At 37.9% G+C, this 288358-nt stretch overlaps 3 protein-coding genes and 1 long non-coding RNA gene across 4 annotated transcripts; 2 read left to right on the forward strand and 2 right to left on the reverse strand.

The window, feature by feature from the left end:
• Positions 1–9806: 9806 nt before the first annotated feature.
• On the forward strand, positions 9807–21423 carry SBSPON (somatomedin B and thrombospondin type 1 domain containing). The gene is made up of 5 exons (XM_007424811.3): positions 9807–10559; positions 14267–14455; positions 16721–16811; positions 17879–18058; positions 19790–21423. The coding sequence occupies exons 1-5, from the start codon at positions 10334–10336 to the stop codon at positions 19905–19907; spliced, it is 804 nt and encodes a 267-aa protein (XP_007424873.1). The 5' UTR covers positions 9807–10333; the 3' UTR covers positions 19908–21423.
• Positions 21424–22156: 733 nt separating this feature from the next.
• TERF1 (telomeric repeat binding factor 1) lies at positions 22157–35915 on the reverse strand. The gene is made up of 9 exons (XM_007424810.3): positions 35624–35915; positions 31480–31575; positions 29972–30102; positions 28228–28314; positions 26697–26846; positions 24615–24736; positions 23688–23791; positions 23087–23160; positions 22157–22315 (listed from the first exon to the last, which is right to left on the reverse strand). Exons 1-9 carry the CDS (start codon positions 35856–35858, stop codon positions 22157–22159), a joined length of 1158 nt encoding a protein of 385 aa, XP_007424872.1. The 5' UTR covers positions 35859–35915.
• Positions 35916–49343: 13428 nt separating this feature from the next.
• KCNB2 (potassium voltage-gated channel subfamily B member 2) lies at positions 49344–218283 on the reverse strand. Its single transcript, XM_088149247.1, has 3 exons — positions 217641–218283; positions 204884–205561; positions 49344–54609 (listed from the first exon to the last, which is right to left on the reverse strand). Exons 2-3 carry the CDS (start codon positions 205457–205459, stop codon positions 52462–52464), a joined length of 2724 nt encoding a protein of 907 aa, XP_088005373.1. The 5' UTR covers positions 205460–205561; positions 217641–218283; the 3' UTR covers positions 49344–52461.
• On the forward strand, positions 214980–216954 carry LOC112540262 (uncharacterized). The gene is made up of 3 exons (XR_003084331.2): positions 214980–215155; positions 215934–216110; positions 216255–216954. It is a non-coding gene; the product is annotated as an uncharacterized LOC112540262 (long non-coding RNA).
• Positions 218284–288358: the final 70075 nt, after the last annotated feature.

Below are 288358 nucleotides of genomic sequence, written 5' to 3' on the forward strand. Positions count from 1 at the left end.
TATCTCTATGTTCCTGTTGATGGCTGACTTGTTTGAATACCAAGCTTCCAGGAATTCCCTCGCTGTTTTTGGATTTAGATTGGTCTAAGAAGCTGGCAGTTTCCCAGTTGAAACTATGGTTGGTCTGCCCATGTGCTGTGAGATTAAGGAGTTTTCATCATGTCTTCTGACTGCTAGTTGGTGTTCATGGGTGCGTCTGCTAGTCTTCTGCCTGCCTGTCCTATATAGTGGCTGTTACAATCCTTACGCTGTATGTTGTAGATGACTCCCACATCCTTCTCAACTAAGCTGTCAGGCACTAGCTAGAGTGAGTCGTCTTTGGATCCAGACTTGGTTGGCTTCCGTCCCTCTAACTAGTGCCTGACAAGATAAGAGAAAACCCCCCACTACTTTAACACTAGTTCAATTAAGGGAAACCAGGCTGCCTCAGAACTGGGCAGAGAGACAGATGAAGATAACATCAGGACACAGCAAAAAAAAAAAAAAAAAAAAAAGGTTGCCAGGGCTTGTTTGTGTACAGTTAGATACAAGTGAGAAAAAGCTCTTTGAGGCATTCTCATAAGGCCAAATGTATGGCAGTAAATATATGCAAACACACCTTCATTACACTGATGGCAGCCTTCTCTAATCTGACCCCCCTCAAAATGTATCAGACTGCGACATAATCCCTTGCTGTTAGCCCCACAGACTAGAAATTTGGAAAGCTGCAATTCCATTCTAGTATAGCAGATCAAAGAAAGCTCTTGTAATAACAAACCTCAGTACTCCCAGATCTGGACCTGTAGTATAACACTAAAAGTGGTTCTTCTTCTATATGATCTTGTAAGACATTTGGAATATGCTGTGCTCAAATCACACAGTGCAGGTGTCATGGAAAGCCAAATATCTTTATCGCAAATTAAACCTGCTGCCATTACCTGATTGCCAGCATGCTCCATTCCATTTGATTTAGGTAATTAAAAAGCTTCTCAGGCATATGCATTCTTCCATAACTGGTTTTATTAACCTCATATTGAGATTTTATCAAGTTTATATTGAGAAGCAGGATATAATTATTGCTGCTGTGCATGGCAGTTCTGACTGTGGTTCAGTCAACTGTAACAACGTAGTTGGCACGTATAAACTCACCTAGGAAAACTGGTCTTGGGCGGGAGTTTTGCAGGCAATGTTTTCCCCAGGGCTCACATGAGGATCCCTCCTTTCCTGCTCTTTCAATGTACCACTCTGTACCATGAGGTGAGGGCTTCTCTTCCCTCTTTCCATGCCCTCCAGAAACAGGTGGGGCTGACATTCCAGAAACTGTGTGAGGTTTGATGAAGTTGACAGAATGAAACATCCTGGTTTAATGAAGATGAATTTCAAGATCTGGCTAGCATCAAGGATTCAGCATGAGAGAATACCTCTGGCAGGATTATTTAGAACCTAGGATTGTATTCCAACTCTAGAAATGAGCAGTGACAAATCTATAGTCTACATCTCTACATCTAGAGATGTCGTGAAGCTCTTTCAGCACCAGTGTAAAGTCACGGTTTGTGACATTGGACTGACGTCTGTTAGTAAATTTAAATTTAGTGTGTACTAAGTCATCAGATTTTAGGCCACTGTACAACTTTGCAATGAAGAATGAGGAGGTATCATGTTCTTGTTTGTAGCTTTGTTCAGGAATATTTAATATTTAATTACATTACATTATTCTTTTATTAGTTTTACTTGATAAGCCTTCTGGTGGGTACCAAAAAATGGAATGGCAGGGTTTAAGTTTCTTAAGTAAATACTAATAAAGAAAGGAGTTTCCCTAAATTTGTGTATGCTTTAGAATAATACAGAGTTAACATGCAGCATGTTTACTTAGAAACAAGTCACACTGAATTCAATAGGACTTATTCTCAAGTAAGCAAAGCATAAGCTTGCAAATTCATGAGCTTAGATTCAAGCTATTGGTGCTTAATGAAAAGTGTCCGTATCATTGTTTCACTTAAAAGGCTTTTTAAACTAAACAAAAAGAGTGGAAAAAAAGATAACTACCCACAAACTTGGCACAAATTTCTTTTTCTCTCTATTTTTGGACTCAGTTTTAGAACTTTAAAGATTTCCTTTTAAGGCTGAAAAGGAACATAGTTTCCAATGGTGCAATTGTATAGCTAATGCTACTTTACTGTGCCAACATATATGTGTGTGAGTTTAAACACCCAGTATAAAACTTAAAATGAGAACTATGCTATAAAATCTCACTCATTGTTCCACATATGGTGTGAACAGAGGGAATTAGTTTAGACAATCTGCAGCTAATGTCTGGGAAATGTTACATTTAAAACTATATGTGTTGAAGGTCTTTGAGATTTAAATAAATGTTCATATAAATATTATGAAAACCTCTGCTCCTTTCATGAAGTCTAATGAGATATCGTTTGTTTGTATCCATCTTTCCCAGCAGTGTTTTCTCTCTCTGTATACATATCTGCACACTACCCAAGTATCTGTTTGAGCCAATTTCATATGTCAGGTTGAATGCTGGACCTCAAAACACACTTTTTGACATAATCCTACTCACTGGAGTTTACGTACTGTAACTTTAATGACCTCTTCTATATTTGTTAAGGTTCCAGCTGAGGTTATTGATGTTTTTGAGAACTACACATTAGGTCCAAACTTTCTCCATCATTACATCTGAGAAAACTATAGCTGTGGAATAAGGCTGTCGCATGACTGTTAAAGACACTGGAACCTGTGAGAAAGACCATATTAAGTAGAAGATCACTTGTTTCACATGTAAAAGGTCCCAGATTCAATTCATGACATCTTCACTTACAGAGAACAGATGTGAGTTAAGACCTTTCTCTACCTTGAGAACCACAGTTTGCCCAGTTTGATCAGCTTCTTAGTTTTCCAGTAGAAATTGCCTAGATATATATGTCATAAAGTAGTCTCTTTGGTTTTGTTTCAGTATGTTATTTGAACTCTCCCATTGTGGGTTATACACCACGATTTAGCTTATGGGTGAAACTATACAATTGTAATTTATTAAATAAATGATTAAACAAAAAAAAAATGACTTAATGTAATATGGAAACCCAACCAGACTGTAGTTTGTCATCTGGTAGCTTCCTACATTTCTAAAGTTTCTAGGTCAAATTTATTATTTGTCCTGAGCAGCAAAGCTTATTTATGTTCCCTGCTGTACGTTTACTTTTATATTGCTCCATAGACCAGCTTTTCTCAAACTGAAAGGCCTGTGCTGCATTTCAACTCAGATAATTCTAACATATCTGGAGGATAGCAAGTAGGGGAAAGCTGCTCTAGGTATTGCCTTGACTGTCTTGTCAGAATCTAAATCTGATATTACTGTACTTTATTGCTGTTACTGATTTTGACAAACCCAGAACACTCATATGGATGCTGGCTGGGGAATTCTGAGAGTTGAAGTCCACGTATCTTAAAGTTGCTAAGGTTGAGAAACACTGCCATACAGTATTGTGTTGAAAAGAATAAATGCAGAACAAATCATATATTGAATCAGCAAGTAGTTAAAGGAAGCTCTTCATGAAATTTAGGCATAACATGTAGATCGAAGAGCACACTTGATACTCTTTTTTGGAGATAGTTGATTAATCAGTGAATGCAGGTACAAGGATTATAATACAATTCTGTAGAACATTTTGATTATAAAATGAATTGTGTAGAACAGTAGGCACTATATCCTACTGTTATTTTATATTTCAGTCTATATCACAGTTTAATTTAATTATTTAATTATTTTTTATGAAAGCTTACCATCATGCTCACTGAGAATTTTCGATGATGCGATCTTAATGCATCTGGAGAATGTCAGGTTACAAGGGGCTCCCATTTAAAATAAAATAATCTGGTTTATCTCTTTCTTCTCTGGTATGATACACTTTTCATTGTCCTTCCCTTAATTTGATCAGCTAGTTTGGCCTGATTCTTTTTCTAATTGTGTAACACACTTTAATTAGAGCACCCAATAGCTAGTTGCTAAGTATTACCATGCATATCCTGCATCCTTGTTTTCATTTACATTAAATCTATTCTATATCTTTCATTGATATTGATATTTGTTACAGGTTTTTCCTCTAACAAACTTTGGGACAAATCAAAATTGACTACATTACACATTACCAATTTAGTATCATGCCCCCTTTGTTTTATAATTATGTTGGATTTGTCCATACTTCGAGAAATTAAAACTTGGATTACAAACCCCACAGCAATGGAAAACCACCTTTAAAATTTCCAGCACAGGGAATAAAATGTATCTTGCAGAACCAGAAACAAATGACTGGAGAACAGGAATATTTTATACCAATTTAATTAAATGTTAGAACAATACTTGGGTAATTCCTACCGCCCAGCACAGTAATGCTTTTAATGAACACTGGGCATTGCCAAGATGTCTTTTAGAAATTCAGATAGTTAATTCTCCATGGAGAGATAATCTTTTTAGGCAGTCTCCTTTAAAACATGCTCAATTCCTGGATGATTTCTTTGATACAGGAGTTTCCTTGGCAGCATACAGAAGTGGTTTGCGATTGCCTTCTTTAGGGTGTTTTTCCAACATCCCAGTTGAGTGTACAGCACTGAGATTCCTTGAAGAAATACCATTCCCTGTGCTGGAAATTTTAAATCTTCCTTAGCTTCCAAGATTAGATTAGCCAGTGATCAGCTGAGACATTAGCTGTATGTATGTAAATTCGTGAGCTATTGCAGAGGGTAAGGCAGATGACCTTGATGAAGAGAACCAGAAATTGTAACCTGTGCAAAAAGGGCTGAAACCTTTTTAAAGTTCAGAACAGCAAGGTAACATTTGGAAGTGGCTCAGACACACACCTCCCTTTCACTGAACTATAAGGAGGAGGAGGAGGAGGAGGAACAGCACAATTAGTCTTGCAAGATTCCAGTAGAAGAGAATATGTGTAGCTCAGGGTTGAACTGTCTGTCCATGTAGTAGGTTGAGTGGTCAAGCACTTTTTGATAAAATTGCATGGAAATCCATTTTGTTGGAAGATGTTGTATAGGTGGTCTGTTTCCTTTTTCTGCTGTTGTGGGTTGCTGCAGTACATTTGTGCTGGTTTGAATAATGTTCTTAGACTTAGCAAATTAGAAACCCAAGTCTATCGGAAAACAACCCACACTAATCAAGTACTCCATTACCAAAGTAACAACCCAGCCTCCCACAAGAGGTGGGAGCGTTATTCAAATGAGATACAATTTAGGTGGTAACTTACCTCTTTTCTAATATGGCTCATTTCATTCCCTGTCATGCCATTTCCTCCTTTTGAGACAGTTCATATATTTATTCAACATATTTTCCAGAACTGTTGCCTTGCCTAATCATCTTATTTATAATAGAATCCACAATTTGTGGTATGGAAACCTTTATTTCACCAATTGGATGGAGAGGTCCACCTGTCCTCTTCCCAAAGCAGGAGACTTTGTCAACTCCAACTCACAGAAACAAAAATGGAGGTAGGAGCACCATGGCTTCCAGTTGATGGAACTCAACTCTGCATGCACCAATTTTTAGCATTTCTAAGCCTATTTACTACAGCAAAAAAATATACAGGTATTTAGTAGATGGACCCTGCACTTTAATGTCATTTCCTTGTCTAAAAGATTTATTTTGCACTTTGCTCCAACATGCCCCCTATTGGTTAAGCGGATATTCTCAGAGCTTTTATTACTTCCTCCCACAGTTCAGTCTTCTTTCTGTTCTGACTCTGACCTGCACAGGTCAGGTATTTACCTGATTTCTTCTCTCTCCATAATGAGATGGAGGAGAGGATGCTACAAGCTCTTAGCTGTAAATACTCATACATTGAAATCACTCAGGCTTTCCTAGCATTATGCTATTTCTTAAATAAAGCTTGTCTTTATTTTTCTTTCACACAAGTAACACACTCAAGAATGCTTTCAGATAAAAGTTATATTCCTAACTTTAGAGTTTCTCTCTATGCATTCTTTCTGCTGTGTAAAACTATCTGCTATCCACAAGGGTCTGTTTGGCCCAGAGAAGAGAGAGATTTAAAGAGTAGGAAAAAAGAGAAAGATTCTGTTTTATTCTAGGAACTGCTTGCTAGTCAGATTTATTAGGCAGGATGGCTACTTGTGATTCATCAAAGACAGCTGACTTGATGGAGATGCTGAGCAACAGAAATTGCAGAAGGTGGTGCTTTTGAATGAAGCTGCTGAATACTCTTGGGGCAGCACATGTTGTGGAAGAACAAAGGTCAATAAAAACCATGGAGAAGCAGTTTCACGTGGTGGGGGTGACAGAAGATGATGCACCTGGTACCTCCAGGTCCAATGAGGGGAGTGAAAAATTAGAGAGTGAGGGAGGTGAAGCTGGTGAGGCAGGAAGCAGACATACTCAGGCCCAGCAGACTGTGTAAACACAGAACAGGTGCATTCTAGTCTCAAGGCTGGGGGAAAAATGGCCATTATTCTACTGACTCAAAAAGAATGGAGGAAAAGGCTTAAAATTTGGAGAGATATATTAGGGCTTGATTTCTGTGTTCTACATCGAGGAAATCTTCTACATTATATGACAACTTTTGTCTGCAATAAAACACCTATCCTAGCAGTACTGAGTCCTTGAAGTTTCTGCTGTTACCTAGTTTCTGAATGCAAGGCTAAGTTCGTGGAAGAACAGAGATGTATAGTTGTGCCTGTCTTGAAGCCTCCCTTCATTTCCTGTTACCCAAACACCCTTTCCCCACTTCTGCTTGATGCTTGGTACTCTCAGAAGATCCACCACTCAGCTGCCTTAAAGTCTTTCTCTTAGGCATACTACATCTGGGCTGCAAATATCCAGGTGACCACTAGATGACTTCAGAGAGTTTTCTGTATGGTGTTGTTGCTACCTAGTTGGAGTTTCTGGTATTTATCTGCTGGCATTTACTGGATTTTTGCATCCCAGATATGGAATTCTTATTCTTTCTCCTCTTATTCCTTCATAACCAGTAAGGAGGAAGAGTGTGAATAGTAGAGATTGCCAGGGGAGTGGCTAGGCCTCTGCTTCTAGAGCCTATTATCACTGCTGCTGAAGCAACAGCTGATTCAGGAGTGACAGCAAAAGTGGAGGTAGGAGCAACATTGCCCCCCCCATCACTCATTCCCTCCCAAACTTCTTTTCTACTATGAGCCTATTAGGGCTCCACACGTTGGGTTGCAAAAATCCAGACCTGGCAGTAACAAGGTACAGAATACATTATCTCTGGCCTGCCTTCTAGCACCCGTCTGGTTTTTTTTCTGAACATATATGTTGGCAATGCTCCAAGCAATCAGGCACGTTGCAGGCACTGGGGAAGGAAAGGGTAGCGAGGGGTAACCTTTGCCTACATGCCCTAGATGACTGCCTCCCCTATATTTATACCACTGCCACCAGATACCAAACATGCTCTTTAACAGAATGCTTAATTTCATCTCAATTTTCATCTAAGGACCTCTAAAAGACATTCTGTGGCTACTGAGATTACTAATATTCATTGGGCTGTTTTGGGTCTTCCGCTCCCCAAAAATCTTTCTTTGCCCTAAATTTTTTAATAGTTTGCTTTGCAAGTTAGAAAAAGTTAATTTTTTAAAAGTAATATTATATCCATTTTAGTCCTATTCATTTGTTTCTAACAGACTATTATAGATTAACTGTATTTAAAGCTTTGTTTTTTCTTCTAGGTTATTTTGCATTAAATCACATCTTTCAAAATTTAGTTAAATAGTACCTTAGGCACAATATATGAAAGTAATTAAATTAGGAATATGGTTTTAAAAGTTCTACTATCTCAAACACTGTACTTTGCTAGTCTTTTTACCTGGAAGGCAGGATATTTCATAAGAATTTAATTTTAAAAAGCACAATAAATATGATTATTCTCCAGCTACATATTTAGTCACTTTCTCATTGTGTCACCTTAAAAACTACAATTTGGTAATAACCGATGGCAGTTTCTGGAAGATTTCACTCAGACGCTTCAGAGACTGCATTGTCCCCTGAAGCCTCAGATTATAAATTCTGCTGGAGGAAGAAAACATTGGAGAAAATTGAATCTACAGACTACTTAATACAAATATTTCCTGGGAAATTACTTAGAATGTTACGTTAGTATTTATTTGTCTCTTGCATATGAACACAATACAAGCTGTTACTCCATATATTGTCATTTATTGCTGAAACACAGCTTGCTTGTAAACGTGTGTGTGTGTTCAACACTAGCATAGTATTACTTAAATGCCATTGTAATGTTTAAATTTAAATATTGCTGGCCCAGAATTTTTTTGGCTGACTTTTTTTCCCATTCTCTGCTTCCTACCACCCTGCCAAACTGGGACACCATGACTCCCCAAAATTTAAAGTTACAAGTATATTTGGTGCACCCTAAAGTAGGCTTAACACTATTGAATGATTAGTTGTTCATTGCATTTTTATCTTGCCTTTTCTCTGAGAAGGTTAAGAAAACTTGAAAAAAAACCCTCCCTGAAACCCAATAAAAGTAGAAAAGCCTCAACCTCCTTGGGTCATTAGTTCAGCCACTACAATTCTTATTAGTGTGTTCTTTGGGTCTGGCTATCAAAGGGTTGTTCATCTCTGGCTGTAGAGCAGTGTTTCTCAACCTTAGCAACTTTAAGATAGGTGGACTTCAACTCCTAGAATTCCCCAGCCAGCAACTTAAAGTTGCCAAGGTTGAGAAACACTGCTGTAGGGAGTCAGGGAGATGATCTTGAGGGAAAAAGGAAAGAATTCTTATATAAGCAAAGAGGGCTGAAACATTCCTTAAGTCCTGGGAAACAGGATAGTATTCAGAAGAGACTCAGGCAGGTTCCTCCCTGATTCACTGGGGTATAAGAGGGAGGGGAGGTAAAGTACAATCAGGCTTGCAAGATTCTGCTGCTGTAGCCTATCTCAATGAAGTACAGAACTAATCTTTCTGTGGAGTCAGTTTCCTGATTGCATCTACCTCAGAGAGCTGACAGTGGCATAAACTTTTACGGATAACAATCTGCTCTATCCAACACAAAATACATTTGCTATGTTTCCTTTCACTTTAAGATACCATAATACTTTGTTTTTGTTACAAAAAATCAACATACTACCATCTGGAAATTGCTATCTCAGGGTGTTCAGAATTTCCAACTAAGAAAGAACCATTTACTCTGCCTTGAACTCTTTGGAGAAAACAAAAATGCATCAACATAATGTATGTATTGTAGTAAAGAAAGAAATGATTTATTTTACAAGTTTAGAAAAAAAAACATGACTATGTTACATAAACACATCTGATAAGCCATGGCTTGTTTAATCACAATTTATGGAATTCATAAATGGACAGCAAAAATATATAGAAACTTCAACTCTTTGCTGCCAGGTGATGGACATGTTGATGTTTGCAGCCCTAATCTCACTTGAAACCCATACATTAGTATACAAAACATTCTGATTAGTTTTATACAGCTGCTAAGCCACCTAAAAGTATGCCACACTTTGGCTGAACGAGTGTGAACTCAGCCATTGTAGAAACTGGAACCTGTCTTCCAGTTCCTTAAAAGGTTTTCTTTTTAAGGCTATTTTGCTACTTACTTTCGCAATGCTTGAAACTTCTTTCAAAGTTTACCTGTTGGATTTTTTCAAGCTTACTTTATTTTTTATCTGTTCCCTATCTGCCCACACTGAGGCCTACCTGAGTCTTCACATCGTCCTAGCTGTTGGAAAGTCATTGCGGAGGCAGCCGCAAAGGTGATTGGACTCTGAAAGACAATCACACTCACTTTTCCTTGACAACCTCCTGGCAGCGTTTTTCTGTACGGGCATGATTTACAGGCAGGGCTTCCTTCATCAAAAAGAGCTACCTGACTGCAATTAATCAAGGGCAAATTACGTGCCCTCAGGCAAACGCAGAGCTGAGGCTTAACTCCCGGTTAGGATGAGCGACTCTTTAAGAAAGGTCCGAGGGCGAGGGATTCCGTCCCGGAGAACGAGGTCAGCCGCGGCTGCAGAGAGAGGCGGAGCGACGCTGCCCCTGGCCTTTGGCGCGCTTCTCTGCCAGCCGCGCCCGTTCCCGACCCTGCCCTGAAAGGACGAGCGGCGGCGGCGGCGGCGGCGGCTCAGAGCATCCCTCGCCCTCTCCCGAGGGAGGGAGACAAGCGCGCGGCCGCGCAGAATCCCGACCTCCCAGAAAAGCAGCGGGCAACTTGCACGGACTTCGCGGCCCGAGTTTCTTTTTCGCGCTCAGTTCGCCCAGTAGCGCGGAGAGAACCGAGAGGCCGACGCGAGGGCGCCCCCTCGGTGTTCGCGACTGGCGGACTCTGCCCTCGAGGCGGGGAGATGGGCATCGGAGCTGCCCCGGGCATCCTGGCTCTGGTGACGCTTTCGGCGGTCGGGCGCCTCGCCGGAGCGGGTTGCGCGGAAGAAAGGCGCTGCTGTCCCGGCCGGGATCGGACCTGCGCCACCACCGGCTGGCGCCTTGACAGAACCTACGGGGCCTGCTTCTGCGACGAGGCGTGCGAACAGACCGGCGACTGTTGTTATGACTACGCCCAGGCGTGCCCAGGTAGGCTGGGACCCCGCCCAGGAAGCGCCGACCACCTGAAAGCACCTGCCGCTGAGCGAGGTCCCACGCGATGGTGGTTCGCCTCCAAAGCGTTACTGGCGGTAGTGGGGAGCGGTTTTTCAGCCGCTCTAAAGGAAGAGGAAACTGTGGTTAAGGAACCACTGCCTTTACCCCCAGTACCCCTCTTCGAGGAGAACTAACCTTTGCTTTTTCGATTGGGGTAAATGGTCGTTGGGGTAAATAATAAAGAATGAAACGCATTCTCTTTTAAATTCCAGATGGGTGGCTGCTTCTTGGCAACTTCGGGGTGGGTTTACACAACTTGTGGAATCTTGACAGCACAACTACTCCCTTCACATAACATAATGCCAAGCCGAAGCAAATAAACCATATTATAGCTCATCCGAGGGCTAAATTCACACCACACGCTAAGAGAGTAGCTGAATTCCCCCAACAGGCTGAATCACAAATTACCCAGTCGCCTGTTATCCTGCTCTAGTCTGTCATGGGAACCCAGGGTTTGAGTTTTGCAATGCAAAATTCAGCTTTCACTGCTATTTCCTTCCCCTTGCCATTTTTTCTTGCTCCCAAAAGGAAGAAAAGGTCTGTAAGAACACTTGGTGCAAAACTTAAAACTCCCCACCTTTCCTGGCTTTTCTTTAATATGGAAATCCAAATGAAGGACAAAAATATAAGGAAATGACTCAGGCAAACTTCAGTGAGTATTTATCTGGGGGTCAGGTTTAAGCTTTAAAAATGAAGACAATGGATTCCTTTGCAAGTTGAATTAACCTATTAAAAGTTAATAAGTTATTAAAAAGTGTGTATGAATGCAGCAACCTTTGTTAGATTTGTTATGGGGAGGAGTAACAATACAGGTGGTCTATAAAGTCCTTGTGCAGTTTTGATAATTAACAATGTCACTTCTATGTAAGATATAAACCGTCTGTACATGCAACAGAGAGGGAATTTATTCAAGATTTAAATAAAATGGATTTGGATCCCAGAATAACAAATGTGATCAATGCTATGTCAAACATAATTGCATGTTCGGAGAATTTCAAAATTATGCTATACTTTGTATTCAGAATGATGGTTGATATATTGAAGGTTGACTTTCCTACAAATAAATATGCTACATCTCAAATTCCTTCTCTGTTGCGTTTTACAAATTGTTAATTTCACTTCTGTATAAGATATAAACAATTAAAACTGCACAAGGACTTTATAGACGCCCTATATATTATATGCTAATAATCCAATGAAATAGTTTGTTTTCTTCTTTCGTGTTTTTCTTACTCTCAGTACAACTGCTTGAATTGTAAGGGTGAAAAGTAGGACCCTAATGGGGTTCAGAAGACCCACCTGTCTTTCTACCTCTGGCCCCCTCTGCAGTTCATGATGATGGTCAACCTTACAGTCTTTAAGAGTAATAACAGGGGAGATCCACACACATAGTAAGAGGAACAGCCTTAGCTGTTCCTTTCTATAATTCAGTCATTGATACTGTAGTGAGTGCAAGAAGTTTTGGTTTCTGTGTTTTTAAAAGTACATTTTTTAGGCTACCAGCCAGATCCAGACTATGGAAACCAAAGCCCATGCCCTCCCATTGGAACAGTTTTTTAAAGAGAGGCATAAAGGATGAATCAATTCTTTTTACACAGCTGGGGAACAAGGAACTGGTGTGGGAGGATGCCTTTCAAATGAGAATCCTAGGGGCAATCTTGCAATTCAAAAGGCATCTTGAAGGAACACTTTTTATTTTATACAATATTCCCGAATTATGAGCTCCCCCTTGTACTGTTTGCACAAATCTTTTGGGGCTGTCTACTCTGCCAGCATCTTGGACTGGTGTGCCAGCTTTGTTTGTGCTCTAATTGGTGTGTTGTGAATAGATTATATGGATTAATCCGTGGAGCACAGAGGAAGGATCCTGCTTCAGGGAACAGTGAGATCCGATTGGCAAATGACTTCATGCATGGTCATGAAATCAGTTAGACAGGATGCATTTAATCGGGACTGGATCTTAGCCTGGAGGTAGATAAAAGCAAAGGTGGAATTTGGGGCAATGGATTTCCCTCTTAATGGTACTGTGGGCACATCTGCACAAATTACTGCTTAAAATTGCTTGCACAAGGAGGCTTAGCCCTCCTTTTACCTGTTCTCCTCTCCCCCCCATTGATTTTAGTGCTGTCCCACTATCCACTTCTGAGAATAAACTACGGAGGGGAGTCTGGGGAAGATCATTGGTAACCAACTATCACTGATAGCTCTTTGGTGACTATGGGGATAGGATTGTCCTTTTTTGTTGCAAGAAAAATAAAGTTCCAACTTTAATTTTTGATCCAACATATTTTAGCTGTGCTCAACGTCTATAAATGTCAATAAACAATAACTTGGCTTTATGCCTGTCTTTGCCAAACAATTCCTCAAATTGTTTTCCCTTTCCTCCATGGGCCATTGGCTTAACTGCATGAAAACTGGCTTGCTTTAGCTGTGGCTGGACTTTCAGGAGGCATATCAAGCAGCAGATGAATAAGTTTGTGGCATCAGAATGGAACAATGGGACTTAAGCATGCATATGTTTGGGAAGATAATGGCAAACGGAAAGTATAGGAAAGTAAAAATGGCTTTAGTGGATAGCAAATGCAGGTTTAGGACTCGGGTAGAACTATTTAAATAGATGCATATATTAAGACATGCAAATACATGCAGTTTCAATTAGTCTATAAGGTAATGTTATACACCATGTTTAAACCTGAGTGTCAACTTAGATTTAAAAATAATGTATTTAATCTTGAGCCCTAACCACTTTTAGTAATATCGGAAAGCATTTTCCACTTGAATCCTAATCATGCACCAATCGATATGCATAGGATCTCCTTGCTGGCATCTGCTTCCTTCCAAATTTTCTGTAAATTGCAGAAAATCTGAGAGTCTTTTGTCATGCAGGCTTCTGAGAAGCTTGGAACAACACAAGTAACAAGTGTTAGCCCCACTCTAAATAATCTGATGGCACCTTTATTTGCTTCAAAACAACTTCTTTAGTATAATTTCCTTCATTTTAGTACCATATCACGTAAAAGTGAGACATGGCTATATAAATCAAATAAACAAACATCAAGAAAGGAACCATGATCATTACATGCCAATACAGTATTGTTTGGTGTTGTGGTTCCCAACCTGTGTTTCAGGATCACAGGTGGACTTTGAAGGTACTAAAGATGATCTGAAAAATATATATGTATTGATGTAGGTACCAGTTAACATTTTAGGAGACTGCTTATACATTATGGATGATGGGCTGAAAAAAAAAGTTGTGATTAGTTGTTTGAATATGAAAATGTAAAATCATTTCATGGACAAGAATATTTTGAGTTATGGTTTGAATGTTATTTTTGGAATGAAGGAAGAGGGGGAAAGTTCTCTAAGTATGGGGCCCAGATGGATATGCAAGTGAAAATAAAATACGGTTTGTAAAACAACTTTCATTTACTTCCACAATAGTTTTGAAAATGGCAGACCAGTGTTAACTTCTGCTCTTCTTAATCAGATTTCTTCAGGAAAAAGCAGCCTATGTGACCTACCAAATCAATTGAGTAAGTTTTGTTAAATGTTATAGGGAAAAGATACATCTTTCACAGTGGGCAAATGATTCCCATGAGTTTCATTGTAAAGTGATAGTATTTTTTACAATTCTTTTGTAGCTCTTCCATGTGTTGTTGGGGAATGGAGTCACTGGAGTGGCTGTGCAGAGCAATGTAAACCTACCTTCCGGATGCGTACACGTATCATTCAACAAGAGCCAAAAAATGGGGGGGAGCCTTGTCCTCTGTTGGAAGAAAAAGCTGGTTGCCTGGAATATACAACTCGTGAAGGGCAGGATTGTGGAGATGGTACACATGCCTCCCATTTCTCTCTGTCATACAGTTTGCATCCTTATACATTGAATTTTTTTTTTAATCTCCATTGATTACAACTTGCTGCGGTCAAAATCTAGGAAGAATATGGTACTTTCCAGAATGTAAGACTTTCTTTCTCTGTAAGCCAGTGTAGGCTAGCTGAACCAGGTAGATGGTGTGGAGATTAAATAAGCAATTTACATGCTTGCAATTCATTATGGGTGATTTCTGTCCTTACACTGTCCCTGGGGAAAAAAGGTGCTGATTGTATTTGCAGATATAAAATGCCATATTCCCAGAGATGATGAATGTAAGGCACAATTCTAGAAGCAATCTACAAAAGAGAAGCATATGTCATCCTTCCCATGTTAGGCTTTCAGCAGCTTCACATAGAGAAGCGTGTAACCACATCTTCAAAAGCAACATGGAATACTGTGGAGTAATTGTGTATTGCTGATATGTCACAGACAACAGCTTGTTGAATACTTCCTGGCAGTCACCAGGTGTCACCAATGTCCTGGCAGTCACCAGGTGTCAACACTGACTCAAAGGTACACAAACACACAATCACAGTTAATGGAAAGAAGTGGACAATTGGTTTAGAGGTATGGAACATGTATTCAATCCTAGCTCCCAACTTGCAAATCATGGTTTACTAGGAGGCAGTTTATTCATCAGCATAAAGTGGACAGTCATGAGAGTGGATTGTTCTTGGGGCTGCCATAAACGACCATTTGAGTCATCTGGAGATGGTTGTCATTATGTAGTACAGGTAGTTGTTTAATGACCACAATAGAGGCCAGAAAATTGGTCACTAAGGGGGCAGTGATTAAAGGAGTCACCACATGACCAGACCCAATTTTACAACAGTTATTAAGCAAATCACCATGGTTGTAAAGCAAATCATGTGGTCATTAAGCAAATCCAGCTTCTCCAATGGACTTTTTTTGCCAGAATTCACTTAACAAGCATGTGATTCACTTAGCAACCACTTAATTCACTTAATCACCATTGTAAAAAAGATCACAAATCACAATCACTTGACTGCAGGGGTGGTGGTGGTGTAACAGGTTTGCAATGGTCATAAATGGAAGTATGGCTTGTAAAGCACTTTTTCTGAGGCCACTGTAACTTTGAACCATTGTTAAGTGAACGGTCATTAGGCAAGGACTACCTGTAGTGCCTACATGCTGTGTGACTGTTTGAGGTTATCATTCTGCTGCAGCCATACAGTTCTTTCATACAAATCTTAGTGGAGACAGCCATAATCATTTTTAAATACCCACTTTTTAAACTTGCTGCATTTTTTCCTTTCCTAAAAATTGGGTGATGTCACAAGTCTATTTTCAGATATATATTAAATGTTACACAATAAAAACATGTCACTTTTTAATTGAAGGACTATATGCTAGGACTCTTCAGAAAAAAATATGAAAATATGTAAAGATGGATAAGAATATTACCAAGCAAACAAATCTATAATGTGCTTAACAAATCTTCATTCAGCTAGATGCTTGAGAACCTTTCAATGAAATACAAATATTGGGATATGTTACATTGGTTTGTAACCATTGAGCATTTGTTCATAAGCTTGTAACTAAAAAATATTTTGTATAGTCCTTCTTGACAGCATATCATCTCTAGCTTTGAAGTCAGTTGCAGCAGCCTATATGCAGAAGAGTGTTAATATGTTCATATTCAGCTAGATGCCACCTCTAAAATCTTTGTTCAAGCCACAATACATTTCCACATCCCTATGCTGTGAAGATCAGACTTTGTTAGTGAATACCCAGAATTCTGTTCTTTAAATAAGGCAGGACCTCACACTTGATTATCATCCCATTGATTGAAACACCTGGCTCTAATTTCTCTTTCAAATGAACTGATAATCCTAGAAGTTCACATACTTTTGCCACACACAAATATGTAGCTTTGGATCATTTTCCTCAATGAATAAATGAACAATTATGTTTTTTTATTTATTTGCTTAATCAGGTTCTCTAAACTAGGATTATCTAGTTTTAGGACTTGTATAGAGAACCAATCACATTTTATGACACATTTAGGTCATAATTATGTAGAAATATTGAAAATTCAAAAGTGTTCACAAACTTTTAAATACCACTGTATACCAAAGGATGGAGTAGACAGTTTTAACCTTGTCCAGACTTACTTTACACATCTTTTTTTTACTCCCAGTTAGTTAAATAGCAATGTCAGCTTTATGAAATGTTTTCATAATAATTTTGTTCTTCCTAGTTCCTGCTTTCATAACTACTTCTGAATATAGTAAAGAGAGAAAAAAGACAGCTGTAAACTCAAGGTGGTCTTCAGAAACAGAAGATTCTAGGTAATTAAGGCTAAAATCTTTACCAGCTTCTCTGGGGATAAATTTGCTTGAATTCTGTTGCATTTGTTTCTGAGATGAAATACATATATGCTACCCTGCCAATTAATTACATATGGATAATTTAGATTAGAGGAAGGTAATTTTGTACAACTATCTGTGCTAGAGGGATGAAAATAGTTCTTGTACTAAAAATATAATTCTGAATAGTCTTATGTTTCCATTGCTTTTCTTTTTCACATAGAATTTTCTTTAGTCCCTTTGGTGTTAACTACATTGAATATTTGTTGAAAAATAGGGTATTTTTGTAGCACTGCCTACAACAAAGTGAAATAAAGCAGTATTTTTGCAAAGCATGAGCAATTATATACACATTTTTCTACAAAAAAGCCATTTTAATGTTTATGTAGTTTAAAATAAGGAATGATAGACTTCATATATAGGCTTCAGACACTATATTTTGATATCCTGATTTTTTGAAACCCACATCGGAATTGAAATTCCCAATGCTAGTAACATAGCCCAGTGAGTTTACTACTAATAGAGTCATATTTTAAAGCTGACATGGACTTCCTCCCCATATTTCATGCAGTACAGAGGTGGGCAACCTGTGGCTGTTCAGCTATGTATGGCCTTTATTATTTGCAAGTGTTTTTTGAAATTAGATAATCCCACATCACTAGTAAAGGCAATCTGTAGCTTCCTGGTAGTCTGCTGCTGAGTAGAGAATGGCAATAAAGAAAAAAGATGTATCAGAAAGACCAAAGCAGTGTTAGTAAGAAAATGGATGGCCTCACTGACCACTGGCAGATGTGATTCAACAGACAGAAAGTTGTTCTCCTTGATATAGCAGGATTGTTGTACAGGGAAAGCTTAGTCCTCCCTGCCCCCCAATTTATTTTTTGTAGACAGGCTTTATTACAGTCAGAGTCTGAGCCATAGCTGCTATTACAATTCACTTTTAACTTTCAGACAGCTATTTTGTCTGGCTAAAGACTTAATAGAATATATATGCTATAATTACCTTTCAGATTTATTTTTGCATTAGTAACAAATGCTTCTCCCCAAAGGAGTTACTGTGTGGAATTTAAAACAGAATCACTGTCTCCTTACTGCTCTATGGAAACTCGCCCATATGCTCGATGGATGCAGTATCTTCGAGCAGGCTATACCGTATGTGTAATCTGCCAAGAGCCAGCAATGCACAGAGGTAACTATCGTTGTACTGGAGATGGCACTGACGCTGATAGGTAAGCAACTGAGTTTCTTCTCTGAATCTTTTATTAATAAGCCCTTAGCATACCTATCATATTTGTTTCATTTAGGAATTACTGTACAGCAAAACTCTCAGGCCAACACATGTATTAGATTTGTATTTTTTTTCTTCAAGAACTCAATGTTGTATATATAGCATTATCTTCTCAATGTTTTCCCTGTAATAAGCCTGTGGAGTTCAATGGGTAGAGATAGTAACTTGCTCAAAGACTGCTTTGAATCAATTATGTCTTTGTTTCGATCTCTCAACTAGAATAAGTAGTGAGTAGGTACACTCAGACTTCATGTATTCTATTTCCCCCATTCAGCCAAGATATTGAGGCCAAAATATTTCATTGAGACTATTTGCTTATTGTAAAGGCTTTGATATAATCCTACCCTGTTGTGCATGGAGTTGTACTAGTAAAGTATTCAAGTCCTAACTAGAGTTAAAGCAAGCAATTACAGAGATACAAATGCTCAGATATGGTTTGTGCTAGGTAGCATACTGGGAAGTATATAAGAATCTGGCTTTGTAAAATATACATGTAAGATTTACATTGTAATTTAAAAAACTATAGAAAAGTAATGGCTGTGCTTCTTTCTTCAATAAAAATCAAAGAACAAATTGTATTCCATTAAATTGCAGTTGAAAATGATCTATTCTCCATAACTTAGCTACAGAGAACCTAGACCTTGTAGGTTCCAGTATCCCAGAGCCCTTAATTATTTCCTTGGCCCCTCTGCTTTATCACTTCATCCTACTTTTATTTCCATGACTGCATTAAGACAATTTAGCAGCCATTTTTGATTTACTATAGGGCATCTCAGCTCATACAAGATATATTTTTGGACTGAATTCCAGGTGAGTTGTTTCTGCATCTCCAGTGTTAGAGAACAGTTATGGAGTTCTTCTGAAAATTCAGGAAGTACTCCGGTTCAGTAAATCTATAGTAACTTAAATATACAGGGTAAGATCCAATATATCCATTAGCAGAGTTTTGCTAACATTGGAATGAGGCAAGGAGGCAATGTTTGATTCCTCCTTCCTCCTGCATTTCTTGAAAAGCTGGAGAACTAGAAGACCCTTCAGAGCAGCATGAGAAACATCAATAATTGCCTACTAAAGCTGTGAATGCTTTGAACAAGACTCAACAGATACTTAGGAATATGTGGGAGAATAAATACAGCATCTCTATTTATTTTCATGCTTCTAAGTGGGAGAGGAGAGACATGGCTTCTTTAATGAGTCACATGAAAGACGTCTTAATGAGTTAGTTCGTTAAAGTATCATCTTTTATCATGCTCACATGGACACCTAATTTAAATAGTTGCCAAGATTTGCCCTTGCATTCTGAAGCATCTCTTCAGAACTATTTCAAAGTGATACATAGCTGTACTATCATCCTCTTTCCAATAAAAAGCATCTGCTGGACATGAGAATCTTGAGTGAGAAGGGACCTTTATGTTCAAGAAATGGTGAACATGATTGCATCACATTGTATTCATTACAAGTTTACAACTCAGTCACAGAAAATACAACTTGTTCTTATGTGGATAGTGCAAATTATTGCATAAGCTTCTTGTAATTGCAAGGTGTATTATCTTTGAGAATATTCAAACAGGGAAGACGTTATTTACATCAACCCTCAATATTTAACAGGACGTTAAAATTCCATGAAGTAATATTCATGCCATTAAGACAATATATCTCTCTTCCATTTTAGGAATACAGTTCTCCACTGGCAAGCAGTTGGAAACCCATCCTGCTATGGAACTTGGAAGAAAATTCAGCAAGTGGAAGAATGTTCATGCCCTTCTGTGCATAGTTTTATTTTTACATAGCAGAGTGAATATATACTTTAATATATTTACCTGAAGCATGGAATCTACCCCTGGACTTATGTAAACCTTTTAGGCATTAATTAAACAAATGAGAAATCAATTTTTGACATTATACTCAGTCCTTCTTATGAGTGAATAAAGTTAAATGAGCTATATAAAATTATATTTGTCTTCCCTGAATTCACTACTAATAACTATTGTGAAATGCCATTAAAACAGATAAGTTGTATAACCATATGCATAAATCAATTGTAACAGGGCACTGATTCTTTAAAAAAAAAAAGTGACTGCTTTATTCATAGCTGAAAATGAATAACTGGAGGTTCTTGAGATTAAATCAAAAGTATGGTAAATAACATCACAGTTGCTCTCTCTCTCTTTTTGGTCCCTTCATCAGTTTTTGACTCCTGGTGACTACCTGGACTGGTCCCTGCAGTTTTCTTGGCAAGGTTTTTGTAAGTGGCTTGCCATTGCCTCCTTCCTAGGGCTAAGTGAATGGTCCAAGGTCACCCAACTGGCTTTGTGCCTAAGGCAGGGCTAGAACCCACAATATCCCAGTTTTTAGCCTGATATCTTAACCATTACACCAAACTGGTTCTCTCAGTTCCTTAAAAGGCAAATATAGGACTAAGCTGTTGGAAGCCTGTTTGTTCTACATGAATTTAAAAGATAGGAAGGCTTCTTGCATGGTAGGAAATAAACTACCTCAAAATAGGGGGGAAAAAGTCAGAAGCAGATTGAAGGATATGGTAACTGGTATCCAGAGTTGATACTGAGCAATATCTTCTCATCTAAGACTTAGTCACTGTGATACCTATAGTGAAGGACTGTTATCTGCAGATTCATTAAAAAAATTGAGCTAGAGATATCTACTACTGTTCAGAAAAATAAGCCTTAAAATTTCAGTCTTAGTAAGGATCAATCTGGTACAATCCAGTTATTGGGCATCAGGTTTAATGAATGGCAAAAGACTATGAGGGAAACATCTGAAGGATACCAGATTGCCTGCCCCTTGCTATATGAGAATGAATCCCTTGCATTACTTGCAAGCCTTTAAAATTAGCTTTATTACTGACCAAAGCCTCACATCAGCAGGCAACCAAATCTGTAAAACAAGTTGCCTTCCTGGAATAAGACACTGACACTGAAATAAATTCCTTTGTCTATCAGATTCTTCAAAATACTGCTCCCGCCAAATACTACACAACTCCTAGCAGTTCTTTGGGCAGACTTGAAAAAGGCAGAGCCCCTAATTAAGAACTGAGAAGAAAATTAACCTGATTGATCACATGAACACTATCATATAGCTAACAAATTAAAAATGCAGCACTCTGAATTGATTTAAAAATGAACACATTGGAAGAGTTACCAGACGTGCAATCTCTGCACTTCATTTCAGTGTTGCTCACAAGTTGAACTTAATGGGTTCATATTTGGATAGTGAACTCAAGAAAGCATTGCAGGTGGCTAATTTATCAGTCATTGGGTTATATAAAAAGGATTATTGAAAGGATTGCAGAAATATTCCTATGCCTTATAGCATGATTTCTCTGTTAAAGTATTTCTTGCACTGAACAATTAAATGTTTCTATCCCCTTTCTGTAGAACAGTGTAAGATGTCCTTGGTTAAAACAGGCACAACATGAATCTTAAACTTGTCTGCTTAAGATTTCTCTTCTACTTAATTTTTAACCTTGGAGTATTTGTGTGATTCTGCAGGATATTAGCCTGTAATTCTTACAAGCTCTCCAGAATGAAAAATTAATTAATAATCAATTTGAAGTATTGTCGAAGGCTTTCACGGCCGGCATACGATGGCTGGTGTGGGTCTTCCTGGCCGTGTGGCCGTGTTCTGGAAGTTTTGCTGGAACTGCTCCTGTCTGTGCTCCTGCACTCTGAAGATGCCGGTCACAGGTGCTGGTGAAACGTTAGGAAACAAAACTTCCAGAACACGGCCACACAGCCCAGAAGACCCACACCAGCCAATCAATTTGAAGTTGCTTGTTTTAAGCAACTTTATTCAGATGATAACTAGATAATAGATAATAGATCCTCAACTTCATATCACCTCCAGATTTTCAAGAATAAATTGGACACCAAACACTTTATTTTTTAAGAAGTATAATTGCATAAAATGCTTACTATTGTATTTTATATTACTTTAAGACATCACCTGATAAGACTGTCACATGATGATAATAATATAAAGAAAGAGATAAGTAATAGGCTGAGTATTTGGGAAAAGAAACTTAGGTCAAGCCTGACTTAACTAAAGTTCTCCATCTGTCTTTTAACATAACATTGGTTCTGTTATTGAAGTCATAATTCTGAAGAATTTTAATCCATTTTCCAACTCCAAACTTCTGTACGCCATTTTTCAATTTCTGGTCTTCTTCCCACTTCCATCGCTTTAGAAGATTAAAATAAAATATTGTAATATGTATCTGTTCAAGTGCTTCAATTATTAGCCTAACTAGCAATAGCTGAAACAACATTCTATTTCTATTAATTCTTTCATTCTTGAAAAGGCAAATGAAGTCTATAGCATGTTGCATTTTACAAGAGTTCAGCATTTTAGGAACTATTTTTTCTACTTCCATTGTAAAGAAATGCAAAAGGTTTCTGAAATGCAATTTGTTTTTTCAGATAAGAGAATTACTTTGCACAGTAGTAGTAAGAATTACTTTTGTAAACGTTTAAAAATATATATAACTTCATATTCATAAAATAGTAACTGGTAGGTTATAGCATTACAGGTAGTCCCCAGTTTAAGAGCAAGTTCCGTTCCTTAAGTCAAATTTGTATGTAAGCTGGAACAGTATTATTGTGTAACACTGTATAAGTAATATTGTGTAATTAACTTGAACCATTGTGTATTTAACTTGAATTATATTGTTAGGAAATACTTGTAAGTAAACAAGTAAATAAATATGTAAATATGAACAGTACTGCACTTCTTCCTATAACATTAGGTTTGGCAATTCTGCATAGAGAGCCATGCTGGGATTGGACGTAACAGGGCAATTTTGTCTTGTCTTGTCGGTATCAGTCCATACTTACAGATAGGCAGTCTTCTAGGGCAAGCAGGAAAATATTTTGGAAGAAAGTTGTTTCTTTGGTTAATCCCACCAACGTTATTTTACATTAACACATTATTTTAGAACCTTTCTTGTTTATACCTTTTTCTTATGAGCAGCTGGCAGAAACTCATTATCTTGTAGAGCATTTTCAGTATTTTGCAGATTTTTTTTACCTAGTTTAGGGAAACAAAAACACCTTTTGAACCCTGAAGTACTGTATATTTTTAATGGCTAAATACTAATTAAACTATCCTTAATTAGAAGATTAGCAGCAGGGCTGCAACATATACACCAAAGGAACAACTAAATAAATAAATAATTAATTATAACAAATGGATATTTTTTTTAAGGGGCAAAATGGAAACTCTTTAAGAATGCTCTAAATAAAGATAAGTTTCATATAAAATTTAAGATACAAAGGTGTATGGAGATTGGCCCAAGTCAAGTCTGACCTTAGTCAACATAAATGGAAATACATTGAGCATTTTCTGTATGGCCCAGAGAGTGCACGCCAGGCTACAGAATGATGCTTGTCCACCGTGGTTTACGCTTTGTTTTCCATTAGAGACTTCAGTTTTTACGTGAAATGTGGGACTCTGAAGTATGGATTATTGGGGAAGGGTAACTGATTCCCCCCATGTTTCCAACTGTATGAATTTACCCATCATATTCAGATATACCGAAAACATGCAGTACTTACACTGAAGGGCATTTTGCTTTATATTATTTGGCACCTGGGAAGTCTGCATCAGCACTGGTTTCCAAAATGACTGACCAGGTAAGGAACAGGAATATTTATGTAGTCTATAAGAGAATGAAAGATAGAGATGATAGAGAATACCTATATGGCTGGTGAGATTTTTCTCTACTTGAATTACACCACTCTTCGTTGAATTCCACTGTCAACCTACCGTATTTTTCCGACTATAAGACAATACTTTTTTCTAAAATCCTTATGCTCAAAATTGAAGGGCGTCTTATTCAAGGAAGTCAGCCGAAAGAACCGCGCGGTGGCAAAACTGCCCATACTTTGTCTCTGCGAACGGGCTTCCTCCAATCACAAGCCTCCAACCATGAGTGAAACTGCCCATACCTTGTCTCTGCGAACGGGCTTCCTCCAATCAGGAGCCTTGTGTAACTGATATCAGCTGATGCTGAACAAACCAATTGGAACGCATCCCATTGGAGGTGGAGAGCCCATAAAGATGTCAGAAAAAAAATAAATAAATAAGAGAATGTCTTACTGTGCAAAATTTAAACTGAATGTAATCAGTTTTGCAAAACAGCATGGAAACAGAGCTGCAGAGAGACAGTTTGGACCTCCTCCCACTGAGTGTATCAGGTAAATGTTACCTAATTACTAATTAAAAATGTACTCTGCTTTATCTTTAAAATATTGATTTATTAATTTTGGGTTGGAAAAATGGGGGGTGTCTTGTACATGGGGGCGTCTTATAGTCGGAAAAATACAGTACTTTTCTGACATAATACATTAAAAAACAAATTAGGAAAAAAGCCATTTATTTACCAGAATAATATGTTAAAGATGAATCAGTAAATCAGTGCAAACCCCCAAGATAACTATCCATGTTGTTATAAAACTAGCAAGTTCCAGGACATTTCATACTTTAGCAGGGTCCTTTGTGTGTTTTCCAAATGATTTTCTTTGTTTGTTTCAACTGTACTGTCACATTGCATGTGTACCATTATTTTTCCTGAATTTTTAGTTTCCACCTCTTTTGTAGCTTCCTGTAAAACAGTAACATTTACTTAAGAAATCTTACTTTTCATATCTTTCCCAGTCTTCCTAAAATGCTTTTTTTACCAGATATGTTAGAGAACATTTAAAACATAAGATTAATAAAAATGTAAAGTAAAAACAGCAATATAATACAACAGCTAGAGCCATATAATGCTTCAGTTCAGAAAAGGTGTCCTTACCCAGGGATGCTTTTTTAAAATTTTTATTTAGCTTTTTTATTCTTAAAAAACAATCTTACCAAACATTGAACAGCGATTAAAAGCGGGTTACAAACACAAGTGTGCATAATCATGTTATCATATTTCCAATATATCCAAGTGTATATGTATCATCAATAAAAATAAAACATCACATATCATCTCATTAAACTTCTTAACTTTTTCTATTACTCTTTTTCATATTTACTCTCTAGCCAGGCATAAAAAACCTGCCATATTTTATAGTATTCATTATCTTTCTTATCTCTAATTTCCAGTGTCAACCTATTCATTTCTGCACAATCTTAATATCTTCCTTATTATATCTTCATCATTCGGTATCTTTTCCCTTTTCCAATTCTGTGCAAATACAATTCTAGCTGTAGTCAAAACATGAATAATCAAATATGTATCTTCTTTACTATAATTTTCTGGTATCATTCCTAATAGGAATATCTCTGGCTTCATTTCTATATATTGAAGTGTCATTCTTTCTAACCATTCACGTATTTTCATCCAATATTTTTTAGCTTCTGAGCAAGTCCGCCACATATGATAATAAGATCCTGATTCTTGATGACACTTCCAACATTTAGTAGATTTATTCTTAAACATCTTTGCTAGTCTTGAAGGAGGAAAATGCCATCTATAGAACATTTTATAAAGATTCTCCTTGTATGCTGTTGACATTGTCAGTGTATAGTTTTTCTCCCATAAATTCTCCCATTTTTCCAGATCTATTGAATATCCAAAATTCTTTGCCCATGCAGTCTTAGTTCCTTTAACTTGTTATTCCGCCATCTTAAATGTTAATAAATAATCATATAGTTTTTTAATTATTTTCTCATCTTTCCCTGTCAATATCTCATCCAATTCTGTTAGTTTCCCATAAATTCCATATTGTTTAACATCCTTCTCATATACCCAGGGATGCTTTAATGAATCAGAGACAAGTGTTGTGTTCCTCCTATTGCCTCAACACGCTCTTCTAAATCACATCCAAAGCAAGGCACATCCGTACTATCTGTAGATTCAGTAATCAAGATAAATCAGCCACCACATACTTCAACAGCATGGTATTTATTCAAGTAGCAGGTAGTTAGATTTTCTCATTCCATTTTTTTCTCCTTCCAGAAGTAGTTTCACTACAACCTACTTTAAGGAGGCTGGGACCACTCCTTTATGTAGGGAGGGATTTATAACTTCCTGGGCCTAGCTGAGTACTACTTCTTACTGGATGTGAAGAGCAAGGGGCAAGCAAAAATGGTTGGCTATATTCAGTCAAGCTCCTTGTCCACATCATCAGGCCTTAATAACGGAAACTAATGCAAAGAAACCTGATAGATAAGAACCCGGATGTATCTATTGATTGAACTGCTGGAATTGTAGAGTTGTCATGAATCTGACTGATTCTGCCCTGTGTGCAGAGCCTCTGCAGGCATTTCTAAAATCCAGGCAGTTCGGAGACACAAGTAATCCTTCAAGTAATCCCACCCCAGGTACCGTATTGTTGCCAGGTTAGGCATCTGGTCTTAGAAATATTGCATCCACTATTCTGATGTTATTTTTCTTTTGGTAGTTTGTATTACAGCTTTAACGATTTGATAGTTTCCAGTGCTTTACAATATTTTAATGAGTACAACATTCAGTCACTTATAACATGCAATGTTGTTAATTGAATAATTAACATTCATATAATTGAATGAGTATACACTACTTTTGTTCTGTTTTACTATGGTTTTCAACATACCTTCATTAAAAGATTGTTAGTTTCTTTTTTCAAGAAAATATTGATATAAGATTTGATTCGCTCAGTCAAAAGATTGAAACTGAAATATCGAAGAAATGGATGATATGGATCTTTTTGTTTCGTTACTGCAGATAGCTTCATTCTTAAAGGCTACAGAAAGAAAAATCAAAATATAGTAAATACTACATTTTGTACATGCCGTCCTACCAATGGTATATATTGTACAAGAAGCTGAACATGAGTTTTGCCTCCACAAACCAAAACATAAGAAATTAAATCTATATTATTCTAATATAAGTAATAATATAATACAATTTATGTGATAGGTACTGTGCAAGTTATCTATCTTTCCTAATAGTGTGGAGCTAGACAAATTCACTTTTGATAGATCTGAAGTGTTAATTTGCAGAAGTATTCAGTATTTCCTCATAATTTCCATAAGACTATGCACAGATAATAAAACAACTGTGATAGCTTCTTAAGCTCAGGGTCCTCAATTCTCTTTAGTTAAACTCCCGGGTGACCAAAGCAGTGCATCTCATGCCAAGATGCTCTCCTCTAATCCTCCATCACATTCCTCCATTCCATATTATTCTTTAATAAACACATCTCAGTTAAACATCTCACCATACACACACACACATATATACATACACACTATCATTTGTATTCATTTTTGTTTTTCTTTCTGCCTCTCTAGTTTAATTACTTTCTCCAGCTAGTTTTCCAACCCAGCTATGAATATAAGGTTTTCACTTTCCAAGAGCTTGTATCAGTGAAGGAATCTCAGTCACAGTAAACTCTTCAACATAGAAAAATATAATGGGGTGAAAAAACTGATGCCAATGCCACCTGCATGAATTTTTCCTCTTTGATAGACTTGGATGTGATTTAGATGGCAGTAAAATAATGTTTGGAATTATTCCAGAGAGATTCAATAGGCAAGGAGCCATGGAACGGGATCAGAAGTCTTAATTCAGTAGGGCGCTACTTCTGAAAAATTCCTGGAGGCTTTTATTGTCTCTTTTAGCATTAATACGATAGCAGATAACTTTATTTTTGGCCAAGGTCACATTTTTGGCTTCTCATAGTTTTGAATTCAAAAGGTTGCCTGGTGGTACTGTCACCAGAGTCAGTAAAGCCAACACTTTAGCTTTTTTGCTATAAGGCATTTGGAGAAGTTCACTGAAAATAGCTGTGTTGAATCTCCCAGAAATGAAATGCACCTATTTTACTGTCCAAAATGTAAAAGACAGAGAGAAAATAATACAGAATCAAAATACTTTAATCACTGGATTTCAGCAATGCATCCTGAAGGTCACAAAAGCAGGTTGGGGGCACAGGTTGCTCACCCATACTTTAATGCCTTCATAGATTGTAAATTAATAATATTAGCAGAGAATAAATCCTGAAAGTTATTTTACCACCTTAGTAAATCTACATATTGATCATTTAAGGAAATTTCATGCATTTTTATTTCAGACGGCTTCAGAACAAGTTGTCTAATTTAATTAGATACTGAACATACTACCTCATTGGAGAAAGATTCTGGAAAAAGTCTTTCTATCACTTCTTCAGCCTCTTGAAAATAGCCTTTTTCCATATATATAGCTACAGCCTATAAAGAAACAACTTTAAGTAATGATTTCCATTCTTTATAACAAATCTGGGAAAAAGATAACTTAATGCAATTTAATGTTACAATCAACTCTGTTTTTCCCTCTAACAACTTATCTTGGTGTATGGTGCCAAAGAGCATTACTCTGTCCTTCCCTTCAACACACAATGTGTGTAAACATCCATCACCCAAATAAATGTTTCATTAATTCTATTAACTTGTACAGGGAAAGGAAAAATCCTCCTCTACTGCTGCTATCAAGAACTCTTATAGCAGGGATCATTTGTGGGAGACAGCTTCATCCTCTATCCCCCTGACTTTCAGTGTGGATACAGGATGTTTCTGCATGTAAGTGAATCAAGAATATTGGCAATGGATGGAAAGAATGTGCATGTTTGGCCTATGGAATGAGACAGGGGATGACAGCTGCTGCTCCTGCATGTCCAGCTGCTTTGCTGTGATAACTGGAACTGATCCTGGGAGTATCTTATTCAACACCTTCATTTCCTATATCTCCTTTATGCTATTCCCTCTCATGCTTTTTTGCCCATCCAATATGGCTAATCTAAGTACGGGTAGTCCCCAGTTTAAGAATGAGCTCCATTCCCAAGGTCTGTCCTTAAGTCAAATTTGTATGTAAACCGGAAAAGTATTGTATAATACTGTATAAGTAGTATTGTGTAATGAACTCGAACCATTGTATATTTATCTCAAATCATTGTGTACTTAACTCAAAGTTTGCTACAGTAGGCTCTGTTCTTAACTATGCGTTGTCTGTAACCCAGGCGTTCTTAACCCGAGGACTACCTGTACACAATTCTGCTCTTCTTTTTCATAACTGCCTAGAGTTTGTATTGTAACCTTTTCATTCATTTATACTGCCAAAGGCTGTACAGGTAGTCCTCAACTTACGAACACAATTGGGACTGGAACTTCTGTCGCTAAGCAAAGTAGTTTTCAAGTGAGTTGTGCCCAATTTTACAACCTTTTATGTCATGGTTATTAAGCAAACCACTGTGGTTGCTCAACAAATCACACGGTTAAGTGAATCCAGCTTCCCCCATTGACTTTGCTTGTCAGAAGCCCCCTGGGAAGGTCGCAAATGATGATCACATGACCCTGGGATGCTGGTTGCCAAGTCCCTGAATTTTGATCACATGACTGTGAGGACCAGCTGTAAGTCATTTTTTTAAGGGCTGTCATAACTATGAATGGTCATTAAACAAATGGCCATAAGTCAAGAACTACCTGTAAATGGTCACAAGATTTCATGCTGCCACCAATTAATTGGAAACTCACATAAATGTTTAAATACATTGTAGATGCATGCAGGGCATGGACTGGAAAAGGAGATTACATTTCTAAGTGAATTTTAAAGGTGCAGTGAATGGATTTGATGGAAGCAAATAATTACATTTCTTATTTTGTGAATGGTGCAGTTCCCATGGAAGTTACTGTGGGGATACCCTACACACAGTGATCATTTTGTAGTGATTTCTGACACAGAAAAAAGCCTCAGAATATTAAACATTGTCTGCCCTATCCCAATTTATGGCATGAAAGTCTTGATTTGACATATGAGAATCCGTAAACAAATGTCTAGATTTTCTTGCATGGCACACTGAATCAAAATGGATATACTGATCTATAAATATACCTGAATCTGAATTAAATGCTTGATATCTTCATGTAACTTATCTTGTTTGCTTTGTGTGTTTAGGAATGAAATCCAAACAGACAGAGCATTTTCCAGTGGTGAAAGTCTTTGGTCACCTCCAAAATGAGAATCTTAAGAGGAAATCAATTGAGAAGTAAAAACATCAGCATAATATTTTAAAGACCAAAATATAAACATCCATACCCAAAAAAGTATCAGTCATTATACTGGAAGTCAATTTCTTCTTTGGTGCTGTCTGCACTGATTGATTTTTGGTTCACAGAAGAAAGTTTGTCAAATAGAGGTCCATCAGGTGGTTAGAAAGATGTTTGAACAGTCTTAGGCATTTCTGGTTCAAAAGGTCATCCTTAGGTCCTTTTTAATATCATGTTATATAGGGCCTGGTCAGAGTCAAACACCAAGCCAAATTGTGGGTATAATTTAGGGAGGGAGCAAATCAGATAACAGAGGATAAAAACCCTTTAAAATTTATTTTGCTACTCATTATTAATGATATTTGAAAAGCCAAATAAATAGTGTCCCCAGCTCAGGATCATAGTAACTAAATAGAATATATGCCTACACCTGATTAAAGACAACATGAATTTATATTAAATACATTATTTTACAATATAACATCAGCTCTACAACTAACTGCCTCTCTATTTCTATTATTTTCCTTTGAACTAGAAATTCAAGAGGAACCATAGCAGTAATCTATCCAAGCAATCATAATAAAATAATTTCTCCTAATTTTCACTGAAAATGGAGGTTCATGGCAACAGCAAGCACTGTATCAAAATCATATCATATTGTGCTCACAGACTGTTATTCCTTAAGACACAGAGAACCATCATATACAGTCAAGCACATCAAGAACTAATGCTTAATCTCTAACCAAGTAGCCTAACTTCTTCATCCTTTGCCTCTATGATATGTTCCATTCTGACATCAAATGCACTCTGCTCAGACTAGGACTATGTGTGCCCAGTATTTGTGAAGTTAATATAATATTACTGGTTTTATAGGAGCTTGGCAAGATTTCCTCATTATTAGCCTATCAAAGTTAAGGCCAACTTGTTTACAAATAGTAAAATATGTTGCTGACCTGAAGCTGCCACTAGTGCAGAGCCAGACCATTTATCATGGGCTGCCATTGCTGAACATAAGAACACAATGCCTTATTTCAGAAAAGATGTGGTTTGTTGCTACCAACTTACAAAATATTTTGGTTCTCTTTTGGTTTTATTAAAAGTGGTTATTTCTAATACATTTAAATAGTCTTACATTTGACAGCTGAAGATAAGTGACAAATACAAATGTGCGGGCTGTATGTATATATATATTTGCAAAAGTTAATTGATTTCTTTGGTTAAAAGAAAATATTTTTTCTATAAATAAGTGTTGCATAAATATCATTATTATTAGTCTGCCATCATCTTAGTAGGAATTCTCTCTCTCCCTCAATGCCTATCAGTACCAAAGCCAAAATGTTAAGAGTATTTTACCAAGTGTTTTTCCTTCTGCAATATGTGTCAACAGCTGACAGAGGCACACTGTTTCCATTTGATGAGTTTCTATTCTGTGCAACCCTTTAATAATAGCTGAAAAAAGAAAGCAAATATAATCAGTTATGTTTTTGTTGCTACAGTGCCACTATGTGGTTATCAGTAAACTTGTCTATAACCCTAAATATAATAGAACTTATTCCCATATAATTGTATTTAGGACTGGAACATTTCAGAGCAATTTATACTTAGTGGCTTATACTAGTGCACTTTTAGTAAACATGAATGTGACTTGTAAAGCTACCACATAAAATCACCATGTATTTCTTGTCAAAGAATAATATATTTTGTAATTATTCTAGACTATAGAGGGAGACAGAGTTCAAGATATTTTCAGTCTCAGTTCCTACTAGCTGAATAGCAGTTCTACAAATACTCCATCTTCCTGTCCAAATGTGACAGGTTGAAATAGTTATTTTACTGTCTTAGACACTGCTGTTTTGTGCTATAAATCACTAATGAACATTGATGAACAGGCAAAATAGAACTTTTCAAATATTTTGTCATTCTGTAATGCTCTGTAACAAACATCTCAAAAATTAGAAATATTCAGCAGAAATTACTAAAACTGAAAGGAAAAAAATGGATTTCCCCATTGTAACTGTAGGGAAAGCTGGAACATTTAAAGTACAACTATGAGGACTGGAGCAAGTGAACATTAAGCACCTTGTGAAAACAACAGAAATGTCTTAATAAAATTGTAGTCTTTATAGTATTATTTTAAAGATTTGGGGGGGAGGGGTAGGAAATGATGAAAGCAGAATGCAGCTATCGGACAAAAAAAGCATCAAGAAAAAGACTTTAATCTAACCTAATCCTTTCCTAGTCCCCCTGTTAAATCAGTATAGAATGAAACATTATAATAGAGTGACTTTAAGATCCCAGCCAAGCATATTAACCTTTATTTACTATTGACCTAAGCTATATTGAAAACCTTCAATAGGGTTACTATTTCTGGGTTGCAAACATCTGGCTGAACTCTGGATAGCAGCAAAGAGATATGGAAAAATTGAAGTGTTTGTTGCCAGCTAGTGGTGTTTTGCAGTCCAAATATGGTAACCCTACCCTTGGGACAGTTGCTATTTATTTGATAACCTTCCATGCTGCTGCAGGGATAAAAAGTTATAACCTCAAGTATGCTACCATGATCCCTGAGAAAGAAAGAGTTTTTTGGGGGGTGGAGGAAGGAACCAGAGATCATTATTAGTTGTATAAAGCTAAAACTCATCAAGGCAATGAACATGGTTCTGAACACACCCCCACACCCCCCCCCCCAGATTTATAAAGCAGGTTAGTAGAGCTATTCACTTTATTTGGTATTTGAGAGCATTATTCCTCTTGTTTAATTATTTAACCTATTTCTCACCTTCAGAAAGTCAGTGCAATGTACACATCACTCCCTCCTCTTATTTTTCCCACAACAACCTCCTGTGAGGTAGGCTGAGCTGAGGGAGAGTGACCCAAAGTCACCCAGTGAGTGAACAAAGCTGAGGGTGTACCAGAAGTTAGGTCTCCCTGGCATCAGTCCAATACCTACTTGGCTACATTTATTTCTGTCAGCCCTTTGAGGTAGCCTAGACAAGAATCACCAAAACCATGAGCACTAACATTACCTTTATTGTAAGGTTACAGTAACAGAAACTTGCAAGTCTGAAAGCCCATCTCCCCCCCCCCCCCTCCCTTGCCTTTACTTTCCAGGGATCTAGGAAGGGTCCCTTCTGAGACGCTTTCCACAACCCCATTCCTTCTGTGGGCTGAGATGTTTCTTATCTGACCATTGCCCTGGCCCCAGCTCTTCCATCTCCTGTCTCCCAAGGATATTCCCACAGAACATTACAGTTTCACTGCTTTAATAGTTAAGATGAAGGATGAAGCCAACTGAGCACAGGTACGAGCCTTTATTAGAACCTTGTGGCGGTAAGAGCGTCTTGTGTTATGTTCACAGATGGCTGGCCAGTGGCCCTGTTTTGGGTAAGGGGGTCTGGTGAACCCTTGCAAAGTCACTGCGAGCACTGTTCTAGGCATCTGTTGGATAAAGTTACTTGACCTCAGAGCTGGACTCTGGCTGGGCAGATCCAGTGAAAGTGACTGAGTCCTGTCCTAGCTTGGTTATCTGGAAGAGTTCAAGCTGGTCAATCCTGAGAAAGTGGACAGGGTCCTTACTGCTGTGAGCTCTGCCATCTGTAGTCTGACCCAATGCCTCTACTGGCTGGTTAAGGCCTCCTAGGAGGTGGCATATGGTTGGGTCCAAGTGCTGGTAAATGCCTCCTTGTGGGAGGGGGTGGTTCTCCCCCTCTTTAAGAAGCCATCCTTGGACCCTATGGTTTTGGATAACTTCTGTCCAGTCTCCAACCTTCCCTTTTTAGGGGAGATTGTTGAGAAGCTGGGGAGTTCCCAGCTATAGAGGGCCTTGGATGAAGCAGATTATCTGGACCTTTTTAGTCAGGATTCAGACCGGGCTATAGAACCAAGACAGCATCGGTCACACTTGTGGATGACCTTTGGAGGGATGGGGATGGTGTGTCCATCCTGGCCCTTCTAGATCTCTCAGCAGCGTTTGATATCATCAACCATGGTATCTTGCTGAACTAGCTCCGGGGACTGAGAGGCACTGTTTTGGAGCAGTTCTCCTCCTTTCTCCATGGCCAGTACCAGTCAGTGCTGGGGGGGGAAGAGAGGTTCAGCCCTGGACCCCTATTATGTGGGGTACCTCAGGGCTCAAGTCTCTCTCCCCCCTCCTACTTAACATCTATATGAAGCCACTGGGAGAGGTCATCCGCCAGCATGGACTTCGGTATCATCTGTATGCTGATGATACCCAATTATACATCTTTATCCCATGCCAGGCAAGTGATGCTGTTCAGGTGCTGACTTACTGCCTAGAGGCTGTAAGGGCCTGGATGGGGAGAAACCGGCTGCAACTCAACCCTAGCAAGACTGAGTGGTTGTGGGTTTTGGCTCCCCAGAGTCAGGAAAGTTGACATCTCTGACTCTGGATGGGGTAAACTCCCCCGTACAGATCTGGTGAGCAATTTGAGGGCCCTCTCGGACTCATGGCTCCAGCTGGAACAGCAGGTGGCAGCCATGGTCAAGGGGGGGGCATTGCACAAATCTGTCTTGTGCACCAATTGCGCCCATTCCTAGACTGGGAGGCCTTGCTCACAGTCACTCCTGCCTTAGTCACCTCCCATTTGGACTACTACAATGCACTGTACATGGGGCTGCCCTTGAAGACCATCCGGAAGCTGCAACTGGTCGAGAATGCAGCGGCATGCAGAGTTTTGGGTGTCCTGCGGTTCACCAAGTAACACCACTACTGTGTGAGCTGCATTGGCCTCCAGTTGCTTTCCGGGTGCAACTCAAGGTGCTGGTTATCACCTTTAAAGCCCTATATGGCACAAGGCCAGATTACTTGTGACACCACCTCTCCCTGAGAGTATCTGCCCATCCTACTAGGTTAGGTAGTGTGGGTGCTCTCCAGGTCCCCTCCCTTAAATGTTGCCATCTGATGGGACCTCGGAGGCGTGCCTTCTCGGTGGCTGCTCCAGTCCTTCAGAACAGCCTCTCACCAGAAATGAGAGGGACCCCTGCCCTTTTAGCCTTCTGGAGGGTTGTGAAGACCTGGTTCTTCTCCCAAGTACTGGGCTAGGCTGTTGGGTTGAACTATTTGATATGATGCCTGGGGGGAAGGATTTATGCATTGCTGTGAGCTGCCTAGAGTCATTGTATGAGACAGGTGGCCATATAAGTCCTGTAAAGAAACAAACACACTTTCCCTGATTAACGGTCCTTTTAAAAGGCACCATATATATAACCAGATAAAGTAAATAAGTGTAAAAGGCATCACTATGGTAGAAAAGAAATGCAGCTGCCGAACTGGCTGCCACAACCACTGTCACAGCTGCAGAGAAAGCCCAAGGAGGAAGGAAACAGAGAAGCCTCCACAGAGTTTGCTGCAGCCATTTGTTTGAAGGCCTTTCACGCCTCGTCGTGTGTTTGGGGCACCAGCCAGCAAAGCGGGTTACCAGGGGCCACAACTCCCTCCTCCCACATCCCGCCAAACTTCGCGAGAGCAACCAGTTACTCAGGGCCAGGTCTCTGCTCCTTTCGAAGTCGATCCGGTTGCCTTCACAAAAATGGCGACACAGGCAGCGGCAGGCGAAGTCTAGCATCCATCCAGCGGCCACCGACTCTACCTCAGCGCACAGGACCGAAGAACTACGCTTCGTCGTGCCACGTTCTACAAAAGTCTCCTTCACCGTCGCCTGCGGCAAGGAACAAACACGGCTCAAGGCCGGTAAACCACCTTCCTGGTCCATTTTCAAATCTCGCACCCTCTCCAAGCTCCGCCCACCTACGTCAACGGCCTGCACGAGACGGCTTCACTTCTGGCCCCGCCCATTCTCCGAGCGACTGGTCGAAAGGGTCGGCTTCTTCCTTGTCACGTGGGCTGTTCGCCCTTTTGGCTCCGTGGCGACAGAGAAGTGCGGAGCGTCTTTTGCCGTTCCCGCTCGCAGATTCAATTGCGAGGCGAGCGGAAGCTGCAAGGAGCGAATGAGCAGCTCAGGCTTAAATCTGTCCCTCCTTTCCCGCATTAGAAATTCGTAATTTATTTATCTAGGTCGCCGCGCAGACACACATCTGTCTGGTCGCAGAGTGAAAGACGAAAGTTACACCGGCGTTTTTCTAACTTGGCAACTTTAAGATGGGTGGACATCAATTCCCAGAATTCCCCAGCCAGACATTCTGGGAGTTGAAGTCCATCCATCTTAAAGTTGCCAAGTTTGAAAAACACTGGTTCACGCTGTACGTGCGTGCTCTCTTCGTTTCTGAAAACGGTTTAGCTCCGCTTCCAAGATAGACTGATCAAGAATAACTTTCCTTTCTACTCCAGGGGGCACAGACCATGATCCCCACACGCACGTTTCTAACCGCCACCCTGGGAAGAAAGTTGGAAGGCTTGACCGAAGGGACGGACTTAACGTCACGACATGAACGATAATCCTGGCCATTTTCTGGAAACTCAACTCCTCAGTTTAGCGTCCTGGGCGGACTCAGCCTGCTAGTAGAAGGCTTAACGCGTCACGCGAACTAGTACGCGGGGTTTAGTAAACCATGCTGCAATGAACGGAGGGGGCTCTGCGAGTGCAAACGGGAAGGCGTTCATTCCGAATGAGCACGTCGATCTGCTCCGGAAAGAGCAGCAATTCAAATATTCCTCGCGGTGTTAGTGGACGCGTTAATAATGCAGGAAGAGACGCGGGCGCGCGAGGAGCGTAATCGCTCTTCCTAATGACACGGCAGCCTTTTAGGGACGGGTTTTTCTTGCTTTTCCGCCGGCGGGCTGGAGAGGGGAGGGGGGGGGGTCTCACATTTCGCTTTCCTTTTTTGGAGGGGATTGCCCAAGGAAGTTACGGCAGAGCAAATCAGCGGGCGGAGGAGCGTTTTGGAAGGGCTGATCCCGGGCGAGGCTGAGCAAAGGCCACCCGAAGGCGCCGTAATTCGCGGAAAATGTGGGCGCGCGCGGAGATTTCGGGAGCGTGTTGCGCGGCCCTCTTCGGCCCCCTCACTGGACTGGAGGCCCTGTCAGCGGCGCTGAGCGTGCAACAGCTCTAAGAGCTGTAAATGATTATCAAGTGCAAGGGATAAACGGACTGTCAGTGTACGGATCCGGTGGCAATTCCACTATGTCCAATGACTGTCATTCTAGTAAGCGTTGTAGTTTTAATACATGGTATAGTTTGTTTTTTAATTTGAATTGTTAAGCAAGATTGCCCCTTGCTAAAAAAAGCAGTCAAGATTAGCAACCTCCTTTCGGTTGTCTCCAGATTGTTCAGCATTATGCAGGTTAATATCTGATGATGATTACTGTTTGAACAATAGCACCCTTTATTTGAAGAGAAGTTTTAATAGCCTGAAAATATACTCTCTCAGGGTTCATTACAAAGTGATCCTTTAGGAATCCTAGAATTTAATAAAATCTTTCCTTCCTATCAGCTGAAGGCTTCCCAAGGCTATAACTCTCTGCTCTAGGACTTCGGATTTTTTCTTTTCTTATTATTGGAAAGAACCCCATTCTCTATGATTTCACTATAAGGAAGCTTTCATAGTATTTTCAAGAAATGAAAATGGGCGAGGACATCAATTCTCTAACTGCCTGGCTGCTTGCCTGCCTGCTTGCCTGCCTGCATTCCTTTTTCTGGCAATCACTCCTCTATTCATAATGTTGCAAATACTGTAAGCTGAGTAAATGAAATCCCTTCAGTGTAAGAAGAGAAAATTAGGAAAAGAGTGGTTTAAATAGTTAAATTACATAACAACCCAACCCACCTCACAGGGTTGTTGTGGGGAAAATAGGAGGCAGGAGTAGTAGGTATGTTTGCTGCTTTGAGTTATACAGGTAGTCCTCACTGACGGTAATTGGGACCGGGAACTCTTGCTAAGCGATGAGGTTGTAAGGCACAATGTCACATGACTGCACCAACTTACGACAGCAGTTCTGGCAGTCTCAGTTGCTGTCATTAGATGAATCCTGCATGGTCACATCGTCTCATGTTCATGTCATCACCATTTGCAACCTCCTGCTGGCTTCCCCATTGACTTTGCTTGTTGTGAGCTGGTAATGAAGGTCACAAATGGTGATCACGTGACTGTGCCACACTGACATCTTAATTGCAAGCTGGTTGCCAAGCGCCTGAATCATGATCATGTGACTGTGGGGGCGCCGTGATGGCTGCAACTATGAGTACCTATTGTAAATCCCCCTCGTTTGGTGCTGTTGTAACTTTGAACAGTCCCTGAACAAGTGGACGTTAAGCAAGGACTACCTGTATATAAAAAAGGCAGGATAAAAATATTTTATTTTTGTAAAAATGTTCAACATCTTAATTTTGCAATACTTAAAAAAGCATGCGTTTTAGGAAATCTACCCATTCCTCAAGTAAAATAAAATAAAAACATGAAAATCATGAAAACATTGTCTGTCATTTGCCAATTGTTGTGAGCCTCCCACTGTTTCTTCCTTGTTGTCTCTCATACAAATTAGATCAGCTTTATAATCTGCCACCTTTTATACTTCAGTTAGTATTTGCTTTTCAATATGAGCCATTTCCTTGCCACCAAGATCTTGCAGTTGGTATATATTTCATACAGAGTTTTTTTCTCTATCTACTAATGCTAATAAAATGCTTGGGTCCATTGTGCCTGAAGCAGCATATAAGCCCGAGAAACAAACAGCCTGCCATGGGACTGAAAATCACAGCATGCTTGGTTTTTGTTGTAAAGAGTGATTACTGAGCATTCCTGCTGGACAGACAAAGCAATAAATCCTGAGAACATATAAAGAAGTTTCCTTGGTAAGACCCAGATGAACAGAACAATCCTGTACATTACTCAGAAGAAACCCCAGTTGATAAGGCTCTGTCTCATGGAGAAGAAGAGTGTTGGGCATTTATTTATTTAATAGATGTATATGGCTGCCCATGTCATATGCATGACTGGGTGGCTAACAGTTAAAAACAGAATAAAAACATAGTAAAAACAACCAAAATTAAAAACAACGGAAATAACATAAAATAACAGCACCTGAGAACACTCATGTAACATAACTATGACCAAGAATAAGGATAAGACATTATACATGAAAGCTAACTTGGCTGATCAATTGAAGAGGAAAGAGGAAAGCCTTTTGGCAGCTGAACAGTTCAGCAAATCCTGTTAAAATATTATCATGGTGTCAAAAGAGGAAATAATAGGACAAGGATATTGCATACTAGAAAAATTTATTACTTTGTAAATATAAGTACAAGCATAAATAAAATTTAGCACCAAAGTGTATAGTTTAGCATAATTTCAAGTTCCACCTTGATGTTAACGTTATTCAATGTATTTGTTTTCACTCCACATGTTCTCCTGTAAAAATCCAATTGTAGCAGTACCCAAGTGATTCATTGGAAGTATAAAAATGATACAAATAAATGAGTATAGGTAGAACACATAAAAACACCAAAAAACACAAACTTTCATTGTTGAATTATAGTTAATTGAATGTTATATATTGGTTGAAATGGCCTGGTTAAAATTTCAGCTTTTTTTTAATAGACAAAATTCAGTTAAAGGCTATAGAGTAAAAGTATCGGATGAGTGTGCTTGATTGTGATTTGAGGGCCTATAAGGGTAGCTGTGGGGAGGAAACAGCTCCAAGTAGCACACAAGGTCCTTCACTCCAAAGTGAAGGATAACATTTGCACTCCATGCTTAGGTGCACATGAATCATGCCCGGAGCAGCCGTTCTGCTGAAGCTCTTGTCACAAGGGGAACCTGTATCTCTTTTCTTGCTTTGTGGGTTGTTGAAGCTGCCTCCAACTTCAGATCAAAGCATTTTTTCATTCCGTTTAGCTCCTTGCTGCAGAGAGAGAAAACTACCTTCCCTGGATATTTTACATTTTCTAACGCCCCCTTCCTCAGCTGCCATCAACTTTTGGTGAGCCAAGTAAAATGAAATTAGATGAAGTAGGGACAGTACATGGGGCAGGTGGAGGGAATCAAATTATAAAAAAGAAATGGATGGGTTTTATCAAAATGGTTCTTAATGTGGACACTGACATGTGCCACAAGATGTCCAAAAATTATTTCCCATGATCCAAGGGTATGAGAAAGAACATATATTAAACTCTATAAGAATGCCAGGCATATATTTTGACCACCCATGTGGCTAACCAGAAAAACCTCAGGTAATAGGGAAATGGTTGTATTAGTTTTTGAACAAGCCAGAATATTAATTTTATGTATTTTGTGGCAGATTTTTTTTTAAAAAAGCAAATAAGTTTTCTACAACTCAACATGGTGCCTGTGTTATGGTACACTGATGTTGCATGTGACCTATCTGACATTATGCCTTTCACATGGGTTAAGAGTATGACTCCGCAAATTCCGAGTTAGCATTTATAGAAATGCGGTCTTTAAAATAAAAAGCAGTCAACAAGATACACTTTCATTTTAGGGAATAACATTGGGATTAAAGAAAGATACAATTAGTGGCAGATTTTTGAAATTAGTAACTACAGCTCTTGCCTGGGAGAAATTTAGTAGATGTCTGCACTGACCTAACATAAATGTGGCTCAGAAAGTGGTTGTGATGCTTAAGGAATAGATTTTCTTACTCAATCTGGTGCTTGAATCTGCCTTAGAATGAGAAAAACATGAAGAGTGTAACTTTGAAAAAAAAAACAAACAGAATGGGATTTGCATCTATTTTGCAAGATCAAGCTACTCAATTTCACTGAAAATCAGATTTGTTGGGGGAGAAATATATCTTTAACTTCTCTGCTTTGGGCTGCAATACCAAATTTTAGACAGAAGTGCAGAGGGATTGTTGTACAAGAGCAAATGATTCAACAGCTTCCTAACATTGTGAGCCTAAGAACTTGTGAAACATAAATACTGTGTGTCCAGATATTATCTCTGGCTAACCCAGAGGAGATGGAGAAATAAATGGAGAAGTTGGGCAGCCAGAAAGCATCTTATTGTAGTCTTACTATCCAGACTACAGATGAGAGGGGTTATATTCAGAACAGCAGGAGGTGATGTAATGCTACAATTAGCTGATCTTTTATAGCCAGAGAACATCATGGCCTTAATGCCAGGTTACAAATGAGTGGGATTGCATCTTGAGCAGCAACAGTGGCAGCCACAGGAAGAATAGTGGCTGTGTGAGTTGGATCTTTATATGATATATCATGGAATATATTGGGGAAAGGGTGGGAGGGAGAGAAAATGTTGCTTTGCTGCAGATGACTTCAAGGTAACTGGAGTGTATTGTGTGCCCAGGAGAGATGATGCTTAGGTGAAATACATAATCAAACAAATATAAAATGCCCATAGAGATTTCTGCTGTGATACAAGAGGCCAAACTCAATACTGAATGGGGTGAATCTAACCAGGGGAGATTCAGGAGGACACACTGTCTAACAAAACCAATATATACAATAACCAATAAAATATCAAACAATAACATAATATTGTTAGTCTTTAATGGAGGAAGACTCAAGCAAAATTTTAAAAAAATTATATGGAGGAGCAATCAGTTCAACTATTAAGAATCACTTGATACAACAAGGCAAAACAGCTAGCGGTTAGCCACAGACAGGAAAAACAGAGGCATATAAGCAAATTGTAATAAAAGGCATCCCATCCCATCCCTGTGACCCAAGGATCAGGTTGACTTCCTTGTCTGGTCACTAGAGCCACTCTGAACTGAATGGACATTGCCAGTCACTGAAATCTAATACTGTCTGTTGTTCCCTGATCATCAGTTGCCCAAGGAATTCCCCAGTGCAGCCCTAGCATGTCAGCAGTCTAGAAATCCAAACAGGACCAGAGCTTTGTGGAGGTTTAGCTCTGACCTGAGGCCAGTGAGGCTGGTTTTGCTTTGTTCCAGGGCCCTGAAATTCTGTCCAAAGTGCTTCCCTTATGTGGGAATCGGGGTACTCTGAATCTGACGTATACCTTCTAAATTCAATCCATGAATATCCACTTGACTCCTTCAAATTGTTTTCTCCCTTCTAAACTCAGAAGAATTTGTCACATTAACATATAAGGATGATTGGTGAATTCAGGCTGGGTTATTTCTGATATGAATTGATATAAATGGCAGCCCCTGTGGAAAAGTAAATATTGGGGACACAATTAGTTTTTGGATTTTGGATTTCTTTGGGGTTTGATTTCAGATCAATTTATAAAAATGTGAAGCAGAGTGCACTGTCTGAAATGAAATAACTGGAAATATTTATCTTAAGGAAAATATGTTAAATGGTGTATTTAAATTCACTTTTTCTTGCCAATATTTATTTTTTATACAGAGAGGACTAAGTGAATGTTTGTGTGAACATATGCAAACGTGAAACAGATCTGAAAAGGATAGAATACCAATCCTAGGTAGAACTACCAGTAATCCCTATTTATACATTATTTCTGGACTGTCCAGTGTTTTGGAGTATAGACAGGGCTGAAATATGATTCCTAAGAACATTTAGCATTGCATTGCTCCAAAACTGTCTTTTTAATCCCATCTAATATTCAGTACTATGATGAGATTAATGACATTAGTTCTACAATAAATCTCATGGAATACATTCTGAATTCAAAATCATGTTTTAAAATTAATTTGTATAGTTCATATGCTTTATTTCTTGAAAATCAGAGGGAGTGAGGTCGCTAAACTATTTCTTTCAGTCATTTAACTGTAAAACCACCTCCCTCAAGTCTCCTCTCATCTTCCTGGATTTTTTCCTACCTGGGCTGAACTCCTTACATTTTTTCTGGAGAGGATCCTGATCATATATGCAATTCTCTTTAGCAGTTAGATAAATCCCATTAAAAAAAAACAAAAAACAAATATTTAAGATAAAGCATAACAAATATAAATCCACAAAGGACGCTTACCCAGTCCCATTCATTGCTTAGAATGTTCAAAATGCAGAGAGGTAGAGGGTGAAACTAGGAATACTTCATTCCCTCCCCCCCTTTTTTTTTTACAGCTAAGAAAGCCAGGCTTCAAGCACTTGTAGAAACTGGCAACTAATTTTGGAGATCCTGAGACAGATCAACATGTTAATCAAGATTCAGAGAATCTCACAGCCCTTAAGGCAACAGGGAATGCATGATCCAGCAGAGTCCAACCAAGTCTATTTATTTTAATAGAATACATGAGCTTCACCATCTTTATCAGTCAGCCTGTATTGTGTTCTGTGTACTTCTGCCATTGGATAATAAACTAAAAGTAGACTATAGAAATTCATATTCTCCAGATGAATTGGACTACAATTACCATTGTTCCTAGCCTGAATAGCCTGAATTAATTAATTAGTTAATTATTTTACTCAACTATACATCTGGAGAGTACATATTGGTGCAGGCTGTTGTATTTAAGAGAAACGTTCTGTTTGTTAGTGCAATTCCAAAATACTTTCTTCCAGATTTCATTTCATTAGGAATTATGAGTGGCTAATGGCAGTGGAATACCTTTGCTGGCTGGTGTGCATTCCTTTTAAAACCCTGAATTTACTTCAGAAGGACTCATAAACATCATATACCAGAGCTGGTGATCATGCAGGTATCAAGATATTGAACTCTACCTTCCCTTGGCTGTAGCCAGCAGGCCAATGGTGACAGCTGATAGAGATGTTGTCCACCACTATCTGTTAGCCACATTTTGCTCAGCCCCACTGTACTGAGTGGCCTCCTGGGGAGAACCCACAGCCCTGCAACAATCCACTGGGCAATGTTGCACCACCAAAAGTAGCAGAAATAATGAACTGGGTTAAATGGGAAAATGGTTTTGAGGCATATTTCAGTGCGTCATCCTGACTGCCTAAGTTTGGATCTGATCAGTTGCTACTAGCTGTGGGGGTCATTTAATTAAATTAATTAGCAGCTTCCTGACTCTCCAAAAAAAAGAAAAAAAAAACTAGACAGGTACCCACGAAATTAATTTATGGCATTCACAGCAACAAAATGGGATAGCTGCACTCTAAGATGAGTTTAAAAGTAAAGACTCTCTTGAGCTCGACTTCAGTGCTGCTTTCTGGAGAGGCACACGCAGCTGGTTTGCCATTGCCTTCCTAAGGGATGTTTGTTAGACTTCCCAATCAAGCCTGGAGCCTTGGGATTTCCTCACCCAAGTACTAATCAAGTCCAACTCTGCTTGGCTGTTTTCGAGATAATCCAAAATTAGTTAGGTGCTGGCACATGAGCCGGTGAGGACTTTAAGAGATGAAATATAATTATGGATAATGTTTTTCTCAAGAAATATTGATCACACTGAGGCTATGCGCTTGAATCATGTTGTCACCAGTGTATTGCGCTCATCAATCTGCATCCAAGCCCCAAATCTGAGGTTTTCATTGACAGCTTGATAAGTAGAAAAAACTTAAATCTCCTTAGTCTTCCCAGATATACTACCCTGTCCCTAAGGCTATATTATAAAAAAGCTACAGTACTGTAAGGGTAAAATAATTATGCGTTTGTAAGTAATTCCTCTGTATTGAACACAATGAGACTCATGTGTCTTTGTTGTACCTAGATAACAATAATCTTGCCATAGAGAGATGCACAAGTTCCAATGATACTGAGGAAGCCCTAAGACAATCTTTTGGGATCTACTGGGGAGCCCTGCTCATTGAGGAAATGGCTGCCATGGGGAACATAGCCAGTTACAAAACATGAATTTATCAGCTGGTAATCTTATAGCCTCCCCCACCCACCCCGCCCCAAAGTTTTATTCTAATGCTGCTTATTTTTGTTATTTTTGCAAGCAACTGGGCACACTTACAAACAAACATTGGGCTATGGCCAGCTATCACCTTTTACAACATGGCTTTCCAAGAATGCTCATGGAACTAATTTGGGGCCTAGAGGCATTCTTGGAAATCAAGATGCTGGAGAATAGTCAGACTGTTTTAAAGTCAGGTGGGGAGCTTGGTGAGAGTTGTCCATAGGTATGTGGGGTGCCACACTAGGTACCTGAGACTTCAGTCCTAAGGTAGAAGCGTGATTCATGACAATCAGTCCAAAACAAAGCACCATTTCTGAGGATGATGGCCTGGCAGGCTTTCTTCACAGCTAACTTCATGAGGTAGAACCAGCAATATTTTGCAATCCTGCTGTTGCTGGTTTAGGGCTAGCACATGTAAAAAATGTAAGATCGCATTATTCAAAGAGAAAGGCTATCCTAAAATGGAATGGTGAAGAACTATAGAAGAAGGCTGCTCGTATAAGCATTGTTTGACATCATTAGGCCTAGCCCCCTGCCTCTGGGCTTGGTTCCAGAAAAATCTCAAGGCAACTGCTGCCAAACATGTTCAGCCTGGAAAGTAACTACTGAAGGAAAGAACAAGTGATGCAAATGGCGGGTCCCTTCTGTTTCTCAGCTTTCTGGATATTTCTTTCTACAGTTTTTCCCACCCCTGGAAATGAAACTAAAGGTCGCTATGGATTACGACTTTGATATGTATGCAATGTCGAAGGCAAAGGGGCTTCATGCAGAGAACTGAAATGAGACACAGATGACTCATTTACACATTTATTTACTGTTCTGCTTACTCTGGCAGACGGAAATGGAGAACAATGCCATTTATTTTACAGACATTTGACAAAAAATAAACAAGTATCTTGATGCTGAACGATTGTACAATACAGCCATAACATGCATATTTTTATGCTGATTTGTGCAGAAATATTTACTTGATCAGCAAATGTGAAAGAAAGAAAGAAAGAAAGAAAGAAAGAGAGAGAGAGAGAGAGAGAAAGAAAGGAAGGAAGGAAGGAAGGAAGGAAGGAAGGAAGGAAGGAAGGAAGGAAGGAAGGAAGGAAGGAAGGGAGGGAGGGAGGAAGGGAGGAAGGAAGGGGAAGGGGAAGGGGAAGGGGAAGGGGAAGGAAAAGGAAAAGGAAAAGGAAAAGGAAAAGGAAAAGGAAAAGGTCCAAATTCCAAAACATCACGTTTCCTTTTCATGATGTTAAAATGCAGCTGAGATGGAAACATTGATACAAACACATTGATAATGAATACTATTATATGTGAAATCTATTAATGGTTTAAGACAGAAAAGGGCAAGGGGTTAAGCTGGTAATCCTATTGAGAAAAAAATGGTGAAACTAAGACATTTCTAGTAAATAATGCAAGCAAGTACTCTTGCAAAATGTCCTATATGAATATTATTTTCAGCCCAGCATCCATCCTTAAAAGATGAATAATATACTCAACAAAACTAGCAAAATTTTCTATTTTATATGGGGCATTCTGTAAAGGCAGTAGAATGACATTTGACAAGACGTGTATGTCTGTATCTTCCACTGACAATACATTTCTCAGATTTTATAAAAAGTGAGGATAACTTGTTAGTTTAGCAGTTCACAATGAAATGGTGCCATTCCTTGCAACTGAATAGTAAAGACATATTGTGGCAATGAAGTTGTCATCATCATCATCATCATCATCACCACCACCACCACCACCACCACTACCATCATCACCAAAAAATACTGTTGTGCTTTTTTCCCCTTCCAGCATTTGTAGCATTCAGAAGAAAACAATGTAAAAATCAGTTAAACTGAATTCCTATTACTTGTAGATAAGAAACATATACCAGTGATAACATACAACTTATAAACATGAGACAGTATATCGTTATTTAGTATTTATGTACAGTTATCTCAATGCAACAAGTTCAGTGCTGAGCAATGTTCTTTGCAGGAAACTGATCCCTAAGTATTTTAATGTCATCTGCACAACCATCATGTCCGTGGCTAAGCTTTGCATAATTTGCTGATAATATAAAGAGGTATAAGTTTCAATCTCTGTCCTACATCCAGGGACTTGGGATGCAATTTTTCTGTGCTCTGGGCCAGGCAGATGGAAAAACCACTGTAAGTTTTTTTCCCCATAGGTGTGAGCAAAAGACATTTTCCATCACATAGGTTATGCAGGTGTGGTAGTTTTTCACCTAGATGTAGCAGACCCTTCCTAAAAAATCAGTCCTGAGGACAAGAGCAGTGGTTTTGAGCAGCATTTATCTCCAGGAGCACATTTGTGTGGAAGAATGACCTTCTCCTCTACCCTATGTGCAAGACAAACTGTTAAATCCAACTCAAGGGATTTCCTTTTGTGCGGATGCAGAATAAAGTGAGTTATAAAGGAGACCAGGTGGGGGAGGAACCGGATAATTTCCGTATTTTCTACTGTGCAATAAACAATAAATAAGCTGGGGAACCCGAACCATCCAGATGTTGCTATACTGCCACTCTCAACAACCCAAGCCAACGTGGCCTGGTGAGAGATGCTGGGGATGGTCGTCAGCACCATCTGAAGGGCCACTGGTTTCTATCCTGCTCTAGCACAGCTCCCCTTTCTTGTACTGAGACAGGAGCTAGACTGAGAGTTTGAGAACTCTGTCAATACAATATGGGAATGTGAAGAGTGGGAAATTGCTTTTACCTTTTTTATAGCAGAAGGGAAATGTCTAAGACCAGATTGCAAACATTTTTATTATAGATAATTTGTATGTCTCCCTTCCCTGAAAATTTGCTATGAAGTGGACTTATATCTAGCTATTCACATTTTAAACATAATAAACATGATACTTTTGTTTATTCTTGATTTTGCCCATTGATTTCAGCTGAACCTGGCTAGAAGAATGTAACCTGAGTGGCCAAGCATAAACCACTGTAATTAATTGATTTTTTAAAAGGGTGGTTTCAATTATAACTGATAGGTAAGAGGATTGGAATGAAAAGTTTTAATATTGCTCTTTGCTATAATAATTAACAAGCAAATATATAAACATTTGTTTTTAAACATGTCACACATACTCACAAGAATTCTGATTTTCTTCCTCCTTTTTTCCATACTGAGTTTGGTTCAGCAATTTCCTCAAGATGTTTAGTGCAACCAAATATTTTACAGAATTATAGCATAATTTAAAAAGCAGGGCATCCATCTATCATAGCCGGTGGTCACAGGCGGTCCCCAGTTTAAGAACAAATTCCATTCCCAAGGTCTGTCCTTAAGTCAAATTTGCATGATTGCCAGAACAGGTTGGGTTGTTGTATATTATTGTATAATACTGTATAAGTAGTATTGTGTAATTAACTCAAACCATTGTGTATTTAACTTGAATTTTGTTACAACAGGCTCTGTTCTTAACTATGATTCATCCTTAAATCAGGTCCTTAAACTGGGGACTACCTGTACTACAATCACTCTCTATAATAAATGTTCTATACTTAAAAGTAAATAAAACATTCCATTCTTTTTTTTAAGCTTAATTTGGCTTGTTTTTGAAATAATAATGAAAAATGAACCTTGGTGAATTAAGACCAGTTGATACTCATGTGATTGATTACGTGACATCAAGTTGTTGTTGACTCTTAATGATCAGATTTTCTCCATACACATGTACAAATGTATCAAAAGTTTTTTATATGAATATGTTGAGAGTTTTCTACTTTAGATGACAGGGAATTAAAAATAATGCTAAATGTTAGTGTTTGCTTAGAAAGAGGCAGGATGAAGTAGTGACTAGAGTGCTAGAGTGGGACAAGAACTGTGGAGGTTCAGATTCAAGTCCATCCACATGATTCCAGCCACTGAGTGACTTTGGGCTAATCATTAATGTATTTCATAAAATAAAACAGAATGTATGTCAGCAATCTATATTTTCATAGTGATTTACATGCCATTCTGTACTGTACTGTCAGTCCAGATGACATTTCTATGCTGGGGTGGGGAACCTGAACAACTTCCAGCAACTGTAGCTATATGGCCAAAGATGAGATGCTGAGAATTTAAATTCAGCAGACACGAAAATCACAGATCCTATATTCCTGCCTTAGAAGAGCATACTGATTTAATAAGGTGCTAGTTCTAACACTTGCTTTAGAATAAGAGCACATGGCATTCAGTAGCAGTATCTCTACAGAATGAAGCATCTTTTATTTTACTGCTATCATAAGAGCAATTCATACATCTTGAAATTTCTTCCTAGACTGATGATCAGCTGTCAGTGGCAGCAGTTGAATTCCTTTGCAAACATATATGAAATAGGATTTTAAAAAGTATTTAAAAACTATAATTTCAGTAGCAAAGGGCTTTGAGACTATAATTTAGCAAACCTGGTATGGGAATTTCAATGCATCTAAAGCAGTGTTTCTCAACCTTGGGCGCTTGAAGATGGATGGACTTCAACTCCCAGAATTTCCCAGCCAGCCAGCCAACTCCCACTCTCAATTCTGGGAGTTGAAGTCCACCCATCTTCAAGCGCCCAAGGTTCAGAAACACTGATCTAAAGCAACAGACCAATTTCTTTTTCTCCTCTATAAGATAACATCTTAAAATGTCTGTGTCATGTGATATACCATCAGGACTATAAAGTTAGAAAGATTTTCATTATTTAATCTGAGAAGAGCAAATTTTCACTTTAGGATTTTAGATCTATAACTCAGAAGTTATGGTAGTCACCAAGAGTTTTCTTTGGGTAGAGATTATGAGTGAAATCATGACTTCATTGAAATCACTGAGCAAACTGCTGTTTTCAACCTAAGGCTAACATTTCATTTAGCTTTTGACTGTTACACAGCTGTCTGAATAAAGGCAGAAAATATATGCATGATGTAAATAAACAAACAAACTGAAATAACAAAGCAACATCTGTAAAAAACTATTAGCTAGCATTTAATCTCCATTAATGGAAATATCTACCCATGAAAGAAGACAAACAAATAAAGGAGCTTCAAGGAACAGAATATAAGTAATTGAACCAGATCACGTGGATTGCCATGCAATTAAGTCAAATCTTATGCAGAAATAGAATTACCTGGATTGTCATGAAGAACTAATAAATACTTTGAGACTTAATGACCAGACATTGGCTTTTTTAGAAATGACATTTAGCCCCAGTATTTAAATTAATCAGATATGGATCTGAAGACACATAATTTAATAGAAAAAGCAAAAGGAATTTAAACAACACATTTTTTAAACAGATACTCTCCTGTTCTTAATATTTGGTCCAAAGTGAAATACAAGTTTGCAATTTTTTAGGTGGTACTGTATTTAGGAGAAGTAAAATTCATGAGCTATACAGTAAGACTAGTTCTCCACTGAAAGCTGTTTTGGTGCAAATAACAAAATAAAAATGTTTTTAAAAAGCTTATGGGAATTTTTGAACTCTGTTTAGCTATATAAAAAGAATGGGCAATAGATGCTTTTCCTTAGTGCTTGGCTCACTTTAAAAAACATTCTTTTAACTGGAAAAAATGTACATGAAAATCTGGCACCCTGCAAAGCCGTGCATGGACATTCAGCATCATCCTTCTAAAAAAATAAATACATAAATAAATAAATAAATAAATAAGGCTTTGGACTAGGCATTCTTAGAAAACAATGGTGGAGGGCTGCAGTCCTATGTTTTGTTTGAAAATGTGTAATTTGACCAGGGGAAAATTGATAAAGCTAAACTAATTCTAAAGAGAATTCTACTGAGCCACAGAAGGCATCTCATCATTTGCATCATGTGTTTATTATATTATTTGTTAGATTTATATCCTTTTTTTTTTTCCTCCAAGAGTTACACGGAGTTCTGTCTTTACTCCATCCCACAGCAGTAACACTATTGGGCTGTAGGTTGGGCTGGGAGACAAAATGACCCAAGTGAACTTCCCTAGCTGAGGGTTGACTTGAACCTGGTTCCCCCCAATCTCCTGTATTCCACTACCTTAATTCCCTACAAGTTCCTCAAATTCCAAATGTGCTCCCTGGCCTGAGAGAATGAGTGTAACTGAGAAATATGTTAAATTGGTTAAAAAAAAAAAGGAACACAGTTAAAATGCTGTTTAAATCTACTACTGCATTTTGTGATTCTAAAATAGCTGATGTATTAAATACTTTATTTAAATTAGCAGAATTATCATGGGAATCTGGCAAAAAAAAAAAAAAAAGGTTGACTAAAGTGCTTGTAATAGAAAAGATACCATGAAGATGAAGAATGGAGTTTCAAAATGTTCCATTTTCTGGATGTTAATTGCTATAATTACATTGAGATGGCAATAATTATGAGTGAACCCCTCTGCATTCAGTGTTCCTTGTGCAAAGTTGAGGCATTCAGACATTTTGCTGAATAAGCACAATTACAGGGTTTACATATTTTTAAGCCATATGCCACTGTTTACAAACCACCGTGGCCAGATTCACATCCTACTCTAAGCTAAACACAACCAATCCACGCTACAGCTTTGCACAGTATGTGAACCTTGACAATCTCCTCTGGGAGATACATTTTTAAACTTTGCATATGGTGGCAATTCTTTTGGTCGATTCACGGAATGATATTGGTACAGCATTCTGAAATTAAACAGTAACTAAATTGGGGTGAAAAATGATGTGTAAATGACACATTACTGTTAAAGAAAATAGCAGAAGTCTAAAAATAGTAAGATTTTAACAATAGTGCATACAGTAATCACAACTGTAATATAAAATTGTTAAACTCTTAGGATAAAATAATCAGCTTCATGTCATTTGGCACATTTATTACCATAAAAATAATTTTATTTCAGAACATAATGGTCTCTTATTTGCTTTGAATTTGGCAGGTCTAACAAAAGTTCAATTCCTGGTCATTAAATCTTGCCCAGTCTTAAGAGAATTTTTTTCAAGAAGCTGCAAGTGCATCCATGACATCTATGCAAATAAAAATAATTAAAGCTATGGTTCACTTCACAAAGAAATGAGAAAACACTGCAATTTTCTTAAAGAAACAGCTTAGATTTGATGGGCATGTAAAGAGAAAGCAAGATAGGTAAGATGCTCTAAGAATAAGCTGCAATTTTGCAACATAAGTCTATACAAATCCTCCAGGCAGTGGACTTGAAGGAAGTTATCTGTGTCCCAAGAAACCTGTTTTCCACAAATCCTTGATAACTGGAGATGTCCCAGCAAACCCAAATTATTTACAAAAGTATGCATTTTGCAGACTCAAAGCACCTTATTTCACACTATTATTAACATATGAATCAACATTTCATCCTTTCATGTGCAAATTCTGAAATTGAAAAGGAAAAATAAAAGTTAATTAAAATCCATTATCTACAATTATAAATGAAAGTATTAACAGTGTTAAGCATTGCAGAAGATCATCTCTGAAAAGAGCATTTTATTTTACTCAGTTCTTGCTGCATTCCTGATTTATCTTTCGTTAGGAAAAAAAGTTTTTTTGCTTTTAAATTAAAATGTACTTAAACTAAGCAACTCTTCATGCCATGCAAAAATAATATTTTATTTACTTTTGAGGCTTCCCTTTTTTAATTCATAGGCATTGCTAATTCCAGTTTTAAGAAATGAGTTTTTGTCATTATTGCTCTCCTAACTAGTCACATGCTGGTTTCCCTGGTGGGACAGTAACCAGGATCACTAGGATTTGTATGGATTTCTGGGGAAAACAAATGGTTTTCCATTTTTTGACCTTCTTGAATATTGTCCCCTGTTATTTCCCCTGCAACACGATAAATGTCTTGAGTGCAGTTATGACCCAAACTTTTGGGTGAAGAAGAGCTGACTTCAGACTCTTCTGTTAAATAGTTCCCATCCTTAAGTTTATCCCCAAAGCAGTTTGCCTTGACGTCCAACTGCCTGTTGTGCCTCATGCCAGGGATTTCCAAGAAGTCATCTTCTTCACCAGTATCTATTTCAGTGAAACTTCTCTCTTTTGAAGGGAAAGAAAAAAGTTTCTGTTTGGGAAACAGAGGGCATGATTGCTTAGAAGCTACAGAAGCATCTGCACCCAGCAGGGGTCTTTCCCCCTGTGGCGAATTCTCTTCTAAGAGGATAGTGCTGATATGCTGAGGGGTGGATTGTAGGAAGTCTCCTGTTGCCAACACTGGCAACGGCCTTGTAGTGCTTGGTGGGGTTTGTGGAGCACCACCTCTGTTTTCCTTAAAATTAACCTTAAGGGACCTTGATTTTAAAGGGTTGCTTCCTTTGAGAGAACTTTTGGGACTCTCCATGGCATTGTCAAAATGAAAGTGACCATGAAGGAAAGGATGAGAACAGGTGTTCTCAGAGCTCATCACTGTATTGACATAGGAGTAATCAAAGCTGGTATCTCTGGGGGGAAACATTTTATCTTTCATGAGTGGTAAAAGCTGGGAATCCTTTCCTGTTTGGTCTTCTAAATGGGCAGACTCAGTGGAAAATCTTGGTTGCAAGTGACAACTGGAATATGGAGGAAGAGGTGACCGTTCTGTCTCTGTGAAATCAGTTGCACAGCTGGTAAAGCTGTCAATGCTAGAAGTGCTTCTCATGTCAGGGATGACTTCTTTGGGCCCTGTCACAGATGCATCTCCTTGTCCAGTAACTTCTTCCATTTCTATCTCCTCCTCATAGAGGGGAGGTTTCACTGAAGGGCCTTGGTAAGTGGAATTCAGATTAGGCTGAGACTGAGTTTTAGTAATTTCATTATATAATATTTCAAGTTTCTGAGCACTCAAGTGTTGAGGGCTGGAGGTTGCTGCTGCATTGTTTAGCTGTTCCTGGGAGTCTTGCTGGCTCACTTCCTGGTATTTGTTCTCCAAGGATTTATTAGAACTTGTGTCAGACATTGTCCTTCTGGCCCATTTCCAACGGCTTGGCGATAAGTGATTGTCATCGGGAGTTTCCTTTGAACTGGCTGCTTCCTCAGTTTTACCGTTATCAACAGCTACGTCAATCAGTTCCATACTGCGAGCAAAGGCATCTTTTAAATTCATCGAGACAATGCTTCCATTTCTTTTTGCTCGTTCAAGCGCCTCCCTTCTTTTAATGGCTTTCTCCTGCCGCTTTTGCTCCTTATAAAACTCTGAGAAATTGTTTACTATGATGGGAATGGGCAGGGCTATCACCAGCACTCCAGCAATGCAACACAAACCACCAACTATTTTACCTAGTAAAGTTTTAGGATAAATGTCACCATAACCTACTGTGGTCATAGTGATTGTAGCCCACCAAAATGATGCAGGAATACTTGTAAACTTTGTAGCATCTTCATCTTTTTCAGCAAAAAATACTAGACTGGAAAATATCATAATTCCCATTGCTAAAAACAGTATCAATAAACCCAATTCATTATAACTCCTTCGCAAGGTAAATCCTAAAGATTGAAGTCCAGTTGAATGTCTAGCAAGTTTAAGGATCCGCAGTATCCTCATGATACGGAATATCTGAACTACACGGCGGACATTTTGAAACTGCAGCACACTTTTGTTGGACTCTGTGAGAAAAATGGTGACATAATAGGGCAAAATGGCTAGCAAATCAATCACATTTAATGGACCTTTGAAGAACTTCCACTTGTTTGGAGATGACAGGAAACGCAAAAGGTACTCCATAGTGAACCATGCTATACACACAGCTTCAACATGTGCTAGCTGAGGGTTGTCATTTAGCTGTCCAAATTCATCAATTACTTGAAGCTCGGGTAGAGTGTTGAGTGATAAAGCAATGGTGGATAGTACAATGAACAATATGGATACAATGGCCAAAATCTGTTAAGAAAGAAAGATAAATAAGAAAACTGTGGTTAACAAATCACGAAAAATACTTACAGTTCAACCAAAGAAACAGTACACCAACAGAATTGCAGGCCATTGTTCTTGACTCACTGCAATTAGATAAGCTCCTCTATAGCCAGAACCCCTAACTAATTCTTATGAAGTGCTAGTCCACAATACTACATATGCTGAAAACATAAATTATATGGTAATGCTATCCTAAATAATTCCAAAAGTCTATATATTTGGGAATAAGATCCATTATTACAACTCAAATTATTTCAAAAGCTTAATTAGATTATTTAGTTCAGCCTTTCTTAATCAGGTGCTTTCCAGATATGGTACATTAGACCATAACTCCCATAATTCGTAGCCAGATAAGGTATTTTTTCCTGTTGTTATCCTCAAATGAGTGCCTGTAAATATGTTTGATGTAACAAAGAAAGCAAAGGGAATTAGTTTCTGTTAAACACATACTTGATGCATCTTTAATTACAAACATACTAGCTAAAATTTCACCTTTCAATGTCAGAAGCAAGTAGAGTCAATTCTGGGGAAGCCTGGAAGCTTGTTTTGTTTGCCCTGGCTACATTGGCCAGAAGTGGAAGGATAAGATGTCAAAAGGGCATCATGTTAAGAAAGGCTGGTTAAGATCCACTCTGAATTCTGGATCATTTTAATACAGTCTCAGGTAAATACATTAATTATTTAAATAAAAATTTGTCACAAAAACAAAGCTAATTATTATTTTAGTGTCAGGCTGCTTTTTAAGGGATTTCTGTCTAAATATGATAGGCTGCATTCATATTTAATTTTTTTCAAGTTAATGTGGGTAGTAATGACAGCTCTGGAAGACACCAAGTTCGGTATTAATGCTGAAAAGAAAAACACGCTGATATTTGATTGAGCTGTCCACAGTTGTGGTGCTGAATGTTCCCTGTGGACTCAATGGTGGTACTTAGTGGTTCTTAAAGTCTTGTAATTTACATGACTTTATATGATTTTATGAAGATATACATTTTTAATAAATTCATTAAAAACAAGATCAGCAAACTTGTTTAAATAAGAAAATAAGATTTATGAATGAGTTGTCTCCAGGCAAAATAAGAAAAGAGGCTCAGATAAAGGCAATATAGATTGCAACATTACATGTTACTTACATAACATAAAAATGGAATAATAACAGGTTTGGGGGGGTTGCATTTTTTCCACTTTTTACCTTAATTTCTGATAAAATTGTGTTAAATGAGACTATTATATATTTATTTAAGTTGGGTTTATCCCATCCACATTACTATTATTGTATCCTCCAAAGAGCTGTCACTCTCTCTCAGCCCAGTCAAGGGGAGGGTATACTGTAAGCTTCTTTGATCCCCTCTACAAAATATGGAATATACTTCTAATCAATGAATGTATAAATAAATAAATCTTATAGAACCTTGTAAAATAGATAAAACACCAGATAAAAGCTTCAAGGTCACCTAACCTTCAACATAGTTTAGTAAGTACTGAAGGTTTCTCAGATCTGAGAAGACATTGGGAATTAATAGAATTAAATAGATACATACATACATACATACATACGCACGCACACACACACACACACACACACACACAGAGGAATGACTTTAAGGGAACTTAGGGACAGTTATTCTGAATAACCTATTGAGTATGGTGCAAAGTAGCCATACTCTGTACTGTAAGTACTGTATGATTAAACCTTTGCATCAACATATTAAAAAAAAAAAAGTTAAAAAATTAAAAACCTATCCACGTTCTACAGGTAGTCCCCGGTTTAAGAACACCTAGTTTAAGGATGACTGATAGTTAAGAATGGAGCCTATTGTAGCAAAATTTGAGTTAAATACACAATGGTTCGAGTTCATTGCACAATACTTATACAGTATTATACAATAATGCTGTTCCGGCTTACATACAAATTCGACTTAAGGACAGACCTTGGGAATGGAACTTGTTCTTAAACTGGGGATTACCTGTACTCATTAAATTACACTGGATTTCAAGTATTATTAATCGGGCTTTACCTTTACCACTGGAATCAGAGAGTTTGTATGCTTATACTTTTACATTACTCTTACAGTGTAGTTTAAGGCATTGTAAACCACGTTTCTTTCTTTTTTAATCTCCAACTATTGTTAGTCTTGACAAAAGCACAATAGTATAACATGCACACAAAAGTGGAACTTCTCCCATAACAATATCTATCATTATCTGTCAGCAGATTTTCTTGTTCAGCTATGTGTTGAATGTATGATGGCTTTAAAACTATCATTATTTTTCAGATTCACCCTTCGCTGATTCCTTGGTTGCCTGGCAATACCAAGGCTGATTTCAAAGCTTCATTCCACCTTAAAAGGCTTCAGTCCTGTGCACACATACAGAAGAATGAGATCTACCGAACACAGTATGATTCTTTTCAGAGATAGGACTCAATAGACCTACTATATATATATTTGGGCCTGTTTATCTGCAGTGGCAAACATTTACAAAACCATGAATAATTACTAATCATTTTTAAAACCATTGGTTATAAGCCATGGAAAAGATGCTCTACGACAGTTTTCGGAAAAACCTTGTTGCATTAATGTAGCTCTTGTAGAATGTACCATACGGTTTAAGTGTGGGATAATAAAAAAATGCTCCATTGAATGAAAATGTGATTACTCAATCACATATAGAAAACCAATATGTTAGAACTAATATTGCCATTTTCATGTTATTCCTTTTGAAAACAATGGGATCTTCTTCCAGTATTATTTGTTACCATACAAAAATGAGCTCACACAAAAGTTCTTGGTAGAATTCTCATGAATTACTTTCATGGAAGTTTCCCCATTTTAGCCAGAAGATGTCTCTACTATACCATCCTGATATTCATACTATACCATGAGACCAACTGCCCCTTGGTAAAACTGTAATTCCAATAATGCATCTCTTTCTCTCTCTCTCTCCCTCCAGGAAAAACATTTTTCCTTAAAAAAAAAACAACCACTAGCATGTTCTTCTGGATCACAAGTTTCCTAACTGCTACCATATGAAAAGTGAGCACTGTCACTTTACTGCCAATGTCCTTGGAAATTCTGTAGAGGTACATGCCAATGATAAATTGTTTTAGTGCCCCCCCCTTCTTTTAGCACCAGCCTTTCTATCAGTACCTAAATCCTCATCTCTGCTCAGAGGATTCTTTGTTGGTTTCTGTTTGTGCCAGAGTTCCCACATCTCTAATAATTTCAGAATGCCCTCTTTAAGAAACATCTCTGTCTCCTAATCTCCTGTAAACCTAAATGTTCCATGAGTACACAGGAAAATATAATGTGCATAATGCACACTACAATCGCATGTTTGAAAATATATGTTTCAGCCAGAGGTTAAAGGACCAAGTTGCTGCCTTTGAGTTTGCAGAAGATACTGCTTTGGGTGGGTGGGGGCAGTATATCTGAAATGGTTCTAAAATCTCCATGATATGTACTACATTTCCCCAACCTAGTTTCCCCCAGGTATCTTAGGACTGCAGCTCTCAAAATTATTTGCTAGCATAAATAAGGCATGCTTTGTGCCCATGGAATAGTGGTTGATTGTTGGAAGGAGGAAAAGCAGAGTGCAAAGCATGATGAATTGAATATTATCTAATAGGGCATTGCTGGCTTGAAAGTGCACTAGGATACAGATAGTACAATATTTCTTTGTGGGTCTCATTTGTTTATTCCTAAATAGTCTAAAATCCCCTAAATAATTTTCTATATTCATTGACTCCCTTCCAGTACAGTCAGAACATGTCACCTTCTTCTTGTGTCTTTTTTCTCTTTCTCCCTTTCACTTCTGTTCACTTATTCTAATATCCATTCATCTCTACTATTTTGAAAAAAAAAAAACAAGCTTCAAGACTGCTGGGGGAAGCATGGCAAACTGAAGACATCTCTGCGAAAGTGGAGCCAACAACCACAGCAAAGAATGAAGAACCAGTGAGTAGACCGGCTCTTCAGAACCTCTCCAGATAAGGTGAGAATGAAAGATTGCTCACATGTGCTCCAGACAGCTGCTCCTTGCAAGAAGACTGCAGGACAGTGGTCTTCTGAGGATTTGAGCACCGGAAAACAAAGGGATTAACCACCTTGCTCACAACCACGGTGGAGCCTTTTAAAGGACACTAAGTTTGCAAGCCTTACTTTCTAATCGCTTTCAGAAATGGCCTTTTAACCATCTTCAAACTATTAGAGACCTTCAGAATGACAAGTTTGAAAATTCTGGATGAGTTTAGCTTCAACTCTGAACAAAATAAAAATTAATTAACAAACTTAAGAACTTAAATAATTTGAAATAAACAGCAAAAAGCTAAATAAGATTTTGATCTAAGAAAGATACAAATGGATTAAATTTGGAATGTTAACTTTTACTATAAGATTTTGGAATTAACTATAAAATAAACAGCTTCTTGTGGGAACTACTGTAGAATTATTTTGGCTATCTTGGCTCATAACAAAGGTAACCAAATTTAGAAACTGGACACTACAGGGGACTAAAGAATCTAAGTAGAAGGAAAAAAAATACAAGCCTCTTTTTAGTGTCGGCTGGTACTGGGATTTGCAAAATGACACAAAACGACATACCACTAGAAATATTAAAGGAGATCTTTGAAGAATTGAGGCAGGAATTAGTAGCCATAATATCAACAGTGTCAGTAATGATGTATGATTCTATGGATAGATTATGTCCAAAAGATGTCAATGAAGGAATGACAGATGTGGAGCAAATTTTGTCTGACAAGACAGTGAAAGTGCCGAAAGTAGAACTACAAATGAGAGGCCAAGAGAATGACTTGGAAAAGGGTGCTTTATTGCATATACAAAAGAATTCAGCTGAAGTTATAAAAATTAAAGGGGAAATAAAAATGACAAACCAAGAGAACAACCTGGAAAATGTTGTCTTACTGGATCACTAAAAGAGGCTTGTTAAACCCTTGAAGAAGTTTGTGCAATGGGATACGGTGATGGAATGTATCTACGAAGAGGAAGGTAATGTGAGAGATCAAGGCTATCAGGAAGGAGGGGATGCATTCCAGGAAAGGAAAGGAAACAAAAGACAACACAGTCTGCAAGGGGAGGGTGGGAAGTGAAAGAGGTTCAGGATAGCTACTCCCTAGAATCTCCCAGGGTATATCCACTTGTTTAAGGAGTACAGATTTAGTATGGCAAGATTCTATCTATAAGGTGTGAGCAAATAAAGGAACTTTATTCAACTGGACTGTTTCATTGTTGTTCTTGGGCTGGGCCTGACATAAAGAAGAATTGAAGAGAAATAAAATCCTACGACAATATTTGAATGAACTAAAGATTAAGACTGTTAGAGGTAAAAGGAAGGAATATAAAGTTGGTTTATTTGATCAGGGTTAAAATAAGACATTTATTTGCAAAATTCTGGCAACCCTTTATGGACTTTTTGCTGACACCAGGATTGAAAAGTTGATGTTTAATGGGTTTGCCTATAAATAAGGGATGGAATATGGGATGAAGAGATATCTGTTTGTAACTTTAGAGAGGGTGAAGAGTTACTAATTTTTCTATACTTGTTGTAATGAAGGTTGGAAATCACTTCTTTATATATTTCTTTTCTATTTCTTCTTTTTCTTTTACATTTTTAATTCTTTCTTATTATTCTTTTTTCTTTAGTTTAGTTTGTATTAGTTTTTACTATTGTAATCAAAATCCTTAATAAAAAAAAGTTATATACTAAGAAAGGAAAAGAAAAAAAGAAGCTTCAGCACCTTGTATTTCTATTCCCTATCCTGACTGGTGAGTCATTCCCAGTCCATTCCGATTTCTAATCTATTTTTCTTTCCATCACAACTGCCAACTATAAGCCTCAAGATAGATAGATAGATAGATAGATAGATAGATAGATAGATAGATAGATAGATAGATCCCTCCCTCCCTCCATCTCTACTTTCTAATGGCCTGGGAGCCAGGACAGGAGGCTGACATCTCTGCACTGTTATTATAACAGGCTCTCTGCATCTGACTTTGGTTCTTCTATCTTCATAACCATAAAATATGATAATGAACTGTGGCTGCAGTCACTAAAGACTCACCCTCCTTTTGTGTCTGTTGAGTTTTCTTTACGTTTTTCTATTTCTTATTATTACGGGCCCAGAAACTCCCCCTTTAGACTAAACTGATTACGCACTAGCCAAGTGGCAGATACTGCAGGATGCTCAGCGGAGTCCAAGCTAGTCCGGTGTATTCTTCCTGTCTTCTTTGAGTATCAGTACTCAGGGCTACCACATCCCTGAGTAAGGTTGCATTCCCTTGCTTGTCTGTATTAGCAGGGAAGTAACCTGCAATGGGGCTGAAATGACACTTTATGCTGATAGAGCCCTTAATGGTAGACCCAGGTTTAAATATCCCAATAGAAGAGAGATAGGGTGGTAAATCTCCCAATTCACAAATTTTACCAACTTGCCAAGTTTGAAAAACACTGGTTTAAAGAAATGGGGTGGTCTGAGAAATCAGTGGAATTTCTTATATTACAGCTAGGGCTACAAAAAACTGAGCTCAATGAGGTTTACATCATTACAATTATACTTTACAACTGCAATATATTCAGCCGAACAGTACAATCTTATTTATATCTGAACAGAATTTAAGCCGCAGTGACTTCAATGGAATTTACTCACAGATAAGTCAATGCAGAAAAGCAAAATGATTTCAAAGAGAAATCTTTTACTACATTGTCTTTTACAGTTCAATAAGCTTTTAATTAAAAACATGCAGCCTTGAACTGTGAAAATAAATTCATCACATAAAACAATCAATAGACATGTCAATGAAATAAAAATGCTTAATAAAAATTCCATGGTAGGGCAAAGCCTACAGACTTGAAGAACTGAATTAAAATAAAGCTGGTCTCTAAGCCTTCTTTCTTTCTGGGGTAGATGTTATGAAGCATCAAGCGAGACAACACCATCTTCATTTCACCCCAATGTCCCCGAGTTCTACTTTGCTTCAGCCCAGAAGTGTTATTAGGGAAACTTGATAAGGGGTGAATTAGCTGTTGATAATTGGTTTGCAACATATCCATCCCACCACTGCAAGAAAGAAAAAAAGTCCTGCGCACCACTACTTGAGAACAAAAAGTCTGCCAGAGGCTGGAGAATGGTACAAGGTAAGGGTTCTTTCAAACCAACAGCTGAATCACTCCCTACACTTTGTTTTGAGGCAGCTACTCTGCTGAGTATGACTTTATTTTTTAGGTCAGTATCTATTGACTAACGATAATGTTTCTTATTCATTCAAGTAAGCTCCCTGAAATGTCTTGGGTTTCATTTTTGATACCAGTAGCTCTGCCTACTACTTTATATGGAATACCCCTGGGGGGCGGTAAGCAATTTATCACAAAATTTAACAGAACATTTCTGAAGAATTGTGACAAGATTATATACAAGCTGGACAAGAAAGCTTCCCAAAGCATGCTTTATTATTGATCTGTCATTCTGAAGCTTAATAATTAAAGGATGAATGAGAGTTTATGAAACCAAACTTGATCTCAAATAGAAATGATGTTAAATATACAGAACTTAGAATTTCCTTCTTCCTTTTGAAAATGGCTAATTAGACATGAAATGAGTAAGAAAAGGCTGATCTTTAAAGGGGTTAAATGAACATGAGGAGGTCTGCTGAATTGGTCTAAGATGTCTATCTAGTTTACCTTCCTCAGGGCTACCAGATCCAAGCTGCAAAAATCTGGATGGTCACTAAATGACAGCAGAAAGGGTCTTAGGGAAGAGATGGGGCTGCTGCTAGTGTACCTCCCTCCCTGCTGCATAGCTGCTTCCCTATTCAAGCTGCTTGATGCCGTGCTGAACTGGCAGTGGACTTCCCCAGACTTGGGTTTGGCAAGGCTTCAACTTGCCTTCCCTGGGCTCAGAGTCAGAGTCAACCTGGAAGTTCATGGCCACCATGGGAAACATGGCCTTAACCAATGGTCCAACTTACAGTGTGTGTGTGTGTGTGAGAGAGAGAGAGAGAGACAGACAGACAGACTGACTAGATCTGGACAGTAGTGATATGATCTGGAGATGGAGGATGTTGTTACCAGTCCCTTGTCATAGGCAGATTACTATTTGGTAGACTTGGAGTTTTCAGTGCCCCCCCCCGCCCCCCTGCACTGCAGGGAAGAAGAACCTATTTCATTTATCCATTCCAGGTGCCTGACAGGGTACCAGAGGGGACTTGGGGTAGACCTGAAACTCTGTAGCAAAGTTTTGACTTGACTGAGGCCTTGGAATGATGGCAGCCTTGGATTGATTGCCCCTGTGTGGGCTTTCTGTGCACATGGATCCCACAGAACCTCTTGGTTCACAAAGGAACTCTGAGAGATGAAACAGCACAAGGGATGCCTAGAGCATTACCAGAGGAAGACAAAGAGTGAATCTGACAATGCACAGGTTAAAAACCTTTACTAGGAATTATTTTGTGGTGGTAAGAGCAGCGAAACATGCTTACTTCTCTGTTCTTATCACATTTGCAAACAGCCAGCTGGCAATACTATTTTGGGTGACTAGGACCCTCCTGGGCACAGAAGGGCCAAGGGAACTTCTGCAAGGTCACTTGAGAACTATAGATATCTGTATCGGATAAAATAATTCAGATTTGCTTGGAGTTGAATTCTGGCTATGCAGGTCCTATGGAATTGACTGAAGCAAAGTCTTGCTTGATTATCTGGGGAGAGTTTGAGGCTGTTAGACCTGAGCAACTGGACAGGGTTTTTGGGGCTTTGGGTTCTGACATCTGTCTTTTAGTTCCATGACCCTCCTGGCTGGTTAAAGCTTTCTGGGAGATGACATGTGCTTGGATCCAACTGGTGATGAATGCTTCTGTACTGCAAGACAGTTTTGTGAAGAGCCTCTGTTATTTTAAATTATTTGTTGCCTTATGGCTTTTATACTGTATTATTTTATGCATGAGTTTTGTTAGCTGCTTAGAGTTATTAGGTTAAGATGGGTGGCTATATACATTCTTTAAATAAACTAATAATAAGGTTTGTTTTTTTTAAACCCTCTAACTCTCTACTACCATCTAGTGGATGTCCAGATTGTTCAACCTGGTTTTGGTAGCCCTAAATTCCCTGTTTTCTAGAGTAACCAACCAGATGCGTTTAGGAGAACTAAAGAGTACAAAGCAACAACCTTTCTGCAATGTTATTATTTAAATAAATATTGCATTAAAAAAACCTGGTATTCTTTTATTCCAAAATCCATACAAAGCCCCACTATCTTTCTACAAAGCTGATATTTGTTATTTAAATTGTTGCTTGTATTGGTTTTCCCTACCCATTTTTACTGATTCTATTTATGTTACTGTCTTTCTTGTAGACAGCTTTTTGACAGGTATGAAAAACAACTGCAAGTATATAAATAAATACTGAAAAGGGATCAACATTATCTCCATCTAAATAATGTTAGAACACACATACCCCATCTAGACAGAATCTATTAATTTCAGAGCCCTTATTGTATGCTCAGGGATGTCTCTTCATGAAGCAGGAGAGTTGAAAAAGCGGGCTTCTGATGGTGCATAGAAAGCACAAGAGAATCATTTCTTCATGCTGCTTTTTTTGTTTGATTCTTCAACTGTTTCTTCAACCTGCTTTTCTTCCATTTCATTCATTTTTCAAACATGGATCAGTATACCAAAATTTATTATGATTTACTTTTCACTCACATGTCATTTATATATTCTGGAACTTGATACATTTTTCCAATTATATGCTTATATGACTGTGCTTAAAAATGGTATGTCATGCCTCCCTCCCTTGCTCCTGCTTACTCTCACTCTTTCACACACACACATCCCAGGAAGGCAGTAAAACCATACCTTCACCAAAAATCTGCTGTGATACAATAAAAATTCATTTCCCTAAGCAGACTACAGAGAAACTGGAATGAGCTATCTTGTGCAAATACAGAGCAACACCAGCATAAATCACACTTTGAATAATTAGATGGGCTGAGTAGGTACAATTCAGACAATGTGTATATATTGCTATGCAACTGAGATAATGGCTAATATTGCAACAAGACTTCTCTCTCACTCTTTATCTTCTCCCGTTTTATTGCATTATGCCACTGCATTTATTTTACTTCAGGTCCGTGTGGGTTCTGCATACTCTACAGTATATTGCATTTCCTAGTAGAATGCAAATCTTGACTGCTCATAGAAATTGGAATTGTCACAGTCCTAGCACTGCAGCCATGCAGAGGTACCACAGCTTGTGCAGTTTCCTTGCCTAGAAAGCCACTCTCAAGCACAACCCCTTCCCTATTTCTAGTACCCTAACCTCAAAGCAGCAGGCAAGTACATTTGTCCAAAGGGTTAGTTAATGTAAGAGCTGACAGTGGATGCAGCTGGAGATGCAAGGAAAGCTGATGGCTTTGCACTAAAGTAGGCAATGAGAGAAACAGAGAACTGTGAAATCCCCCAACACATTCTGCACTCCCCAGTTCCCAGACTTCACAGTTATGAATGACAATATGGGAATACCAGCTATATTGATTATCTCATAATCAAAGGATAAAGATTGATATATAAACTGACATAGTTTATTTTGTTGTTGTTCAACCCAAAATATGGCACTTTTTTTTTCCATTGGACATCATCTGTGCAACTGAACATACACAGTCTTGGCCAAGAAGTATTAAGAAGTACAGTATTACCTAAAGCTGGCTAAAAAGAAATCCCTTCCTAAGTTATAACTCATTCATGAAGACATGCCTCAACTACAACAAAAACAGGGCAGGAAAAGCAAAGTATGATGCCTACATCAGTGTGGTCTGAACCAAACTGAACTAAAACTCTGAACTTGGGTTGGCTGTTCCAAATAGCTACTCTATGGTAAACATTGTAGGTAATAAATCTGTTCATAATTATTCAGTTTCAACTAGTTCAACTAGTTAAGCTTGTAGAAACTGAATTTGGGGCATCCGTATGGTCCTATAAAAGCTAAGCAACCGAGCTGTCTGGTTGGATCAGTTGTTTGTGAACATCAATACAATTCTATTTAAATCTATGTAGTTAGGTGCGAAGCTGGGAAACAGCCTCAAAAATTTGTGTGTGTATAAAAACAGTCAAGATGGTTTCAACACGCATAAGATTGGCAACAGCCACCATGATTTTTTGACCTTCCCCAATGACATCCTTGGTTGAATTAATGAACCTATCATATTATAACAAATCTTTATGCTTTAAACTGGAAAACTACAATAGTTCAAGCCAAAAAATAAAATATCTATCTGTCTTAATATGCGGTGTAAAAAAAAAACTGCCAGGAACAACAATATTCCAGGGGATTACATTTATGAAAACAAAGTCAGATTTGGAAAAGATGAATCCCCCTTTGCTTATACCATCCTTAGCACTGTCTCCCACTGACAGTCCTATAAAAGCTAAGCAACCGAGCTGTCTGGTTGGATCAGTTGTTTGTGAACATCAATACAACTCTATTTAAATCTATGTAGTTAGGTGCGAAGCTGGGAAACAGCCTCAAAAATAGAATTTGATTTCCTTGCACTGCACAGATTTCAACAACAAAGAACTCTGTGAGGAAAATGAAACAGAATATAAAGCAGTCCTTTAACACAAGAGCTGAATGCAAAGGCAGGGACGAGACCTTTTTTAAAAAATGGATCTCTGATAAACTATGGAAAAGTATATTGGGAGCCAAGCAGTGGGTGGAACTAAGTCCAATGGTCCCCTTTTCTCTCTTCTTTCACTTGCTTATCTCTCTCTGTGCCACCCATTTTCTCTGTTTTTCTACTATCCCATTTTCTTTTTTCTCCTCCTGCCAGTGCAGCTGTTATTGCTACAACATAATCTGCACTCCCGCATTATTTCCTCAGTGCTAAAGCAGAACAGCTTTCAAAATACCCTGTTCCCCCTATCTGTGTCACCCCCGCTTCAACTGAACTGGCTGCCTTCTGAAAACCCAGATAAGGCCAATCCATTCTTACAAAGCAGCTGCTGTATTTGACTAGGTAGCCCTTCTCCATCCAAACAAATATGGGATTTGAAGCCCTGCTCTGAATGGAACTACGCTTTTAATCTCTTTGCTCCCTTTGGAGTCCCCTTAAGAGCTCTACGTGTCCTCTCAAAAGCCTTAGTGGAATTGACTGAAGAAGCAAAGCAACTAAACGGGCCAATGCTAGAGGATAATTGAAATTTAATTACATGCTGCACATCACTCATGTGCTACGTTTCATAAAAGACCTAAAGTATCTTATTAATTGTGGTAGACCTGTGAACTATGCAACCTATGAGAAGGCCAGAAAGGTTTCTAAACTGGCATGTAACATACAGCTATGTACCACAGTCCAGTTGTATGAGGATTGGCCCGCACTGCTCCATTCTTGACTTTTCTAAATAGTATACATTAACCTGATAATTCTGGGGCATTGGGACTGGTGTGCCCTAAGAGGAGAGATACTTGTGTTGGCATTTTTGGTGGTATTGTTTTGTTTTTTAGGATTCTGATGGTTTATGTGTGGCAAAGAAAATATTTCACTACCATGCAATGTTACCATAAATGAGATCTTAGATTTTATTGATACATTTTCTAGCTCTTTAATAGAAAGCTTCATTTGAAACCATTCAGTTTGCTTTGCCTTTTCCACAACATGCTTTTGATCAATCTTTTCTTTGTGACCTGTCACTTATACGGCATAGAAGTATGAACATTTGCTATACTTAGTCTTACTGGATATTAGTGTTGGGAGAGACAGCGCTGAGAACATTAATACATTGACAGAAGGGGTTTTTATAACTGAGAAGGTTGAGGTAGAATCAGAATCTGGGCAGTCTTCATTTCTTCCTCCTGCCCCCCACCACACTTTCCCCCTTTTAGCTTGTATGGCCATTCAATTTGCATGCAACTTTGGGCAGCTAACAACCAGTTAAAACAACCAAAAAAACACCAGAGTAGGAACTAAATACCTGAGGCATATCTTTATGAATAAGCCACTTAAAAATGGGCTTCTTAATACTCTGGCCCAATGCTTGAGGGAAGAACTAGGCCTTCAGCACCTTACAAAAGGATGGCAGGATCAGGCTGTCTTGACCTCAGGAGCCATGCTGTTCTACAGCATAAGCACAGCGACAGAGGAGCCATACTTCTTATACGTCTTGAATCATGTGACCTTCTTTAATAGAAGGGACCTGGAGCATGCCCACCCTATTGGATGGAGTGGAAATAAATAATTGGAGACAAAGTCTTTGTCATTAATAAATAAACCAGCCCTGTGCTGTGAACAACCCAGCATTTTGAATTGCACCCAGAAGCCTACTGGGAGCTGGTAGTGGTGTTACATGGATATATTGAGGTGCACTCATAACAAACCACACTGTTGCATTCTGGACCAACTGTAGCTTCTGATTGTTCTTTAAGGGCAGACTCATGTAAAGTGCATTGCAGTAATCCAAATGAGAGGTAATCAAGCCATGAATGACCATGAGCTGAGGACTCTCAATCCTAGCGCTTCTCCCCTTCCTCGCCTTTACTTTCCAGAGAACTAGGGAGGGTCCCTTCTGAGACACTTCCCATGTCCCCATTCCTCCTGTGAACTGAGATATCTCTTGTCTGACTGTTGCCTATGCTGCACTCCTGCTCCTGTCTCCCAAGGTTATTCTTACAGATCATTACAGGAAGCCGCTACACAGCATGGGGTCTGGTACAGTAGCAGCAATCCCATTCTAACCCCTAGATTCCAGCTTTCACAAACAAGGGCCCAGCTTTCACAATCCAGTTATCTGTGGGCCAGCTTTTCTGAAAGCCATAAGTGTCTCCTGGATGACAATAGCTACTTCACTGATCTTGCCCTGGGATTGCAGCTGATGCCATGTTCAAATCACAGGTGGCATATTTTCAAGAGGGACCCCCCCTCCTCTCCACCCATCCATGTCTTGGTAATACATACCAGGTCAGCCCTCTCACCCATAACTAAGTGCTGGATGAGGGGGATCTTATTACAGGCCAACCTGGCATTCAATAGCTGCAGCTAAAACAAGGACCACTCAGGTTTTGATGACCAATTCTGGGGCCAGAAGGGGAGGGAACATGCAATTGGTATAAGATTCTGAGACCACCTCCACAAGAGTGGCCTGCCCCGTCTCTTGATAAATATATCTGTGTCTGTCACCATCATGATGTTATAGTCAGCTTCTTTCGCCTCAGCTGACCAACTTCCCCAACCCAACCCATCCCATCCCATCCTCCCTCTAGGTCTGGGAGCTTCATCCAACACCAATTAGCTAACCAGACATCTAGTTAATCTGGATTTTTAGGTTGCTGCTGCCCAAGCACTAAGCTGTCCTCATTTTTAGTCAGCCAGCTGCCCCATCACCACACATATTACACAGGTATCACACTACACCTCTGGTTCCACAGCTACTTTCACCAGGGCAACCAGAAGGATAAAACATCAATCACTCTAGCCCTAAGACGGGGGCAATCTAAGGCTGCTGCTGCCCAGAGAGAGAGCAGACACCTCCACCTTAGTCATCACCAGTCCCCTAGAACCATCTACCAGGATCTACTCAACCAGCAGTCTGCAAGTCCTTTCCCTTCTAAATCTAAATTTTTCAGATGCTGTAGATTGAAAGATAGCTGTTGTGCAGGGCTCTGCAACAGCTGCAGAACTCAGGCTGGCTGGCTCTCTAGCATAACTGCCAGTCCTCTTCTGCTGCTACTCGCTGCCAGCTCCTGATACCCAAGCACTCAGGAGCACCAAGACCAGGAAGTGGGGAAACCTCCTCCCCTCGGACCTTTTAGCCTCTTCAAAAGGCCCTGATTATTTGCCTTTTGCAGTTTTCAAAACAACGTACAAAGTGGGAAGGCTCGAACAGCCAACCTGTTCTATGCATCCATTAGAGACTTGGTTTCTTCCCAATATTCCAGAAATAAATGCAATTCTAGGTGCTATCAGTGAACATTTTTTGGAAATAAGTACTTGGCAGTTTTGAAAAAGAAGCCTCTGGTATATCATTTTAGCTACAATTACTACATTTTATATTACAAAGTTAATCAGAAAATAAAAGAGAAAACACCAAAGCTCAACCTGACTGCCTGGGACAGTGCCTGAGTTTCAGCTTCTAATGTTCTCTGCAATTAAGCCACACAGCTAAATAAGAATAGAGGAGAATTTTGCTGATTTCTTTTTGCAACAAAGTTATATTAAATCGTTGGTTCCCAGATGAATGTATTAACCAGGATGCGTTATGTGCACTTCACAGAAATACAGGATGAACTTCTTCAAGTGCATACAAAATATGTATTTTTCTTAAAAAAGGGAAATCACATAAAAAGCATTCTATAAAGGAAAACCGCTTGCAAGAAAACATCTGTTCATTAAAATCAGGACTAGGGTGTCTGAGCTGCAAAAATCCAAATATTCACACAATGGCAGCAGAGATACAGAAAAACAACAAATCCCAAATACATGATTAGTTGTGGTGATCATTTTATTGATCACATCAAGGAAAGATACCCTTCCAGATTCATAGATCACATTTAAGATACAATGTGGTTTATCTGATTTTAGATTGGTATATTATGTGAATCAAGACGCTGTGGTTTGTAAGCTATGCTATATGTCAACCCATCCCATTGTGGCTGATTCAGCAAGCAATGTTTAAGTAACCATCCCTGAGTGTGTTCAGGAAGATGTTGAAGATGGAGCTGTTCCAGACAGTGTTTTAACCTGTATGGAGCCATATTTTGTTTATCTTTGGGGTAAGCTAGTTTTAGCTGTGTTTATTTTTTTTTAATCTCATGCCATTAATTTCTATTTATTATTTTTCTGCACATTGCATAACACTGTTTACCCTGAAAGGGAATAGCACAAATGCATGGAAATAGTTAGATTTGCTTACAAACATAGACATCTGATGGTGCCATGATGGTGTCATGTTGCCATTGCAGAAATAACACAAAGTATGTAATTTGTGACATTTGCACAAAGACATCTTAGTGCAGAAGACATCACTCATTCCTCTTTCCCTCTTCCCCCATGGATGCCCATTCTACCAACAACCACTTAACTCTAGTAGACTCATCTCTTATCTACTCAAGAAACTCTCTTATAAGATCAAATAAAATCACCAGCTGTGTGATTTCCCAGCAAAGTCCTTAGGTATTCCACACAGAGCAATCCCTATGAAAAAGAATAAATGGACAGTTTTCAGAATAGAAAGGGCAATATTCTGAAACCTGTGGGAAAACACACCAGTACCTCCTAGCATTCTTATTCCTGAGCTTAAAGTGGGCATTCAGGAAAAAGGAGTGAAATCTATCAATAGCTTCAATGTATCTGTTAGCCTATGTTTTTTGCATTTCATATCCTTCTGGCTTCACTACTTTTTTTTTCTACACCCATGTATAGAGTAGCGATCCTTCTGCTACAGTATCCAAATCAATTTCTTCTACATATATTTTGTTTGTCTAGATATCAGGACGTGACAACATACTGTGAAAAACTTTACCTTCATCCCATTCCCTTATATACTGTATTCATGCTTAATGCTCTACAACTGTTTATTCTTTTTCATTTCTGGGCACTTATTCACTTCTTCTGAAGCAGGACCCTTTTTAGAACTGGTAAAAGTTCTCATTTGAAAGCTTTAAACTTGAAATTGGGGCATGTACAAACAGACAGAACAATTGAGAAAAACAGATTCCTTTCTTTGTCATTTTTAGTTTTCCTGCCAGCTTCATCTCAGTGGCAAAGAGAACATATTGGCCGATGGCAATTGCTTTTACTTAGAATCAATCTAGGAGCAAACACAGTGTAATGATGTTTTAGAATTCCCTGGACGCTTCTGTGAGGAAAATGTTCTGCTATTTCCTCCTAGAAATGCTATATCATCATGGAATAGTATTCCCATGTGGAGTTTGGGAAACAGACAGAAAGATGGCTGCAAATGTCTGGTGACTAGGAAGAGGTCTCCTTGTGCATTGCCCCCATTTTGTTCACATTTCAGTTTCCCCAAAATATAGGGCTATCACATGTGGGCTGCTAACCCTAGATGGCAGCAAAGGGTTGAGTTTTCTGCATCTCTTTGCTGCCCTCTAGTGGTCATCTGGAGTTTTGCAGTCCCAAGGTATCAAAAATATCATCAAAACCCTAAGCTGTCCTCCTGAATTTCACTTCCTGTGCATGAGATAGCAAAAGGGCTTTAATACAGCTCAGCCTGAAGCCCAACTCAACTATTTTTGTGCTTAGAATATCAGCTGACTTCATGCCTTTCCTTCTTCATGAGTTGGTGTAGACTCAGTATAATTGTTCCCTAAAATATCAGGACAAGACATGAAAATCTCAAATAGCAAGTTAAGCGCTTGCTCCAGAAGCAGCATCTTGTCTGATGAACTTGCTATATTGCAGTTGACAGAGCACATTCTGTTACGACTTCAAACATATTGAGAGCCTCTGCCTTGAGCCATAAAATTTGTGCACTATAAAGTACAAGTGACAAATGTTTGAGAAAGCATCTATGCTGAATGCTGAAACAGACTTGCTCAAAGAGCCGCCTTACAACATTGCTTCCAAACCTTTATAGTAGATATGAAGCACAGATATTATAAGGGCTGTACATATTTCAGAAATTATTTGAATGGACTTCTAAATTGGCTTTCATAGTAATGGTCCTTTTTATTCCAGCAGCAGCAGCAAATGGTTCTTTAGGTGCCAGTGAGATCAAAGTGGGTTCTTACCAAGTGGGCTTTATTGTTGATTTGCACAAGGGGATCACAGGATGGTCCTCTCTTTGGGAAGATGAATTGGAAATATTACCTCAATGATAAGTCAAGGAAAGTCACATTGTAAGAAGGTTCAACTTGAATTTTTTTACATTCTTTTTTTTAAATCACATTCTCCTCCTAATGAGATAGTCCAGAGGTCAACTGAGTTTCAGCATTTGTTGAGTACTCCAATCTATTTAATATGAGATGGGTGGAAAAATGTTCTAATCTGTGATTAAGAGTTGAGTTGACTAATGACAGCTTTCAGATCTAATTTGCATACCCAAAATGCTGTAACTCTGATGAACAGTAATGACTATCTCTTATGAACATGAACATTTCATTTATTTTAAATAGCCAGACAATTTGGCCAATCATGAATTTAGGTGAATAAACACTCTAGTCCAAACACTACACAATGACAAGAAATTACATGAACACTGACAGTGCCATCGTAAATATGTTTTCTCTGAACTAAGCCTCATTGAGTTCAGTGGGACTTATGTGACTCCAGCAGTCTTCTTCATCTTGGCACCTTTTTTCTGTGTTGAACTGCAATATACTTAGCCGTGCTGACTGGAAAGTTTGGGGATATTACTCCAATGCATCTGGAAGGCATTAAATGGGAAAAGTTGAATTGAAGAATATAAGCCATGTTTATAGATTAATGATTTGTTATTTAGTAAACTGAATTGTTCATAGTGTTGTTGTTTTTCTGCTTCAATTATTGTAATATGAGCATGTGAATAATAATTTTAAAAATCTGTCTCTTTGGTACATCTTTTGCTCTACCACACCTCACTTTTGATATAAACAGTTAAGATGAAACATTTAATGAGCAACTGAGTCATCTGAGGACAGGAATCTTTATAAAACACTGGCTGCTCAGAAAGGTACAGTGCTAAAAATGATACAGGAGAAATGTCATTTAACCCAAAATCATAATCTGCAATTCTTATCTTAATAAAGCATAGTCCCCAAACTATTATTTCCATTAAATTGCCTATGTCATATAGGAAGCCTAACAGTATTTACTGTACATGTTTAACATTTGTGAAAATGAAAATGTGTGTCCAAACTATCCCTGGCTTTAACTGTTGAAAAGCTCAGAATTTATTTACATAGATACCACCAGTAAATTCTGAGGTCTATAATCAGATACATGCCATTTGTTAAATGATAATTTAATAAAGATGTAAAACTGACACTTTTCTAAATGTACCTGGGAACATCAGATGGCTTGTCAACCAGCCTGAAGAAAGAATAAAGTGTAAGAGTGAATGTACATCCTTGCTATATATAGAAATCCTATTACAATTACCCTTAACTGTCCTTTGCTCTCCTATAGAACACTTTTTTCCCAGTGGTGTCCTCTGCTCTTTCCCTATATCAGTAAATACAGTAACATGCAAAACTGTCTATCAAAACAGAGAGGACAAATATTTTCCATATTACTCCAAACTTTGAGCTGATTTTATGTGATGTCAGAATAAGTACTGATTATCAGTACTTATCTGTACCAGCCACATTTTATCCCTTTAATGGTATCTATCTGACAGATATTATATGAAGGTATGCTCAGAAGTATATACATTCCTCTGTATGTGTATATAAAGGGAAAAAAGAAAGAAAAACACTCTTCTCCTGCACAATCTTTTTCTTCCTTTTTGCATTTCCCCATACACCTACATTTATTTACCTAATGTAATTTTTACAACCCATAATCAATGGTTTATTAGCTTCCTAAATGATTTTTTTTCTCCCTCCTCTTCTTCCAATATTTATATAGGACAGCGAATAGTACCAATAGTCTCTAGATATTTCACAAAATATAAAATATTATATTTAAAAGCAACTAACTGCAGCATAACACATTTAGTGGTCAGTAGAGAATATAAATCTAATTATTCAGTACCTGGAAAAAACAACTAATACACTAATGGCAATAAATTGCTTTGTTTAGAACTGTAGTATAAACAGTTATCTGAGGACACAGATAACTGAAAACAAGGGATTCTCTTCTAAGTAGCCTGTAAATCCTTTAAGTCATCCAATGGTTGAATATATCCATAACCATATGCTTCTACATACATACATTTATAACACCCAGATAAGGGCAGAATCAAGGAGCACTGTACAGATTTATTCTTCTGGGGTTAACAACTCAGTACTTTATTATTTATTTATTATCGATATTTCTGTATTCTCACAGAATACAGGTAGCAGCACCTGCTGAGTCTTGTCTCAACTGGAAAACTAAGCAATTCTGAAGCAAGTTAATACATAAATTAGAAATCACCAGAGGATATTAGGGTTGTAGTCTATATTGGGAAGTTGAAAAAAAAATCCCAAAAGAAGACAATGGAAATCACTTCCATAATGTTGCCAAGATCACCCCAGGGATATGTCTAAATGGTCAGAGCTCAACCATTTGAGGTTACATTCTCACAATGGTCAGTCTGGTAAAAATCATTTTCTTCTCCCAGCCAGCTCACAACAGTGTTGATGATTTAAGATTTGAGAATTTACTACAACTTTTCTCTCTAGACAGATTGGACTATAAAACCTGTAGGCCCCAGCTGCTGAAACAATAGCCCTTCTGGCTCGGGGTATTGATAAGGCACAGAACTGTGGAAAGTGAATTTATTGCAATAAAAGGTGCAGTAAATTATAGAAAAATTACCCTTCCCTATGAATATCCAAATGCAGATTTTCAATATGCCACAAAAGAAAGCCAATTTGGTACATTGGTTAAGATGCTGGACTGGAAGACTACCCCCCCCAAGTGAATTTGAGCCAATCAATCTCTCTCAGCCCAACCCACCTCACAGGGGGTTGTTGTGGGGAAAATAGGGAGAGGGAGCATTATGTACACTGCCTTGAGCTGTACAAAATAAAGATGGGATAAAAATCTAATAAGTTAAGTAAGTAAGCTTCTGAATCCTGGCCTAAAATCCAATTAATGTGTATCTTTGTGGACCTTTGCAGTTATGATACAGAACCTTTGCAATTATGATATTATAAAGGATAATAAAAATGTTTATAATGTTTAGGTTACTCTTTCAGGAAAAATAATGACAATAACCAACTGTTCTACAATTGAACTTTTCAAAAGCTGTTTAACAAGTTGGACTTTAAAATTATATCGAATTCCAACACTTTAACAACAAAATTACTAAGATTGCTAAATGACAATAAAGAATCTATATACTACTAAAACTCTCACGTCTGTAACCTTCCACTGGGCAAAACTGTGTGTCATAGGGCCAATTTTTGAATCAAGGTACCTCAAATGGGCTAACTTCCAGAATGCATCCAAATTCCAGGACCCGTTACTCCTGTGGGATTGAAATTTGGGAAATTTGTGGCTACTCCAGCACTGCACTGCAACACTCAGCCCAGGTCACGTGATCGTCATGGGTATATTCCCAACCTCTTTCCTGCTTCCCTGTGTCCCCTGCGCCCAATTGGCTGGTGGTAAGGTCTGACGGGCAAGCATCGATTGGCTGCTTTTGAAATGAGGCAGAAATCTGAAATCTTTTAACAGCAGCTGGCAGTGAGGGAAGGTGAGGGAGCAACTTGGATGCCTGCTGGCAAGGTAGGGATGGCTGGGGGTGCCAGTAGATGATGGGTGAGCCCTGTTCCTCCCTTGAGGGGGCCCTTGAGGATGCAGTTTTCCTCACAGTCCACAGCTCCCTTTGTTCCACCTCCCCCCAGCCAAGTGGCAGGCAGTTTTGCTGGTCAGCTGAGGAGGAGGAGGAGGAGGCAGCTTCACCAGGACTCTTTTGAGGGTCGTGAGAAGAGGGAAAATGGTGCAAGCCTATATTATGTGGAAAGGAAGGAGGGAGGGAGGGAGGGAGGGAAGGGAAGGGAAGGGGAGGGAGGAAGAAAAGAAGGGAGGGAGGGAGGAAGGAAGGAAAAGGAAGGGAGGGAGGGAGGGAGGGAGGGAGGGAGGGAGATTTCTGCCAGCTTCCCACTAGCAAAGTCAATGGGGAAGCTGGCAGCAAGTCACAATCACTCCCGCTCCCACTGCTTTTTTGCCCTTGGTCATTCTGTTTCTCTGTTTAGGTAAGGAAATGTCTCTGAAATGATGACCCAAGGGGTCATGGGTTATCTAGTATAAAATTATGAAAGAGGATTTCTTAGGCCCCCCATCTACAAACTTCCAGAGTTCTAAAATAGTTACACACAGGTGTGAATTTGTATAATATATATAAGTTTTCATAGTCTGATAAAAAAAATCAGATGTTAAAAATATTACAGTTCATTGGGTATCAAATTATATTAGTGATGACAAATGTGACAATCCAAAGGCATCAATGTAATTCCAACAGTTTGTATTAATCTGTATAATGGTGGTAGTATAGTCATCATGTGCTTCTAGAAAGAGGTATAGTACTGTCAGTACAACAGAATTTGGGCTGAAATTTGTTCTAAAAAAGTACAAATGAACAAGACCAAAGAAAATACATTATTCCTTTATTAATGACAGGTATTTACAATATACTTCCAGTAATGCTGGAAAAACTGTAGTGCTTTTTAATGTTGCTTGGGGATATCCTTGCAGGCTCATTTTTTTAAAGTTTAACCTATATTCCCATCTTTTTATTTTTATATGTTTTTGTCCACAATAACATCCCAATTCATGCAGATTTACTTAAAAATATTATCTCACTGAACATGTAATTTACAAGGATTTCTGGTAAAACACAAACTGATTTTGTTTGGGAATGCAAGGTGCCCAATAAAAATAATTGAACTTTGCTTGTAATATGTGTTTATTAATTGGAGAAATCACACATGTGTTACAACAGCTTTCCTATGTAGGTGTAGAACTTTTATAAACAAAACCAATCTCTTGCATGAAATATATAAGCCCAATCCCAGGGTCCAGGCACATTTATTTTTTACTCAGCCCTCCTAAAGTTAATTACTGTAGGAAGAGGTCTTCATTTTCTGAATCCCTAACTAAAATATCTGAACAGTTAGTGGGTCAAAGTCCTTTTCAGGGAGATACATTTTTCGTAAACAATATTTAAAGGTTTTAAAATCAATACTTCTTTTTGTGAAGCTAAATACACTTTCACTCACACATTCGGCTTTAATAAGACCAATCATTCAAACTCATTACATTTTTTGGTAATTATTTTATAAAATTTATAAAAATGGCTTTCCCTTTTTGATTAGCTGTGGCAATTTGCTTCTAGTTAAAAAGCTTACAAAGAAAGCATCATTCAAGTAAGCTACCAAAACATTTTAATTTCAAGAAAGTTGAGGATGTGTTGCAGTAAATGGAAGCCAACTTTGCCTCAGTCTTTCTGTATTGATTACTACTAACTTACTGTAATAAGAAAATACAGAATTCTGTTCCACAGTATTTGAGAAGTAGTAAGTTTTTGTAGTTCTAGCCATCTCACTCTTCTACAGTCTTGGACTAGTATTATGATATATTTTATGAACCTGAATTACTATGCATATAACCAGTTTATTAGAAAAGTAAAATTCCATTGACTTTAAATATGTTTATATCAAACTATTCTGGTTTGTAGATCACATACTTTTAATATCTGCTGTGTGGAAACCTTGAATTTAATACTTTATTTATCACATTGCATTCTTGCATTGTTGCCTAAGTTTTTGTGAGATTAAGAAACATTACCATCTCCCCCTACAAACTGCTGTGACATATTTGCAAGGCATTTTGAAAATGCACTCGCCTGTCTGTACGCTGATCTATGTACCCTAGTAGATAGAAATTCAAATGGGATATCCAATATATCATCTGGTCCACTTGGTGAGATCAGTTTCAGCTTTTGAGACTTGAAGATGTCAACAGGATTCTTAAGGTGGTGCATTTCACTGCAGATCTTGACTCCTGCATTTCTAGCTGATTCAGTCTAGTTAAATGGGACAGACTGGTTAGATTCAATATATGAAAAATGCACCTCTAAGGGAGAACAAATGCCAGATTTTTAAAGGAGAGAGTACTTTTTTATTAAGAAGGCCAAGTAGAGTTTGAGATTCCTAACAACTACTGGTCAATTGTTACAAGATTGGTGGTCATGGAGCTTTATTCAAAGAAGCTGATCTTTTGTATATGTTTCAGTTCAGGTTCAGGGCTAGTTGGGGGACTGAGATAGACTTGATCATCTTTATACGGAAGAAAAACAAGGAATGTATTATCATTGAATTTCCAGTGGTGTTTGATATTACTGATTACTTTTCAAAGCACATTTTTGAGAAGGTAATGCTTTATCAGGGAGTCAGGCAAAATACTTCTTTTAAAACAATGTGATCTATTGACTAGATTATGTTCCTGTCACAATTTATGCTACTAAAACTGCCATCCTCAAACTAATGTTCTCTGTTATACTGGGATGATGACTTCCAGAATTTCCAGCCAGTATGGCCAATGCCATGGTAGCTCTAAATGTTGGGCAGCCACCAGGATAGGAAACACTGAACTATAGCTTAAGGTTGCTATAATGATCAAAATATAAATGCCGCATGAGAAAAGTGTATCTAGAGATTAGGTATAATTTAGATATTACTGCATGTTATCCTTATAACAGCAGCTTTGACTAATGGTTAAGGCATGCATGAGGCATGATGTCTAGTCTTGCCTTAGGCATAGAAGCCAATTGGATGACCTTGGGGCAATGACCTTCCTCTGCTTTAGGAAAAAGGCAATGGCATACCACTTCTGAAAATATTGCCAAGAAAACACTGTCCATGCAGTCACAGGAGTAAAGACTTCCTCAAAGGCAATAAATAAATAAATAAATAAATAATCTTATTATTACTATTGTAATTGCCTTATCTGGGAGTAAACATCGCCAAATGCAATAAGGTTTCTCAACTGTGTATTAAGATTGTGTTTTGATTGTAAACAATCCTATATATACTTGAGTTGGCCTAGATTTAATTAGACTTCAAGTAAATCCATTGAATCAATGAAAATTAAGTTAATTAACTTATATTGATTTAAGAAAGTCTGCTCTAAGTAACTATGTTCATTCTAAGCCAGAAGCAAATCTATTGTTTTTATGCATGTACATAATTGACACTTTAATTGATTAATTATAAAATCAATTAATTGATTAAAATATTCATAAGAATGAATATGGGAAAAAAGAAACTTTTTTATAACCAGAATGTTATTTTTAATAATCCTGTATAAGGAATACAGGACCTGGGTCTGCTTTTCCTTTAAATCCCCATGAAACCATTTTTCATATCAGAAGGAACCACCAGCCACTCTCAAAAGAACTGAGAATCCGTAAAAATACAAGGCTCTGTGTCTCAAAGGAATTTATGAATATGTGACTAATTGGTGACTCTAGCACTAAATATTTAAATTATAACCACCAGCTTAAAGAAAATGTTTTATAGTAACTAACAGAGAGTTTGTAGTGATATAATTTAAGTACTTAATAATAGGAAAAAATGAAATAACTAATCTAAAGTCTTCACACAAAATAAGGGGAACATGAAAATGAAGGCAGACTTAAGTTTTAAATTATAAAATAGAGAAGAAGTAACAGTTTTATGTCCAGAGTAAAAAGCTAAAAAAAGACCCAATAGATTTCTGTAAATATTTGTTTATGGGCTCTTTCCGTCAAAATAAAACGAATGAAGAATCTGAAACAAAGGATCACAGGGAAGATGGATATATAATTCTGGCAGTGGAAAACAATATATAATAATGAAGCTAGCAGGAAATATGGAAGAGATGGGAAAGTCAGAACTGCTCTACTGTTTTACATTGAAAGGCTTCTCATAATTCTGAATTTGGGGACTAGGGAAATATAGCATGAACAGAGTTGTGTTGAGTGGACAGTCCTACTGGACTTACTTTAAATTTAAAAGATAGATACTTTGCTTAGTAGTTTTTTTCCCTTGACAGAGACAAAAATATTTTTCTTTTCAAGTCCTGTATAAATTCTGGGATAAACTCTCTTAATGTTTGATCCTGGGGCACATGGAAATTCCAACATGGAACAAAGAATGGATCTATCATTAATGTTACTGATATACAATAGACTGAACCCTATTAGTAGATGTCTGAATGATATGCAAGATTTTGATCAGGAGTTTTGATTTCTAATACTTCAACTGAAACAAGTAAGCAGCATCACTGCTGGTCTTCTGCAAATTATGTAGCCTTAGTATTCTGTTCTGTTAAATGCAAATACAAATTGATGGTGTTTATCCAGATGTTGTTCAGTTGCATATTAGATATGCACGAACTCAGATGTAGATGTGTAGTTGTGCATAAATGCTGTATCAGTTCATGGAGTGCAATTGACTCTACTTCTTGAGCCATATTCTCAATCAAGTTCAGGGGAGGGGTAGAACCATAACATTTTATTGAAACAAGATAAAAACTGATCAACCTTAAGTTTAACTTCCATTGATATAGAAAATAGAACACTTGAGTAGATCAGTTCCTTGGAACCTCTCTGGATAAGAAAAGGACAGCTGCTCCTTGCGAAGAGATTGCAGGACAGTGGTTTTCCACAGGTTTGAGCACCGAGAGACAACAGAATTAGCCATCTTGCTTGCAACCTTGGTAGAGATTTTTAAAGGACACTAAATTTGCAAACCTCACTTTCTAATCCCTTTCAGAAATTGCTCATTAACTACTTCTAAGCTATTGCAGACCTTCAGAATGACAAGTTTGAAAATGCTGGGTGAGTTTGTCTTCAGTCCTGAATGAAAGAAAATTTTAATCATAAACTTTAAAGAATCTGAAATAAACAACAAAAAGCTAAATAAGATGTTGATCTTAGAAAGTTATAAATGAACTAAGTTTCCAGATAAAATTGGAATATTGAAATTTTTACAATAAGATCTTGGAATTAATTATAAAGAACAAACAGCTTCTCATGGGAAAGAGATCCTGTTTTGGTTTTTACAGGACAAAACAAAGATAAGCAATTCCATAATTTCAAAAACTGGACACTACAGGGGACTAAAGATTTTAGGTAGAGGAAAGATATACAAGCCCTATAAAATGATGGAAAACATTATAACAATAAAAATACTGAAGGAGACTTTTGAAGAATGGAATCAGAAAATAGTAGCCACAATATCAACAATGTCAGTAATGAAGTTTGCTTCTATGGATAGACTATGCCCAAAAGATATTATTGAAGAAAAGACAGATGTAGAACACATTTTATCTGACAAGATAGAGATGGTATCGAAAGTGGATTTATAACTGACAGGCCAAGAGAAAGAAAAGGATTTTCCACTGGATCTACAAAAGAAACTGGATGAAGTTTTAAAATTTAAAAGGGAAATATAAATGACAAACCAAGAGAGTGACCTGGATAATTTTTTCCTATTGGATTTACAAAAAAGGCTTATTAAAGCCTTGAAGAACTCTGGGCAATGAGACAAAGAAGAAGAGAAGAGAAATCAAATTCTACAACAATATTTGAATGAACTAAAGATTAAGAAGTAAAACGAAGGAATACAAAGTTGATTTATTTGATCAAGATTAAAACAAGAGATGTTATTAGTTCTGGCAACCCTTTATGAACTTTCTGCTGACACCAGGACTGAAAAGATGATGTTTTATGGATTTATTTATGGATACGTAAGTGATGGGATATGGGATAAATAGATAAATGTCTGTAACCTTAGAGGGGGAGAAGAGTCACTAAATTTGTTTATAACTGTTGTGATGAAGGTTGGAAGTCATTACTTTATACGTTTCTTTTCTCTTTATTACATTCTTACTTTTTCTTTTCTCTTTCTTCTTTTTCCATGCAATTTTTACTCCTTTCTATTCTGTTTTCTTTCTTTAAGTTTAGTTTGTATTAGATTTTACTACTGTAATCAAAATTCTTAATAGAATCTCTCTCTCTCTCTCTCTCTCTCTCTCTCCCCTCTCTCACCCCTATGGGTGGTATGTGTATGGGTCCTCTACCAGAGGCCTGGGAGTTTGAGGGTTCCGTGCAGTATCTTAGCTGTTCCTAGCACTGCACTCTTCTGGACAGAGATTTCTGATGTTGTTCCTGAGTTCTGTTGGAGCCACTCTCCCAGCTTAGGAATCACAGCCCCGAGTGCTCCTACCACTACTGGGACCACTTTGGTCTTCACTTTCCACATCTTCTCTAGTTCTTCAGGTCCTGATATTTCTCCAGTTTCTCATACTCCTCCTTCTTGATGTTGCTGTCACTTGGCACTGCTACATCTATCACCACTGCTGTCTTCTGGTCTTTGTCTACTACCACAATGTCTGGTTGATTGGCCAGTACCTGCTTGTCCATCTGGATCTATTTCACAATGGTACATCCAATGCAGGGTCTTGTCTTGCCATGGCACTTCCTCTGCTTGAACTTCCACCCATGTCTGCTGCTGCCTCAGGCATTCTCTTAGTAGCCCATGATGTACTCCTGGATGCTCTGGGTTTTATCCAGGACAGTGGCTTTGACACTCATCAGAACCTGCCCACCCTCTTTCAGCTGGTGTAAGTCTCTGGGTGTTGGACTAGGGGTGGAAACCTCTGGACATTGTGAGGAGCTTCTGGGTCTTCACATCGGCAGCCTCCATGTCCTGCTTTGGCCAGTTCACTATACCAGAAGGATATCTGATGACTGGCAGGGCATATATGTTGATGGCGTGGAACTTGTTCTTCCCACTGAGCTGGCTCTTCAGGGCCTATCTTATTCTTTGGTGGTACTTGGATGTTGCTGTCTTCCTTGCCTCCTCATCATGGTTCCCATGTGACATGGGATACCAAGGTACTTGTAGCTGGTCTGTATGTCTGCTGTGTGGCCTGCTGGTAGTTCTACTCCATCAATCTTAAGTAGCTTCCCTCTCTTTACTACCATCTGGCCACACTTCTCCAGTATGAATGACATCCCAATGTCCTCACTGTAGATCCACATCAGGTGGATCAGTGAGTCAATGTCTCATTCACTCTTAGCATACAGCTTGATGTCATCCCTGTAGAGGAGGTGGCTGATGGTAGTTCCACTCTTGACCTTGTATCATATCCAGTCCTTGTGATTATCTGGCTGAGGGGGTTCAAGCCTATGTAGAACAGCAGTGGAGACAGTGCACCACCTTGGTATATGCCACACTTGATGACCACTTGTGCGAGCTGTGTTGAGTTGACTTCCAGTGTTGTCTTCCACAGTCTCACTGAGTTCTTGGGGATGATCCTTAGTGTCCTGTTGACTTTGTATAGTGCCAGGCATTTACAGATCCATCTGTATGGCATTGAGTCATGGGCTTTCCTGTAGTTAGTCCAGACTGTGCTCAGATTGGTCTGTCTAGACCTTGAGTCTTGTGCGACTGCTCTATCTATGAGCCACTGGTGTTTTAAGCCTCTGGTGTTGTTCCCACTACCCTTCTGAGCTGTGCTCATGTACTGGCCCATATGGTACTGTAGCTTGGCAACTATGATGCCTGATACAACATTCCATGTTCTGGGGAGGCAGGTTATTGGCTGGTAGTTGGATGGTGCTGTTTCCTTGTGGGGTTTTTTCATGATCAGCACTGTCCTTCCTTGTGTTAGCCAGTCTGGGTGGGAGCCTGCTGCTATCAGCTGGTTCATCTGTGCTGCTAGGTGTTCATGCACTGCTGTTAGTTTCTTTAGCCAGTAGGTGTGGATCATGTCTGGACCAGGGGCTGTCCAGCTCTTCATGTTCTTGACCTGTTGTTGGATGTCTGGTACTGTGATGGTGCCTGGTTCCTGTTCTGGGAGATTGCTGTGGTCTGCTCTCAGGTCCTGCAGCTACTTTGCACTGGTGTTATGTGTCTTCTCTTTCTCCCATATGTTCTTCCAGTACCGTTCAGTTTCTGCTGTTGGTGGCTCTGCTGTCGTTGCACTGCAGTTGGGAGTACACCTTGGATGGTTCTTTGGAGAACAGAGCATTTATCTTCTTGGCTTCTGCTTCTCTAGTGTATCTCCTTAGTCTGGCAGCCAGTGCTGTGAACCTTTGTTTAGCAATCTCTAGGGCTTGGAGTCAGGCCCTTGTATTTTTTTCAGTAGCCGAGTCTTACCCTTAATTTTCACACCCTTCTGTAGTTCCACCAGCTGATTAACTTCTCTCTGAGTTGCCTTGATCTTAGCTTCCAACCTCATTTTCCAGGGGGGGTATGTACTGCTGTTCTTCTTGATCGTGTAAGCCAAGCACCTCCAGGATTACAGCAGCTATAGCAGATACCAGCTGATTGGTTTGAGTTATGGTGGTAGTAGGGATTGTTGTGAGGGTCTTGGTTATCTGGTCTGAGAGTTGACTGTAGCTAGTTTATCCATGATCTTATGCCTTCCAGTTGTTCTTCCAGTTCTTCCAGAGTCTGGGATGTAATGTGTAGTTGGTCTATCTCAAACTGTGAGAGCAGCTTCCTCTTCACTATGTTGAAGTGTTGGGTAACTAGTTGTTTCTCAGTTATTGTTGATGTAGGTCTTCTGTCCATCCACTGTTTCCTCATACGTTTCATTTATCCCCTCTCATTAGGTCTACTGTTGTAGTAGGATTCCATCAATTCCAGGTTCTCTTGTCTTGTCCATGTATGGTTTGTTCCAGTAGCCCACTTATTGTCAGATTGTCCTGGTTCCCCAACATCTGGTGTGGACCTTGTTAAACCAGGTGACGTCCAAGCCAGCATGACTCTCTTAGTTCATGTCACTCTCATATTTGAGGTAGGCAGGTCAAGCGTTAGGGGGTCTTTGCCCAAGGACCCCTACTGGTAAGGTAGGTACCAGCTGGGATTTGAACCCCAGTCTCCTGCATCAAAGGCGGCATTCTAACCACTACACTATCCAGCCGCCATATATATAAATATATATACATACATATATATATATACATATACATATATATAAATATAAATATAGTAGATAGAATCTTGGGCTTCATGTAACTGTCAGCTCTTCAGTATAGACCAGATCAGGAAACAGACTCCATTGGAAGAAGTGCACTATACTTTATTGAAATACGCTATAATTGCAGAACCTTGCAAGCTGATGACGCTTTACGTCTCCTCTCTCTTATATCCCAGTGAATCAGGGAAGAGCCTATCTGAGTCTTTTCTAAATACTATCTTGTTTCCTAGGAGTTAAGGAATGTTTCAGCCCTCTTTGCTTATATAATGGTTCTTGCCTATTTCTCTCAAGGTCATCTCCCTGACTCTCTAGAGTATCACTGGGCCTATCACCATCTTTCAGTCTAATTTTTGTATAGATTTAGATGAGGATAAATAGGAAGAAAAGTGCAAATACAGTTCTTTCACATGGCATAAAAGAAAGCTGGAATGCAAATTTGATTAGACAGTTTAACTATGGCTACCAGATCTGGGCTGCAAAGTTCTGGACCACCATCAGATGGCAGCAAAGAATGAGAGCTTTTTGTACCTCTGTGCTTCCATCTTGTGATCATTCAAATGTCTGCAGCTGAGGTCTGGTGCCCCAGATTAATATTAAATGGATATGTGGTTCTAAAATGGAAAAGCAGGGGAGGAATATTAGCCCATCAAGGTATGCAGAAGTTATCTTAAACAGATTTGACAAAATGGCAGATCAAACAATCTTCTATTTGCTTACTAAATATTTATACTGGTGTATCTACCTACAGTGTTGGCCTAAAACTTCATGGTATTGCTAAAGCAATAATGAATTCACATATTAAGATGCAGTAAGTGTTGTGGAGCAGCCACAAACCTATCACACATGTTAAATCATTATAATAAAGTTCATAAGTTACTTTAAAGAGCAGGTGTCAAAGGTTCTTTTTCACGATTAATGCTGAACAAACTAATTCTAAGAAAGGAAGCTGCAAACATATTATTTTGACTTTTTCAATACTGCAATATCACTTGATCAAAATAAGTGATTCATTCTGAACTCAAAATTATGTTTTGTCACTAGTTATTTGAAGAGATTTATCCTAGCTTGACACCAGATCTACTCCTTATTCTTCAATTTCCAGTGTAATAAATCTCTCAGTTCCTTTTAGAAAACAGATAATTAGAAAGGGCAGACAGATGGAAGTCAACGTGCTGTTTTGTAATATGTCCAGCATTACTTAAATTAGATAAATACTGGGCCTTCAATCTTTCCTTTGTCTCATGAAATTCAATGAAATTAGGTGATGCACACAAATCAAGTTCTAATACTAAAAAAGCAGCATTCAGGACAACACACACTGCTGAGACATGTGAAAGATGAATGAATCACTGTAAGCTTGCAAAGATGACCTTTGATCTGCTTCTTAGTGACTAAAGTGATTACTGAAATCCCACTGAGAAATTTCAGTAACAGTGTAACACTTGGGAGTAGGCAGTGTGTAACATCTTTAAGGATGTGTCTATGCTCATGAGACTGATATAGTGTATGATACGGGTTTTTTTTAAAAAAACATATTTCACAAAATGTATTGCCCATTGTTAAGACTGAATTCCATAAATTCAAAATCAGGAATTAATATAATTGAATTATTAACATTTCTGAAGCTGCATGAATAGGTAAGGGAGGGAAGACCAGGGAGAACATCACCCTAAATTTTCCCTACCCCCTCTAAATTTGGTCTCCAAAGATCACACAAGCTTCCCACTATTTATTTGGGTGTTCTTTTCAACTTTTAAGGAGCATTTGTTGTAATATATGAGTTTGACCTAAATCAAGACCCTAAAAAAGTAAGGAGTGTATACTCCAGGCCTAAAGGATCAAGGAGGCATAATATAGGGTTTGGTCACATGGTACCCCTGTATGTCCTGGCATCCCAAAACTGCTTCCACAGCCCCTAAAATCTTGTAAGCTGTTAGCATTCTCATTTAACATCTTTGTGGGACTTCAATGAAACTCAGGAGATAAGGCAATTTTGTGATATTTCAGATAATTTTGCAGAAGAGATTCCTAGCCAAAATGTCATGATAAGATTGCTAATTTCTGGCATAATATCTTAGCAGTCTATAGTCAGCTATCTCTTAAAGCAAAATGAGATACTTCAAGAAGAGATGGATATGAATGAAACTCTAATATGTCTCCTTAAAGTTCAATCCCTATACTGTATCTATTTATTTGGAAATAAGTATACAATAAGTAAATATCAGGATTCTGAGGGTGAAGTAGTGGATATGTTGCTGGACAATACAAGCTCTGCTACACTGAACTGGACCCATGTCCAACTTGGTTCCTTCAAAAGCTTGTGGAATGGGATTGGCTTAATCAGGGATGTTAGCTATACTTCACTTGAAAAATATATTACTTTGTCAGGTCCTGGAGAAGCCCTCCACAGATATGGCCATGTTGGACAATTATCAATCAATCTCCAACTTTCCATTTGTAGGAAAGATTGTGGAGTGACTGGTGGGATTACATAGTGATTACATTACCTTCATCCTTTTCAGTTTGGGTTCAGACCTGGGCATGAGGCAAAAACCACAATGGTTGTGCTGATGCCTAACCTCTGTCAACTCCTGGATGGTGGAGTGCACCTCTCATGTTCCTTTTGAGTCTTTCAATGGCATTTGAAACCACTGATCATGGTGTTCTTCTGGGCCACTTTCAAGGTTTGGGAATTGGAAACACTGGGTTATGATAATTCTGTTGAATTTTGTGCTATATTACCCTAGTTCCCAAATTCAAACTCATCAGAAATCTTCCCAGGTGGATGCTGTGGCTAGGGGAGCCTTTCATCAGCTTTGGATGATGCACCAGTTGCACCCTTCCTGGGAAAAGAAACCCTGACAACAATAACTTATGCCCTTGTTACTCTTATATAGTTTACTATAATGTGCTCTACATGAGTCTGCCTTTGAAGATGACTTGCAAGCTGTAATTGGTACAAAATGCAGGAGCCTCCTTGTTGGCACTCGTATCTATCACTCATACATAACACAGGCATTGCAAGCTCTTATAGTTCAGCGACTCTCTTCCAAATATTATCTGTCTGTTGTGGACTTAAAATATATTTTGCCTCTTGTCACCTTGACAGCAGAGCTGACCTAACTCCGTCAAGGTCATCATCCTTACTCTCTACAGTTACTAATAGGCTTCTAGGTGCAATTCAAAGTATTGATTTTGACTTATAAAGCCCTAATTAACTGGACACCTGGATATTTGCAGGACTGTCTGCAAGACTCTGCTTCTAATTGAACCTACCCATCCAGTATGCATGTCCTGAATAGGAATGCTGAGGGTATCTTCCCTGTGGGAGATTTGGAGAAGAATGAGAAATAATTGCTTTTCAGTTATGGCATCAACCCTGTGGAACAGTTTCCTTGGAGATTTGGATGGTGTCCTCTCTCCTGACTTTAATGGCTGTTTAAAGTGAGCTCTTAAGAAGGATCCTTGGGGATTAATATTATTGTCATTTGAGACATCCAATAATTATTATACTTTTTGTAATAATTGTAATGATTTAATAATGTATGAATTATGTATTGCTGTTATATAATTGTTCTTGTTTTTTTTCCATTACTCAGAATACGATTTACTCTAAGTAGGTGCAAATTAAAGAGTCAAGCACTGGCTAATAGCCATCTCCTCTCCCTCTTCCTTTCAAACACAAAATTGTGAATTCTGCTCATATGGTAGGTCTGTGAGGAAGAGTCATGTGGATTTTGCTTTGCAGATGCTACATTGCTGACAGTCATCCTATGTTGTGAGGAGATTCAATTGAATAAACCACCTACATACCTCCAAGCAGACCTCTCTGCTGAATGAAAGAACATCTTTGACACTGAAGGCAGAAAAGACAGTGTTGTGTTCCTATTGCCCTACTCCACATTTAGCCCTCATGCAAGAAGAATGAATATCTACATAAGTGTTCTGGCTCAAGTTTCTGCCTTTCAGCAACTCATTAAAATCTTCTCCCTATTGCACTAATTTCTATTGCTGACATGGAAAAGGAAACAAATTGTAGTTCCAACATCAGCAAATGCCCTATTAGGAAAATGCCAGAGCCTATTCTGTTAGTGATATATGTAGGGGGTCCACTCTTGTTTGAGTCCCACAGTCATTGGGCTCTGCCCTTGTTTGTAGGGCTTGTCCCAGAAGCTTTGCAGACATGTGACTAGGGATTGTCCTTGAACTCCCTCCCTCCTGGCCCATTTAGCACTAATCATTTTTATACTCCTAAAATGAAAAGTGCATAGCATGTCCACCATATTGTGGTGGTAGTGATGGGGTTGTTCTTAGAAGGGGTGAGCAAAGAGTATTGAGAGTGTAAGCCAAGAGTATATAATCTCAGCAGGGTCACTCAGGGCATGAAGATCATACCAGATGTGCAGCTAAAGCAAGCAGCACCTATACTAGGCAGCAGTGATACAGGAAGATGTTGGAGATGCATGATCACTTTAGTGACAATGGCAAAGGTATCAATTCATACTGCACAGGAGAAGGCAGTGGTAAACCACTCCTGTATTTAACCAAGAAAGCCACACAGATAGACAATATAAAGTGACTGATGATATAGTGTTGGATGGCATTCAACATGTTACTCAGAAAAAGTTAATTTTTTTTAGCAATACCAATGGTGTTTATGACACAACTAGATTAAAGCCTTCTAGAGTCTAGTTGTTGACATTTTCATTCAGAAAAAGAAAATCTGAAGCTGCAGACACAGAATAATAGTGGAAACATGCAACATAAGAAGCATTATTTTATGTATTTATTTAAAATATTTGTATAGCCCCCCATCCTAAACCAAACTCTGGGTGGCTTACAATCAAGAATAAAACCACATATAGACAATAAAAGCCAAAAAAATAAATAAATAAAACCAATAACCAAAAAACAGAAAAACCTGGCACCAGAGTCACACTCCCTGATGCAACCCACACATTCTCTCCCACCCTAACCTCACCCTTGCCCAATGCTTGGGGGAAGAGCCAGATCTGAAGTGCTCTCCTGAAGGTTAAAAGGGTGGGGGGCCTGTTAGATCTTGGGGGAGGGTGTTCTGTTGGGGAGGGGCTGCAACAGAAAAGGCATGCTTCCAAGGACCCGCAAGATAGCAATGTTTAAGGGAAGGGACCTGGAGCATGCCCACTCTATCTGCTCTGGTGGAATGGACAGATAGTCTCAGGGAGAGGTGGTCCTGCAGATAACCTGGTGTCTATCTTGACATCACTAGATGGAGTGCATACAGAAATCAAATTGATATATTATTGGTATAAAGAGGTGGAAGAGCTCAGTTATAACAGCAGATGTGGCCAGGATGCAACAGAAGAAGAATCAGTAAATGACTTCCGCCAGATTCTAAAAAGTGTTTTGGTAGAACTTGGTATATTTCCTCTTATATCTCACTAAGGAGAAATAACATAGGTTTACTGTACTTTTTTTTTTTAAGTGAAAGCTTGTTCTTTCATTTAAAATTAGGCTGCTTTTCACCAGCAGCTGAAGACAGCAGGCAGGTTTAGGGCAGTTTCCCTTCTGGTCAGAATTTGTCACTTTCTAAAAAAAAGTGGCTTGATGTTGCAGCAAGTTTTTACTTTTTTGGATGTAGTAGGTTAATCACAGTGCAGGTATTCTTTTCTACTTGATATTACAAATATTTTACAACCCAATATTGTCTCACTTTAGATGAGAATTATTTTGAAATTATGGTTGTTATTGTCCATCAGATCAGTCCTGACTTTAGGTTATTATGAGGACAAGTCCCTAAAGTTTTTTTTTTGACAGACTTAACCATAGTTTCAACTGGGAAACTGTCAGCATCTTAGACCAAGCTAAATCCAAAAATGCGAGGGAATTCTTGGAAGCTTGGTATTCAGACAAGGCAGCCATCAACAGGCACATAGAGATAAACAACATCTACACACTATTCAAAAGAGACAATAAAGGAAAACAAAAGACCAGAACATCTCCTCACCAGCAATCATCACCCAGATAAGCAGAGATTAACACCAAGATTATCACCAGACATACAACCAAGCAGTAAACAATACTCTAATCAAGGAACTACCGGTGGTGGTGGTGGGGGAAATAAAACAAAACAAAACCCCCACCCCCACCAACACTGGCAGGGCATACCACAGTACATAAACAGAGAGCAAACCCCATTCCATTCTAGCACTGAAGAAGATGTTACCTAGCCAGGTAACGAAACGTTTGCAAGAAAACAACCAAGCTCAGAGAACCCCAAGGACTCCATAGTTCAACCCTGAGCTACACATATTCACTTCTATTGGTACAACATTTTCAAAAGTGGTTTTGTCAGTGCCATCTTCCTAGGGCTAAGAGAGAGAATGACCAAATCACCCAGCTGGCTTTCTTGCCTAAGGCAGAACTAGCACTCATGGTCTCCCAGCTTCTAATCCAGTGCCTTTAACCACTACATCAAACTGGCTCTCATCTTGAAATAATACACATGCACACAATAAATAAACCCAAGCTGCCTAATGTATATGCATTATTCATTCTTCCACCAGGGTATTTGGGAAACAAGACCTTGTACTGAACTGTGTTTTCATAAGCCTTAGCACTGTATTTAGCTTGTATAAATTAGGCAACACAATATTTTGCTTTTGCTCAGTGTGGTCTGAAGCCTTTCATGCATACCTCATTTATCTGTTCAGACAGGCCATGACCTCATTTTCTCTTTCATTCAAGCTCCAAGTATTAAAAAGCAATCTGAGCAATAAATGCTGTTTACTACAAGACACACCACTGGTTGATAAATGGCAGCATTGTAAAGAAAGGCTTGATGAGAGGCTATGACCAAAATGTTTCCAGGAATCCCCTTTCAGATACAACTTTCAGAATTCCCAGGTAGAATAGCTTTTGGCTATGCTGGCTGGGAGGTTTGGAAATCATAGTCGTAATACATTTGGAGGGATCAAACTGAAGATATCTATTCAAGGCCAATTTCCCATTCTGCTCTCTCATTTTCAGGAACATATATACATTTCCCACTTGGTACTCTCCAAATATTTCACTTCAACTCCCACTGTTCTCAACGTGCATGGCCACAACTGTCTAAGAAGAACAGAGTTGACATCCTTCCCCAGCACCAGCTTTGGGAATGAACACTTTGAAGAACAATGGATACCATGAGTGATTTTGAAACCTCTGATCTAATTCTTATCTAAATGCTCTAATATACATACAATAACAACCCTGAAAAAGCGTTTCATATTACGTCAGTGCTCTTTGCAGATGAGCACACTGGAACCATTTCAAGCTTGAGAAAAGTTAATAAATCCAGTGGATTTCTTGGTCTTTAATCAGCTTAAGGACTGAATTCTAGTCTATAAGCCACATTTATAACAGCTAGTTGTATTACAGAACATCTTAACTTCAACCAAGAATACGTTGAAGACTATAGAAGACTGTGAAGAATGTATCCTAAACTTCTATCTCAGGTTTATGCAATATAGAAATAGAAGTACCTTCATAGGCTATGAACAAAAATAATCTCCAACTCATCTCATTGTAAGTCTGTTTATGTATACTAAACAGAATTCGGATTGGAAAAAAAAATTTTTTTCACTCTATTAAATAGATTTTTCTTGGATTTTCTTTCCTCCTTTCTAGCAGACAAATTATTTGCACTGCAAAGCTCACATGCTATTCATGCTTAAGCTCATTCTACTTATATCCAAAGTGAATATTTTTTAGTGTCTTCTATGGAACCACCCCTTCTATATTGGAGATAGCCATCTGAATGAGATTTAACTGTGACTCGTCCTTTATCCTGGGAACATCTGGCCATTTGGGCTATAACAGATTTATCCAGTGTTTTCCAATTGCCCATTTTAAATAGCTTAAAAACACATTTAAATAATACAACATATTTAATTGCATACTGTTTTCTGTTTCTTCCTTAAAAAAAAAGAAAAAAGAACACCAGCATTCATTCCCTCCCCACCTCTACTACTATTAGTATGACATTAACAGACCATCTTGTAGACTATTCTAAGTAAGCCCTAAGGTTTGACAATTATCAGCTTTGGGCATTGTATCTCCCCTCTCTTCCTTCCCAAAGTTGTCACATCTTATCTAGCTTATATGATTGAATGAGACATATTATGTCCACTCTTACTGCATTCCAGAAATGTAATTTGCAACACTGCAGAAGTAATGGAAAAGGCAAGTCAAAGGAAACATTAGCTGTATAAATTTCTGTAATAATATTAAAAGTTATTATTGCATGGAAAATATGTTTTACAGAGGGTTATAAATATATAATTAGCCTAATTATCAAGGCATTTATTAACATGGCTACCCATTAAAAAGAACAGGGCATTCTGTCCTACTCAATGCAAAATCCATCTAATTTATCACGCAAGCGTGAAATTCAACAGTGAATATCAATTTCTAACTAGCATTTAGATAATATGACAAATTCTAGATAATGCTGTTCACTCACATTACAGTGGCAGAACTGTTACAAATATTGTATTCAAAAACACTCTAAATTATACAGTAAACCACAGAAATAACAAGTCCTCAAATTACATCCTAATTTTTTTTTTTTTTAAACCAGCCAAGCAATCTGAAATAAAAGGGATGAAAGATAGAAGTCTGACTGAATGGAACTGTTTTTCCCTCCAGAAAAATCTATTTCAATTGGAGAAAACTGTATTAACATGAACCTTTCCATCATAATTTCATTTGAGCTATTATTTCACTAGTGTCCTAACATTAGGATGGAAGACAGGTGCAAATCAATCAGAGGTAGACATTTTATTTTAAAATGCCTCTTCCTTCCCTCCCTCCCTCCCCTTTACTGCTCTGGATCTACACCTGTACATCAAATTGTACTGAAGGTTAAATTAAATATCCTCAGACGGTTTAGTAATCAAGGATATGAGCAGGGACTCCCTAGTATAAACTCCCTCCTGCCTTTCCTAAAGCAAATTACTCTTTCTCATCTCACTTTTAGTCTCTGTAATATGGATAGGAAATATTTTATCTACCTTCTAGTATTACTATAAGGTTTATATATCTAGAATGTTTGAAATCTTTCAGAAAGGCTTTATTTATACACTGATTTTTACCAGTTCTTTATAAAGCCTGGCATTGGATTAGGAATAGCAGTTCAATACACTGAATGTGTCCCTTGCTATGCATTAAATATATTAAGATGAGATTGCAATCTTATGTATGGCTACTCAGAAAAAAGCCCAGTGGAATTCAGTGAGCATATTCCCAAGTAAGCATTGAACTTTCAGTTTAATAGCCTGTTTTTGCAAAAAGCAAGTGCAAAAGATTCAGTTCTTAATACCAATTATGTCATTACAGCTTTTTTGCTTGTACAGTCATAGATCCACTACAGTGTGCTGTTCAAAGGAAGTGAAGTGTAGAAAGGCTCAAACTTTCCACTGTTTCCTTTTGTGAGAAGTTGTAGTCCTGCCTGGAACATAGGAACTTGGAAGATCTATGTCAACATGCATGTGACAGGTTAAAAGAAAGAACTGGAATAATATTCCTCCAAACTTCAAATTATTCAAAGCAATGTAAAAAAACCCTCAAAAGCTGTTTTTTTCACAATTCGTCTATCTATATAAATAACCTATGATAGCACTTCCCAAGAGAAAAGTGGAAAAAATACATTCTTGTAAATAGAATTGAGATTATTGTTGGCTTCCCATTCTTTCAGTATCCATTAGCTCCTCCAAGAATCTGCTTTTAGATGCTTTCTTACAAAAATAATTGTTGGAATGCTTTTTTAACTCTCTCTCTGTAAATCTCTTAAAATCTTGGCAACAATCATAAAGCAAAATTAGAGACAGCTATAAAAAAAACACCTTAGAACAATAAACTGATCAAAGACGTGATGTGAATAACCAAGATTGTATTTGAATTTATCCTATTTTCACATAGAAGAGTGATGAGAGATCAAATAACAACTGTTGAGAAAAAATATATATAGTAAGTGGCCATGGTTACTTTGAACAATGTTGGTAAGCGGCAATGGTTAGATTCACACAACATACTCAGCCATCAGTTATGGTTTACTAACCACAATTGGTTGGATTCTCAAATAATGTTAAGGCAAAGCAAACAAATACATGATGACTTACTGCAGCATGTAAATCCAACTAACATGTTGGGTAAAGAAAGTGGGAATTCAAGTTGACATACCCTGACATTGTCTACTAGTTCAGACTCATCCAGAAGTATTCCTTTTAACATTTAAGATTGTTAAGAATCAGAAACCAGAGCAACAATCATAACATTGTTATCCTTGTGTCAAGCAAGATTTTCCCAAGGATTCTTTTTACTGAATTGCAGCAGCGGGATCGCTTTCACTTTAAAATCCAATTTCTCTCCCAGGATGCTAAGGCAGGAATTTTTCCAGTCCTTTATTTGTGGCCTCTGGGTGAACTGGTGAAGAGGCTGTTCTCTTAACTCAGTGCTTCTCAAAACTTGGCAACTTTGAGATGTGTGGACTTCAACTCCCATGCTGGCTGGGGACTTCTGGGAGTTGAAGTCCACACATTTTAAAGTTGCCAAGTTTAACTGTCTTGTTAACTGATAACTGAGGAATGAGCAGGTGGTTATTTATTATTTGTTTGTTTGATTTCTATGGCCACCCATCTCAAACACCAAATACAAACACAATACAAAGAATAAATATATATAGCAGCTGAGAAAGTCATAACCATTGATATTAATATAACCAGGAAATGGGGACCTTGACACATTCAGGATCCCAGGCCTGGGTGTACAATCTGGGCACACAACAAAAGATCTTTGAGGCCTTAGGCAAGGCCAACAGGGTCAGGGCCATCCTAATCTCTGGAGGGAGAATATCCCAGAGGCAGAGCTACAGCAGAGAAGGCATGCCTCCTAGTCCCCGCCAGCCAACTTTCCTTGGCTGATGGGACCTGGAGCATGCCCATCCCACCAGACTGATGGGTAGAAACAACTGGGAGAAGACAGTCCCTCAGGTAACCCAGTCCCAAGCCATGAAGGGCTTTAAAGGTGACAAACCAGCATCTTGAATTGCACCTGGAAACACACTGGCAACCAATGCAGCTCCTGAAGCAGTGGTGTTATATGTGTCGAATATCTGATACCATTTACTAGCCATGCAGTTGCATTCTGCGCCAGCTGAAGCTTCTAAATGCTCTTCAAGGGCAGCCCCATGTAGAGTGTGTTGCAGTAATCCAGACAGGATTATGAGTGTTATGAGTGACTGAGCAGAGCCTCCCTGTCCAGGTGTGGATGCAACTGGTGCACAACCTGAAGGTGCACAAAGGCCTTCCTAACCATGGCTGCCACTTGCTCTTCCAGCAGCAGCTGTGAGTCCAAGAAGACCCCCAGACTGTGCACTGGGTCTGTCTGGGGCAGTGCCACTCCATCCAAGACCAAAGGTGGAAAAGGCTTGACACTGGAAGGTACCCAAAGCCACTCCATCTTGCTTGGGTTGAGCTGAAGCCCATTGCGCCTCATCCAGGCCCCTATAGCCTCCAGGCACTGGGACAGAACATCCACGGCATCACTCAGATGGCCTGGGAGGGAGATATAAAGCTGGGTATCATCAGCATACTGATGATACCTCACCTCAAACCATTGGATCACCTCACCCAGCAACTTCATGTAGATGTTAAACAAGAGGGGAGAGAGGACCGAACCCTGCGGCATCCCACAGAGTAGGGGCTGCAGGCTGGACCTCTCCAACCCATCAACACCAAATGAAACTGACCCCAGAGGAAGGAGGATAACCCACACAATACAGTGCCGCCCACCCCCAACTCCCGAAGCCAGTCCAGAAGGATATCATGATTGATGGTATTGAAAGCCACTGAGAGGTCAAGAAGAGCAAGGATGGATGCACTACCCCCATCCCGCTCCCACTAGAAGTCATCCAAGAGTGCGACCAATGTCATCTTAGTCCTGTAATCTGGCCTGAATCCTGACTGAAAGGGGTCCAGACAATCTGCTTCATCCAGGGTCCTTTGAAGCTGCTGTGTGACCACTTTCTCTACAACCTTCACTAAAAAGGGAAGGTTGGAGACTGGACAAAAACTGTTCAGACTAGTTGGGTCGCGCGATGGTTCCTTGAGGAAAGGGTGCCCCACTGTCTCCTTAAGAGCCAGCAAGACCACCCCCTCCTGCAAGGAAGAATTAACCACCACCCAGACCCAATCAGATGTCCTCTCTCGGGCAGCCCTGACCAGCCAGGAGGGACATGGAGCTAACGCAGAAGTGGCCACACCAACAGCTACAAGAGCCCTCTCCATTTCCTCAGTATCAATGGGATCAAACTCCTCCCAGATAACCATGCAAGACTCAACCCCTATAACCTCCACTGGTTTTGTCCTTAGGCTGGAGTCCAGTGCAGAGTGATTCCGAGCGACTTTATCCACTAGATGCGCATCATATTCCTCACAGTGACCCTGTAGATGAATACCAGTATTATTCCCTCCAAGGAGGGACCAGATCACCCAAAACAGGGCTGGGCAGCTATCTGTGGACGCAATAAGGGCTTATGTTTCACAGCCCTTAGCACCACAAAGTAGGCTCTACTAGCTTGTGTTCAATTGTCTTTGCTCCTTGTTATTCACCAGCGGTGCTCTAGGTGTCTCTTCACCCTCATCTCCCTCAAGTTGTCCATAAACCAGAGAGTTCCAAGTTCCATGGGCACAGAGAGACCACTCAGGGATAATCCGGTCCAAAGCCGCAGCCGCTCTCCCATTCCAAGCAGCCACCAAGGCTTCAGCCAGATCATGTTAGTATGCAAATCTTAGGCTCTGAACATGCCATCACAGCCTGTTAGCCATAAAGACATGTTTACAAGGAAGCAGAATTAAAAGGCCAAGTCCCAGATGTGGCAGAGCTGGTAATCTACATCAGAAGAAGCATAAGCGGAATTGTTAAGTTACAAAGTAGAATGGTGGAGTAATGGACTCTATTTTTCTACCATAAAAACATTATTAAGGGAGTACTTTGATCCAAAAATATGATTTTTCATGAAATCCAGAGAAAATTTAGATTCACTTCAGAAAGAATAGATGAGTTGGGGACAGTAGAATTTTGAAACTCTTCCTTGCACCTTTTTTTAAAAACACAAAACAGCACGGACAAACTGTGAATCCAGGGACAGAAAAACTGCTTAAGTCTTTCCCTTTGATTGTTTTCAGCAAATGCTGTTCCTGCATTTGCTGTTCCTGCAAAATTTATCCTGCATTTATTTTACCATTCTTGCTCAGTTTAAGCTATTTTGACATTCCTTCTAAAACTAATCATTGAGTAAGTATGGTAGTTTGGAGCTGATTTTCCTCCTCAGTATGGTTGTCTCTTAATGTAAAATTTGGCTTCTACTGTTTTTAACCCTTGCAAGCCACCCAAAATGATTGGGGTGGCCTTAGAAATCTAATAAATAATTAAGTAAGTCTCACAAATGGAGTAGAATGTTCTTATATTTATTTAGTTACAGTGTGGGCAAAATGTACAATACATGTGGAAGTTCCTTTCTTTTATTAAATTATCATTCCAGGAGCATTCAGTCTCCCTGGCTTCCTCATTTCAATTAAATCCCAAGGGAAGACATCATGATGCTGTATCTTCAACTGGGCTTTTTTAGATCAGGAAGTACAGACAACAAGGGAGGTAACAGTGAAATATGTAACAAAATAATTTCTACACCATCTTCATAACTTGAAAATGCAACACAAAAATCAGAAGCCCTCTGAAGTAGTAGAAATGCAGAAGCTCTTTTTTTCAAGAGGAAAAAAAAAACTTTTGGAAGACAGAGTTGGGCACAGTATTTCATTTTAGCTCAAAACTGTCTTCCCCATCTGCTTTTTCATCCTCAAATATTTTATTTATAAATGATTCATATCTCCCACATGAAATCAGGCACCAGAACACCTTTTGGTAAATATAACAGAAACAACAAAGATCAAAATGTAATCCTAGATTTCTGTATCTTTTCTACTGGGAACAAAAACCCACACTGCTAAGGGCAATTGGTTTATTTGGATTGGACATAAGAAGAAGTCACTGTTCATTTAAAATAGAAGAGGAGGAAATGGGATGGGGTGCTCCCCATCTCCATATATGCTGAACTTCAACATCTATAATTTCCAATATAGTCAACTATGAGACATGGAGGCCAATCTATTTGAAGGAGACCTTGATTTAGTGTTACATCCAAACACATCCTGTGTAACTTGCAGCTTTGAATTTTAGACCACATTTTTCATTCTTTGACTTCTCTGTGAATAGAAGAGATTCTATATGGTGCCTTTGATAACCCTTGAAGTGTGGCTCAATTCCCAAAATATAAGTATAGCTTTACTGCTGATCTCATTTTTCTACTGAAGGAAATTTGCTAGGTAGTCATCAGAAAGGACCAGGGAGAAAACTGGTTAAAATAAAAACAGGCTAATGCCAAATGAGGGAATAAAAAGGCTTCACAAACTCTTCTGTCAAAAATGATCAGTCTCTTAGAAAATGAAAGGACAGTTGGTTTCCTTGGTGACTATTCCAACATAAATTCTTTCATAAAACAGCTGTCTGTGTTATTACTGGTGATGTTGGACTTCTCAATGTCTGCCTTTGCTTAGAAACAAATGTGAAAATTAATACATTATTCCTAAAGAGATAAAATGTGTCTCAAGAAGTTCTGATGCTCAAATCAAAAGATTTATTGTAGAGTTGCTCTTTTTAGTTCTGTAGAAACGTTTTTGTTAAGGTTGTGGAATCATACTGACATGGGGTAGAACTATATTGATTGCAAACACATATGCTTCACCATATTTATCAGATCACAAAGTGGTATCTGTCTCATTGCAAAGGGAGAAAAGATAAAGAACAGAGATTTGTGATATACTCAAGCAGAGAATAAACGTTCAACACAGCGAATGAACGGTGTAAGTTTGGATGAAATGCCAGAAATCTGTTAACAGAAAAATAAACTCATTTGCTTTGTCTTGAAAGCAAATGAAGCATGTTGAATGTCATGCATCATCTCTGTGCGCAATGAATATTTACATAAATTGTTTATAATCACTATTTTTGTTTCACACAACAACATTCTTAATTAAAAGGGAAGCATATGTATAGATAAGAAAGCTATGCTAACTTGGTTGTTTACTTTCATATTGCACAGTCATTGCAAATTTATTAGAACAAATAAAATTCATTCGAACATTTTTAAATTCTTTTTCATACTAACGTGTCAACACAGTGTATTTCACTGAGGACTACAAAGGTTCTCCATATTTATCCCTCATTCCATTTCAGTGCTTTTCTTTAAGAATTATTTTCTCTGGCAGTATGAGCCACTTTTTAATAATTAGAGTAACTATTTAATGAAACCTCAGAATTTATATATGTACTGTTCAGATACATTTCCATGACATCAGAAAGGAATTATGCCATGGCAACATGCAGAATAAAATAGCCTCTTAATACAAAAATGAATTTGGCATATACAATAATTGTTGTAAAGATACATTTAATGTTGAATACCTTCATGATGGTCTCATATTTTGATTGGTTCTCTCAGCTGCTGAGTTCGGAGAGTGGTTCTCCCATTTGCCATTCAATAAAACATGTTAATAGGATGTTAAGACTGAGGCTACCAGATCTTGGCTGCAAAAATCTGGATAACCACTAGAGTTAGAAAACTCTGCTTTATAGTGGTTTTCCAGGTGCAGCCCAGATTTCATGGTTCTGCATGAACAATAATTCAACAGGAGGCACAATCTAGAACATATTGAATGAAAAAGACACATTTAGTCAGGACAGGACAGAGACCAAAAAGAAAACAGGATTTTAAGAAGCAATTTGGAGGAGAAAGGAAAACTTAAAGGGGGATGAAGTGGCAACTTTAGAGTTGAAAAACCAGAGGCAATCTGGGTACAGAGAGTAACGGGTTGTATTACATGTCTAATGAAAAGACTAAGGATAAGGGGGAAAATGTAGACTTGGGTGAAGGTACAGGGTCACATGAGCAAAGCAGATTAAAAAGAAGAGTAGTAAAATAAATCTGAATTTCTCTCTTTCTCTCTCTTCCTCCTTCCAAATGAACTATCTTAAACAAACAAATAAAGATACACAAATACAGAGATGACCACTCCTGAGACTGGACATTTTGCCCTGCAAATTGGTGCAAAAAAGTGAAATAAGGGAAAACTGAAGAAATATTTGCTTGTGCAATATTCTCTTTTTGTATCCTCTACATATTCTCAGATGTGGGAAAGGATGCAGGAGTAGATGCAAGCTTGATGGATCTCCTGGAAACTCCCCTTGGCTGTATATTTTATCAGCTCTATCACTGAGTGATCATAAAAGCTCCCCATGTCTGGGTCTTCCTCTCTCTGCTTTCGTTTTCATTGCATCTACCCCAGACATGGCTGATAAAAAAGGAACTGTAGCAAAGCTGATTGATGTATATGTCAGTCATTTTCAAGGAACAGGAGCCAGATCACTAAAACTGCTTGATCTTGTTTTTTTCTCTTCAAACATTAATAGTACTGATGAATCCTTCATGAATGTACAATTAAAAGTTGCCAAGTCTTTAGTCATAAAGTAATATGAAAGTATATATAGAAAAAAAGGGAAGGGGGGGAAGGAAAATGCTATACTACCCAGAGAAGAAAAACAGCACTCTCTATCAAGCTGTAACAGATGTTTTTCTTAGCATATTGTCTTATTTGACAAACAACACTAGTGGAAACAGTGAACATTAATTTTCAAATAACTGCATAATTTGAGCGTGTCATAAAAAGGGAAGTTGCTGCAAGCTACTTGAAGGAGTGACTTTGAAAGCATCTGGTCTTCCTAATCCACCAACACAGACACATACTGACAAGGTAAGAGTCACTAGAGGAGACCCTGATATTTGGAAAAATCAAAGGCAACTAAAAAAGAGGCTGGCAGAAAACAGGGAGGTTAGACATTATCATTGATGGTACAAGCATGAGCTTGTAGGAACTCAAAGAAGCAGCTGCTGACAGGTCAAAGGCTGAATGAACCCAAGGGACCTGATCCATCAAGTTGCCAGCCTCAGGAGTTGGCAGACAATCAAATGAGACTAATCAACAGGAGTAGGTGAGGTTGGAGTCAGGTGATGAGGGGTCTTATCCTGGCAAAATGCCCAGCCCCAAGATGTGGCAGCTACTGCTTGGGGATCTGAGAAGAGGATCTGCTTGTCTCATTGAGAAGGAAATATGGCAACACCTTTAATAAAGACACACCTAAAGCTGCCCTTAGTGAAGAACAGCTGCCAGTGACTGCCCCTCTGTTAGAAACAACTCCCCAACCCTGGACCTGCCTTCCTGTGTCCTTGCTTCCTGCTGTGCTCCTTGATTCTTGGATTGGTTGAATAACCTTTCTGGCATTAACTTCTGGACAATTGTGGAACTTTGCCCCATTTCTCTGAACCTGCACTAGATTGTCTTCTACAGGTTCACTCTGTGCCACCCATGCTACATCTGGCTATCTTTCCCATGGCTTGCCTGCCTTTGCAACTATCTGAAGTACTACTCATCAGTAAACTGACTTGTAACTAGCTCTGGTGTGCTTGCTCAGCCTGAAACAAGACATTAACTTCTGATTACAAATACACAGGAAGGAAGGACCTATGTGGAATGCTGATATGAAGCACTGTTGAAAAGAATACCTGTTAGGGCAGGGACTGCATACCTGGTTTTTTTTTAAAAAGCCTGCAGTCTTGCAAGCTTGCCAACTTTCATAAGATTGTATTAATCTTTCCTTGAAACTTCCTGTAGAAATGTTTGTGTGAAATATTTCATAAACTGTCAACCTTTCCAAGTAAATTCTTACAGTATTTTGGCATTTTTGCATTAGATCACAAGAGACTGCATGAAAGAATATTCAAATTTTGCAAGATTTGGCAGTTGTGCAGGACTTTATTTCTTGTGTCTATTTTAAACACATTTAAAAATTGCAATTTAATTTGAGGGCCTGCAGACACCAAATGGGGCTATTGCCAACACCCTGGCTGTCATGTGATTAACTACGGCTGTGCAATGCCCCAGTTTTAATTCCAATTACAGTATAGTGATTTGGAATTCACAGTGCAAAAGTGGCACCTGTCTGCAACTTCTAAAAGCAACTGCATCTTTTCTTGGAACATTTGGCAGCCCTAGGTACACCAAAGTATCTTTTATTAATGTTTGCTCTAGGGTTATTGCTTTAAGCTGCACAAGAGTGGCAGATGGCATGAAGTGTGTGACAATAAAAAAGAGTCATTAAAAACTCAACGGTCTTATACATCCAGTCCATCAAGGGTGAACCAATTACTGCTACATTATTACATGTGTATAACGTGATTATATTACATGAAAGCATGAAAGTGCACCATTTTTCCAACACTTTTGCTTCTTTATTGGAAAACACTGTCATGTATATTTTTGGAAGCGCTTATTTTTAATAATTTGTGCCACTTTCCCTTTGAAAGGGGCTTTATGGCTTGCCTTTCACACACTTCACAGAATTCATATATGCAAAATCACAGTATTTTCTGCAGAGTGGTTGACACAAAGTGCTACATCTTTGTCCTGTTATGAAGAACAAGAATAAAAAAGGGCAAAGTTTGGATTGTATTGATAAAAATACAGTTCCCTTTTTTTACAATAGAATTTAATTAACACTGATTAAACAAGCAATCTTGAAAGGTGAGAAAGTGTAAGCACATATCCCTATTACTGTAAGGGTGAAAACTCTATGTGCAGTGCACACATATGCATATATTACCATAAGTTATAATCAAATGCTATAAATGTTCAATCTGAGCTTTTATTTTGCTTTATCCAAATATTATAAGGTAAAATGGTGAATACAATTGCTATCAGAGCCTATTTTTAAACATACTTTGTTTGCATTGTTTTGGATAATGAACTTAGCCAGAGATGAATGTTCTTGTACTGGAGTCACATCTGTTTAATAAGAAGCATTTCACCACATCCTGTATGCAAACGATGGTTGTCAAATTAGTGCTTTCAGTAGTTTGTTCAGTTGTGTGCCCACTTGCTTGTTGTTGTTGTTATTATTATGGAGAAAATCTCTAATGACTGGAATAAATGAAATGAATAAGGCTTTGTTTTTTATCGTATTAAACATAAGAAAAATGGAACCACTAAATTTATAACACTGCATCATCTTTACAAAGGATTTTGTGTTTAGCTCCACAGAATTTGTCTTTGAGTCTTCATAACATTTTTAAAAATGTGTATTATTCAGAAGAGAAAAAGATTGTGGAGCCCCTATATCTATGTTGACTTCTCTACAGTAGAGAAGAAATGTCAGGAAGCTGGTTGCTAGATCCTCATTATTGCCCAAAGAACACTTGTGTTTTAGTTTTGTCTTGGGCTGAAGATAGCTAGAATATCAGGCATCTACTAATGACTAGCCTCCCTACTCTTCCATACTTGGTGGTATCTTGGATTGAACATAGGTGGTCATTGAGAGTCTGGAATCCTGTTTAGCAACCTTGTATGGCCTTCCTAATTTATGCCCTGCATTAGGGATGGCCTTAACCTTTGACAAGTGACAAAGGTGGTTCAGACAACAAGGAATTGAAGATGTTAGAAGAGAGCAGAGTGGTATCCAACCAATAAGATGGGCTCCATAAGCAGAAGTAGAGAGGATACTCTACTTAAAGTTGAAAAAGAAAAAAAAATGTGCCAGTCTGGTCAGTTCTGTGCATGAAAAGGGAGGTAATGACAACGTGTCCTTTGCCTCAGGCAACAAAACATCTTGGCTCATAGCTGAGTCATAGTAGATTGCTAGGTGAAAATATGAAGTAAATATAAAAACTCATGAGCATTTGGCACAACCTTGGAACACTCAGAAATATCATCAGTCTGCCCGTATTATTAGGAAATGGTAAGTGATAGCTAAAGAATAAATCAAATATTTATAAACTGGTGCTAAATGAAGATGAAATATACCCATATTCCCTAATTTTTCATGTTGTACTAATGGAAGCCAAAGAAATTTGAACAGACATGTTGGTTCCTTTTAGGCCAAGACAGTGATACACAGCATTGCTATTAAAATGGGAATGTGAAATGACGTAATTTTGATGTGAATCAAGATGCAATATTTGCCCTTCTGTTTACCAGTATTAATCAACCTCTGTCCAGTAGTTTTGCTTATTTATAGACCATTTGTACAATTCAGTTAATCAAATATCATTTGCCAAGACCAACTCTGACACTGAGGAAGCAAAGTCACTGCCATGACTTTAACTTTTGTTGTCCAATGTGTCAAACTCTTAAGAAGCAAATCCTTGCTTTATATTCTGAAAGGAGATAGTTTTCCCCTTTAAGATACCTTTTAAAATAAATTTTCTTCATTTTGATCTTTGTGTGATTTTTAAATACAGAGTACAATTTTCACTTCTGCATTTCTTGTGCCTTATTTATATCCCAATGCCTATTTGTATAATATTTGTTAATTTCTTTTAATACTGACACATCAGGTAAAGCACTTAATTTACCTACTCAGCCTGAAACTGCAGAATGGAAAGAATGTCTATGGATGTGGCTCAGTCGGGTAGCAACAGTCGCTTTGGGCTACAAAATGCTAAAAATAGCTTGCTCTTTGCAGCAACTCAGGTATGAAAAAGCCAGACCATTCATAATAACTGCAATTAAAAACACCTAATGGGATGGAAATTCTCCTTCCTTTGCATTGCCAACTTCATTTTAAATGACAAAGACTCCACAGTCATTTTTAAACACACACAACAGACAGCATTTCTTTAGAGATGTTTGGACCCACACCATATGAATGACTAAAAATAGACAATCAGTTAATCAGAACTAAACAGTGTTGTAATTTAAGTGTATATTTCAGCCAATGTAGACTCAGAATAAGCAGTTTTCAAAGCAATGCTTTGCAACCAGGATTGACTGACCTTCATCAAATCATAGGCCCACTTTTTTGTACAGTTCTTATGTAGCTCTTTGCTTCAGAGTACCTAGATCAGCTTTCCCCAGTCTAATGCCCTTTTAATGTGTTGGACTTCTGGGAACTGAAGTAAATGGAAGATACCAGATTAGGGATGCCTGATTTAAATTATAATATAACTATTGGAGAGATTAGGAAGGGGTAAAAATTTGGTGGCAAAGAACACAAAGGTTAAGTTCTTTACATCTCTGTTTAAAAGGATCTCAGAGCATTTTGCTACTCTAAACCCATTAGAATCCAAGCCATCCAATGAATCACAACAGTGGCAGAGTCAATGCAGATCAAAAAGTGTTCATTTCTTTATTTGGATAATCATAACTTCCTTTCATGAAAAAAGGGAATATAGCAAAAAGTAATCTTATAAACCCAAAATGCAATAAAAAGAGTAAAGTACAGTTGAAAATAGCATTAAGGGACCATTAAAACCAATGCTTGTATGTAACCACAATAATCAACCTGAATTACTCAAATAAACAAAAGAACAGAAGGTTTGCCCAGGTAAAGAGAAAGTTATTCAGAAGATAGCTCTAGTCACATCACAAGTAGAATGTTCCATAACGCAGTATAAGTTAAACTCCTGAAAGATGCAGGAATGGCTCCCAATTTGGATAACTTTAAAAGTGAATTTGACAAATTCATGAATTATTAGTAAGTACTCGTCGTTACTTATTATCAGAGGCAGTTTGTCTCTAAATACCAGTTACTGAAGAACATTAGAAGGGTACTATTGCAGTTATGTCCTGTTTCTCATAGGCTACTGTAAGAACAGAATGCTGGATTAGATAGACTTTTGATCTGATCCAGTATGAATCTTTGTATGTTCTTAAGCTGTTGAGATACACAGCCAATCAGAATGACAAATACTATAGATGCGCTGAAGGTCTGACTCAGTATATGCTTCATAGAGCATGTGACCTTCAAAGATCAGAAAAAGCGATTTGTTCTACAATTCAGTTAGATTACTAGCAAATTATTTTCACCATTATCAGATACATTGTCCCCAAAATTTTGCATATAAATTATCTATGAATTTCTGAGAAAGAGATAAGACTAATTGGGTTAAACCGCATCATGATTAGATACAGCTCTGATATGAATCTAAACTCTCAGTAAAGGCTGGAAAAAAAAGAACATTATGCTACTCTTGGACACAGGCAGTACAGACACTAGATATTTACAACATTCAAATAATCACAGTATATATGGCTCTCCACATAGATAATGAAAGAAACCATTTATCTGAAAGAATGCCTCATATGAATACAGCAAAATTATAATTTTTCTATAATTGATGCATTAAAAGGGTCAATATACAAAGAACGGTCATTAGTACATTCATCAGAATACCATTTTTAGTTTATTTGTTCATTGTTTCTGTTGACTTCATCATTAAATATAATATACTCAGGAACGGTGCAAAATACTCCAGCAAGTGAATTACTCACTGAAAGCCCCATAAAATAGTACTAGAATGTAAGAGTAAATTATCAGATACAGGAATATATTAGAATCAGAGCCCATAGGCATAGCCAATTCTTATCATTTTCTAAGCGCTAAGTATAATCCCTAAAAACAATATTTCCCCCATCTTAATCTAACATGACAAATATCAGCCAGGATGTGCTCACAGGTGAGAAGATAACCAGATTAGATGAGCCAACAGCAGTGACAGAGAGACTAGACTCTGATATGAAGTGATACCTGTTTCTCCTCCATTCATATATTTTTTAAAAAAATAGCCATGCTTTTTTATCCCATTTGTGATATTTGTGAACTTTAGTAAGTTATATAAACAAATAGTAAGGAATATAAACAAATCAGCTGTCCATAACCATTAGAATGAACTCTGCTCAGCATGGAAATGTTGGAACTGCCTTCCATGTACAAGACAAGGTATCTATTCCCACCCCTCAGAAAAGAGGTAGCACCTAATTCACACCCCCTCCCCAAGAGTTAAACCCACATGAATTTAGACTCATATTTTTCACAGCTAAGCGCTAATGCCTCCTCCACAGAAGAATGAATTGGGTCTATTTTTCTTCTTCTCACATTACTTTCTTTTAAAAAAAACCCTCTCCAGATTGTTTATGAAGGTTTGAATATTTTGGTAAGTTCTTATTTTAAAAAACCCAATAAAATTAGACTGTATGCTCATACACTGTGCTGAGCCTGAACTGGACAAGCCAAGAACTCCTAGAAGCTCTAGCTCCTGAATCAGAATCCTTAGAAGGAGCTGCTGCTAAGGAACAAAGTGGTATAATTTACTTTTAAAAGCCAAATAGCCTAAATCCATCCAAGAAATCATTCCAACCTATCAACCCACCAAGATGGCATTCCCATACTAATTATCCCACCTGCTCCCTAAGCTTTCCCAGTTCTCTTTGGCTCTCCTAGTGCTGAAACAATATGCGTTCGTAATCCCAGGTGACATACTTCAGGGTGTCCACTTGGCTCCCTCATCCCTCCAGTTACTTGCCAAGGTAAGATTTTTTTTAATCCCAGAAGTCAGGGTAAAAAATACGCTAAAGGATATATACTCTTTAAAGAAACCATCATAATGAAAACTAACCAGACTCTGGTAAAAGAAAAAGTCCTCATAATTTTAATTCCATATTATGATATCATAAAGAAAGGAACCAAAAATCTATAGTCTAGATTTACCATCACTGGTTATCCCTCTCATCATTCTATAAGAGAAAAACATAATTTTCCTCTTATAGAAGCAATAGTATTGCTCAGAATATTTTTTATAACCTTATTCGTTTGAAAACAGCAAATATTCTAGCCTTATTTGTCTGTTTTTATGCCTTACAACAGCTGAGAGGGAACAGCAGGATATTTCGCAGTAGCTGCACCCTCACAATCATATTCCCATTACTCATTCTTACTGTCTTCCATCTGTATAGAAAAATCTTGTGTTTCACACCTTCAGTGTCCAACATATGGCTGAAGGGAAAGCCAATATGCAAACAGGGGAAGCCAAAGGAAGCAGCCCTGTTCTTCTCATAATGCTCTTGCGATGGGTGAAGAGGAAGGAATAAGCAGAATATTGCTAACATTTTACCCATACGCTGTACTTTCTTTGAAAGAACCCACATGGATGCCAGGCTCTGATGCTGACAATTCTGATGCTCTGCTGAAGACAGTAAAAAAGAAAAAAAAGGCCTGAGGGCTCTGTAGAAAAAGCCCTCACCCCGTACACCTTTCTATATTTATTATTTATCTCTGCTTATCTTGTCTTATATTGTCTCTGAGCCAGGCAAGGGTAAGGTGTCAGAATAACAGAAAAAGTATTATGGAATAATACAAGTACATATTTATGGATAGCAGTGCATGAATTTTGAAATAAGACTTGCTTGGTTTTATTTTTTCATGGAAGTTGACCCGTGATGGGAATAGATACATGCACATCTTGCTTCTAGAATAATGTGCATTCAAGCAATACTATTGCCTCAAATCTCACTATGTCCACTGCTGCATTAAATACTGTTGTGTAAGATAACACTGTAGTTTTGTGATAACTGAGTATATCTGGCTATTGAATGTTTGAAATACATATTGCATTATTTGCTGCTGCGTAATACCTTTATTACAATAATCAAAACAGCATACAAGCTTTAGAATTCTCCAGAAGCTTTTCCATCAGGCAGGGAAAAGCAGAAGAGAAGCAAGGAAGTCCAAATACTAAATCAGATGCTACAGCAATGAGACCTGCTGCCTAGACTCAAGATGGTGCTTGTAGATGGAAGGCATTTGCTAATAATAAGCAGCATCAGGTTTCACCTACTATTCAGGAACAAACAAAATGGTGGGACCCATGAGCTCCAAGAACATGCAGGTAGATTTAAGACCATTCGTTCAGCAACTGTTCGAAGTTACAACAGTGCTGAATGGATTAATGACCCATGCCCGAAGTTATGGCTGTTGCAGTGCCCCTGTGGTCACATGATCAAAATTTGGGTGCTTGGCAGTCCCACACTTACAACCCCAAGGGCACTTCAACTACCCCACCTGCCTATCTCCCCCCCATCTCTGCCCTTTTGGCCCCCTGCTGCCCTGCACTCCGCCACCCCAGCTGATCTTTGCCAACTTCTTGCTTCCGCCGCTGATGAGGCCTGCCTGGCCTGGCTGCTGGGCCCCACAAAAGTAGCCCCAGAGCCATGGCGTGCCAAGAAACCCCTTTATAAAAAGCTCCTGGACTTCTGGGGCTGCTTGCTGCGCTGCAAGACAGGGTGCAGGGCGGCAAAAAGGGCAGAGATGGGGGTGATAGGTGGGGGAGAATTGGAGGCAGTCTTACTAAGGCTTAGGGCTGGGAGGAACCAAGCCTGAAATGGCTTGGATTGGGGTGGGTACTCACTTAATGACCTGTGATTTTCAGTTAACAACGACAATGGAGACTGCAGGGATTGCGGTTGCCAAGCGATGTGGTCACGTGACATCTCACTTTATGACCACATCACTTAGTGACAGAAATTCTGGTCCCAATTGTGGTCATAAGTCAAGGTCCCCAATTGGTTTTACATGACTAGCAAAGTCCACAAGCTGACAACAATGTTTTTATTAGCGTACTTTGTAATGTGTAATGAAATTCTTCTATGTCAGTTATTAATTCAGTCCTACAATTAATATTTTCAGTTTACAGTTGAATCAGAGAGATAAAGTACTTAGCTATATCCATCAGTTCATGGGTGAGCTGAATTTTGAACTTAAGCTTCCTCAGTTTATATCCATATGCTTTCTCTGGGCAGTGAAAATGTGCTTTGCTTATACTAACCAAGAGGTTCTGTGTAAACTGTTCAATTGTTGCAGTATTCAGAAAAGTAAAATAATGGATTTAAGTGGACATTCTCTAGTTATTGCAGTGGGAGTATTTTTTTTTCTTTTTTTGCCTACTGAAATATGTTCTTCATCTGCTCTTTCACCGGGCTCTGTAAGACTGGAAGAGAATCAGAATTATTAGACATAGTGCTCTTACATTTAGTGGCAAGAGTAGCTAAGTGATCTAAGCAAGGGGACAAACTGTGCAATCATATCCTCAAAATGTTCTTAAATCTGTGTTAACGAACACTGATATTTGCTATGACATCAAAAGCACTCAAACATTTCCAAACGTTTTGCTCTTTGATTGTGTTGGGCAAATGTCTTCAAAGTTAACTGAGTAGTGGATCAGACAGGCTTTCTTCAAGTGTGTTTGTCAGAATTTAAAATTAGAGAAGTGTTATTTTTTTCAAAACTAAGTTTCTACACATGCAGGGATGGCCTGCCTGCTTGCCTTCTTCCCTCCCTCCCTCCCTTTCTCCAACAGGGAATTTTCCACGCAAAGTAGCAGCAGAATGGATGAAAAGGTCTACAGTTTCTTCAGGCATAGCATACTTATCCTACCATTTGAGGACAGCTCTTATGACTTTCACAGGCTGCTCTATAAAGCTGTGAGATTTCCAAATGTAATCTCAAGGGGAAGAACTAATATATATGAGTCACCTTTCTATTACAAAACAGCAACAACAGCAACCATGAAGAACCATTGTTTCTCCAGATGGTGAACTATGCTTTCCAGCATTCTTTACTGTTATGCTGCTGATGCTGCCGGGAAGTGTAACCCCATAAACTGAGCTATGTAACTGTGGAAGCTCCACATAGATTCAGCACAGAATCTCTGAATGAACTCAAAAACCCAGCCTAGGCACCTTCCTGATGCATGGACTTCAGAATTCTGGGAGTTTAACTCCACATATCTGGAGGGCATTCAAGTTAAAGAAGACTATTAAAAATCTGTGACTAGCCTGGCACCTTCCTTTATAGACTTCCAGAAGCTGGTGAAAACCATTTTGTTTGAGTGGATATTTGGTATTTAAAAGGATGATTGATTCATTTCTGGTTTTTATTTTGTCTTATCCTGTTGTTTCCATATTTTTATATTTTATGTAAACTGTCAGGAGTCATGACTGAGCTAGGCACTTCATAATGGGTACTTCATTAAATAAATGAAAGAAATAAATATAAAGAAATCTTTATATTCTAGTTTGCAAAGAGAGTGATGGGGAAATGGTATAATTTATGATGTACATTTTTAGCAAACAGTTACATTTAAAAATACTGCCATGTGAACCAATCTAAATATTAGCAGTCTTAAATAGCAGAAGTCATTTAAAATAATCATTACAAGTATTACAAAGAATCAATATTTCAGCACTGCATACTAATGTCCCATTGATTTAAGAAAACATCCAAAGTATCTTGGACTCACTGTTCTCCCAGTCAAGTTTCAAGCGTTGTATAAAGCTGGTCAAGAGTTCCTTTTTAAATTAATGAATAAGCTCAATTGTAAGTACATGCCTCTAAATGAGTGCAGACATGCCAGTTTTCTACTGCAATCTGTTCTTTGTTTATATTATACAGTAATAATGAATATTGCATTGCGGATTTCCCCACTAAATAGTGGAATACCATTTGCATATAAAGATGTGTCATCTTGTCCTCTCTGTTGATTTAAGAGCAACATACTCTTTGTTAAACTCTGACTGATAAGCACAGGTGTTGTGTGTCTGTTGGCCAGGGACTATCTACAACTGGCAAGGAAGCAGCAAAACTCAGCAAAGGTCTAGCAGTTTTATTTTCTGGCAGAAGCCTGAACTAGAGATGATCTGAGAGATCCGTGATATTATCTTCTGATGTTTTCTTTATGGGGGGAGCTGTGGAATTGCACTGAATTGAGGGAGTTAACCCTTTTATCCCTTCAGTACTATTTCCCCAATATAAATTGTCCCCTCGCCATTACTTATGGAAATGAAAAAAGACATGAATCCTTTTCCTCACAGTATTGCTCAGATTAGTATCTCCAACATACTTTTATCTACCAAAGATGACCCAAACTCAGTTGCTGTACATCAGCTCTTAAGCTCATTCTAAAAAAAAGTTACACATAAATACATACATACATATGTGTGTGCATGTGTATCCTGTCTTTCATTCAATAGCTAGGTAATATAAGAAACAAGGCAGTGATGACAAAAGCAATACATTCTTTCCAACAAATTCAAGAAAGGGAATAAAGATGCAGAAGATTACAGCGTGAGCTCCAGTGTTTGCTCTTCCCTAAAAGTGATCATTTGTCCTCCTACTGTATTATTCCTACAGCCTATTAGATATCATTGCAAACCTAAGACAATATATGCAGCCCCAAATGTAATTGTGTCATTAAGACTACTGTATTTCTATGTAATTATTGCTTCCTAACACTGTACAGGTTTATAAATCACCAGTTACGATATGACCAAATGCTGTGGGCTGTGCTGTGGACAGAGCAAGTGAGATCCCTGTTTCTGACACCAGCTAAAAACTGATGTCCTTGGGGCATGTTGGATGCAGTAATAGCCAGTTGGATGCTGCTGTTAGGCTAAGGCTTGTCTTTACTCTAAACAGAAGAGCTTCTGGGATGAGACAAAAGCAAGATTGAGCAACAAACTGCCATTTTTGTTTCTAGCGTGTTTGCGTTCATACAAATAAAATAAATTTAAACCTGTTCTGATGCGTCTGGTCATGTGGTTATGGTTGGATGTTGTTTGAGAAATAAAACAGTTCTGTTCAAGCATCCATATAAAGGGTCACCAAATATAGGGAAATTTATTTCCTCACAACAAAGCAGGCTAATCCAATGCTTGGAATTTCTATAAAAATTATTCTAAATGGGATCAAGGAATCATATCCCTTTCCTTCCCTTTCTGGTAAAACTGTTTCTTGATCTAAAAAAATAAGCCAGAAACAAAATTTATAAGAAATAATTTAGTATTCTTTTCAAGTCACATTCCTAGCAAGAGCATAAAATGATATTAGGGAATATATTGTCTTAATCCTTCCCTGAAGTTTCCCTCTTTCTTAAATTGATTGCAAAAGCCTGGGTAATAGGGTGGTTTAAAAAAAAAAAATCATATATACTGGTTACTTTCAACATCCAGCTATTTTAAACAGATCTCACCGTGGCTGTGTTTACTGAGCTACCATTTCAAATTTGTTATAAGAAGAATAAATTTATAGCAGAGTTGCTTTGGGATCCATTGTAGATTAAATTATATAAAAAAGAGAAAGTTCAGGGAGAGAGGAAAGAGAAGGAAGGGAAGCCTATTTTAAAAGTTTCCTGAAAATACTCTTCTGTCTAATCCTAGTTCTATGTGAAATAAGCCTCAGTGAATGGAATTCAATGAGTTTGTAGCTAAGGAGGCAAACTGTAGGCCTCTCTGACCACAGTTTCTGAAAATGAACAGCATGGTTTCCTCCTCAAGTCAGTCACAATCCTGCCTATTTGAATCATCATCATCCTCTTTCAAAAAGAAAAGAGGAAAAAGTTTCATGAAACCCTAGCCATCAAAAGGATACTCACTTGTGCTTCTTTATGTGCAGAACTTTTTACACAATTATTAAATTGTATTATTTTTGTTTGGTGAAAACAACAACAATAACATCAACAATAATAATCTGTGACAAGACCTTTAACACCATCAAACAACAACATCTGCCTATTCCAGGTCCTTGGGAAGGACTCTAGGTGAATAAAAATGCCAAATCCAGTCTAAACATCTGGCTGACTGTGCGACCAACCATAATCCCACAACTCTTAAAACTCTTGCCTTGATAGATTTGAAACCTTGGTGATGATTCCTTTCATATCTCTTCTAGATTCGCATCTGCACTTGCCAAGAAAACATTAATCATGAATACATCAAATATATAATACTGAATGGTTTATACAATACTGTATTCCTCTTTATGTCCTTTAGGCGTTTTTAAAAGATGGCATATCCTTCACAAACACTGTAAAGATCTAGACCTATGCTAATAAGATTAGGTGTGATTCTGGGCTCTTGCATAAGGTACTTGGGATCATGGCCTGGTGTAGTCTCACCCATTAATCTTTGGCTTGTGCAGCCATCTATAGCATTTTGCTTCCCTGTCTTCAGCGTTTACATAAACAACAACTTGCTGCACCAGTTTCCCAGAAGTCCTGAACCAACACTGTGAATATGAATAGAGATATAACTGCATTGCACACACTTCCAGGGCTCAAATTATATTTCCTGATTGAAAGGCAAGCAGCATGCAGAATGTCTTAAAACTCCCCTGCAACCCTGTATGCAGTGCTGTCAAACTCACTGTATTCTGCATATAGGATAGAAATCTAAGTATGCTTTCATATTCAGATAATAGATTCACAGAATGTACTGGTTGAAAATGACCTTGAAGGTCTTTTAGTCCAAACCTTAGTCCAGTGTAGAAATCCATTATTACAGGTGCTGTTGATTCATCTCCAGCAAAGTAGTGAACTCTCTACTTCACAAGGCAGTTTGTTCCACTATTAATAATTCTTAACATCCAAAAACGTTTCCTATTGTCCAGTCAAAATCTACTTCCTTGTAATCTAAACATATTTTTATTCCAGTCTTCTGGAATAACTCTGAACAACTGTGCCTCATTTTTTAGATGACAGCCTTTTAGATGCTTGAAGGCAGCTATCATCTCTCCCTGCAATCATCTCTTCTTTGGCCTAACTATACCCAACTTCCCCAACCGTGCCAAACCCTCTAGGCCCATTATCATTTTGATTGTTCTCCTCTGGACACTTTCCAACTGGGCAATTCCTTCTTGAAATGTGGTGCCCAGAACAGTTTGCAATATTTGAGGTGAGGCTGGAGCAATGCAAAATAGAATCTTGTCTTGATCTTGACATTATTCTGCTACCTAGGATTCCATTGGCTTTTTTTTCTTGCAGATGTGTTGTACTTCTGATTAGTTTACAAATACCCAGATCTTTCTCACACATGAGTATTTGTGGATGGATAGGTGGGGTTTGACAAAATGTGCATTGTGGTGTTATGACAAAAGCTCCACCCCTTTTGTACATGCATCATGATGTCACACCCAAGTACATAAGGAGCAGAGTTTTCATCTGGATGTCACAATACATGTTTTATCATTTGACAAAATCTTAGCTTGCGATAGACACTCATATTTTTACGTTCTTCTGCCCAGCATGGTTCTCCCCTTTCAACACTCATGCCTTTCTTTTTTTTTTTCTTACCCCAAGTTGGACTTTGCATTTGTTCCTGTTGAAATTAATCTTACTGGTTTCTACTTACTGTTCCAACTTGTCCAGATCCTCTTGAATAAACATATTTTCTAATGTATCATCACAAGACTTAGAATAGAACCCTGAGGAATGCCATTTGACATTTCCTTCTAGTTTGATGTGGAGTCATTAACACACACTCATTGGATACATGTCAGACTTTATCCAACAGACAGGATGGTAACAATTACGAAAGCTCAGAAGAATCCAAGATCTCTTGGGAAGTAATTTTTTTATTGAAGAAAAGTTAGAAAACCATAATCAAAGAATTCTTGGGGCTTGCTATGTTTTCAAAGCAAACCCTATTTATAGAAACAATATTCAACTTCCTCTGTACCTCTTTCTTGTTCCCAACCTATGTTACCTCTTTGTGCTGAGGGGCCATTTTAATCTGTTATTTCTTTTCTAAATGCTGACAAATAGAAAGTGGCTCCAAGATGACATGTGCAAATTCCTTCAAACCTCTTGGATATTTTGGATACTGAATGTCATTCAGTATTACCAACTGCTCCTCAACTATCTGTTTACTTTACCTGGGTTGCCATTCCCTCCTCTATCAATTGTTCTTAGATTTATTTGAACATGGTTCCTTTTGGGAGAAAAGTAGGAGCTGAAGAGCTCTACCCTTTTCCCATCACTTGTTACTATCCCACAATTTTCTCCTAGTAGCAGGCCCATTCTTACTACTGACATAGCTTTAAAAATGCAGATATTGGCTTGTACATTCAGTGATTACACCTGTCTTCCATTTCCTGTATATGCCCCTTTTAATTATTAGCTCATGTAGAAATTCCCAGTGGATCAACAGTTTCCTAGGTTGTCCAATAGGCTTCCCCTCTCCCCAAATTGGAATGGTAAGTGGATTATACTTCTGGTATCTTGTTTTTAAGATGTTCCAAACCTTCTTATCAACCTTCCTTTGATCTGATAATTTCTTTCCATGGGGCCTCAATTTGCCTAAAATAATAACTTTCAGCCTAAAATTTAAAATCTGTCATTTTGGAACACTGTTCATATGGCGTAGAAAGCAGTATTATCATCATCATTTAAAAAAGCAAAATACAGTGCATGTGTCCTTGGTGAAAATGCAACTGTACATATCACACTTGCAAAAGGATCCATATTCAACCCCTAGTTTTCTTTAATTAACAGTTATAGGAAGCAAATTAGAAAAGCTCATTATTTTAGAACAAGACAGAACTTCTGCTAATAGCAGACTAGAAATAACTGCACCACTGATGTGAGATAGTAAACTGTTACAGGCATGATTGGTTATTCTATGCTTTACTGAAGAAACCCAACCCACAAACCCATACACGTGGTTTACATACCACAATAGTTGGGCTCTTGTAGCAAGCTAAGACAAAACCAAATAACCACATTATGATTAATTCAATGTATGAATCCAATTTCAGTGTGAAGCAGCTTTTTTTCTTCCTGATCAGTTGCAAATCATTTTCATTTCTGAACAAATCACATTGTCTCATCCGCCAAACTTTTTGTATAATACAGATAGTCCTCACCTAGCAACCACAATTGGGATCAGCAACTCGGTCACTAAGTGAAAAATCACGTGACCGCAATGGGCTTATGACTTCACTTCCTCTTCAGTCATTAAGTGAATCACCAGAGTTTCAGAGCAAAACTTCACGTGACCACAACTTACGATTTCACTTCCGCATTTTCTATTACCTCTGCTGTTGCAAGCCAGTTGCAAAGCACACAGATGGTGATCATGTGACTGTGGGATGCTGCGATGGTCATAAATGCACGCTGGTTGTGAAGCACCTGAATGGCAATCATGTGACTGCACGAAGCTGCAATGGTCGTAAATGCAAGGATTAGTCACAAAGCTATTTTTTTTGCACTGTTGTAACTTTGAATGGTCACTAAACAAGGCAGTCAGTAAGTGAGGACTACCTGTATTTCCATAGATCACAAGTGAAAACAATCCTTGTTATCTCCCTTGCTATCATGATCCAGAAACATTCTCATTTATTCCATGTGTAAGAAGCCATTATCTTCTCTATCAAATATTCCAGTTTGCCTTATTATGTCTGATTCTAGAGCAGAAGTCATATATTTCAGCAATTAATACTAGAAGATGGTTGTGGATGTGTGTGGATCTTGGCACCAAGAGCTTAAACTCTGAAGCTGGATCAAAAGACTCTTAGTAGAGTTGAGTTGGCTCTCCTAGGCACACCTAATTCCAGTTGAAACACTGCCATCTCTACAGAAGCACAGTCAAATTCTAGTTGTGATTATTTCAGAAATGTTTACTAATCTAGAATACACCAAAACATTAAAAAATAACAGTAACAATATCATAAACCTCCCCTTCCTTATGTTTTATACTCCTCTTTTATAAAGCCATGATTTGCACTTGAAAGTGGGCTATTCTTCCTAAACCACATATGAAACTTTTGAGGCAATAGATGTGAAATGGAGGAATGACCAGTATATTGAATATATACAAGTACCATATCAGTGCAATAAGTGAAAAAAATGGACTATAAGTTTCCCATCCCTAAGAAACTGAGATTTATTTTATTCTTTTGAAAAGTAGGTCTTCTTTCTGCTCAGGGCAAACTTGCAACAGGCAGAGACTTGCTAATAATGTGAGAAGTGGAGGAGAGGAAGCAGGCTTCTTTGGTTTGTTTCACACAGACACACACATATATGTGCCTACTGAGACAGAGTAGCAAACTTGGTAACACTTAATACCCTACTAGTGTGGATTGTGAGCAGCTTTGAGCATAATTTGGAAAAAAACATACAAAAAGATAAGATTTGGAAACAATTTTGTTAAACATGGATGTTTGCTAGAGATTCCTGTTCAAGCTCTGGAAGAGCTGTATCAGGAGTGAACGAACCATTTACCACTAGTGCAGCCCAGAGAAGACAACCCAAGAGGTATTCCTGACACTTATTTTTAATTCCATGCACTCAAAGATTTACGGCAAAAATTGGTGGCTTGCAGGCAAAAGGATGGTTCAGCAAAGAGGCAGGAAGGCAGTTCAGAAAGGGAGCAAGCAGGGGAGCAAATATATGAGTGGGGTAGTCATCACTGAAACAACAAATGATTTAGACTGGGGAGCCAGGCCAGAGTTGGCCATTCTCTTGACTTTTCATGCCAGCTTCTGGCCATTTGCAAAGGATTCTTGCAGTAGAGCCAGGATCAGGCTAATAGCCATCTTTTGCCAGCAATCAGGGAGTATAATGCATGGAGCTTGTGGTCTTCTTTTTCAGCTCAGACTGGATCTTGATTCTTCCAGACACAGTTCATTTGCAGTTTCATCATCCCTGATCATTTGCCATACTGATTAGGGCTGACATAAATTGGAACAATTAATTATGTCTATCCTGGAGACAAGGTACCTGAAAGGACTCACTATCTATGCTGGGAAGGGAATCCACTATTCCTGCTACCATGCTCTATGCATTCCTTCCTGTACTTTTTTTCCTCCTCAGTAGCACCAACCCTCTCATGTATCCTCCAAACAACTTGTAGGCATCACTTTCTAGGGGTCCTAAAAAGGAAACCCATTAGATCTCAAATCTCAGATCTCCAAAAGCCTTACGTGGGTGGCCCCCAGAGAGTTTCTAACATTGTTAGTGAATATAGTACCAGAAGGGAAAAATTGTAACATTCATCACTGGAGAATAATCCTATTGGCTATATTTAATGTTATTAAAATGTAAATTAGGTGAAATAAAACTTAATTTTTGCCATATATTTTGGACTTTGGCCTCCCGCATGCTTCCTTGACCCAGAAGAAGTTGCACGTTACTACACAGGAATCCAGAGAAGGCTATCACTTCCAGTTAACTACAGGTAGCAGTTTGGTGAGGAAAGAAGAGAGATTATATGAACAAAGTGTTTTCTAGCTAGAGTTACCTGGGAACCTATATGGAATGGTGGGGAGGTACTACCTCAATTGCTCTTTGGCAGTCTTTTACAAGCAAGGTTGCAAAGTGTATTTGCCTCTTCTAAGCTCTGCTGGTGAATTTGCAAATGTTACCAAAGCACTGTAAGGCCACAATTCTTCACTTCTCAGCTCAGCTGAGACATAGCTGATCCTTCTTGTCCCCACCCGTCCTTCTGCTTCTGGAAATGAAAACTTGCTATCATGCTGGGAAGGGAATAGGCAGCCAAACAACAGCAGTGGTGGAATGAATTAAAACTAATGATAATTGGAACTGTTCCAACGCCTTAATGAAAACTGGAATAAAGCGGGAGGGCTATGCATTATAATTATGTAGATGTGACCAGTAATACCACCAGGTAGCAGACTAGGATGGTTGGAAAATGTGCTCAGGCCCCATATCCTGTCCTCCCAATCAATTGTCCTGAGTAGCAGTTTCACTGAACCTATGGCAGAGAGTCCTGTCATCAGCCAACATCCCTTGCTATATCTGTGTGTGTATCAGTACATGGAGGTCTTCAGAATGATACATTGTAAGGTCATTGTAACAGTTGCCTGCATAGGCATCCATTGTGTATAGGTCACAGTAACTCATTCTGAGGACCCAGTTTATCCTTCAGGAGCATCCCTCCTGTAGGTACCGTATTTTTCCGACTATAAGACGATACTTTTTTCTAAAATCCTTACCCTAAAAACTGAAGGGCGTCTTATTCAAGGAAGTCAGCTGAGAATCGCGCGGTTCCAAACTGCCCATACTTTGTTTCTGCAGAGAGGCTTCCTCCGATTGCTAGCCTCCAATCACGAGTGATAGCTTGTCTCTCAAACAGACTTCCTCCAATCACGAGCCTGATGTAACTGACGTCAGCTGATGCTGAACAAACCAATTAGAGGAAGGCTGTTTGCAGAGACAAGCTATCTGCAGTTTCACTCGTGCTTGAATGTAATCAGTTAAGCAAAAGAGCCTGGAAATAGAGCTGCAGAGAGACGGTTTGGACCTCCTCCCACCGAGTGTATCAGGTCAATGTTAACTAATTACTAAACAAAAATGTGTTCTGCACTATCTTTAAAATATTGATTTTTTAATTTTGGGCTGGAAAAGTGGGGGTCGTCTTGTACATGGGGGCGTCTTATTGTCGGAAAAATACGGTATATCAGCCAGGAAAGTTAAGATGCACTGCACTATCAAAGCTCTGCTCCTATAAAAGATTATAGAGCTATGCAAAGACTTTCCTGGGCCACTTATTCCAAAAGCCAGTGCAATTCCTGAGAAAACCTTGCTCTAATGCCCTGAAAAGAAGGGGTCTCAAAATGTACTCCTTTAGAAGAACAGGGCCCAGGCTTAAATATATTTTGGATTTTGGTGCCATCAAACTCAGCCAACATGATCAATCACTAATCCAAAAAACACCTGGAAAGTACCTTATTGCCTACTCCTATTTCAGGAATTTGAAAACAGTAACTAGGGGCTGTATATATGACAAAAACTATATGCATTTTCTCATTTTCTAAGGTAGTACTCAAAGCAGCTCAGAACATTAAGAGAATAAAATAATACCCAATAATTAAACAATTAAAATGGTTGAAAACTCAGAAACACCATGGCAGATAATTAAACCACCACAGTCAACTTGAGATGTTATGCCTGGCTAACCAAAACTGCCATTCAACAACTGCGCTGAATTCTCAGACTGATGCAGAAATGGGTTAAGACTTAGGAAATAAGAATCTGAGCAAAAGCAAAATTAAAAGATTCATTCATTCCTACCTTGTGCCCAAGTCATTAAATGCAGATACCAACTAACAACACATGCTGATGTTCAAGAATAAATATAGCAGGCCTCCTGGGGTCCTCTTTAACCAAAAATAGCTTCATTTTAAAAATTATCTTCAAAGGAAAACATCCCACTGAGAGCAAAGAGCAATAATTCAAAGGAGGAATTACTGAACCATGGAAGAGATTGATACTGTCCAAGTCCAAATCACAGCTGCTCTACCATCTGAAGATGATAAAATGTGGACCTTGCTTTTGCTACCATCTGGGAATCAAACAAGCTAGGTCTCAGGGACTACACCCAGGGTGCAAACTCAATTGTTTAAAATCTAGAAAAAAACTTTAGAATTACAGCCTCCTTTCCATCAGCCACCAACAATTCTGTCATGTCTCATTTCAGTCTGATAGTCAGCCCAAAGCTAAAGAACTTGGTATTATATACAAACTGGAAACAAAGATAGGAATAGAACTGGATTGACTGCTCAACTATGGATTGTCATCACCAGGGACAATATACTTTTTTTTTTTTTAAATGTACACCCAGTCATTTCTCCTACAATATAGCACAATTCCTCCTATGATTCCTTCTGAATTTTGTCAGATAAGTAGAAGCACTTCACTTACATCAGAATCTCTACCCTCAACCCTCCAGGAAATTCTGCAACAATTGGGGCTGATGACACTACCCTGAAAGTCGAAAATGCAAAGGATCTGCAAGCCCTAATAGTAAAAGTCAAAGAGCACAGTGAAAAAATGAGACTAAAATTAAATATGAAGAAGACCAAACTAATGACAACAGTTAGAACAACCAGTCTTAAAATGGACAATGACGATACAGAAGTGGTGAACAGCTTCTGCCTTTTAGGATCAACCATCAACAGTAAAGGAACAAACTGTCAAGAAATACACCATAGACTAGCACTCAGTACAGCAGCCATGAAAAGTTATTCAAATGCCATGATGTGTCTGTACCTACAAAGATCAGAATCGTGAAAACCACCCTGTGACACTCTATGGAAGCAAAAGCAGGATAGGAAGAATATTGATGCTTTTGAACTTTGGCGTTGGAGAAAACTCCTGAGTATACTGTGGACAGCCAAGAAAACAAACTATCTAACATATCACCCCAGAATTCTCACTCAAGGCACAAATGACCAGACTCAAATTACCCTACTTCAGTCACATTATGCAAAGACCCAGTTATCTGGAAAAGGCTCTAATGCTGGGAAAGGTGGAAGGAAAGAGAAGAGGACGACTAGCAGCAAGGTGGATGATCTCAGTTATAATGGTGATGAGTGCACCATTGGGAGACTTGAAAGAACAGGTTAGGGATAGGGATAGATCATCATGGAGAAAATCTATCTATGTGGTCACTAGGAGTTGAAAATGACTTGATGGCACATAATCAATCAATCAATCAATCAATTTGGGATTCTAAATTTGTCTGTTTAATATGTTACATAGAGATGATTGCTATTTGTTGTTAGCTACTGGGAGACCTTGGACATTACAATGGTATACAAATGTAAATAAAGAAATAAATATTTGAGGTTTCTGGTTTTACATGAGGCCTGAAAACCACAAGGTTCTCAAATATGCTGTATGTTATTTTACAACATTTCAAAAGGTGACCACAGACTTTTATCCCACATTCAATTTTTTGTTAAAAGTGAACCATGTTACTAAAGCTATATAACATTTAGTAGATTCTGCAGTTATGCATAAACTATAAATCCCAGAATTATGGAATCACAGAGTTGGTAGGGGACATTTAGATCATTTAATCCAACCTCCCCACCCCCATTCAATACTAGAATCCAAATTAACTCATCCATGACAGATGGCTGTCTGGCTTCTACTTGAACACATCCAAAGAAAGAAAGGTGGGGGGGGGGCAGAGGGAAACTCTGGCAGGCTTTCCAGACACTGTTATTATACTTTCAACAATAAAGTACATTGCTGTAGTACCTGTTGCTGCCACTGACTTGCTCGAACCAGCTTGGCATCTGGCTCCCATCCTGATTTTGGCTGATTACAGCTTGCTTCAGACAATAAGTCCAGCTCAGCCCGTTACAGAGAATACTGCTTTTCGTGTTCCAGACCCTGGATTATCTGTTCATGCTTCACATCTCTTGCCTTCAGGAGAACTCTTCAGAAGAACTCAGCATACAAACGTACACACCACACTCCCCTATCCTTCAATTTCTGGGCTGGCAGCTTGGCACACAAGGGGACATATCCAGTTTTATATCTTCATTGCTGTGTGTTTTGCTACCTTCTATAGTTCCCCAGGGATGGACCTTGAATATTCTTGCCTTTTCTTTGTTATTTGTGACCCGCTTGTTATCTTCACCGAGCGTGTGGCTTTAGTCCCCCTTCGCTATTCTTTCATGCCAGTTTGAAAGATCTGCAATTTGCTTTTGGCAAACAACATTTCCATATTCTCCTTCATTAAAGGAGACCAGCAGTAGTACTGCTTTTTAGTTCTTATTCATTTATTTTAAACCAGTTTTTAATGATCAGAACAGTGTGGTTACAATATACCCAACTGACCGATAATAGAGGCTTCTGCTTGGGTCAACTGAGTGGGCTTGGCCTGGCCTCAATGCTGTGTCAACCTGGAGCATCTTGAATCCAAAAGGTGATTACTGCTTCGAGGCAAAACAACATGCCTCCATGAGGTGAAGCATTTCCATACCCACAACAATTTTAATAACCAACATATTTCACTCAAATGATACTACAAAGTAAGTATAAGCCAGAAAGAAACATGAAAGATGATCTGCAGGGTTGCTAGACAAGCCCAGTTTCAAAATGTACATTTTTCCACATACCCCTGCCACCAGCTTACAGGGGTAAGCTGTCTTGAACTGCTCACAAGCTGCTGTTTTATACTGTAGACATGAGTCATAGGGTGTGTGTGTCCGTGTGTGTGACGGAAACATTCCAAAATAAAAGGTTGCCAAAGTGTAAGACTTTATTTTAACAAATAGCAATTGATCAGGATAAAATATGGTTTTCTTAAAATTGGTTTAATAGAGCAAAAATACTAAATTGTTTGTGGACATTAAGGGCTGAAATAAAAAAATAAAGCAAAAGCTTTGAACTTTCTGGATTCCAATACAGAATTCATATATTTCTTCTAATTAATACAATTAGAAACATATGAACCAGACTTATCACTGCAAATGGGAAGAACAGTATAGTAAACTTCAACAATCAAAAGTACTTTCATATAGTAAGCATAATGTGAACATTTTTAATATTTTTATTAAAGTTTATATATATAAAAACTAATACCTACAAAACCTACAAACAAAAAAAGAAAGAGAAAAGAGAAAGAAAGAAAGAAACGTAAAAGATGACTTCCCCCTCCCTCCAAACAAGTATATGTATTAACAGTACCTTAACACCTTCTCTATTATTACTAAAAAAAAAAAAAAACCTCTTTATCCCTTTTCTCATCCCTAAACAATAATCGAATTATAAAAAAATATTCAACAATCAATCTAATCAGCAAAAGGATTAACAGTGCCAGTAATAATAAACTATATATTTTAAGCTTAAACAAATAGGTCAATTTTGCATTTTAGCTTCTAAGTTTTTTCTTAGAAGTGAAACCTAAAAGATCTCTCCCTTTAAGCTTTAAAGATCTTCCCTTTAAACAAAAGATCAATAATAATCACAAATGTGTTTTAAACTAAACCAAATAATCACTTTTACAGGTATAAATCATCATCTTACAGTCTGGTCAGAAAAAGAAAATTCAATATTAACAATTCAAGATCAAAACATGGACAATTTAACCTTAATCTGATAAATTCACTTTGAATTTCTTTCTCTTCTTTTTGAAAAGCCCAGTCTTCAGTCTCTTCTCCAAATAAAACCCCAGATAACAATCTCTTATCATTCTCTTCCTATCTATTTTCAGAAAAAGTTTCAGAGATTTGGTATTTCCCTTCTTTATGTCCAAAATAGGATAATTCTCAAAGTCACTCTTCCAGTCCATTACAGCTTCTTTCTCCATAACATTCTCATAATCAAGCAACTTTGAGTCCATCTTCAGATCCACAGCATCTTTTTCTATATCTTCCATGTCTTTCTTATAATCTGGCATTTCTTTAAAGTCCATTTTAGAATCCTTGTTTAAGTCATCCTCCACTGTTATTGTGCCAAGTAAAATCTTTTCTTCTATGACCTCTGTGAGCCCCAATTTTACAAACAATTCCTGGACACACTGCTTCCAAACAGCTAAAAATTCTTCTTTAGAAGAAAGATACTCCTCCATTATATTAAAAGAGATACATTGTTAGTTTCCGTTCCTTCAGACCTTGAAGGCTCTGTCTTATCTTATGTTTATTTCAGAAGCCAAACTTTCCCACGGCACATTTTCTTGCAATTAAATCCAAATTCACTTACTGTATTTTCTTAAACTTTTAAAACAATCCTTAAAAAGGCTGTTTCAAATCCATCTAGCCTCTTAATTCTCCCCAATCAACATTCTTAATTCCCTTTCACTGTTTCCAAATGTTAAAATATTTTTTTGATCTTTAAACTTACTTTGGCTTCTTTCTCCCAGGATAGTAGGAAATTCTCCCAGTGTACAGCAACTTGTCTTTCAGGAGGTTTTTAATTGTCAAATAAATCATAAATAGGCAGTTTACAATTTTAGTTAAAAGAGGAAGCAAATCTAGTGTCCGTTTGAAGGATCCACACCACGGCTTGGGCTTGATGTTTCCCTCGACTCTCAGAGCACTCCACCCGCTAGAGATTGCTAAACTGCAGTCTCTTCACAGGGAATCTCTGTAAGGAGTACCTGTGGGTGATCCTGGCAATCTCTTTTATCTAGAGATGATTCCGAAGAGCTGGACTGAGGCCAACTCCTCTAATTGCTGTGGGCGTCAGCTCCACAAAGAGCGGAGCCGTGTTCAATCGGCCATTTCTTCCCCGGAAGTGAGCATAATGTGAACATTGACTTTCATTTGTAATATTACCAGATGATGATAAATCATTTTCACATAGTATACTCAAGCTGGCAATTGTAATTCACGTAACCGAAGATCAAAATGTCAAAAAATCCTGAAATTGCAAGCATGACTGATCAGCTTCAATGCATAGTAATCTGCAGGAGATTTTGAATTTTCCAAAACAGGGGGTACTTCTCAGACATTAATATATGTGAGGTTGTAGCTCAGTGGTAGAACATATGTTTTGCATGTAGAAAACATTAGGCTGATCCCTGGAATCTAGAAGTAGGATTTAAAAAAACTCATACTGGAAGCCCTGAAAAGCTGATGTTGGCAGTTGTAGCACCAAGCTGTAGCGACTGATATTCCTCAAATAGCTTCCTGTATTCTCAAACACAATGGTAAAAAGTTGCAACACTGAATATGTTGATCAATGGAAAAAGAATCCAACATTCAGAGACAGGCAATACTTTTATTTTGACCTACCAAACTGATATTCAAAAAGTGTACATATTTGTGAACTTTTTGTTAATCTAGGGAGTCAAAGCAAAGGGGAAGGGAGGTGGTGGAAAAATGTGGTTCTTAAAGCCATGCCAGTACCAGGTTACATTGATAACTAAGGGGAACCTTAACACAGAAAAACAGAAACTTAATGGTTTACAGTAAGGTCTTTCTTCAAACTTACAAAAAAATAAGCAAGCGAAAATAGTGGTTCCTCCACATCTGAGAACAAAAGGGCCATTAGCACACCCAATGTACTTCTAGGATTCTGGCCTGGTACAGATCAGAAACAGAGAAACAACACAGATATTGTATGAGAAAAGCCAGAAAGTTAATTTGGTTGCTTTACTACATAAAGAGTCAATTAGGCTAAATTGTGTACTATTTCCTAACAGTTAGATATATTAGAATAGTCAAAGTACATGGTCTTCAGGATATGGGAAATTCTTTTCTTCTGTAGACAGATTCTACCCCAGGCAGCTAAATGCAAAATTTTCCAAGGCACAGAAAAAAAATGTACTTGTTGATTTATCAGAAAATATACAACATCACTGCTAGGTGATTCCTAAAAATGTATTACCCCACTGTATATTTTAGATTAAAAAGGAATTTTGCCAAAGGAAAGAAGCATTTAAGAAGCAGGGTGTCACTAAAGCAACTCATCTGTTAAAAGCTTGATTTTATATCTCAGTATTTCAAGCAACTGGCACTTTAAGAATTAGGGCTACATCTTATATGCACTGTAAGAGAAGGAAGCCCTATTAAATACAACGGGACTTACTTCTGAGTAAACATGCATAGCATTGCTTAACAGAGCTCATGCTGAATAGGGAATAGGATGTAATGTATATTGGGATGAATCTGAACAAAACTGTCCTCCATTCTTCCCAGAATGCTTTCTTGCTATTAGAAGAAAAAAAAATTAAAATGTTCATCATTTTTAGGTCTTACAAATAATTTAAGATGCTTATACTAGGAGTAAAATGATAGAAAATGTCAGATAACAAATTACTGAAGAAGGATGTGGTATTTATGGAGCCTTCCCCAATCTGGTATATTCAGGTATGTTGGCTTCAACGTCCATAATTTCCTACGCAAATTACAAAATGCAGACAATATACCACTATGAAGTTACTTATGGATATACAGCAAGTTGCTTTTGTAATACTTATCTTTTGCTGGAGCAAACTTCCCCAACCTGGTACTCCAAATGTGTTGGGTTCTAGTTCCCAGAATTCCCAGCCAGCCTTTGGCCACACTGATGTCCAATATCTGGAAGATACCAGGTTGGTAGTAGGTTTACCTATATGCCAAGAAATCCATGTTATTCGAGTCTACGTTTTCAGATGAATGAAAAAGGAATGGAAATCTTTAACCTTCAGGTATTTACAGTGTAATCATCTATTGATCTAACTCATAAGTTAGCCTGGCTGACTTCAGGAGACTTATTTTCAGAAGAAAGAGAACAGAATTGCAAATTAGCCAATGTGACAAAACCTGTTCCATTCAATCTACAACAAAATCCATCCTATAACTATGAAACATGCAGTTTTTAAAGAGATAGGTAAAGGTAAATTGACACTAATTCAAGATATATATTTTGAGACCAAATTATTAGATATCAAAATGTGAACTAAGGCTTCCTGCAAAAGAAACTCTGGCCTTGTTTACAGATAATAACATAAAGTGAAAAACATTTAGGCACCTTCTGAGAAGTAATATAACTTTAAATTACTCAGGATTGAGTGTATTGTGTGGAACAGGCAATTCAGAAATCTCTTGTGTAACAGATATCAGACATCTCTTTTTCTCTGAATCTTCCTGCCTCCTTTTACAGCTTAACTGTCTCTCAGAATTGCTGCTTTTCTACAAGATAAAAAGCAATATTCAAGGATGCTTTAAATGCAAAAACCTCACCTTCTCCCCCTATAGGTAAAATAGAAGTTAAAGTTCATTCTAGCTTAAATCCTTTAAAGCTGGGACCAACAGACCCCCCTCCTGTTTGCTACCATAAACTTTCATTTTCTTGTCAACCATTGCCTTGAGACTTTCAATAGATTACTTTCATATTTCAGGATCTATTCATAGGGGCCTTTATCAATTACAAACATAACAAAATGAAAGATAAGAGCTGTAAATACACATACAACACACCCATACATTCACCCACAACTGTACTGTCAGATAGTTGGGCACAATCATACACCTTCCTTACTCTGGCACCGAGATGGCCTGCTTACCATTTCTTGAGTATGTGTCCTCACAACGGAGCCTCCATCTCAGGGCCAGACAGCCTCCGGAGCAGGCTGGAGCAAGATCAATAGTGCTTTCTATTGGAAAATGGAAAAAGCCCTTCTCTGTGAACACAGAGTTAGACCACTTCAAGACCCTTCCCTCTCATCTGACTCCAGGGCTCTGTACTTTGGTTGCCAGAAAGAGCAGAGCTGTGCCCAGCAGCCTTTTTTTTTTTTTTTAAGGTAGAGAGAATATCAACCTAATGGAAGAGGCAATTGCTATAAACTTGGAACATTTAAAAGCCAAAATCTTTCATTTTTTTAAAGCCCACTGATAACTGATGTACGATTTTAATGGGTTGGAAAAATCTACAGCACAGTTGCAGAAAGGCTGCTTGGAGAAAACTAAACTGGTGATTTGCCCTTTACTGTTCTACTCCAGAAATACGAAAGATTATTCTGAATTATCTCTTTCTGTTTAAGAGGACAGCCAAAGACAGCTACGAAAAGGTGTCAGACTGAATGATTGAAATGCTCTTTAAATGGTTTTACTTGTCAGCTGCGGTTCATAAACTGAATGTCAAGATGACATTTGCCATTTGTAATTCTTCAAATGAGAAGAATGCTCTCTACTAAGAAGCAGGGATACTTTGCTTAACCTTTGGGTTGGCATCCTGGTTTTAATGGGTAGATATATTATTATTTTTTTCCCAACAGGTTAAATGGGAATTTTAAAAAAAATATTATTTCAAGAAGTGAGGCAGAATTAGAATTCAAAGCAATACACAGCAATTAGAACTGGGCAGAGAAATTTGGTGGATGGGTACTCTGAATTTCTCCAGGGAGAGAAAAAAATTTCTAGCAATTGTCAATCTTGAAATGGAAAGGCCCTTAAAACATGGTTCTGCCAATTGGCTTGGGGATCCCATGATACAGTAGAGCCTGCTAGACAGCTATATGATTGTTCATTTTTTAAAAATAATAATCTTATTAAAGTTTACAAATGCAAAGATTAAAAAAACTAATACAAACTAAGAAGAATATAAGGAAGTAAAAAATAAAAAATGCAGAGAAAAAAAGAAAAAAGGAAAAAAAAGAAAAAAAGATATATAAAGAAATGACTCCCTTCTCCCTCCAGACGAGTATAAATAACTTCAGTAACTTAACACCTTCTCTAATGTTCCAATTTAAAAAAAAAACTTCCCATATCTCATCTCTTACAAAAAACAAAGTATAAAAACTCATCATTCAGTCCTAATCAGCAGAAGTCCATTAAGAACTACCAGAAATAATAACATATATTTTAACCTTAATGAAATACATCCATTTTATATTCCAATTTATCACTTTCCCTAAAAAATAAAGCAAAATAAATCTCTCCCCATATCTTATCTGTTATCTATAAACAAACCTTTAAAGCCTCGTCAGTCAGTCCTGGTCAAAAAAAATTCCATTAAGAGCTACCAGAAACCACAACATATACTGTATATTTTAACCCTGATTGAATAAATCCACTTTATATTCCTTCCATTTAAATCCTTCAAACAAAGTTCCACAAGTTGATTTCTTATCATTTTCTCTGTCTCCTCTGAGAAACTCCTTCACTAGTTTAACATGTCTCTTTTGTAAATCCAAGTTAAGAAAGTTATCCAAGTCACTCTTCTGATTTATTATTTGTATGTCCCCTTTAATTATTGAGATATTAGCCAGTTTCATTTGTAAATCCAATGTGGCATCTTTTTCCATATCACTTTTAGAGTGTGGTATTTTTAAATCCATTTTCAGATCCATATTCAGATCAGTCTCCATTTTGTCCAGTAAAATCTGTTCCTCTTCTGTAGCCTCTGTTAAACCCATTTTTATAGTGGCAGACAAGCTCAATTTCTGGGTACATTGTTCCCCAAATCTCCAATTTCTTCCATAGTCAAATAATATTGCTCCATTGTATTAATGAGTCTCTTCTCCTTTAATTGTAATTTTTAGTTCTCTCTGGTTCCTTTTAGTCAACCTTCAAAGTCCCCTCTTATCATTTGTTTATCTTTCAATCAACAAAACTTTCCCATGGGAGGATTTCTTCCAGCTAATTTCAAAATCTTCATATATTATTTATATAAAATTTTAAACAACCCACAGGAAATATTCTTTCAAGTCCACCTGGCCCCTTAACTTTCCAAAATCAATGTTTTAGTCCACCTTTTGCTGTTTTTCAAAAATTAATTTTTTTTCTTTTTAATCCTTAAACTTACATGAAACTTCTTTCCTCAAGCATAGAAGGAAACTCTCCAGGGGTAATGAAACTTGCCCTTCTGAAGGTTCTTAACATCCAAACAGTCAATAACAAGCAATTTCCTAAGGTGATTAAGAGAGGAAGCAGGTGAACTCACTGTCCGTTTGAAGGAACCGAACCACAGCTTAGGCAAGATAATTTCTCCCCAGCTCCCAGAGCTCTAAAACCCACCAGAGACTGCTATTTTACAACCTCTTTGCAGGAAGCCTCTGTATGGAGTGAACTTGTGGATGATCCTAGTCCTCTCCTTGATCTGGAGAGGAGTTCCAGGAGCCGATCCATTTATTTGCTCTTCTTTCCACCGCGGCTGTCGGCTCCACTCTCCATGGAGCTGTCTTCAATCTGCCGTTGCTTCCCTGGAAGTCGCTCTATGATCGTTAATTGAGTGCATTTTCTTGTATGCTTTCCCACTATTTTGTTTTTTATTTTGTTTTTATCTTTTTAATTTAAATTGGTTGTTTTTAATGGTTTTTATGTATCGGACTGTTTTAGTATGTATGCTGCCCAGAGTTACTACGTGAGATACAAATGCGGCTACACAAATGTGACAGATAGACAGACAGACAGACAGACAGACAGACAGACAGGGATGTACTATATTTAAGGCAAGAAAAATATGCAAAACTGAGGGAAATGTACATTGACAAATTCAACCATCCTTTCATAACACATAGAACGAATATAGTTTCCATAGCTATAAATAATCACAGATTCCTACAGCTGATAGGGGCTGTTTAGGCCATGAAGTCCAACCCTCTCCCTTCTCTTGAATACATCCACCCACCCCAGCCTTGCTCTCTGCCTTTGACAGACATTTTATATTGGGTTGCCTCTGTCATGAAAGGTTTTACTTTTGTTATTTTTTTTTAAAGAACTGATTCAGTAGTAGAATTAGGAAATGCTGGCCATTTCCATTTTCTTTTCCTTTTATTGGGTGAAACTGACAAAGAGTTCTGTCAAGCCTTGTCTTCTAGCCCAATTGACAGGAAGGACTGGGTTTTTTTCCTCACTCGTCTTCAAAAGAGACACCCACAGAACAGAAAGCATTTGGCACTTGTTTTCCTGGCATGGATGGGAGGAGAAAAACAAAGACACCTACCGAAGATTCACTGCCATTTGAACATTGTCATTGCTAACTGAGTTTATCAACACCTAATTAACATCAGCCTCTTGCAAGTATCATATAGGAAGTTTGTTTTTTAGCATATTTTAATTAATTAATATTTATCTATGTTCATTACTGTTTATTCTGTTTTTACTGTAACTGCCCAGAGTCACCTTGCAGTGAGATGGACAGTGACAAATTTGAAATATAAATAAAAAATAAAAATAAATAAAACAGAACCCTTGTCATCACTGTGAAGAAGGGGAGGAAGGGACTGTTTTAAATTTTACTTTTGTCATCTGCAAAATTGATAAGTATTCCTCCACTTCACCATCAAAATCATTAATGAAAATATTGAAGAGCAGAGGACCTAGAATTGATCCTTATGGCAGCCTACCCAATACCTCTCTCCAATTTGATTGGGAAAACATGTTTTCAGATGACATTGGGGTCAGATATATATCCACTCAATTATTGTGGCATCCAGCCTACACTTCATTAACTTGCTAATCAGCATGCCCTGGGGTACTCTGCCAAATGATTTGCTGAAATCAATCTATAAGAAAGATACCTACTCAAAAAAGAGGTAACATTAGCAAGATTTACTTTTTGAAAAATCCATTCTAAATTCTGCAAGTTATTGTATTATTTCAAGGTGCTTACAGATCAATCTCTTTATGATTTGCTCTAGATCTTCTCAGATACTGAAGATAGCAGGACTCTTCTGTAGCTTGCTGGACCTTCCATTTTGAAGACAGGGACAACATTTGCTCATTTCGCACTTTACCAGTCCTCCAGTTCTTTCTAGGATGCAATTAATCTAGTCCTGGGGATATAAACCGACTCAAAGTAAAGAGAGAATCCTTGACAATGTTTCTATTAGCCTCATGCTTCAGTTATGCCCCTTCATCCCGCTCTTCGCAATTTCCTGGTGGAACACATACATTTTTGTTGGAGAAAACTAAACCAAATAGGAATTGAGTAGCTCTGTCTTTTCTTTGTTAGATTTTTTACCTTTTTGCCTACTTCACTGAGCAGCTGGCATACTAATTATTTTATTTTCGTTTTGTTTTGAATATATATGAAGCTCTTATTCTTAGCATCCTTTACTAACCTTCATCCATACTGATCTTTTGTCTTCCTGACATTAGTTCTACAATTCCAGGTTTTCTGTATGATTCCTTTGTGACCTGGCCCTCTTTCCATTTCAGATCTGCATTAAACATTTTATGTAGCCACACATATCTTGAGCTTCATTTTCTAAAGGAGAAAATGATCAGCAAGACAGGTCAGGAATTTTCTGGAAGGACCATGTTTAGTCGAATTTGTCTCCCAACAGAGTTTGGGATAATCAATTTTTCCCATTGCTGTGTCTTCTTTAATCTTTTTGTGGAATATATCATCTATATTTTAAACCCTAACAAGAGTATTGCTTTTATCTATTCCTTCAACTTAACATGTAGCTTGACTCTTGCTAATTATTTTTGCTGATGCATGTTTAATTTTGCTTATGTTCTATTTTAGGTACAAATTAGTTATTTTTCACCTTTAAATTGTAATGATTTAGGGATGATGCATAATTAATCCTATATTCAAAACTGCACACAAGTGAAGTGTAAAGTATCATGGAACAGTTTCTACCTTCAGCTTTGATGATTTAGCTGTTAACCAAATCAGATATAAAACACATGAAGATAAAAACAAAATGGTTAACTATTAGGTTTTCTAACAGCCTTTAACAGTTTTATATTCAATCTATTACCTGTCTGGGGTCATTAGAAAATTAGTAGTACAAAACTTCTTGGCATCTTGAAATTCTCAACCAACAAATACAAAGACCCTGGGCAGCCCCTCCTCATCCATCTTGGCAAGATTAGATACATTAATAATGTCACTTGGTGTAAAGTACTTTCCTATATTCTTATATAATGTCATTTGCTTTGTTTTGAGGACAAGTGCAGCTGTGATTTCAACCTTTCTGGATCTTTTTTCTCTGGCAAATGAAATCATGATATAGACTGGGACTTGTATTATTTTTTCCTGTCTTTCCCAACTCATTAGTCCTCATCTGGAAAGACTATGCATTTGGAGAAATAGGTGCTGTTAACATTGTAAAGTAATCTTACGTCCTGGGGATTCTGAAGCAATCCTTAATATAAAAATTAAGGATTTTATAAGAATGACACAATGTTTTCCTATAAATTATATTTCTAGGCTAGAGATATATTGGCAGAATTAAGCACTTCAACACGGGCATTGGAAATTCCTGAAAGAAAAATATAACATTTTTTTTTCCCTTTCAGCTGGTAAATTCCAAAGTTCTCACTAAAAATAGAACTTTGGTTTGCCTTTCTATTTATATCCATGTTCATTTTCACTCACTTCCAGGAACTCTATTGTCTATTTTATTCTCTGCTGTCATTTATGTGTGTGATATATAATACAGTGCTTGTTGTGAGGATTAAAAGATTTGTTTTATTTGGAAAATTCTTCAGCCCCCTGTATTGCAGCTAAGGTAATTCTGCAGAACCTGAGGGTATTTTCCTGGATGTGATATCAGTAGAAATTACTTTCTGAATCGCAACAGGTAAATCTATAAATTTCACTTAGGCTCAGTTTCCCATTTTGTCATCTAGTAGTCCACTTTGTCCTCATTTGGGAGAATTCAAGAAAAATATATGGTAATCTGTATGGATCTTTGTGCATACTTCTCCTAATGCTGTATTTTTATAGCATGCACTTTTTTGCAAATTTTGTTAATTTTCCCATTAACTCAATGCATTTTTGTGAATGGTGTTTCTTAATACATATGTTTTTGTGCAAATTCCTTTAATGGACACATTATGTGCACTTTTGAATGCTGTGACTCACATCACAATACTTTAAAAAGTGAGGATTTGGATGTACAATCCCATTCCAGGCTAGCATACATTCAGGATTTGGAAACTGAATAAATTCATGTTAGAATTTGCACAAAATTTTGCACAAATCCTTCACCATCGCCATTCCTGAGTAAACAACATCAGTAAAATGGAATTATGCACCGATTAAATTATAACACCTGTTGAAGATTACCAACCTAATTAAAAAAGCTTATTTGCTGGCTAATGGAAACAAATAAGATTGACAAAGGGTAGTGACTGATAAACTGTAACCATTTCACTTGGCAAAAGTTTTAGATCTTGAATGTCAACTTTATTATTTTCCTTACCTGAAAACGTTAGCAATCAACACATCATCTCATTTTTATAAGCATAGATTCATCTACATTCCAAGCATTTTACTGAACTATGACAGAGCCACATGAGGAAAGCTGGAAATATTTTATCAGAATTTAAGGTTATGAGCATGAGAACTAAATTGTTTAATCAGATCAAGTCTACCGCCAAACAGAGTGTGAAGATGATAAGCTTTTCCCATAAGCTTAGTACCAAAGACTTGGTACTAAGAGAAATACCACCTCACAGCTATGGGCTTCATTTAGGTATTATGGCTAATAGCTGCTGTTAAAACCTCAGTAATTTTCACCTGGACAGATCTGAGATTGACTTTTTAAGACTGAGATAGAGGCAACTGAAAGTATTCCTTTTGCCTTTGCAGATTCTACAGCCAGAACCACTAACTTACACACACATTTGTGCAGACTTGATATTATTTAGGGAAGACTGGAGCTATAGAAAGAAAGGCAGAAGGGATATGCGGATCCTGGAAGGAAGTGGTATATAATGCAAGTACTGTATAGGGTACATATGACTACCATATACAGAACTGTTCTAGTCTAATGCCTATAACCCCCAGCCAGCATAGCTAATGGTCAGAAACTATAGAAATTGGAAAGTGTTGAAAAATAGATATTGAGAAGCCACAGCTTCTCAAAGTCTGATTAAAAATTCTGAGGAATAAACTCACATCCAACATAAGCTAATCCATATGATCTAAGCATCACTCACATTTTTCCAAATTGTCTCCATGGCCATGAGACATAGAAACTTAATTCAGAAAGGTTGGAAAAGAAAAGAAAAATCCCTGATATTTTAGATGATTTGAATTTCAATAAAGTGACCAGATTCCATAGCTATTAGTCAGCCTTCATTCGATGCATAATAGCATGGCACTACATAAAATATAAGTAGCAAAAAGAGGGGTAATAATTTGGAACAATTTCACAGTGAGCATTTAAAATAGTGTCCTATGTGAGTGACTGATCATCTGTATTGGAAAGGAATTAACATTATATCAGCCCACCCCACTTGGTCCGGAAGAACTGGCATGTTGCAGACCCCACCAGTCAACATATTTCGACTGGCAGGATCTAGGAAGAGGGCCTTTTCTGCTGTGGCCCCTGCTCTGTGGAACAACCTGCCACCCGAGGTGCGCTGTGCCCCACTCTCACGGCCTTCAGGAAGAACGTGAAATGTTGGCTATGTCAGATGGCCTGGGGGCTGGATGGGGGCTCGCACCAGTGGAAGTGGCTTGTGGGGTAATTGATTTTACCCCCCCATCACCTTGAATGTTTTTAGTTGTTGTTTTTTTTAATGTATAGGGTTTGTTTTATATAGCCTGACTTTTAATTAATTAATGTGGCTATTTATTTTTTAACTGTTGGTGGGTTTTACTTTAATTGTGAGCTGCCCAGAGTCACCCGCTGGGGGAGATGGGCAGCCCAGAAATGAAATGAAATGAAATGAAATGAAATGAAATGAATGAATGAATGAATGAATGAATGAATGAATGAATAAATAAATAAATAAATAAATAAAAAAAACAAGTTCACTAATGTTCATGTATTAAAGGAACTGTAGCAGTGATTTAAAACCTTTACAAAAATTAAATCTAGAACTACCTGAATAGGAAATATTTTTGTATACAATATGTAATTAAACTTTGGAATTTGCTATCACAAGATGTGGTGCTTGGCTGGCTTCAAAAAAGGGTTGGAGCAATTCATGGAAACCATAGGGATCAATGGCTATTACCCCGACTGCCTCTGAGGGCCACCTGCTGGGAGACTAGGGGGGTTCCTTGTGCAGTTGGATGGCCACTATGAGAATAGGCCGCTGGACTAGATGGGCCAGGGGTCTGACCCAGCAGGAGGGCACTGCTTATGTTCTTATATTCTGAATGGCTTTTCTTGTGGGATGGAAGATTTTGTGAAAATAAAGTTAGAGTTACAGAAAATAAAAGTGTGGGTGGAATATCTAAATAATCTGATAATGTCCCCCTATGCAATTATGAAAAAAAATGCAAAATTATTTTTTAAAATATCATCTGACCTATGGAAAGAGACATGAGAAATGAAAAGGACAGAGTCAGTATCAAAAATTGTGAATTCTGTTGTCGATATCCTTTTTTCTCATCCCCAGGAGTATCAGGAGAAAACTGTAATGTTTCTAGCAGGGTTAGGATATCGGGGAGTTGAACAAGTCCTAAATTGTGTCATTACTTCAAGAGCTCACAGAGGAAGTAATCAGAATCTCGACCATTTTGAAAAAATGTTTAGTTCAAAATATTCCACATCAATAGAAGCAAAAGCAAAGCAAAAGAACCCTGTAGATCATTATATGGAGTGTTGATCAGAATAAAAGTAATGTAGCCAAGCAAGATGATATGGTTTTCTCTTCAATCTATAGCAGCTTTTCTCTACTTGAGAAACTCTTGAAATAATTCTCAGGTCTCTAAAAACAGCACGCCCCCCCCAAGAAACCTTTGCAATACAATTCACTTCTAACCTACACAATCTACATTTAACAACAGCAAATTGGTAGGCCAGCAATTGCAGCACTTAAACATTCTCACCATCGCAAGTGCTAGCATTGTGTGGCATGTGAAGTTCAAAAAAGGTGTTTATTTTTCTCAGTCATGATTTCTTGTGGAACCCCAGTTGAGAAAGGCTTATCTAGAGATTGTCTGGTGTTTTAGCACCTGGTGTCTTAACAATTTTTGCTAAGATATTTTAAGAAGACTGTAGTCTTTCATTTAAAACACAAAAACAAAAAAACTATGTTTACAGTCAGAGATCAAATAATTTTTTTGATTCAAATGAATAATGTCACAGTTACCACTGGTTTCCAGACAATAGGTTCTGTGCTCTTTTGTGTGATCCCTCAGCACAGAGCATCCATGTTTGTGTGTAGAAACGACAAAAGCAATGTTGTGCCATCTCAACACAAGCTCCATAGTGCCATTCCTTTTCTACTAGGTTGTGATATCCCATGCACATATGAAAGGAATGGAGCTTATAGTGCTATGGGGCAATGCTGCTTTAGTCATTTTGTGAAAGATTTATGATGATATATTTAATTTTAATAGACTTCCTCCTTCATTCTAAGGTTTATATTACAGTAATATTAAAGCAGAGAAAGATTCTACCAGATGTGCAAAACCTAGACCAACATTGCTGTTTAATGTTGATGCTAAGATATGAACAGTGACACTAGCTTGGAGATCACATAATGTAATACCTTCTATAATTTGTCTATCTCAATCTGGAGTAATAAAAAATAGACAGTCATCTACAATGTTCATTTGATAATCGTTTTTATTGGCCATAATGGCAGATAAAGTAGACTTGGCCATCTTCATTTTGTTAGAGGCGGAAAAGGCCTTTGATATAGTTCAGACAACTGTTTGAAGTGTGTTTTAAGAAGACAAAGTTTTCCACCAAGTTTTGTACATTGGATTACAATTTGGTATCTTTAGTCTTTTGTTAGAATGATTACAGAGATTTGTTTTGCATGTATTGAGCTACATTGTGACATCTGTCTCCCTTAATTTGTAAAGGAAGTCTCTTGTCTCCTTTAATTTCTATTTTAATCCTGAACCTTTAGTTCTTTTTCAAATAATCTCAAGATATTACAGAAGTTATAGCAGTAGATACTGAATACAAACTCTTTCTATACGCTGATGATATTTTGGCTATTTTGGATAATTATTTAGTACCTTTACCAGCTTATCAAAGCTGTGCAACAATATTGGGAGAATATCCACCATTAAGATGAATATATTGCCTAGGATATTATATTTATTCCAGACAATTCCTATTCGGCTAGGGAAAGAGTTCTTTGATGACTTAAATAAAATTGTATTGAAATACATTTGGCAGGGTAAAAAAGCAAGAATAAAGCTTAAATTACTACAAGACACAAGAGTAAGAGGTGGGTTTGCCTTGCCTAACTGGGAATTATATTACCAGGCGACAAATTTGATGTCGGTAAAGGATTGGATAACTTTAAGAAATAATAGATTATTGACGTTAGAGGGACATGACTTGTTGTTGGGCTGGCATGCTTTCCTATGGTATAAGGGAACGAAAACACAGGGGTATTTTAGAAGGCATTATATTCGAGAGGCATTGTTTTTAAACTGGGAGAAGACAAGAAGACAATATTATTTAAAAGTTCCACGATGGATATCCACTATTGAAGCCTTCTCTTATCCAATAACATATAAAAAGGAACAAACAGTTAGATATACTGAGATATTGAATGAAAAGGGTGAACTTAAAACTATGCAAGCATTGGAAGAACAAGGTATAAAAATGAATTGGTTTTCATATTTGCAAATACAATCTAGATTTGATAAAGATTTTAAAGCAGAAGGTATTTATGATAAGCTGACTGTTCTAGATAAATTTTGATGGGTACTGATGAAAAGGTGATTAAAAAACTTTATGGACATTTACTAGAATTTAAAATGGAGGAAGAACAGGTCAAAGAAACAATGATTGCATGGGGGAAAATTTTTGGATATGGAATTGATTTAGAGAAGTGGCAAAAACTATGGTCTCAAAACTATAAAATGACAATGTCAACTGCATATAAAGAAAACTTGTATAAGATGTTTCACAGGTGGCATTTACCCCAGCGAGAATCGCGAGAATGTGTAAGAACAAGTCCGATAAATGTTGGAAGTGTCATCAGATACCCGGCTCATATTACCATATGTGGTGGACATGTTCAGAAGCCAAAAGATATTGGATTAAAATCCACACATGGTTGGAAAAAATGACAAAACAACACATAGACTTTAAACCAGAGACATTTTTACTGGGAATTATACTGGAAACATACAGTAAAGAATTGAAATATCTGATTGTAAATGTTTTGACAGCGGCTAGAATTGTATTTGCTAAGAATTGGAAGAATGAAAAAGTACCTATGCAGGAGGAAGTTATTAAGAAAATTATGGAATGTGCTGAGATGAGTAAATTGACATTTGAAATTAGAGAGCAAGAAGACAAACAATTTTATATGATATGGGATTTGTTTTATCAATGGTTGGACGAAAAGATACAGTAATGTAATAGATTAGGAAATTATATAATAGAAATTCGATAAACTGATATAAATTAATATATATATATATATATATATATATATATATATATATATACAGTATATAATCAATGGACAAAAATGATACAAATCTTATAATGAAAGCTGGTGTTATAGACAGACTAGTCACAAATGATTAATAATTGATAACTGATAAATATATAAATATACGTTGGATAGATAACATGAGAATCTATATAAATGGTGAGTGAAGACTATGGAAGGATGGCACAAATGATTGGTAACTGGCTGACACACGGTTTAAGATGGAAGATGGTTTTTATGTTTATGTTCTTGTTTGTTTATGTGTTTGTGTTTGCTGTAAAAATAAAAAACTTTAAAAAAAGCTGTGCAACAATATGGTTTATATTATTAAGAACTGAAGTTTTATGTATCTAGCTCTCTTTGTGACACAAGTCAAATTATTATCAAAAATTAATAATCTAAACCTCAAAGGCAAATAAACTGTCTATACTTGCAGCTGAAGCTAATTCAAATTTTGGTACATATTCAAGAATGTAGTTGAGTATAGTACAATAAGAAGGTCCAGTTCATTTGACTATACAGAACTAAACAAAAAGTGCAAGAATACAGAAAAAAATATGACTCTAAAGAGCATCATTTTATGTATGAGAGTTTCTGCTTCCAGAATGGATTTTATTCCTAAATTCTGTGATGTTCTTTCTCTACTTACTATATACCTAGAACATAGTATGGTATTCTTAGTTGCGCCTGAGAAAAAAATTAAATCTTACATTGTTTCAATAAGTGCCCACCATTGTTTATAGCCCAGCTAAGATACAATTCCATTTACCCTTTTGTCATCAGATGAGATCTTTCCCCACTATCCAATTCATTGACTTTTAGTCAATTAGAGGTAAGTTGTTTATTGAATTGTTAAATATGGGGCCCAGTAGTCATTCTGAAGAATTTGCTAGGATTCATAAATTACACTTGTATTCTCATATATTTGTAATAATATATAAAACAAATATTTATTAACTGAAATGTAATTAACAATATGAATATATACCTTTTCTTGTGAAATAATGAGAGATACGGTATAGTTTTGTTAGTAGCTTACCTTTTTAGTGTGTTTTTAGTTTCTCTTAAGGAAGAATATGCCCAATATCTGTGTAACAAATGCAAAATGCTGTAACTGGTATGCTTATTTCTTGTACTGTCTTTTATAGCTGTTCTGGTCTTGTGCTTTCTTTGAATTGTTGCCTTACAGTCCAACCTTATATGAATGTTACCTTTAAAACAAGTATCTATTAAGTTCAACAGAAGTTACTCAAGTAATAGTTTCCAAAATTGTAGTTGTAGTGTGCAGAATGACTTATTTACCATATCATACCATACTGCCCAGAGTCGCTTTGTGTGAGATGGATGTCTATACAAATGTGACATATTAAATACATACATAGATACATACATGAAATATCTCACTAATCCTCACATTGGCCCAGAGAAGTAACCTGTTACAGACAAGGTTTTTACTATGCATGCATTCTACCTCACTGAAATAATATTTCTATGGATGAGTCCATGTGTTCTTGTTTTCCATTTAATTTTCTAAGGTTGACCCATTGCTTCTTTCATCATTCATCTTTTTTTTGGTTTGTTTGTTTCCATAAAAGCATCCACTAAGAAGGAAAAGAACAAATAACTCCAGGATATTCTTGGCCTGACAACCCAAGGGTTCATTTGTCTGGAAGCATCTTATTATGTTATTTTACATTTAAATGTAAATAGTTACTTTCATAGTGCTGAGATTTGCATCTCAGCAATATTTTCACTAGGCATGTTGGTACTCAAGGAGAGCTAAGCAAAAAGACATTTAAATATTTGTTTGGGAGGAGGGGAAGGGAGTACTGGTTGCAGAAAGAAATATCTTCTTCAATAATAAGATATTAGTGAAGAATAATAAGTCTTAGCCTGAAGCTGTAACAGTATATTTCCTACTCCATATCAACTGGGTGTAGCAAGCAGGTTTTATTTCTGCTTTACCTGGAGGAAGATGAGCAAGACTGAGCAAGAAAAAAAGGAGCAGGTAAGTCTCCATGTGCAATTGGCCTTTTTGACACTATTGTCTAGTAACAATCCTGTGCCCCCTTTTATATGTCACCTTGGTACTTGGGGAGCATTTCAAAAATGACCTTTCTTCAGCATGAAAAAGTCCACCCACGCAATCCACCACCCACCCTTTTTCTTAATCATCTTTCTTATTTATGGAAACATAAGAAAAACAGTTCATATTAGCAGAGGAGTAATTGCCTTGAGGGTTAAATACTGAGAACTCTTGGCTATAAGAGATAAGAAGCCAAGATATTTGGTGTCTTGAAATCCTGTCAATCCCAAAATGTTCTAGAGCAGAAAAGAGTTGTTTGAAATTGTAGATCAATCCTCAGACTGCCTACCTAGGGCTTTCCTCAAACCAACTCAACATAGTATTCCAGCCTAAATTATGTTATAAAAACAAAAATAGAATGAGATTGGGTAGGAATGTGCATCCGTACTTGACCCTTGAATGCCATGCTGTGCTTTTAATTAAATTTAATATAGTTGATAGGATTACTCTCTGGTCATGTATTTAATGACCTCCTCCTACTGTCACATTAAAAAATTACAGTCTGAAAACAACTTGGAGAGGTCAGTCAAGGCAGCCCCCAAGGCTTTTTTGGGGGGCTGGAGCTCATGGAGTTTTCAGTCCGGCTTTTAGATACAGCAGTATTTCTTTTACTGCAGTATGTTTCTTAGTTAAAAATGCAATCATTGGTCTTTAGCAATCTTCTACGTAAGCAGAATAAGCTTATCGTTTGGGAAAATTAAACTGATTTGCTTCACTTTGACATTTTGATGATCCAGAATGACAAATCACAGGAGATTAGTGCAATAAAACCAATGGCAAGAGAAAGCAGCGCTTTTCCAGAAAATTTATATCACAACACAAGGGGAATCAAAATGAAAAAGATAGGCTGAGCAGTCTCTTTATTTTTATGTTAGGAAAAAAAAAGTCATTTAATTCTTCTCTTCTGTTATTCTCAATCTTCTTTTGTTCTATTTTGATAGTTTTATTCTTATTAATAACAATTCCATTCTAATGGATTTTAGTGCTATAAAATATATTTCTTTGTATTTTTAGTAACAAAACTATATGCCACAAAAGGCTTTCCCCCAAATTTATATTTAGACATGTCCTTGGAGTGGAAATGAGCCAAATTAAGAGGAAAAAAGTACACTTCAGATACCAGGTGTCACACAGTATGGAATCTGAAATCTGGTTTCTTGATAAAATTGTGCGAGAGTGGGAAACTATCTACTCTTAGTAGCCAACCCCAAGCTGGTGCTCTCCAGAGATACTGAGGCCAAGATCCCTGGAATTCCCAGCTTCCATGGACAACCACAGTGTGGGCTAGGAGTTGTGGGATAACAACAGTACAGGCTAGAAGTAGTCCTGTTAGAGACTTCTTTGATTAGACAAAGGACAATATCTACTGTACATTTATTGGTGACTGGAAACCCCTCAAGGACTTTTTGTGTAAAAATAAAAAAAAAAATGAACTTCTGATTTATGATTTTGATGATTAGACAGGATAGATTATAGAAAGAAGAGAGTCATGATGTAACTTTAGAGGGAGAGGTTAAAATATAATTGTACCTATAACTGCTGTGAAGAACATCAGAAGCCATTTCTTTGTATTTTTATATCTTTCTTTATATCTTTTTCCCTTTTTTACTTTCTTCTACTTTTTTCTTATTGCACTTTTAGCTTTTTCTGTTATTTCTCTACTTTTCCTTTTTTCTGTTCTATTTTAGTTTGTATTTTTTTGTTTTTGTTAAAACTTTTAATGAAATTATATATAAAAAAAGAGAAGTAGTCCCATTAGGGAGCAACAAATTGAGGAAAAGTGTAATATTGTATTTCAGTTAATGAAATCAGTGTCTATAGGGGCTGTAGAATCATAATTCTATTAAGTTTTTAAAGAGCTTGATATATTGTCTGTTGTGTTTGCCATACAGACAGAAGATATCCTGGCTTACAGTTAGGAGAGTATAAAATGGAACGTCTAAATTTCAAATCTCTGACATTATACATCAACATCACTGGATACTGAGTTTAACTAGGTTCTACTTATTCAGGGCGGATGACTACTTACTAGTGTGTTTTTTCAAAAAAAACCTCTTGCTTAACCTAAATAAGAATGAATTTTGATGGCCAATGCAGAAGTGAACAATCTTACCAAACACTGCATATAATGCAGTGCACACAATTTGGTTCATGGAAATAAATAGTTTCCCATGTATGAATGTCTCTGGAATAAAGAGAGTGTAAAATATTGACCAGAAAGAAGATACAAAGTTCAATTATGGAAATCCTACCACTACAAAACTTTGCAAAAACTACACACAGTATTTTTAAAAAAACTTTTTTGTATTTGAGGAACATCCCCCATTGTGTCCACATACTGAGTGGGCAGATTGTTATTTCCTAACCTTCCCACCCACCCCAATAACACAGAAGGATGATTAAATTACTTCTAATGTGGCAGGATGCTGTCCATTAAATATAGGAATAGATTTTAAAACACAAGAAAAGTTTAGAAAACATTTGCTTCCTTAACAAATCTCCTTTCTGACCATACAATTTAATTCAGGTCTCAAAAATGTGATGACCAACAGATACACAATTTTTATTTAATGTTTGGTTGTCTAAACAGAGGATCCATGCAGAAGGGCCATACAACTCAAAATGAGCCAAATTACTTTTGCTTGACTCTGTATTTTCCTACTAAACCTAAAAAGTGATTATTCTTTAGTTATAGGTAGGGTTATCTCCCCTGTATCCTTTTTCTAGATTCTATTATATCTCCCAGGATTTTGATGAATCACAGATCATCACTGGCAGAAGACATGGCACTCCCCGAAGATGTTTTCCCCAATTCATCTTGCTCCACAACGCCTTAAAGATTACACAAAACTTTGCTAGATAGGGTATGAGGTCACTTGAATATGAAGTTCTGGCAGCCTCCGTAAGGCTTTAGATGACTTCAGTCCCTGGCTAAAACATCTTTCTATTGCTTAGTCACTAGAAGCTGCTGGACTATGCCACTGACATAGCTTGAATGATAATTTACCTTGCTATGACGTACCTGATTTGTCCTACCTTGACTTTACCTGACTCACTTGATTGATCATGACTTACTATATTGTGTCTTGAGTGACCCACACTGCCTTCTTGCAATCTGATTCAACCTGAATTTGATTAAACCAGACTTACTTTGACATGAATTTACTTGATTTGCCCTTCCTCTTTCTTACAAGTCTCATGCCCCAGTGCCTATCCATAGATAACTGATATACCAAGCAATTACATGGATATTTGAAAGTCATTTGTAGTTATCTATAGTTTTATACTAAATATTTTAGAGATATTCTAGTTTCTCACAGGACTAAATTCTTCTCTGCTACATTCTACTTGCTTCTTCTAAACAAAACAAATTGCCAGAATTGGAAAATGTTGATCTGGTGAATGGTCTTCTGGAATTCTAAGATAAAATTTGCAAAATTTGTAAAATTTAATCAGCCAATGATTAAAAATATCTGGAACAAGCCAGCATCAAGACATACAAAACACATTCATCCATTCATTCAGTATCAAGAAAAACAAAACGTGTCTTTGGACTGCATTACTATAATTACAAGCATCTTGGAGCACTGACCAAACAATAGGCTTTGATTTCATTTCACTATTTTAAAAATGTTAACTTCAATCACAACCGTATACAGAATTTAAATAGGACAATTCCTGCTGCATGTATTTCAGCATAAAGAAAACATTGTACCTATGCTACACTGAAGAACGTTTCACATTAAGAACATAAAACCCTTTGCCTGTGGAAAAACATACAACATAACAAAAGAGGGCAATGGACTGGATATCAAACAACATAGCTGCATGTGGTTTCTATTAATTTCAGTAGCACTTAGGTCAGGGATGGCTAACTTTTCATACTGATTTCAGTTGGATTTAGTATAAGTAGCTTAGTCTAGATGCAGCCTAATGTAAAAAAGTGAAAATATGAACATTCTGTAGCTCAGTCCACACACACAGTTATGTTTCAGTCAAGTGCTTATATTTGCGGAAAACAAAAAAATGCTTAAGTATTACTTACAGAGAAACAAACATTTCTTATGGAGAAACAAACATTTAACTTTCTAGTCAAGTCTAATTACTATCTTGAGGCCACGGTAAAGATCAACAACTAATTTGGAAAGGAACAAGCTGGAAATTATCTTTACTGTGTTACTAACAGGAAAGACAGAAGACATTCTTAAAGCATTGCTAATATAGGACATCAGAATCAGTTACATAAAGATCTGAAGGCAAAATATATATAGCACAGTTTATAGGATTCATCACTATGAAGTCCAAATAGTTTTTGTAATGTATGACACTGAAAAATTTTAAAGGCTAACTTTTTTTCTACTAGCACAACCTTCTCCAATGTGGTATCTACCAGATTAACATATCTATAGATCCCAGATTTTCCAACCAACCTTTGGCAAGTCTGGTTAGGATTCCAGGAGCTGTGATCTAACATAACTAGGAAGTGCCCCATTGAGGAAGGCTGAGCTAAGAGTATATATGTGCATTATGTGATCAATCTATATAAAGTTATGATTACATCCTGTGAAAACCATTGGAACTAACATCCATGACGTTGCTTTTGCCATGACTAGTATGAATAAGGGCTTATAATTATGTTACATCTTCACTTCAACTGATGTGGAGATAAAATTAGCTGATTAGGGTCATGGAGTTCTGTTTGTAAAGTTTAAATGTCACCAAAGTTTAAAGATGATAGTTATTCACTTAAAGTACAAGAGTTATTGAGTTGAATTTGGCATGCTGAATTTGCAACACATGAAAACTCACAAGAACTCTGAGTAGCATGGCTTATTTCTCCATTTATGATTGTCATTAGTGAACTAAACAAAAATATCAATTTTCTTGGGATACCTCCTGTTTCTGTGACCAAGTCTTAAAACAGGTAAATGAAGCAACTGCTGCTACCTGTCATGCAAGTACCTCACCACTGCTGTGCAAATTCAAGAGTTTCCAAAGGTCATTCTTGTGATGTGTTGAATCCTTGCCAAAAATGACAAGAGGGATGTCACTACACAGACACTGCCAGGATGCAGCAGTGGGAGGCAGTTGTCTTATCACTCATCTCTGACAGTCTGAGTAAGAGATCCACTGTTGCTGAAGTCCTTTGGTGACCTGCCTGCTATTCCTGTGTCTAAGTCATCTAGGAAGCAGCCCCAACATGTGACCCTTTTGATAATACAGGCAGACTCATTGTACAAGGGAGAGAGTGACTTCCTTCATTATCTGCTTTTAAAAATACTGCCCACTACTACTCTGACTTTGTATTTTGGTACTTAATTGTACATCACAAAGACTGAAATTAGACATCATGCAACATGACCTATCCTTGATCCTTATAAAAAGATGGTGGAGAAATTCTGTTTGGACTGATAGGAGAGAGAAGTGGAACCTTTTTCCTACCTTCCCTTTGATCCCAAGAGCTCTTCTTAAAGCCTTTCTTCCTTAGGAAGGAGGAAATTAATTCAACTATTTGAAGGGGAGAGAAGGAAATCTGGAAATGCAAACCAGACTAGAATTCAATTCTCCATTCCTTTCCCCACCCTGTTCTCTAGAATGGATTTCAAATTTTTAGCAGCCCAATCTCCACTTTGGAGTTGATACAGTTCTGGCAGCTGTGTCTATCCCTGGTTCCCCCCGCCCCCCCCAAACACATAATCTAGGTCCAGGCCCCACAGCCTTGAGGGTTCTTTCTTTTTTCAAGCAGAGACCCCACCTGACCTCTTCCCCAGTCCCTATGGTTTTATTAATTGCTGCTGTAGGTTGGTTCTTTCCCAGCTGCTATTTTTGTTATAATTTTGTCATACTGTTTTTATTCTGTTTTTTAGTATTATTAGCCAGCCAGAGTCACGTATTTGAGATGGGTGGCCATATAAATTTAATAAACAAATATAAAAAATTGAGAAGGCAGTTTTACTTTGCAGCACACTGAACTAAGGGAAGACAGTGCTGGTGCCTGATAATGTAGACAGAAGAAAAAGAATAAGGGGAGAAAGAGAGAGAAAACTGGGGAGAGCACACTTGGGGCAGAGGAAGAAACTAGAGAGCAAAGGACAGCTGGTTCAGAGCTTCTTGATATTAACCAGTAATCAGAACCAATGCCATCCTCACTTGGATAACATACTTGTGGATAGGAATGAATGAATTGCTTGCTAGCTCCATGACAGATTCACTTGTTCATTCAAGCTATAAACAGAGTTTCTCTATATGTGTTTTATTTTTATATACTGTACATACATACATACATACATACATATAAATCTTATCTGTACTCCAGGTACAGAATGAAACAGATCACATATATGGACTCTTTGCATGATATAAGCACTGTCCTGACTCCTGTACACAATTTATCGGGGTGAGGACATGACCAATAGGCCAAATACTTATCTCTCCACCTTCTTTAATGGGATGTGAGAACAACCTTGAGAGAGAGGAGGAAGAGCCGCACTCTAGACAACGGTCTGATAAACAAAATCTGAGTCCAAAGCAGGAATGTGAGAGTCCAAAGGAGAAAGTGTCTCAAAAGGGACCCTCCCTAGTTCTCTGGGATGCAAAGGCAGGGGGAAGTGCCTTCAGACTTGCAAGATTCTGTTACTGTAACCTTACAATAAAGTATTAGTATTCTTGGTTTTGCTTTCCTTGACTGGACTTGAAGGGCTGACACCATCATACCTATACGTTTTTGACTGGATTCACAGAACACGCTGAATCCTACACAATTTGAGTCACACAACAAGCAATTGCCAAACAAACACACCGTGTTACAGCCAAAATCCTTAGACATGGTTTAGTAACCAAAACATGCTAAACCAGAAATTACCTATGCCCATTTTAGCCTAGACTAGTGCACTGTGGCTATTCAGTGAGAAGGAAGAACTAGGGAATGAGGATAATTCTATTATTTTAGAATAAGCAGCTACTAGATTGCTTTTCGTATCCCAACCATGTTATTAGTGTTTTTCATTAAAAAAAAAATAGTTACACAAGTATTAGTTGCAAGAAGAGGGTCTGCTCTGAGTCACAGAATTTCATTCTCTGTTGTACTCAATGGAAACAGCATTTCTGGTAGCAAAACTGACCTCTTGGTTCAAGATTTCATAAAAATCCACAGTCCAGTACAAGCTTTCTTTGTGACAGTTTCTGTATTTGAACAAATGCCTTACAACATGCTACAGAGCTCAGATGCTACACTTATGATCCTACAACCTGGATAATTTCATCAGTCTTTTTTACTGAAGTAGTCCACTCCTTCGATGTAATTAGCCATAATTAAATATACTACATGTTAATGAATAGCCCCTTGATGAAGATTTTTGCACATCAATGTCACTCCAAATATTTCTTTGGAGTAAACAAAACATGTTGCTTTATGGATGGTCTCTTGTTTTTCTAGAGCTTTCTCTAGAATGGCTTTTGATACATATATTTGATACATTTATTTTGCAAATTGAAGAACAACAATTTATAAGAGGAAAAGTAAGGAGGATCTTAATTAACACCCATGTCTTCTAAATTTAGCCAGATCATGCATCTTTTGCAAACCACAGTAGCTAACACAGTAGATAACAGGCTGTCATAAAAGATATATGTGGAACTTGTGCAATTCAAGGCCTGCTAACTAACAAGCAAGAAAGTTTTAACATCATGTTAAGTTTAATGGGTAGATTCCTTAAAGTAGTGGCACTTTTTCAGGCACAGAAGGTAGCTAAAGAAACATGGGCTAATTTAACCCAAAGCACTTCCTCCAGGTAATTTTAAAGCATTCAAACCCTATAAACACACATGGGCATGGTGAACAAAACAGATTCTACTTTCCAAATAGTGAAGCAGGAGCTTTTATCGTCTGGTACAAACACATTTATTGCAAAGAAAATTATACTGGTTTCCATAATGCCTACAATAATGCTAGCATATTTAAGATTCCAAATTTCATTAAAATGCTAATTTAAGAGTCTATTTTATTTAAAAAAGGTGAACTCTCTGATTGCTTTTTTTTTTTTTTTTAATGCTGATGCAGGACACATAATAAGCAACCTCCTTGACCTGACCTGTTGAAGCAAATTTTCTCCAATTCATACTGGTCACCTTTGTAGAATTCTCACGTTGTCATGCAATCAACGACAATTCTCATAATGTCATGCAGCATATTTGAGTTACAAATATGCTGCAAGATTATTTCTCTTACATGGCAGTATAAGGCCATGGGTCTAAATGCTAATGAGCTGCAGTTTTCTTCTTATTCTAGCTCCAGCAGTGGAAATATGTGTGCAGATTAATACATTATCTCAAATAAAGATAATCCACATAACAAAACAAATTTCAACTATGTATTTTACTTGCAATCATCCTCTAGGCAACAATCTAATTTTTTTCCCCAGTAAATTAAAATACAGATATAATCTCCACTTTGAATTGAATTGGGGCTGATTCACAAAGCTGAACTCCTGTGACTACTCCTATCTGTTGTTTGTGGCTGGATATGCTACGGCCCTGCAGTGTTCCTCAACCTTAGCAACTTCAAGAGGTGTGGACCTCAACTCCCAGAATTCCCAGCATGCTAGCTGGGGAATTCTGGGAGTTGAAGTCCACACCTCTTAAAGTTGCCAAGGTTGAGAAACACTGTCCTAAAATGACTACAAGAACTTTCTGAATGTCTCAGCTTAACTACAGACACTAATTGCGGCTCCAGGACAAGAGACCCCAAACTGTATTCAGAATGGTTCAGGAAGTCTTTCTGCAGATAAATTATGCTCAGTTGCTTAGTTAGTGCTGCTTAGAAGTAAGCAATATCAGATGGGACACATTGGCTAAACAGAGTGGGGAGGTGGGAGCAGAATCCTTCCGCACAAAACAATTCGGGAATTTGTTTAAAATCTTGGCTTCTGCAAGGGCTAGAGGCTTAGTCTTTTTATCTGAAAACCGCAGTTGGCTAAAGGGCTCTTTTAGGTGGGTATATACCCCCATCCACATATACTATAACTTATAAATCTATAACACTGTGGGACAGCACATGTATCACGAAGAGAACATCAAGTAATTTATCTGACTAATGGGCCCTTCACACTGGATGCCTCCAGTACATTTCCAGACACTTCATTCTATTTTCCATCAACAAATATTCTGTTCCCACCCTGCAAAAAAATTAGCCAGCGCTCCATGCCTATACTTATGTTTTACCAGATCGTTATTTTTTCTTCTGTTAAGTTTCTCCTTCTCCCTTAATTTTGTTTTTCTTCTTTGAGATTTCCTGAAGTCTTCTGATAATATCCTTTACTGGATGCTCTTGCTTTGGCTATATAAGGATCTGCATTCGGGGAGTGAGTTTGATATTAGTTTTTATTATTATCTCATAGCCTAATTTGGATGCTGATAACCAATAAAATTGTGCTTATTTGTATTCAAACATATGATTCCATTTCTGTCAGAGGAGCCTCAGCAAACTTTCAGATGCATGAGATACAAACTTTTGTGATTGTTCACTAATAAATGTTTTTATTTTTAAAGAGTATTTTTGTCCTTTTGATTAGCAGCACTACGAACACTACTAGTTCAAGCAGCCTTCCATTTGCTTGGTAAATTTGCTTTCCAACCTCTATATCACTTTTAATTTGTTTAACACCAATCCTACTGAGCAGCTGCTGCAAGAAAAATGTACTTCCATCAAGCCCAAAATGCATCTAATACATCAGGAACAATTTTCCAACCAAGAGCATGGAAAATTAATTAGGCATGCAATTTCAGCTAACAATCTGTTAAATTATTTGCATCTCTGATTTCCAGCTTGGCAAAATGAGGAAGAATTATAGACCAGTGAATAATTATTTTGGCATTTATTAAAAATGTTAATAAAGATATTTTCTTTAGTTTGCATTCATGTTGACATACAATGATACATCCACTATTCTTCCACTGCACTGTATTATTAACTAGCATCTATTTTATTGAGTGCACTTTCGATCCATCAAAATGAACTTATGCAAGGTGCTGCAGGAAAGTTAGATGTGGATATAATTCAGTGAACGACAGCAGCTGGACTCCAAGGCTGTTGCTATTGTTTTCCTTTAAGAATAGGTTTAAGAGACCTTAATCCAGTGGCACCGAGAATCATTACAGCTGGAGACCCCTCCTGCTGCAGTGGATGACCAGGATGTCTAAGTATCTCTTGGAACACATTTGGTCCACAGAGGAGATGCCTGACGACTTCCATGATACCCTCATTGTGGCTCTCTGTAAAACTAAGGGAAGCAAATCAGATTGCAGAAACTACAGAGGTACCTCACTACTGTCCATCACAGACAAGATCTTTGCCCACATTCTCCTGAACAGACTTGTCACTGTCTTAGAAAGGAACCTCCCAGAGGTGCAGTGTGGCTTTTGGCCAGAATGGGGTATAGCAGATATGGTATTTGCCATGAGGCAAGTCCAGGAGAAGTGCACTGAGCAGAACAAGCCTCTTTATTCTGTCTTCATTGACCTGATAAAGGCATTTGACACTGTAAACAGGGAGGCTCTCTGGATCATCCTGAGATGTTATGGATGAAATTCGTGAAGTTTTTAGACAATAACTACGCTCCGAAGCCCTATACTATTTCCAATAGGTTTTATGGAGAGGAATTGGTTACTATAATATGACCCCCCCTCAGCACATGGTGGTTTCAATTTCATCACTCTAAAACTTAATCATGGTCAAAGAAGAGTAAGACTGATTCTAGTTTACTCCTTTATTCTGCAATCTATCCCATTCAAAGAACTGTGCAGAGGCAGGGAGAATGGCATCTTCTATTCCTAACTTTTCTACATGTTCCCTTGGTTCAACTTTTTTTATAATCACAAGAAACAGATTAAAGAGATTAAAGAGGGAAAGATGGTTCAGTTGCACAAAATTCCTATTCATAAAATACAGCACTGGCATTGCTTATATTTAGTGTTAATTATTGGTCAAACCAGTTTTCTTTACAGTATTGGAGTAGAACTTCCTAGATATCTTCTAACAAGTAAGGACAGCAATATTTATTTATTAGAATATTCATATACTGATTTACAGCAAATACAAAATACTTCAGTATTTTGCATAGTAAACTAGAAAGCATACAGTATGTTATTAATAAAGGTATATATGTTGATTTTGCTGCTAGGTGCTAGTTTCAAAAGATATTAGCTGCTTTATCCTAAGCCACATCATTTTTGCATCTGGTCTAGCAATTGGTAGCTGTTCTCCAGCATGAGAAACAGAGCCCTTTTTCTATCTCATCACTTGCTATCTGACCATTATAAGCAGAAAAGCCAGATAGGGATTCTCAGAGTTCTCCCATTCTAAGTCAGCACGTTTTTGCTTAATGATATGCTCACCTCGAAGTGTAGTCTAAGAGGATCTTTTCAGTTTCATTTAAATAATTAAAGTATTAGAGTTCCATATATAAACATTTGTGTACATGTCCATAGTATACTTGCTAGTATCATGTTCTGAGACTTTATGCTATCAAGCAGGCTACAGATATTTCAATAAAATACATCAACTTCTTTTCCTCTCAATTTATCTGCCAAATGCTTATGGGGAAGGGGAAATATAACCTAGACTCTGCATTAATTACCAAATAATTGGTTCACCAATATTCATTGGTGAATATTGTCTGATGTATCAGGAGAGTAAATACACAATGGAGATGAAAGCAATAGCCATTTCCTTATGGTGGAATCAAAACTAAAGGATTATGTTTGATTACATGATTAAGTGATACTAGCTCAACATATCTTCCTGCCTTCCCTACTACATAATGGAAACTGTGCTCAAAATAGGCTGCTAATTTCTGTACAGATTAAAGGGTAACCAAGCTACTTTACTTGCTGATAATTTATCTAATACCTCTTAGCATGTGGGTGCATTCATTATAATGACTCTTACCAAGAGAAATCAGATTTATTCCTGAAAAGTAGAAATAAAACAGAAAGTAGCATATTTTAAGGGAATTAGACTATAAAGGATCATCAACAAAAATAACAGACTAAATTATTTTACTATCTAGCTGCACTGCCAGCAAAATTGCATCCTTTTGGACCCTAAATTTTAGTGTGTTTTTACATAAAACCATTTTTTTTTTTTGCTTTTGCAATGCCTGTAATACCAAAATGAGTTCTGTTCCCCATATGAAACATATTCAAAATAGTTTCAGTGAAGAAAGAGGTTTCCTATTACATTCAGATTTTCCTTGAGATCCATGTTTTCTGAAAAAGCCATGAAAGTGAACATACAACATGAAAATATCCTTGGTGGATTATGGAATGGCACCAATAGAAAATGGAATTTTTAAGAAAGCTCTCTTCATCATCAATACAACAATATTTTCATTTTTTTTAGTGAAATAACAATTAAAATAATATCAGAATCATTGCAGAATCACAGAATGATTTACGAAGGTAAAACAATACAAAACCATAACAAAACTGCATAAAAATAAAACTAATACTAAAAACTCTGCATACAGAATTTACAGCAGAGCACTTCATCGAACTGATAAAAAAATAATGTTAAATAACTGAATGGGATATACCTTGCAGGTCCTGTACACAGCACAGCTATCTCTCCAGAATAAATTGCAAGTATCTCTCTAGAATCTGACTTTTGTAGAATTTGCCTCTCACATTATACACTTCAAGAAAAAAACAACTAGGAGGAAGGTGCTTGTGTGTTTGGAGTGGCAGAGTACACGGTTCACTCTCTCTTCCTTTTCTTCCATCCTCTGCATGAAATGACTACCTTATACCATTTGTAACAATTGCATCTAGTGAGAGCTTTGGAAAGTTCTAGATTCTACTTTATTTATAACATGACATTCTTGGTAAAAAGTTGTCAAGTTCTTGGCAGTTGTCTTAACTAAAAGTAATTCTTCTCAGCATAATTCTCAAAATCTTCTTTAACAAGATTTACTGAAATCAAGAGCTTGCCAGAATTTCAGTGAAATTCCAAACTACTTTCCATTTTGAACTAAGATATTCCTCAGTACATTAGGGGAAAGGCTTATCAGTTTCTTTTTAACTTTTTTTTTTTTTTTGGTGAATCAGTGAGAAAGCAACTCTTTTCACAAATAATGGAGAAGGTGGCAAGTGGCTGTTTACAAAACCATATCCTGAATACTTAGCCTGTAAACTGATTACGTTACACTGGGTATACTACAAAATACTATGATATGATGGGGGTTGGCAACACACAACTATGATGCCTACAGTCAGCATTACATAGCATCTGCAGACCTTTGAAATCTCACAAGCTCATCAAATATGGCAAGATATTTGTATTCTTGTGTGAGATCTTAGGAGATTTCAGGTGGAAATGCATGGAATCAGAAAAGTTGGATGTAATGTGTTTGAATTTTTTTTAAAATTCAGTCATTAAACTTTATACACTCTTAAAACATTATTTTTCATAAAAAATAAATAAAAGCTAAAAAAGTTTGACTGCTTTAATGAATACAGAGAGATGCTGTGCACACATGTATCTGACACCTGAAGCACTTCTGAATTGTTGAAGTATTCACGACTCTAACATTTACCAATATTGCAAAATCAGAACCCATGTCAAATGAACTACATGCCAATTTTATTAATAGGCATATGGATGTTGTTTAACAACTAAAGGCAAATCTTTAGAGGATACCTAGTTAACCTCCAGATTATCACCTGTATAAAATGGAAAATGTGACTCCCTCTCTTTTTTATTTCCAGTCGGATCTGGGAAGTAATTAATTAAAGTTCATGGAAAATGAATCACAGCAGGTGAAATCTTCACTCTAGAACTAAAAGTGTAACATTAAATTATTTCCTTTTAAAGAAAATACCAGGGCAGGCCTGCTACTCTCAGGTAGTGGTTTTCTTGGATTCTGTTTGCAAATATTAGGCCACAAAAATACAACATTCTTATTGTTATTGGACGGACTCCTTGAGCTAAATAAAGACCAATTATTTCAGACCAGTACTGAAGACAAATAGCCGCCATCTTCATGCCCATCATCTTCTAATGTAAGCTGTATATTTTCCAGCAAGCACTTCGTTTTTTCAAACCGATTATTTTCCCTTTGTCCCTATACTGCTGATTGGTTAGGGTTGTGACGACAACTTATTATTGAAGAGGAGCAAACCAAAGAAAGTCAGTGTGGTGTGGGTTAGCCCAGTATGGTTTAGGGCAGCACAAAACAATTTGGAGGGGTGCTTCAACACACACACCACATCCTCCTGAAGGCTCAATGCAGGCATCCTAAAAGACTCCTGAGATCACCTCAGTGTGTGCACACATGTATGGATGATGTTTCCATCTGGACTGCCACTTCACAAAGCCCTCCTTCAACTAGCTTTGCACAGCCCTAATAATGATTAGAGTGTTTTAACATTTATTAAAGATGTTTTTATTATTATTACTAAAACAAAATCAAATAGGAAATTGGCATGCTGCAAAAGAAAGCACTAGCCTCAAGAACCATTTGTATTTATAATGATGGCATGCAGTGTCTCGGTGGTTTGTTTGGAAGGGTGCCTGCGTGCGTAGAAAAAAAGGATAGTGATAAGCTATAGAGGAAAGGGGTTAAGGAAACTAAGAAGCAGCCTGGTCAAATTACTCTGTGATAAATGTAGCCCCTTGATGAACAGGCAAACTCCCCCATGCCAGTGCATCTTTGATTTCATCTCAAATTTCAAATTACTCACTGAAGGAAAAAAAAAAAAGTAAAAGGCTTTCCTTTATTTAATACAAACCTTACCTGATAGATGCCTCCCACCCCATTCTGCATGAAAATATCCAATGAAGTTGGATCTATATGCCTTTACTGGACTTACAGTCTAATTTTATATATATCTGCTTTATTACATAGTGTCAAAAGCTGCCTTCCAGGTTCCTGAACATTTACTTCCACTCAAGATAAACTTCTGTTTTATGACCTCATCCTCAGATTGCTTGAGTATTTCTTTAGAAATTCCTTGGATGGCATTTTCACAAGCTTACCATATTTTTCTGAGGTTGTGAAGGCTTGAGGAACACCTCTGTCACTCTCCTGTGCTTCTGACTGTCCATGATTCCTGATCTGAAAACCTCAGTGGGAGGTGTTCCTGTCCTAGCTTCATTAATGGCAGTACTTATCTTATTTATGAATGTTATAAAGCCATCAGGCTTATCTCAAAGCCATAAATTCAGACCAAGTTTCACAAAGGTAAGGAGATTCACAATGGCAAGAAGAGAGGAGCTTTTTCTATCCATACAAAGTATTGAAAAAAATGGCAAAATAAATTTTCAGCACAGTACTCTTCCAGACAGATATCACCTGGTATTCCCAATCAAAAGGCATTCAAATTGTGTATCTATTCTATCTTTTATTCTTTAATAGGTTTGAATGGGTAGGTGGGTGAATGAAATAAAGTGAAGAAACTTGGGGAAACACCTTCGTCTCAAACTCAGATGAACTTCAGTGAGTGAGACAGAGGAGTTGGACTGTACTATTCTTATCTAGAAATTCTCTGACACTAAGGGAATCTATTATACAACACAGTCCCAAATTTATTCAGTTAGGTATCATCAATGTCTATGGGATCCTCCTCAAGGCTATGCTAAAGTACAGTCCTCCAGTCCTTGAATCAGCAAAACAGAGCAGCATAACCTAACAACTGGTGGTCCCTCTCTTGCTATAGTAGCAGTCAGGGAGATTGCTGGAGAGATTACTCTACAGCAGTGTTTCTCAACCTTGGCAACTTTAAGATGCGTGGACTTCAACTCCCAGAATTCCCCAGCCAACATGCTGGCTAGGGAATTCTGGGAGTTGAAGTCCACACATCTTCAAGCTCATTCATATATGCACTCTTTGGCCATTTAAGAACTAAGTAAAGGCAAAAACATTTACCCTCGAGGAAATACTCTTTTCTGCCCAGCACTGAGTTGTACAGTACATCTCTGAAGAACATTTTCAATTATTCAGACACTGGATGTACAGGATGATATTTGCTCATCATACTTTCTAAAATAAAAGTATGTTTGAATGTGACATTCTTTTTATCAACCAGAGGTATGGACCTCTTTCAGAACAGCATCAATTATTTTGAAATAGTGTTGTGTTTTTGCCTCTGCCGTGGAAAAAATGTAAACAGCAGCAATTCATCCACTTCTAAGTGGAAAACAGCAGGGCCTTTGTTTCTGATGAGAATGCTTTATCTTCTTTTTAAAATACAGTAAGTGCTTTTAAGTGACCTTCCTCTAAAGTGTTCCTGTTATCTGGCCTAGCCCCAAAGTTCTGGCTGTTCACCCAGCCTTTATAGACCTGGCAGATTCTACAGCATTTCTGTGCTTTAAAGCATGATATTTACTACGGCGCATTGTGAAAGCCAGTCCACCTGCTGATGTAAAAGTTCTCACAGGAAGCAATCTTATGAATTATTTGTAACAAACAGAGTTGTCAACCCATTGAAACTGCACAGTCTGTGTCTGCAAATGAATACAGAGATAAAGGTCATAAGATATGCACTCTGATTCTCATGCCACTCTTTATTTTATTTTTAATTACTGATACCTTCTTAGCTTCAGCTTGAGAATCGTCACATTCATCTTTATAATTTGGAACTGACCCAGCTACCTATTATAATTTGACATCGGATTTTAATTTGACTTCATAATGTTCCATTATTTAAAAAAAGCAGGGGGAGGGTAGGCTGAAAATTCCAGTTCAGGACAGGCAGAATCCAGAATGAAGGCTAAAAGAAATTAGTAGTTCAACTTCTGGGTGGGGTTGATTGAACTAAGGTCTGTAAAGGGAATTTCTAAGTCAAAAAATGTTAAAGGGGAGAATTAAGAACATCAGTTTTTCTGGAGGATTGGAGTTACAATTATTATAAAAATGCTATAAATAGATAAACTGTATACCAGCTGTAAAAAAAGACTGGAAAAGAATATGCTAGAGTGGTTAAATAGCATGTTTATTTTTTTAAAAAAACACAAATGCAATGAAGTTTATTTAAAAGGTGGTTATCTTGCTTACATTATCAGAAGAAATCCAAAAAGTCAAGTCAAGAAGAAACATCCATTTGAATAAAAACATACAAGCAGTATTTATTTAACTATGTCAGAAGTGGGTAAAAAGAGAACAAAATACTGCTGGTATTATTACTACTCCTGATAATTTCAAACTCTAACCCATACAATAAAATATTTTAAAATCTGTTTAAATCATAATAAAGTAGCTCAAACTGAAAAGGTGTACCCAAAGAGAAATAACTTAATTCCTTTCTTAAAATAAGAAAAAGTAGGTGCTATTAAACAAAATTCTTCAGAGAGTACATTCCTTAGCTTAGAAATATTAAGAGAAGAACCTTTTCATAACAAAGGTGAAAAAATAAATATGGAAGAAACAGAGAAGTTGCAAAGTTCAATGGTGGAAACCCAATGCCAGATTACTGGCATTGGGTTTCCACCATTGAAAATCATAGAATCATATGATTAGAAGGGCCCTTGGACAGGAATTTGTTCCACTTAAATGTCTGTCCAACCTTTGCTTGAAAAATGAAGGACTGATGCTCAGATTTAAAACTTTGTTTTGAAACACAAAACATCTGAGGAGTTAGTTAAGCTGTCAGTATGCTGGGTCTGCACAAATGTGAAATGGTATACATTTATATGCCATTTCTTGCAGACATTGGTCAGCTTACAGAAAAGTATAAGAAATTGCATATAACATTAGTTGTAACATATATTCTTGGGAAGATATTTCAGAAAATTATTCCATAGAAAGCAGGTCCTTTCTTTAAAAATCTTTCAAAAGATGAATGGCTTTTGGAAAAGGATCTTTTATTTTATTGTTATTTTTTAGAATGATATTAGATTTTATAATTAGCATTATCAGAAGTCACCCTCAGTGCTACGTACACTTTTAGAAAGGAAGATGTAATAATAATAATTTAATAAGTTTACATGCCACCCAACTCCCAGCAACCCTGGATGGTTTACAATTGTTAAAAAACGTTAAGAACAAAAAACAATGCAAAAAAACCAAAAAACAGCACAACACAACAATGGCAAATAAACAAACCCAGAGGGGAACAAAAAAGAAGAAAGAGACATCAGACAGCCTTGCCAAAGGCTTAGGTGAAGAGCCAGGTCTTTAGGGCTCTTCAAAATACCAGTAGGGTAGGAGCCATTCAAATTTTGGGGGAACCTTATTCCAGAGGGCAGAAAACACTACAGAGAAAGAGCATTTCCAGGGTCAAGACAGATGGCACTGTTTAATCAGTAGAACCCGGAGTGCACCAACCTTGCTAGATGGAACCAGCTGAGCAGATACTATGGGAGACAGGCTGTCCCTCAAGTAACCAGGCCCTATGCCATGTAATCAATTGCTTAAAGCTCAACAATCTATATTTACTGCAAGCAACTAAATCCAAATGACACAGATTATACGAGTCATATTTTAGGACTTCAGAAAAGCTGACAAAATAGGTAACTGACAGCTCCCAAATAAACACCAAGCACTCACCCATACAGTAGGTGATTTGGGGCTAACTGGTATAAGTGAAAGCATTTTTGCTTTTTCAAACAAGTATATGAATTGGAAGCAGGAAAGGCTGAGGCTCTATCAATGAGAGAGCTCTTTCTTTCTATGGCTGATTATGCTGTGAAAAAAATCAACATGAGACTGTAGTCCTATCATGCCTGAAAGATTTCTTGCTTTGTCTCTCTCCCCAGACAGAAAGAGAACTCTGGCTTCAAAAGAGAAGAGAGAACAAGCTGCAGGAAGAAATTTCTTGCCTCTCCCAACCCACACAGCTTTGACCCTGGAAAGATGCAAAAGAGGAGATGCCAAAGAGGTGAGTAGAAGAGAACAAGGGCTCCATATGGGTGTCAAAAAATCAAGATGGCAGCCATAAGCATACAATCAAAGCCCAGCCCTTTAATACTTGAACTGACAAAATAAAAGTCCAGGGGAGGGGCAAAAGTAGAAAAAACGTTCCTCCACCACTGCTTCTATTCTGCTGGAAGGAATCTAACAAGGTTAACATGTGGTGAGCTTCTGACATTGAAATAACAGATTGGCTCGCTCTACCCATGTAGGAAGTTGGTAAAGAAAAGAAAAACTACATGAAATAATGGGTCAGAAATATAGTGGTCTATATAATTCCATAATGCAGTCACATTTGGAATACAATGTACTGGTATGATCATAAAAAGGATTTCATAATCTTAAAAATGTACAGAGAAGGTTGTTCAAGTGGTAGCTACTTTTCTGGAACAGTTGCACCTCAGCATCTTCTCTGAAATATCCAACTGCTAATCCTTGTAAATATGTTGGAATTACATGGAGGAAAGGCCTGCTATCTCCACACTCTTCTTTTTCTGGGATTCTAAGAGGTCTCTCTCTTTCTCTGAGGGGAAAAGATGCTTGACTGGATAGATGTTGGCTTAATCCAGCAGCACTGCTCTTAACATTCCATTAAGTTACAAATAAAATGAATCTATCAATATCACTGCAATAAGGAAGGAGGCATTAAGGCAGTGTTGTCCAAACTTGGCCACTTTAAGATGAGTGGACTTCAACTCCCAGAATTCCCCAGCCAGCATGGCTGGCTGGGGTATTCTGGGAGTTGAAGTCCACTCATCTTAAAGTGGCCAAGTTTGGACAACACTGCATTAAGGTTAACCTACCAAAAACCCTTAACTTGTTCAATTTGTTCTTTTTTAGTCACTGCAGCTATCAATAAACCTACGAACTCCTGATCTTCAGTTGCATACCACAAATCATTGCCTTTCCTTAAGAAAATGTGCACAATTTCAGGTAGCAATAGTTATTATTTATTTATTTAGTCACATTCAACCATAGTCATGAATGAGTTTTCCATAAAAGCAGTTTTTGGGAAAATGGGCCTGAACCTACTGCTATTCTATCATTAGATAATTATAAGATACCCACTTTTTTTTCAATGAATTATTGCTGATGCCAAAAGTATATATTTATTATATATCATGTTTCAGATTTGGAATGGAACATTTTCCTTATAAAGGCCTTTACAGCCCTGGCACATGCAAGCCCCTCCTATTTATTCCTTACGATATCTAAGACACTGTTCTCCAAGGTGATGTCTTCTAAATGTCTTGGATTACATTCCCATATTTCTCATTCAATATGCAGAGGGCTCCAGGTTAGAAATGAGATTCTAAGATGTAATGACAAAAATTCTAATCATAATGTATCTGGGGCAATAAAGACTCCAGGAAAGCAACTGAGAGTGATTCCAGTATTAACTTACCCCAAAACAGATTTATTCAGATTTGGATAAGATAATGAATGGCTATATTGGAGAGAACCTTTACTTTAGAAACTGGATTGTTAAGATCACTTCCAGCAACAATATTCTTTATAGTAGTCCTATAATGTTAATACTGTACAAGGACATCAAGCAGAGAGTGGGGGTGGGATTACTGTATTTTTGCAGTAATCTCCATGGAAACCAAGGCAAGAAAATGTACTATATCAGGTGATCAATACTTACATTGGTAAACTGATATTTGACCTCTCATTCTTTAGGGATAGTATGTGAGAAACACAAAATTTTTACTCGGATTTGATAAGAGACCTACAGCCAGGGCTAGCCCTATAGATAGGTAGAGAGATGCAGCATTTAACTTGGTTATCATCACTGATGTGGAAGTGATTATACCTATTCTTTTCTATAGAACATGGCTCTACTGACCTCAATGTGACTTACTTCTGAGTAGATGAAGAGCTTGCACTGACAATAGCATTCTCTTATCTAATTGTTTATATTATTTAGCAGACACAGGCATACACTAATACCTAGAAACATGTTATTTCTCTTGCCAGAAATAAGGCAATGGAGGTTGAGGAATATAAACCAACTATTATTAACATATGTTAACATAGGCTTTTCTATTTGTAAGGAATCAAGATTTGAAGGGTCAACCGCAGGACTGAAAGCTAACACATGCTATGAGCAGATGTTCTGTTAAGTGCTTCATTCCCTTTGAATAAAACTGTAGATCAAAGGATGGCAGAGGTGGGGGGTGGGCTTAGACTTGAGTAGATTAAAAATATAGCAAGGGAAAAAAAGCCTTGGGTTTGCTAATTCCATTATCTATCACATCTTTCCATCTGTGCAGAAATGTGTGGGTGTTAGAAAAAAAAAGGAAGAGAGCTTGGGTGTTAAGAGATTCAAAGACAACTTGATTTGAATGCCTCTAAGCTAGCCCAGAGAGCCAGTTTGGTGAAGTGGTTAAGGCATCAGGCTAGAAACTGGGAGACTGTGAGTTCTAGTCCCACTTTAGGTACAAAGCCAGCTGGGTGGCCTTAGACCAGTCACTTTCTCTCAGTCTTACAAAGGAGGCAAGGGCAACCACTTCTGAAAAATCTTGCTAAGAAAACTGCAGGGACTTGTCCAGGCAGTCTCCGAGAATCAGACACTATTGAACGGATAGGGAGAAAAAAAAGCTAGCATAAAGGAAGTGACTTGGCTATGCAGGCACAAGGTACCTGTAGGTAAGTATCTACTACTGAAATGTAATATTAATAGCACACCAACTCTCAGTAAGTTTAATACGTTAGGAAATTATTATAGCACTGCAGCCTAAAAACTTTGCAATGATGACAATGTAAAAATATAATTAATCCATAAAATACAAATGTGCATGCAACACACACATACACACACACATAATCATCTTATGCCACTGCGCAATCTGTTTATCCTTGGCTTAGCATGCAATGTGAATAAAGTCACTGTGGTTTGTAAATCATGGTTTACCATATGGATGTAACAAGTATTCACTTATGCAAACCATGGATTAGCATAATGTAGACCCAAATATTTAATGCTAAAAACTCCAAGATTCACTGAATAATACATAGATGCAAGATGGCTGTGCTTTGCTCCAATGAGATGTTTTGGAGGAATTATTTTTCTCACAAGGTGAAGATACAATGCAATTCTCCATGTTGAGGTTCTTCACATAGCCTCAAAGACCTTACCTGGCAGGTCCAGTAGTTAGAAGATGCTACCAACAGTTGTTTGGAAAAAGCCCCTGCCTTCTGCATGGGGGCAGCACTGGCTCAGAAATCTCTTCCAGCTATTAGATCTGCTGGATGAGGATCTCAAAGTACTATGAAGTGAGCAACCCCATCTTCACCCTTAGAAATAAGGATGGGGTATATTTCTTCACAAAGCAGGAATAAACATAGTTCTGGACTTAAACGGAGTCCAACACCAAATAAAGCTAAAGGGTAGCAATGCCATTACCAGAGTTTGCATCTCTTATCAGTTTGGAATTTTTAGCTTTGCAAAATATGTTCATTAATTCTATTTTGGACATTTTCCTCAGTACAAATGACAAAACGGATCACAAAGTACATCTTAGGTTATAATAAGAAATGATTCATTCATACCTTACTAATGTCTTTTTCACTAACAGGTTTGTAAAAAATCCATAAGTAAAATTTTTGCATTGGTAAAGCATCCAATATTCATGTTTGAGCTAAATGATTACAACTTCATTTTTAGTTCTAGCTGAGCCATGCTTATACAGCGTTAAGTATATTCAGAACTCAGAGCAGCTGACCTCACAACAAATTCTTTATTTTGAACAGAAAGTCAATATACAAATAAAAGAAAAAAATAATCTGTGGGTTGGATTAGACTGCAAAGGACTTCTTAGTCTCAAGATATTGTAATCATAATTATTAAATGCACATTATGCTGAAATTACGGATCACAGAGCAGATTTCTGGAGATCCTATTCATCTTTCTTTACCAGGTCTGCAGATAAAAAGATACATAGGTTAGTACTGAATATCAGCTAAAAGATAGCAAATCATTGCTTGTAATGAGGTTTCTGACAATCACAGTTGGAATCAAGCTTCACAAGTACCACTTATTGTGATTCCAACCTGCAACATGTATCACAGCTTGCTAGATCAACAGGGTTACATCCAGAAGGCTTTGAGCTGCAACAGGATCTAATCTGCTGATATTCTCTGGTCACCAGCCATGTTACACAACGTTCTAGCTAAAATACCCCCCCTCCCCTTCATTAAGCATTCTTCCATATTTGCCTGGAAAAGATCGCACAAATGATTTTCACTCCTTCCACTGTAAGGACACGCTCTGAAATAGCTGTTAAGCTCCATTTCTGATGATTACCCTTAAAGCTATGCACAGGACTACAACTGCAGATGCTCCAAAGTAACTAAGAAAGATAGTAGTCTGGAAGGGTAGCAGAATTCACCTTCTACCCTCTCAATGCCCCTGGAACTTTGAGTAGACAGAAGGTTTGTAGAGTACAAGGCACAGTCAGGTAGCCAGTGCTGCTGTCTTGCAGCTCTTGGATTGGAAAGAGGCAGATGCTGTCTCTCAGAAAAAATCAAGGGTTCGTCTTTTCTCATGGCACAAAGAACTGATTTAGCTGAAATAGACTAACATGACTTTCCCTCTGGAAACTGTTTCTAGGGGCAAGTACTACTCCTTGTGTTTAGAAACCGCAAAATCGACAGGAATTCACAGATATATTTTTTCATCTCCTTGCCCAAAAGAGTTAAACATTGATTTTTTCTTGTTAATTGCTAAAGCAAAGATTTTCTGTCTATACAAAGGTGATGGTTCTAAAAGTAGTTTTCTGTGGAGAAAGAGACATAGTTCGGCAGGAGTGTAGGAACTGCTGACATACTTTTCTGCCCTACTTGACAATAAAAGGTTGAATTATGGTGTTTTTTAAAACCTTAAATGATTTGGGCCCAGGATACTAGAGGGATTTCCTCTGCCCTCCCACACCAAACAGCCCACTTCCTATCCATCAAAGATGAGGGCTTATTGATTGATTGATTTGGCTAATATATGGCTCCATTGCAAAAGACTTTGAGTGGCTTACAAATACTGTAACAACACGAACACTTTTAAATATAATGCAACAATACTGTACAACAAACAAAGGCCTGACTTGTCACCATTTGAGGGAGCAGAATCTTCAAATATCCCCAAATGCCTTTCTGAAGACCCATGCCTCATTGTCATCCTGAGGGTGGCATTTTGGGCCAGATGAACCTTATATGTAGGCCTGTGCAGAACACTCTGCAATGATCCAACCTCAGTACAACTACCGTTTGTGCCTCTGTAGCTAGGACTCAGTTTTTCTGTAATGGGTGCCTCTACCACACCAGCCTAAAATGGGTAAAGATAGTTCTGGCTACAATTGCCCCAAGCTACTGTTTTTGCAAACCCTGAACAATCTTATTCAAAAAAATAGATTTAATTCCAGTTCCAGAATTTCCCTCTAAATTACCTCCCCAGACTGATATTTAACCTGCATAACAGCCTTCTTTTCACTTTCAGAGTCAATAGACAATATAACATTGTACCAAATAATTCCTAAGTATAAATTTAGATCTCTAAAATATCAATATATGAAGCTCTAGAATTTGTTCCACTGCAGATATTATGGCTCAAAGGATTTCCAGATATTGTTTTTGCTGACTATCACAATGTCTGACAGTTTGAATAATAGTCTAGCATACTGTAAAAGTATTTTGGATATTTAACAGTCACAGTTATAGTTCAGTTTTAGAAGTTGTGAAATTTGACAACATGACAAATATTTTTAGGAACTTTAGATATCACAGTTGGTTAATGCAACTATGATAGTTACACTTTCACGGTTTTTAACCTGCTTTGTTCTCAGCTGCAGCAGTTAGGCAGTAACTAAAAGCAAAATTGAGTATCTTAATGCCAAAAATGGTGATTAAAAATTAAAAAAAAGACAAAAGAAAAAGGGAGAGGGAGAGATATAGTTTTGGTAGTATGGACATATAGAGATATCTGGGTGTACATAAGAAAGAGCATTAGTGGTTTTGAGTTTAATGGTTGCAATCAACATTTTAACAAAGTCTTTTGTGTATGGCAAAGTCATTTTTTGTCATGCAAATTATTCTAACTATTACAAAATGTGCTCTGGAAAGATTATGAGTGCCTTTTAGAACTATACTAATGCTGGCTGAATGGCTTTGCTGTTCCTAGCTTCGAAACCAATTCAGCAAAAAAAAAAAAAAAAAAACCCTATGCAGAAATTCTCCTAAATTCTGAGTTAACATTTATTTGGGTTCAGGTCACAAAAGACAAGCAATTGTAACAGGGAAGATGTATTCCAGAGATAAGCCAACTTAGAAAAGAATCTATATAATATAGTAGGGTCAACAATGACAGCTTGAACTGCACTATTTGCCAATTCACTGTCAAGAACAATGATCCACAGAAGGGAAAAATGATTTCTCATTTACATGGAGTTATCAAGATCTTATTACAACTATAAATACTGAACTGTAAATAACACTGTTTTCAACAATATAATTAGATCAGTGATGAGAAAGAGTTGGTCACAGTTTATCATACCTTTTTGGCTTCATTGGTCCTAGCAATATATCACATAGGATTATTGATATAAAACTATCACTGCCAAATAGAGTAGAAGAAGAAAATGAAAAAAAAGAGTTACAATCTTTTGTAACTATACAGTTACCCCCCCCCCCCAAAAAAACCCACCTTATAATCAACAGTTGGAAATATGCTATGGGAGACGATGAAGGATTTATTAACAAGGGTAATAAAGCACAGTCATAATTTTGGTTGAGAGTAGGGCCCAACCAAGGGGGTAAGCTGAAGACTGCCTGGAAGAAATGAGTTGAAAGGGTTGTAAAGAAAGAAAATACAGATAGTCTCACGCAGATGCTGTAATGCTCCAGGAGAGAAACTAAAGAATAAAGTCTAAGAATAAAAAGGGTAAATAATCTAAAATGTAGGACCTTCCTGGTTTGGCTGCAGAGGGTAGCATTAGACAAGGAAAAGTTATGAGCAGAGATAACCTGAAGGGTGTATTTGAAAGAACGGACATCAGATTATTTATGCTGGAGGTGTAAGAAATTTGAGGGCTTACTGACCCATATGTCATGTGATCATTTAGTATCTTTTTGGGATAGTGTATTAATGTATTTTAATAGATTTATGGGAAAAACTTTAAATGTTAGAGATGGTAATGTAATGTTGAATTATATACCAAACCTTTGAAACTTGACTGTTTATCAGGAACTGTGGTTGTGTCAAGCATAAGGGATGGCAAAAAGATTAAGAAATTGGAAAAATGATATTATTCCAGATGTCAAAGAATGGTTGTTGGTAATGTGTGATCTATCTGTTTTGGAAAAGGCAATATTTTCAACTAATCAAAGGATGTAGCAATATGTGTTACTATGGCAGAGATTCTGTGATATCTTACAATAATACCTTGTATTGTTCATATTATAGTAGTGAATTCATTGGTAAACCAGTGACTGTTGATAAATATAAAATATAACATAATTTTTTATTTTCCTTCTCAGTTTGTATATTTAGATTGTACCTTTAAAAAAAATTTATGATTAAAGATTGTTTTGTTACAAAAAATAAAGATCTAATTTAAAGAGAATGAGCAGGGGTACACTGAGATATAAGGTCAACATATATGTAAACGCTTTCCTTCTATATATAATTTTGAGATGTTTCTGATATGACAAGCAGAACAAAAATAGATTAAATACATACTTATGCATTTTGCAAAGAAAATATACATCAAATGTCTGAATACAAATATTGAAACAAACATTACCTGCACATTAGTCCTAACCTATATCACAATGGAAAGGGAAAAAATATAGCTTTTAAGTATTTTTTAAAATACCACCTTAAAAGATGTCTTAAATACCTTCTAATTTTTCTTAAAGACTGAAAGACTTTGTGTGTTTTGTATCCCCCACCATCTAAGACTAAACTATAAACACATTTACCTGTTAGAAACTTCAAATGAAAGCAGAGGGAACTGTCTGTACAGTTCAGTACAGACAAAGCTTTCTAAGAAAAAAATGTAAGATGCCAATGGAACAGTCCTGCTATGTTTTCCCCAACATGTCAGTTTTATTTCTTTGCCTTCCCAGCAACATGCTACTTTTCCCAATGCTAATATTTGCAGTGCTTACTGACTCAATTTTGGAAGTTGTGACATGGCATTTTATTTTGCCTTTTTGCTGTTGTTTATATGGGTAGACACCCAAAGGTCTACATAAAAGCAAAAAAGGAGTGCTGAACCAAGACACTGTGGAAACCATAACGTTATAATGTTTTTCAAGGAAGGCAGTACTTTGCTTCAATGCCACTCCCAGCTCACAGCTGAGAATCCTTGCTGTCATGTTCAGAACACTGACGTATCTCGTAATCTTCATTATGACATGGGACTTAAACAGATTACAGCATTTCTAAATAGGTGAGGAGACAGGGAAAAAGCGCTGTCAAATCAGCTAAGACAGCTGGGTTTCTCTGATTAAGCTAGGCTGTGAGTCTGAAAATCTCACTCACAGAAATCAGCCAAATTCGTTTGAGTTTGCTAGCAACGGAGAACTTTTATTAGGGCTGTGCAAATCCTTTGAATGAATTCATTCAGAGCATGGGTGGACATATAAAGCATCACTTTTTCAAATAATTAGTGCCCACATCTTTTCCCACGCTTGCATAGCAGCTTCAGTAACTGGTTAAAAAAAGAGATGGTAACTTCAACTTTTTAAAAAAGTGGTTCTTATCTATAGACAATGTATTCTGGAACACAAATCTGGGTAAAAAGTTCTGCAACACAAGCAAAATCAAAAATAATATCATTAAAATAATTTGTAAGAAATGTTTTTCATTATTAGGGTGTAACCTTCAAGTAATCTTAAGATATATGCCCTTAAACATCTGACTGAAATATGAACTCTAGTTCTGATTTCAACTGGCAGTACCCTGAAAAACTGCAGCTCTTTCAACACCTAAGGATTTGAACGGCATTTAGTCACGCTGCCTTGCTCATGCAAACAAACACAGATGCCATGATTGTTACATTTTGCTTACTTGAATCACAGAATAAAGGGAACCATTCTCAAACACAGCTTCTGGAACCAACTTGGAGAAAGATCGGAGATAACAGTATTTAATTATAACATTAATACTTAACAAAATCTAGTTCTTGCATTATTTCCAGTCCTGGCATCATACCATAGCCTAACTTTATTCCCCCTTTTTTCCCTTCACTAAATAAGAATGAACAGGTAAAACCAGGCTCTAAAAGAGACACTTCTCAATTCAATGCTGTCTATTTAAAAATATGTGGCGCTAAATTCAATAATCTGTACTTCCAAGTAAGTACAGAATAGAGGTCTGCCTTGAGAAATAGCAGACTCTTCTTCACTGAAAGTAATTAAGCAGAGGCTACTGTAGCTCAATTCTGCACAGGGGTACTTTATGCTGGCTGGGGGATTCTGGGAGTTGAAGTCCACACATCTTAGAGTTGTCAAGTTTGAAAAAAACTGATCTAGATAACTGTTACAATCTCCTCCAACCCAGTCACCTAAATAGAGTGAATAATAATAATAATGATATTTATTATGCACCTACATTTGAGTTCTGCACAAAAGAAGTAAAAAGGGATAGCAAACCAGCAGCCCCAATTTGGGCCCCTCTAAATATATTGGGACTGCAATTTCCAAAATCCTTAACAAGACCGGCTAGGAATTTGGAAAGCTGGTGGACACCAGGCTGGAGAGAGGTGCTTTACATTCACAATTAGGAGCCTTGTTAACACCTTTTCCGACTAACAAATGTCATGCTTTTGTGAGGCACATGTTCTTGTGAGTAGGAGTAAACTTCATCAGATGCAGAGTGGCTAGACTGTGTGTGTAGAATTTAAATTGGGATGAAGCACCAATGTTTTGCTACCTCACACTAACACTGCTCTCTTCCCACAGTGTCTAGACTCACAATGTAGCATTACTTCACTGATGCTCTTAAACTTCTTGTGAATGAAATTATGTCCTGCGTGCACATACAAAGAAAGCTTGGGTAGTTTTCCAACAGCTGCATATTTACTGTGAATAAAGTACTGCAGATTTTTAACCATTCCTATTGCCTGAGGCTGTGATCCTCAGCATACTTTCCTGAAGGGTGCTTATATTTTAATAAATACGCATGAAATAAGGCTTATTCAGAGGAGCCAAAGAAATGCTTGTGTTCTGCCAGATCAGAACAGCAGAGCCAGTCTGTGCTGTCAGCTTCTCTGTCATGGTCTTTTCAGTTACAAACCTAATCTCATAGTGGATTTAAGTCTCTCCAAACACTGTAGAAGCTTTGTTTCTTTGCCAGTATATCCGGCCTCCAGCTTCATGACCTCAGGTCACTTACTTCTTCAAGGCAAATCACTTGATGTCTTGAGGACACCAGTAATTCCACACAGATTTTAACATTCATTATATTGACTTTCTACACCCATCAATGCAGATTACAGCAACATACAGTGTTCATATCTTTCAGTCCTCTGCACAGCTTCAGTCAACAAAGAAAATAATCTTATTGACCGAATATTCACTTTTTCCTATCACTGCCATATTTTCATTTCCCTCCAAAAGTATGTTTAGATATATATTTTAAGCAAAGGAAAATAATGTCCCTTTGCAGGGTGTGTGTGTGTCTGTTCAGGTCTTAAATAAAAAATTAACTTTCACGGCCAGTGTTGTAGAGTATCCACTTTGATGAAAAACTGTGAGTGATTGGATAACGAAAATTATACTTGGAGTAACTGTGGCTCATATTGTAATAAATGTCATTTTAGAGTTCTATGGGTTATTGATTAGACACAGGATTTTTTGACAATGCATGTTGCAGAGGTAAATTCAAATTAGTACTTAAAATGGAGATGGGGGAAAGGACACTGGTATTTTTGGATTAAATTGGGATCATTATGTATCCCTCTTACAAAACACATAATTTCAGAACCTGTCAATATATGGATATGATTCTTTCAGAAAGTTTAATCAATACACTGAGATTTTTTTTACAGTGCACAGCTCTAGTCCAATGTACAATTTCAGTATAAAATGTTTTGACTATTAGTAACACAATCCAGTTCTCAGAGTTTAACTACTGTGCCATAGAGAAATAGTCCATCCATGGAAAAGAAATGCTGCAGCCAATATATAGAAAAAATATGTTCTATGTGCTTCTTTATACACCACTTGCTGCCATGGGTATCCAACAATGTTTGCCTGAGATGTACATATCCTGTTGCTTCGTTTGCTCCTGGGAGAAAGCCAATATACTGCATTTTCTGCAGAAGAATTTACTGCTGCTTGACTAAAATTAGATAATCTACATTTACACTTAGAGTTTATGTCATTATCCAAGGAATGGTGTAGGAGTATAAACCCATAATCTCTGCAGACAAGGAACTGATGAGGGCTGCACTGAATAAATGCAACAGCTGCATAAATTCTGTTCCCAGTGCTGATCTTATCTTTGTGATGAACTTAACACACACACACATGCACGTATGGATCTCCCAAGCAAAAGGAGAGAAAAGAGAGGAGAAAAAATCCTAGCAATCAAGCACACCCTATGTATACTGAATATGTAATTACTCTGACAGATAGTTAACTATTCAACAGTCGAGGGTTTTTATAGACAGTAGTAATCTCAATCCATCAGGAACACAATGTTACTGAATCCCCACAGAGGATAAATAGAAAGTAGTTTTCCTAAAAGAATACTAATCATATGCTTGTATACTACCTGTTCACTGGAGAAATGCACTCCACAGAAAAGTTTAGAATAATAATTTTTTAAAGTGTGCATGTGGAGAAAGATATGTGAACAAGTAGATTAACATGAGCAAAAATAACCTTGCTAGTACCAAGTACTGTATTTCTTATTTTAAAATGAACACAAGAATTAATGTGCTACAATGGGGTGGTGCAAGTCAGCCACCCCGGTAACCTTCAGAATGGTACAGGCTGCAATTCCCAGAATTCCCAGCCAACATGTTCAATTCCCAATCCTGAAAGGTGAACTTGTAATACTAGATTGGAGAAAGCCAATGTCAGCATTTAACCTCTGAATGCCTTCGATTTTTATTACCCTTTGATAAATAATATCCTAGTTGAATTATTATATAAGCGTATTTCACAGACCACTTCAAATTAAAACACTGATGGAAGAAACTAGCAAGTGTGGACAGCAATATATGTTGCATTTTTCACAGGAAAACACATTGCAATTTGAATGCTGGGCAAATGCCATTACATCACATACTAGTTGCGAAGAGGCCTGAACCCCCTGCCATAGCTAGCACCTTCATATGGATTGATTGCCTGGAAGTTCCTACAAATGGTATTCACCTGAACACTTAATTGCACCAAAGCAAAATTCCCTGTACTTGGTCTACAATGCTTACTGGTGAAGAGCTGATGAAGCATTTCCCTGACTTGATTTTGCAGATAGTCAGATGCTTAATAGATACCAAAATATTGCTATCTGTAATGACATTTAATGCATTTTCTTAAAATGAGCTTTGCAGTGTTGACAGACGTTTAGCTGGATTTTTTTTCCCTCCAAAGCTAGATTGCTGGCAGCCTGTAGAATCTATTAGTGATGAACTCTCTATTTTGACTCTAAACTGACAAGAAGCAGACTAAACTCATAACCACCACTGAAGACATAGTCACATTGCAGCCACTGTGACATTTTGAAGAACTTCCTTGTGTCTTCACAGCAGATCCACCTATGGAAAAGCACTTTTGCTTTTCCTGTCCTGTAATATACTTTAGATGAGTCTAATCAAAAGAGAAACACATGTCTTTTATGTTTTTCCTGTCTTGCTTTGTTTCCTAACACAGTCCTTCCTCTTGAAAGATATACTGTGACACTGGCAACTGAATGCCACATTATACACAAAGAAAAATGACAATAAGGGAGCTACAGATGCCTCATTTGAGGAAATATTCAATGTTCAGTATCCTTTTCAGCTGTCCTTGCAGGAGCCCTTTTGATGCCAATATTGGGGAGTATGTCCAGAAGTTGCCAGGCAACAATAAAATGCATGCTCTGGTCCCCTGCCAAAACAGTTGGCTGGGATGAAAATGAAATGCTTGGGGAATAAAACAGGGACAGCCAAAGCAACAGCACTCAGGGAGTGCTACAATCCAGCACCTGGGCCTCATAATATCCCCTTGGCACAAAGGATAAATTGGCATCTCTTTCTGCCACATTGCCTGTGATTAGATTCTGATTATAACCACTGCTGTACTGGCCTTGATTTAGTAATTTGCAATTTTTTATTATTGCACTGGTTTTATCGTTTAGAACTGTAATTACTAGATTTTGTCCTTCTGGCAAGGAAACAAGAGATATAACAGCTTAAATAAAGTATGTAAGTAACAGAAATAATGATACTGTTTGATCACCTGATGTACTCGTTCAGAGCAGAACAAAACAAACACGGAATCTGGCAAATAAAGACAGCTGCTGTTCATGCAGCAGCAAAAAAGATGAACTGTGTAACAGGAATCTCTTGTCTAAATCTCACCTGGCCTCAGAACTCATCAGCAATCCTTATGCAAATCAGTATTCCCCCAGCCTCAGAATATCCGTCGGCTATACATCTGCGTGTGTGCGGGGGTGTTTCTGTGTCTGCGTGTGAGAGAGAGAGACTGCTGAGCTACCGAGGAATGACTGGAGCCTCTATAAAGTGCCCATTAAAGACTAGAAGATATATGGAAGCATTGGGAGAGTTAAGCCCCCCCCAACAAGCCAAGACAGTTTATGCCAGGGTTCCTCAACCTCAGCAACTTTAAGATGAGTGGACGTCAACTCCCAGAATGCTGGCTGGGGAATTCTGGGAGTTGAAGTCCACCCATCTTAAAGTTGCTGAGGTTGAGGAACCCTGGTCTACACTTAGCAGCCACTGAATGCCTGAATGAAGGTTCTATAATGAGCGGTTCTTCTCACTCTGCCAGTCATTAGGAACCAAGAGCCTATAGTATGGGAACTTTACTACAAGAAAGATCTAAAACATAAAGAAGGTGTGGGTGGGGTGACCCTTTCCAATATAATTGATGAGATTTGAGATTTCCTATCCATCTCCAGCAAAGGAGGAAAGGTTGATGGCACTAAAGCTTGCATACAGTATCTTCCTTCTTCCAAGGCAGAGAAAAGCATTTTTTCTGCCACAGTTTTTAATTATTTTTTCCCAGCAGTCAAGAATCACAGGGGATGATATGGATGTAATAACATCTCCAGATCAGGTAGGGCTAGATCTTCATTTGAGGTTGTGCATATATGTGTTTTCCAAAACTAAACTAGAACAAAACTTTTGCTTCACCTGTCCTTTCAGCTCCAGAGTGTCAGGTCCTATCAAACAAACAAATGCTACTTCTATAGCTTTACAAGTTCCTCCTCATTAGCCCAGGCCAAATGAGCAGGAGTGAATTGAAGAAATGGAATTTTGGATTTGTCCCATTTCTTCTCCTTTTATGTGGAATGGTGTGAGGGATGTTTGTTGCAGCAGGACCTGAAGAAGCTCAGAGTGAGCAGCGATACTTATTCTTTATGACAGCATTTCAAGTTGGCAGAAGTGAAGAGTGACAGGGCCTGGGGAGTGAAAATAGCAGCAGTGTGGATACACCGTAGGTTTCATTTAACCTTAGAAAAAGATACCTTCTGCTTCTTTCTCTAGGATGCCAAAGGGAGAAAGAGTTTACCTTCATGAAATTTGCTTTAGGATGTAATCAGTAGGAATCTATGATTTCAAAAAGACCAAAACAGCTGTAAACTCATCCCACTCCAAAGAAAACTAGATGATTTATTCCCAGTATCATACTTTTTCAGCCTGAGTGACCTCCAGGTATATGGACTTCAATTCCCAAAATTCTCAGTGAAATAATCATGCTCTCTGGGAAATTTTGGGGATTGAAATCCACAAATATGAAAGATGATTAGGTGGTTGCGCCACATATTTATGAAAGTTACTCTTTAGCAAACGGAGATAAATTACTTCCTATCTTATTTACAAATTGATCCTAACATTTTCTTGCAGATGTAAGCACACAGTCTGTCACTAGCATGGGGAGTGACCAACTAAATTTCTAAGGAATTCTTTAGAATCTGTTGGTTGGGTGGTAGAGTCTGTATTATAAAGAATAAATACACTGTGTGCTATTCTCTATTATGTAAATCAAGATTATGTAATTATGTAGAGAATGAAAGCAGCTAATTATTGTTAACTCCAATATTTAGGCACAGAAAATACTATTTTCTCCAGTCAACTATGCCATTTCAAAGTATAGCAGCAGAAATGCAGAAATCCTCACATTTCTCTGTACTAATCACGTTATTGTTGATGCTTTTACTACTGTTGCTTTTAAAATACATTACAATTATCTCTACATCTGTGCACCACATGTTGATTTCACTGAGAGACAAAAGCTTGACAGCAAGAAAAGCCAAATAACAAATTTAATGTTAAAAAAAATCAAACTTGGCTTTAATGTAAATTCCTACATAATACTGAAGGAGAGTCTTGCCAGTATGATTAAGGAAACCCATTATTATAGCTTGGATGACATTTTACATATAATGTAACAAGTTTGGGGCTAAACCTTTCACTTCCATTCCCAGCTTCTACAGGAGAAAACACAGTTAGTTTAATCCTTATACAATTTTTTTTTCTGCAAACAAGATGAAATATAAGCATCTGCATAGGACAGTTAAACTTCAATCCAAGATGCTAAGCCTATGTTAATTTTTCTTCTGTCCTTATGAACAGAAGGGTTGGTAATGCTTGAAACAGATATGGACAATCTACACAGAATAAACCCAAGTGACGATTTCCTCCAACAGAGGAAGAAATTATCAGTTTAGTTGGGAAGAGACAAGAACCAAATGCAACTTCTACATTGGTCTAAGAAAACGTTTGCCTTTCTATGTGTGCCAGGCTACAACTGTGATCACCCACAGTCTGTAAAGCACCCTGGCTGGTGGTGATGGTAATCATACTTAACATGTCTAAGAAAGATATGAAAATGTGAAGAATAGAACATTCTTAGACATAAGTGTTATATGTGGCTGCACTGGAAGTTCTACTCTCTTTTATCCAACATCGGTCACTTTTATTCTAAGATTAAGATAGGGGTTGTAATAAAATGGTGGTGGCTACGAAATGAAAAAGAGAGAAAAGAAATCAAAACTAAGCTTCTCATGACTTTTAAAACTCTTTCCTATTACATACAAATGTATATAACCTTTCTGGAAATCATAAATTGGACATGATGCAGATGAAAAATCTGGTGACTGAATCATGAGAAATAAGAAGTACCTTGAAATCTCTAATAAACAACTTGTCATAAATATGGTAATAATTCTGAAAAGTAACAAAGATCTTCTGGAAGAAATGACTTGCCTACAAGATCTTTGTTGCAGAAATATTTTACATTTCTAAACATTCCTCACACTATGGAACAAAAAGTATAACAACTTCTATAGAAAACAATTATGAGATTTTTTTTATCACTGCAACCAGAATATATGCTTGAAATTGAAGCTGATCATCATGTATATTTCCATTTCCATTCAGCTGAAAACCTAGTCCCACTGTTATTAGATTCCTAAGATCTACATTATGGACCAAATTCTTCATTCCTCACAGCTAGTGAAAACCCTAAAATGGAAAACAAAAAAGATAATTATTTCACCAGTTCTTTCTCCAGTTTGTAAGCAGAAGCTATTCAGTAAAATTGATGTGGTAATAACACAAAAAGAATTCAAAACTCTTTTTTTTTCTTTTTCCAGCAATGTTTTGCTTTATGAAAAAACTGAAAAAAATGTGATCCAGATGTTGCTGAGAAGTGTAACTCTGTCACAGGATTATTTGAATTAAAGGAATAGCAGTCATTTTAATATTCTATTAATTTTAGAGGAGGATAAGCAAGATTCACAGCAAGATTCAGAGCAAGCAAGATCCTTCACTATGATTTAGATTTTTGGTGTTTTTAGGGGCTCTTTTTTAGTTTTTGCTTTGCATTTCTTTATTTGGCTTTTTTTACTTTCTTTCTCTACCTCTCTCTCTCTTTTTGTGTTGAGCATTTATGCAAGATGACCTTCACCAGAATTATACAAAGCTTTTACGAATGCTAAACAGGAACTTAATTTTCTTTATGCACATGAAAAGAAAATATTCACTGAATATTTAGAATATTCACTGAATAATATAAATTAAATATAGCGGAAGTAAGCTAAATTACTAACCTCTCAGCTGAAATAGCTACAACAATGTAATGTATATCTTCAATTAAGGAAGCCCAGTGTAAAATATGCTATGGTTGTGACTAAAAAAAAATCAACTTTTGAAAAAAAAGAATATTACTGATTGTGTAATAGTGAGTCAAATGTAACTGAGGAAAAAATCAATCAATTTATATATAGTAAAAAAAAAAAAAACCAGCTCTTCCTAGGACTACACATAATCAATCTGCTTACCTCTACAAGAAATTACAAATACCATTACATCTATGAAAATAAGAAAACTTCCTGGTTTGGATGGTTAACTCGCTGTCATAGGATACATATTGAGTTTCTTGGCCCAATATTATTGGACATCTATAATGATGCCTTCTTAAAGTTTTTCCAGCCCATGTCATATAAATAAGGGTCACTTTATCATTTTATACTACCAACTTAGTACTACCACTACCCCAACTTAGTCGGGTTAACTTTTAAACATTTTCTGAGGTATCCAATAAATGTGACTGCTTTTGTTGTTGAATTAGTCTCATCTTCTTAAAATCATAAGAAGCATACTTAATATTCTTCGAGACCCTTAGACACTGATTTGTTAATATGGGATATCTGAACTCTTTATTCTGGAGCTCTTGCAAATAACTAATATCTACCTTAAAAATACTTTTTAATCATTTATTAAGAACATTTATAGACTTTGAATCATCCAAAGCACATTCCTATGCTGAAAATAATTTTGGAGTTTTAGATACTACTAATATAGCTGGACCAAACTGTGAGATCAAGAGATGTTTTTACTGAATATTGCCACGAGAGCCTGCACAGTTAGCAAGATTTTTACCCATGTTTAAAATCAAACTTTTCATTTTTCCTTTGCCCTTAATATAGTCAAAATATTTTTTAAAAAAGTAGTGGTGGAAGAGATATAAAGGTGAAAGAGAAGATATGTACAAACATTAAAGAGGTCACAGTAGAAATGTTGTAAGATAATGGAGTAGCAGACACAGACCACACCTTGCACTTGATAAACTTGGTAAATTATGACACACTAAAATTTGGTGGCTGGATTCCTTCTAAACTTGTAACCTGCAAAATGCGGGGTGCATATCTTCCTTAGAAATCATTCTCCCCATCACAAATGATCACATGAAATACTGTACTATTCATCAGTTGTTCCATTACACCCGTAAAGAGCCATAACCAGAAAACAAACACTGTCTGTAATCCAGGATTGTAAATCAAAGGTAGCTCCAGCTTTCCAGAATTAAACAGTGATCTTTTTTTGTTGTTGCCCAGGCTTGATAAATCCATATCCTTTATATACTCCAAGTCTTGGTACATAATTCAACAGTTCATTCATATCTTTAAACTTTAACTGGGCTATATGTCCACTCTCTCCTGGCTGAAGTGTAATGATATTCTATTACTATTATTGCCTTTGAATCAGTCTTGACTCTGGTGCCTGCTTGGACTAGCTGCTGGAGTTTTCTTGGCCACATTTTTGGAAATGGTTTGTCACTGCCTCCTTCCTAGGGCTGAGAGAGAGTGACTGGCCCAAAGTCACCCAGCTGGTTTCATGCTTAAGGAGGGACTAAAATTCATGATCTCTCAGTTTCCAGCCTGATGTCTTAAGGTGGCTGTCAGTGGTATTCTGTTACCTATCCTTAAAGTGGGTATGACAAGTTTAAGAATTTTGACCATCCATTACCAAAATAACTGGGTAGTACAAGAACAACAATAAAAGCAAGGTAACTGGGTAGTGTAGGAAGACAAATGAAATCACCTCACTTTTCAGCAACACAAGCAAATGTTTTCTATTCTTCACTCAACACAAGAGTTAGCAAAGAAATACTGCAATGTAATGTCATTCGTTATGTGATCCCTAACTGACTAGCTCATGCAAGAATTAGAAAAAGTACAGAGGGGAAAGACATTACTGTAAACAACAATGAAAAATGACATATTAATATTCAGAGACACAATTTTAAAGGTTCCAAAATGCAAACATTTGTTTTGTTTAAACATTTGTTTAGTTTGAAACTTATTATTTTCAAACTATTACATTTCTATTTGCAGTATTTCCACAAATTTTGATTCTTTCACATAGCAGTATTGAAAAACTGTTGATGTATCATATTCCCTTTGGTTTTTAATAATTCTATATAATTGTTAATCTTTATTCAGTCATATTTCTTATGACAAGGGAGAGGAAATAAAGGATTATTCCCCTTCAAATGAATTTATGTTTCTGTCTAACCCCAATAAAGTGGCAACTGTCCAACCATTTCATCATATAATAAAGAAATCTTGAGTATTTTTTGTAAGTATATTCTGCAACTTATAAAATTACCATTCCTATTCTGTTTGTAGTATCTGTCACAATTCAAACTGAATACCTGTTTCAATTATTTATTCAAATATATAGGAGTACAGCATGTTTTAATTTATTACATCCATTCTATTCTGACAAATCAATAGACTCCAGATAACTTACAACAGTGCAAAATCAAGCAACAATAAAAATGAAGGATTAGAAACTAAATTAAAATTATAACAACAATGCCCTTCATTAAAATAAGTAAAAGTAGAAGAAAGCCAGCAGAAACATTGAACTCCGAAAGGAGCATGAAATCATATGCCCTTTCTTGCTTCCTAAATGTTAGTTAGCAAGGGGGCCATCTAAACCTCAAGGGACAAGCCATTCCAACAGACCAGGGTAGCTATAAAGAAGGCCTTCTTCCTTGCTCCCATCTTTCTAAGTTTCAGAGGGACAGCTCTGAGGAGCATTCCTTCCTGACTGGATTGCAGATTCTACTTGGAGCAAAGGGAGGAAATACTCAACATTTGATGTTTTTTCAATTTGCCTTGAAAAAAAGAAAACATTTCATTACTTTAAAACAGTCCAGTATGCCTCTTTCCCTTGAATCAGCAGAAACAAAGGCCTAGAGCAATGATTCTCAACCTTGGCAACTTTAAGATATGTGGACTTCAACTCCCAGAATTCTGGGAGTTGAAGTCCACATATCTTAAAGTTGCTAAGGTTGAGAAACACTGGCCTAGAAGATTAAAAAGAGTCCATCTATACACTACTGTTGGCATAATAAAACAAGAATACTACATGGGGTCAGCCTTCAGCTGTCAGAAAATAAAACACAGAGTTTGGAGCAGCAGTGTTCCAGCCTTTGTCCAGGTAAAGTTGAGTTACACTGATCCTGTAAGATATTGAAGACTTCTGGACATACCTCATGAGTGCCTCCTTCCAACTCCACTCTTCCTAATTAGATTCAGCTCCTTGTTGTCCAGATCAGTTGCATCCACTTCATTATGGTGAATGGTAAAAAGCAGGAAAGCCCATAACATGCAGTCAAGATATCTAGGCATTTAATAAGTCTCTTACTGAATTAAACATTTTTACTCATCAATATCTTCCTGTAGAGAAATTTGTGAACTGTCCAATTAATGTAGAAGTGTGTGTGTATTTGTACATGTTGCTTATTTGTAGTATCATGAGACAAGTGACATTTTCAGGTGATTTAATGGAGAAAGTTCAGAGTATTGTCTTAAAAGCATTATCTAAATGAGGAGAGTACATAGATTGTGCAATAAATTGTTTGTTGTCACCCAGCCAGTGCTCCAGCACTGGAAATCCATCCAGGAAAGGTAGCTGTGATAAAACACTGAAGTGAAGAACAGATTTGCTGATAGGATAAATGTATCCATGCTTTCAGATTTATTTATTGCAATGCTTATAATGGAGACTGGGTTTCAGGTTATGTTTAACAGTGCTTGAAATGGGTACAATTAAGACAGAAAGTAAAGTGCAACTCTCAAGATATTAATATATGAAAAGGGTATATATGAGTAAGGTTTCACTTTTTCCACAATGGAAAAATATATTTGCAAAAGCAATCTTATATGACTAGGAAGAAAACCGAATAGCATAAAAGGAGATTTCCTCTCTGGATTTATACATTTTCTTGCTAGTTTTACCATATGTTTTACTTCTGTTCACTGGTGTGAACCCTGAAAGGAGATGAAGCAGAAACAGGAGGGAGAACTGAGATCAGGGTATCAGGGTGAAGATGCCCACATCACTTACACACAAATGTACGCATGCACACACACACACACATAAAAATGAACACATAAAGTAATGCTGTGATATTTTTTTTCTGGTCTCTTTTCACCATCATACTCACTTTAAAGGAAAATAATTGCCTGAATTTAAAACAGAAGTAAATCTTATTTAAATCCTCACTAGTGGTGTATGGATATCTTGAATTTATTTCTAAGGCACCAGACTGTCCTGTCTTTCAATGCACAGTTTTCCAGGGCTCTGCTGTCTCTTTGGTTTTCCATGTTTCAATTACACCCACAGAGAAGAGAGCCTTTAAAACATTTCACCAGCTTCTGGACAGGTTATGTTGACTTTCAAAGTTCCACACAACTTTGACCAGGCTGTTTGCAAGACTGCATTCTTCCTTACAGACCTGCTTAAAAGCCTAAAGACATAACAGAGAAATCCTTTTTATCCACTGCCACCCCCAACACATACATACACCCACACAGGCTACTGGAGATGCATTTGATGGGAAACACAACCTTTATGGATGACTAACACACTTTAGGCTAGATTCTTCTGCTTTCCTTCTGGGGGCAGGCAAGAGCTTACTCTTCAGATAAGCTTTTGACAGTTAAGCTGGTGTTAATGTTTTAACTTTAATGCATAGAAACTAGTGGGATAGCATACTACGTGCAGTTCTGGTTGCCATGTTGAAAAAGAATATAACAAAGCTATGGAAAAAAGTGCAGAAGAAATCAATCAAAATGGTCAGAGAGTTCAAATATTTTCATTAAGCACAAAGGCTGTCATATTTGGGACTCTTTTAAGTTGACAAAAAGGAAATGGAGTGGGGACATGACTGAGGTATATGAAATAAGGCATGGCATGTAAAAAGCACTTCTACACACAGGAGATCACTAACCTGTGGAATTCATTACCATAAGATGTGGTGGCAGGTCTATCAAGACTATTAATCTTGGAACTTAATGCTACCTCTGATTTGGGAGTAGCCAAATACCAGTTGCAAAGAACAACTAAAGGAGAGGAACACATTTCCATTTTCTGCTTGTGAATACCCAGAGACTGTTGGTTGGCCACTGTGGAAAACAAAATGCTGAAACAAGATATGCCTTGGCTTGTTCCAGGAGGGCTATTCCTATTCTTTAGCTATGTAGCTAAACAAATGCATTGATAATAATAGTTGACAATGATCACAAAATAGTAAATAATAAAGGTCAGGTTTGTAGAGAGCCAGTTTTGCATAGTGGGTAAGGTGCTGGCCTAGAAGCCAGGAGACTGTGAGTTCTAGGCCTCCCTTGGACATGAAAGCCAGCTGGGTGACTTTGGGCCAGTCAATCTCTCTCAGCCCAATCCACCTCACAGGGTTGTTGTTGTGAGCAAAAATAGGAGGCAGGAGAATTAGGTATGTTCGCCACCTTGAGTTATATATAAAAAAGATGGGAATCATCATTATCATCATCATCCTTGGGAAGGACTTGATAGGTGGATAAAATGCCAAATCCTTTCTAAACATCTGGCTGACTGTGTGACCAACCATAATAACAACAACAACAACGACTCTCTGCAGGCAAATAAATTTTATCAATCATCCATAGAAATGTATAGGAGATGTACATGTCTATGTATGTATAAGAAATGTACATGTTTATGGAACTGATTAGACTGAAGGTGAACAAAAATTGGTTAAGACTCATGGTGGGATGTAGGGTGGTAAGTTACCCTCTCCCGTTTAACTTCCTACGTGAAGTTACGCCTTCCATGTGTTCATTAACCATCAGCAGACAAGACCTGAATACTGCTATTCTTTCTGAATATTAAAGAATACTTTACAGTTTTAAAATGCTTCTAGCACATTGAATATACAGGCTACAGGGATTTGTAGAGGCTGCTCAAAAAGAACTCAGAGACTGAAAGACATGTTCAGTTGAAAAGAGCAGCAGATCTAAAGAAAATCTCATTAAAACAAAATTCTCGTCCAGCTGTGCACGTTAGATCTTTACTACCTGCTATATTTTTGTAGCTGTTTTTGTTTTTTTGTTTTTCTTTCAAAACATCTAATCCTTTTAGTGGGTGACTACCTACCTACCCATGCACCAAATGAATATGAACTAAGCAAATAATTATAAGTCTTTCAACTGGCTTCATGGGGGAACATTGTATTATGGGGGGGGGGGGGAGAAACACTGAAAAATGATGTGTTCAATTATTTCCAACAAAAAAGAATCTCCAAAGTTATGACAACTCCATTAGGTTTGAAACAATCAAAATGTGTTTTGTGTAGGTCCCCTTTTAACTTTATGTACAGTACTCAAATGTAAGTGCATCGTGGCCCAATGTTGATTGGGAGTACAAGATGTCTAATCCTCTTCCAGCCCTTTTGTTTACAAAATTCACACACCCCAAGAGGCAGTTTCTTTTCAGTCCATTGATATATGGAGTTTTTGTACCTTATGACCAAACAAAAAGATAGGATCTGTTTTTTCAATTTTAGGATATCTTTTGAACTAAGTACTTGGGGAAAGGGAAAGCTATTAATTTTCTCTGTTGGTAGCAGTTACCCTAACATAAATTAAAAAACGAAGTGGATCTGAATTATATAAATTTTACATATTGTATTGTTTAGATATAAACATTTCCTTGATTTCAGGACTAATGCCAAACATACATGTTAATCTATTGTCGAAGGCTTTCACGGCCGGCATACGATGGCTGGTGTGGGTCTTCCGGGCTGTGTGGCCGTGTTCTGGAAGTTTTGTTTCCTAACGTTTCGCCAGCACCTGTGACCGGCATCTTCAGAGTGCAGGAGCACAGACAGGAGCAGTGAGAGAACTGCTCCTGTCTGTGCTCCTGCACTCTGAAGATGCCGGTCACAGGTGCTGGCGAAACGTTAGGAAACAAAACTTCAAGACCACGGCCACACAGCCCGGAAGACCCACACCAGCCATACATGTTAATCCTTTCCACTAAAATCAGAGGTTTTTAGATGTACAGTATGTAGCTTTGGCTGAAACATACTAACGTTTTACAAACTTATCTGTATAAAACACTGAGCACAATCCAAGTGTTCTTCTTCTCGTTGATGGCACTGAAACTATTGGGATAAATGGACAATAATAAAATAAGACTTTAGGTATTTAAATGAAGACTAACTAAGCTTTTTTTTTAGAGAATAGGAAAATTAGTGGGAAGTTTTTTTTCCTAAGGAGAAACACTCAAAAAATATTGTGGTGGTACAAACTCAGGGATACCTGATGCTTAGTTTCTGCTTTATACAGCTGTAAAATGATGAGAAAAAGTGAGAACTATTGGTACTTTAAATCAGGGTTCCTCAGCCTTGGTCACTTGAAGATGGGTGGACTTCAACTCCCAGAATTCCCCAGCCAGCATGCTGGCTAGGGAATTCTGAGAGTTGAAGTCCACCCATCTTCAAGTGGTCAAGGTTGAGGAACAGCGTTTTAAATAACCCTTTTCTTTAAGTGTCACGATCCTAGCAATTCTGAACTTCCAGCATTGATTAGGAGAACAAAGAAAGAAGGAACAAGCAAAAAAAGTGTTAAAAAAGGGAGATTACCTTAGGAATCTTGGCTAAAAGATTTAATGCCAACATACACATATCTCACAGGAAGACTGTTCTCATTCACAAGTGGAATTTGGATGGGAAATTTCTCACCAGTATTTTAAAGGTGTGATTATGGTGTCAGCAACCACTGGATGCAAATTAAAACACTGGCATATGAGGCACTTATTGTCTTAACAGGCCCTAGCCAGCTGCCACTTTTTTACTTTGTTTTTTATTTTGTTATGTTGCTTGTACCCAAATCTTTTTGCAAGTGAGCATGATTTAGTAGAAGACAATCGTGATTGTATTTTAAGAGCTCTCATCTGAGTCATTTGTGGCAGATTAAAACAAGCTTTTCTGTTTCCCTCAAAAGCACCAGCTGCATTTATAGCATAGCTAATGCCAATATACATTTAGACTTCAAGGAGAATCATTTCATGAGAACATGTTTAACTGTGTCTAATGCATTACATCAGATAGTCAAACAACTTGCAGGATTAGGGGAAAATATTGTGGGAATAAAGCATCGTGGTTTTTATTTGTGCCAGGTTTTTGAAATGCACCTTTGATTAGGTAATATTCACCTGACCATGTTACATCAGGAAATATAACAATGTGTAGTCCTAAATGTTTTGGGTACCTACAATTACAAGAATCTGAATGTTGGGTGTTTTTAGTTTTGTTACTATGCTGTAATGAAATCAAGCTTGTCCACTTACAGAAAGGATAGGCATCCTGAGGCTGAAGGGACCTACACTTCCCCAACCCCTCATTTTATAGCATGGAAACACGTCCTACAGTTCCAATAGAAGAGAATAGCACTGATGACGTTACCTAGTCAGGTAACGAAATGTCTGCAAGCAAACAACCAACCTCAGAGAGCACCAAGGAGAGCACCACACTTCCTACAGTGATTGTTAAAAATGACTAACACAGTATCCCTTAATTTTTAAGCAGGAGACTCATGAAAACTGAAGTGCAATCCGAAGTGATAAGTGTTACAGCTTTTTTTAAAAAAAGAAACAAAACAAAACCCCTACCCCCCTGCCAAAATATTCAGAGCAAATAAAATCTGGGCCCTGCCCACATGTGTAATGTAGCCCCACTTGTTTTATGTTATCCCCTCATAAGCTACAGCTTGCTGCAAACTAGACAATTTATAGTAATGTCCCAGTGATTTCATAATTTTGTCTTTCTTCTGTCGGCATTCTGAATCTATAGAGAAGGATCCTTTCAAAGATGAAAACATACAAATAAGAACAGAAAATATTATATAGAGTCATTGGAGTTCGGCAGCCAATAAATACAGACAGACAGACAGACAGAAAGAGGGAGGGAGGGAAAGTCTGTCTGTCTGTCTGCCTGTGGGATCTAGATGAGCTCAATCATTGTGATAAAGACCTTAATTGTACGACAAGTATTGCTGAGAGATTTAGTTCAATATTTCAGAGGTGTAAGGGCTCTGGATACATACTTGGAGCTCTTTGGCTTAAGAAATGGATGTGTGTGAAAGCCTACAGGATTCTGAATGGAATGCATTGAAATTCAATTCTGGAATAACCCTGGCTCAGAGATCGGAAGCGTATGATAATGCAGGCATACATGTAATAATGTATTGCAACCGAAGAAACAATGGGAAACATAACATATGGCTCTCCTCTCAACAACTAAGTCAAGGAACTTTGTTGGTTTGACATTTTGTTTCCCCAATTCCTTGTGAGAGAAACAAGCTGCTGTCCATATTCTCAAAACAATAACCATACTGACAAGGAAAGAAGTACCTGATTAGTAGACTTGTGTTTGCACGATTTGCCCAGTCAGGGTTTCCTCCAGCATAACCTTGAACATTTAAAGATGTTCAAGGTAATGATGTTGTATGAAGTAGGGAGTATTTACAGCACAAAACAACTATGCAAATCAACATGATCATCAGACACTGGTCACAAAGGCCTGAACCATTATAACTACCTTATGAAATAAAGTATTTTTCTCTCAAAGATAGAAACACTAGCTTTTCCAAATACCTCAGCTAGTTGCTGAAATAATGACATGCTATGGAAGAAGAAAAAGTTATTGTAGAATTTCTCCAGTAAAAAACAACCAAGATTTCATGATAACAGAGCATAACCAAGATTCATAATTTAAAAGTATATAACTACTTTTGTTGATTTGGGTTAATGATTACAATCCTCCTCTCAATAAAACAACTGTGACATAGAGAACAATATTGCCAGACAGCAGAGTTCTCAAACACTTGAGAGTCAACCAACATCCTTGTCTCATGCTGTTCCCATCATTGCCAGGATAACTTACTACAATCACCTACTAACAAGCTCAGTAGGATATTTATTACAGAAAGTATGGTTAGGATGTGTTGAAAAACAGTGTGGTATAAATTAAATAGGTACTCATATTTCTTAAATCTTGCTGTTATGTTCTTCTGAAGGGAAAGATTTTGGGACCCTAGTCCCTTTACTTTTGGAGAATTGGCAGAAGGCAGATTTATTTATTCAAACAAATATTTAAATCCAGTCTAAAATTTCCTAACTCTGAAGCTGATTGCTTTTGAATTTTAGCCAGACTATGTATATTAATGTTTTATCAATGCTAATAGAGAATTCAGAAGAAGAATGTGTCTATTGCAAATGAGTTTTCTGGCAAATACAGACTTCATATTCAGATTACAAACAGACTGGAACCACACAAAGTTTCTTGTAAAAAATTGATCATATTTCCTCTTATGCTTCAGTACAAGAGTAGATTTGGTTTCTGTTCCTGGCTTTTTTCTGTAAGCAAGCAAGACTGGAAACGGGCAGCAACTAGAAAATCTAAATTCCTAGCCTCTTGATCAATTACAGCAATCCATCTTGCTTACTAACCAGTCAAACATTGATATTGTAATTGGACAAGCTTTAAAAATCATAAACCTTGAGAAAGCTAGTGGGAAAATTCAAAACAAATGGAAGCATTCAGAAGTATTACATAGGAAACTGAAAAAAGGAGACTTGTACAATGGTGGCATGTTTCATAAAATTTAAATGTGTCAATTAGAAATGTTTCACTAATTAAAAATAAAAATATATATTTAAGATGGCTGTATAATGAACATACCCTAACAATTTCAAATAACTTATTTTTGCAGTTATGTTTCCTTTATAAGTCATACAATATCAGACTATTCATAACTAACAAAAAACTTGAATCATTCAGCTTTTAAAGCAAGGCATATTAGATATATTTGTTTCTTAATTATTCCAAAAAGTTCCAACATAGTTCATACAGCTTTTGTTTTTTTTTCTTTTTTAAATCCAGCAATATTGCCAAATTTAGGGATGATCAAGAAGACATGTATGCATTTAATTTGGAATAGCTTTGGGAAGGAATATCTTACAATAATTTTTTAAAAACTTTTAGAGCTTGCATTTTTTTTAAAAAAAGAAGGAAATGAGAGATGCGAAATGTCAGTTTCCTTCCTTGTTTAAAACTTTACACAATCAGTCCCTAAACTTTGCTTTTTAAAATTCATTAATTAAAGAAGCTAATCAGAAATCCTCTGGGAACAATGTGAGGGGGGAACCACTAAGAATATCACAAATCCAAGTTAAGTTCTTTCTTTCTTTGTGTACCATTATTTATATTCTGCCTAGCCAAGCAACTCTAGGCAGCTTAGGTTGTGCAAAACTGAGCATAAGGGAGCCATTTCGAGGTCCTAAATCAGTCTCTCCCCCATAGCATCCTCTTCCAGCTAGACCATGTAGGTGAATAGACTCTACTCTCAGCACAATATTTGTCACACTAACCTTTTAAAGACATTCTTATTCCTTGGCTTCAGAATATGTGACAGACCTGACTCCTCCATGAAAAAAGTACTTTTAAGAAAGATAAATCTGGATTATGCTTTCAGCAGAGGTTACATCTTTACTGAAATTGGGGATCAATGGAGTACAGAATCATCATCTACCCACAAGTCCCCAAAGAACTGGAAGTGATTAAATGTTCCTTTTTCCTGTTTAGGAACTGTGAAAAATATGATAGCAGGAAAAGAGGTAAATTAATTATGAACAATCATTATCTACTCTAACCCCATCAAAGAGTAAACCACCAGTAAATTACTGAGTAGTTCTCATCCTGAAACCTGGGATTGGATTTTTGCTTCCATCCTCTACAAGTGATTCGTTTCAAAACAAACAAATCATGGATTTTAGTCATCTGTTTATTTTTGCCTTCTAAAATGTCTAAGTAAAAGGTCCTCAGAACTGCTCTTCTGCAAGCATGTATGTCCACAATATTTGATACTGTGCATTTTTATATAGTTAAAAAGGGTAACACTTTCTTCTTGGCCACTTCACAAAAGGAAAACCAAATGCTAGTGTGCTATACTTGCAGAAGCATGCAAAACCACTATTGATGTGATCTTTGTGCTAGGGTACTTTTCAAATCTCCTCCTCTTGAATACACAAAAGCCTAAATGCCTAGAGCTGTTTCCCTTTAGATTTTTTTCAGTACATAATGCAGTATATAAAGCAGAGGAAATTGTAGCAGGCATAGGAGAGCTGGAGACTATATAGCAAAAGGAAACCCCTATTATTGTACTTTCCCAATATAGTCAAGTCATCAAGTTCTTTGTGGTAAGTTGTGTATATTATTTGCATTTCAATAGAAAGCACACTCTCTCCTCTAATCCATTCTTTTCTTCTATAATCACCAAGTACCTCTGAATAAGAAAGTATTACTATGCAAATTAGTGCATTCAGACAGATTGGCACAGGGATTCCAAGGAAGTATTTTATACAGTATAGGAACACTGATTTTTCTGTTGAACAGCACAATCCTGTCACTGAAGGCCCTCCAAGATCTCATGGATACCAACATTTACACTAAAGGGGTCGGTCGATCTATCTAGCTACCTAGCTATCAATCAGGATTCTGGATGTTTTTGTAATACCTACCTATTCTAGAAACAAAAGTATGGATCTGAATAATTGACATTTCAAAAGCGTGTATTCAGTTTTCAGTGGAATTTCCCCAACCTGTATTTTGCCCTTTAGTTTGATTTAATTCTGAAAATTTCCGTGCCTGCTCACTTTATGAATGCAGAACCATTTTCCAAAACAAAAACAAGAAGCAAACAAGCAGCAAATACAACTTGATGGGTGATGTAATTCTGAAAGGGGATTCTTTTTAAAAAATGTTACTGGCCTCAGTGTTTTTACAATTAAATACTGTTCTGAAACCATCTTCGTAACTTTCTTAGCCCTACAGTCAATGTACACAACTGGAAGGATACTTTCTCAGATCTGGAGATAGGGAGGAGAAGTTCATGAATTTCTTATGGACAGCAGAATTTGCTATAGTCAGAAACAGTAACACATTCAAAAGGCATTTCCATATCACTTTTTTTTGCATCAATATATTATCAGGATTGACACATCCTGTATCTTGTTCTTCCCCAATTTTTAGTTTTTGCGTTCCATACTTTTTAATGTTATAGATTTTTTTTCTTAACTTTCTGATAGCAGATATGTTATCTTATTCTATTTCCTTAGTATAACATATAGCTAACTTCTTAACTCTTATTAATATTATTTATTTAAAATTATAGTGTTTACAAGCTTGAGATTTAGCAGTAATTCTATATTGATGTGCTTTATATTAGTACTTCCTAATTCTGTATTTGTTGTTCATCTTCCAGGTACTGGCCAGTCTCAAGTTATAGCTGTAAATCTCATGACTAATTTTGTTGTTCTCGTGCTTTCTAATGTTTGTCAAAGAACAAAATAAATTATTAACTGGTTAAACATAATGGAACATTACCAGCAAGTACTTGAACCTAGGGCTAAGCCCTTTATATGCATCAGCCTTCAAGCAATGCCTTCCAGAAATACTGTACTTCAGCTCTCACAGTCCCTCAGTTTCCATGGCAAGAACCTAAATATCCCGAGTCTAGGAGCTCTTCTTTGTCTATGGAAATGACTTCGCCAAAGAGACATTGCTGCATGGCTAAGATAACAGTTTGTCAGCCCAGGGTTATTCCAATATATTTAACAGAACACAAATGATTGTTCAACTGATTTCTGTTAACTCTCTTAGGTCATATATACAGATATAAATGGGAAGATGGAAATGAAAACACAAAAACTGAAACCAGGAAAATAATCTAGCCAATACTTGATGATTTAAAGAATTATTTTTATGCTGCACAGCCTTTGGTAAGACTAAGAGTAGCACTGGAAGGGCGGATTTGTCTAAGGCATCAACAATTAAAATAAACCATCAAAAGATTAGATGAGTCCGTGTATTTAAAGTATGTCTTTCTGGTTCCGATATAGTGGAATAAGCACTTTCCAAATAGGAAAGAGTTCAACTTTCCTAAATTGAACATATTGGAGAGTATCACACAGGAAAGGATGAGTTGGGGCTAATCTAATTCAGAAATCATTTGCAGATTACTATCTTTTCATTTTAACACTAAGCCATCATATTACATTAATTTTCTTCAGTAGAAGTTACATACCACTAAAGCTGATTGATCAGCAAACCTAATGATGAGGTTATAATACTCCGGAACAAAGCTATGAAGAAAAACATGGACCAGGTTTTTCTGTAATAGAACAAGCTGAAATCCAAAACCATTCCCAGGAAGAAAGGGAGACTAGAGGGAACAGGAACAAATATACCTTTTAAAATACAAATGTAAACATTTAAAAATTTTCATACATTTTGAATAATTTTTCAGATCTTGATTTCCACGTATGTTAGACCATGGAAAATTCTGGCTTGCATAGTTTTACATCAGTCAAAGATAAATTAAAATGAGCGAAGCAATGCAAAGAATGCCAGCTCTTTTCCAAAAGTGCATCCTAGATTTGACTGCTGACATCCGGAACTGTATTATTGTTACTTGGCTGTCCTTGGGATAAATCTAGCATGTCCTACCCCCTGCTATTTTAAGCACTACCCCCTGCTATTTTAAGCACTATCAAACCTTTGTGGTTGCGTCAATTGGCACTCAATGTAAGCTAAGTGAAATCTGAAATCTGGGGGACACAATCGCTTCTGGAAGTAGGGAAGATATTTGCTGTTGTCAGGCTATTACAATAGTTGGTTTTTACCACCCAGGAAAGAACATCACATTCAGATGATCTACCCTAGTTTTGTGCAAGTGAAGCCATAGGACAGATGAATTCCTTCCTTCCTTCCTTCCTTCCTTCCTTCCTTCCTTCCTTCCTTCCTTCCTTCCTTCCTTCCTTCCTTCCTTCCTTCCTTCCTTTTCTCTCTCTCTCTCTCTCCTCCCCCCCTTCCTCCCTCCCTCCCTCCCTCCCATTTCTAACCCACCTTTCAAACAGGACCTCAAGGAGGCACTACTCTTATCTTCTCCACAACAAACACCTGTGAGGTAGGTTTGGCTGAGAGAGAATGACTGGCCCAAAGCCACCCAGTGAGCTTCTTGGGGGAGGGTACACTTGTGTAGTGAAGTGCTATTTTTGACAGTTGCTATTGAGTAAATATAAATTTTCTGTTGGAATCAAGACAGCCGGAAAGGGAATTCCAACGAATACTGAAACTCAGATCAACCATACATTCACAATATATCAAGTTATTGAAAATAATGTCTCAAATCTGTGTTCTATCATATAAGAGCTTTCTTGAACTTGGCACCCTCTGGACCAGTGTTTCTCAACCTCAGCAACTTTAAGATGGGCGGACTTCAACTCCCAGAATTCCCCAGCCAGCATGCTGGCTAGGGAATTCTGGGAGTTGAAGTCCGCCCATCTTAAAGTTGTCGAGGTTGAGAAACACTGCTCTAGATGCATATGGTTACAAAATCTATCATACTCTGCTTAGCGTTACCATTTTATGGCAAATAAAATTGACCAGCTTTTAGTAAACAGGTAGAAAATAGCAACATGTTTTCTATGACTTATGTGATTCTAGATCTTAAGCAGATCAACCTTATGTGTTAGGATTTGGTTCCCCATTGTTTGCTGTTTAGAAACACAAACTTAAATAGCAAATACCAGACCAAAGGTGGGGCTTCATCATTTTGTCTTCTGGTCTTTGAATGCGACATTTACCTCTAGAAATGAGTAGTCATGTCATAAATGTAAGCACTTATTTAGAGATGCAGGCTTCTTTGGAGCCAGTAAGCACTCCAACTGGGAAAAGAAGATATTATTCTGTCCTATATCCACATGACAATTTTAAGGGGTGATAGTGATGAAAATAAAATACATAAAGGTGGAGGCTGTGGTCAGGAGGGCCTGTACAATTACATCTTATGGGCCAACTGCAGCCTTGGATCAAGAGGCTTTACTCTGTCATTTATACCCTTGTCATTTTACAGCCGGATTACTGCAAGGGGCTCTGCATGGGATTGCCCTTGAAAACCATCAGGAAGCTTCAGCTGATGCAACATACAGTGGCCTGGGTATTTATAGGCGCGCTGAGGTTTGCCATGTAATGTCACTGCTATGGGAGCTACACCAGCTGACTGTTAGTTTCCAGGTACATTACAAGGTGCTGGTTGTCACCGTCAAAACATCACACCACTTAAGGTCTGAATATCTCCATATTCACCCTGTCTTAGTAAAATCTGCCTGTCCAATAAGATCTGGGAGAGAGGACCCCATAAATGAGGGAATGCCATCTTCAGGGGCCCTATAGCTTTTCAGCAAAGGGTTCCCTCCTTTGGAACAACCTACTCTCTACAGTAGATGTCCAGGTCATTGTCTCTATGCTACATTTTCAGAGAGTTGTAAAAACATTTTCAGAAAGGCATTTGAGTATAAGTAAAATCATGCTATCACCAAATGATGGCACATTGAACTGATTGTTTATAATTGCATTACTAAATTTTTATTCCTAATTTTCTTATATCAATAGCGTAAGTTGCTAAGAGCAGCACACAAGTCATAGGAATAAACAAGCAAACAAACAAACAAATTAAGGTACATTCTATGCTGCCTATTTTACACTTGGAGATATCAGTTCCCACACTGAAGAAACTAATCAGACCACTGTTGTAAGTTACATTTTTTCCCACAGGGATTTATCCAAACTTACCATTCTATATTTTGAAAGGCACACTTAAAAACAACTGTGTATGCCATCTAAGTGAACAGTTATTTCCTATTATAATCAGGCAAAATTGATGTATGTAGAATATTAAATCCTACAGGGAATATAATTTATTCACTAATTGAGCAATTTATGTTTGGAGGCATATATTTGGCTTTATCAGCTCAATGGATACAGGTAATTACAGCATTACTCCTGTATGGCTTCAATTCTACCCCTGTATGACTTCCTTTCAATCCAGCTGAGTTTGTGAGAAAGATGCTCTGTTTAAGAACTGGAACAGACCTTTCTGATAAGACATTCTTTTTTTCCCACAACTGTGCAATTCTGATGTAGTCAGACTTTAATACACCATAGCAGTGAGGCTTGCAGAGCTGTAAGGTTTGTACCTCGTGTCAAAATATTCCTGTGGAATAGGAGGTAGCTCTCACAAATGCCATGCATTTGCTGGGGTAAACAGCATGCGCGTGCAAACTTCTCCAACCATGCTGTCTTTGGGGATTTGTCTGCCTAAGTGTGTTATTACATCATGCAGATAAGCCAGAGATCACCATGCAAAAGGCAGCACCCAGGAACCTCTTGTGGATTTGCTATGTTCCTAGGAAGTTCCTAGAACATTACTTCTAAAAACCCTATTAATTGCATTGCAATCTTACCTCACTGTTCCAAAGAAAGAAAAGCTAACTACTTAAAATAATGTGTAAGACAACAACATCATTCTGTGACAGGCAGCATCAAATATGCTTGTCTACTTAAATGACACATGCCAACTCAAAGATCCATTTATAAAATGCCAAGCTACTTGACAAATCTTAGATTTAGAATCATTAGCAGCAAAAATATTAGTTACAAAAAGTAATGAACACAGTTTAGAATGTTTTGCTATGGACCTACTAGATCTCTCAGTTTTCAGTGAGGAACTTTTGCTACCGTTTAGTTCATGATATAAAACAAATGTCCTGGAGTTGGGGTTGGGAGATCTAGGTAATCAAATTTACCACATAATTTAAAATGGAAGTCATGATCCAAAGCTCAGTCAAGTGTGAGTATGGAAGAACAAGTTATGTTGCACTGTTCTACTGAAGGCATTATTTCTGTGTTGCTTTAGTCATAAAATAATGCAAAACCAATGGAACCCTATTCATAGCTTATGACAGAAAACACCCCTTTCCTCTGGCAGCGTTCATGAACGGCGTAATCATTGCTTTGGCTGTTGGAAGTCACAGACAGATTGTCTTTTATGGCTCAGTGTCCCAGGTGTTACAGTAACTGAGTTTATAAGGAACTGTCTACAATTAAGGCTACTTTTAGTAAGTATTATGTCTCCCTCCACCCCAAAATATTCAGCAATACAGTACTGTTACCGTATTATAGGAACCAATAATCCCAGCTATGACTCAAAAAGAACCCTTATACATAATTCACCAAGGCATTAAAATGTTGCTAGGGTAAGATAGCTCAGATACTGGGTTTATTTTTTCATAGTTGTGCCAGCTAAAAATAATGCTGAATCATTAGTTACACAATACCTTGCTTAGAAACCACAGACAGTAAATAATATTTTAATATTTGACTTACTAGACCATAGGTACAAGCTTTTAAAAGAAAATCAATTATCAATTGACAGTCTATTGCATTTCTTAATATACAATCTGTGGACCTCACACAAAACTTGTGTGTATTTTCCAATATTAAAGAATACTTTTATTATTGCACTTTAATTATTAAGAATAAATTAATAATTGATTGAGGGAAACTGCTAAGAGATGCTTCTATAGAATGTAAGATGGATATGAATTTGATTGTGGGGACATTCAATAAGTAGAATACCACAGTATACATATAGGGATATAAGGAATGCAGTTGGCAAAGCATGAACCAGTGGTTCCAAGACTAGAGGCTAGAGATGGATCAGTTGCTTTTCAAGGCCATCAAGAGTACATCTGTCGATTTAGAAAGGCAAGAGGAAAAAGGCAGAAGTTAAAACTCTGGGAACAGACCTATACAAGAAGTTTGATTTTTGTGTACTTGCAGTGGACAAATCCTCTGTGTGTATATGGCTTCATTTGCAGTAAAGGAGCTAATTGAGCTGAATCAAGTCTGAGGGCATTCTGCCAGGTAAGCTAATCCTGACCAGGTTAAATGTCTGGAGACTTGAAATTTACAGCTGAACCTAATATGAAGCCTGATAGACCATGAGTTTGTGAATGTCTTTACTAGGACTCCAGTGAAGGTGTTTATTCTCAAGAAAAAACCCAAAAGAAATGATTTCCCCAGGACACATCTTCCATCTTCTCCATTCTGAAATCTATTTTTCCTGTTCTCTGTTCTCCCAATAATAAGCTTTCCTTATTTACAAATCTCGTTCTTTCTGCATGTAAGCAATTGGGAGGGAAATACTAATATGCATGCACAAACACAAAAGAAAATGTTCAGTATACAGTATATCTAAGTCTCTGATTACTACCAGGCAGTTCTACTATTCAATTCCAAATACATCATCCTTCAGTTCCTGTTCTGAGATCTGTCTTAGCATGGATCACCTGGATACCTGACAAATCTATTAGCAAGGCTTTGCTTGATCTTGGATTATGCTAGAATTTATATTTAGAAGTCATAATAAAGGAGAAAGTTCGTCTGAGAGTGCCTACTTTATTCATCCCCTATTGAAAAAACAACAACAAACCTCTACCAGATAATGTAAGAAGTAAGAGCGCATGCTCTCATTAGCGATCAACTTGCTTCAACACAAGTGATTTTTTGAGGGGTGGGGGATAGCCACAAAATTTTTGTACAATGCCAAAAGAACCACTTTTCATATGTATCTTCTTTATGAAATAATAAGCAAGTTGGGAGGAAAGAAAGACTATAACATTGTTAATAGCGCTCCATTTGCTTTATTATCAGGCTAGCTTTATTGCCAGCAGGCTTTCAAATAAAACCTTGTAGTTGTTTGTCTCACTTGGTTTGTCATAGGAACATTGACCTAATTAAGCTCATCACCCAGGTACAAAACAATGGCTATTCTCTAAAATATCCCAATCTACTTACAGAATTTAAAGTTTGTAGCAGTTACCAATTGAGAAAACTGAAATAAACTGAATCGCTGGTACCTTTGTGTCCTGTGGCTGTGCTTTCTAGCACTAAAATAATATAGTTTCAGTTGCATAAATAGAGAGACAGACCCTCATCCAGCATTTGGGCAGCAGGTTAGATATGACAGTCAACCATTTGCTAATCTGATATTATCTGCATAGAAGCTAACTGGATAGTTTACAGAAGACAATCTTTATGGTCTTTATCTTTCCCACATGATCAGTCTGGCCCATCTTCTACTTGTGGGTGCGTGCAACAGCATAAAGAAATCTAAACATGAAATAGTTTGTACTCAGATATAGTGGACATCAGTTCTCACATTCATGGCAGCACTTTTTCTCCAGTTCCCTTGATTATGTGGATCACCACTTCAGCCAAGTCAATTTACAGTTTGATAATATATAGACACAAAGCTTCACTGAAATAAATAAAAAGGTGCACCTACTAGGGAAACAAGAGATCCCTGATTTTAGAAATATTTTAATTAAGGATAAGATGAGCTTATATAGTTGCTAAATGTAAATTAATCTGAATTAAATATTTTAAATCCAGTATAAGTTTAATGGCAGCTAATCAGTTATGATGCTTTTCTTATGGGGTACACTGCAGGCCAGTAAGTGGAGATTTATAAAATAAATGTTCCAAATGAAAAAGAGAAATATTGAAGTAATACTTGCAATCCTTTAAAGGAACTTTAAAGAAGCAATCTAGAGACTATGTTCAGAGAACAGCTAATACCTTCTTATTCATCAGTGAAACAAGGAAAAGACAATTTCATCTTAACTGAAATTGAAGCATAATCTGGGTGCAACATGGATTTCAAAGTTAAAAATAATTTTTGTCAATAAAAAAAAATCCAGAAATATGCTGTAATACAGTATGTGTATCATGTTATATACAGTGAAATCTCATTTTCATATATTCATTGGGAGCAGAGTGTGCCCATTATTGAGGAAAGTCTGTTAAACTGGAGAGTAGGGCATCCCATTTACAAATGATAGAAAACGATACAAATGACAATTTGCTTCATTTGAGAAATGGCATTATGCAAATGACATAAATCACAGTGGACATTTGAGTTTGTGAGGTTACAGTACATGTGAAGTTTGTTGTATTAAGGTCTGATAAAATGAGGTTTCCCTGTATTGTTTCAGGACCATTTGATCATCTGGGAATGGGGAAGTTGTGGCCTTCCAGATGCCACGGATCTCCTAGCAGCAGATGGCCAATGGTGAGACATGCTGGGAATTATCATCTAGCATCAGGTTCCCTTGTTCTTTTTGATTGATGGATTGATTATATGCCATCAAGTCTCTAGTATACATCAATTTCCTGTAGCAGTTCATTGGATATCGTATCAGGACGCCAATGCCAACACTAAAAGCTTAAACCTCAGCATTAGATTCCATCATGCTGGAAGCAAACTCAATTTTATAAGGTCAGTTACAAGTGGACAGGCTTTGCACCATTTTCTGTCTCCACCTATAGCTTTTTAGCCCATGTGAGCTACAACTGAGAACCAGTTTGGTGTAATGGTTAAGGTACTGGATTAGAAATCAGGAGACCATAGTTCTGGTCCTGCCTTAGGTATGAAAACTGGTTGGGTGATTTTGGGAGCCCACCTCCCTCACAGGGTTGCTATTGTGGGGAAAATAGGAAGTGGGAGCAGTATGAACACCGCCTTGAGTTGTACAAAATAAAGGCAGGATATAAATCTAATAAAAGAAAAATACTAAGGCAGTATTATAATCTGGAATATTTTATCACTCTTCCCAAACATATGATCACAATTCAACAGATAGAGTGCAAATTATTGCTTGGAATACCACAGCTGATGTTCATCCTCAGAATCAGAATTATAATAATTACTGCTGAATATATGCTCTGTGCTTCAGAAGAACTACATGAATGACACTATAGCACTTTGAAAGGGAGGAAGTTTCTGAACAATCTCTGAATATTTCGTTCATGCTCCCCAACACAAGAGGGGGGCATAGGTTGGAAAATTATTTGTTTAGAGAGGCCTATACTAACAAAGTTTATTTTATATTTTAGAAACAGAAAGCTAGGATGGTTGCTGTGATTGTAAAATTTAAAATCAGAAACTACCAGTTCTCTGTCTTTTTATTTGCTAAATGTGGGCGCATATTAGAACAATGGAAGCACAGTTTTAGAATAATAAATCATTAATCACAGTTTTAGAATAATAAATCAATAATAAATCACTTCCCTGCATACTCTGAACTGCAGATGAGTGTATCCATGCCAGATCTTAAAAAGTGCACTGTGTTTTTCACTTTAGCTACAGACTGGCTAATAGGCATTAAGGATTCTGATGCTTTATAATTGTATCTATTAGTCAGCATCTTGCTATTTCTTTCAAACCATTTGTCCAAACGGATACAGATTTAAATTGGTACATCGATCATTCCTTCTACATAGGAAACCCTGGAAATGACACTTCTCTGGAGAAGCAGTATTCCCCTCAACAGCTTGTTTGTAGCATCTTTCCAAGGATTTTTTTTCAAAGGAAGCCAAAACTGATAAAACTGACCCAAGCTTGAGATGTAGTTATACAATACTCCCTAAATTACAAACCCAAATTATCCTTTGTCGTTGCATTTTCCAAAGCTAGATTAAGAACAGTAGTATTAGGTAATGTAAAAATCACATCATTACATTTCTCAGACAAGGCTGATTTCATTCAAAGGCCCTCCTCTCCTTATACAATAAAAAGCAGACCAGCTGAACTCTGAAAACGTGACATCAGTGGCTTTTGCATCACTGAGCTATCCATGTTGCAGACAGCGTTTTGATATTGCCTTGCTCTGTAGAGATTTGATGCATCAGGTCAATGACATGGCCCATCTCCCTCAGACTAGTCTCTGGGATCTTAAGTGCAGAGCTAGTTAATAAACTGTAGGAGGGATTCTGGTTAAGCAGAAGCAGCACGTCCAGTTCTGTTTGAACAGTCAGAAGTCGGCACAATCATATACAACAAAGATAAAGCTGACACCTGTTGCTTTCAGATAATAAACTGCTAATCTGATGCACGGAATTACTGTAGCAGAAAGGCAAGTAACTCAGCTTCAGCATCACAGGCAGAAGTGGCTTACCTTTGTGGTGCTAAAAGTTACCCCCCCCCATACACATGTAAGCTTCATTCACTGCCAAACCTGAGATTCCCCCCCCCCCCCATACACACATGAACTACTTAAAGTGCCCTTGTAAGAAAAGATTCACAGCATGCTTCATTGACTCTAAGTGGCAAGAGGAGGAAGAATCAGTCAGGAACCTGTGGCCCTGTCTCTGTGTGTGTGTGCGTGCATATGCCTTCAAGTCAGTTTTTGACTCCTGGTGACTGCCTGGACAAGTCCCTGCAGTGTTCTGAAGTGGTTTGCCTCTGCCTCCTTCCTAGGGCTGAGAAAGAGTGACTCGCTCAAGGTCACCCAGGTGGCTTCATGCCTAAGGCAGGACTAGAACTCCCAGTCTCCTGGTTTCTAGCCTGATGCCTTAACCATTACACCAAACTGGCTCTTTAGGTTTAGCTTTAGCTCCTTCAGGCTTATAGTAACCGCCTACATGCTTGTCAGAGCCCTCAAATCACCAGGGAAGACTTTGGAGTGGCTCTTACAAAAATCTTCCTTGGAAATTAAGCCAGTATAACTTAAATGCGTGTGTGGAGGGGTGGGGTACAACACAATTAAAGGACAGAGAGAAACCTGCTGTCCAGAGAGTTGACTGCTGTAGATTGGTTCCTGTTATTTGTTAAGTAGCCAAAGAAGAAGTCTCCGCATTTTCCTCATGATACAACCGGTGGCTTGATCCTATATTTGTAAAGAAACAGAGCACAACATTTTGTTGCACTGCACACAACATAAAATGTCCAAATGTCCCTCTGTTATAAAAAGATTTCAACACTATTCATTTTCACACCAAACAACAACGATATATTTATGTCTTTCCCAAAGACTACATAGATGCAAAGGGTCTACTAGCTTGCCAGTTTGGGAACAGATTCTTTAACATCAGCCTAAGCATGTGGTAGAGAAAGATGTAAAAAAATATACAGAAGGCATATTTACTTTTAAAATGGTGTCTTGGGCTCAACAGCCTACGATCACCAATTCTACCTCTATGGGGTTCAATCAAAGGAAATACAAACCAAAGTCACAAAGATGTAACAAACACAACCAGTGTACTATGAACAACTGATCTAAGTGGGGAGGTGTTTTTTATCAATAAGACACAATGAGGTATAATGACACGCATATATAGACTTAAATAATACTGGTTGCATTTGAGCTAACAATAATCCAGAATGCTGAAAAAGTGGCTCATCATTGAGAACACACTTGTGCAAAAGGTCCATCAGCCCCTGGTTAACTCTTCTCACTCATGGGAAGAATAAAATTAAGCAGGAACTAATGAGAAACTAAAAGCTTCTTTTGATATTCCAAACTGGAATACTGATTGTCCTTTCCCAAGTAAACCAGACTCTGTACTGGAATGGTAAAATGATTTCCAGTTCCTGGTTCACTAGGAAAGTGAGTCTCCAGGACTGAGATTTTGATTCAATAAGAAGCTATTGCTTCCATTTCCATTTCTGGTGAGTTTTACTGTTCTTGCAAATAAGGGCAATTTGACATCCTTTATGAATGTTGCTCATTAACAATAAGACGGGATGCTTAGCAATTCTGGATTATCATTGCAGTATGCTGTCATTCAATAGTTAGCTTGTACAATGATTCATGAAAGCCAAACACTAATCAAATTACCTTGAAAGTTTTGTTGAGTTCAAAAGGAAGTACTCCTTAGTAAATATGAATTTTAAAAAGTAATACTAAACAAATGTGTGACTTACAAATACAATAACAATCAAGATCCCTTTGGTCTCATGAACATTCTGACTTATTCCTTATTACCTTGCTGATCATAATTGCTCCTACTATACTGAAGGAAACACCCCTGACATTCTATATTGAGTCATATATACCATGGAAAAGAATATGTAAAGTGGCAAACCTCAGAAACCTGATTGCCAGCACAAAGATTCCCCACATAATGTCTCAAAATAAAATATATCCTTCCCCCACCCTAAATTAACAAACACCTCTTCCAGGCGATATAACAATATTCTCTGTAATCCTTATTATAACATATTTAATGAATCATACAGATGCACTGAGACTGATATAAATATGTAATATAAACACATTCTAAAGGATCTGATCCTACCTTTGCAGCCACTGATGAATTGGGTTTTTCCAACAAGTCCCAGAGTTTTTTCCTTTTCTCTGGGCAACAAGCATTATCAAACTCTTCACCTTCTCTTTCTCTCATTGTCTCTGCCTCTCTCCTTAATTCTTCATTCATTTGCTCTTTCTTCTGGTGATATCTTGCCTGGCAACAGGACTCTAAATAGATTTCATCAATCCCCCAATAATCTAGTTCTTGGCCAAAAGAAAGGGCACACATTTCCTCCATCATGTGTAGCTTTCCTGTCCTGTAGAAATTCAGGATAGAGGTGAAAGCACCTGGGTGTCTATCAAAGAAATATTCATTCTCATTAAGATTATAGTCATCACATACTTCTAGTAAAGATTCATTAGTATTGCAGTCTCTGAGCTTCCCTAAGCGTGTCCGTGGAAGTCTATCTAAAGTCCTCCATAGAACTTCATGATTGAGTCCACCTACATTGATTTTCACTCGCCTAGAACATGATTTGCTTCTGATTATGTCCACTGGTTCTGGTGGAAGAGACTGTGTAGACCTTGATGACTTTTTGTTTATTCCTGGAGCCTTTTCGGCCATCCTGATAAGGAAGTAGCAGCAAAGCCAGAGTCCTTTAGAGAATTAAAGTTGACTGAGATGGTAAGTTAGGTCCTTGTTAGATAAGTTCTTCCACTTCTGAAGCTGAAAAGGGGAAAAGTCACATTTTACCATATGTAAAGCAAAATAGCAACTCTCAATGCTATAATAAATAGACAAAGTTTTAACCAGGAGCATTCACTTCTGATAATACTCTTACAGGATCATGTAACATTATTGTTAATGTTGGCTACATGTATTTTTTAAGGGAAAGGGAAAGCAACTTCTGCAATGCTGAAAAATAATGTGCAAACCAGTTCCTCAAAACAATGGAATGGTATTATCGGAGAATGGTTAGGTAGAAATGCAAGCATACTGCATATTTAGCAGCAATTTGCTGAAGGAGCTTTAGGAGAAAAATATCATTTGTTCATCTATATTAAATACAAATGTCCCTAGTTAAACAAGCCCTTACTGCTTGTCTCTGTCCCTAGGCCCTGGGTTAGAGTGGGTGATGGACCCTAGTGTAAAGTTCTGGTCTGGATGTGTGATGATGATTTTTTTCCCAGACTTTCTTTTTTGACGGCATAGTCTATCTTTCTACTGTGTTTTTATTCTTGTATTTTGTAAGTTGCCCAGAGTTGTAACAGATTGGGGCAGGCTATGAACCTCCTAAACAAACAAAGAAAGAAACCAACAACAATATTTTATTTACCATATTTTTTTTTCATAGTATAAGAAATCATTTCCATTCCTCTAAGAATTAGCAAGGATTGCCCTCCATCAATCAATGATGATACAAAGAAATTGCTTTAATCACATTTATATTTATTTTCAGACAAAAAGATTATTCATTCAATGTGAATGGACAGATGGAGAAATAAAAAGGTATTATAAAACTCAATTACATTATTGCTATGAACACTGACATGCAAATATCATTAGCTGTTTCATTATATATATTATATATTAATTTACATCATTGCAAAAACTTAGTTTTGTTGTAAAAAGAAAGGTCCATCCTGCCTTCCTGCCTGCCTTCCGTGAAACGCCTTCCTGATTTTTTTAACAAAGAGGAAGAAAAAAATTGTTCAAAACATCTAAATATACAAAGAACTTAATTCTCTGCATTGATCTTCACTTGACATCTTGTGAAAATAAATGTTGTATCAACTCAATAGTGTTCTTGGCTTTATTCTTCTTTTCCTTTGAAGGAGCTGTCCTTTCCCTGAAGGTGTGAATGTTATAGGATATATATCATAGAACCTGGTGTTTTCCAAATGTCTTCTACTATAGTTTACATTACTGGAAGTAGCATGGGTGACAGGAGCTCTACAAAATGTATCTGAGGAACACCAGTTTGCAAAAGGCTGCCATAGACAAGCTAGTCAACCTAAATATGTCCAGAAACGATGCTCCAAACCTGGAGATAATTTCTGAAGGGAGAGAACTGATTGTATAAAAGATTTGGGAAATGTTTACTGTTTTATGTTACAGAAGTGAAACTACTACTCTATGTTGCTTTGTTAATCTTTCAGATTTTTTTCCTCATTTGCAGTTCCTTTTCTACCCCAAAACACTATTAGAATATGATTACATCAAGAAACAGTAAACTTCCAAAGGAGATTTGGAGCCAAAGGGAGGTATACAGTAAATTTATATGCTGTTATTTCACCAAAAGCTTATTGTTTTTAACTCTTTAAAATGTTACTTTAAAGGAAATAAGCATTGATTTGGGATACTGTGATCCAATATTGGCACTGCTCTTGTGTGTTCCCATGATGCCCCCGGCTTCCAGCACTCTTCTCACGCTAAGACGATTAATTTCAGAAGTTCATTGGTTAGCTGATGCTACAGAAAAAAAGCCACACTGAATATAGTTTTGCTGTTGCCTCTGTAGCTCAGAGCAACTGGTTCCCCATTCGTGGGAAATCTTGACTTGTCTTGCATCCCAGCTCCTGGGATTTTTCCTTCCCTCCTAAACCAGAAGTCCCATGGGGTCTTGCCATCAATTCCCAACACTCTAAGGCAGTGTTTCTCAACCTCCACAACTTTAAGATGTGCAGACTTCCACTCCCAGAATTCTCCAGATTTCAATTCTGCAGTATTTTTTCATTCTTATGGTAAAGGCTCCTATGGCATCTTTATATTTTTAGTTTATTTGATGTACTGTAATCTAGTTTAAGACACAGTTGTAACAATGAGTCATGCTTTGCAAAGCAGTAGAATGATCTTTTGTTGCTTAGCTAACTGGCTGCCTGTCGTGGGTCATCATTAATACTTGTCCCTTCATCTAACAAGTGAGATCACCTCTCCACCACCACCACAATGCATTATACAAGTGTTTCTCAATCACAGCAACTTTAAGATGTATGGACTTTAATTCTGGGAGTTGAAGTTTACACAAAATTGCTGAGGTTGCGAAACACTGCGTTACAGTATACTATACTCTCACCATATGAAACTTACTTCTTTCTCACCTGTCCTAAAATATGAGTGATCAGAGATCTCCATGCTTTGAAATATTATTAAGGGCCTGCCATTTTAATTTCTATTATAATTGTTATGTATATAACAGGTATCTATATATAGAGATATAAACACACATACATACATACATATATACATACATATATACATATATATATATATACACACACGCGCGCACACACACGTAAAGTTTTTCAGATTTACTTAATCATGACTATTCCTTGCCCACTGATTTTTCCTCAAAGTTTCTGGGTGAGAAAAAAACAACTTTGTCTGGTACTCCGACTTGGCATACCTTAGCAGGATACAATGGAAAACAAGGGAATGTCACAAACTGGCCCTTTGGGATTGCTTCCTTTTGAGCAGCAATTGCACAGCTTTTGTCAAAATCTAGAATACAGCATAAATATATATAAAAGGCTATTCTATCTTTAGAATCCAATTTTTATGCATTAGATTACAGTAAGACATCACTGATCTCATCAGATATAGCCCGACATAACTGAATTTTGACTGGTGACAAATTACAACCACTCCTACATTTTCTGTGGCTACCACAGCTGCTGCTCTTATTATTATAGAACAATGTTTCTCATCTTCAGGAACTTTAAGATGTGTGGACTTCAACTCCCAGAATTCCCCAGCCAGTATGCTAGCTGAGGAATTCTAGGTGTTGAAGTCCACACATCTTAAAGTTCACAAGGTTAAGAAACACTGCTATAGAATCATAGTCCTTTTATACTAAAGCTGCACAAATGTATAGAGAAATATATTGGTGTATTGGTACAATATAAATCAGGTAACATAGAATAAATAGATTTCTGGTACTATGAATAATGCACATCATTGTTACACTATTACTTGTTTATTTATATACATTGTTAGCTCGCTTTATTTTAGCAAAAGAAAGCAAAGCAACTAACATAAGTGAAAGACACAAAACTTTTTTAAAGAAAACTCTAGCCCTCTATAATTTGAAATGCAGCAATTATGGAAACAGAATGAGAAATTCCTCTACAATCAATGGGAGTCCATTTTATTGGGTGGCTGGAACCTCTGTGCTAAAGTAGGCATAACAGAGTTGATCCTGTTTTGACTCAGAAGTAAAGACCAAAAATATCAAAACAATGACCATAAAAAACAAGAACAAAGCTACTGCAGCAACAGTGACTGACATGATATCAGTGTTTCTAGGTACGCCATCATTACCCGCTATCACTGTCTCGCATTAGCCGTGCAGAGAAGAAACCAAACAACACAGTGGTAGGCCAAATGATGAGCCAAGCCAGTATATCCCTCTATACACCATTAAGCAGACAGAAAGCAATCTCTCTATAGTCATGAACCTCAAGGATCCCAACAGACAGGAAAAATATCAACGCAATTGTCAAACACATCTCCTGCCATCATTACGAGGCCCAGCTACGAACTGTGCAGAGGCTCCATTCAATAATTTCCCCTTCAAGAATTACAACTACTGTACACGCATGCTCCCTCCATCCACACCTTGTCCCTGACTTGATTTGCTCTCTCTCTTTCTCCAATTTCCATGCAACCCTAACTTAACTGGAAACTCCTAGCCAAGATTCAGATCCCCATCCCTGGTAGAAATCAGTTTATGATTTCTATGCCAGTGGTGTTACATATTGCTATTCTTCCATGACACTCCAAAACTGACTGCCCGAGGCAGCTTCCTCTCTGTGCTTAGGCAATTTGTGTAGTTCACAGTTTGAGATGGAAAACATTTAGATGTCACACTTTGAGTCATGGTCTCCTTTTCACTGACTTACCTTGGCAGTGTCCTCTTGCAGCCTTAGGTGCAGCCGTAACACTGGAATTCCTGTTGGCTGAACCCTGAAGGTTGTTGTTCCAGTTCTGAGAAGGCAAGCATGTGTTAGAGGCCTTTGAATTGCCTGGAAGGTTTGGCTGCTCACTGTTTCTGCACCCACTGGCAGGTGTTAAAGATCTCAGAGGAATGCTTAATATTTGAGGGCAAGGAAGAATAAATGAAATTTCCAGTGGATCAAGCAGGAAATTCACTGGGTGATCTCTCGATCTCTCTCTCTCCTGGATCTCAGAATACAGGAGTCAGAAGAAGATTAGTCTAGCCTCGCAGACCTCTCCAGTTTAAACTCCAGTAACTCCAGGCAGAGTTAGAAAATCCCTATCTGCTTTCTAACTGTGCCAGTTGGTGTCAAAAATACTGGGTTACATGCCTCGGGTGTAGAAACTTCCTATCCTGCTAAGCTACAGGTCCCTTCTCCTGTCTAATTTGTCTATCTTGCAATATTTATATCTAATCAGTTTCTACCCAAGTTTTATGTTCCCCCCATTAAAAAAAAAAAAAAAAACCCTCTTCCCAGAGCAGTTTACAAAATGTATAACAAGGAGATTTTTTTTAAAAAAAAAGAAGCATCAGTTAAAGCACACATTTATTTATTTATTTATCATATTTATATGGCCACCCATCTCATGAAACGTGACTCTAGGCAGTGTACGTGAATAGCACATAAATAAAATGCTGAGCATTAAGGGCAGATATGATGAAATCATACACACTATTTTAGGAACTGAATTTTCCAGCAATGTGACACCACCACTGAGGAGGTCCCATCTTGGATCCTTGACAATTTGAATGGCATGAATGAAAGGCTAAAGAGCAAGCCACCAGTCATTCTCACTAACTTTGTTTGGTAAAAAACAACAACGGAAGGATCAATGAAGAGAACTGGGGATCAGAATCTTGTACTCAAGTTTTTTGTCTCCATCTAGACTTCACAAAGCTTCCACATCAGTTTTCTTCCTGAAAAGCTGACTTTGACATTTTCATTTTCTATGTTCACAGATAATTATTTTTCTGTTTTTCTAATGTTAATGAGTACTCAAGGTTACATTGTGCCTTGGAATTAAGATCACCACATACTGGCTCTTATTCTGAATAAATGTACCTAAGACTGGGCTGCCAATCTTTCACTGAAGTCTTAAATCCACAAGATTATAGCCTGATTCTGTGCCTACTAATGTATAATTTTGTTTTCCCCTGCACAATAATCATAGGATGAATACTACCATTTATGCATTTCTCATATTTTTAAAAAAATATGATTAAATTTATTTAGCTGTAATACAAAATAGTCTTAATAAAGGTTCTATAAGGATCTAAGCCAGACTTCTCTGACTTGCCATCTAAAAGGACTGGCTTTTGACTCCCATAATCCCAAGCATTTTGGATTACTGAATAAAAATACCATCCAACTGGTTGACTCCGCCAATATGAAGCAGAACATTTTCTTCAACCTGTGTGCCCATATATTTATTAACAAGTTTATTAAACTTATACTCTTGGCTATTGAAATGTCTTGGCAATTTATAGCAAAACCACAGGTCCTAAAATCCCAGACTTAAACCACATATATTAAAATCAAAATTAAAAGAAACAAATATTAAAATAAATTTATCATATTCAAAACATATGCTTTTAGGGCCTTTTGATAAGCCGGTGTCAGCCTTGCAAGGTAGTCCAGACAAGAAGCACGCCCATAAGTACTTGCTCTACTTTATTGGAGTAAACAGAATCTTGGAAGTCTGAAAGTACATTTCTCCCCATTGCCTTTACAGCCCAAGAAACTAGGGAGGGTCCCTTCTGAGATATTTGCCACATCCAGATTCCTTCTATTGTTGGCCACAATAGTGGTGATATCCCCAGAGACACTGCCAATAAAACTCTGGGCATGAGAAAGGTATGTTAACTGATTTATTTGGTACGAAACAAAGCGGGGTCCCTCTCCCAAGAGAAGGAACCCCCATTCGTGCGTGTAAAACTTTTTATACCCGTGACAGCCTGCCACCTATTAGTTACCTCCTTGCACAAACGTTCTGAAGCTTTACTTATATAAGCATTGACTTCCTTCTGACCAAATAAGGTCTTTCCACTCCCTAAGATGTGGAATTATGTAACTGGTGGCATTGTTTTTAATATGCTAATGGGCTCTTTGGTGACCTCTGTTCAAGGATGTCTCCTGCTCTCCTCACTGGTCTAATCCCATTCCAGACAGCCTTTTCTACACTGCTGGCAGGTACAGTACTCACTTCCTGGGTCACCGCCCTCACTATGGGCTAAGCTGTGGCTCGGCTGTGGTTCTTCCTCCTGTCTCCCAAGGTCATCCCCACATACCATTACAGCTGGCAAACAGGCCAGTTTAGCATAGTCCAGAGAATGGAAGAGGCTGTAGAAAAGGCACACACCTGAACTGGAATAAAATAAGCCTGTGACAACTGCTGTGTTTACAGTCTTACCAGAAATGGGTTTATTACTAAGGAAATGACTGAGCTTCTTATGGATCACTGCTTCTACATTGATTAAGTCTCATAAAAAGCATTCACCAAAAAAAGCAGCTTAGCATGAATGGAGTCTCAAGTTAGGCTGCTCCTTCACAGTTGGAAGATGGTAAACTCTGAAGGATCTTTCATGGCTTGCAACTACCCAGTTACCATGAGGCCTGCATATGTGGGTGGCCCTCCATTGCTACGATCACTTAAAACAATCTCTCAACTTTACTAACAGGAAAAGAAAAAGTAGACTTAGTCAAAGGGTAACCATTTAAAGTCCATTTCCTCTTAAACATGAAGTATGATTAAGACCCATAAGCTTAAAGTATTCATGTATGCATCTACAATTATTATGTGGTAAAACAAAAAAAAAATTATACCAATTGCAGTTTTTCAAAAAAAATCAGTAAAAATATTATTGTACATTGTTGTTTAAATACTGCATTTTCCCAAACAGATGTTAAAATGGAAATTCAACCAATCTGTTGTGGAGAATCTGCAATAAAATATTGCTGGCTGGGGAATTCTGGGAACTGAAGTCCACACATCTTAAAGTTGTCAAGGTTGAGAAACCCTGTTCTAGCCAGTCAGCCATGACTATTTCCAGGATCCTGTATTATGTTTTCCCACACACATTTTTCATCTCTCCTAAACATCAATGAGCATGGTATGACATGAGCTGTTTTTGTTCTCTATCTTCCTCTCATCCTTTTTTCCTAAAGTATATAGTATATGTATTAAGGCTACATGATGCTCTACATGGCAGCCATGTGATCCTGGGAAACAATAAAGCTGCTTTAAAGAGTTGCAGACAGGTGTTATGTGTGCATTTTTTTCACACTCCAAAACACATAATTTTTCCAGTTATTTCCAAGGTACTTCATAGCCCTAATGCTGTATATATGTCTTTACCCAACTGTGTTCCTCTCTCTTGAATATGAGCCTTGCCTTTTTGGCTATCTAAAGAACCATACTGAAACAATAGGTTTGCTAATAGCGTATACTGTAATTCAAATATATGCAGTCACAGAAGCTTTTAAAATGTACTACAGAGATTATAGAATGCAAAAATAAAAGTTATAGATGGCTGCTGATCAGTCCAGATTTTTTATCTATACATCTATTCATACAGATTAACAGTATTCAATATAAGAGATATGGATTGTTATTGAGCTTATATTCTGCCCTTCTAAACAACAATTTAGTAGAATGGACTACAAGTAGGAAGGACTACTGCAACACATATTACATGAGGTTACCTTTGGACAGCATCTGGAAGCTACAGCTGGAGCAGAATGCAGTCGCACAGTTATATGCGCATGTTACATTTCTGCTCCTCAAGTTGCACCAGTATGCGGAAGGTTTAATTCAAGGTGCTTGTAATGACCCATAAAGCCCTTCATTGCATGGGGCTGTGTTATTTGAAGGACCACCTCCCCCCCCCATGATTATGTCTCTCCATCCCATCAGGTCTGTCAAAAGAGGCATGCTCCAGGACCCATCTGTAAGGGAATGTCATCTGGTGGGGCCCAGGAAGAGTCTTTTCTGCTGTGGTATCCGCCCTTTGGAACATCATCCCTCCAGAGATTAGACTGGCCTCTACCCTACTGGCTTTTTACAAGGCAATAGTTATGTTAATTGTTGGTGGTCGTTTTTGTACCCTGGCTGCTGATTGTGATTTTATGATTTTTACAGGATATATATACATATACATTTTTTTTTCACGTAGCTCTGTTAGCCACCCAGAGTCATGAATGTGAGCCATATAACTAGAATTAATAAATAAATAAATATTTTGAAAAAGTACAATGTATACTTTTTTAAATCATGTTTAAAACAAAACTACAATAGTTGCTTATTTATTTAAACCTTTATACCCACCCAAACTTTTCGATCGGGGAAGCACAACTTCTTCCAGACTGAGGACAGGACTTGGCTTTTGAGTGATGTGCCCCTCTCCAAAAATTAGTGGGTTGGGCTATAGGGAAACCTATCTTGAACTCCTTTTAGTTACTTAAAATATAGTTAGTATGATTATTCCCCCGTCATCTATTCAATATTTCCCCCCTTTTGTCACATTAAATATTACAGCTTATTAACAGGTTTTGAAGGCTTTGGGTAGCTGCTGAAAAAGTTTGGGGGGGGTTCTATGCAACCCTCAGACCTTAGACTGATTCTGTGCTCTACAACTTTCTGGGGAGCTACAATACAATAGCATAAAACTAAATTAGAGGGAAAAGGTAGAAAAACATGCAGTAAGAAGTAGGCAGATGCAGCAGCTAAAATGAGACAACAAATAAATTTTGCACTCCCAGTGAAGCAAATGCCTTCCTAAATAGTCTGCCATATTTCAGGTGCAGCCACTAAAACAGTGTTTCTCAACCTTGACAACTTTAAGATGTGTGGACTTCAACTCCCAGAGTTGGCTGAGGAATTCTGGGAATTGAAGTCCACACATCTTAAAGTTGTCAAGGTTGAGGAGCACTCCACTAAAAAGCCCCATTGGCCAGGACTTCACAACGGTGTTCTGTTAAAAGTTTCTCTATCAAATCTTAGGATGCAGGCAGGCAAGTATGGAGAAAGGCAATTCTTCAAAGATATTCTGGACTTAAGCTCTTAAGGACTTTAAAGACAATCATTAACGTGTTGAACTGGAAACAAACTGATAACTAGAACAGCCCTTGAGTGACAAGTGAAGTATGAGTCTGCATGCAAGCCATATTGGTAGTAAAACTCCAGAGGGAATATTGTTTTTCCCTGCAATACCACAACAAGCAAACTAATATACTTTTCATAATTATGTCATCTGATGCAACAACTTTTAACAGCACTGAATCTTCTTTCTTCCATAAGGCCAAATCAGATTGTACAACAAGAGAGGTAAGTCTATTGACAGATTGCTGCTACGTTTCCAAGCACTGTACTGTAGCTAGAGGCATTGTATGAATTCAACTGCATTTCTTTTGTTAAATTTTCAGCAACATTTATATTTTGCTTTCTGAAGTGGTTATTATCAAATCTGTAATCATCAAAGCCAAGATCTGAAGGATTCAATTCAGGTCTTCTGAACTAATTTTCCAAATCAAAGCATTAAATATATGGAAGGAAGATTCAGACCTTAAAAACAGAACACCTTAACTTTAAAAGGGTCTTATATAGTGGGAATATTTATATAGAGATGTTTCTATGCATATTAAAAAAAAGAGGCAGCAAGAGAATATAACTGTCATGTATACATATATTATTGTAAGTGTTAAGGTATTACAATATTAGACTCTTTGTTTGTTTCCTCTCTGTATCTGGTGTAATGTATAGTATAGATACATAAGCCCAGAGATACATAAGGAGATAATCTTTTCTCGAGTAGTCTTCAGTAATATCAAAAGGTCTTCAGTTTTTCAGAAAATATAATCTTTGTTCTATATTTTGAACAGTGAACTGTACAGTCTTCTCTAAAATGTTATAATAACATAAATGTAAAGCAGAATTCCAAAGTGTTCCTAGCTAAAAAAAGTTTGTGAAACATTCTTCCCTCAGAAATGAATGCATGCTAACCATACATTTTATGTGCTGAAAATCAAGGAACAAAGCAAACAACATGAACTATAAGCACTCCAGTGAAGATTTTTTACATCTATTTTTTCCTCCACATTTTTAGATGCTGAGCTGCAAGATGCCAATCAAGCTTATAAAAACAGCGGTAATAGAAATAAGCATCATGAATGTTCCATCAAACCAAAATATTCAAACGAAAGTAGAAACACTTGGAGCATCATTCCTTTCCTGATGCAAATGACAAGATGTTTTGACAATTATCAGAAAAAGCCAAGTACAGGTGGGTAAACACTTATTATAACAATGATAATTGAATAGGGAAAGACTGGTGCATTGAAAACATTTAATAAAGTAGCTGAAAATACAGGGTGGAGTTTTAAAGATAAATTGGATGTGTTTGATTAAAAAATGTGTTTGGTTTTAGGCGGTACCTCACTGTTCCAATCAAAATCTTCACCAGGTTCTTCAGAAAAGCTTTTCACCACACCCACTTTATGACCATTACTCAACCCATGATCATCACAGGCACACTAACCTGGGATTGTGTTTTGAGGAAAAGCTTAGGGCAGATCTTCTTCCTTTTCTTGCATGAACCTCAGTTCAGAGTTCTGAGAGCCAGCCAAACTCTTTCGGTCTTAGAAGCCAAGGTCTCTCAAGCCTCTAGCTGGTCTCTCTCTTCAGAAGCCTGCCCACTTTGCTGCTCTTCTTCTCCTATTAAACTGGCCCTGGCAGCTTTTCGGCATTACTGTACAGGGAAGGATTATTGACTGAAGTCTGTTTCTCTTAGAGGTAGGAGCTTGATAGCTGTTTATTTGCAAAGTGACAGTACTGCCTCTTGACAATGTTAATGCTGCCTTCAGAGGCAAGGCAGCGAGCAGGAATTTCTATTCTTTCTTTCTTTATTTGTATGGATATAAGCAGCTGGACTCTGGGGGGGCAAGTTAAAATGTCAAAGGAACTGTAAAATACACTTTATTTTTGTATTAATGCTTATGTAACTGAACTTGAAATAAATCCAAGAATACTATAAAGATGGTCAACATGTATGTAAGTAGTATACATGGTTTTATTGGTCCTCAAGTTTGTTTTAGGTAAAAAGATGCTCAACTGCATAAATACTGAAAGGAGTGTGTTGCACATCACTCAAATAAAAGTACACCGCTCAGTAACACAGCTTGCACATATATCTAACACTCATATGGGCATTTTACAACTTGCAAATTATTCCCCTTTAACATACCTTGGTTTAAGAAGGGGGGAGATTTTTTTCTCCCTTATTCCTGCTCTTTGGAACATCGGCGACTCAAATGAAATCCACAGGATGAAGAAAAGGCAGGTATTTTAATGACCATCTCAGTGGCCACGAGGGCTTATATTCCCCATTTTTGACAGCTCGGGAAGCATGTCCTCCTCACTATGCATGTCGCCGTTTGTTAGGGGTCCACGTTACACGGGAAATCACCCCAATCCGACCACGGATTCAGGGAGGCATGGGGTGTCTGTAAAACCAGCTCTCGGGGCATAGAAACTGACTCCCTCTCCGCCTTTCAAAAAAAAAAAGCAAAACAAAACACTTTTCTGGGCATTCCTTAAACAAGAAAGAGGGGGAGGGGAGGAAAAGAGCCCCCCCTCACGCCCCCCTGCTTCTAAATCATACCTGAAGGCATCTCCCTGCACTTAGCTGCTACTTGGAGCCATATGTCAACTATCTGCGGGGTAGGAAGAAGCAGGGATGATTCATGAATCGCCTTCTTTCCTTCCAGACTCCGACGAAAGGCAGAAATCCCCTGCTCCCCCCGCTCGCGCTTACCTTACTCGGCGAAACCACGTTCAGCATAACACACCGGCGGGGGAAGCACAAAGGCGCCCGAAATTCCCCCGCCGCCTCCCCGCAGGTCGCGGCTGCTCTCAGATTCCCTTTGCAAAGGATCTGTTGACAATCCGCCGAGGTGAAGGCGGGCGAGGTTTGTTTTGGTTGTGTGAGTGCTTGCGTGTGTGTGTGTGTGTGTGTGTGTGTCTTTCGCCCCTCTCGCCTTTTCTCCCTCGCGGGTGACGTCCCTCCCGCCTTGCTTGGATCCCGGCTCCCGAATTACCGTCAGCTACGGGATGGAGGAGGACGGCGACGGGGAGGGGGAGAGGGAGAGGGAGAGGAAGGCACCGCTGACGGGCTGCGGGCAGTCGCCGTTTGCAAAACGGGAGGCGAGGGACCGCTCCAGCAGCCCCACCGTCGTCTCCCTTTGTTTGCAGTGGGATTTGGGTGCTGCTGCTGGTGGTGGCGACTGCCTGAGAGCGTGTATCTGCGCGTTCGGGTGTGCATCAGCAAGTGGATGCGCCGTGTAAACCGAGCAAGCAGCCGTTCCTACCCAGCGCGGGAAGGGAGACACACGCACACGCGCAATATTTGCCCACAGGGCCGCCTCACTTCTTCCCCGCAGGAGCGCGCGCTGCTCTTCTCCGGGGTGCAAAGGCCAAGAGTCCGACATACATTAGAGCCACTTAGACGCGGTCTTCCTGGACTTTGACCAACAAAGGGTTCATAGTTTTCTCTCCGTATAACTGGCTCAGGTTGAGCTGTGTGGTCTTTGCACTAGGCAGCCACTCAACTGCCAAGTTCTTAACGCCAGCTAACCCTGAGATGTGTGAAGTACTAATTAGGGGGGGGGGGGAGTGCTTTGGGGCATGTGTAGCCTGCCTTTCTCTCACCATTCAGTGATCAACAGGCCTCCTTGCTTCCGCCCAGCAGCGGCTGGCTTTGTTTCTGCTTTCGGTTGTGGCTGCTGTGTTTACGTTTGCTGTGCAGCACAGTTTATATTGTCAGTATTTCTCTCCACATAGCTGCCAGAAATGTTTCGTATTCCTTGATTTTTGCTATGTGTGAAAACTTAAATAAACAAACAAACTGCTTTTTTTTTTTAAAAAAAAGCATAGAATTATCAGTTGACAACTACAATTAGAGCAATCCTATCACCACCAGTAGCTTTGACTACCTGATTTTTATTGCCAAGGGGATGTCAAAGAATGAGAGTGATTTTTAAATACATGCAGAGTTGTTTTCACTATCATTAAATTGTCCTAGCAGTCCTGATCTGAGATTTCAAATAGATTATATTCAATTAATTGCGAAGTCTCCATTAAAACTCACCTGGAACCCAGGTTTTTTTTCCAGCTCAACCAGGGGCTGGAAACTTTTTGATAGCCTGGGACCAGAACTTAATATTTAGGGGAAATAATGCTGCCAAGTGGACATTACTGTACCTTTAACATACATGGTTGGGGTTGTGATGTTTAAATTCTTGCTGGGAAGGGAGTTTTTTGGGGGGGGTCCTTCACTTTTTTAAATTATGGAAGAGTTATTTTAGGGTTTATATTTCAATGTTCAGGTATTTCCTCTTCAAACTGGTAGGAATCACTGCCATCAATTTTCAGAAATGATGGAGAGAAATAATAGCTCCTGGCCTACTAAAAATGCTGTTGGGGGTTCTACTCACTCTTCCTTTTGTTTTTTTTTTATGTCTTCAAGACTGTGTTGACTCCTGGTGACTGCCAGGATTAGGCCCTGCAGTTTTCTTGGCAAGATTTTCAGAAGTAGTTTGCCGTCGCCTCCTCCCTAGGGCTGAGAAAGAGTGACTGGCCCAAGATCACCCAGCTGGCTTTGTGCCTAAGGTGGGACTAGAACTCATGGTCTCCCAGTTTCTAGCCTGGTGCCTTAACCACTAGACCAAACTGGCTCTTTTGGTTTAGCTTTAGCTCCTTTAGGCTCATAGTAAGAGCTCTGCCAAAAAGCTAATTGGGTGAAAAAACTCTATTTTATCCTGCGGGTTGGTATGGGCAAGCATGCTCAATCCATCACTTACAACTTGATCTAATTGTACCATTTTAGGCATAAGTCCAAATTGATTTTCCTATGGCTTCTTTCTTAATAAGGTGTTAATCGTGCTGTGTTTGCAGAATAATTCACTAGACATGCTGGATATATTCCACACATACTGTATATGTGATATATAAAGACATTTATTTTCATGACTATGGAAATGCTATTTTTAACCAGGAAGCACATCTCCATCCAAAACTCCTTTGAAATGATTGGCCTATCTCTTCCCTACTCACTAGGGGTTAGAGCAACTGCAAAACTCTTAGTTGTGTTCAGCTTCAACTTTATTCCCTTTCCTATTTAATCAGTCTTTGATGTAGCAGTACTACATATAGTAGTACTGTAGCCTTATATGGCATGGGGCCTAGTTATTTGAGGAACTGTTTGTCTTCTATGGTTTCTACCCATCCCAGATCTGAAAGAGTTGCCTCACTCCTGGTCCCATCGATCAAGCCATCTAGCAGGATTCAGGAGGTGGGTCATATCTGTGAGAAGGCAGGGAGAAGTGAGGGCCTCAAACGAACCATGTTTGCTAGGGGAGAGCGCTGTGCACCATGGGGCAGCCTTGGGGGGACGGCAGGAGGGAGGATGGGCAGAAGGCACACTCGCACCAGAGTGGAGAGGGACGGCAGGAGGGAGGAAAGACTGCAGGCAAGAGGCACGATCGCACCAGAGTGAAGAGAAACGGCAGGGGGCGGCTGTCGGGTCAAGTGGGGATTGGAATGTGTATTGCGCTGATTGGATTCGGAAAGTGGAATGTCTGCGGTTTTGCGGTTAATTAGCGGCGCTCCGGGGCAGTAAAAAAGGTGAGATTGTGAGCCAAGCCCTCGCAGGAGGGGGAGGACAGATAGGGGGTATAAAAACCTGTCAGACCTTGCTTCGGGGTTCCTCCATTGCTGCGGGAGGGACCCACCTTTGCAAACGTGCCCAATAAAAACTTCTGTCTACTGGACAACCGAACCCGTGTCTGTCGTTTTCTGACAAAATTGGCGAGCCAGCCAGGAGTCCTCGACGTGGACCGGACTGTGGGGAACCGGTGAGTAATCGGCCGTAACACCCCGTTGAGGTGTCTCCCGTTTTCCCCGGAGTCGGGTCCAGGACGGGACTCCAATCGCCAGTCAGACAGAAGTAAAGAGGAAGTCGGCCGACGAGGAGACCTCCGGGACGTCTGGTGAGTACAGCCTACCCATAATCTCGGGGAGATTAGCGTGGTTACGAGGCGTTGGACGCCGCAAGGGGACAGAAGAGTCCGGGACCTTCTGTAAGGTGGGAAACGTAGTCAGGAAGGATGGGTAAGGCGCAGAGTAAGAGTGTAAGGCCAGGGGCCAATGGGAAAAACGCAGTAGGGGAATCCCCACGGATTCTCCATTAGGACAATTGTTGCAACAGTGGGAGACACCCTGGTTGTGTCCATTCACCAGGGGTCTGGAAAAACCGACCATGATAACTTTGTGCACTAAAGAATGGCCAAAATATCCACTAGTGGACCCCGAATTCCCCTACCATTGGGATACTCTTGGAATCCCCAGTAATTACTGGGTGACCCAACTAAAAAACTACATTGTGGAGCATAAAATGTTAACACAGGAACCCTATGTGGAAGTCTGGTTCCATGTTCATTGGGAGGGGCCTCGACCCAAGTTAGCCAAAATTTTTGTCCAAAAAGAACAGGAGGATGAGGAGGACCTCTGGCTGACTAGACCTCAATGGGGGCCGCTACCTCCTCCTCCTCCTCCTCTTCCTATCGCTCCCCCTCCGGCGCCCCCACCCTATCCCGGGCAGCGGAAAGAGCTGGACCAGCTGAACCAAGACATTCAGAACGTGCCCTTTATTCTAAGGTTGGCCAGTGCCTTCCCCGTCCGGGAAGTCCCGAACGGAACGAACGCACAGGGGGTGGCCGTCACCAGTTACGTAACGGTTCCCATCAAACCCAGTGAGTTGAGGGAATTAAAAAGGACCCTCCCTCGTATGCAAGAGAATGCCCATACCGCCGCCGAACAATTGGAACTTTTTCTCGGCCCGGTGGAATACTCCTGGGGGAACTGAATTACATTTTAGCCCACCTCTATACGCCAGAAGAGAGGGGCCAGATTCGGCGAGCTGCGCTCAGGGCTTGGGAGCGAAGGAATGCAAATGTCCCAAATGCCCCGGCCGCAGATACTAAATTCCCTCTGGCAGACCCAAATTGGGATCCCAATAATGCTGAACATCGGGAGAACATGAGAGGAGTTTCCCCCTGTACGACTAGGGGGGTCATGGTTCCCCAACTGGGACCCACGGGGAACCCTTGGTAAACATCACGGTGGGTCCCACCGGCGAGGAACGGCAGTTCCTCGTGGACACCAGAGCCTCTCGAACATCCCAGGGATTGCGAAATCCCGGGGCGCATCGGTATCGGTGATGGGGGTGGGAGGCTCTCTGGTCAAGGCAGACGTACTGGAGGAAGTGAGACTGGAGTGGAATGGGAAGGAGGTAACTGCAGATGTGTTACTGATCCCACAGGCGAGAGTGAACTTGCTGGGAAGGGATCTAATGGGTAGTCTAGGAGTGGAGTTGTGGAATGTGGAACAGGCAGAAAGGATGTGTTTGTTGCGGGAGGCGGACGTGGAGGTTGTGAACCCTGAGGTATGGGCAGGAGAAGGGGGGGCGGGTCGGTTTCGCATAGCCCCAATTAGCATCCCCTTGAAACCAGGGGTGACGGGTTTGCGGCAAGCCCAATACCCGCTGTCCCGGGATGGGAGGCGCGGGCTGAAGCAACAACTGAGATGGACGGTGCTGCCCCAGAGGTACACCGAGAGCCCCCTCTTGTTTGGACAGGCATTGGAAGAGAAACTCCAGGGGTTCCGGGCCCCTGGGGGTTCTCGGGTGCTGCAGTATGTGGATGATTTGTTGGTGTCTGGAGAGAAGGAAGTAAAGGTGAGAGAAGACTCAGTGGCTTTATTGAACTGGTTGGCTGAGGAAGGATTGAAGGTGTCAAAAGGGAAGGTCCAATTTGTGGAAAGGGAGGTCAAGTATTTAGGACATGTACTCCGGAAGGGCGAGAAGTTGATTGATCCTTCTCGGATACAGGGGATAATGCAGTTGAAGCCCCCTCATACTAAAACAGAGGTGCGGCGGTTTCTGGGTCTAGTAGGATATTGCAGGCTATGGATAGATGAGTACATGAGCAAGGCTCAGTTTCTGTATGAGAAGTTGAAAGGATCATCTGACAGGGTAGAATGGACAGACAGGGACACAGAGAAGTGGGGGGAATTACGAAGGAGCCTGGTGACGGCCCCGGCTCTGGCTCTACTGAACTTGGCCCCCCCTTTCACCTATACGTTACAGCCCATGGGGGAACTGCCATTGGAGTGCTGACTCAGAGACGGGCTGGGAAATATCAACCAGTGGCCTTCCTGAGCAAAGCCCTAGAACCAGTGGTGAGGGGATGGCCGACTTGTGTGCAGGCAGTGGCTGCCGCTGCTGTGCTAGTGACAGAAGGGAAAAAACTCACTTTTGGGAGCCCCGTGATTGTCCATTCACCCCATCAGATCTTAAGTGTGCTTAGTCAGCAGGCGGCTGCTTGGATGACAGAAGGAAGGATGTTGAAATATGAGACAGTTCTCCGGATAAGTCCTGATGTGGTGGTAGGAACAGACAGGAATTTGAACCCAGCGGAGTTTCTTGCGGGGGAGTGGAAAGAATGGGAGCCGGCAGAGCACGAGTGCTCCACCCTGTTGCAGCTGCAAACAAAGACCCGGGAGGACCTGCAGGAGGTCCCGCTGGAGGAGGGTGAGGTCTGGTTTGTGAATGGGTCTAGCCGAGTAGAGCAGGGACAAAGGAAGTCAGGATATGCGATAGTGACGGCGGAGGGAGAGACAATAGAGAAGGGGGCACTACCAGGGGATTGGTCGGCTCAGCTGTGTGAAGTGCACGCTTTGAAACGGGCACTAGAGTTGGGAAAGGGAGTGTCCCTCACCATCTACACAGACTCGCGATATGCCTGGGGAGTAGTGCACATTTTCGGGAAAATTTGGCTGGAACGGGGTTTACTCACAGCTGCTGGAAAGGGAAGGTTGCAGGGAGGAAGCAGGTCATTGGGTTACAATTGAGGGGACCCCAGTAGTGAGCCGTGCTGACATGAGGGGGATGGTGGAGAAACTGCACGAAGGGTCTCACGGGGGTGCAGGCTTTGGTAGACACTGTAAAGCTGTGGGAAGGGCCAACGGGGTGTTGAAGCAACATCTCACCAAACTGGGATTGGAAACAGGGCTACCTTGGACAAAGACACTTCCGGTTGCCCTGCTTCGAATGCGGACAGCCCCTCGCAAGGATGTGGGGGTCTCCCCATTCAAGCTGATGATGGGAAGACCTTTCCTGGCTCCAATGGGAGAGCCTATCCCCGAGCTAAAGGATGCCTTCCTGAGAAAGTATCTCTTGGTACTGTCACAATCTCTCTTGTCTCTAAGAAAACAGGGACTCCTCGCTCAACGGCCCCCTTGCTGAAAGACCAACACCCCCACAAGCCAGAGGATTGGGTCCTGATAAAGACGTGGAAGGATGAGAAGCTGAAATCATCTTGGGAGGGACCATACCAAGTTCTCCTGACAACTGAATCAGCGGTTCGGACCTGACAGGGGGTTGGACCCACTACCATCGGGTTAAGCAAGCTCCCGACCCCCGACCATGGACTGCCCAACCGGGAGACAGACTCAAAGTAAAACTTAAAAGGAACTGAACTAAGGCAGGGGAGGAGATGACCAACATAAAGGCGTAGAATTGGCACAGACAGCTTTGATCACTGGGGATGATCCCCGTGGGAGGGGGGGGATGTTCTATCATTTTGGGTCTTCTCCCATACCAAGACCCTGGACTAATCAAAGGCAAATGGCTCTAAATCTCTTGGGGATAACCAATGCAACTCAATGTGTATATTTCAACAATACCCAGAACCGTACCCCCCCATTGCCCTCAAAAGGTCCTGCTTTCACTTGTGGAGGGGTCTATAATATCCCTTACGCCTCAACCCCTCTATACCTACCTAAAGGTTTCTTTTTGTTATGTGGACATGAAGCTTACACCTATGTTCCAGCCTATAGTTCAGGGGGCCCTTGTGCCATAGGGCGCCTGACCTCTCTATATGCCCTGCCTCCAATACAAGCGCACCCATCAAAAGAAATAAGAAAAAGGGAGCTGCCATCTGATTGTGAGAGTGATGTGACACTCTTGTCCGAAACAGAAGCCATGGCTCTGGCCCTCTCCTTAGTAGGGGTTCCTGCACTAAGCGGAAAAACTTACCTGGACCTAAGGAAGGTGGCCTGCCTCCTGGCTAAAAGTGTCAACCTTACATCCTCTCTCATTGCAGCCCTCACTGAAGAAGTCACTGAGATCAGGAGGGTGGTCATTCAAAATCGGATAGCTATAGACTATCTCCTATTAAGGGCAGGACAAGGCTGTGAATCTTTTCAAGGTCTTTGTTGCTTTAACCTAACCAACAATGAGAATTATATTGAAGCAAAACTAGCCAAGTTGAAGACCTTAGCCTCTCGCATATCCGAGGATCCAGAGGGATGGAATTGGTCGTGGCTCACTAGTTGGTTACCTAACTTTGCTTGGTTAAAACAACTTTCTGTACTATTGGCTTCATTGCCTTACTGGTCCTAGTATGTTGCTTAATGCAATGCCTCCCTGCTTGTGGGAATTACCTGTCCCAGTGTGTGAAGCCCCGGGTCCGGGACGAGGGAGCAATCCTGTTAGCCAGGTTTGAGGCCCAACAGAGGCGTGAAAAGAAAAAGGGGGGATTGTGAGAAGGCAGGGAGAAGTGAGGGCCTCAAACGAACCATGTTTGCTAGGGGAGAGCGCTGTGCACCATGGGGCAGCCTTGGGGGGACGGCAGGAGGGAGGATGGGCAGAAGGCACACTCGCACCAGAGTGGAGAGGGACGGCAGGAGGGAGGAAAGACTGCAGGCAAGAGGCACGATCGCACCAGAGTGAAGAGAAACGGCAGGGGGCGGCTGTCGGGTCAAGTGGGGATTGGAATGTGTATTGCGCTGATTGGATTCGGAAAGTGGAATGTCTGCGGTTTTGCGGTTAATTAGCGGCGCTCCGGGGCAGTAAAAAAGGTGAGATTGTGAGCCAAGCCCTCGCAGGAGGGGGAGGACAGATAGGGGGTATAAAAACCTGTCAGACCTTGCTTCGGGGTTCCTCCATTGCTGCGGGAGGGACCCACCTTTGCAAACGTGCCCAATAAAAACTTCTGTCTACTGGACAACCGAACCCGTGTCTGTCGTTTTCTGACATATCTATCACCTGCCTTCTAGAACAGCATCCCCCCAGAGCATGACCCCCCCACCTTACCAGCTTTTAAAAGAGTATTAAAAACATGGCTCTTCCCCCAGACCATGTGTTAGGGAGATGTGGGGGGTGCTTTGTCTGGTTTTATATCTGCGGGTAGGGAAGAGAGCTGATTGTTCCATCCAGATGATGGCCTTTTTCTCTGACTTCATTGTTTGGATATGTTATTGAATTTCTAGGCCACCCAGAGTCATTGGGGTTGGGAGCCCTAGAAATTCAATCAATCAATCAAGTATATTTACTCTCTTATTTTCATTAAGCCATTTTTCTTCACTAGTTCCTTTAAAAATGAGTTTTAAAATTGTCATTTCTGGCTATTATGATCTTGTTTTATGATCCTTCATCTTTTTCAATTTTGAATTATTGAATGAATCTTCTGTGACTTCCATCTTCATCTGTACCATTAAGATTCTACAGGAGTTAAATGTCTTATTCCATTAAAACTTTTGCCTTTCATAGCTGATTTCTCTCCCCACCTTCCCCACTGAGTGAATAAATATGAAACATATGAAAAAAACAAAGCCATTTGATTCAGGCAGAATGGAATAGAGCAGAGTAGAGGTAGATAAGATGTGGATTTCCAAAGGTTGATGAGTTTTCCTAGGAATCATCGCCACTGGTAAGGGATGCTGAAAGTTGTAAATCAACAATGTCTGGAAGGATTTAAGGAGTGGCAGCAACACTAATACAGGATAACAGAAAGAGACAACTCTCTTTGAACTATATATCCTACCTGGTGCCTTTTCAGAATGAAGGAGGCTTAAAATATGAGATGATTATGTCTTCATCCCTGGGAGACAGTGAGTATCCTACTAGTGCCATGTAGCCTGTAGAAAGCTTCAGCTGCTACATCAGTTACCTATAAACTGTGGCAATGAACAGAGACTGGTAAACCCAGGCAATTTTTACAGCTACTTTTGAGAAAAAGATAGAAGTAAAAACACTTGGGTTCCCTTACCAATGCCTTTGGTCAACTTGCCAGGCTGGGTCAGGCACTGTGTTAATAAAAGCCTTTCTGTATCTCCCAATTATGATGCTGTGGCTGGAGAGAAGCTTTTTTCTCCTTTCCATGATTAGATTAGCCTTCTCCAAATGGATGCCCTCATCTCCCTGTGTTAAGTATAACTCCCCAGCTGTTCATGTTTGCACTACCCATCCAATACATCTGGAGCCTACCAAGCTGAGGAAGGCTATTGATCCAGAGGCCAAATTAGATGCAATGCTCATCTGCACACAGTGTCATAGGTATAAAGTCAATGTGCTAGCGGTAGGTAAATTACTTCAACCTGGCCCTCTGTGTGGTTTTCTGCATTTCTCTATTCTCAGTTCTATTAATGGACGCTTACAAGACAAGAGTATCAAGAAGAACAGCTCACTGAAAACAAAGTACAGTTTCCTTCCAGGAAGGGCATGTCATGGACGAGATGCTGTTTTCAGATGAACCACAACATTCAGGGTTTGGGCTGTTTTTAGAAAATGAAATTGATTCCTGTGTTCTTTGTTCTGCTCCAGGAGCGGTCTCTGAAGTTTTCAGATTTTTAGCCAGAACAGGACAAAGAGGCCAATATGCTGCAAGGGCAAAAACTTTTGCATGAATTAGAGATTACAAATAGCCAAAAGTCCTTTGAAGTATATAGGAAAATGCCAATAATATGATAAAAAGCATCTCCTAAGCTAACTTTGTTCAGATGTGGGTATCTTTGGATATGGAACTGTAAACTGATTAGAAGCTTAATTTTTTTTCAGAAGATTCTCCAAGGGAAGTTTGCATGAAATCACCTAATTTATAAACGAATACATACAATATATTATATAGAACACATTTGTATGCTGATTGATTTTGCAATGCAATTTGCCATGTTAAACTATATACATAAAAAGTTTATATAGCTGTACTAAGGAATAGTGTACATATGTAAGTATGGCACTTTAGAAAAATACACAAATGAGTTATAGAAAATTATACAGTATGTGAAAAGTATGCATGTTAGGAAATATTCATAATATATATATTAGCAGAACTATTTCATGAATATATAGAACAGAAGCAACGATGATCCAAAACAAAATTATGGTCAGGAATTCAAGAAATTGAGGAACACTGAAACTTGCCAATCCCTGCATTTAAACAATTAAGGTCAATTCAGTTTCAATGAAAAACCACATTCTTCCTGAAGTTTTTTTACAATACATATATTTAGCTAAAATCTGCATTAATATTGAAATGTGTATTATAAATATGTTTTCCCAATTTTGCATTGTTTGCAGTTTCCTAATTCAGCATACCTTTTTATATGTTAATTTTGTGCACATATATATTTTTCTGGACATTGTTTTATAATATATTTATGTATTTTTTTAAAATATATATATATGTTTTTTATTTTAAAAAACAGAAGTACTGTTGCATCATACAATTCAGAAAAATACCAGTACTGAAGAATAATTGCATTTCATTTTGTGTATTAGTTTAGAAAGTTCAAATTAGGTAAAGTTCATATTCAGATGTTAGCTGAATGAATTTCTCCTCCATTCCTAGATTAGGAATGGTAATTCTGGTTTATCAGTGATTTGTTTCTCAATAAAGGATGGCTAGTTTTGCCCAGAAGCTAAGGCTCAATGATTTTTCAATGTGAACTGTATCTTAATTCCAGAATTATGGAAGATGACCCAAAGTTGATATCCAAGTTGATTGTAAGAGTAAAAAGGCCATGCTAGAGCTCACTTTAATTACATTCGAAATCTGTCACACTAATTTTTTATGCTTCTTTTTCCCTTCAGACAAAACATAAAGCTGTCTTCTCCAATCTGGTGACATTGAGATGACTTGGATCATAACCTTTGTCATTCCATGCAGTATGGAATAATTGTCCCAGCATCCTTCACCAGTATGGTCAATGTCTATCCTGGAGATGATCAGAGTTACAGTTTAACACAGATAGTTAATCATACTGACTAAGGATGATGGAGTTTCAGTCCAACATAAGCAGGTTGGAAAGGCTGCACTAAAGGTATGACAACATAAGGGCTGATTTCTGGAGAAAGGTATTATTTTGATTTCTGTCCCATGGGGGTGGGGTGGAGGTAGGAGCCTTCTCACTGTACATAACAGAAAGAAATATATGAAGACTAGCTGAACAGCTTGCGTGGGTTTCCCTAAGTTGTGATGTACCAGAAGACTGAGTGGATTTTGGATCATTCAGATCCTCTTCTTTGGTCTTTCCATTATTGCGATCTCTCCATTCTGGAAACTGCTAGCCATGAAAGTCAGACCAGAGGATCACAGCCACAAGGTTCTGTATCTGACTCTGCTACTTTTTAATCATCTGCCTTTGACTATTTTGATATGTTTGATATTAAGAACGTATTGCATTAACTGCTGCTGGTGCAATATTTTTTGCAACTGATTCTTTCCTAATGAACTCTAAGTGGTTTACAGATAATAATACATAAAATAACATATATATATATATATATATATAATGAGATATCATTATATATCATTATATAGATACTTGAGATATATCTCAAAGATTTGTGCCAGTGGCTCCAACAGTCAATCCCGGAAGGCCTTCTAGAAAAGCCAGATTTTTAGCAGAGCGGGAGCCGTCTTTGCCTTAGTAGACAGGCTGTTTCAGAGGAGTGGAGTTGCAGCAGAGAATGCCCACCATCAGACCCTCTCCCATCACACCCAGATGGGGTGACTATGAGTAGGCAATTTTTGGCTATCCCGATATGCCTTATTATTTGCCTATTAATATACTGACATATAACCTCCTATGCTGAAGCATCTCAAAGCACTTTGCAAAAAAAAAAAAAAATCAGTAAAAACAATCATACATTAAGGCAACAAAAATAACAAATGATATACAATAAGCATGTTTTATATTGTATGTTATTTTATATGGTTTTAACATTTATATATTTAAAAGCTGGGAGGAAATAAAACAAAAAAGCATTCTTCCAGCATTTGTATCAGGAAGGCCCAGAGAAAGAAGTGAATTTTGAGCAGGCACCTAAAAGTCCTAATAAGCACTTTTCAAATTGCAGTTTCCTGAGGGCAGAGAATGGGTCCTGCATGTTTTTAGGTCAGGGTTTATTTGGGGGATGTAATACATGGTGAAATAGCATTAAAATGCCATAAATACATAAATAAATAAGCCAGATAGAAACTTTACATTGATCAATTGCTCATTTCTGAAATGCATTATAGGGTGATTGTTTTTAGTGCCTACTTTAGCACTTAGCCCTTAGTATTAATCTCTGTTTCCGTAATGAATTTTGTATCAGCAACTGGACATAAAGAACAATAATATGATTATTGTTAGCCAATCGTTGCCCATATATGCAGGATTAAACTATGTAATCAGTGGCTATATTACAAAGAAAGAGCTAAATAAAATCTTATGCTCAGCATCTTAATCATTGTCCAACAGGGATGCAGCTTCCTGGCATAGACTCCCCACTCCCTAATATTACATTTATTATTTGTTTGATTTGTCCCTCTTGCTTCAAGAGCAAGTTGTAGGTGGTTTAAATGGGAATTTCCTGCATATTATCCCTGGGAGATAGGTTTGGATAAGAGAGAGAGAGTGGCTCAAATTTACCCAGTAAAATTCCTTGGAGGATTGGGGACTGGAATCTAGATCTCAGAGCCATAGTCCAGCTCCTTAATCTTAAACAACATGGGCTGTGCATGAGCATCTGCTGAAAGTACAGATGCTGTTTAGGCAAACATCCATGCAAAATCTACCTGCACAACTGTGGGAGTGAAGTGAGTAGACTCATTCCCTAAATAAATGCAAGCAGATATGGAGGGGAAAACAATTTCATATATTTATTTATAATTATTTATATCCTACATTTAAGTATTACAATCCTCCCAAAGCAGTTTACAAACAATATAAACAATTGCAAATAAAAATATAATGCATATTCTTTAAAAATAAATAAATAAATAAATAAAACACTTCTTCGAATCTTTCTGCAAAGCAATTGTCTGGGGTGATGGGGCGGGAAGAGGAGTCCAGCTGGGCAGGCTCTGCAGATGGTCTTTACCTATACAGGTCACGTCAATGTTGAGAATCCTTAGGGCAGCCTGTTGCTGATCGTGCACTAATCTTGCTAAACAGAGCACCTAGACCAGTGTTTCTCAACCATGACAACTTTAAGATGTGTGGACTTCAACATCTTAAAGTTGCCAAGGTTGAGAAACTGTGATGGAATGGAATTATGAAGGCCAGGCTCAGGGAGATAAGCGTTTTCTTAATTCGCCGATGGAGCGTGGGAACTACAAGAGGATGAGAATGGCACCTCCCTGAGGAATTCACACTGTTGTGGCTGGCTGACTTGGAAGATGGGGTTTGAGTCTAGGAAGATTGATGTCAAGCCTAGCCCAAGGAGCTCCAAGAGACAATGCAAAATCAGTTCAGCTATGTTTATTAGCTACAACCTCTAGCAAGAATCTTCCCAGACTGAAACCCCATCTCCCAAGTCAGCCAGCCACAACAGTGTGAATTCCTCAGGGAGGTGCCAGTCTCATCTTCCTGTAGTTCCCACACTCCATTGGCGAACTAAGAAAACGCTTATCTCCCTGAGCCTGGCCTTCATAATTCCATTCCATCACAGAAACATTGGCCTAGACTCTCATAGGCAATGCTACTTTGATTTTCATGTATAATTAGCATCTTAGCAAACGTATTGAGAAATATAGTATGTAGATTTTATAACACATAATGAATCAAAAATTTAGAGAGCTCTTCAGACTATATAAACGATTACCTGTATTTCCATTCTTCCAACAATTGGGAATCTAATTTCATTGGTATTCTACCCCCACCCCTCAGGCAGGAATGGTTTGATCCTTCCTCTCCCAGCCATCAATCAATGTGCGACTCCACTGCATTGAGGACCACACCAGGCTAAGTACAGCATATCAAGAGTTCTACCTCAAAAGCAGGCAGAACCAAGAGCCATTTTATGAGGGAGGTTCAGGATTTTAGATGTGATATGGATGCTTTAAGCCTCTTAACTCCCCAAGTCTAAAAAAGGTCAATATGTTTGGCTTCTCTCACTATGGGAGAGCTCTCGGGGTCATGAATTCTGCTGTAAGATGATAAAAAGTTCCAATATGAGTTATGTTTTCTTCTAAGCCTCAGGGTCATGCCAGGAATGGTGGATGGTTGAGTCACCTTATCTAGTGGGAAATGGGGTAGGGATCACCAATAAAAGTCAAACTCCAACTACATATAAAAATTGATCTTAGTGTGTTTTTAAAGTAACACTTAGCTTGACCTAATAAAACTCTTCAATGTTAATGTATTACATTATCACCTTCTGATAACTGCATTCAATGAACTCCTTTTTATATACACAGCACCTTGTATCTTCAGTCTGTGGTTCTCATGAGTTCAGTAGATCCCACTGGGTGTTGTTATAAGTCAAGAGGAGTCTTCCTTAATATTACATAACCATGACTACAGATTTTCTGCAGTGAGAGCTCTGCTGGGATGTTGTACACTTGTAAGAAAATTATATACAGGCATACCTTGTTTTATTGCACTTTGCTGAATTGCGCTTCGCAGATATTACGTTTTTTAGAAATTGAAGGTTTGTGGCAACCTTGCGTCAAGCAAGTCTATCGGCACCATTTTTCCAACAGCATTTGCTCAGTTCATGTCTCTGTGTCACATTTTGATAACTGCAATATTTCAAACTTTTTCATTATTATTAATCAGATGATGATTAGCATTTTTCACAATAAAGTATTTTTAATTAAGATACATTTTTTTTAGACATAATGCTATTGCACCTTAATAGACTACAGTATAGTGTAAACATAACTTTTATATGCATTGGAAAACCAAAAATTTATTGCAATAATTGCTTTATTGTATTGGTCTGGAACCGAACTTGCAATATCTCTGAGGTATGCCTGTACTAAAGGGAAAGTGACATTCTATTAAATGTTACATGGAGGTAAAAGACCATTTGCCAATACTTTCACCCATAGTTGAATTCATATCTATATGTATTACCCCAATTAACATATATTCAGTCACACTGGTTTAATTTACTGTATTTTCATGAACAAGAGAAATTTCAGTCCCTGGTATATTTATTCTAGACATCGCAGTTTCAAACATGTAATCCTTTGAGCCAATTCACAAGGAAATTTGCTCTAGGATTGCAGAGATTTCTATATATAACTCCTATACTGCATAGGTTACATTTACACAGTCTTGCTGAGTTGTGGTCTGATGGATATAAAGTGATAACCACCTAATGCCTATATCCAAGCCTTGTTGTTCTAGGTAACCCAGATCAAAGTTAGCATCAGCATGTTGTTGCCATATTACTTCTATAATACAGTATTCCATCTTCTTCAGTGAATGGAAAATGCTGGAGTATTTGTTGTGTAGGACAGCCAGTCAGTGACTGCAGTCTGCATTTACTTCTGCTGTCCTCCAGACTGTTTGTAGGCATCCCCCTTTACTCTTCCTCCTCCTTTTCCCCCTTCTTTTGAGCATTTACCCTTCACTGGGGATGAATGAAAGCCCGTCTATTTAGGAAAACTATTGCTTTGTCCAATCAAGAACCATGTTCCATATATAACATCCTAAATCTACATAGAAAATCAGAACTTATCTAGGGGTAAACTCATCTTCTTAATGAATTTTGGTAGAATTATAAAGATACTGTATGTTTTTCAGGTCCCTCAGTGTGAGGTTGTTATATTAGGTGCAATGAGAGCACTGTTGAGCCAATCCAAACTAGGAGTTTGTTAGAGCAACCATCACTCTGAAGGGAGGATTAAAGAAAAGGACAAAAGAGCATGAAAGGAAATTAAGGAAAGGTTAAAGATTAAAAGGACAACATGGGAATCTCCCAAAGAGGCCAAAGAAACAAGTGACTTAGAAAATCTACAGCAATGATTATAGATGAGGCAACAATTCAGATTATGCCTTGGACTTTACAACCAGGTTTCCCTCAGATGTTCTAATTTTACACACACACGTGCACATAACCCACCCACCCTGCTTCCAGGAAACTGACCCCTAATCAGTTTATTTCTTTCTCTTTTGTGGGGGGGATGTTAAACATATTCATATCTGTTTAGCAAACTTTATTTTATTTACTGTTGTGTTTAATTATTTTTAATACTTATTTTGAATGCTTAGTTCCCTGACCCAAGAAAACCAATCAATGAAAACATCTATTAAAATAACAATTTAATACAGGCTACATAAATTGGAAGCACAATTGAGATGCTAGAAATTCTAATCCTTCAGCCCATAACATTATCAGAACTAGGTCTCAAAACATCTTCAGGAGTGGTTCTTAATCTGCTTGCTCTGGCACACAAATTATCGCTTCAGAAAAAAAATAACTCAATCTGGAATATTCACAGCTTTCCCAATTCTGGTTGCCAGGATATACTGCTTGACTACCAAGTTCTTTTTTTCCCCTTTAATTTATTACAGTAATTGTAGAAATGAAGGAGGGAAGGTTACTGTATGTCTTATCTCAAAATCTCAAAGAAATAATTAGTCTATCAAAATATAGAGCTCCTGTGCTGAGCTGCTTCACTTGAGCATGATGTGCCAGCAGAGAAATAATTCCCTTTCCTTTCACTACCCATCTCAAAACAGCGTGTCTAGTCTAATCTGAATGTTTTGTCCTTGTTTCTTAGTAGACTTGAATAAAAAAACATTTTCCACTTTCTGCAGATCATAAAGTTTGCAAACATTCTTCTCCTACTCCCTGTCAATGCTCCCTTTTATAGCGCCAAACATTTCTAAAGCAGGTCCCCATACTATATGCTGTCTTCTATTCTCTTGTGCAGAACAACCCAGATTTGATCCATTTGAATAACCTGGTTAATCCAGGTTTCCTGTACAAAGTGGCACATTCTCAGAACGTGTTCACAGTTTTCTATATAAATTAGCTCCTTCATTTGAATTGTTAAATTTAATTTTGTTAAAGAGTTCTCCCCAGTGATAAAATAACAGTAAGGGAGCTATGTCCAGTTACTACTCTGGAAAATAATTTCTTAGTATATTGTATGGTTTCTCCTTCTGAATCAAACAAGGCTAAACATTTCTTTAAAACAATCTCTTTCTATCCCCCCTCCCCCACCCCAGTAACATGTGAATGGTAAGTTTGTACATATAATACAGTTTTCCGAGGATAATGATCACTAGGAATGTGCAAAGAACATTGATTCAGAAATGGAACATTCAGTTCCCAAATTGCTCAGTTTTGCACATACTATTAATTACAGTACTGTAGTTATAAACTTAGTATATGTTTCTTTGTCACACAAGTAAAGACCATTGACACTTTTTTTAGCAGAATCAAAAATTCTGTCTGTAATTTTATTTTTCCAACTCCAATAACCTAAATTAGTGTTTTTCAAACTTGGCAACTTTAAGTTGTATGGACTTCAGCTCTCAGAATTCCACAGCCAGCATGTGGAATTAATCTCAAAGTTGCCAAGTTTGAAAAACGCTGACCTAAACTATTTTACCATGTGATCCCGAAACTGATCCAACACACAAAAACATCCTGGGTCGGAGCTGTTCTTTCACTTCTACAACAATCAACCTAAACATCCTGTGCTATTTCAGTAGATAATCAGAATAAACAGATAGTACAAGTAAGTCCATCCCTTTTTGTAGCCCTTTCCAGAGAAATCATGTATCTGGAAATGTCCTAAGAAAGTTCCTAAACTAGAAAATCATCTGTGTTCTCAGTGCCAGGCTTGGTACTTATCCCTATGTTGCTCCCTCTGTTGGTTTTGAACTGGAGCAGCAGCTTAAATAAAAAAAATTGGAAGTTTTGTCTGGTGGACAAAATGATAGTTTCTAGGCTCATTTCAATATAATTGCAAGCCAATCTAGAAGAATAGGCTCACAGACAAAGCATGGGCCTTCAGAAGTGCAACTAGGGGACAGAGGTAAAGCTGAAAAACAGAAATATCAGGATTGTCCTGAGGAAGAATTACGAATGACATCATGACATCACTATGTTTAGCAGATTGGATAACCAATGAAGGACCAAGGACCACGCTTAATCTTCTTTTTGGAGGTGGGGAAACTGCAGTTGACAGGGCAACGATACAAAGTGGTTATGGCTGCATTATACAAATAGCCTGGACCAGGCTTTCCTCTGTAGAAAGTTTCATCTTTTTAAAAAGGTCTATTTTAGGCTTTTGCTAAAGGTTTCAGGTTTTTACACCTGAAAACAGATAATGAAATTTGGTGGAGCAATAGGAGGGGCTCTGTAGGGCAGAAACAGTAATTTGGAGATCACATGCAACTCTGGGTTCATCACTGATGTACAGATACCGCTATATGGAGGAGTTGCCATGATTTGTCCTTTAGCAGAGAGAATCCTGCATTCAACTTGTGATCTCAGTACTTATTCTACTCACTGTCTTCTATCCAGGCTCACTGTCTGTTTAGTTTCTGTAAAGTATAGGATGAAATGGAGAGCAGGAACTTAGAAGTTAGCTGTAGCAGTTAACACATGAACAATGGAACTGAGCATTGTATGGCATTTCTTTTAAAATTATATTTATTTCTAATTTGCAGCTATACAAATAAATTACCATGAAGAAACTTATGCTATTCAGTGTCCTTTTCTGGCAATGCCTTGTGAAATCACTCTGATTGTGGTTAATTTAAGGGCCATTGATTTTAATGAAAGCTAAAGGAGACTATCTAAGGCTCAGTCTCTTCCTTACTGTGGAAGCAGTCTAGTCTTCACTTAAGATCAACCTTTCAAGGTAACATCACTCTCAAAGGCAGGAGAAGGGTCATACGGTATTGGAGAAGCCATTCCTTGGACCAGCCTTTATGAGAATTAAATCTGGAAATGAATCCAGAGCTGTTATGTTTATCTTTCTGTAGATAATATCTAAAAGTGTTGAATTTGTTAGTGTATGAATGGCATCACTCTGAATTAACAAGACATCCTGATGTCTTTTTAAGGCCTGTATCATATAGAATAAAGAATAATAGTCCAAACTGAAGCATATGGCATGCCATTTCTTTCTTTCTTTTTAGTCTAATATGTAGTAAGCATGCCCAATTTGGCATGCATACCTACACACACACACACACACACACATGTGTATGTGTGTGTATATGTGTATGTGTGTATATACACCCACACACATACACTAACACACACACATGCACACACCGTTCTGAGCAGAAATATTTAGAATTGCTCTGCACTTTATGCTTTTGCTTGATTTTATTTATTTATTTATATTTCGAATTTAGATACCGCCCATCTCACGAAGAAGTGACTCTGGGTGGTTCACAAGAAAACAACAAATAAATATTAATTAAAATACAATAAAACAGTATAAAAATATAGTAAAAATACAATGCTATTGAAAGAGCAAAGAATATTTTTGCTAATAAAGCAAGATAAGTATTAAAGAAAGCAGGACTGGTCCAGAATGTCTAGCTGCTTGACCCAGAACAATAAGTTGCCTCCTCCTTCTCTACTTGTCTTCCCCCTAGTCAAGGTTGTTCAAGTTACTTGAAGCATAAAATTGTATAAGCAACTCTTCTAGGTTGTAGTGAATATAAAAACAATTAATTAAAAAGCATCAGCCAGTGGTGGTGATTATATCTCTAGCCCAAGTCTACCTGTGGCCTTTGAGAAATGTTTTGATAGATGTGCTCCAAAGTTGTGGGTGAGGACAAGGCAAAAAACAACAACAACACCCTAATTTGATTTCATTTACATTCATCTTAACTACTTCGTCAGTCTCCTAAATGCTGAAAAGGTCAATTCTAGGTCTTTCAGTGTCTGTGCTTCTAATTTGGAAAATTGTACAAAGGTGTTTTAGAGAAGAAAATCAAATCTAAACATTGTATATAATTGTTGCATGAAGTATATTCATATGGAAGCACATTATTTTGATTATTATGCTGACTAATGTTGTTCCTAATTTGCTTGGGTGAAACATTATGTTATCATGCAGCATATATCAATGTTAAGATTAATATAATTAGGCCAATAGAACCAGCCTATTCAAATCTAGTAATGATTTTTTTTAAATTTATGATTCACAACAGCATGTAGTTCAGTAAGATTTTTTTTTTAAAAAATCATCCTGAAGATAATTGAGAATAGCTATTGCATCAAGATCATCATAAATAAAAATAATAATATAAAGGCATAATAAATTGCTTTATTGGTTTTTCTAAAACTGGCAAACATAGCAAGTCTCACTGTGCTTGTCCCCTCCCAACTACTATTCTCACATTTCTCATTGCTTTACTCACACTTAGTACTTTTGGTATAAACATTTCAAAAATTTCATCACTCATTCCAGATCACAGAAGATATGCACTATAAACTATGAAACTTCATTACTGAAATAAATGAAACATCTCTGTCTTTACTCCCTCTCCTTATTTATAACACATGTTTGTTGTTTGTTTACCCATTACTATCCTTTCTTTATTCTTAACGTTGTACTTTCTTTTCAAATCAAGAATATGCCATTTAGTTACTGGAATTCATCATAATTAAGCACTGCTTTGCCAGAGTTATCTCCACCTGTCCACTTCAAGCATCTTAAGAAGGCCTGCTGAGAGTCCCCTCTTGTGAGGTTGATAGAACTAGGGTGAAGCAGGAGGTCTTCTCTATGGGGCCCCTGTATTATGGATCATGTCACCCTTGGTTGGTTGGAAGATGCCTTCCCTTTTTAAATTAGGAAGACTGTGAAAACCTTGCTTTTTCAATGAGCTTTTGGGTCCAGTTGATTGGTATACAGGTGCTCTTCTACACATGAATATATTTGTTGTATTTTTAATTGTTTACCACTTTATTACTAGTATTGTCTTTGTTTTGTTTCTACTGTGGTGTGTACCACTCCAAAATACTGAGGTGGTTAATAAATACAGTAAAATCTTAGTTCAGCATTTACATCACACACAGCAATGGCTACTTTCTCAGCATATTTTTCTTTCCCATGGATTTTCTCAAACAACATTGCTGGTGGCTGTCTGGGAGAACAAGGTGATTCATTGGATCAATGAAGCAAGCTCCACCAGCATTTCCAAAGGCAGAGAAAAAGAAATTAAAATCCCAACTCACTTTTGGAAGGTAACTGCAAACCCCTAGCCAAAAAAATAATTTTTTTCCCAACCTTCCTTAGGAACAGAATAATTTCTTCCTCTCCACTGATAAAAATCAGTAGAATAGTAATCTGAAGATTATTCAGTACCCTTGCAGACTGCACATTGTGATTCTTGTTGGCAAATACTTGATAATGAGATAAACCAGCCTAGCCTATTATTTTTTTTAAGAGAAAGAACAAAAAATAAAACCAAGACAAATAGGAATGCTACTAATTTTCTTGGCTGCAATAAAAAAGGGGCTTCCTGTGACCATCTTTTGACTTTTTTTTTAAATTTCCTCAGTCTAATCTACAGCTTTGGAATGTCCTAAGTATTCTCCAAGTACTAACAAAACATGACTCTACTTAGCTTTGACTGATGTAGCTGGAAGATTCCTTAATCTTAATCATCTCCTGAACTGAGAACTGGAGCTGAGTTAATTGTTCTGCCTAGCCTAATCTTACTCATGTGCCAGATTTCATGGTGTATATGCTAACCTGGTTCTTAAGGAGAGAAGAGGAAAGCTTTGAAAAGGAGTCTGACCTTCTTTAGAAAATCAACCCTTAGACTAAATTCTCTGTGTATGGGCTGAGGTTCAGCAACTGAAAATCATATGACTGATGACCTCCTATCTATTAGTGGGGGGCTGTATCTTACTTAGCGGGGTTTGAAGCAGGCAACCTCTCTTGTTCCATGCTGGTCTCTCTCTGCTCCAAATGATGTTTCCTGATTTGAATGGTGTGCTGAAATAGATGGATGGGTGCCTTGGAAGTTTGACCCACAAATCTTTTAGAGACTCAGTACTCAACCACATGTTTCCCTTACCTCAGCATGAACATGTTCTCTTGACATTGCTTTCATATCTTCCCACCCCATAGCACAGGTTCATGACATATCAGTGATGAGATCTGCCCAACTTGTATAAGCAACTTTGGGCTGCTGACCACATGCCACCTCTTCTTTGATCACTGGGAACTGCCCTCAATGGTAATTTTATCTTGGATTTCAGGGAAGACTAAAAACCTGTCTTCTGCAGAAGCATCTGCCCATGTAATGCCTCACCAGTTCTTCCCAAAGCATTTGTCGGGTTTACATGGGCTACTTATAATCATGGGTTTACCACTGTTTTGAAAGACCACTACATATGTTTTTGAAGCATGAGGTTACTGCTCATTTGTAAAAGAATGAAACCTGTGTTTAAAAACAGGTTTAGTGCTTTTAAGGACTAGATTCTGTGCTGCACAGAAGGTTGATTTAAATAAGGAGAGAGAGAGCTGGGTTCTGCCAACAGTGCGTTGTTGGTTCTATCAGCGCTGGGTATATTACAGTTTTTCTGCTATTTTGGCTGTTTCTATCAGCAAGGTGTTTTGTGTTGGCATATTTTTTTATCATTTTTATTACTTGGTGGGGAGAGGCATTGCCATTTTGCCTACTGTATTTGGCTCCATGGCTATCCATGGGCTACCTCCAGTTGCTGTCCGCCACCAAAGCCATTCCCTTGCTCCTCTCGCCAAGGTTAGAGTTTCCTTGTTATCAACCGCACCTTCCTGCTTCATCCCACACTCCTCCTCCAACCTGTGACCTGTCAGCCTGGCTGTTTTGAGACATGAGTCTAGTGCTCTTTCTGAAGAGCGCATGATCTGTATTCAGAAATAACCTGACTGACTGATTGCAGGCACAGAGGTTAATTGAACAACTTGTTAGTTAGGCAGATTGACTGGTAGCTGAATATCCTGTTCCAAGCAATTGGTAGTTGTTTTCCTCCTAGCAGGTGACACTTGGTGGGGGGAGAAACAAAGCTGACGGAATTGACAGATTACTTGTCTTAACATGGCCCTAACTAAAACAGTAAGGGCAACACCATTTTATATCTTGTTACTGTAGCAAAACAGAGATTGGCAATGAGGGCAGTAAATTTAATGCCAGCATTTTTTTTTCTTTTGTCAACCAAAGTTCTAGTGAATAGTCTTGTAGTATGGATAAGCCCTTTGAAAGGCCCAGATAGGCCTACCAGGTGCCTGGAAAAGTTCCATTCAGTCTGAGATTTTGAAGTCCCCAAATCATCCTAGGAAAACTTAAAAATTAAGCTGATTATCTGGCCTTTACAGGACTTCAGGAGCCCAGGTCCTTCTTCTGCACGTATGTAGGACCTCCACCAGCCATATAATTAACAATCCCCTGGTCACAATTGGCAACTAAGAACTGAAAGCAAGCAACAGTGAAAATGTGTGGGATTTAATTAAAAAGTAACTTTGGTCTTTGCACATAGGTTGTTCTCATAGCCTTGTTCAGCAAACAAGAGTTTCAAGATTCAGGAGACACAGCTTTGTTGCGTGAATGGCAACTCACAAAAGAATTCCCCAGCCAACTGGGAGTTGACGTCCACACATCTTAAAGTTGCCAAGTTTGAAAAACACTGATTTAAATAAAATTTGTTAGTCGGAAAAGGTGCTACCAGACTCCTCATTTATAGTGAGTTCATTAAGAGGGAATCTCTTTGAAGGATTTGAAATGCTTCTTTCTAGGTTTCTTGCTACTTGGACTGAATTGCCATTTATGAGATAAGCTACCACAATTGCTTGTGCCTATTCTCCCTTACATTCCTTTTCAGTCTCCCCACAATCTCTCACAGCAAGTGACTAAAAATCATAGGCAAGTTCTCAGGCAAATTTTATACAGATTATTGTGCAAATGAGCTCTCTCTTTTTTTTTAGGCCCTGAGATCTGGTAGTCTTACGAGGAGGAGAATATTCACACACCTTCCATTTCTATGTCAATGTCATTTTTTCTTCATTTTTTGTCCACTGAAGTAAAAAGATTAGTAAACAAGATTGTGAAAGGAAAGCGAAAATACTTAAATAACTCTTGGGGTTATATTTTATCTGATTAGTTTTATAGCCTTGAATAAAAAGCATTGATCCACCTGGTCTTTCCAAATATACATTGATGGGGCCCTCTTCACATGTGAGGCTCAGGCGAACAGAGGTTCTCTCAAGTTACCATAACCCTTCTCTGCTAATTTATGCAGGGAAGTATTTATTTGTTGCAAATATTTCTTTACTATTGCTAAAACTCAGACCCTAAGTTTTCTTCCAGCATTTTAAACCCTGCTCATTAAAATGGAAAAGATAATTTCAAGGCTGATTTGCTCACACTGAAATGGATTAGTTCAGTCCATCAGTTTTGGGGAGAAAATGACAAAATAAGTAAGACCCAAGGATACTTGATTTGAAAGAAGAATCAGAGATTTCAGAGGCCGCCTGTGCCTTCTTTTCTTCCTGCTTTGCTTCAGAAAGCAGAGAATGCAATCTGATTCATGTCTAAACAGAACCTAACATCACTGAGTTCAATGGGATTTACACCCAAGTAAATCCGCTGAGGAAGTAGGAAATGAATCAGTTGCAGGGGAAGTGAGGGAGAGAATGTGCCAGGAGATAAAATATTTTACAAAAATGCTTCTCTTCAAATTAGTGGGTTAATTTTATAAATACAGGTGAATGAGTTCCATTCCGAAGATCTGTCCTTAAGTCGAATTTGTATTTCTTTACATCCTTCTCACCAACTTTACCATACAAGAAATGTAAATAATTAAATAGGTGCTAACTTTTAGAAGGAAAATTCATTTGCCATAGCACCCACATCTGGATTTGTGTCTTAGTGCTGAGTTAAAATACAGATAGTTCCATGAAACAGTTCATGTTCTAAAAGGAGTTAATATTTAAAATCTATTGCAAGAATTGGGTTAGTCATAAACCTGAGATTCCTTGGTCATTACTTTAATGAAGCCTGAGCCCCATAATCTCATAAACTTTCAAGCCATTTTTACTGAAAAATTTATGAATGAAATTGCAAATCCTAAATATCATGATACAGGCTTTAAAATAAATAAACAAACAAAAGACATCTGCCCCCTACTAATCATATGCCAAATTGAGTATTTAATGGTCTGGGGCAATCTTTATTGAGACAGATGCCTTTTGTATGTTTTCCCTGATTTGGTTATAGCACTGAATAATAAGTGTCTGCCTTCAGTGTGTTGCTCCACAAGCTATGTTTTCCTGAAAGACTTGTATTTACACCTGCTCTTTCTTTTCGTACTTGTCACCACTGCAAATAGTTTTCTTGTTATAACACACATGTGCTTTCCCTCAGAACAAAGGGCAAGAAGAGGCTGTGAAATCGGAAAGGAAACCATGAGAAGAGTTTTGTCTCTACCAAAGCTAGTGACAGAAGCATTATCTTAAATCAGTGAGATTGTAACAAATTGTTAACAAGACTTCCATGCAAAACAGCAATGCTTCAGCCACCAAATTATTATATATGAAACTCTCTCACTAAAGGAATGATCTGGCTGCTTTTTGACTTTGAAGAAAGAAAGTCACTTACCTTCATGAAGAATTCTGACTCAGCTGTGGAAAATCGAAAACTATTCTGGGCAGGAGAAAGAGTAAAAAATCAACATATAACCTGACTTCTCCTTACGTACTGCCCTGCTAAGACAGTTGGTCTCCGTGTGCTGGCACTGGAACGTGACTAAGCCTTTGAGAGGGATCACTTTTTTAGATGCTAAATTAAACCAGTCCATAGAATCAGGCTATTCAGTTGCAATCCTAAGTACACTAAAGAACAGCTCATATGCAATTACATCATGTGGAAAGTAATGTGCAGGCAGTAACCCATACGATCCTATCCAGAAATATGCTTTTAATTTGGGACTCTGGGCAAGACATAAACTAGAAATGACCTTTTTGTTAGTAAAGGGAGGGGGTATCTTGACTTTATCAATATTAAACTTTAAAAAATCTCTTGGAAACCATTTATAAATCCAAATTCTTGTGTAAAAGACATTTTTAAGAAATAACTCAAATGGTTGTATTCCATTTCTTGGGGCATTTAGGCATGCTTCCTACTCAGCTACTAGTTTCAATCCAACAAATTCCTGTTGCCATTTGGAAGGAAGAGCATTTTTATGGAGCGAGTGGGGGAAAGGCAGTCTGCAACCTTTGTTAGTCAAGTCTATTTGGAGACAATGCCTAAAAACAGCCTACAATATCAGTTTCTGGCTAGGTCTGCTGTGGATCAGCTGCAAAAATCCATCTAACCTGTAGATGTCAGCAAAGAAATACAGGAAACTTGTTCTCTCTGCTCTCATAGAGTGATCCACTGAATTTTTGCAATATAGATCTGGAAGCCTTACCTTTGACTTAAAAATTCTGACAGTTGTGTGTGTATTTGCTCGTAACTGATCCCTAAAAACTGCTAAGTCATTGGAGTTGTTTTTTTAAATATCATTGTGTAAACAAGTATTTTGATTTGTGAATGCTCCTAAAAACAACTAATGTTCACATAGCAGAAGCAGATCATTTTTCTGGGGTGGGGCTAAAAAGAAATTGTTTCAACCTCTGAAGTCTGCAAGTTGTGTGACAATAATGTTTTTGGAAGGGTAGGACTAAAAGGTTTGGCCTCTGGAGTTCCTAGGTTTGGGTTTTTAAAATGGCAAGAGATTTTAAGCCTATTTTGTGGGGGGGGGGATCTTTGTTCTCCCAAAGCAAAACACCGCTGAAAATTAGCTGATGATTGCATCATCATTTTGAAGATATAAGAGGCTCCAACAAGGGCTGCAAAAATACGCAGGAGCTACTTGTGACCAGTGAGGTATAGGTTGCTCACCTCTAATCTATTCCAAATATAGTTGTTGTTTTTTTTAAATCTGCGCTCAGTTGTTACCGACTCTGCAGTGACTGCTTGGACAAGTCCTTTTGCAGTTTTCAAGGCAAGGTGTTTCGGAAATGGTTTGCCAGTGCCTCCTTCCTAGAGCAGAGCCCAGCTGGCGAGCGCAGGAGGCGGGGTTTCCGTTGTTTCACGCCCTTTTTGGGCACGACAAACACTGCCAGTGGATACATCTTCACTATTGATGCAACTCATAGTAGCTAGGCTCCGTAACACTTACTGATTTATTTACATTTTATAAACTGCCCAATAGCCAAAACTCTCTTGGCAATTTACAAAACACATAAAAGATACAATTTGAATCAAAGCATATGCAATAAAATCAGATAAAATGCAAAAAGAAAACACCATTCTAACTATGTGGCAATAAGGGTATCATTCAAACTTTAAAACAATACAAATTAAAATGCAAATACAAAACCAATTACAAAGCCTGAGAACATAGAAACGTCTTTACCTGGTGCTGAAATGATGCTAGTGTGGTACCTGCTGAACCTCTCTGGGGAGGGAATTCCATAAATGGGGTGCTACCATGGAAAAAGCTCTCTCTATTGTAGAGATCCACTTCACCTCCTTGGTGGGAGACCTGGAGGAAGGTCTCATTAGAAGATGTTAGGGCCTGAGTAGGTACGTACAAGAGAAAGCACTCCTTCAGGTAATCTGGTCCTAGGCTGTTTAGGTCTTTAAAGTTTCTCTCTTCATAGATATCAGAGGAATAGAAACATTCACATTTCTGCATTTGCAGTTTCAAAAACTACATGAGATAAAAGCTAAGAATGAGAGATCAGAATATAACTACCATTTCTGGACTGAAAAAAATCCAGATAATCATCAGATAGTAGCAAAGAGACACAGAGATTCTGTTTGCTCCTGTCTAAAGGTAATCCAGATTTTTGTAGCCCTTTGTGATAGCCGTAGCTTGTGAAAGCGATTGAAATAATGTGAATTGGACATTTTGCCTTCATACTCTTTTTCTGAGTGAAAGAATAATGGAGAAATGTTGAAACATATGGAGTTATAAGAAAACCAAAGGAAGCAAGTTACTCCTGTAGATCAAAGACAGACCTCTACCTACTTAGTAGAGACATTCTTGGATCTACCTCCTCAGGATACAGGGAGATTTCTTTTGGATTCTGCAAAGAGGCTGAGTTATAGCGAACATAATAAGAGAGATTCAGATGACTGTCAGGTGAAGAAGAGCCTACATAAGAAGTCAAAGGCTAAACTTATAAGGTTCTACTCATAAAACCTATCTTATGGTAGAGAACCCTGAGAAGATTCCCTGATGGTCTGTAACTGAGAGGAGCATCTCTATGACTTGGATCTGAGATTTTGGTGGAATTTCAAAAATGTAGCTTTAAAGATTTTAAAGAAGCTTTTAGTGTATTATGGTAGAATACACGTGCCTTATTATAATGGGATTTGACTTATGCTAGTCTTCTGATCAAATTCAACTTGCAGTTCTCAAACAACCACTTGATACTAAGCCAAGTGCAGTTCCTTTCAACATTAAGATGGGAAATTGCATTAAAATGGTACAGGAGCACAAAAGAACTCATCCAGAGAAGAACATAATGTTCTAGCTGTAAGTACAAGCAAAGTGAAATATAATTTTCTCTAGAAAATCACACACAGAAAAGACATACAGAGATTGGCTTGTGTGCTTCAGGTAGGCTTTTGTGATTGGTTTGTGAGTTTCACTCATTTTGTCAAGGGAGCTTGACTTCAGTTTGTATTGGCAAAATGCCCAGGAAAATGGTCTAGCAGGAGTACGTTGCTATAAAGGTATCTGAGGATGAAAATAAATAATTAAAACTAGACCCCATAAAGTCAGCTTACCTTTCATTTGGGATATTTAAAAAGAATAAAGCCATTCACTCTTGAAAGTTTACTCTTTTATTAAAATTTTATTTGAAAAAAAAACAAACCCAACACAGCAGATAAAGGTGCTAAACTGTTATCTCTGTACATGCAACTGAGGAAGCAGAAGCTATCTTCTAATGCTAACTCTGAACAAAGTGACAGGAGAAAAGATAGGATTAAAATGTCAATATTTTGCTGTTGTTTTCTATTGATCCTATAATTCAAATGCAGACTAATAAGAATGCATTCTAAATGAATAAATTCTTTGAAAAGGTCAGTTTTTATGGGGGAAAAAACCCATGCTTTTTATGACATTTGTGAAAGGACAATTAAAAAAATAAAACCATTCGTACTAGGTCCGTGTTTTTGTTGTTGTTCTTGAATAACTGTGTAAGACAATTTTGAAGGAGAGTGGTTTATAGTCTCAAGCTCTACTGTCACCTTAGCATTGGGGGAGTTTCAGGACCCACGAGCTCTGCACATAATCTATCCCATGTGATAAAGCCACCAAGATTGTGGCTACTATGAGTGTACTTTGGTAATAAATTTTACTTGCACAAGCAAGACAAGCCATGAGGATATGGTGAGATGTTTTGCTTGGGTAACATCCAGATTACTTAGTATCTCTTGGTTATTATTCTTCAGCTCCTCCAACTATTCTGCTCTGATAGTGGACAGAGCTGTGTGGGTTATGCAATCTGCCATACCCTAAATTCAGGGGATGAAACTTCACCCAAGTTTAGTTTATAAGAAACAGATTAGGGTTTTTTTGTGCAATCAATGCGTACAGCTATCCTGGAAACTTCAACAGCAATTGAAGTCCTAATACAATATTGCTAATATAAAAGTAACATGCAATAATTGTATAAGTCTTCCTAATTCAAATAATACATGGAACAAATACATAATCTTAAGTATGTATTTTATGTATTCATTAGATTTATATCCTGTCTTTCATTCAGGACCTCATGGTGGTATACATAGCTCTTCTTCCTCCTTTTCCCCACTGTAGCAAGTGGACTGGGCTGGGCTGGGTGACTATGCTATTACAGCAGTCACATTAAAGATAAGGCAAAAATAACTTAGAAAGAAACACAGTATTTTTTTAAAGAAAAGCTTTTTCATATGCTGACATGCATGTACATTTTGATACTTTAACTTTGTATATATAATCATTCAATTTAACTTTGCACATGTTTGTGCATATGCATCCATATGTACACATAAAAGTATATATATATATCCAGGAGAACTGTCCACAGGAAGAGAAAGGCAGTAGGGCAAAGCAGCAGGGGAACTGCCCAATGGAAAGTGTTGTAATCTGAAGCTTGTACTGTATACCTTGCAACAGCTGGTAAGTAAAAATACGCCCAGAACAGTAAAGGTGCCTGTTATTGTCTAAATCAAGAGGCATTACATCCAAGACCAACGAAATGCCCGGGGCCCATAAGGAGATAGTATTAGAGCACAAAGAATCAATTAATTGCATTTCGATTGCTAACCTTCCATTACACTCAAAATCTGCTGCCTGAAGTGACTGCTTCACTCAGCCTTATCGTAAGACTGACTTGTAAGAACCCTTTTTGCAAAATAGAATTTGGTTGAGTTCTTTTGTTTGAGAAAAAGAAATGTTTCAAGGACTACCCAGTGATAAATGTACAAATAAAGAACATTCAGTCAGCAGAAATATATAGAAGACTCACCAGTTGCAACCTTGATTATATCTCACTTTATTTGTTTAAAAAAGAATATGAACTGTTTTTATCTGGTCCCTTCAGAAATAAAAACACAAAAAAGATAAACTTGTTTTCCAAAGTTCCAACAGTTACTATTTAGTATAGCCTAATATATTTCAGAATCATAAGCTTCTTCAGGGGGCACCTTAAAGAAAATATAAAAGGAGGACATAAGTTTAAAGAAAAATGTTGGACCCAGAAGGAGCACTATAAAAGGACTGTATGCAAAATAAATATATATTTGCATCATTGCTTTGGGCAATGAATGAACCCAAATGCATACAACAATCAAAGTATTAAAGCAGGAACATGAATTTATATGGACTTCTTTGAAGGAACACATGTGCAAATACATTCAAATTGAATACAAGTCAGCCGTGGGATGTGGCTGTATATAAATCAAATGCAATTTTAGGCAGCATCAAAAGAAGCATAATTCCAAATCTCAGGAAGCAGTTGTTCAACTCTATTAAGATTCTGACTGAAGGTTTGAAGAAACTTCTGAACAGTAAAAACAGTTTGACAATTGACCCAATTACCCAGAGAGGTTTTAGGTTTCTCTTCATTGGAAGTGTTCAAAAGAAAGCTAGATAGCCAGGTCTCTGGAATGCTTTAATTTGGATTCCTGTGTTGAAATGGGTGTGGACTACATGTCTTCCTCTAATGATAGGAGCCTATCAAATATACCTTTAAAAAAGGTAAAGTCAAAGTTAAGGGGGTCCAAATAATTTCTTTGTGGTCCCTATAATTCAACTTCAGTGGCATGTGACATGAAAAAGTGAAGCATAAACCTTAAAATGTGCTAAAGAAAATTTTAAAAAATGGCTTTCAAAAAGAAAAATCTAGAAAAAACAAAATGTCTAGTCCCAGCTTAACTGCATGGTGGCCATACCAGCTGGGTGCTCTCACCCGAGTACCACTGCTCCCAGGGGTGACTGGGGAGGGGGTAAAAAAAAGGTCAAGTGCTGGCCATGATCATGTGATTGAGGTACATAACTACTAAAGCACAATATATTTATTTAACATGACCAATACTTTATATATGCTGCTGCTGGGACCGTCACTTCTAATATTCCCTGTTGTAGTCCCAAGGCAGTTGCACTAGAAGGGCCTTTAGGTTGAGGAAGGTTATTGGGTGGGAAGCTCAATGTAGTTTGAGAGCTTTCCTAAAAAAGTGCTACATTTATATTATACTTCTAACAATTGGGACAAGTAAAGTGGAGCTAAATTTGACGATCTATTTAAATCTCTGCCATAATTACAGTGATACGAGTGACATAAGACTTGGGGGGAAATGTCACAGCATGTCTGATAAAGATTTAAATTTCTGAATTGTAAAGTCTTATTACAGGTCTCATATTTCTTCCAGGTCAGAGGGTAGCTAAAGTGTGGAATCTCAGATATGAGAAGCCATATATTCCCAGTTTGTGTTGAATGTGCCTCAGACTTGAGGGCCTGGAAGCTGCAAAATTTTGTAATCTGATTTATGGTGATCCCAGACACTTAACAAACTAAATCCTTAGGGGTAAAGTGGGGAGGGAGGGAAAAGAATTTAAAGGACAAATTTGATAGCGATCCAGCTCTATTTTTAGATATGAATATCACAGTACAATGCCTTTTCTGGCGCTCATCACCAAGCTGAAATGAAACTATTATTGGTTACAAGGTCTGTAATAAATTAAATGAAACAGCCATAGGAATTTAGCCTTTAGTTTTGTGTTCTGCTCGAGTTATATTTGCATTTCTTTTCAATTCAGTTACATCTGCTTTTGTTGCTGATCTTATGGAGAAAAAATGAATATAATAATTTATAATTCTGAACAATATGCTAAGTAGTTTTTTTCTTGACAGATATTTATTTTGTTTTTAACAGCTCCCAAGGCTTCACGGTATTAGTATTATTACTGCTAAAATGGAAGAACCACACCTTCTTTTATCTTTAGAACGTAAAGATAAATGTAATGTAAATATTACTTATTTAATTCTTAGAATGTTTCTTTCAATCAGTTATGAAATTATTACTGATCAGGCACCAGTAGCAAAACATTGTTTCCAGTGTTCCTTGTTCAAAATTGGAGGGCTACTGTTAAAACTATTGGAACTGTGTGCATTTTTTACATCTTTCCTATCATGCATATATCTTCAATCCCTGTTGCCTGTATCCACCATTTTAGTAGGATATCAAGACCAGGCTTTTCACCATGCCTCCGTTATAGAACTTTATGGGCAGTTCAGTTGACGTTGACCATTTGTAAGCTTTTTTTCCCCCTATAAATAGAACTCCTTTTTTCCCCTATAGATAAAACTATGGAATTATCTGCCCAATGTCTTTTGATTGGAAATAGTAAGAGCCTTCCACTTAGAAATACTTGGTGACAGGTCTCAAGCTTCTTCATGGCATATCCAAACTCCGCCTTTCATTAACAATGAGATGAGACTCATTGGAATGTAGTGTATTCAGTTATTGTTATCATTGGTTGATTAAACATTCCTGTTACCTTATTTTGTTCTATTAGCTTTGGCTGCCTATATACAATTCTTGCAAAATTACTGGATTTAATTGTTTCAGCAGAAAAAACTACATCAGACTTCGGTGTGTGTGTATGTATATGTATATGTGTGTGTGTGTGTGTGTGTGTGTGTGTGTATAAACAGTAGAAAACTCACAACAGAGATCGTGACATTTTGTCCAGTTCTTGGAAGATATGTGAACATCTCTTTCTTTTATGATTTCTGAGCTGTACTAGGAAACCTGAACATCACTTTTGCTGAGACCGTGAAAGGTTCCTTGAAGGCACATGTTTAAAAATTGCATTGCTGTAGTGGTAATGAAAAAGAGACATTTTCTTGCTATTATTTTTCCCTCTAAAAACCCAGGGATAATAATAGCTTCATTTATCTCTCAGAAATAAGATGTGGTTCCAATGACCTCCATGCAGGATACTTACCCAAAAATACCCCTGCTAATGCATGCAACCTATCTGTTTAAACAGTATAGCATCTGAGGTTTTTTTTTTTTAAAGGAATGCATTTATGCATATTTCAAGGTATAGTCTTATTTGGGGTATTTTGCTCAAGTTGATTGTCACTGTTCTATGTGAACTGACATTTAAGTATGGTGAGGGAGACTGTCTGGTTTTAACAATTTCATATTCATGAAAATATGAAAAAAAAGTCATACTGATAAGAGAGATTAGGACTGCAGATGAGGAGGATACAGACATCATACCTCCACTGATTTTTCATACCAGGTAAGACAACAGGCCACTGTACTGGGTGTATTAAGCCCTTGAATACATTAATAGGAAGAATACAAATCTTTTAATTATGCAAATCCATTTCCTTCTGAGCCACACACAGTTTTCAACATGAATAACTAGTGAAGGGAAGAGATATTAACTGTAACACAAAAATTTAAATCATAAGAAAATAAAAGAAAAATATATAAAATATTGTACATTTTTTGTCACTCAGAAATTCTTTAGCATTCCTAAAATTGATGTTTCTGAGCTCAATTTATCTTGTTGGTTATACATTATTGGGTTTTTTTTTTAAAGGTTATTAGAGGTAGTCCTCACTTAACAACCCCAATTGGGACAGGAATTTAGGTCACTAAGGCATGCAGTTGTTTAGTGAGATGTCACGTGACTCCTTCACTTAGCAATGGCAATCCTGGCAATACCCCTTGCTGTTGTTAAGTGAATTTTACCAGTCATTAGCCAAGGACCTACCCCAATCCAAGCCATTCCAAGAGCTCTTTGTAAACAGACTGCTTTAATTTTTTTTTCCTTTTTCTGCAGCCAAAGCCAGCTCCATCCACACCCAGGAGTGCAGTGAAAAGGGGTGTTTTAGGACTCTGCCATTGAGGGGCTGCCTTTAGCTTTTTTTTTTTTTTTTGGTACTGCAGCTGAAGCCAGCCCAGCCGGCCCCGCAGCCAGGCCGGGCACATCTCATCGGCAGTGGGAGCAAGAAGATGGCAAGGTCAGCTGGGGCAGCAGAGCGCAGGGTGGCAGGGGGCCAAAAAGACAGAGATGGGGGGGAGATCGGCAAGTGGGGAGAGTTGCAGCGCCCCTGCAGTTGTAAGTGTGGGCGGGCAAAAGAGGGCTTTGTACTTTTAGTTCCTTTCCTTGTCTAAAAAACTTACTTTGTAGGACTCTTTCTAATGTGACTTTTGTTGGTCAGTCTGAAATTCTCAGGGCTTTCATCACTCCATTCGTCTCTCAGCTCAGTTCTGTTTCTCTTCTGGCTCTGACCTGTGCAATTCAAGTACTCTTCAGTCTCCACAATGGAAGACAACGCACTCAAGACCAGCGTTTCTCAACCTTGGCAACTTTAAGATGTGTGGACTTCAACTCCCAGAATTCCCCAGACAGCATGGGTGGCTTAAATTAAATCTTAAAATTGTCATGGTTGAGAAACACTGCTCAGGGCTCTTAGCTGTACATAGACTTAAGCCCCTGAGACTTTCCTAGCACCTTGTATTTCCTAGACAAAACTTATCTTTAATTTCTTTTAGGCAAGCACCAGGCTCAAGAATGTTTTTGTATAAAAATTATACTCCTAACTTTAGGGTTTCTGTCTCTATGCATTATTTCCATAGTATGGAGCCATTCACTATTCAATATTAAGCATCTTGTATGAATTCAGACTGTGTGTGTCTAGTTAAACTATGGAATCTATGAGCCATTAGATATGGTAATGGTCACAATTCAGATCATTCTTGGATGAGAAGCTATCAGAGGCTACTAGTCTTGTAACCTATATTTTACTTATTCTTCATATATATAATCCATGCCAACAACACTTATGACCCAGCTAAAGAATAGATGCATCAGAAGTAGGATATCCAGTCATAGCATATTCAGTTGGTTTCCCATGATTCCAAAACAGGCAAGAGAAGCCCAGCCATTCATGTTATGCTTTCTAAATAATCTTCTTCTGCTTTAGTTCCAAACACAAGTCACTCTGGGTTTCCCATTACAAAATGTGGTAACAAGAATAATTTGCAAAGGAACATGGGTGCTGCATAAACTCAGAACCTTTATGTCACGCTCCTAAAAAAAGACAGGAATTGCTACTCACAGGAAATAAGTGCAATTCACACATTCTGTTCCCACATCACATTTTGAGTAGTCACATAAAAAGTGTATGTCTTATAATATGCAAATGAGCCTTTTGTGTGGGCCTTTTTTCCCACTTCAGGTTCATGCATTAAACAATCAATAGACATAGAAACTCTCATGAATACCTTTCTAGGGATGTCTGTATATATTTAAACTATTCATCTGACAATTTCATTGGTTTGGATTGCAATACATCCAATTCAATATCTATTGACCTTTCTTGGAAAGTCTGATTTATTCCCTATGTAATAGATTTACTGTTCATTTAATATTCAAGTAATTATCCAATTATTTCTCTGGCAAATTCTCCTATTACAACTTGATGCCTGATTACAATTGATTATCTGTTTCTGATGTGAGAATTACTAATGGCCAATCATATTAAGTTCTGAATGCATTCTGAACATATTGCTTGAAAGTTTCCTAAAATAATTGTTAAGGCCTTTCTGAAACTTACAAATCTTATAGGGTTTTTTTCCCTTTCATGCTCACTATAAGACTAATAACTTGCTGTTTCTTTGTATTGCTTGCTGTGATGCTTCAGATCTCATATTTTTGTATGTCTACTCAAAAGTAAGTCCACTGTCTTCCAGATTAGCTCATCACAGAATAAAAGAGTATCACTGCAGATGCTCAGAGTTGTTGAGAGTCACGCGGCATACAAATTTAATAGATGATGATGATGACAATGATGACAATGATGACGATGATGCAGTACAATAACCTTGCTGGGACCATTGTCTGCTAAATACATCTTTCTATATATTTATTTCCCAAGACTCAAAATGAAATGGATTCCATTTGCAATAGTACATAATGATTTCTACTTTCTTGCCTCTGCAAATTGTAATCAGCACACTGAAGACTACAAAATACTTTTAAAATGGAAACTTTTGGAACTATTGAACAATGTATTATAAAGATTTCCATTTCAGATTGTAAGTAAGCATTAAGTGAAAAATAAGTGTTCTCCCAAACCCAATGCTCCTTTTCAATAATGGCCCAACAAAGAACCCAAACAGGGAGTCTTTCTGGTCAGATGTTCAATTCTTGTTTCCATTATGATCAGGATGGTTATCTGGAAAAGTGAGATGGAGTTTTGGTTTTGGTTTTGGTTTTTTAAACATGATAGAATATTGTAATTCTAGTAAGTAGGGGTTACCTTATTTGGTCTCTCCTTTCCTACAAAATACCGTAGGATAGGATTAAAAGTCCTCTTGATTTAAGAGTTGAAGTTTTATTATATTAAATCATCCATGAAATATAATTCTTAATACCCATCAAAGCCAATTCTCTCCCACTGTTTTCAAGGGGAGAGTGATCTGGAAAAATCTCGCCAAATTAAAGAAAAACAACCCACAGTTCTCCTGGTCTAGCCAGAGCAATTTAGCATGCTGAGTCTGAATTTCATAATGACTTGGACCACTTAGACTTGAAGTCTAAACACATATGAATGTCATGGGACTGCAAATATATCTTAAGCCAGATTGTTTACTACGTGGCACATAGAATTTGTAAATACATCCAGAAAAAAAAATAAAACTACACATAAGCTTCTAAGTGTATTACATTTACATGTAAGCAATCATATTGTTCCAAAATATTTCTGTTATTCTTGTTGCAAACGCAACTGTCCTGTTCACAAATATTGCTCTAACTTTTGAAGAAAAAACATGTAGTTTATAAGCAGTCCCTCAACAAACTAGCAGCCAATAGCTCAATAAGTTCAATAAGAAATTTCTGTGGTTCAGAGGTGGTGGTGGACATTATTGAAGGAAGTGCAAGCAAAAAAGCCGTTTATTCCCCATCTGTGTATAGTAGTTGTGTTCTCTAGTATTGATTTGATAAATCTTAAGAAATTCTGTGACTGCCTTTATTTTATTATGGATAACTGTGTTCCAATAGATGCATTACTTGATGTGAAGTTCCATTTAGCTTTTAGGTCTAAAGAATTTTGGGTGGGAGCGGGCAGAATCATCAATAAAGGAACGTAGCTGGGAAAAACAAATACCAAGTAAGAGAAACCTGACAGAAAATAAATTTCTACATGAACATTGCAACCATTTCTGAAGCTGGCTTCAAAGTGAATAATTGATAGAAGGATCATTTTATGTTTCATTGGAAGGGTTGGAGTTTTTGTTTTGTTTTTTTGAACCTTAACTTTTTGCCAATAAGCATCCATATTTTATATTAGCATCTGTCATATGTATCGAATGCTTGATTTTGGATTCACCTTAGCTAATGTAGGATAGGAACAGTCTAAATGCAGATATGGACTTAGTCGATTTCTGAGAGATTTGTAGTAAATCATCAATTTCTAACTTCCAAAGGCTGCAAGAACTAAATAGCACTTCTCCCACTGATTACTGGTCCAACAAAGAAAAATTAATTAATTAGGAATAGAATTTTTGCATGGGAAAATCATAAGCTTTATTTAATTTTGCTGCTCAAAAAATAGGTGAGTTAATTTTTTTACTTCTCAGTTTCTAAATTTTCACCAGGTTTGGCTATCATCTCTTGAGATTCTAAGAGATTTTAGGCTAGCTTCAGATTATTGGCTGGGTACCCAACCTATGCTCAGACAGGTAAGCGATTGATTTAGCTTCTTGTGTGAAGAAGCGATAATTCTTTGTGAACCATGATGTGTGGCTTAGTGCAGTGTGTGAATCCAGCCACTTATGGCATGATTTGGTAAGCTGCAGAAAGTCAGCGGATGGATCTGAATATTGAATCACTAAGAACACATTATTAACGGCTTCCTCAACTTAGTCACTTGCCAAATTTATTTATTTATTCATATCTCTCTCAGGATATGACTCTGGGTGGCTAGCAGTAATTTAAAGCACTATCAACAAAAATAAATAACAGCCATCAGTACAATGCAAAGGCATTGAGGTCTAATTCAAAAGTCTCCCAATATAGGCGTTGTATGAATTAGGCTCACTTAACATTCTAGCCCAAAACTTGGGGAAACAGCCAGGCCATTTATTTAAAAATAAATTTAAAATCATTAAACTATATGTGGACTCACACATGTTTATTACAGCCCTAAGGCCAGATACAATCAAAGTATACAATTACGACCATCTTACATTTATATATATCTATAAAACAAAACACTTAATATTATTTAATCTAATAATTAAAATAACAGTGCTAAAATATATCAAAGTAAGATACTATGTTGTGGAATTTTAACTCTAAATAATGGTGGAGCGTATTGTACAGATGGTAGCACAAAACCAGGCAACTTGGGAAGATATTTCCGGGTTTTTGTCCGAAAGGAGTAGCATTAGATGGAAGTCACACTCCCTGCCAGGAAATCTCTTCAGTATTGGGTATATATATATATCTGTCTAGAATCCTTATATAGGGAGCAATATAGTAGCATATGGCTTAGTGTTTATACTGAGCCATCTCCACACGGACATAATCGAAGGTGCATGGGAATGCCCTTAAAACGTCCAAAAAGGACTGCTGAGGGCAATACGTCCATTCTAGCTAGGGTGAAAGCTTTGCAAAATTTCAGAATTGTAATAGATGTTAAATAAGAAGCTGGAGCAAACCCTTGTGGTAGAAACTGAAAAATATTGGGGTGCAACACCTTACTTAAAATTGTTTGTAAATCTATGTCCCAGATAGGTTGTTTAAGGGCAGTTCTAGCATTATCAAATCCTAATAAGCACAAAGTTTGCATAGAGAAGCCCAGCAATTGAATTCTATCTAAGACTTGTTTTTGCCACGATGATTTGAAATGATCCCTAAATACTAAGGGAGCTAAACCTATAGGAAACAGTAGTAACTTTAGCCAGAAGGTAAGAAGAAGAAACCATGCTCTGGCATCCAATGAAACTATACCTAATTCTACCCCTAAGATGGCATTTTTAACACTTTTTGGTACCATCAAAATGGCTCTCATAAACTTATTTTGAATAGTTTCAATTTTATTGAGGTTTGCAAAGGAGCAGATCTGAAAACCATAGAGGAGCTGAGGTATTACTTTAGCTTGGAAGACCATGCATGCTACAGGGATATAATGGGCTCCTTTTTAGTGGTAGAATCTTATAATTGCTGATGAAGTGCGCTGTGCCACACTTGCTCGATAAAGGAAATGTGTATTCCAGAATAGAGAAGCATGGAATTGCACTCCAAGGTATTTATAGGTGCGCACCTGTTCAATTGGGGTCCCATTTATTTGCCATTTATGGCTTTTATGATAATATTGGGCAAAAACTAAAACTTTAGTTTTCTGATAATTTATTGAAAGTTCTTAATCTGTGCAGAATAAAGCTAGTGCCCTAAGTGCTCTTCTCATTCCCACTTGTGTGGTAGACATAATGACTACATCATCGGCGTACAGTAGTGCTGGAATTGCACGGTCAGCCAAAATAGGTGGATGATGGGCTGCAGCAGCAAGCGCTTGAATTATTGGATTTAGATACAGATTGAAAAGTAATGGAGCTAATATGCAACCTTGTCTTACACCTCTGTAAGTTGGGACTGCTCTAGATAAGTATCCCCAAGGGGTGCATCTAAGTTTCAGGGAGGTATTTGAGTAAAGCAACTGAATAAGAACTAGGAGCCTTTTGTCAATCGTGGTATGTCTCAGCCTGTCCCACAGTCTCTCCCTTGGTATTAAATCAAAAGCTGACTTAAAGTCAACAAAAGTTGTGAAAAGAGAACCATGAGGGAGAATAGAATATTTTTCTGCTAAATGGTGAAGAACTAGGCAATGATCTAGTGTTGAACATTCCTCTCTAAACCCAGCCTGTTCTTCAGCAATAATATTTTCATTTTGTACCTATATGTGTATAAAAGAAAAAAGCAAAAAAATAAAAAGAGAAAAAGTAAAAAATAAAAAATAAAAAATAAAAAAAAAGAGAGAAAGTGGTACTATATTTGCATATGGAAATAACGGCTTGTTGAATTCAATAAAGCAGGATTTATTTCATTTCCTGCCACAGTCTTCCCTTAACTACATTACCCTACAGATATGATGATGGGAATTGCACTCCAACCAGACACATTTTAAAGGAAGGCAATTGTCCTGCATTCCACATTTAGAGGAGTCCCCACCAAAAATAGGATTCACTACTGGAAACGATCAAAATGCTTAGATTGATAATTTTTATTCAAAACACTCAAAATATAACCTCCATCATTATTCCAGTATTTTGTTTTTCTTCAATGGATAATAAAAATGGAGAAAGCATTATGCTCACACAGAACACAATAAGGAGAATTTGGAGTGAATTTAATGAAAATTCAGTCTCTGGGCTTCACACAAATTCAAAAGGATATTGTGTCTAACACGTCAGAAAGCACAAGGTGGGAAAACAACGTGGATCTGCACAAGGGTAGCCAATATAATCAAATGTGGTGTTATGTTACAATATTCTAGAAGTACATTACAAAATGTAAGATTTTAGATTTTCATTAAAGGGTCAATTATTTAATTAATTTTGACTACCAAGAGGAAACTCATGCATGGAAAAGACTGGATTGCTCTATTTAGGTTTCTGTATCTGTCACAGAGAGAGCCAGTTTGGTGTAGTGGTTAAGACATCAGGCTAAAAATCAGGAGACTGGGAGTTCTAGTCCCACCTTAGGCATGAAGCCAGCTGGATGACCTTGGGCCAGTCACTCTCTCTCAGCCCTAGAAAGTAGGCAACAACAAGCCACTTCTGAAATCTTGCCAAGAAAACTGCAGGGACTTGTCCAGGCAGTCGCCAGGGGTCAACACTGACTTGAAGGCAGCAATATACATATATATATATATATATATATATATATATATATATATATTGTCATAGAATATAGCAGGCAAAAAACAGTTGACTATAAGGTCATGAATTCATTTAAAAAATGAAACAGCAGAATAGTGCCCTCTTTCAATAACCTTTTAATGGTAAAAATTATGAAGTAGATAAGTGGAAATGAACATTTACATCTTTATAAAATGCATTGTATATTATTCTCAATGACAACAAGACAACATCCATAATATAACAGAATATTAAACAGAATATAATAAGGTATTGCCATTCATTGTGAGCTTTGAAAATAGACTGGAATCTAAAATTAGGATATTGGAATGTTTGATTTATAATGTATTGAATTAAATCAATTTATAAAAATGTACAACTTTAAAATACCCACCACATATAAATCTTCCACCTGTTGCTTTATGTAGCTAAGGACCATCACTTAATTCATTACCATAATTTCTATTGTTTTTCAAAAAAATCTTTTCAGTAGTGTAATTGCAGTATATTCCCAAACTGATTTGACTCTAGGTTTTCCTAAATTCTCCTATTCCAGTTGCTTCATTTGACATTATTAATTCATTTGTCTTTTGCATCCTGCAATTTTTGTGTGTTCCATTTTAACAGCATAAAATTTGCAATTATTCTAAATCTAATAATCCCTGGGGCATTAAATCAGCCAAATTTCAGAGAGACAAGATAAACAGTCGCTTTATCATTTATAAGTAATGATATAAAATTTAAAAAGGGTACACACTCTTTAATATCTAGCCATATTTCTTCTGCCTGTAATTTCTTTTCTTTCCTTTTTAAAAAATCCTATTAGCATGAAAATGAAATTTTCACGCATGCTACCTCCAGGGTATGAAAATCTGCCAAATCTCATATGCATGTAGAAAGGATCTTAATTCTCGTGAAGTTGCAGGAATAAGATTATTTTAATGGGTTTTTCCGTAAATCCTTTTGGACTAATTGTCAGGTGTATTTACTTAATATTTTTGTTCTTTAAAAACCTGCCTGTTTTCTAGGTCATTTGTAATGAATGCTGTGTTGTGCTACACAAGGCTGGAGGGAACACTTTAGGAGAAATGAGGTCACACCAAGGTTTCATGGTAGAAAAGTCCCTAAATGAACCTTGGTGACCCCAGAAGAGCTGTTTATATATAAAAAATGTTTCTATTGTGGCAGTGCTAATTCACTGCAGCCTCTGGACTTAAACCTGGAAGGCTCTTAAATGCTCAGCAGCCAGGAAATGGGCTAACATTTGCACAGAGAATCCCAGATACCAGCAGAAGCATCCCACAGATCAGTAGAGTCCTGTGAGAGATATCAAACATCAGTAGCGCAGATCTGCTGTGAAGTGATTCCAGGAACTGGATGTTTTTGTGAATGGCAGGCCCAACTGTTAAAATTAAATCGAGATTATCTGGTGCTAGCATATAAATAGCATTCTGTTCTCTTGCTATTGCATTTACAGAGTAAATGGGGATTTACACAGATCATCTGTAATTCAGCATCTGCCATTCATACACATCTTATTATGTCAAGAATAATTACTATCACATTCTCCTGTTATTTTTAGCTTGTTTTGACTACTGGTTGTTTAAAGCCAATGACTTTTTCTGGAATACTTCCATGGATACTGGTGGGATTAGGAAAATTCTGTACTGGAACTTTTATACCCCAAATCTTCCTTTACAAAAGGATTGGGCAATGTTAAATGCCCAAGAGATGCACTTTATTTGGAGGACGGGTTGGGGTGGTGGTTTGAGGGCTTTAGCAGGGTGAGACAGCTGTAACATGAATGAAATCTCTCACAGACAGGCCTGGAATTTTCTTTTCTTTTCTTTTTTCTTTTCTTTTCTTTTCCTGTTGGGTTTTCTGGTAAGGAACTTGAGAGATTTTTCTTTATCGCCTGACTTTTGCTTGTTTGTTAAATCTATTTTAGGTTTAATTTTCTGTTTTCTAACTAGAAGCTATTGTGTTAAGCAAGCAGGCCCAGAGAGCTTTCTAAAGGCTGCAAAAAACTGCTCAGGAACTATATGTTGATATGAAGCAAGAGGTTTTCCATCCCATGTACAATGAAATTGTGGCTGTGAAGCGGGGGGGAATTTTCTTAGCCTGGCTCTCGCTATCTGGCCTCTGTCCTTTGTGCTTGCGCTAGGAAGACATCATTATCTTGAAGCGAGAAGGACATGTACACAGAAGACCTTGAGGGGAGGGCGCAGGGGAAAGGTCTTGAGGGTAAGGGGAAACAGGTTCAAACTGCCTTACACTGCCTTATTCGTTGCAATCTATTGTCCTTGCAAAGCTATCAAAACTGCATTTGAATTTTTGTTAGCACTCCCCAGCACTTTTTGCTGCCTGTGTTTTGGGGTTTGCCATCCACCCAGCTGCTTTACTCGGCCAAAGAAAGGGCTGGTTTTTTTTATGAGCCTCCGCCTGAATTCTTGCCATCAGATTCCCTAAGATTCAGGTCTACAAACCTTACAGCTGCACTGGTGAGCTGTTGCTCTGATAAAAGATGAATACCAGAGTAGAAAAGAAATGAGCAAGCATGGGAAAAAGTCTTCCTCTTTAGCTGTAATTGTAAGTTAATGGAAATGGCTAAGAAATTTGATTTACAAATTAACCACGTATTTAATCTGGCTTTTACTCATTAAATGAGAGAAGAGGAATCAATGAATTGATTATGTGCAAATACAGCAATAAGCATGTTCCTGTTGTAGGGACTATATGCTCAGTACAAGAGCAGCATTAGGCTTGAGGCACCAACAGTATATGAAAATTATCCATTCTTTATATGCTGGTCTAAGTCTTTCATTTTCTGTTACTCTCTGCCTCTAACTTCCCCAGTACAGATAAGTCTACCTGTGGCAAATCCCCAGTTTTTGGTATGGCACAACAGTCCCCCTCCCTCCCCAAACATCTAATATGTTCCTTTCATACTGAGAGGACTGAATAAATGGAAATCAGCTTTTGTTGCCCTCCAAAGACTTCCCATTTAAATCCCATTTATATCATGGCACAACTGGTAAAAACAAGGCTGTGCCGTTATCATCCTACCAAGAGTTTTTCCACTAGATAATTTATGATTTGCTGGCTAGACCAAGGACATCAGAGATGAAGACATCCCTTGATCTACCAATATAACTATCTTTCCAAAGAGGATGGTTTTCAGTTATCCTCCACGTTCTGTAAAAAAGGCTAATGCTCAACATAAGGAGGGGGAGGAAATGCAGAAGACAGAAAGCCCACCTAACAATGTATCACCTGAAGACCCAGTTCATCTGTTACTAGACCTGATAAAATTGTTTTAAAAACAAAAGAATCTAAACTGCATGGTAGTTTTCAGAGCAATAGCATCTGAGCCTTATGTGACTCTAAATCCTCCTTCCTTGGGCCCACAGTACTGAAATAATTCTAGGAAACAGTGGTGTGTGAGTGTGTGTGTGTGTGAGAGAGAGAGATAAAGAGAGAGAGAGAGAGAGTCAGTCAGTCAGTCAGTCAGTCAAGAGGTGGCCATTGTACTGTACTGCAATGAAGTCCCAGCCCTTTGCATCCATTTATGATATGGTCACACATCCAAAAGAGGCAGCTTTGATCATGCTGCCACAACTGCCATTTTCAATTTCCAGCAATCTCCCCATCCCCAGGCACTGCTGTTAGGAAATTCAGGAAACAGAAAATCACACATCCTGAACCACAAAATGAAACTAATTTCTCAAGTTCCTATTGCTGGAATGCTAATGTAACTATGTTCAACGGGGATGAGGGAGGGAGTATATTCTGGTGGTGGGTGTAGCAATAATCCCCTTAACAGGTTTTAAGAAGTCTGGTTGATATTCCCTAACCTTACAAAAGACTAACAGATCTTTAGTAGTCCTAGAACCTTAGTGCTTCCTCTTTCTCTTTCTATCTCATTTATTTGTATTGCAAAGTAAAATCTGGTAGATGATAGTATATAGCACCGAATTTAACATATATACAGACATAAAACACATTTTGATACTATAATACATAAATTCATTTGCAAGGAAATGGAATTTGCCAGGACTACATTACAGCTCCCTCCAAACAATAAAAAGTAGCATCTGAAATGTGTAAATGGGAAAGTTCCCCATTTGCTGAGAATATATTCAATAAACTTCCTGTCCCTGGCATATTGGCTATACAGATTTACTAGTTTATAGAGTCACTGTTTATAGTTTCAGTGATTAACAAAACATTCTCATAATCTAGACTGATTCGTGAAAGGTACAAAGTTAGAAAAGGTTGCCCTAGGTCAGCATTTCGTAAAGTGTCCTAGGATGTCTGAGAGTCCCCCAAGACCCTCTCAGGGGTGCTTGAAATCAAAATTATTTGCCAGCCTAGGTAATTTTTAATACAAAATTAAAATTCCATCCAACAATTATTTGAAGCAGTAGCTACAGAGAATGCATCAATTTTAATTTTTAATATGGTAAATCTAGATAAATATAATGCATACAAACAAAAGCTTTTTTGGGGTCCCTCATAATTTTTAAAAGTGAGAAGGGGTCCTGAGAGAATCAAGTTTAGGAAACACTGCCCTAGGTATTACTGCCATGGTTTACAGAAACTTGTGAATGTTCTTTCCATTCCTATACTTTAAAAATTTGTTTCATATCTTTTTTAATAAGTGCACCAAAAAGATATGTTATGAAATAAGCACACACCTAGAAGAATATGAATTGTGAAAGCATATATATATATATATATATATATATATGCATGCTTTCATGGGACAGACTAATGGAGTCAGTACGTTTGAAGGCTGTTGTTTTTGATAAATATCATATTAAAACAAAAAAGAAGCAACCCCTCCCTTTTTTATTGAGAGATTTTCCCAGTGAAAAACACCCCTTTGTATTATTGCACTATGATCCATGGTTTCCCATGGCTTAGAACTGTCTGCTGAGTTTTGATGGCAAAATTCACAGTTCAGTCTTTATTTGAACTACATGGTTGCCATCAAGTGGTATACAACAGCATTTCTTCATAAGTAAGAAATGATTTCAAAAGCCAAAGCCTTGACTCTATCAACCAAAACAATTTAATAAAAAGAAATGAAAGCACTCACCAAGGTGACTTTTTATCTGGAAGTTTTGTTCCACAAATTGAGATAAAAATAATGAAGACAGTGTAGACAACCCCATTACAAACTGGATACTTTCAAATTGTTAAAACTACTTACTGTGTTTACCTGCTTCTTGCATTTTCTCCACAGTGTGTTCAATGTGCCCCATGCTGGCTGGGGAGAATAAGAATTGCTGTCTAACGTATCCCGAGGGGTCACATTAGGTCAGCCGATGCAGATGGTAAATTGTTACTTATCCAACTGGCTTATTTACCATACAAATGCTTGATAATTAGAAACTCTATCAGAACTTGGAAGAGGATAATTTCTTAGAAAGATTGAACCTGTACTTGTACACCTTCCTTGAGGAAATGGCACATCTATGAGAACATAATTTTCCTATACATCTATGTTAAACTGAATATTACTAGCCACCAGGCTCTGTAGTGTAATAGTCCTTGCTTAACAACCATTCATTTAGTGACCGTTCAAAGTTATAACAGTGCTAAAAAAGTGACTTACAACCAGTCCTTGCTCTTATGACTATTGTAGCATCCCTGTGGTCACATGATCAAAATTCGGGTGCTTGGCAACCAGCTCGCACTTATGACAATTGCAGCATTCCAGGGTCATGTGATCGCCATTTGCGACCTTCCCAGGGGGCTTCTGACAAGCAAAGTCAATGGGGGAAGCTGGATTTGCTTAATGACCATGTGATTCATTTAACAACCATGGTGATTTGCTTAATGACCACCACAAAAAGGTCGGAAAATTGGGTCCAATTCACTTAACAACCGCCCCGCTGAACAACCAATTTTCTGGTCCCTATTGTGGTCATTAAGCGAGGACTACCTGTACCAGCATCAGAGGAAGGAAGCCACATGCAGCTTTATCCTGGGTCTGTAATCTAGTCATATTGTATAAGCAGCAAAGAGCTAGGGAGGACAAAAAATAGTAGGGAAGAACTGATGCAGCTATTGACACCCTACCCAGTGACTTGGCAGACTGGTGAAGGTAGCCTACTATGTGGACATCAGCCTTTTCACCCTTCAGTTGTAGAATGCTCCTCTACCATCCCCTACACTCCCAATTTTCTTCTTTCAAAAATCTACTGTTTTCTTCTCTTAGTGTCCATGAAGCCACCAAGAACCAAGCTTGACTTGAAAGAGTTACTATTTATTTGTATAGATTGTAACTAGTATTGTTATGCCTAAAAATGGACTGGTAGCCAGTAAAATATTATCACAAGAGAATATAAATCTCCTCTTTATAACTTTTGGTAGCCAAGAGACGCCTTAACATTTGAGGGAAGGGTAGGAACTACAATGGGCAGGGCTAGTATAAAATGGGGGTAGAGTCAACTCACGCAGATAGGTTGAGCCAGAATTTTCTATTTTTTTTCCTTTGGGTTTGTTTGAGCTTTGTTTTACTTTCTTTTAAGCTACATTTTGCCTATTTTAGGACAATGCAGTTTTTATTTGCCTCAAAATGCCAACTGCTGATTTTTGTTAATTGTCATTGGACATTGGACATAGTAAAATGGCAAAAATATTCATATTTAACTATTTCAGGAGAAAGATATTATGATGGAAGTCAATTCAAACCCATAAAGTCAATGTGACTTTTGTGGAGATTTGTCTATGATTCAGAATACAAAAGCTATATATAATTATTTATGCCAAGCAAGAATACTTAACACAAGTGGCAATCTACTACCTAATAATATTCATTATTGCTAAAGCAAGCAATCCATCTATATCATCAGTTAGGAAGATGGGAGTGATATAACATCCAGTTCTTTATGAACAGTAAAGAAACTAAAGAAATTATTTTTGATTGCATTTATTTCTAAGTTTTAGGACATAAGATTAGTTATTAGAGTTTGAAAGGCAATAGTTGATTTGAATTAAACTTACATAAAAAAAGTTCTATTTCACTCTTAGGATAATTTTATGTTGCGCAAGTAAAGTATTATTGCTTTACTGCAACTAGATGTCTTACAGTTTTCCTGTAGTAAATCAAAAAAGAATACTCATACAATGTACTTTCATTGGCTGTTTTGGACAGGAGTTCTAGTACTATATATAACACACTAGAATTGTATCTAATTGAATTGATAGCAAGTATGACATTGTGCTGATTATATTATAAAGACTTATAATGAGAAAGTATCACACTTCTCTTAGCTAAGTGTCCATGAAGGACCAAGTGTCCAGGAAGGCCTACTACATATAGTTTATTAGTAGACCAACGTTCATGAAGAATGAGAAAATTGTGTACCAAGGCATATTCAATATGTACAGCAATTGAATGCACATAAGCTACTGTTTCTTTTCTATGTTTTATGTGCTGATCAATGATCATAATAATTACTTACTTAGAGGCAGATGGAGACATTCTTGAGAGATAATCTGATGATCCCTGCTCTGGCTTTGCTCTTTTAAATATAGCTGATCATCTCATGAGTCAGCTCTTCCAAAGTCTATTTAGCCATCTGTTTGGTTTTAAAACCTGGGTTGGAAATATGAGAATAAAATACATTTCCCTTCCTTTTCTTTAATTCCATAATGAGATTATAAAATTGGCCAGCATGGGGCAGAGACATAAAAATAGTTTTCAAATTTAATGCCATTAGAGGTAATTTCAATATTTCATGTCAAGTAATCACAATTTTAAAACTGTTGGCAGTCAAACTTGAGAGATTTGCTTCAGTGACCCAGATGCCATGATGATGTATTTAACTTGTCAACTCTTTGTGATTCCAGATATATGTCTTTACAGAATATAAAAGTAACCTCATGGTGCAAACCTTTTTCTTTCCCCTTTCTGACATCTGTCTAACCGAACATAAGTGCATCCTGCTTCTTATGTCTTCTCTGTTTTCTTTGAGGCTTTGTGCAGTAAGAACACAATGTATCAACATCCTAAATCTTATACAATAAAAATGTTAGACTTATAAGAGCTGCGTAATTTTATGTGAATGTGAGTATATTTTTAAAGCCCATGTCCTACCTGTTCCTCAAAAAAAAAAGTGGTGGTCAACAATTTAAAAAATGATCTTAAAAAGTCCAAATAAGAGTAAATATATGAAAACTGGTGGTTAACAGAAATGAAAATGCACTGAAATTCTATTAGTTTTAACTAAATGCTTCCTTAAAAAACCATGTTCATCTACAACACCTAAAATAACACAGGAACTGACAAATCTTTGTTGACAGAGGGTTTTATAAGGTTGGTACAGTTACTAAAATGGGCTATATTTTATGACAGGTCAAACCTCATGAGACAAGTAGTTCTTAAGTAGTATCCAGACGTTAAGAGCAACCTTGAGGTACTCATGTTCTAAACCATTTGAGGGCATCAACAGTTAATACTAGCAACCTGAACTGAATCCAGAAGCAAAATGGCAGTCGAAACAATTCAGTCAAGCTATATATAATATAACATGTCCTAGCTCCCACTAGTAGCTTGTCCTTTTTGAACCATTTACAATTGTTGGAATTTTTTCAAAGGCAGCTTCAGATACAGAGTGTTGCATAGTCTGAAAGTAGTTACACCGTGATCACTATGACAAGATCCCCTTTTGTAGGCGGAGACCTTGCCAAAGCTATAACACACTTTTTCCCATTAGTGTTGCTTGCACATCTAGCAAGAGTACTAGATCAAGAATAGTCTTTCAAAAGGAATACAAGTCTGTCAAAATAAATTTCTATCGAATCCCATCATGTTATTCACCTTCCAGTAGATCTTATGATTTGTTGAGTCCTTTCTAGTTTTTCAGACAGCAGCCAGACAGCAATTAAGCATTTTTGTCACTTTTCTAGGATCAAATAAAAAATAAAGATACAGGTGTACATTGCCCACATATTGAGGACTGCATAACCTGAATTCCTAGATGATCTTACCCACTGAATTCATGAAAATCTTAAATGGTATGGATGGCAGAATGGATTCCTGCAGATATGCATAAGTAAATGGCTAAAGGAACCCAACACCTAGTTCATTTTTTTGTCAGGAATGGATGGAACTAAAATATGGTAGTAGTTATAGCATGATGATATTCTTAAGGTTACCAGAGTGAAGGAAGCTGGCTGGGAAGGTCGCAAATAGTGATCAGGTGACCCTGGGATGCTGCAACCGTTGTAAATACATGATGGATGCCAAGTGCCTGAATTTTGATCATGTGACCATGAGGATGCTGCAATGGTTGTAAGTGCGAGGACTGGTCATAAGTCACTTTTTTCAGCAATGTCGTAACTTTGAATGGTCACTAAACGAATGGTTGTAAGTCAAGGACTACCTGTAGTGCAATTGTTGCTTCAGGCTTAGTAGAAGACAGTATTTAAAAGCCACATCATTGAAATAGATAACATTATGATTTTCTAAAGCAGCACCAACCAAACACTATACAAAATAATTAATACACTTATTACGGCAGTTTACATGAGATTTTGTTGTTGTTGTTTAGTCGTTAAGTCGTGTCCAACTCTTCATGACCCCATGAACCATATTGCGCCAGGCCTTCCTGTCCTTCAATGCCTCCCTGAGTTTGCTCAGTTTCATGCTCATTGCTTCAGTGATGCTATCTAACATCTCATCCTCTGCCGTCCTCTTCTCCTTTTGCCTTCAATCTTTCCCAGCATCAGGGTATTCTCCAAAGAGATCTCTCTTCGCATTAGGTGACCAAAGTATCTGAGCTTGAGCTTCATTATCGATCCTTCCAATGAGCAATCAGGGTTGATTTCCTTTAAGATTGACTGGTTTGACCTCCTAGCAGTCCAGGGGACTCTCAAGAGTCTTCTCCAGCACCACAGTTCAAAGGCATCAATTCTTCGGCGCTCAGCCTTCTTTATGGTCCAGCTCTCACAGCCATACATTACTATTGGAAAAACCATAGCTTTGACTATGCGGATCTTTGTCGGCAAGGTGACGTCTCTGCTTTTTAATATGCTATCTAGGCTTGCCATAGCTTTCCTCCCAAGGAGCAAGCGTCTTTTAATTTCATGGCTGCAGTCTCCGTCTGCGGGGATCTTGGAGCCCAAATAAATGAAGTCTGTTACTGCTTCCATTTCTACCCCTTCTATTTGCCAGGAATTGATAGGTCCAGATGCCATGATCTTAGTTTTTTTAATGTTGAGTTTCAAGCCAGCTTTTGCACTCTCCTCTTTCACCCTCATCAAGAGGCTCTTTAGTTCTTCTTCACTTTCTGCCATTAGGGTGGTATCGTCTGCATATCTGAGGTTGTTGATGATTCTCCCTGCAATCTTAATTCCGGCTTGTGATTCTTCCAGCCTGGCATTTCTCATGATGTACTCTGCATATAGGTTAAATAAGCAGGGTGACAGTATACAGCCTTGTCGTACACCTTTCCCTATTTTGAACCAGTCGGTTGTTCCATGACCGGTTCTAACTGTTGCTTCTTGGCCCGCATACAGATTTCTCAGGAGACAGGTAAGGTGGTCTGGTACTCCCATCTTTTTAAGAATTTGCCACAGTTTGTTGTGATCCACACAATCAAAGGCTTTTGCATAGTCAATGAAGCAGAAGTAGATATTTTTCTGGAACTCTCGTGCTTTCTCCATGATCCAGCGAATGTTGGTGATTTGATCTCTAGTTCCTCTGCCTCTTCGAAACCCAGCTTGTATATCCAGTAGTTCTCGGTTCATGTATTGCTGAAGCCTAGCTTGTAGGATTTTGAGCATAACCTTGCTAGCATGTGAAATGAGTGCAATTGTGCGATACTTTGAGCATTCTTTGGCATTGCCCTTCTTTGGAATTGGAACATAAACTGACCTTTTCCAATCCCGTGGCCACTGTTGCGTTTTCCAAACTTGCTGGCATATTGAGTGCAGCACTTTAACACCATCATCTTTTAGTATTTTAAATAACTCAGCTGGAATACTGTCATCTCCACTAGCTTTGTTGTTAGCAATACTTCCTAAGGCCCACTTGACTTCACTCTCTAGGATGTCTGGCTCAAGGTCAGTGATCACACCAGCGTGGACATCAGGGACATTAAGATCTTTCTTGTATAGTTCTTCTGTGTATTCTTGCCACCTCTTCTTAATCTCTTCTGCTTCTGTTAGGTCCGTGCCTTTTTTGTCCTTTATCATGCCCATCTTTGCACTAAACATTCCTTTCATATCTCCAATTTTCTTGTAGAAATCTCTAGTCTTCCCCATTCTATTGTTTTCCTCGATTTCTTTGCATTGTTCATTTAAGAAGGCCTTCTTATCTCTCCTTGCTATTCTCTGGAAATCTGCATTCAGTTGCTTATATCTTTTCCTTTCACCCTTGCTTTTCGCATTTCTTCTTTCCACAGCTATTTGTAAAGCCTCAGCCATTTTGCTTTCTTGCATTTCTTTTTCTTTGGGATGGTTTTAGTTGCTGCCTCCTGTACAATGTTACGGACCTCCATCCATAGTTCTTCAGGCACTCTGTCTACCAAATCTAATCCTCTAAATCTATTCATCACCTTCACTGTGTACTCACAAGGAATATGATCTAAGTCATACCTGAGTGGTCTAGTGGTTTTCCCTACATTCTTCAATTTAAGCCTAAATTTTGCAGTAAGAAGCTCATGATCTGAGCCACAGTCACCTCCTGGTCTTGTTTTTGCTGTCTGTATAGAGCTTCTCCATCTTTGGCTGCAAAGTATGTAATCAATCTGGTTTCGGTATTGACCATCTGGTGATGTCCATGGGTAGAGTCGTCTCTTGTGTTGTTGGAAAAGAGTGTTTGCTATGACTAGCTTGTTCTCTTGACAGAACTCTATTAGCCTTTGCCCTGCTTCATTTTGTACTCCAAGGCCAAACTTGCCTGTTATTCCGATTACTCCTTGACTTCCTACTTTAGCATTCCAATCCCCTATGATGAAAAGGACATCTTTTTTTGGTGCTAGTTCTAGAAGGTGTTGTAGGTCTTCATAGAAGCGGTCAACTTCAGCTTCTTCAGCATCAGTGGTTGGGGCATAGACTTGGATGACTGTGATATTGAATGGTTTGCCCTGGATACGCACTGAGATCATTCTGTCGTTTTTGAGGTTGTACCCCATTACTGCCTTTCCCACTCTCTTATTGACTATGAGTGCAACTCCATTTCTTCTAAGGGTTTCTTGCCCACAGTAGTAGATATAATGGTCATCCGAATTAAATTCACCCATTCCTGTCCATTTCAGTTCGCTGATTCCCAAGATGTCGATGTTCAATCTTGTCATCTCATGTTTGACCACATCCAGCTTGCCTTGGTTCATAGATCTTACATTCCAGGTACCTATACAATATTGTTCTTTACAGCATCGGACCTTCTTTTCGCTTCCAGATACATCCACAGCTGAACGTCCTTTCGGCTTTGGCCCAGCCGCTTCACTCTTTCTGGAGCTACTTGGAATTGCCCTCCACTCTTCCCCAGTAGCATACTGGACACCTTCCGACCTGAGGGGCTCATCTTCCGGTGTCATATCTTTTAGCCTTTTAACATTGTCCATGGGGTTTTCTTGGCAAGGATACTGGAGTGGGTTGCCATTTCCTTCTCCAGTGGACCACATTTTGTCAGAACTCTCTGTCATGACCTGTCCGTCTTGGGTGGCCCTGCACGGTATAGCTCATGGCTTCACTGAGTTACACAAGCCCCTTCGCCACAACAAGGCAGTGATCCATGAAGGGGTTACATGAGATATATCCTGGCTTATCTGAAGCATCAACATAATGATCAAGAATATAAATCAGTACTAATTCTCACACTTTCTCTCACATAGTTCAAATCTGCACAAGATATATAAGGAAATGCTTACAAAATCATTTAGTACACAGCTGTAACTATGTATTTACATGTAATCCATATTCTTGGAGAAATCTGAGCATTCTGTAGCATTAAGGGTTTAAATTACCTTTGTCCATTTCATTTGGAAATACTACCATCCAATAATTGCTATGTTATGATATCCCTTGAGTATTTGTTGTAGGCAAAAAATGAGCAGGTTAGCCTATAGTCAAATATTACAAATATTACAAATCTTTGCATGATGATTATAGACTGAGTTTGAATTCCAGATTTCTACCATAATTTCTTCCATAATTCTAATATGAGTAGAAGTTGCTGCTGCAGCTAACCAATTTTAGAAAGTAAAAGATACAGAAAATGTTAAAATTCTTTCTTGAAACCTCATGGCAGGAAAGGTGTTTCACCGAGAAAGGTTAGTAAGGTTATGAATATGTTCATTTTACTTTCTACTGATGTGTACACCCATATCTTCTGATCTTTCCACCGTTGAATCAACTGCTCCTTTGACCACCATATTTCCTATACCTTCATCCACCAAACAGTGAAAATAGCACTGGCCCTAAAACATCTACCTGGTAAATACTAGGTGTTCTCTTTTCTTTCCTGACATTTACATATTAACTACTACCATTGCTACCACAGTAAGGCTCATTCCAGGACAGCATAAATTGTATCCTCAAGGCTGCTTCTAACCTTTAGGAAACATTGGGATGGCTCACATCTAAATTGCTACTGAATTGTAATTCTTGCTGTGACAGAAGGAAAAAAAATATTGATTACATGTGGAGTAATAATATAGAGTGTCCAATTTATTTTAATTTTGCTTAAAATCAAATTATTTTTAATTTTGGTCCTAGACTGAATGCCACTCAATGCTTTACAATTGTTTCTATATTCTGTATATGGGCAAAAAGAATTTCCCGAGAAAAGAGAGTTTGTCAATTCTAATTTAAAAAAGAAAAAAAGCATTCTGAGCTGTGCATTTTCACATTGCTAACTCAAAAGACGGCATCATCATGACAATAGGAATAATGTGGAATCTGCTTGTCTCACCCTGACATTAAACACTATTGCGTGCAAATTAGCAGGGTTAAAAAAGAAAGAAAGAAATGCAAATATATAAAAGTAAATTTGGGCACATATAACATGGATGTGTCCAGCCCTGATGATGACACTGGGCATACAGCAAAGATGCTGTGGCAAGCAGGGTTAAGACAGGCAGCTTGCACCATGCCCGTGACAACCTGAATGCTGATAGTGGCTCTTAATATTACCATTGCCTGCTACTCCCTGGAAAATAATTTAGAGGCCTTCAGGACTATAGCAAAGCTACCAACTGCACCAGATTGGCTGGGACAGGTATGGCTGAGAGAGAAAGTTATCCTGCAGGAAAAATCTGCCTGGGAACATTCTGGATACCTCTGAAGTTCACAACTCATCTCTTCTCTTCTCTCCATTAAGTGTTAGCCAGCAGAGTGGATGGGGTGGAACGTGAGAGTTTTTCACAGGGGCTGCAAGAGTTAGAACAGCAGTCATTTTACTTTTCTGCAGAGTCCGAGGTAGACAGAGGGATATGGAGTGTGTGCTCATGCCCAAGTAGTTTTAGCTGTGACTCAGTGGCTCCATCTGTTTTTCCAGGATTCGTTGAGGATTGTGGGGTCAGCGTATGTGAAGGGGAAGGAACCTGGGAGTAGAATGCAGTCTGATGCTAGGGAATTTTGCTGAGAAGTCAAGTCTCAGAACAGTCAGGAGGATGGGAAAAGCAGATGTTTATATTCACCAGTGTTTGGAGCAGTGGACTTTTAAGTGTTCATTAATGTAACCTGCTAAAATCTGCCATTTCCCATTTAGAAAGCATTTTCAGAATGAGAAACAAAGGGATGAAGAGTAAGATAGGGTTTGCTTTATAAACCTCTAGCGATAAAAGCTTTAAAATTGCATGCTGATATTAAAAGCTAAAAGGAACTGATGTCTCTATGGTTGCCCTCAGGTCGAATGAGTTTTTGAAAATAGCACTGTTCAGATGGTTTAGCCGCAATTAGCTGTGGCTTCCTTAACCTTTCTCCCCACTACATTAGGAAATGGTTCGCTTCATTGGATGGGGAATGGAGTCAGAGAAAAATAGAATATCCCAGCTGGCTGTTAGGTGATGACTAAATAAAGAGACAGAAAATGTGGAATTTGAGCATGAACTTTGTTTCAGACTTGGATGGATTTCACTCTTTTTTCCAGAGTGCAAGAGAGCTGAAAGGAAGAAATACAGCCACAGGATTTTGACAACTGGATATGGATGTGATATTTAGTTTCTTCAAAAGCACCCCCTTCCCACCCCCAAACCTCAAATTTTATTAGAACAATTGTTTCCTAGTCTAGCTTTCATTCTGTAAATGAAGAAAACTCTGTAGTTCTAGCAAAGATGGTTAGAACTGCAAGAAAAGATAAGGTGAAAAAGTAAACTATATGAACAAGCACTTAAAATCCATGTTAATAAAGTTTTAGTTGGTTATATGTAGCTGGTTCTTCTGAGAAATTGATAAACAGAATATGGTAAATATCCATGCTTAAGGCACTATGCTACCAAAAGAAGAACTAATGAGAGAGGAGATTTTGCACCAGTCACATTTGTCAGTCTTGACCCACTAGATTTCTAATCCCTTATTCTGGACAAGTGATGTCCATGGGGAAAGTCTGGACTTTTTCAACCCTTTTGAAGACACTTCTGATCTGGAAGTAGTTCATAGCCACAACTCAGCATGATTAATCTTTTTATTACAGACAAGAACAAGTATCCACAGGAGATTTGACTTCTCTAATATGCTGAAGTCAAAGCCAATATATAACACTATTATTTTATTTATTTGTTTGTTTAATATAGCTACCCATCTCACTTCCATAACTGGTTGGCTTACACAGTTGAAAATCCAAACAAAACAAAACCCACAACCAATAAATATCTGCAAAAGTCATTAAAACATAACAAACAATAAAAATTATTACAACTGTAAAAACCATAATCCGGGGAGAGCACCATTCCTTTTCCTAACTATCCTCCAGAATTTAAATTCTAGACTTTTGCTAGAAAACCTGCAGTATAGAATTTAGTGCCCCTTTATTTTTTCATCTCTTTTCTAAATAACTACAAGTCAGGGAGAAGCTATGTTGAATCATTCCTCACAAAAGAAAAACTCACTTTAGGACATGCTTGCTTTTCCTTCCTGGTAAGTCATATCGTCTTGTACCATGCCATATATTACCATACACAATATAAAAGAGTTGGCCAGCTACAATAGATAGCCTCCTAGTGAGATATTTTCTACAGGTTTATTATTCATTTAAATGTTTCACACCTTTTCTGTTAAAAGTAATCCTAATTTTGAGAAGACAGCTCCCGGAATTTCTACTATCTATAAATTTTGAGAGGTTTTTAAATATTTACGCTTTTTAAAAATTGTATTTCATCTGTCCAATGCAGGATTGTAGTCTAAACACAATTAGAGCATGTGAAGTCGCAGAAGATATTTTAAATGATTGTGAGGATTCTTTGCTTTCCAAGGACTGGACACACCACAGCGTAGCAAATATGTACAAAATGCTTTATTGCTGCACACACCCTCCCCAACAACAGACTATTGCTCTCCACCCATCTAGGACTTGCAAGGGGATGTTGCCATGTAAATATGTCTTTAATACTCACTCTTTTAATATATAGTTCAGGCAAAAGTCTATAAGTCTGTAAAGTAGCATACAACTTTTGCCTTCTTCCAAATGTTCTTACACTAGTTGGGATGACATGCTGCTTCAGTGTGGTTCTTCTTCTTCTAGTTGCTACTGAGCTCTCAGCAAAGCTCCAAGCTCCAAGGAGGACTCCCACCAGGCTAGGATAGATGCTCACCATAACTTGTGGTCCTGGCAGTTGAATGATAGTCCTCTTGCCTGCTTGTAATAGCTGCCAAACTTCAGACATCGCCTCCCCTTCCCCATCTGTATGCCGATTACTTATCGCCTTTCCTCCTACACACACACCTCCCCACTCTGTCATAGCATTTGCTTTTCTAAGCTAAGAGCCTGGATGGGGTGCAGCTGCCACTGAACATCGCACATCCTTGAAAATGCCAGGGTGTGGCTCAATTATCACAGGCAGCTGGAATGCCAGCTTGGATGATTGTGAGTAAAGTTTGAGTTAATGAATGAATGTATGAGGGAAATGGGGTGAGAAGCATTTCTGCCTGGCTGCAGCTATTTTCCCAAGCACAGACAGCAACCCCAACTTCACTCCCTCACAATGATAGCTAATATTTCCTTATTAAAGACAGCGGTCACAACAGTACCTTGACGAATATAGCCTTGAGCTACTCTGGAGAAAATATTCCTCGGATTGTGCTAACTTCAGCCAGTTGCAAACATATCTTCCCTAGACAATGTGAATGTTTGCTATACAGATGTGCTTGGATGACCAATTTCATTCTGATTTCAGGCCTTGAGTGCCTTTCTGTATTGAGTGCATGTGATACTTCAGTATTGTTTTTCATAGTGCGTAGTAAAGGAATACCCCCAATGGGGTAAATTTTAAGTTCTCACTGAAAAGACAGATACTGAAAATATGAAGGCAACTGCTGTGCCACAAAAGGGTTCTGAGCTTGGTGCCGAAGCCAAAAGACATCCAAACACGAGGTGCAGAATAAAGGGTTGCTTTTATTAAGGTACCAGAACAAAAGGACTCCAGCCTGTAAGGCGGCCAGAGCCCTGAACACAGTTTGGTTACAATTTTTACACTTCCCCAATTCCCTCCCCAGTTCCTTATTGGTCAGGTACTATGGAGTTTACAACCTATCAGATACGCCAAATACAATTTCCGGATGTCCCGCCTTAGTTTACATCTCCCACTACTCTACTCCAAAGCCCCCTTGCCCCTATTTACAATTATCCATATTTGGGACTTCTACTTACGTGTCATTCTGAAAGCTACTGTGTTCCTGTAGTTTCTTAAATAGTCGCAGTCTGCGGTTAGACTGGCTGTACTCTGTCGCAACTATCTACATTCTTCCCCTTTTTATATAGGTGCAAGCTGCTTTAAGCCTATAGCTAAATTTCACACATCCTGTTTTCCAGGTTGTGGGCTCTCTTGCAAGCATTTCAGCATGTTACCCCTCCCCCCCATCCTTACCAGCTGTCCCAACGGTGGGCAATTGGGCTCATACCTCCTCTTCAAAATGGCGTTGGTATGGCCTCAATTCCACATATGAACCTGCGTGGAGATTAAGCCACGGAGATTAAGCAAATCAAGCCAAAATCCATCACTTGTGCACACATCCTAGTGATAACTCCTACATACAAGAGCAAACCACTCTGAAGCATAGTTACAGAAAATGGTGTATAGATACTATTACTTTACAGGGAATTCAATTTTGATCTATAAATTGTTAATATTAATGTGTGAGTATAAATTGCATATTCATTCTATGAGCTGGAAAATGAAAGTGCAACTGATTCTCAGTTCTATGTAAACAAGCCGAAACAAAGAATAGCTCAGGACTTCAATCTTTATGTTGTTATTTATTCTTTATTAATTTTTATATTCATATTGTGCCTTCTTCTAGGAGCTCAGGTGACAGACATGTTCGTTTACTATCTTTTAGGGATGTGCAAAATGTTTTGAATCTGAAATGTTTCAAGATCAAAGTTCCATATTTTGAGCTTGAAGCATTTGTTCCAAGTTTGAAATGGGTTGCTTCTGCTTTGCCATTAGCTTTGAGTTCAAATCTGGCATTTAGAATTTGAAACAGGGCCATTTCAAGTTCAGAACACTTTTGGAACAGTCAGAACAATCTACTTTAAAACTGACACAGGGCATTTCAAGTTTCAAATACCAAGTATCTTTTTACCATCCCTAGGATCATTCTGAGAGTTAGATGGGACAGAGAGATATGACTGGCCCAATAAACGCATTCAGCAAAGGAGAGTCCATCTGTTTCATTGTTGAACAGTTTGTACCATTCAGACATTTTTCCTGATGTCCAGCTGAAATCTACCTCCTTATAATTTATTCTCATTGCTTCTTGTCTTGTCCTCTGGAACATCTCTGAACAATTCTGCCACACCTTCTACATGACAGCTGTTTGGTATAGCTATCATGTCTACCCATAGTCTTGTCTTCTCCAGACTCAATCTATCAGTACCTTTAACCATTCCTTTTATTTATTTTTTTCCTTTAATGCTCTTATTACCTTGGTTGCTCATCTCTGGACATATTCCAATTTGTGAAGTTATTTAGAAATATTTTCAACAGAACAGGGCCTAAAACAAAGCCTTGTGATATGCCAGTCAACACTTGCCTCCAGCTTGATTAGGTTTAGCCAGCTCTATATCCCTCTATTCATAATATACTGCAGTCCACATTTAGTCATCATCTTTACTAGAGTCTTCTAGGAAACTTTGTGGAATGCTTTGCAGAAGTCAAGGTATCCCATGTCCACTGCATTCCTATGGTCAGTTAATCTGGTCATGTATAAAAAAAAACAACTTTGGCATGATTTACTCTTGATAGGCACACACAGGCTTCTGATAAGCAATACATTTTCCCATATTTTCACAAACTATCTGTTTAATATTTAAATAGGCATCATCAACATGTCCTCTTGGTAGATGATCAAATAATGATTTTTTAAAAATACCAAACAATAATGAAAATGTAAGAAAAACAGGGAGCACCATACTGTATCTGGCTTGCAAAAATCCAGAGAGCCACTTGCTGGCAGGAAAAGGATAGGGAAAACTTTACTTTTGGCTGCTTCTCATGGTCATCCAGATTTTTTTCAACCAACATATGGCTTGCCTAAGCAAAACAGTAAAATAAAGATTTTAAAAATCTTTTCTAGGTGCGGGAAATGAGACCAACTAGTCACTCATACTTCTAATCTTTTTTTAATGAGTGTTTTAAAAACATGACTGAATAAGAAACCATGGAAAAGAAATACTAGAGAAGCCAGGTTAGGTTCCTGGGAAGCTGATCTATACCCAGGGCCTTTGGCAGATACCCATGTTCTCAGAGCATCTCTCCTTCTTGAGCCCCAGTATTAAGGTCCTGAAACTAAAATGACTATTGAGTGAGAGCAAGAAGCTTGAAAATCCTGTCTTCTACAGAAAATTTTTAAAAATTATCATTCCAATAACTCCATCCTGTGGAGCTCCATGTTTTCTTTTTCTTTTTGAAAAAGAACTATCATCACAAGATACTCATTTCATTATTTCCCTGTAATTGATCTAAGTTGTTCATTCTCACAGATCAGGGGTTGGGAATATGTACTCCTCCAGATATTGTCCCCAGCAGATCCAGCCAGCTTGAAACATGGTAAAGAATGTTGGGATCAAAGTTCAGCAACATTTTGAGAGCCACAAGTTTCTTACTCTGTAGACATATTCCCATGAAGTGAGACTTTGACTAAGCCATTCTCTCATGCAAGTTTTATTATTTCATCCCATATGGACTTGGGATGGCAAGTCCCACCTGGCTTGGAATCGCAAAAAACAAGTTGGGATATTGCTTTGTGACAGGAAGGTACCAACTTGATTTAAATAGAAATGTTTTGCAGTAAACATATTGAGTAGTATGACAATCCCACAATCTACCTGGGGAGACATTTGCATAGCAATGAATATGCATAAGGTTGATTGGATGTCACTTAATGGTTCTTTTATGTGCAATAGAATGAAATTACACATGAGAGCTATAATAGCTCCCTGTCATTAGAAACAGGAAAATCTGATGAAGCGTGTGGTTAGTATTGTAACAACAACACTTAACAGTTCATATTTGAATGAGCTAAATGAGTTTTCCCAAATAGCTTATAACAATGAGCAAACATGGAGCTCTTCCAGGGCATTATGACTGATGCAGAGATGAGTCTTTTTGTGCTATCCTGCCCTGATGTTCCTGCAGTTCTTAGGTTCTTTACTTTTCATATGACCTAAGCTAGAGATAGTTGCGGTCTTGTGATTATTTGATATGTCAAGGTTGGTTAAGCTCAGAAGCAAACTGCAACTAGGATCCAGTGCTGGTAGGACAATGTTCCAAACACTGAAAAGCAGCAATATGATCCAAAATAAACTAGTGCTCAGATCTGGAGCAGGTACTCAAAAGGGAAAGCTGGTTTGACAAGGATGTATTGACAGAGGACTGCATAATATGCTTCCCACCACGCTACTCCCTTTTGAATAAACAGAGGCAAAATGGATGTGATTGTTAAGGCCTTGCAGAAACAATAGCAGCCATCCTGCAGTGTATTTTACAACCTTCCATCATTTGGCCAATATGGTTAGTAAAGATTGGAATAGGTTGCTAGTTGCTGATCTGGAGGGTACTGTTGCTCCACAGAGCTTACACAGCCTAAGTATCTGTTATAAATATATGTCTGGATGCCCCATTGATATACACATGTGAGAGAGTCTGGTGGAGGAATAATTTGGGGAGAAAATATGGTAAGCGGCACAGAGCAGTCTCTATATCTTTTGCCCACCACTGCTCTGCTTGAAGTATCAGTACCCATGAGAGGCTATTTCATTTCATTTTGTTGGGCAAATGCATGTAACATGCAATTTCTTTCAAATGCTGGTCTCCAATAATGTCATATCCCCTCTGTTATCTCAGGCTTATAACCTCAGGCAAGTCCAGAAATTCTCCATAGAAGACCCAGTGTTCTTTTTCTGAGGTTCTCTCAGGCCAAGAGCTAGGCAATGGCTGAGATCTGAATATGTAGCTCCTTGTGAGTGAATTGATCACACACACAATCCAATGCCAGGTTCCTCTCTTAATGCAAAGATCTGTCTGTATTATAGGAAAGATAGAATTTCTTATATTCAAATATTGCAAGTTCTTCCTGTAAACACATTTAGGAAAATGCAAGGATGATAATAATAAAATATATTTTAAGATTTTTTTTATATGTATTTACATGTAATGTAACTTGGATCTCTGTTGCTGATAATTTTCTTTAAATATATGCTACTAGTTTAATATGTATTCTAATAGGATTAACATTAGTTTCATGTTAAAATCCACTATTTTATTTATATAATATATTTTATGTATGAGTTATGACTTACAGAATTTATACATCACAATATTTTTAGCATCTTCTCTCTTTCATTGCCTTTACAATATTATATCTCAGAGGTCTCAAGGAAAATTTATTCCATGTTCTTAATTACTCTCTTATACCCATTACAGAAAAATTGGTGCCATACATTTTATTTCAGGCTAGATTTAGATTCTTTAAAAATACTATTTGTTAGGTTCTTTGGCACTGTAAAGAATTATAGAAAGATGTGTTAGCTTCCTATGAACTTATTCCAGAGAAAAAACAAGGTATCTTGCTAGTGTTGTTTATTTCAGAGACTTATGAATTCTACATTGACTTATGAATTCTAGATTGCAGGCTTCAGCTCTTTTCACATGAAGCTAGTCCTTTTGATTTCAGTAAATTTACTTTTGAGAAAATATATTTCATACCAAAGTTTTAAAATACAATATTAAGTTAAACAAAGAATATTCAAGAAACCCAATTCCATATACTTAAATGCATGCCTTTATACGTAATTTGTAAAAAGTTTTATCTATCTGAGTAGGTTCTTAATATACAAGTTATTTAGCAAATATCTGTTTCCAATATTAGATATCTATATTGAATTATTACCACAAAAATATTTGTAGACAAAGTTAAGTATGAAGAATTATTATATTTATAATGGATTTGTAATGAAAGTGCAGATACTACTCATTTCAGTGCAAATTGTGCTGATAGAATATTTATTATGTTAATTTCATAGCTATGCTACGCTCATCTTTAAAGGATGTTGAGCTTTTCTGGCCTACACACTACATGAAATGACTCTGGTTATAGCACACTAGAGTTTTGAGCTACATTTTATTTAAATGGACTCTAGTGACACCACACCATGTGAAGAAAATTAGTGTACAGCTGAAAGCATCTGTTTCTGTTAATGAAAACTGAAAGCTATTTTTAACTCATTCTGCTTCCCTTCCCAATTCCAAATAATGAATCTGACTTAGAGCATTTATTGCATATTGAAGGAGATAGAGCTGTCAAGAATTGGTAATTAAAATTTTCCAAAAAACAGGGACCTTGTCTCAGAGGAAACTGAACTCTGGATGCTAAAAAGAAGTAGGTAAGTAGGTAGGGTCATAACTGATGCATCAGTCAAAACTGGGTGTAGGCTCCCTTGGTTTAAGCAGGAGCCACAACTCTAGGAGACCCCCCCCCCGTCACAAATCAACTCCTTCAGAAGAAGCATGACCCCATCCAGAGTAACTTGTCAAAGTAGATGTTACAAGATTACCCTGATGTCTATTGATGACAAGCAATTTTGTTTTGATAAAATTTAACATGAATGTGTTTTACCCCATCCAGATCCTTACAGCTTCCAGACACTGGTTCAAGTTCAGGACTTCAGCACATCTGGCCCGGCCCTCTGCAGTAATATGTAACTGGGTAGGCTATCTTATTATGGCAAAGGACAGATGTTAATGTCCTTTATTATCATCTCATATGCTCTAAAGTAAAGGCCAGATCAAGAGTATGACCACTCATGTGAGTCAGGGCTGCAATTAATTGTGTCAAGCTATGGAGACCACCATGGAGACTCACAAACAATTACAACCACCCATCCTTTCCATTCTTGGGATGCAGCTGGTTTAGAACTTGAAACCCAGCTGGTCAAATGTACTATAAGCTATATCCTCATAATTGTACAATCAGGTCTCAGTAATACACTCCAGGTTTGCATGTTCTTCCACTAGCATGTTCTGAATGGATGCAGTCTTATTCTGCACAGGACTAGCATTTATTAAGAGCAGCTGGTGATACAAAATATATACTTGTATTCTTTTTTTAACATCTTTATTCCTTGCATATATAATGTCTACAGTACATTCTTTATTCTATTCTCTACATGTATCTTTCTATTACTAACTAATAAGAAATAGGGAGCAAAGGGAAGAACAAGAGACGAAGGTGGAAGAATACAGACGAAACTATCAACTGGCACCATCTAGAGCTGATCAAATAGAAATAAGATGAAGGAAACATCTATCTATCATGACTGCATGACAAGTACTAATAAACTTGAGAAAGGAACTGAAAACATCAGACAAGAAGAAAATGTGCAAAGCTGGAACAAAGTGTGAACTAACATTTATTGTGAGAACCAACACAGATATTATGGTCCATTGAGTATAAAAGATGGAAGAAGAGCACTGAAAAGCTGAGATTCATCAACAAAATGCTGTTTGGAATCTCTCAATTTCCTTTTTTCTTACCTGGTCAGTAGATGAGAAGGATATTTCTCTCTCTCTCTCCTTTCTTCCTTTTGGGGGTTATATAGTTTGTGTCTGTGGTGTTTGTACACTAGAATATATTCCAGTAAGGTAGTTGAAACATCCTTTTCTCATCCAAGGACACAATGGAATTGCCCTTTTCCTAGCAGGCTACTACTCTTCCTTGCTCCTTTTTTCCTCATCTAATTACCAGTCCCTCACCATCTTCACAAAACCCTCTCAACATTCTCTATTGCCACTGTTATCTCCCCCATATTTGGCTACACCAAACTCTCACTTCCACTCTCTCATTCTCCTTTTTCAATTTCTCTAGCCCTTTCTTCAGCTCTTTCTTCTATTCTCTTAATACTTACCTTTCTCTCACTAACAATCCAACCATTCAAAGTAAAAACCTACTCTACTATTCAACAAAGTACTCCCTGAGCTAACTAACCTATAGCTAAGGCCAAGTGCCACCTTTAAAAAAAAGATGAAAAATTTGTTATTAATTTCTTTATATATTTTGGGCTTGCTGTATTCTGAACATCCTATTCAAATCAAATTATAATCTTTTTCTCTTACTTATTTTTAGCTTGCTCCAAATCATCTCAGCTGCTGATCCATTCTAATGCATTTCTTTAAATTAACATTTCCATTTTTCTGAGTCTCTTTTGCAGCTTTCAAGTTTGAATGCCAGTCATAGTTTGATCTTTTATATTATAGTGCTGCTAAAAATCCATTAGATGACTAACTTTCTCATTTCTCATGTGAGGTTTGGGTTTTATTTATTTCAAATACAAAACATTTTGAACACTAACAGAACTGCACCCTAACTTATAACAGACATACATGTTTGCTTTTTTTAAAAAAGTTAACTGTTTCTAGAGAATCCTTTACTTTCTGTTCTTTTTATCTTAACCTCATGCCTGCCTACCTCTGTATTTTTTCCCCAAGATTCTGCAGCATTACACAAGAATTTCAGTGCTTTTACTGTTTTCACTTGCTCCTCCTCTCTAGTTCTGTCTTTCACCCAGTCTGTTCTCTACTACTTACCATTTTATAATTTGTTCTGCTCTCTCTCTCTCTCTCTCTCTCTCTCTCTCTCTCTCTCTGTGTGTGTGTGTGTGTGTGTGTGTGTGTGTGTGTAAAAGAACCTTGTTCCTAATATTAGTATTAGCCTTTGGACTTGTACCTGCATGCCTCTGACTTTCTAAGTAGGAAAAGCCTGAAAAAAGTAAAATCTTAATAAGAACTAATTGCTATATTGCTTACTCCATATAGGAAAGGGAAAGGTTTTAGTTCAGTGGTAAGTATATATTTTGCAAATGATACAAGATTTAGTCCCAAGGAACTGTATATAAGAAGATGGGAAAATTTTGTCTTAAGCCATAAAGTTGCCAATCAGAATTCTGTTGGGTTAGAATAACCAATTATGTTATCTTCTATAAGACAAATCTTTTGTCCTAAATCAGTCCAATATACCTCACAGGTGGTTTGTTGTAGGAAAAACAATGGGAGAAAGAAGCATTGTGTGTTCGACCTTTCGCTCCTGAATAAAAGGAAGTGTACACATCTAACAAATACATGAAAAATAATAATAAGACAGAAAGAGTGCATCAGGATACATAAAGTTCTGGAGTTCAAAGACATCAGCCCCTACAAGGCAACTCTGCTTCAGAGATGCTTCACCCACCTCCAGCCAGCTGAAAGGTTTGTTTTGTTCTCTAAGTCCTGCTTCAATATATCATATACCAACTCTCCTGCAAAAGTGATGGACCCAGTTTTCTAAAATTCTAAAGATTAATGTTCCACTCTTCAAGCCAGGACAGTTTCCTCTTTCTATTTCATGGAATGCCTGTTCGCTATGTACCAGGCATGCTGGAAGAGCACTCACTCAGCCTACCTGCTGCATGGAGGATGTCAGAAGATGAAACTTAATGTATGAGCCACTGGCATCTTGCCTTCTGAATGAACTGGTGGGGGGGAATGCAGCTTCTAGGCCTAATCCAGTCCTTCACTCTTATGTTAATTATGATCATGCATCAGGATTAATCAGGAAAACATATAGCAAGGTATTTATGAAGGCCACTTTTCCACTTGGAACTTCTATTGTATGTACTGTACATGATTCAGTAAGTGGATGCTCAGCACAATCAAATCTTTGACTATACTGTGCAAAGTATTCTTTTTCCATCCTTTAAACTGATGCAGTGTTTCCCATTGCTGTTTTAAGTCTTCTGATGTACATAGACAAAGTGTCTTAGTTTAAGCCTCAGAGGGAAAAAAAATCAGCTGGATCAATGAATAAACAAGAAAAAAGAGTTGTTAATTGTTTATAGTGTTCTCAGCAGCAGTTCTTTAAAAAGGGATGCCATGATATATGCTTTTATTTGAAGCCAAGTCAACAAAATGCTTCATGCACATATTTCTTGATACTTTTGGTTATGTGTTTGAGTTATTAAACTCAATTTTCATGAATTCAAGAGAAGAAAACAATTTTGAACAATTAAAAAAAAAGGATAACAATTTACTTTCATGGTAAACAAGGAACTATACCTAAGGTTTCTGATAAATTGCAATGCATTCTGATCATATTCTTTTTCATTTTTTAAAAAAATCAGCACAACACATCTTATGATGCAGACCTTATTTCTGTACAGTATGCTGCAATTTAGACCATCCATTAAAAGCAATTAGTTCATCAAAAGGATCAGTGAATGACCTTCCATGGCTACCTAACAAAGCTGAAACTGTATTATATTAGGTTTATCTAAAGCTAGTTCATCAAACAAATGGATTGACTTTGTCAAGGATTCAATCAAATGAGGTCTTAGCACATTCACAAAGTACCTGCCCCTGCCGCTTCATTCATTGGCCAAGTATTTCTTACATAAGGGACTCTCCCAGGAAGAGTGATTATTCAGTGGGGCAGAGTTGCAGAGCAAGCTTTCTGAACCATCTGAAAGGAACAACAGATAAGAAGACAGAGAGCCGTACCTTTGGTTCATCATGATTGACCAGGACCTCTATCCTTGAAAACGTCTTCAAAAGGTAATAGCACATTGCTTTCTGCTAATCAAATGGGATGACAGGCCATCTTAATTTGAAAACATTTTTTCACAGAAAACTCCTTATATTTTAGACATATATTTGATATAATTCTTCTTTTCAGAAAATCAGCAAACCTGAACAGACACAATAATTTTGTTAATCTCTTTATCTTCCTGAATACAATGTTTTCTTCAACATCATTTGGCCCATTTGTATCTTTGCTTTTGATCTCTTTCCTCCATATGTATCTATATTAATGGCTAATTAATGATGATTAATCCTCATTTAGGATTTCCCCACAATACTGCCATGTTTGGAAAGGCCTTACCATCTCCTTTTTGTTTTAAATTCCCAGCTATATTTGGTCCACTAATTCACTCAGCATTCTTCAGGACTAATTACCTCCTAATATTCAATCTATAATTAACATTTCTACATTCTCAGTTATGTATCTTTCAGGAGATGGTAAGTCTATACTCTTTGGGGACAAGGTGTTGCTACTTAATGTAATATTAATAGTAGAAACTTAATTTATAATTAAAAGACTGTATATAAAGTTCTATGTTTCAAATTTCATTTTATAAAAATAAAATCTGCAAACAATTGTTTTTAATTTTATTATTTTTCCATCAAAAGACCGAATAAAAAGAATTGCACGAGTATAAAGTGAATAAATTACATAATAGAGAATAGATGGGATTGTATCTTTTGAAAAAGCTTTACAAATCTTCCATTTTTCTATTGAAGAAATGCTATTTATCTGGTTGAAAAAAATGTAAATAGAGCTTTGGCACCATTGCAGATAAATAAATACAGGGTATCACTAATAGAGGAATTCTCAAACACATTTCTCTGGAAGGTTCAGAGAATAACTTTTAACAAGAGTCTTATTCTGAACACAGTAAAAAAAAATATTACAGGTCATATATCAAAATATTATGATTTGCAAACTGGCCAGATATGCCTTCTGTTAGGTAATAAATACTGCTATTACTTTAGTCTTCCATTAATGTTGTCATATTTTTAGCCTAATCAAGTAAGTCCCTATTATGGCTGCAATTCTATGCCCATTTTACCTGGAAGTAAGTCCCAAGTAATTCAATGGGATTTAGTTTTAAGTAAATATGATTTAGATTGCACTGTCAGAATCTTAATTTTTGGAAGGATTATGCTTTTTATGTATATGTATTTCATTTATTAAACAGTCATATTTTCACTAAAGGTTTGCTCTGAGGTTATCTTCAGTGAATCTAGCTTATCGTAATGGGTTCATTGTTTTACCATTAGCAAGCTCATATTTGTGAGAAAGCATATAAAAGCATTTTCAGTCCACTCTGGGGGAAACCAAACTGTCTACTTTTTATCCACTTATTAGAATTATTTTCTTATGTGAATACATTATAAAGACATATGAAGCTATGGCCAGTAATTCAAATTCTCTTTGGTACCTCTTAAGAACCAATTCCTTTCAAAATATCCTTTCAAAATTTCTTAAAATTGCTTTAAGGTTCCAGTCTCACAATGTTTTAAAAGAAAATGCAATCAGTCTAAAATAAACTAACCAAGACTCTACAAATGTTATACTAATGTTTGTTATTTTGGAAAACTTAGTGTCTAATTGTTCCATATAGTGCTTAATTGAACTAAAACACAAAATAATTAGAAGTAAAACATGCACGTGTACACAAACACACATATA

This window comes from Python bivittatus, unplaced genomic scaffold (assembly GCF_059951505.1).
Source record: "Python bivittatus isolate LINGU-HERP-01145 unplaced genomic scaffold, Pbiv_v1 ctg000590_np1212, whole genome shotgun sequence".
Taxonomy (NCBI): domain Eukaryota; kingdom Metazoa; phylum Chordata; class Lepidosauria; order Squamata; family Pythonidae; genus Python; species Python bivittatus.

Bases quoted from the DNA above. Each gene is read 5' to 3' on its own strand.
- TERF1 (XM_007424810.3), bottom strand. From the start codon at position 35,858: ATGGACCAGGAAGGTGGTTTACCGGCCTTGAGCCGTGTTTGTTCCTTG. The intron at 28,315-29,971 runs GTATATTTATAG...GTTTCTTTATAG, and splicing joins AGCATTTAATTCAGATTCAG to GCTGTAGCTATATATATGGA. The intron at 23,792-24,614 runs GTATGAAATGTC...ATTCTCTTATAG, and splicing joins ACACAAAGGACCCTGCTAAA to ACTACATAAATATTCCTGTT.
- SBSPON (XM_007424811.3), top strand. From the start codon at position 10,334: ATGGGCATCGGAGCTGCCCCGGGCATCCTGGCTCTGGTGACGCTTTCG. The intron at 16,812-17,878 runs GTAATTAAGGCT...TTCTCCCCAAAG, and splicing joins TCAGAAACAGAAGATTCTAG to GAGTTACTGTGTGGAATTTA. The intron at 18,059-19,789 runs GTAAGCAACTGA...CTTCCATTTTAG, and splicing joins GATGGCACTGACGCTGATAG to GAATACAGTTCTCCACTGGC.
- KCNB2 (XM_088149247.1), bottom strand. From the start codon at position 205,459: ATGGCCGAAAAGGCTCCAGGAATAAACAAAAAGTCATCAAGGTCTACA. The intron at 54,610-204,883 runs GTAGGATCAGAT...CTTTCTTAACAG, and splicing joins ATTCATCAGTGGCTGCAAAG to ATTTTGGCCATTGTATCCAT.